At 36.7% G+C, this 288,358-nt stretch overlaps 5 protein-coding genes across 8 annotated transcripts; 3 read left to right on the forward strand and 2 right to left on the reverse strand.

Moving 5' to 3' along the window:
- The first annotated feature begins 6,200 nt into the window (after positions 1-6,200).
- Positions 6,201-10,108, forward strand: LOC121368761 (guanine nucleotide exchange factor subunit RIC1-like). The gene is made up of 3 exons (XM_041493507.1): positions 6,201-6,205; positions 8,945-9,023; positions 9,060-10,108. Exons 1-3 carry the CDS (start codon positions 6,201-6,203, stop codon positions 9,759-9,761), a joined length of 786 nt encoding a protein of 261 aa, XP_041349441.1. The 3' UTR covers positions 9,762-10,108.
- Positions 10,109-10,114: 6 nt separating this feature from the next.
- On the reverse strand, positions 10,115-58,144 carry LOC121368384. 2 transcript variants are annotated; one of them, XM_041493080.1, is made up of 9 exons: positions 58,080-58,144; positions 37,124-37,686; positions 36,715-36,765; positions 33,363-33,490; positions 30,991-31,278; positions 24,403-24,501; positions 19,898-19,933; positions 14,992-15,054; positions 10,115-10,296 (listed from the first exon to the last, which is right to left on the reverse strand). In XM_041493080.1, exons 2-9 carry the CDS (start codon positions 37,650-37,652, stop codon positions 10,117-10,119), a joined length of 1,374 nt encoding a protein of 457 aa, XP_041349014.1. In that variant the 5' UTR covers positions 37,653-37,686; positions 58,080-58,144; the 3' UTR covers positions 10,115-10,116. The 2 variants fall into 2 exon arrangements, with proteins under 2 accessions (XP_041349014.1, XP_041349015.1); XM_041493081.1 differs by lacking the exon at positions 30,991-31,278.
- A 12,762-nt stretch (positions 58,145-70,906) lies between these two features.
- On the forward strand, positions 70,907-156,933 carry LOC121368385 (probable E3 ubiquitin-protein ligase HECTD4). The gene is given in 67 exon segments (XM_041493082.1): positions 70,907-71,643; positions 73,527-73,762; positions 77,196-77,304; positions 77,950-78,094; positions 78,769-78,942; positions 79,909-80,092; positions 81,416-81,589; positions 84,117-84,230; positions 84,571-84,720; positions 86,715-86,947; positions 87,593-87,660; positions 88,948-89,120; positions 90,381-90,486; positions 90,907-91,027; positions 91,721-91,837; positions 92,630-92,686; positions 93,362-93,583; positions 94,252-94,361; positions 96,247-96,448; positions 99,748-99,867; positions 100,389-100,493; positions 102,314-102,477; positions 103,622-103,795; positions 104,444-104,633; positions 105,249-105,353; positions 106,200-106,288; positions 106,810-107,000; positions 107,782-107,905; positions 108,361-108,581; positions 109,567-109,622; positions 110,965-111,004; positions 111,974-112,118; positions 113,077-113,264; positions 115,941-116,097; positions 116,267-116,341; positions 116,956-117,164; positions 118,617-118,794; positions 119,127-119,205; positions 119,718-119,905; positions 120,114-120,249; positions 120,862-121,035; positions 123,504-123,671; positions 124,301-124,592; positions 125,274-125,377; positions 125,951-126,112; positions 127,046-127,194; positions 128,252-128,489; positions 129,265-129,523; positions 130,737-131,003; positions 132,370-132,620; positions 133,563-133,723; positions 134,577-134,794; positions 135,551-135,750; positions 137,401-137,531; positions 137,909-139,861; positions 140,468-140,557; positions 141,927-142,038; positions 142,788-142,921; positions 143,569-143,759; positions 144,322-144,588; positions 148,789-148,944; positions 149,691-149,863; positions 151,920-152,072; positions 152,770-152,888; positions 153,254-153,449; positions 153,913-154,132; positions 154,841-156,933. Coding segments are annotated over 67 exon segments (12,975 nt in total). The 5' UTR covers positions 70,907-70,972; the 3' UTR covers positions 154,978-156,933.
- Positions 156,934-164,686: 7,753 nt separating this feature from the next.
- LOC121391474 (NAD(+) hydrolase sarm1-like) lies at positions 164,687-186,581 on the forward strand. Of its 2 annotated transcripts, none has more exons than XM_041523103.1 (11): positions 164,687-164,759; positions 171,192-171,606; positions 172,710-173,195; positions 174,170-174,799; positions 175,435-175,611; positions 179,487-179,611; positions 180,741-180,976; positions 182,789-182,927; positions 183,537-183,726; positions 185,203-185,324; positions 185,918-186,581. In XM_041523103.1, exons 2-11 carry the CDS (start codon positions 171,226-171,228, stop codon positions 186,123-186,125), a joined length of 2,694 nt encoding a protein of 897 aa, XP_041379037.1. In that variant the 5' UTR covers positions 164,687-164,759; positions 171,192-171,225; the 3' UTR covers positions 186,126-186,581. The 2 variants fall into 2 exon arrangements, with proteins under 2 accessions (XP_041379037.1, XP_041379033.1); XM_041523099.1 differs by lacking the exon at positions 164,687-164,759 and adding an exon at positions 168,822-168,861.
- A 54,457-nt stretch (positions 186,582-241,038) lies between these two features.
- LOC121368387 (T-box transcription factor TBX10-like) lies at positions 241,039-268,817 on the reverse strand. 2 transcript variants are annotated; one of them, XM_041493084.1, is made up of 7 exons: positions 268,550-268,817; positions 266,279-266,579; positions 251,678-251,951; positions 247,644-247,796; positions 245,688-245,755; positions 244,261-244,331; positions 241,039-243,708 (listed from the first exon to the last, which is right to left on the reverse strand). In XM_041493084.1, exons 1-7 carry the CDS (start codon positions 268,764-268,766, stop codon positions 243,440-243,442), a joined length of 1,353 nt encoding a protein of 450 aa, XP_041349018.1. In that variant the 5' UTR covers positions 268,767-268,817; the 3' UTR covers positions 241,039-243,439. The 2 variants fall into 2 exon arrangements, with proteins under 2 accessions (XP_041349018.1, XP_041349017.1); XM_041493083.1 differs by having other exon boundaries at positions 244,261-244,373.
- Positions 268,818-288,358: the final 19,541 nt, after the last annotated feature.

Here is a 288,358-nt window from a genome sequence, read left to right on the forward strand (position 1 = left end):
AAAAATTGGGTGCACCTCGATCTTCGACCTAGCCGGAAGTTATTTGGTTTACTACTACCTGTATCCCACGTTGTAGATTCTAATATACCAAATCAATTCCTATTGCCGATGTTAACGTTTACTAATAAAACTGATATAAGCAGCGTATTAACACACCCAGAAAGTACAGCAATAAAAAATGTGGCACCTCACATCTAATCTACCTGCAAGAAAATTTATAATTAATTGCCCTTTTTTTTTGAAAATGGGGGGTCACATACTATTTAAGAGATGTAATTAATGTTTTTAATAGCAACCGTCATTTTTGCTAAAAATTGCAGTTCCAGTTTTGGGGGTACACCGCATTAGTTTCATCCTCTGGCATATACCGCATAACAACTGTATAACAAATAAAAGTGTATTTATTTATTGTCAATGGATAATATTATTTGCACAAATAATCAATTGTTATGCACTGTTTGTTTTAGTTAACGACACAACTAGAGCACTTTGATTTATTAATCATTGTCTATTGGTTTCAAACATTTGGTAATTTGACATAATATAGTCTTGGAGAGGAAACCCGCTACTTTAGCTTACGTTTAAAATGGTACAAATCGTAATGTTAAAAAAATATATATATATATACCAGTGGGAAGCTCCACAACTATATACAACTATATTTCATTATCTATTTATATGTACACAATTTAGACAAGAAAGACATAAATATCTTGTCAAATACTATGTGAATAGACCAAATATATACAAATTCCAGCAACTCTTCGGCTCAAAACGTATTAGTGTTCTAAAAAAATGGTGTAAGTTTATATCAATTATTAACAAACAATTTTGTGTTCCTTGACTTATGTGTAATTTTAACTGTTTTTAATATTTAGCTGCTCATCTGTTTGTATCGTGGTATATATGTTTTTGAAACCATCTTGACAATTTGTATGCTTATTATTATTTATGTTCCTCTGATGCCACCAAATGGTGGCCATGAGTGTAAATAAAGTTCTGTTCTGTTCTGTATATTTCTCAAATCTATGTATACATATATATATATATATATATACAGTGGACTCTGCCAAAACCGGCATCGGTCGGGACTGTTGAAATATGCCGGTTTAGACAGCTTGCCGGTTTAGACAGATTTCATTCAGAGTTATGGTTCTTGTCAACTTAAACGATCGTTGTTAATTACTATGCTGTTATTAATTAACATTGGACATACTAGTAATTGATACAATAAAAACCCAGCAGTTATTAACTGTTACCAATAATTTTTGCGTCAAAACCAATTAAGTACGAGTCGAGATGTGACTGGACCACCAAAAAGGACCAGACTTGAAATTTCAAAGTGGGACCGGACTGACGGCTTTCATTACAAATGGATAAAAAAAAAACCCCATTTAATCCACAAAGTATTGAAAACATGATCGGTGTGGATATGGGTAGTGTTTTGGCCCGTACCTGCTGAAACCACTAGTGCAATAATGTGTTCAGGTTTTGAAACTTTGCATTTGTTTCATTCATTTCAACTTAATTTCGTGTTTATATCCAATTAAGGTTCAAGCACGCTGTCCTGAGCACACACCTTAGCTATCTGGGCTGTCTGTTCAGGACAGTGGGTTAGTTGTTAGTTGGTTAGTGGTTAGTGAGAGAGAAGAGGGTGTAGTGGCCTTACACCTACCCATTGAGCCCTTACGAACTCGCTCTGGGTTGGAGCCGGTACCGGGCTGCGAACCCTGTACCTACCAGCCTGTAGTCCGATGGCTTAACCACTACGCCACCGAGGCCGGTTTGCATTTGTTACGTGTTTCCTGTTGCCGGATATGTTGTCCTCGTATAGTTGACGGTAATGCTCGCTAAATTTTAGTATGTCAGAGACCGTCTATCTGCCAATCTTGTAATTATCTACTAAATCCTTGTGCCTTAACACAGGATTTGATTTAAATTCTTCAATTAACTCGACTTTTGTTTTTAAGGATAATTCAATGCACTTTCGTATTTTTCGGTCATTCAGCAATGATAAAAGCGTGAATAAAAGTGAAACGCTTTTTTTTGTACAGTCTCAACTCAACACAATTGTAAAACTTATACCACTTGCGTATGTACACACACTGACACTAATCTGGTTGACCTAACGGTGTAAGTAATGACAAGAGCAGTAACCGTGTCGTTCATTTAGCTATCAGAGCAGATTGGTCGCGTGGCCGTTAAAGGGACAGACCCTAATTTTTAAAGACTAAGGCATAATTTTCATCTAGACTCTAGTTTCAACCCGTAAAAATGGACACTAAGTTTGGGTAATTTACAAACCTGTAACAAATTTGGATACAACTGAGTGAAACAAGAGTCTGTGACGTTGAAATACCCTTAAAAATAGACTAAAACGCGACTCCATAATCATTACTTCTCAGACGCACGTGCGGTTGTTTTTTTTAAATATGAAAAATGCATTTTGTGGTATTAGAAACACCAGGATAACCAGAAACACTTCGGTTGTAAAATATAAAATATAAGTAATGTTTGATTTCAGTCATCATAAATGACTCTAATAGTGAAAAATATGCTGTAGTATTTAAAAACTAGGGTATGTCCCTTTAATTAACAGTTTTGTTTGGGCAGTCATCAAACCGACGCCGAATGGATGCAGGTGTGGACAGAGTTAATCACACCAAAACCGGCTTCTTTGTTCTTGATTTGGCATCCGATATCCGGAATAGACAGATGCCGGATTGGGCAAACGTTAAGTCATAATAAATCAATGGTCGCTGGACGGGACCATGAAGCTGTGCCGGTTTAGACAAAAATCCGGTTTAGAAAAATGTCGGTTTTTGCAGAGTCCACTATATATATATATATATTAAACAACAGCAAGGCGTGGTGCAAAAGAGGCAAAACAATCACGGTTTGATGTAACTATGGGTAGTTATGATGGAGCAGAAATTTGCGAAATAGTCGGGCTCTTTCTTCTTTCAGAACTACAAGCCAAATACGGCAACAATATAGGACTATATCGCGACGATGGCCTAGCTGCATTCAATGAGTCACCGAGAACCATAGAGATAATCAAAAAAGATATTTGCAGAATATTTGCAAACCATAAACTCAAGATCACCATAGTCGCCAACAAAAAATCTGTAGATTACTTAGATGTAACTCTAGATCTTGAAAAGAGCTCAGTCAAACCCTATATGAAACCAAACAACACACCTTTATACATCCACAACAAGAGCAACCACCCTCCAAATATTATCCGCAGTATACCAAAAACAATAAATAAAAGGCTTTCTGATATATCTTCGAATGAGTGCATCTTTGAAGAAGCGAAACGCCCATATAAGGAAGCCTTACTCAAGAGCGGATATAACTATAACCTCAAATACACCCCAACAGCAGAAAACAACAGACGCAGAAACAATCGCAATAAAAACATCACCTGGTACAACCCACCATATAGCTCCAACGTGAAAACCAACGTAGGTCACCAGTTCCTCAGATTACTCGATGAGTGCTTTCCCAAAAGCAACCCTCTCCACAAAATTATAAATCGAAACACCGTTAAAATTAGCTATAGCTGCATGCCTAATGTTGGGAAAATAATTTCAGCGCATAACAAAACTCTACTTCAACAACACAGAGACAAAGACGCCGTTCCCCCCAGAGAATGCAACTGTAGACGAAGAGCTGAATGTCCACTTGAGGGCAAATGCTTGCAGAAAGGAGTAATATATCAAGCTACCGTTAATACACTCGATAACAACAAGCAAGAAACATACGTTGGTTTGACCGAGAACACATTTAAGACGAGATATACCGCGCACACGAGCAGTTTTCAAAACGCAACACAGAAGAACGCAACAGCGCTAAGTCAGTACATTTGGACACTGAAGGATAGATTCACCCCATACACCATTAAGTGGAAAATGTTATCCAAAGCAAAATCATACTCTCCAGCGAGCAAAAGATGTAACCTCTGCCTGAAGGAAAAACTGTTCATAATGTATAAACCTGAAACCAGCACACTAAACTCCAAGAATGAACTCGTATCAGCATGTCGACACAGACGCAAATACCTTCTGTGCGCATACCACACATCACCTATAGACCTGCATAGTGACGTAACCTCGACGTCACAGACTCCATTACGTCATCAGCTTTCCGTTGACGGTGTAATTAAATCTACATCTGATGAGTGAGAGCAATTCAACTCTCTCACGAAACAAGCCTGTCATGTAGAGAAAAACATACACTTTTTAACTATATATATATATATATATATATATATATATATATATATATATCGTATGTATGTATGTATGTATTAGTGTTTTCCCTAGCTTATTTTAGCATGGTGCAGCACCATGCCTCACTATTTTAGCACCATCTTGCCTTAACCAGTGCCATGCTGCACTGAGATTAAAAAAGCCTTTTTCAATAATTAATTCTAAAATTGCCTTGATAAAACACTAAAAAAATGTATTATTAATTAATTAAAATATCTCTGTTATATATTTGCCATTCATTTACTAAAGCAAGAACATTAATTACATTTATGTTTATTTCAATTATTGTTTTTGTCTTTAATGCATAAAAAGTGCCCTGAAAATGGTCAAAATTGCCCCCAAAGTGTTTTGTCTATCATGCCTTGCCACATTTCTAGGGAAAACACTATATCTATCTATCTATCTATCTATATATATATATATATATATATATATATATACATATATACATATACATATACATATACATATACATATACATATACATATACATATACATATACATATACAGATAGACAGATAGATAGATATATGTATGTGTATGTGTATGTGTATTTACCTTCTGTGACACCCAATAGCCGTTGTATATGTTTGTGCTGGGGTGTCGTTAAAACATTCATTCATTGTGTTTCTCTATTACAGCCTAAGTTTGACATCCAATGGCCGATGACTAATAAATCAATGTGCTCTAAACCAAAACAAACAAACAAACTATTACAGGCTGATTCTGTGGTGTGCTGTTACTAAAAATATTGCTTATATAGTGCACTGTCTCAGTGTCATGTAGTATGTATATCTTCTCTGTACTCTTTATACTATATATATCTAGCCTATACAATATTTATTTATTCTCAGTAGCTAAGTTGTAAGTGTTCGCTTGATACGCGGTCGGTTTTCGGATCGATCCCCGTTGGTGGGCCATTTCTCGTTCCAGCCAGTGCACGACGACTGGTATATCAAATGCCGTGGTATGTGCTATCCTGTCTATGGGATGGTGCATATAAAAAAAATCCCTTGCTACTGATGAACAATGTAGCTGGTTTCGTCTCTAAGACTATACGTCAAAATTACCATATGTTTGACATCCAATAGCCGATGATTGATAAACCAATGTGCTCTAGTGGTGTCGTTAAACAAAACAAACAAACTACTGTCTTGTATCATATAATCTTTATTACATTATTATCTCAGCTCGAATGGCGAATCACGCTCGGCAGGGTTGTCTCCCATTTGTTACACATCCCATTTGTTACACACCGGCATATTCCCAGTTCTTACACAGTCGGCTTACAGACTAATTAAGCAAACTCCTATAACCTTATTGGAACAGTCTAGTCTAATTCAACTGTTCGTTTCAATTCAACTTTACTCCATCAAACCAATCACATTGGTACATAATACATGTATACATTTTTAAATTGATATGCATACTGTAAATCGGGAAAATAACGCGTTTAAAGTTTTAAAAAAACATGCGCATGTGATACATGTTTAGTGTAAATATCGCATATATGATCGTAGTATGCGTAATAAGCCAGTACTCATGAATCGGAAATGAAACTCTAAATAATGTAAAAATAATACGGACAGGTTAACATAGTTGTCGAGTTTTTTCTTCTTCCTCTACTGTTAATTAATGACTAGAAATTCAATGAGTGGCGACTTAGCGTTTAATGTTTTACTTCATAAACCGGTTTTACTTCTAAAATGGTCTTAATTGTTAACAACTGAAGCCGTGAGCAATATTAATCCAGTTTACAGTACATCAGCTACAAGCATAGATTCTCCATCATCACATAGTAAATAGATATTTTGTAATAAATCAATGTGAATATATGTTCTGTTCTTGTGTCTTAATAGTTAATAGAAGGTGAGTCCATTATTGCATACTAGGTAGAAGGTACAGAATTAACAGTTCAATCAACAATGACGTATGTTGTTATAAGGTGTGTAAGAAATGGGACGTGTAACAAATGGGAGGGCACCCTCGGCAGTCCCTCGCGGCTTTCGGCATTCTAACCTTCGTAGGATAAAGCTGATATCATTCTTAAAGGAATGCTAAAGCAAGGCTTTTGGACTGGTATGCATATTCAACGATAGATAATGTACATTATTGCTTAATATCAACAAGTATAATAGTATAGTTAATTAATAAAACGGTTAAATGTGACCGCTATTATATATAACGGGCGCAGCTATTTTGTACCATCCCAGTGAATACGCCCTCTGGCGAGCTGGTCGTTACGTAATACCTAACGTGTCACGTCAGGAATTAGTCTTCGAATTGAAGAAACAAAACATACCCGATTTTTGCGGATGCATTGCAATGTTCTGTAATAATATCCATCCCAGTAACACAGCAACGTGTATATGCGGTTTATTTTTCAATACAAAATAAACCACCATTGTCAAAGTGTTGAAATAACTGTATTATATTTTGTATATAAATTAACCCACGTACTGCAATAATAGTCGGAGTGTTTTCTTGGTTAATTGGTCTTTTCTTTCCGTGGCCTGTACCTGTGGTTCTTGATTGGCAGGTGTATATTTAGACGGTGTCTAGACACACTAAAAATACGTGCCTCTTTTATTATCACAGGGTATTGTGTGATAACCTCAAATCGTAATGGACTTTACCAGCCATCCTGTTTTATTACTGTAAGTAATTCTGTAAAACCCTTGATTAAGTAGACTTTCCCGTCTAAAATCACAAAAATTACCAATTACGTAGTAACAAAGAAAGAAAATTATCACTTGGGTATCATGAGTGGTCGTTTTCGCTCGAACGTATCCTACCAATAGCCTGAATAGGCCTAATAATATGTATTTTTGCTTTGTGTTTTTTAAAAGAAAAAAATACTATAACTCCATTTCGTTATATTGATGCAAATTGAAATATATTTAGTTAAATAGTTTATTATACTATCAAGTCATTTATGTTGTTTTACAAGTCAGGTTGATGAAAGCGAAGCGCCTTGTTGTAAATTAGAGCGTTTGTTTACACTGTGCATAATAGAGAAGTTGGACCTGTGCTGACGTCACTTCGCCCCAAGCTATACCACCGGACGTCACAAAAACGAAACAAAATGGCTGCCCCCAGTTAGCAGGAATAATCATGTTTTTTTATTAATTCTAAAATTACGCATTTTTCATTGGTTAAAGTGTCAGTATGTGTTGGTGGTCCGGGTATGCATCTTTCCAACAAATAAGGCTCTTGTTGGAGTTTAGTCTACCTTTAAGACAGTAACCAGTTATTCTCTATTTATTCTTTATTCTGTATCTCTAATCTGTACTATATCTCTTTATTCTGTATATCTGTAATATGTTTCTTTCAAGTATTATAAATTATCTCTTTTTTTTCCAGTGTAAAATCTCTTTATTCTGCATTTCTTTCCTGTACAATCAGAGGCGGATCTAGGGGGCCCGTACCCCCAACCCTAAATTTTGCGACAGTTATAATTTTATTATATATTAATTTTCTTTTTTTTTACGAACCCCTCCAAACCTCGCCCAAAGTTCCATTGACATTCCGCTTCATGTCATTGCCTCCCCCCCCGAAAGAATTTTTTTTAAAATAAATTAATAATAATAATAGTATCTCGTTATTCCGCATCAATAAAGAGTAATCGTCACGGTCCTGTAACATGATGAATGAAAAGAGAACAAAGTCAAACAAAGTTAGTCAAGAAATATGTTCTTATAAACAATAATATTGGTTAACATTATCTGTATATCAATAACAACAATTACTGTTTCAATATTACAAAAGCAGCTAAATAGTCAAATAATTTCACTAGTTTGGGGGATGAAATCAGGTTGGACGTTCCACTTCTCGTTTTGCTGAAGACTTTAATTTTACTTCATAATACTGTCATAGTGTAACATTTACCTCTATATTCAAGTGCAATTTATATATTTAGCTGTTCATGTACAATTCAGTTAATTGTTATTCTGTCACCTGCATATATGCAATAACTTAGACTTTAATTAATTAGGGGCTAGCAATCAGACCAATTAGAGTGACACTAAATTACAGCAATCTAGGACCTAAGGATTTTAATTGGTGCCCTCAACTTGTGAATTCTGTTATTCACTTAACATTACGGGGCGGGACGTAGCCCAGTGGTAAAGTGCTCGCTTGATGTGCAGTCGGTGTGGGATCGATCTCCGTCAGTGGGCCCACTGGGCTATTTCTCGCTCCAGCCAGTGCACCACGACTGGTACATCAAAGGCCGTGGCATGTTCTATCCTGTCTATGGAATGGTGCATATAAAAGATCCCTGGCTGCTAATCAAAAAGAGTAGTCCATGAAGTGGTGACAGCGGGTTTCCTCCCACAATATCTGTGTGGTCCTTAACCATATGTCCGACGCCATATAACCATAAATAAAATGTGTTGAGTGAAAGACATATGGTTAAGGACAATACAGATATTAGGAGAGGAAACCCGCTGTCGCCACTTTATGGGCTACTCTTTTCGATTAGCAGCAAGGGATATTTTATGTGCAAAGACAGGGTAGTACATACCACGGCCTTTGATATACCAGTCGTGGTGCACTGGCTGGAACGAGAAATAGCGCAATGGGCCCACCGACGGGGATCGATCTCACACCGACCGCGCATCGAGCGAGCGCTGTACCACTGGGCTACGCCCCGCCCCCCTGTGTGAAGTGCGTCATTTAAAAAAAAAAACATTTCCTTCCTTCATTTAGCGAGTACACCAAGGTGCAAAATTTACCCCAGCCTACAGGCAAGCGAGTACATCAAAATCTACCTCAGCCTACAGGCAAGCGAGTACATCAAAATCTACCTCAGCCTACAGCCAAGCGAGTACACCAAGATCTACCTCAGCCTACAGCCAAGCGAGTACACCAAGATCTACCTCAGCCTACAACCAAGCGACTACACCAAGATCTACCTCAGCCTACACCCAAGCGACTACACCAAGATCTACCTCAGCCTACAGCCAAGCGACTACACCAAGATCTACCTCAGCCTACACCCAAGCGAGTACATCAAGATCTACCTCAGCCTACAGCCAAGCGAGTACACCAAGATCTACCTCAGCCTACAACCAAGCGAGTACACCAAGATCTACCTCAGCCTACAACCAAGCGACTACACCAAGATCTACCTCAGCCTACACCCAAGCGAGTACATCAAGATCTACCTCAGCCTACAGCCAAGCGAGTACACCAAGATCTACCTCAGCCTACAACCAAGCGACTACACCAAGATCTACCTCAGCCTACAGCCAAGCGAGTACACCAAGATCTACCTCAGACTACAACCAAGCGACTACATCCAGATTTACCTCAGCCTACAGCCAAGCGAGTACATCAAGATCTACCTCAGCCTACAACCAAGTGAGTACATCAAGATTTACCTCAGCCTACAACCAAGCGAGTACATCAAGATCTACCTTTGCCTACAGCCAAGCGAGTACATCAAGAGTTACCTAACCTTTACAGCCAAACAAGTACAATGACAATCTACCTGACTCCACAGCGAAGTACAGCCAAGAACAACTAAATTAAGTATAATTGAACGAGCACAGTCTTGCGAAAAAGAACTTTTTCTAATCACAATTTGACAGAAATAGAACTTACAGAGCAGATGGACCAACAGACGTGCGTCAATATTCGTGTCAACGAAAACGAAAATTCGGACGACTAGCTTATCACGGAATTCTACAAAATGGAACTTCGCAAGCGACAAGGTCTGTCATAACGGTAAAAGAAATTGTGAATGTCATGCAAATCCATGTTCATTACAAATGTTCTGTTTAAAACTTGCATCTCGTTTGTCAAATCCAGCTCTCTCTCTCTCTCTCTGAAATTATATCATATCATCTGTTCTGGCCACAAATCTTCTTCTATCATCTCGCACAGACATTTTTTCCTCATCACGGTGGCATGGCGTTCATGAATCGATTCGTCCAAGTCGTTCCACTGTAAAATTCGGTCGTAGTTGTTGCTTACAAACAGTCTTATGTGGTGGTCTGCCACACGTTTGGCAAGAGCCTAAAACAATACAAAAAAGTAAAACATTTGTAAGTACCTACACACACACACACACACACACACACACACACACACACACACACACAAACAAACAAACAAACAAACAAACAACCCACAAAACATGTTCTAGTGGTCACCTCTGTTATAAATATACAAAATAGTGGTGATTTAATGGTTTTGTTTTTGGACTTAAAATTGGTACATATTGGATTCGCATCCCGGTATCGCTTCCCAAAACGAGTTCTCTCTATGAACTGACCATCAACCTACTGTTCTCTATTTGTAATTACTGGGCGACTATCATGCAAAACATTAATATAGGTTCATCAGCAACAATATTTGAGTTACAAACCATTAAACAAGAACTTCTCTTTGTTCTGTTGTTTAACAATTGAATGTACCGGTACATTGTATTAATTGTGACGTTAATGGCAGTATTAACTACAGAACAGCTTAGTGCATAAGTGTGTAACGCCTTCTTATTGTTCCTACCTTACTTACTTACTTACTTACTTACTTAATTATAGATATTTGACGTGCCCATATTCAATTAAGGTTCAAGCACATACCTCCATGAACGTCAAAAATAAAAACATTATCACGTTCAATTATTATAATTACAATCTTTTTTACTACTTACTCACTGAAAATTAAAACACGGCACAAGGAAAAAACCCCACGTAAATTTATGACCGGGTAATTTAAATACTACAAATGTTAACAAAAAGTTCCTGTGCACCAAATAATTGCATATAGAATATAATTTACTTGAAATCTGGTCATAAAAATTCAGTAAATGAACGTGAAACCACTCACTTCGATATTACAGCGGTGTCCTGTCAATTGCACAAGATATTCATGCTTTGTGATCACATGTTGCATTACTAGCATTCTTGGTCACGTGTTCCTGTGTGACGTCATTTTTCTTATCATTGGACTCTAAAACTGTTAAATTGATGATGTAAACTACACCAAAAATTTAATTTATTGTTCCATATTTACAAAAAACCACAAATAAACGTCACTGTATACAAGAAAGTCACATGACATGCTGTCAAAGTTGAAGGTTGTCAAACATGGATTTTACACATTAGAACATTCGTTTAATAGTGTGTGAATCCACCCCTGGCGCGAATACACTCGACACATCGTTGCCTCATGCTGTTGATCAGACGTCTGAAGAACTCTTGGGGAATGGCCTGCCACTCTGCCATAAGAAGTTGACCCAGATCATGAAGGTTAGCCGGAGGGGCATGGTTATCCCGAACTCTCCTGCCTAATTCGTCCCAGGCGTTCTCTATTGGGGCCAAGTCAGGCGAATATGCTGGCCAATCCATCCTGGCGATACCTTGTTGTCTGAGAAAGTCCGTTACCACCCTGGCGCGGTGGGGTCTGGCATTGTCATCCTGCAGAACTGCCCCGCCGCCAATCTGCTGAAGGCCTGGGAGAACCAACGGCCGGATAATCTCATTCAGATAGCGGATTCCATTCAGATTGCCATCCACCACATAGAGGGGGGTCCTGTGGTGGATAGAGATGCCGCCCCACACTATGACGCTGCCACCACCGAACCGGTGACGTTGTCTAACGTTAACGTCAGCGAAGCGCTCCCCAGGACGTCTGTAGACACGAACCCGACCGTCGTTGAACTGGAGACTAAACCTGGACTCATCAGTGAACATCACTCGACCCCACTGAACACGTTGCCACCGCAGATGAAGCGTGCACCAGTGACATCTGGCCGTTCTGTGACGTGGTAGGAGTGGTGGTCGAACAGCCTGGCGACGGCAGCGTAGATTATTGGCTCTCAGACGATTGCGTATGGTTTGATCAGACACTCGAGTTCCAGTCGCAGTCCGCAGATTGTCACGTAATCGGCGTGCAGTGGTTGTGCGTTGACGTAGAGCCATATTGGTGATGTAGCGGTCCTCTCTATTTGTAGTGCTTCGGGGTCTTCCCGAACGTGGACGATTTCGAACAGAATTCGTTGCTTGGTACCGTTGCCACAGTCGGCCAACGACACTGACTGACACCAAGTCTCAGAGCAACATTTCTTTGCGTACTGCCATCCTGAAGCCAAGCAATAGCCCTTCCTCGATCTTCGATAGTCAGTTGACGTCGTACCATTGTCGAATTTGGAGTGTGCACCGTACACGAACGCAAGCTCCAATTATATGGAAATTCAGCATTGGGAACATGGAATACACATGCAAAGCGTGCAAATGAAGCGCTTTGTGAAAAAGCAAGTTATGGGCACTTAGCAGACCTTTCGCTTTCGCCCTAATTTACGTGCAAATGTAAGCATGTTTTCGCCATTAGAACTAGTCGACAGTGTCAATGACAGTGGATTTTAATTCATTTATGGGTTGCTTAGACCCACTTTCGTCAAAATGGAACAATACCATGCGTGACATTATGGTCTAGCTAATATAATTGACATTCAGAAAATAATGTCGAAAATATCGTCTGACCCTTAAATTCTTTTGAGTAGTATATATATATATATATATATATATATATATATATATATATATATATATATATATATATATATACTGAACCCCTTTAGTATCACTGGGATACGGTGTTCCTGTGAACTTCATTTAATTGGTGAACACTATCATCAACACACATATGGGCAGAGATGGGGTTTTATTCCGTGATACCAGATTGAACATCATAGGGGTCAAAACTAAAAATAGTTGGTGGAACATGTGATTATCAAATGGATATCAGTAGCATGTGTGTCCTTCACTGGATGCAATACACGCTGTGCATCGACGCCTCATGGAGATAACCAAGTTCTGGAAGGAGGCTTGTGGCAGTTGGTTCCATTCCTGCAATATGGCCGCATCAAGGTCACGGAGATTCTGGATTTGTGGCCTCAGATAAAGACGCCGTCCCAGCTCGTCCCAGACGTGTTCAATAGGTGCCATATCCGGGGAAAGAGCAGGCCATGGTATGGCATTAATTTTTGCTTGCAGCTAGGAACAGCATGCTCACACGTACCGTATGAGGACCAGCATTATATTGGTGAAAGACATGCAGGTGAGGATGTGCTTGGAACATGGGCACAACGACAGGCTGTAAAACTTCATCTCTGTAGTTTATCGCATGCATCCGTCCCCTACAAATGCGCAGGAGGGTCCTGTGATCAAAAGTGAAGGTACCCCAAACCATCACTGCCACCACCAATCCATTGGTCTGGCGCACACAACAATCCGCATAACGTTCACTGCGACGTCTCCACACAAGATGACGACCATCAGCGTGATGCAGATGAAAGCGACTTTCAACACCGAATAGGACCTCTCTCCAATCATGCACTCGCTGTTGACGATGCTGATTGGTCAGGATAGGATTAACATACGGTCGCCGTGCACGACGTCCCGCTGCAGCTAAACCGCAACCTTATGGTGGATGCACACACTGGATCCCGTAGATTCTGTTTAGCTGCAGCTGTTTCCGTAGCTGGACGGAATCGATCACGCAGACGAAGGAGCCGAATGTATCCATCTTGCGCTGGGGTCGTCATGTGTGGCTGCCCAAGACGTTGACGGTCACGAGTTGATCGTGTTTGCCTCAACCTTCCATTTAACCTGGTTATTATGAAGTGATGACAACTGAATTGTCTGGCAACCGCTCGAATGGAAATTCCACTTTGTAGCAATCCTATTGCTTGATTGCGTTGGTTTTCTGTCAATCGCGGCATCATTTACTGTATTTTACGAATGTTTAGAGGGGAAAATCACCACAGATCAGTGTTCCAAGGATCTTTCATGGTATATTGCTTCAAAAACATCTAAACTATTGTGCTCTTCTTAAGTACAGCAGGCAAAAATAATGATTTTCATGATTTGCATGTGCACGTAGTTGAGTTGAAACAAGGTCTCAATGTTGTGTTCGGACGCATCGTTTAACATGTTTATATTAAGTTTAAATTGATATTGTTACCAAATATTGTAATGTTTAAAACATACGTGAGGAACTAGGTGGTGCGTTTCTAAAGGAGTTCAGTATATATATATATATATATATATATATATATATATATATATATATATGTATATGTATGTATGTATGTATGTATGTATGTATGTATGTATATATGTATGTTTCTAAAGGAGTAAGTATATATGTGTATTTTTATATATTGTATACTTTATATATTTTATATACATATATATATGTATAGTTTGTTTTAGGCATGTGTGTGATGTGTTTAAAATGTACTTTGTGGGTGTGTGTTTATGTGTGTGTGTGTTGTGTGGTGTGTGTGTGTGTGTGTGTGTATTAAACTGGTAATAATATATAGACACATGGAATGGTATTTTGATATTTTGTTAATTACTTTGTTGTTTTTATATACAGAGGATATGCTGTAGTTAGTTTGTTTTAGGCATGGTGATGATCATCTTAAAATCTACTTTGTGGGTGGCTGCATATTAATTTAACACGTTTATGCTCAATGCTTGTTTTTTTGTGGGGGGGTTTGTTGTTTTTTTAAAGCTCATATCATGCGATAAATCCTGAAACAGTCATAAAAATACACAGAGAATAAGAAGTCAGTGACGAAATGCATCGACTTTATCCTGAGAGTGTAAGTATAAACATTTTGCTTTAAATGGTAGTTGGTTCATACAAACAATTATTTCAAGATAAATATATATTAGTAATTGGACGTGAAAATCAAACCTCTTTTTCGGAATTCTCTGCACTAGCATTGTACATCCTGAGAAAGCAGTCTCTTAGATAAAGCTGGAAATATAAAAAAAAAAAAAAAACATAATTAAGTATATGTGGTTTGATGTAATCCTTTCAAAATCCTTTCAAAATATTGTCTGTGCAAGCGATGGAAGTGATGTTTATAGAAATAGAATATTTTTGATGTAATGTAATTTCATTACAGCTAACATACTACAACTGTCCTAATTAGTTGTTCATTTAGAATAATTAGGGAAAGGTTTAGAATTAGAAGTAGGATTTGGGTTAGTTTTAGATTCTTGGAGTGCATTATAGTTTTTAATATAAATTTCGGTGGAACATATTTCTAGACGGACTGATTACTAGTATACTATACTATCATATTCACAGCCAGGCACGGATTCAGGACCCCCTTAGGCTAGTTTTGGTCAAACAACATATATTACAGAATACAAAAAAAAATGCAAACGTATCCCGTCCACCTTTCAAGGACGTTTAAATTCCATTTTCCAAAACAAGAACGGACTTTGGGGGGGGGGGGGGGGGGGGGGGGGGGGGGGGGGGGGGGGGGTAGTTCGCGTACATTTCTCTTTTAGAGAGTTAACTTAAATTTTCTTGTTCTATATGCCAAAGCCTTCAGAAAATGTTTGGGTAACACTTCCAGGTAAAGTACGTTTTCTCAGCAGAGCACATTTATGATTTTTGGTTGGCCGCCAAAAGGCTAAAATGATGATATTGGAGTTTCATGCAATACATATATTATTTGACTCCCATAGATTATTCATTTTGATTTATTTCAATTGTTTTTGTGTTACTAACTATATTTTAGCATTATTAATTGTCATAAACCTAGGTCAGGGGTAAAAAATGACCGTATTTTACATATTTTTATTTGGAAATCGCTTTCCATTTGAAAGTAGCTCAAAGTCTAATGGCTTCTCAGTCAACCAATACTGTAAGCAGAGTTCCACAAATTGGCCAAACGTTCCTTCATTAAGTGCTCAGAGCAATACAGTTTTCCATTTGATACCTCGGGTTGCTGAATGATACCCATAGGGCCCATTGTATCCCTACCCCCTAAAATAAACACTTTTAGCGCATTTCATCAAATGACCATATCTCCTGAAGTAGGAGTCACAAAAAGTTAATCTTTGTGTCTAGAAATATGTTTTTAACCCCAAATAATTGATTGGTACCATTACTGTGATTTTTTGGAGTTGACCTAATTGGCATAATTCCAAGATGGCGTCCAAAATGGCCGCAGAATACTGAATTAGACATAACTTCGCATATAGAAGAACATTCCAAGTGACACTTTAAAAAAAAGAGTCAAATACACAACTTCTGCACCCCTCCTCCTCCCTACCATATCCCAGATAATAATTAAAAACCCCATCCAATCAAAAAGTCCACATTAATAAAGAATGAAGTTCAATCATTAACAATATCAGGCCTATACATTGTGTTTAATATAGTACAAACGAACCTTTCATGAATTATCATTATTTATCATTGATAACTGCCCTAAATACTACTATTTAAAGATTACTTCATTATTAGTGCAAAAGTTTCAAACATACCAAAATACTACAGAACTCAAGCTAATCTTATCAGACAAGTACATTTTTTTACAGGAATTGAGTGATGTTGTCTTACACGGACAGAATTTGCAACATTTGACCTCAGCCATCCTGCAAGGGCAAAATGACCTGATACACTTATGGCATGAGTATATATATGACTGACCAAATAAGGCATTAATTGACCTTGGTCGTGCTTATAGCCACACTCTTGTGGTTTCAGTGATCCAATAGTTTGAGGGTCGAGATGGCTCTGCAAGGCATGCGTGGTGGTGTGGGCGTTATAGAACGCACGCTGGATATGAGGCAGGATTATGTGGCTGGTCGAGGGCAGGTTGTCGAGAGAGCTGCCTTTACTGAAATCGAAAATCTCTGCATGGAGGTCACAGACATTTGTGGTATAACATTTGTGGTATCTCAGCACATTCACCAAATAATACTTGGCATTGCGAATCATGACTGTAGAGAGGGTTGAATATCTCCCAAAGTTTTTGATATACTTCTCCAGTTCTGCTTTCAAAGTTGCCTTCTTCGTACCAACTTTGCTGGTGATGTCAAACCCTGTAAGGCTGTACAAAGCTGGGAATACTGTACAGTGCTGGTGACCCAGGATGTCGAACAGAGTAGGAAGGGACACACACCTAGCGAGTGAAATCTCCCACTCCAGTTCGTACCCACAGCTCCTTAAGTTCGTATTGCAGCAATACGGAGATGTGGTAGAGCAGGGCGACAATTACATCTATATCAATGGAGATTAAAACATATACTTTGTGTCCCGAGGTGGGCTGGTCATTATATCGTTGTCACTGAACAGGAGAGGAGAGTGTGTGACATATTTCAAAAGGTCCTTTGTTGTGAGGCCACGATCACGGGCGATTTCAATAATTTTCTCCACAATATTCACCTCCTTCGCTATCTTCGTGATTGTTTGCTGTGCGCGGGATAATGACCAGCCTAGAGAAAAGCCAGCTACTCAAAGAGTTATGCTACAGTCACATATCCACCGGGCTCAGTACGAATGTTTCTACATACGGTGGATTTCTATGATTTCGGTATCACAGGGGTCTGCGGCATCCATGTGTAGCAGTCACATATTCAGCGGAGCCCGCGAGGCGCCTGCGGGCAAGCTGCAAGAGTACTGCAGGATAATCCTACGGACGCCGCACGGCAGTCGGACAGGAGCCGTGAGATACCCGTGCGATTTTTACACATCGTACGGGGCTCGATAGGGACTTGTACGGACATCGTAAGATACTTGTATGATGATCTTGGAAATTGTATGGGTGCCGTACGATTTGAGGGCCCCGAAATTAAGTGCCAAAATCATACGGCATCTGTACGAATGTTGCAGGGGCCATACTGGGCCCGTGCGATGCTATATACGTGTCTACGGGTTTACGGCCAATAACAATTTCTACGACACATCAGGAACTTTTAACTCTGCGCTAAAAGCTTCCGATGCGCCCTACAGCGAGGAAAGAATGCCAAGGCACCCGCATGGTATTCTGCCTCATATCCAGCGTGCGTTCTATAATGCCCAAACCACCATAAATGCCTTGCAAAGCCATCTCGACCCTGAAACTGTTGATTGAATCATTGAAACCGCAATATTGTGGCTTTGAGCACGACCAAGGTCAACCAATGCCTGCAACATCGTAGCAAATCCTTGAGGTTAATTTGTCAGTCATATGCTCATGTCATAAGTGTATCAGTTCAATTTGCCCTTGCAGGATGGCTGAGGTCAAATGTTGCAAATTCTGTCGGTGTAAGAAAACATCACTCACAGGGCTAGCTCTGGCACTCGCCAAATTCGCCAATTGTGAATTTTATTTTAATTTGGCGAAATAATTTCATGTATTTTTTTTTTTTTTTTTTTTTTTTTAAACTGTCAATTTCTGCAATTTTTGAAGTTTAATAGACAATTTGGCGAAATATTTTGCTCACCCAGAGCTAGCCCTGACTCGATTCATGTAAGAAATGTAATTGTCTGATAAAGTTCTGCAGTATTTTGGTATGTTTGAAACATTTGCACTAATAATGTAATAATTTCACTTGAAATGTTCTTCTGTATGCGAAGTTATATCTAATTCAGTATTCCGCGGCCATTTTGGACGCCATCTTGGAATTATGCTAATTAGGTAAACTCCAAAAAAGTCACAGTAATAGTACCAGATACTTTTTTGGGATCAAAACACATTTATAGACACAAAGATTAACTTCTTATGGCACACACTTTAGGAGATATGGTCATTTGACGAAATGCCCTAAAAGTGTTTATTTTATGGGGTAGGGATACAATGGCCCCATGGGTATCATCCAGCAATTCGAGGTATCAAATAGAAAATTGTATTGCTCTGAGGATTTAATGAAGAAACTTTTGGCCAATTTGTGGAACTCTGCTTACAGTATTGGTGGACTGAGAAGCCATTAGACTTTGAGCTACTTTCAAATCAAAAGCGATTTCCGAGTAAAAATATGTAAAATAAGGTCAGTGTGTACTCCCAATCCAGGTTTATGGCAATGAATAATGCTAAAATATAGTTAGTAACACGCAAACAATTGAAATAAATCAAAATGAATCATCTATGGGTGTCAAATAATTATTTATTGCATGAAACTCTAATATCGTCATTTTAGCCTTTTGGCGGCGAACCAAAAATCATAAATGTGCTCTGCTGAGAAAACTTACTTGATCTGGGAGTGTTACCCAAACTTTTTCTGAAAACCTTATAGAACAATATATAGAACAGAAAATTTAAGTTAACTCTCTAAAAGAGAAATAATGTGTGCGAACTACCCCCAGAGCCAGGACTATTGGTCAATTATCTAAATATTGAGTCCAACGATGGTTAATTTCAAAACTCCTTTAGAAAAGTTATTTAATACATCCTCTGTGATTATAGTAAAGTTTGTTTTGTTTAACGCCACCACTGGAGCACATCGATTAATTAATCATCTGCTATTAGATGTCAAACATTTGCTAATTCTGACTCATAGTTAACAGAGGAAACCTGCTACATTTTTTTCTAATTCAGCAAGGGATCTTTTATATATACTTTCTAACAGACAGAAACACACATACAACGGCCATTGTCCAGTTGTGGTGCACTGGTTGGAACGAGAAAAACCCAATCAGCTGAATGGATCCACCGAGGTGGTTCGATCCTGCGACGGAAGCACCTCAAGTGAGCACTCAACCGACTGAGCTAAATCCTTCCCTTCCCTCCCTCGTGATTATATTAATGCACTGATAAGGGAAAACAATATCCATAACAGTCGTCTGATTGGTAAGTCTGTTTTGTTAACTTACTACACACCTGGCAGAGATCCATGTCGTAGAACATGAACTGCAGCTGGAAACAGTCAAGGAAACCACATGCGTTTATTCGTATATTCTTACACAACCGTTGGCGAGAACATCATTCGTTATGTTTTACAACACATATTGTTAACACACATATGTACGATACCATTTTAAAGACATACGACTGGTTGTTCGTAGGTGATGAACCGGTCACCAATGCCAATGGGCAAAAAAAGCACGTCGAATCGATCATTCTGTGGCATACCAGTTTACCTGAAATTGACTTGTCTGTGACGCACAAGTTGACTATAAGCGCTAGGGCCGTACAGTTGGAAATTTAATTAAAACTGTTTTTTGAAGATATGTAAGAAATAAAATACTACATTCGTTTCCATTAGATACCATATATCTTACAACTCGTTGTTTAAAAACTCGTTTTCGCATGATAGATACGTTTTTAAACTACTCGTTGTAAGATAACGCTACCTAACGGCCGCTATTTATAGTACGTCTGCGTCAAAAGGGAACCAACGGATTGGCAGGTAATTTTACAGTGCTGGAACTTGTATAAAAGCGTATTACTGTTTTAAACACATACAAACTCTCAACTTTATTCCATACCCATAAAAAAGGATAATATGGTAATTAGAGAAAAATTACTTAAAGAGACTGCTCCGAGTTTTCTGTCATTGTCATTACATGTTTCCGATTATACTTGATGAAAGTTGCATATTAAATATATTATCTTGTGTAGAATACCAGTGTCTGCATACTAAATATATTATCTTGTGTAGAATACCAGTGTCTGCATATTAAATATACTCAACAGCAAAAGAAACGCAAATTTTTTAAAGAGGCTAAACATTAATTGAAAAGTTAGATTTTTTGCCTGCGTGTAATGTAATGGATGTATTTTGAAGCAAATCGTCCCTTGTAACAGTTTTCAATTCGTTTTGTTAGCATTTACGGTTGAAGCATGTCATCAAAACATATCATAGGAAAATGTCATGGGATTGTCAAGTAAGAGATCCTCGTAAAAATCAAAAAGCATGTTTTGTTCATGACATTATAGAGTATAAAAATATCCAATTTATAAAAACAATTTCACCAATATTTATGTCGTACGAATATGCCAAGACTTACCTTACAACAGCGGGAACAAGCAACCGGACGCCTACAGGCAGGTGAAAGCGTTAGTAATGTTGTCAATGCTTTTAACGTTCACAACCATTTGTCGTCTGAAAGATCGTTTTGTCACCACCAACAGTACTGCTGACCTTCTTCGAAGTGGCCGTCCTTGTGTCACCACCCAACGACAGGACAGACATATTCATCGCTTGCATATTCGCGATCCATTCCTGACAGCCAGTAAAACAGCTCGACAAACAATTGGAGTCCACAACCGACCTTTTCAGTGGTGACACAGTTAGACGTAGACTCCGTATAAACACTCTCAGTTGTCGTGGTCCTGCCCGTCGTCCAATCTAATTAAAATTAGCTCCACTATTACATGTGGATCTAACAGCAGCCCGTTGGAGCTGATGTCCATCTGACCTTTCCTTCGACCAATCAAAACCTTACTTGCAAAATCATGCCAGTAATTTGAAAAGAATTTGAAAACATTCGGGATTATGCCGAGGGTATACGAAATGATTCGAGTGAATTACGAAATATGCCGGAAACTAATTTCAATATAACATTTTATATAAAATTCGTTTCAAGACGAAAAAAACACAACGTGATGGCATAGCCATAAAATCTGTTTATACTAGTATATAATCCAGAGTTTATTACTGCACTCCTCCCCCCCCCCCTTTTTTTTCAATGTTGAAATAGACCAACAAGTTCGCCTATTGCATAAATAGTCTCGCCCGATATTTTTAGAATTTGTATGCTCCCGAATAACGCTATAAAAGGCGAAGTGTAATTGGTTGATATTTAAATTGTTATTTATAGATGAAATGTTACCTGGACATGGGAGTCCACGCAATGCTGTTAGATCTACTGGTTAAGACCAGTAGAGCTAATTTCAATCAGATTGCCCGTCGTCCCAGGTTGACTCAGTAGCACAGGCAGAACCGTTTACAGTCGGCCACATTTCACCGGAATTGGCGTTATCAGCAGTGGAGACATGTGATCTCTACAGATGAAACTCGGGTTTGCATATTCCATGCTGATGGAAGAGTTCGAATATGGCGCAGACGTGGACATCGTTATGATGATCAGTGTGTGATGGAAAGAGATCCATGGGGTGGTCCAAGTGTTATGATATGAGCTGCAATTGGCCTGAATCAAAGACTTGGCCCAGTTGTCTTCCAGAATATTGGTCCAGGAAGGGGTAATGGTATTACAGCTCAGCGTTACATTGATCAGGCCCTCAGACCCCGTATAGTGCCGTTGTGTTTGCTCGTCATCCGCAATACACGTTCCAGCATGATAACGCCAGACCAAATATGTCATCATGTGTAGAATACCAGTGTGTGCATATTAAATATGTCATCATGTGTAGAATACCAGTGTATGCATATCAAATATGTCATCTTGTGTAGAATACCAGTGTCTGCATATTAAATATGTCATCTTGTGTAGAATACCAGTATCTGCATATTAAATATGTCATCTTGTGTAGAATACCAGTATCTGCATATTAAATATGTCATCATGTGTAGAATACCAGTGTATGCATATCAAATATGTCATCTTGTGTAGAATACCAGTGTCTGCATATTAAATATGTCATCTTGTGTAGAATACCAGTATCTGCATATTAAATATGTCATCATGTGTAGAATACCAGTGTCTGCATATTAAATATATTATCTTGTGTAGAATATCAATATCTGCATATTAAATATGTCATCTTGTGTAGAATACCAGTGTCTGCATATTAAATGTATCATCATGTGTAAATACCAGAGTCTGCATATTAAATATATTATCGTGTGTAGAATATCAATGTCTGCATATTAAATATATTATCTTGTGTAGAATACAAGTGTCTACATATTAACTATAGTATCTTGTGTACAATATCAGTGTCTGCATATTCAATAAGTCATCATATGTAGAATACCAGTGTCTGCATATTAAATATATTATCTTGTGTATAATACCAGTATCTGCATATTAAATATATTATCTTGTGTAGAATACCAGTGTCTGCATATTAAATATATTATTTTGTGTAGAATATCAATATCTGCATTTTAAATATGTCATCTTGTGTAGAATACCAGTGTCTGCATATTAAATATGTCATCTTGTGTAGAATACCAGTGTCTACATATTAAATATGTCATATTGTGTAGAATACCAGTGTCTACATATTAAATATAGTATCTTGTGTAGAATACCAGTGTCTGCATATTAAATATGTCACCTTGTGTAGAATACCAGTGTCTACATATTAAATATGTCATCTTGTGTAGAATACCAGTGTCTACATATTAAATATGTCATCTTGTGTAGAATACCAGTGTCTACATATTAAATATATGATCTTGTGTAGAATACCAGTGTCTACATATTAAATATAGTATCTTGTGTAGAATACCAGTGTCTGCATATTAAATGTATCATCATGTGTAGAATACCAGAGTCTGCATATTAAATATATTATCTTGTGTAGAATATCAGAGTTTGCATATTAAATATATTATCTTGTGTAGAATACCAGTGTCTGCATATTAAATATAGTATCTTGTCTACAATATCAGTGTCTGCATAATAAATATATTATCGTGTGTAGAATATCAGTGTCTGCATATTAAATGTATAATTGTGTGCAGAATATTAGTGTCTGCATATTAAATATATTATCTTGAACACTTAGAAATAGCCATGTAGTTTTGGACAAACATCGGAGAAATAACAGTTTAAATGCATTTCACTGCTGTATATATAACTATAGTAAACTCCACCTTCTCCCTGGGGACAAATGGGACACCCAACATTAATGCAGGCAGAAATATTGAACCAAAAATATTTTTTGTAGTAGGTAAATCTTAAGGCAGAGATGAATTGTACTTGTAGAATGTAGGAAATCGCGTTTTAGGACATCTAGTTTTCAACATTTTACGGGGGAACATACCCCAGAACCCCCTGAGAACTTTGCTTTGCGCCACAGGTCTTAGTCACACACACACACACACACACACACACACACACACATACACGCACACACAACCCACCAAACCCCACCCCCACTCACTCCCCAATGACTTCTTGCTTCCGCTGTGCCTGTAATGACATTAACAAATTAGATAAACCATCTACTGACCTTTACATACATGAAGACGTTTCGGTTATAGCCTTTTTGAAAGTAAAGGCCTTATGTATTATGTTAAAGATATATGGGAATTACTATGAAACATTTATGCATATAGTTATCTGTTTGTAAATGTTTGAGACTAAGTTTATGATCTGAACGTAGTTTTTTTATTATTAAAAAAACTCTCACCATTCTCTGTCAAGTAGTTTATTGGAATACCTTTGCTTAATATGTACAATAAAGGATACAGTAGGAATTGATTCTTGGCTGAAGTAAAGTAATATTTTCCTCTTCTGAAACCATTCAATAGATTCTGCTTTCAAGATTTGCCGCGCTTTTTTGATCCCCTGTAACAGACACGACAAAGATGGTCATACATACATGCACAAGAGACAAGAATCAGGCCACATTAATATAGTCTTCTCCCGATAGACAAGAATCAGGCCACATTAATATAGTCTTCTCCCGATAGACAGGAATCAGGCCACATTAATATAGACTTCTCCCCATAGACAAAAATCAGGCCACATTAATATAGTCTTCTTCCAATAGATAAGAATCAGGCCACATTAATATAGTCTTCTACCGATAGACAAGAATCAAGCCACATTAAAGGGACATTCCTGAGTTTGTTGCAATTTTAAAGATGTTTTCGACTAACAAAGACTTTTTAACGATTATAATTACATATTAAATACATTTTTCGGCATAAAATATTAGCGGCTGTATATTAAACGTGTTTCTGATCGTTCTAATATTTGTACCAGGTTAAATTTCATTTTATTTCCTAAAATATATTTTTTTCGTTCGTACGAAATTATTGAAGACAAAATCCAGTTTGGGCATCTTACAAATATTAAGTGCGAGTGCGACATAATTTTAACATGCTCTTATCCCACTAGAGTTTAATCAGGATAATTTTGAAATTTACATCTAAAAATTAAATAGTGGGAATAGACTGCTCGGCCGAATATTTACATTAATTTGGAGCATTTCCCGATAGGACAGTCAGGCCACATAAATATAGTCTTCTCCCGATAGAGAGGAATCGGACTATTTAATATAGTCTTCTCACGATAGACAAGAATATATCTTTGACATAAAATTTTGAACGAAGATCTAAAAGTTTAAAGTCCGATAGATATGGTAATCAGGCCACATTAATATAGGGGGGGGAATTTGAGGTAGACAAGAATTTGGAATACGAATTTAGTAGTTAGGTCAAAGACCGAAGACCAAAATAGACAAAAATTTAAGTCCAAACAATATTATTAGAGTCTTCTCCCGAAAAGGTTTTAATGTGATTTGAGCAATTTAGACGGGCTGCCAAAGACAAAATCAGCGTTGGACTGTAGTCTTTTCCCGATAAAAAAAAAAAAGGCCACATTCAAATAGTTTCTCCTGCGGCCAAAAATGTTTTTACAGTGCAACTCAGTCTTCTCCCGATAACAGGAATCATGTCACAGGAAATAGTCTAAAGATAGACCAGAATCAGGCCACATTGAATATACAGAGTGATATTCTCCAAGAATATATATATTTAATATGTAAGTTTAATAATAGGAATATTTTATTAGTCGGAAACATCTTACAATGCAGCAAACTCAGGAATGTCCCTTTAATATAGTCTTTTCCCGATATACAGGAATCAGTCCACATTAATATAGTCTTCTACCGATAGACAAGAATCGAACCACTTTCATATAGTCTTCTCTTGATAGACAAAAATCGAGCCACATTAATATAGTCTTTTCCCCCACAGACAGGATTCAGGCCAAATTAATATAGTCTTCTACCGATAGACAAGAATCGAGCCACTTTAATATAGTCTTCTCTTGATAGACAAGAATCGAGCCACATTAATATAGTCTTTTCCCCCACAGACAGGATTCAGGCCAAATTAATATAGTCTTATCCCGATAGACAAGAATCAGGCCGCATTAATATAGTCTTCTCCCGATCGACAGGAACCGGGCCACATTAATATAGTCTTCTCCCAATAGACAAGAATGGGGCCACATTAATATACATAGTACCGGTAGTCTTCTCCCGATAGACAAGAACCAGACCACATTAATATAGTCTTCTCACAATAGACAAGAATGGGGCCACATCAATATAGATAGTACTCTTCTCCCGATAGACAAGAATCAGGCCACATTAATATACATAGTAGTCTTCTCCCGATAGACAAGAATCAGGCCACATTAATATAGTCTTCTCCCGATAGTCAACAATCAGAACACATTAATATAGTCTTCTCCCGATAGACAAGAATCAGGCCACATTAATATAGTCTTCTCCCGATAGACAAGAATCAGGCCACATTAATATAGTCTTCTCCCGATAGACAAGAATCAGGCCACATTAATATAGTCTTCTCCCGATAGACAAGAATCAGGCCACATTAATATAGTCTTCTCCCGATAGACAAGAATCAGGCCACATTAATATAGTCTTCTCCCGATAGACAGGAATCAGGCCACATTAATATAGTCTTCTCCCGATAGACAAGAATCGAGCCACATTAATATACAAATTAGTCTTCTCCTGATAGACAGGAATCGGGCCACATTAATATAGTCTTCTCCCGATAGACAAGAATCAGGCCACATTAATATAGTCTTCTCCTGATAGACAGAGAATCAGGCCACATTAATATAGTCTTCTCCCGATAGACAGGAATCAGGCCACATTAATATAGTCTTCTCCCAATAGACAACAATCAGGCCACGTTAATATATATAGTCTTCTCCCGATAGACAGGAATCAGGCCACATTAATATAGTCTTCTCCCGATAGACAAGAATCAGGCCACATTAATATAGTCTTCTCCCGATAGACAGGAATCAGGCCACATTAATATAGTCTCCTCCGGATAGACAGGAATAAGGTCACATTAATATACATAGTAGTCTTCTCCTGATAGACAAGAATCAGGCCACATTAATATAGCCTTCTCCCGATAGTCAACAATCAGAACACATTAATATAGTCTTCTCACGATAGACAAGAATCAGGCCACATTAATATAGTCTTCTCCTGATAGACAAGAATCAGGACACATTAATATAGTCTTCTCACGATAGACAAGAATCAGGCCACATTAATATAGTCTTCTCCCAATAGACAAGAATGGGGCCACATTAATATACATAGTACCGGTAGTCTTCTCCCGATAGACAAGAACCAGACCACATTAATATAGTCTTCTCACAATAGACAAGAATGGGGCCACATCAATATAGATAGTACTCTTCTCCCGATAGACAAGAATCAGGCCACATTAATATAGTTTTCTCCCGATAAAACAAGAATCAGATGACATTAATATACATAGTAGTCTTCTCCCAATAGAAAAGAATCAGACCACATTAATATACTTAGTAGTCTTCTCCCGATAGACAAGAATCAGGCCACATTAACAGTCTTCTCCCGATAGCCAAGAATCAGGCCACATTAATAGTCTTCTCCCGATAGACAAGAATCTGACCACGTTAATATAGTCTTCTCCCGATAGATAATAATCAGGCCACGTTAATATAGTCTTCTCCCGATATACAGAAATCAGGCCACACTAATATAGTCTTCTCCCGTTAGACAAGAATGGGGCCACATTAATATACAAATTAGTCTTCTCCTGATAGACAGGAGGAATCAGTCCACATTAATATACATAGTAGTCTTCTCCCAATAGACAAGAATCAGGCCACATTAATATAGTCATCTCCCGATAGACAAGAATCAAACCACATAAATGTACATAGTACTCTTTTCCCAACAGACAAGAATCAGACCACATTAATATACATAGTAGTCTTCTCCCGATAGACAAGAATCAGACCACATTAATATAGTCTTCTCCCGATAGACAAGAATGGGGCCACATTAATATACAAATTAGTCTTCTCCTGATAGACAGGAATCGGGCCACATTAATATAGTCTTCTCCCGATAGACAAGAATCAGGCCACATTAATATAGTCTTATCCCGATAGACAAGAATCAGGTCACATTAATATAGTCTTCTCCCGATAGTCGACAATCAGAACACATTAATATAGTCTTCTCTCGATAGACAAGAATCAGACCACATTAATATAGTCTTCTCCCGATAGTCAACAATCAGAACACATTAATATAGTCTTCTCTCGATAGACAAGAATCAGGCCACATTAATATAGTCTTCTCCTGATAGACAAGAATCAGGCCACATTAATATAGTCTTCTCCTCATAGACAAGAATCAGGCCACATTAATATAGTCTTCTCCTCATATACAGAAATCAGGCCAGATTAATATAGTCTTCTCCCGATAGACAGGAATCAGGCCACATTAATTTAGTCTTCTCCCAACAGACAACAATCAGGCCACGTTAATATATATAGTCCACTCCCGATAGACAGGAAACAGGCCACATTAATATTGTCTTGTCCCGATAGACAAGAATCAGCCCACATAAACATAGTCTTCTCCAGATAGACAGGAATCAGGCCACATTAATATAGTCTCCTCCGGATAGACAGGAATAAGGTCACATTAATATACATAGTAGTCTTCTCCTGATAGACAAGAATCAGGCCACATTAATATAGCCTTCTCCCGATAGTCAACAATCAGAACACATTAATATAGTCTTCTCACGATAGACAAGAATCAGGCCACATTAATATAGTCTTCTCCTGATAGACAAGAATCAGGACACATTAATATAGTCTTCTTCTGATAGACAAGAATCAGGCCACATTAATATAGTCTTATCCAGATAGACAAGAATCAGATCACATTAATATAGTCTTCTCTCGATAGACAAGAATCAGGCCACATTAATATAGTCTTCTCCCGATATACAGGAATCACGCCACGTTAATATAGTCTTCTCCCGATAGACACGAACCAGGCCACATTAATATTGTCTTCTCCCGATAGACAAGAATCAGGCCACATTAACATAGTCTTCTTCCGATAGACAGGAATCAGGCTGCATTAATATAGTCTTCTCCCGATAGACAAGAATCAAGCCACATTAATATGCATAGTAGTCTTCTCCTGATAGACAAGAATCAGCCCACATTAATATAGCCTTCTCCCAATAGACACGAATCAGGCCACGTTAATATAATCTTCTCCCGATATACAGAAATCAGGCCACGTTAATAGTCTTCTCCCGATAGACAAGAATCAGGCCACATTTACATAGTCGTCTCCCGATAGACAGGAATCAGGCCACATTAATATAGTCTTCTCCCGATAGACAAGAATCAGGCCACATTAATATACATAGTAGTCTTCTCTCGATAGAGAAGAATCAGGCCACATTAATATAGTCTTCTCCCGATAGGCAAGACGTTAATATAGTCTTCTCCTGATAGATAAGAATCAGGCCACCTTAATATATATAGTCTTCTCCCGATAGACAAGAATCAGGCCACGTTAATATAGTCTTCTCCCGATATACAGGAATCAGGCCACTTTAATATAGTCTTCTCCCAATAGACAAGAATGGGGCCACATTAATATAGTCTTCTCCCGATATACAGGAATCAGGCCACATTAATATAGTCTTCTCCCGATAGACAGTAATCAGGCCACATTAATATAGTCTTCTCTCGATAGACAAGAATCAGGCCACATTAATATATATAGTAGTCTTCCCTCGATAGACAAGAAACAGGCCACATTAATATAGTCTTCTCTCAATAGACAAGGATCTAGCCACGTTAATATAGTCTTCTTCTGTCAGGTCAAGTTAATATTGTCTTCTCCCTATATACAGGAATCAGGCCACATTAATATAGTCTTCTCCTAATAGACAGGAATCAGGCCACGTTAATGTAGTCTTCTCCCGATATACAGGAATCAGGCCACATTAATATAGTCTTCTCCCGATAGACAGGAATCAGGCCACATTAATATACGTAGTAGTCTTCTCGCGATAGACAAGAATCAGGCCACATTAATATAGTATTTTCCCGATAGACAGGAATCAGCCCACATTAATATAGTCTTCTCCTGATAGACAAGAATCAGGCCACATTAATATAATCTGTTCCCGATAGACAGGAATCAGGCCACAGTAATATAGTCTTCTCCCGATAGACAAGAATGGGGATACATTAATATAGTCTTTTCCCAATAGACAGGAATCAGGCCACATTTATAATCTTTGTAGTCTTCTCCCGATTGATTTTTGCCGGAATTAAACAAAAATCTACTAATTTTACTGCCGGGGGCGATGCGCGGTCGGTTTGGGATCGATCGACGTCAGTGGGCCCATTGGGCTATTTCTTGCTCCAGCCAGTGCACCACGACTGGTACATCAAAGGCCGTGGTATGTACTATCCTGTCTGTGGGATGATGCATATAAAAAATCCCTTTGCTGCTAATTGAAAAGAGTGGTCCTTATCCATATGTCTGACGCCATATAATCGTAAATAAAATGTGTTGAGTGCGTCGTTAAATAAAACATTTCTTTCTTTCTTTCATATTACTGCGAAACAGCTATAGAAGTTGCAGACGAATCGCGACGCGTCTTAACATGGAGTATAACTAACAATGTGGGTAAAATTATGGAAATACACGGTGAAAAGATTTTAGGCAAGCTGATTATGGTCGAATATCTATTTTTGTTGCCCGAATTTTGAGGATTTGCTCCAGCCCTGTGTGTGAGTGTGTGTGTGTTTGTGTGTGTGTGGCGGGGGATGAGAGATAACTGCCCTCTTGTCTCGTACGCTGATAGGGAGGACACATGTCTCACCCCCACCCCCCACCCCACCCCCACCCCCACCCCCCACCCCCACCCCCCACTCGCTTAGGACGGCCCTGCGATACGTTACCTGTTGCTTGATTTGTCTCCGAATCAGCATGTTCAGTGGGATGTATAAAATCATGAAACCTGGAGTCATCAATCCTATGGTAACCGTGACGAGAGCATTCCAGTCTGTGTCGTACTCATGATTCATAAACATTAGGCAACCCCCTAACACGCTGCAGGAATAGTAACCGAAAAAGACGAGCAAACTGAAGCAATAGAGAGTAGCGGTGCGTTTCACCAGCCCAAAGATCCTCATATAAAACAAAGAGTTTAACTCCGTCACTGTAAGATCGTGCAACTCTCTCGAAATCTGTAAATGAATGAGTGAATGAGTGAATGAATGAATCAATGAAGCAATCAATCAATCAATCAATTAATTAATTGATTAATGTTTTAATTAATTAATTAATTAATCAACCAGTCAATCAACCGGTCACATCTATAATAAATGAATCAATCAAGGGGAAAAAATAGAACAAAAGGAATATTTGTTTCACGATATATCAGTACAGGCAACACACCACCATTATATTCTATTGTTTAGACTATGCGTACGTCCGAAGTGTTTTTTGGTCATCCTAGTGTTTTAATACCCCAAAATGCATTTTTCATATTTTTAAAAACGCACGTATATCTGAGAAGTAACGGTTATGGACACAGCCTATAGTCTACCTTTTTTACGTAGATCCTCGTTTTGAACAATGTTTCATTCTTTTTCATTTCAACTTATTTTCGTGTTTATATTCAATTAAGGTTCAAGCACGCCGTCCTGGGCACACACCTCAGCTATCTGGGCTGTCTGTCCAGAACACACAGTGGGTTAGTTGTTAGTGGATAGTGGTTGGTGATCAGAGAAGAGGGTGTAGTGGTCTTACACCTACCCAATTGAGTCGTTAAAATTCGCTCTGGGTTGGAGCCGGTGTATATGGAATGCAAGTCCGTATGGAACAGTGGTCTGCCCGGACTTAATCTCCTAGGAATGCATGTCCTAGGTCTAATATACCTAGGAATACAAGTCCTAGGATAGAAACTTAAAAATAAACCAGGAATATACGTTCGGGTAGGACTATGGTTCCTAAGCTATGGAGGTCCGATAGGACTACTGTTCCTACGGACCTGCGTTCCTTTTACACCGGTATCGGGCTACTAGCCTTGTGTCCGATGACTTAACCACGACACCACCGAGGCCACCACCGAGCTGGGACCCCACTCTTGTTTCACTCTATTGTAGCTTTATCCAAATCTATTACAGGTTTCTAGATTAATCAAACTTACTGTCCATTTCCGCGGGTTGCAACTATATAGGGTCTGAGACTTAATTATTTAAATGTTATGTTGGTGATAATGATATAAATAATAATAATAATAATAAAGTATTTATTTAGTGAGGGTAACACAGTTAGCAAAAGCTAATCTTCACTGAGGCCCTCAGGTACAAATACTACAGAATTACAATACATACATTTATGAACAAATAGAAAACACACTTATGGCAATAAACATATTTAGCAGTATGAACGCAAATGTACGGGAAATATTATATAGGTAATTTTCCAGATACTGAACCAGTCTGTTAAACAAAGAACAATCATTTATTTACTTTATCCTTGCCAGAGACTTGAGATTGTCACACAAATTTAAACATAGCATAATGTTTGTCAGGTTTGAATAGAGTTAAAGAAAGAAATAGTAGTAGTGCATGCATAGTTATTAACGCACAGGCACAGGGGATAAAAATAATTTTTTGGCCTCACAAATTGTCTCTCATGCCGTTGCTGAGACTCGAACCTTAGGCACCGAATCGCCCACAGTTCCCAGACCACCACGATAATGTTCAGTTAACCAAAGATATACGTGTGGCTTACAAACCACTTTGACTTTTCTGACTGGGTTTTTTTTTTTTGGGTTTTTTTTTCCCCATTATGTTCAGAAATGGTGGCCTCTCATTTCTGGGGGTTTTTTTTACCCTATAGTTTGGTGCAGTATTTGAAGGACATTGTCAACTGCGTAATTTCTGATTTTGCCTGGTTCTAAATCACAAAATAATCATATAAAACACTAATCCAGTTATTGGTAACTGTATATTTACTTTCCTGCACAAGGGCGGGATGTAGCCCAGTGGTAAAGCGCTCGCTTGATGCGCTGTCGTTCTACGATCGATCCCCATCGGTTGGCCCATTGGGCTATTTCTCGTTCCAGCCAGGGCACCACGACTGGTATATCAAAGACTGTGGTATGTGCTATTCAGTCTCTGGGATGATGCATATAAAAGATCCCTTGCTAGTAGCGGGTTGCCTCTCTAAGACTGTCAAAATTACCATATATTTGACATCCAATAGCCGATGGTTAATAAATCATTGTGATCTAGTGGTATCGTTAAACAAACGCACAAACCTTTGATCCCATTTTCCTTAACAGCTGGTCTTGATACGTTGATAGACTTTTAAAGTACCAGGCTGTCCCTCGCACTGAAGAAGTGTTTTCTTTTTCAGCTGATACTGAGATTTTCATTCCATTTTTATCTGAAATTAAACACCACCACGGAAGAAATATCATTAAAAAAAATAAAGTATCAATTTTCGAAGATGTGTAAGGCATGGAACACAAAACATTGCAAACTGTCACAAAACACGGACGGGTGAAGACGTTTACTAGGAAGGGGTGCAACGTTTTAAAAACAGCACTTTCAGTGTCCAGTGGTACGTGCAACGTATAAAAGGGACACCTACAGTTTTAAAAAAGTTAGGTTGTTTTGTTTAACGACACCACTAGAGAACATTGATTTATTAATCATCGGCTGTTGGATGTCAACCATTTTCTAAATCGACATACAGTTTCAGAGAGGAAACCCTCTACATTTTCCCATTAGTAGCAAGGGATCTTTTATAGACACCATCCCACAGACAGAATAGCACATACCACGGCATTGTTGATATACCAGTCGTGGGACACCTACAGTATTCAAAAGTAAACTAAGATGCATTGCCTATATATATATGGCATTTTCCCCAGAAACATTAAAATGACCACGATGATACATGTACCCTACTAAAATATCCATGTTATAAACATTGAATTTTTCGGCGTGCTTCGCGGTGGTTTGTTGTTGTTGTTGTTGTTTTGTTGGGTTTTTTAGAACCCCAGCACCCCCAACCCCTAGATCCGCGCCTGCAAAACCAGTTTCTTGTGTTGTCGATGACTTTTGATAGATCACTTATTTTTAAAATGGTGTATGAAACAAAACGTGATGTCAGAAATGTTATATCATTGAAACTATCACTCAACATCGACTGTTGGCCTACGTAGTGATGTTGCAATGGTCGATAATAATCGAAAATTGATCGGTTTGACTACCGATTTGATTATCGATTATAAAAATAGGTTCTTCGTGAAAATGTTAATTGTAATTGTTCCTCCTGTTTAGTTTTTTTTGTTTAACGACACCACTGGAGCACATTGATTAATTAATCATCGGCTATTGGATGCCAAACATTTGGTAATTCTGTCACGTAGTCATCAGAGGAAACCCGCACTTTCCCACAGACATGAAAGCACATACCACGGCCTTTGTCTAGTTGTGGCGCACTGGTTGGAACTGGAAAACCCAATCAGTTGAATGGATGGAGGTGGTTCGATCCTGCGACGCAAGCACCTCCTGTTTAGGTGACAGAACTGATGTAAATACGCTGGGTTTTGGGTTTGTATTCATGTGTAAATACAGAAAACAAATAGTAACTTGTTATTGAAAGTAAAATTAGCGATTTGTAGGGTGAACACGACAATAGGTGCGTAGTCCTTATAATTCAAATCTTTCGTATATTCATATAATTCCAACCAATTGCATAATCGAAAGTTGATCGATTGGTGCAACCGATTATAGTCGATGATCGATGATGATGATCTTTTGTTTAACAACACCACTAGAGCACATTGATTAGTAATCATCGGCTATGGATGTCAAACATTTGGTAATTTTTACATATAGCCTGAGGGAGGATACCCGCTACCTTTTTCCATTAGTAGCAAAGGATCTTTTATTTGCACCATCCCACAGACAGGATTGCACATACAACCGCCTTTGATATACCAGTCGTGGTGCACTGGCTGGAACGTGAAATAGATCAATTGGTCCACCGACGGGGATCGATCCCAAACAGACTGCGCGTCAAGCGAGCGCTGTACCACTGAGCGACGCCCCCCCCCCCCCCCCCCCGACACGACAATATAATTAAAATATCTGTATGTTCATATAATTCCAACCAATTGCATAATCGAAAGTTGATCGTTGGTGCAAACCGATTATAACCGATGATCGATGATAATATTCCAACCGATTCTCAACACTAGGTCTACGCACACGATGCAGAGGCCGATCTAGGGGGAGCCCAATGGGCCCGCCCCCCTAACTTTTGCGATAGTTATAATTTTATTATATATTAATTTTCATATTTTTACGATCCCGCAACAAACCTCCCCCCAAATTTCCCCGTGGCATTCCACCTCATGTCACTGCCCCCCCCCCCCCACCCCCAAATGGATTTTCTGGATCCGCCACTGCGATGGTCCACTGGTCCATTATTTTCTTTTTAACTTAATTCCTCCTTTGAGAGCTATTCCTCATTTTGTAGAATCAGGGACGAATCCAGGATTTTGTAAAGAGGGATCACAATTTTTTTCTAAAAACGGTAAGTTTGAGTTTGTCGAAGGCAAATGAACCGGGATCCCAATACAAAGGGAGGGAGATCTGTAAAGGGGTTAGGGGGGAGTGGATTCTCCACAGAAATGTTTGAAATAAAGATGTTGATAACAGCATTTTCAAGACAATTTAGTGTTGTATATTGCGGATGACAAATTAAAGAAAAAAGAAAGAAAGAAAGAAAGAAAGAAAGAAAGAAAAAGAAACGTTATTAAATGGGGACTTCAAACGAGCGGGGTGTGGTTGGGGGTAACGAGACCTCTGTCACCCCCTCTGAATCCGCCAATGAGAATATCCAACTAATTATTCTCAATGTGCTGAGGTGTCGTTAAGAGACATTCCTTTCCTTTCCTCTCTTAGAAAGTTGACAGCGATCGTGCTGACACGTTCTCTGTTGACGAAGAGTATAAAATGGAAGTAAAAAGGTGAATTGCATCCTGGATAAAGGACTACAATCTGTGGTAGCAGACCCGTTTAGATACATACAATTGCAAACAAGTCTCCCATGGGTTGTCCTGCCACGATCTGAACAGATCAGGCCCTTTTAAGGGCCAAATCGGCCCCTGTGGCGCAGTCGTTAAGACATCAGACTACAGACTGGTAGGTACAGGGTTCGCAGCCCGGTACCGGCTCCCACCCAGAGCGTGTTCTTAAGGGCACAATGGGTAGGTGTAAGGCCACTACAGACAGCCTAGATAGCTGAGGTGTGCCCTCAGGTGTGGGATCTTTTATATGCACCACCCCATAGACAGAATAGCACATACTACGGCCTTTGATATACCAGTCGTGGTGCACTGGCTGGAACGAGAAATAGCCCAATGGGCCCACCGACGAGGATCGATCCCAAAGCGACCGTGCATCGAGCGAGCGCTTTACAACTGGGCTACGTCCCGCCCCTATGATGGTAAAACGTCTGTTTGTTCATGTATCTAACCAAGGATCAAGCACGCTGTCCTGTGTAACAATTTTTTTATGATATTGGGATGACGGAGTTGTTGGTGGTTTTGTTGTTGGCCTGTGTAATCTTCCTATCAAATAAGAAAGTCTTACCTTGTTGGTGATACTGAAGACCGACGTTTGGCAGAATGTACTTAAGTTCACCTACAACAAAGAATTTATACAGCAAAACGACACGCTAAGAAGATAATAAAATATATGTTATATAGGTATAGACCAGTGCATTCGGTATGTTTAACTGTCGTCTGACTCTTGTCATCATCATCATCTTCTTCTTCGTCCTTGTTGGCGTGTGTGTGTATGTGTGCGCGCGCGCACCTGTGTGTGTGTCCCTTGTGTGTGTAGCCTATGTACAGCGGGTTTCCTTTGTGTGTCCTTAACGTGCGTGCGTGCGTGCGTCGTTAAATAAAACATTTCTTTCTTTCTTGCGTGCGTGTGTGTGTGTTTGTGTGTGTGTGTGTGTGTGTGTGTGTGTGTGTGCTGTGTGTGAACAAACATTTACATTTTTGGTACAGTGCGTCTTTAATCTTGCAAACAGCATTCTCTCCCTTGGTGACGTCGATGTAGTTGACGGTTCTCGGCACGTCTGGTACGGGGCAGGGTTTCAGCATCACTGGAATGATGCCGTTCCGTCTCTCTTGGACAGACAAAACAAACGCCAGGTGTCTTTCGTAGGAACACCAGCCACTGTCGATGTACTCTGGCGACAAAACCATAACTATTCTCATAGCACGTGACATTCCATCTTCAATAAGAGAAGCAATCGGCTTCCCAGGAGTGAAATCTCTCGGAGGCCACAGACACTTGATCCCATAGTCTTGTTCCAGTTGTTCGACCCACTCCTGAACCCATTGCTGGTCGTCAGAACTGTGAGAGAAGAACAGGTGGTGTGTTTTTCCTTCTGGTAACGCCGTGGCTAAATTTCTAACAAACTGTGGTGGTGCCCTAGGTGTGGCGCTCTCGTAGGAACTACAAAGAGTACTGGGAGTAGATAGAAGTGGCTCACTTTCTTCCTTGTATCTGTGCGCCATGGTTCGCTATAAGATCTTTTTTGGACTTAATCTTCTGAAAAATCAAAGCCAAATATATACAAGATAATATTGGAAACTTTGCCATAACACTAGGGCCTCCAAGAGCACTCGAGTACTCGGGCACGGGCCGTGTCTAGCAAGACGCAAGTACTCGGGCACGGGTGGAGTCTAGCAAGACTCGAGTACTCGGGCACGTGTCGAGTCTAGCAAGACTCGAGTACTCGGACACGGGCCGAGTCTAGCAAGACTCGAGTACTCGGGCACGGGTGGAGTCTAGCAAGACTCGAGTACTCGGGCACGGGTGGAGTCTAGCAAGACGCAAGTACTCGGGCACGGGTGGAGTCTAGCAAGACTCGAGTACTCGGGCACGGGTCGAGTCTAGCAAGACTCGAGTACTCGGACACGGGCCGAGTCTAGCAAGACTCGAGTACTCGGGCACGGGTGGAGTCTAGCAAGACTCGAGTACTCGGGCACGGGCCGTGTCTAGCAAAACTCGAGTACTCGGACACGGGCCGTGTCTAGCAAGACGCAAGTACTCGGGCACGGGTCGAGTCTAGCAAAACTCGAGTACTCGGGCACGGGTCGAGTCTAGCAATACTCGAGTACTCGGGCACGGGGGGAGTCTAGCAATACTCGAGTAATCGGGCACGGGTGGAGTCTAGCAAGACGCAAGTACTCGGGCACGGGGGGAGTCTAGCAATACTCGAGTACTCGGGCACGGGTCGAGTCTAGCAAGACTCGAGTACTCGGGCACGGGGGGAGTCTAGCAAGACTCGAGTACTCGGGCACGGGTGGAGTCTAGCAATAATCAAGTACTCGGGCACGGGTGGAGTCTAGCAAGACTCAAGTACTCGGGCACGGGTCGAGTCTAGCAATACTCGAGTACTCGGGCACGGGTGGAGTCTAGCAATACTCGAGTCCGTTCACAAGACTCGAGTACCCGTGCAAGGAAGAGCACTCTCATATTAAAAAAAAATCGAATGTGTGGAATGCAATACAATGACATGATATGTAATCTGTGTTCAGCGCTGCAATTAAGATACGTAATGCTATTTTACTTTATTCCTTAGTCTCATTATCACTTAGTGTAAGTGTCGGGTACTCGGGTCCGAGTCGAGTTTGACCCATTAGTACGCGAGTCCACTATTTTAACACAATAGGTATAGGGAACATTATAAAAATAGGGATAGTGGAAGGTACAAAATATATATTCTTTAAATACTGTTACTACATAAGATTCCCAAAAGAGTTATGTCCCTCAATATATTCCGCAGTAAATGTCTTGAGTGTATAGTGAAAGTGTGATTTGGTTAACGACACCACTGGAGCACATTGATTAATTAACCATCGGCTATTGGATGTCAAACAATTGGTAATTCTTGACCCAACTTCACAAAATATCGTAAGCCTAGTTTTGCACGTAAACGTAAATCTACGACTAAACCACAATTCTTATTACTAGTATAGTTCAACAAATATAGTTAGAATAACACATTTTTCATTTTCTTTTGTCTTTAATGTACTCCAGCTTCCGTAATGATGTAATTTTCTGCGTGAAAACACGTGCAAACGCACGACCTGTATAACTGCCAGTAGCAGACGTAAACTTACGATGTTTAGTGAAATGGGCCCCTGACTGGTAGTCATCAGAGGAAACACGCTACATTTTTTTCGAATGCAGCAAGGGATATTTTATATGCACTTTCTCACAGACAGTAAAGCATATAATACGGCCTTTGTCCGATTGTGGTCCACAGGTTGGAATGAGAGAAAAACAATCAGCTGAATGAGAGAAAAAGAATCCTTGAACACTCGGACCAAAATTGCTCTACAGACACCAGCCTCCAACTATATTTCGAACAGAAAACTTTCGCATCAACTTGAATTGATTGTTTTTACGTGTTTTTTTTTAACGACACCACTAGAGACCATCGATGTATTAATCACCGGCTATTGGATGTCAAACATTTGGTAATTCTGACACGTGGTCATCAGAGGAAACCCGCTATATTTTTCCTTATGAAGCAATGGATCTTTTATATGAACTTTCTAACAGACAGGAAAGCACATACCACGGCCTCTAATATACCAGTCGTGGTGCACTGACTAGAACGAGAAATAGGCCAATGGGCCCACCGACAGGGATCGATCCTAAACCGACAGCGCATCAAGCAAGCGCTTTACCACTGGGCTACGTCCCGCCCTCTGACTGTTTTGGGGCACCCCACTAATAGAACTGAACGTCACTTTATCCATATGACGAGGCTAATCGCTTTCCCTTCCAGGCAGAAACAGTGTGTCCTTCATTTCATTTCAACTTCATGTTCGTGCAATATGTTTTGTGCTCACCAGAAATACTTACGAACACGTCTTGGGGGGGGGAGGGGGGGGGGGACCAAGAAAAATGGCTCATTGATGATTGACTCGTTAAAACGGCACCTTAATAAAGTTTTGATATTTGCAAGTAATATGCATGTGTTTGTGTATATATCACTGTGTACGAATGGAAGTGTACATTAATTTGACTAAATGACTAGCTGCGATTTTCTGTACCGCTAGCTGCATTATTAACTACGACCTATGCAGTAGTTAATAATGAAACTAACGATACAGAAATTCACTTCCTCGCCTAACGATAAGGTTTCTACTGTCTGACTCGCTAACAAATCGGAACAGCGAGTCCAGTATCATTGTCAGACGGACATAGTATAACGGACACAATTCCATGTGTAATTTAATAGTTACGATCGACTATCTACCTGCAATTATTAATATTATGCACAACCATTAAGCATTCCATATATATATATATATATATATATATATATATATATTCACTGGCGTAGGGGATAAGGGGGGCATGTGCCCCCCACTTTTCAGATATTTTGTTTTATAATAGTGCAAAAGTGTGTAAATATAAAAGTGTGGCCCCCTCCCCACACTTTTTGGCACCTTGCTGCGCCACACTAATATATATATATATATATATATATATATATATATATATATATATATATATATATATATATATGTGTATGTGTATGTGTGTGTGTATGTGTGTGTATATGTGTGTGTGTGTGTGTGTGTGCGTGTGTGTGCGTGCGTACGTGCGTACATCCCCCCCCCCCGCCTTGTCACCTTCATACGCCACTGGTATATGTACATAGATAAAAAAGAAAATTCAAATGTGCGTGTTAGTCTGGGTTATGTGTTTGGTTGTGCGTGTGTACTGGTGTGTGGGCTTATTTTGTAGGCTATTGTTTATTTGGGGGCAGATTTGTTGTTGTTATTGGGGTTTCCTTTCTGGGGGGAGGTAAAATTGTTGAGTGAGGGGGGGGGGGTATTTTTTAAATATTAGGTTTTTTGTTTTGCATGCCACTTACGCTTATAATCATGTATAGAACAATGTCTTCATTTTAACATTTAACCTTAAATAATCGGCATGCAAGACTAACAGAAATATGTTTACATAGATAGTTTGATGTAAACAAAACAAGTACAGTTACTATAGATAGATGTCCTTTATTACAGCAAAATTTACATTTATAATGCAATGTATATAGGCCTAATTAATTTACAGCAAACGAAATATTTAGTCAAACAGCGCATGTGCAGGAAATTGTGTAGAGGAAGTCTAGATTGGCTAGTGGTGTTTATAGGGGAGGGGTCGGGTCATGCGTCCCCAGAAATACACTGAAAAAAACAAAACAAACATAATATAGCACGTGGGACTGTTCTAATCGGAATATAACATATAGTCCGTCCCATCCTACAAAAATGTTGTTTTGTTGTTTTTGTAAATAATTTTAGTTTGGTTTGACGTAAAAATAAAAATAAAAGGTTTTTTTGGAAATAACAAAAATATACTATTTTTGTGTGTAATTTAGAAAACAATCGGCTCAAAAATAAATAACTTGTAGTAAATTCCATAGTATGAAAAAATGCGTTCCCAGTGGGACGCACTATAAACAGGTTTCTATTATCTATTATAACTATGTTACTGTCACAAACAATTCATTAAAACTACAGGTGTGTTTGTATGTTTAAATGAAATTATGATAATTAATGTGAGGCGAGATTGCAGCTTTGAAACAAACAAAAAATTCCATGCAAAAAAATCCAAAACAATCAGGGTGTGTGACGGCTCGCTAGATTCAACTCCTATATTTAACACATGGTCAGTTATAAGAAAACGCAATTTCATCAACTTAATTTTTACCTGTATCATTCTTTTATTTTTAAAGCATAGGTGGGGACATTTATGATGCCAGGGACTGGCATGCATAAATCTCAGCTGAAGATTCACAAACAACTGTGGCCATCGGTCATTCCTGAAGTAACCGGAACGCACCGGAGTGGTTCACGGTTAGGGGACGTAACTCTGCCTATTTTTTCGCAAATTTCTAATACAGCCTATATTAAAGGCAGTAACAGGTCCTGTGTTGCCTGTGGGAAAGTGCATATAAAAGATTCCTTGCTGCTAACGGACACTTGCGCCCATAGCAGGCGTGTGCTACAACAGCTTGCTTTGAATGTGCACGTTAAAACCTATGACCAGACCGTATAGAAAAAATGTAGCAGGTTTCCTTGAAGACAATTTAAGAATTATCAAATGTTTGACAACCAGTAGCCGATGATTAATATATCAAGGTGCTATAGAGGTATAATTAAACAGAACACATTTAAACTGTAAACTCGCTATGTGAACTCCGTTGCAAGTGGTGCCGCCTAGTTTCTACATGTTCGGCAACATGTTTACGAAGGTACCTTGTCATCATACAACATTGTATAGTGTGTCTGGGTTAAACCAATACTTTCATGTTTAGAATATTTAGAATATTAATTTCGAAGTGTTCTGGCGTCTATCGAATTTTCCAGAGTATTGAAAAATAGTACATACAGGCATGCACGTATGAATGTCCGAACGCAAAATCTATTCCATTTTCCATGCCCATTATGTCTGTGTTTTAAATGGATCATTCTGCAGTCAGTGATAAACAACAGTTAATACGTGTTGTAAATTATACATGACACGATATATTATTTTAAATTATAAAATTTTCAAGGTAACACAAAATAGCAAATAAAAAAGTGTCAAACTACTCAAAGTGCATTATTTAACATTCAAGATATTTTCAGATAGTATTCAAATTATGTTATATATAGCATTCACATTTACATTGTTGTCCTTTACACTCAAACGGAAAGTTATTGCTATGACAGTATGGGCAGTCTGTCGTGTCGTGAAATATAGAATATCAAACATCTTAATTTGGTAACACTATGTCTTATATGATCCTCCTCTTCTGTCATCAATATTCCTTGTCTTTCCAATCCTCCTGTAGGCCTTTTTCTTGCACACAATGCGTTCCGGTTGTATCACCTTATGAACTGTCATTAATTCCATCAAATAAAGATCAACCCATGAAACGATTTATCGCAAAGACAGTTGGAACTGATGACAGTTCATCTTCCTCGCGGCGAAACTGTTCAGCACGGCCAGCTCGGTAGGGACGACTTGGCATTGGGTTCAACACGGCCAGCTACGTAGGGAGGACTTGGTACGAAATCTTCACTGTCGTCACTCTGTCCAATACGGTTAGCTTGTTTGGGACGACTTGGCACGAAATCTTCATTGTCGTCAATCTGTTCAATACGGCCAGCTAGGTAGGGACGACCTGACACGAAGTCTTCACAGTCGTCAAAATGTTCAATACGGTCATCACTGTCGTCATTGCACGACATAATCATCTTGGCGGGTGTATCATGACCATCGATTGGCTGTTCCCATCCAGCCACGTCCTTGAGGTGTGTATCAGCGTGGTTTATTGGTTGTCGTCCACTGGTCGACTCTAGGGCAGATCGCGCACCTCTCATCACGGTCGTCTGGTCAGGATCTTGACGAAGTAATTGCTGGAAGTAATGAATGATATACAATGTTTTTTACCATGACCGTCAAATAGCTTTCATAATTTAATTGTTGTTTTTTTCCTGTAAAGATATAAAAACAAAATCTACTTTTTAACAAGGCGGCCTATTGTAGAGCGTCATTCATCACTTTGTAGCAAGACTGAGTGTAACATATGTATAGGATAATGTCCTCAATCTCAAGATTAGTTGCGCTCGTGAATCTCCGTCCGGCATTACGGACCCAAACGAGATTCACCCGCGCATGTAATCGTGACATTTCGGACATTATCCTATTCATAAAGCTATATCATTTGTCTTCCACTGGAAGAAAAAGAGGAACGTTGTAAATAGGCAGTTACACTCATAGTCAGCTGATTCTTACATGTTTACTATTTATGGGATAGTATTTAATAATTTGGCCTTAGTTGCATGATAAAACATAGCCACCTACAATCGCCCAAATGATTATGACGCTACTGCCCATTTTTGTTCCACCACCAGTTATGTTTAATTTTTAATGGCTCTTACGACATTAATTGTTTGGCAGCGTATTAACTGGCCCATAACCTACCTCTAAGTCTTCCGCTGGCTGTTCAATCCTTGTCCTCGTCTTCTTGGGATTATGCAATAAAAAGATACAAGATAGGGTAACGATGAGCAGACAGAAAGCTGACACTCCTGCCACATAGGCCTCCGTCTCGTAAATCTGACAATAACTCTTCTGGTTCCAAGAAGATCCTGTCCCAAATGGGCAATCTTTTAAGCATTTGTTGTTGTAGATAATCCGACCAGCGCTCCAGCATTGCTCTTCGTCGATGCAGTCAGTGTTGTTCACCAGTCCTGGATTGTGAAAGGGTGAAGATGACGGGCAATCCTTTATGCATGTGTTGTTCCATGTCAGCCAGCCAGCCTTGTGGCAGTCTTCACCCGAGATGCATACACTGCTGTTTGCGAATGTGGAACTTGGACATTTCTTATAACACTGGCCTCTGTAACAGAACGGTTTTGGGGCCTCCATGCAACGGATTTCCATACAGTTAGCCATAACAAAGGTATTGTTAATTGATTGTTTCTTTACGAGTGTGTTTATGCGCTGTCTCTTTTACACGTGTTGGGCGTAGTAGGTACTGCAAACAGAGAGAAAACAAAACTGACTTGTAGCTCACGGTATGCAGTAATTCTGTATTTCATATTTACAATAAAAGATGGCAACTGTCTAGTACAAAAACCAAGGACAGGGATGACCTATTTAAAGACACCTGTTGAAGCCTAAAATGTCCCAACTGCCCAAGATGTCCCAAATGTGATATCTTAGGCCGGTGCTCAGCCCAAAATGTCCCAATTCTAAAACTTATGTACCACGTTGGCCCAAAATATCCCAACTGCTGAATAGTGTGTTGAAGCAGAACAAGAAATGGATAACTATATATTCGTATGTATGTACGTATGTACGTATGTTTGTATGTATGCGTGGATGTATGCATGTATGCATGTATGTATGCATGCATGTATGTATGTATGTATGCATGTATGCATGTATGTGTGCATGTATGTATGTATGTATGTATGCATGTATGTATGCATGTATGCATGTATGTATGCATGCATGTATGTATGTATGTATGTATGCGTGTATGTATGCGTGTATGTGTGCATGTATGTGTGTATGTATGTATGTGTGTATGTGTGTATGTATGTGTGTATGCATGTATGTATGCATGTATGTATGCATGTATGTATGTATGTATGCATGTATGTGTGTATGCATGTATGTATGTATGTATGCATGTATGTATGTATGAATGTATGTATGTGTGTATGTATGTATTTAAGTCTGTATTTCTTTTACTTATTTTCCTATTATGTTATGGTTTGCTTTTTATTTTTATTATTGTAGGGTTAGGAGGGTAATCCGCTGGTTTCAGTTCATTTGTTTTCTTTAGTAAACTAACTTCAGTCATTAGAAACAGTGTTTCTAGGAATAAAAAACTAAATAAAATTTTGTCAAAATATTTCTTCTTTGACTAAAACAAGCCTTGTTAATTATAATGCACACACAATCACCACCCACATATAGACAATACAAGACAACACTTGGAAACAATCACTCTCAATCCAGATCAAGTTCACTAATATTAAAACATTTGATTTTTCAACATTATACACAACAATCGCACATGAGAAACTGCAAAAACAACGCCATTCCTTAATTAACGGAACGGTTGTTACAAAGAACGGGGAACGAAGATACATGTCGTCTTAACAAAGAAACGGAACGAAGATACATGTCCATTCTTAACTTCCACGAATCTGGACAATTCGTAAAGACCGAGAGTGAATCCAGACTAGAGTATATTGAGACAGACATATAACTTTACTCTTCGCTATATTGACGAACTTATATCATTCAGTAATAGGAGGATTATAGATTACCTTCCACTGAAGTACTCACGAGTGTTTTGAACAGTCAAATAAAGTACTCACGAGTGTTTGAAATAAAAGAAACATCTGAAGGTATTTGAACAGTATCACACCTCGGTCTTGGCATAGAAATTCAAAGCGGCACTCAATCTGATTAAAATTAGTTCTATTGGTCTACCAGTAGATCTAACAGCATTGCGTGGACTCCCATGTCCAGGTGACATTTCATATATAAATAACAATTTAAATATCGACCAATTACACTTCGCCTTTTATAGCGTTTTTCGGGAGCATACACATTCTTAAAAATATCGGGCGAGACTGTTTATGCAATAGGCGAACTTGTTGGTCTATTTCAACATTAAACAACAGGGAAAAAAGTGCAGTAATAAAGTCTGGATTGTATACGAGTATAAACAGATTTTATGGCTATACCATCACGGGTTTTGTTTTCGTCTTAGTTTCCGGCATACTTCGTAATTGACCCGAATCATTTCGTATACCCTCAGCATAATCCCGAATGTTTTCAAATTCTTTTCAAATCACTGGCATGATTTTGCAAGTAAGGTTTTGATTGGTCGAATGAAAGGTCAACTGGACATGAGCTCCAACGGGGTGCTGTTAGATCCACAAGTAATAGTAATTAACCAGTGGAGCTAATTTGAATTAGATTGAGCGGCACTGGTCTCCGAACTAAGCTGTATAACAAAAGCGATAATTTAAACTTTCCAATAGTCAATTTTCCCTTTATGCCGAGTAATGTACCTTCTGCTCCAGCTTTTGGTGCCTACATATCACAACTTTTAAGATACCTTACAACATGTTCATTGTATGCAGATATGAAAACGCCATATCATTCTGGCACAGAAGTTGATCCATCAGGGTTATGATGTCCAGGGAACTCTGAGGGTATTCAAAAAGGTTTATGGTAGACATTTGAAGGCTATATCTACTAATTACGATGCATCACTGACCAAAATTATGGCTGATGCTATTCCATATTTTGAACTTGTGCATACTTCTCTATCTTTTTGGTGAAACTCTTGCACGACTTGTCACGACTTATTTAGAACATAACAAAGTACAGTGTAGTGTTAGTTATGTCTACTCAGTATACATGATATATTGTGAAGGTATTGTGAAATAATATATATATATCGGTAACATCTGATATTATCACTGTTGTGACAGTGATTCATGAGTGCATGTCATCACAGTTGTACTTATTCCAATACGCTATGTCCTGTGCTAGTTTTGATTTAGTAAACGTCTGGGAGTGGCAGTCATCTTTGTGCAAGAATGATGAAATCTCCAGTAAAGAAACGCCTCGGAAGTGGCTCTGCTCCTACAGACGAAGCACTAGCTAGAAAATCATGGAATCAACCACTATTTTATCAAATTTTGCCTTTTTAAAATTACGTCTATAGAAAGAAACCTTCTGCCGCTACAATGTCACTGATTTAATGTACGGCATAGCAGAAGTGGAGGGATTTAGCTCAGTTGGTTGAGGTTTTGCCTGGGGTGCTTACGTTGCAGGATCGAACCACCTCGGTGGATCCATTCAACTGACTGTTTTTTCTCGTTCCAACCAAACCACAACAACTGATCCAATGCCGTGGTATGTGCTTTCCTGTCTGTGTGAAAGTGCATATAAAAGATCCCTTGCTGTAGCAGGTTTCCTCCGATGACTACGAGTCCAAACCAGATACACATACAGGCGCACATGAACACACACACATACATACACGCATGCATGCATGCATGCATCCATCCATCCGTTCGTCCGTCCACCCGAGGAAGGATGTAGCTCAGTGGTAAAGAGCTCATCTGATGCGCGTTCGGTCTAAGATCGATCCGCGTCGGCGACTCATTGGACTATTTATCGTTCCAATCAGTGCGCCACGAGTGGTATATCAAAGACCGTGGTATGTGCTATCCAGTCTGTGGAATGGTGCATACAAAAGGTCCCATATCAATGGAAATATGTAGCGGGTTTCCTCTCTAAAACTCTATGTAAAAATTAGCAAATGGCATCCAATAGCCGGTGATTACTAAATCAATCAATGTGTTCTAGTGGTGTCGTTAAATAAAACAAACTTTAACCATCCATCGATCCATCCATACGTACGTACGTACGTACCAACTCACACCTACCTACCTACCTATATACATACCTACATGCATAAATGCATACATATATACGCGCGCGCGCGCACACACACACCTGGGGCGTAGCCAGAGAGGGAAAAACGCCGAGGAAAACCCAGACTTGTAAAATAAATATACTCAAAGGCAAAAGTTATTGTGACATGGATTGTTTGGAGTAATAAATTTGTGAATAGATTTATGGATGTAAACCAGAGAAAATGTGCATGAAACAGCTCAAAGAAATGCAACCAAGCAGTTGTTGCAGCGATTACATGCTTTGTGCAAGAAACATTGAATATTCGGGAGAAATGCTGTCCAGTGTTCACCATAAAATGTCAGACATTCAGTCGCAAATCATTGCCACTCTGTGCAGCCTTCAGAAGTCCAGAATATAAAACATTGATGCAATTTCGTCATGCCACGCCTCAGTGAAAATGACAGATGGCGTCAATTCAACGTCCACAAAAACACCATATGGCACTTATGGCAACGATATCAACAACACAACCAGGTCAGGGACCGTTCCCGTAGCGGCCGACCACCCGTGACAACCCCTCGCCAAGACACATGGATAAGGACCACGCTGATCCTTCCTCAGATCTGGAATGTCATTCCCAGGAACTTTCTCCAGCATTTAGTGGCCTCAATGAGACGACGGTGCCAGGCCTATATCAATGTTCAAGGTGGACACACTCGCTATTGACTGTGTGAACTTCGCTCTTGACCCCCTCTAGTGATATGGCTCATTTGCATATGGCAGGTGCGCCCTTTTCATGGACTATTGCTTGTTTCCATAAATTACAAGGTTAACTGAATGGTAGATGATAATGGGATAATTGAAGCAGGGGTCGGGCATTATTCTACGAACCGTCATAGCACAATGTTGTTATTGTTGTTGATAATGTTGTAATACATATACTAAGCTGGTAAAACTAGTTTGATGCAAATCATACTAGATATCATACATGATTACGGTCATACATTTAAGCTGGATTTTGATAAATTCCCTCTAGATGGGTTTATCCACCATAAGAACTTTGAAAAACAGCTATTACAATACACTATACACAATAGAGCTCAAATTGGCCAATACATGTGTTTATTTTGCGCTTCACTGTGGCGTCAATTTTGGACATAATTTTGCCAATATCTATCATTTGAGGCACTAAATGGATTCCAATTGCGCTGTAGCCTCTCTAGAGGGATTTATTGACTACAAAACATTGAAAAAGATGTATTACAATAGAAAATCCAACTTAAACTTGCGAACATACGCGTGTTTTATTCTTTTGGGTTACGGTGGCCGCCATCTTGGACGCAATCTTGAAAAACTCAAAACGCTCAAAGATGCCAGCTGGGCATCATTCAGATTTTGATTGTACACTACTTCCCCTACCAAAATTAGCAATAACCTGCTTTGGGGGTATTTTTGCAAGGTTAAGAGGAAAATGCCTACTTGGCTACTGGACTATTGTTAATTATAATGCACACACAACCACCACACACATATAGACAATACAAGACGACACTTGGAAACATTCACTCTCAATGCAGATCAAGTTCACTAATATTAACATTATACACAACAATCGCCCATGAGAAACTAAAGAAAAAACACCATTCCTTAATTAACGGAGCAGAGTTGTTGCAAAGAATGGGGGAACTGCGCAAGATGTCCCACTTGGAACATCTTGGGACAGTGTTCGGCTCAAAATGTCGCAATTGGGACACCTTGGGCAGTTGGGCAGCTTAAATTATTTGATTGCATGGTTATACCAGTCCTTTTATACGGATGCAAAACATGGGGTTTCGAAAGTTTAGCTTCCGTAGATATACTGTATAATAAATGTTTAAAACTACTGTTACCAATGAGGAATTCTACACCGTTGTACATGTTGTATGGAGAACTTGGACGTTTCCCGGTAACTATAACTGTAAAGCTAAGGATGATTACCTTTTGGTTCAGACTAATTAGATGGAAGCAGTCCAAGTTATCATTATTTGTTTATAGATTGTTGTTGAATGACTACAATAATAATATTTACAAACATAAATGGATAGACTTTGTAAAATCAATATTGAATAACATTGGTTGTACATATATATGGATGTCACAATGTAATAGAATTGCAAGTGCTACACTTTTTAAAGAATTTATTTCTTTAAGATTTAAAGATCAATTCCTACAAACATGGTACAGTCATATCGATAATTCCGGAAAAGCTTCAAATTACAAACTGTTAAAATTTTGTGTTACATTTGAGACATATTTAACATCACTTGAGAAAAAACATTGGTGTCCATTATTACGTTTTAGACTTTCAAACCATAATCTCCCCATTGAAACAGGTAGATGGACACGAATACCACTACATGATAGAATAGGTCCCCTCTGCAACAGTAACGACATCGGAGACGAGTTCCTTTATATACTTAAATGCCCATTTCTTAAAGAACCCAGAATTATTTACTTACCACAATACTGTCAATCAAAACCTAATACATATAAATTTTATAATATCTTCAACAGCAAGAAAACCGGTGTCCTTCGTAAATTGTAAATTTTCTGTAAATTTATTATGAATACCTTTAAGTCCCCCGGCTAAAAACCTATATGGATATGTATTGTATGTATGTATTTATGTATGTATGTATGTATGTATGTATGTATATATAAATATATGTAATTGTTTATTTATTTATTTATGTGAAATACTTATACGTTTGCCATCTTGTCAAAATATATGTATAATTGTATTATGAACCTCATATGCCGTGGTTAACGGCCTGAGAGTAAATACAGTTCTGTTCTGTTCTGTTCTGGACAGTGTAGGCTTCTACAGACACCTCAACGCGTCACGGTTAATCAGAAACTGCATTCCATATTAAGATAGCAACTTTATGACATTCATAGAGCAGAGTAAATCGACATTATTGTTTTACGGAGAAAAAAACACAACCCCCAGCCCCCACCTCAAAAAACAACAACACAACAAACAACAACAACAAAACAAACAAACAAACAAACAAAAACAAAACAAAACAAAACAAACAAACAAACAAACAAAAAAACAAAAAACCCCACGTTTTAACACATAAAAATCAAATATCAAAATTATTTATTAATATACAGTTTTAATTTTGAACATTTGTTCCAAATGACACGAAATCATAACTTTTCTTTTAACAACCATTTGCCGGTATTTATTATTCCACTCACTCAATAGGTTGAATTTCGACATGAGATTTAAGTGGACTTTTAAAATTCTTAAATCGTTACGTAGGCCTATTTATTCTGGGTCGTATGAACTTGCAATATCGACCTTGGACCCATTTTAACAAAACATACAGGGAGACAGTACTGTACTTATATGCACTGTTAAAGTTTGTTGTTTAATCATCGGCTATTGGATTTCAACCATTTGGTAATACTGAGACAGTCTTCAGAGGAAAACCGCTACAATTTCCCTTTATATGCTCTTTCTCACAGGACACCACATACCACAGCTTTTGATATATCAGTTACAGGCCCCCCCCCCCCCCACACACACACACACACATTTGTGTTCCATTTGTGTATACATATTCAACGATATTTAATGCACATTATGGCTTACTATCAACAAATATATTGTATATTTTGCTGGATCCCACTAAATCCGCCGTTTTGTGAGCAGGTAGTTATGTACTACTTAAAATGCGTCACTTCGGGACTTAGTCTTAGAAATGAAGAAGGGAACGGACAAGTTTGTTGTGTGCGTCACTCCCAGTCAAGCTCGCAATAAGACAAGACGTTGTTTCGTGTTCTCTCGACTTAACCAACCCACACACCTGGGAGGGGGGGCTGTGGGGGGGGGGGGGGGGGGGGTGATAGCTAGTTACGTGAATCTTCCTTAAGTTCAGCCAGCGAACGTTTCGCTAACATTCGCGAACTATTTGACTGGTTCCCGACGTGGCCATTTGGTTTACCGTGAAGCGCATAAACCAGTCTACCGGACGTGTTTTTCTGCTCGGTCTTGGCTGAAGGCAGTATGTGTTGGGAATACCGCGTCGCGTACACCGGGTTGCGAGCAACCGTGACCTTGGTGTACAGCGAACCGGAACCGAAGAGAGAAAGGCGTCGCCGCCCCCAGCCCGACATGACATGCGTAGCGGAAAGAGCCCACTCAACCTGCTAACGCCGACGAGTCGACTACGCCAGCGGCGGTTCTGGACACAGTAATATGCGAGGATCCACCGTTGACTCTTTGCACCGGCCTCTGATATATCAGTCGTAATGCACTGGTTGAAACGAGAAACGGCTCAATGGGCCCACCGACGGGGATCGATCCCAGACCGACCGCGCATCGAGCGAGCGCTTTACCACTGGGCTACGTCCCGCCCCCAACCGACAAGAGGTCCTGTTGCTAGACATGGACAGCCATACCATGCACAGGACCATCAAGATCATCTTCGGCTCAGAGTACAGCACCATCCGGAAGGTCCTGTTGCTAGACATGGACAGCCATACCATGCACAGGATCATCAAGATCATCTTCAGCCCAGAGTACAGCACCATCCGGAAGATCCTGTTGTTAGACATGGATAGCCATACCATGCACAGGACCATCAAGATCATCTTCAGCCCAGAGTACAGCACCATCCGGAAGGTCCTGTTGTTAGACATGGATAGCCATACCATGCACAGGACCATCAAGATCATCTTCGGCCCAGAGTACAGCACCATCCGGAAGGTCCTGTTGCTAGACATGGACAGCCATACCATGCACAGGACCATCAAGATCATCTTCGGCTCAGAGTACAGCACCATCCGGAAGGTCCTGTTGCTAGACATGGACAGCCATACCATGCACAGGATCATCAAGATCATCTTCAGCCCAGAGTACAGCACCATCCGGAAGGTCCTGTTGTTAGACATGGATAGCCATACCATGCACAGGATCATCAAGATCATCTTCAGCCCAGAGTACAGCACCATCCGGAAGGTCCTGTTGCTAGACATGGATAGCCATACCATGCACAGGACCATCAAGATCATCTTCGGCCCAGAGTACAGCACCATCCGGAAGGTCCTGAGCACTGACAACTTCACGACCTTCCTCCGAGGCTTCTCCACCAGTCAACCCATCACTTCGCATTCCTGAGTTTGTTGCATTTTAAGATGTTTCCGACTAATAAAATAAGTGTACGATTAAACTTACGTATTAAATATATTTTCCTGTTTAGAATATAAGTGTCTGTATATTCAATGTGTTTCTGATCGTCTTAATATTTGTAAGAAACCCAAACTGGATTCTGTCTTCAAATAATTTCGTATGTACGAAAAAAAATTATTTTAGGAAATAAAATGAAATTTAACCTAGTAAAAATATTAGAACGATCAGAAACACATTTAATATACAGTCACTAATATTTTATGCAGAAAAATATATTTGATATGTAATTACAATCGTTAAAAAAGCTCTGTTAGTTGATAAAATATTAAAAGTTGCAGCAAACTCAGGAATGTCCCTTTAACTTGTTTACCAATCTGATGTGCTATGACATGTTCTAATATTAATCTTTGTTTAATGGTATGGGAAAATGTGTTATCAGCATTTAAAACATAGCTCTCACGTCATATTTTGTTATTAGTGTACGTTATCTGGGCTAAAGCGGCCTCGGTGGCGTCGTGGTTAGGCCATCGGTCTACAGGCTGGTAGGTACTGGGTTCGGATCCCAGTCGAGGCATGGGATTTTTAATCCAGATACCGACTCCAAGCCCAAATAAAAGATCCCTTGCTGCTAATCGGAAACAGTAGCCCATGTAGTGGCGACAGCGGGTTTCCTCTCAAAATCTGTGTGGTCCTTAACCATATGTCTGACGCCATATAACCGTAAATAAAATGTGTTGAGTGCGTCGTTAAATAAAACATTTCTTTCTTTTTTTATCTGTGCTATTGGTGTGTTAACGACTCCAGCTTACCCTTAACTGTCGATTATTTTAAGAATAGACACGTATAGGGAAAATAATGGACATCTATTGTTTACTTAATGGACAGATGCACGTATTGCTGTACTGCTATGTTTCAAGTAGGAGAAAAGTCTCAAACTGTCCATTCTGTGAAAGGGGTGGGGAGAGATCATTCTCGCCCCTCACGAAATGGACAGTTTGAGGCATTTCTGTTTTACCGTGTCACTATATATATTGCTCAAGGAAATTAAAACGTTCTCCAACAGATAACCTATAACCTCTAAAATGGTAATGGACATTAGAAACCGATATTATTATGTAAATACGTCTGTAACCATATCAGCTAAGTAGAGTGAACCATCCCAAAACACCAATCGCGTAGTTCCAGAGAAAAGGAAATGATCACTGTGGCTTCATTTAACACATTGTCGATAACGGTTGGTAATTGTTGCTCGAACGTACAAGTATGTTAATACATATTGAAATATGTTTGGTTATATACAAATTATACATTCGTGTAGGAAGCGGAGGGTGGTGGTGGCAAGGGGGGGGGGGGGGGGGCAAGGGGGGGGGGGTGGCAAGGGGGCACTTTTCAGATAGTTTGCATTATATTTGCTTTATAATAGTATAAAAGTGTGCCCCCCCCCCCCCCCCCCCCCCACACACACACACTTTTTGGCACCTTCCTACGCCACTGTTATACTTTATTAAATTATCTCCATCTGCCGATCCAGCCAGTGCACCCGACTAGTATATCAAATGCCGTGGAATGATGCTTATAAAAGATCCCTTGCTACTAACGGGGGAAAAAAGGTAGCGGGTTTCCTCTCTAAGACTACACGTCAAAATTACCAAATGTTTGACATCCAATAGCCGATGATTAATAAATCAATGTGTTCTAGTGGTGTCGTTAAACAAAACTAACTTTTTTTTATTAAATTAACTGAACATTTTACAAATTAGGCTAATCAAAGTGGATTCTCAAACGACTTGCCTTAAAGCATAATGCAGTGTACAACAAAATAATAAATAAATACAGGATATGTACAGGATTATGGTGGAGAGTGATCTAGTAAACAATAATAATAATAATAATAATAATAATAATAATTAATCATTAATAAATTAAGGTTCTATTGACTTATATTATTTAATACATCGAGGGGTTAGTTTCAGAACCCATTATATGGTGAATTATAAACACATTAATCACCTTGTCAGCATCATGGGAAGGTGTACTATCATTTCACAATGTCTCATTCAAACCAATCATTTATTTATGCTTTTATAGAACAGAACCCAAACCAATTATCTTTTATGTCCATTTTCACAAAAGGCAAAAAACATGTTTTCAGCACTACCTTATTCTGTCTCTCTAGAATTTTGTAGTATCACCCATAGCTGACAGACATAACGCGTTAGCTTACAACATTGGATTGTGGTGGGCTGTAAACTGTCTGAGAAGATTGAATCCTAGGTGCCATACCGCCTGATATGCTAATAAGTGTTTACATCCAGCGATGGTGTTTTATGTAAACTATTATATCTCTGGCTGGGTGTTTTGGCTTACAAAGAAATAACTCTGGCTGAGGTAGCTAGAATTAATTGTTTGCGCATCACGGTGACCGGTCCGTTTGTGATAATCTGAGATGGACTGCAGACAATGGGGGGATGGGGTGTGGGGGCTGGAAGTGTGTAGTTCTTAGACATCTGGAATGTGGTAAAATATGTGTGTTGTTAACTAGTTGCTGAATAAATGCCGGTTATATAAATAGTTTAATCAGAAGTGATTGCAGAGTTCATTTAGTTCTACAGAAGAAACACGCAGTTAAGAAAATATTAACTGAACAGAGACAGAGAAACTAGTTAAACAGCAAAGTGATACAGGGGGGATATATGATTGATTGCCCTTAGTGGACCCATCGCCTTTTATCTTACTTCAACCAGTGCCCAGGACTGGTGCATTAAAGATTGTGATATGTACTTTCCTGTCAATGGGGTAGTGCATATAAATGACACCTTGTCGCTGTTTTGTTGGAACAGCCACTATGACGGTAATAATTTTCCTTCTGCATTTTACAAACCAAGTATCGAAATATCTCACAGAGAGGACATATGATAACTATGGTTTAAACAACTTTCAGATCAGGTTGCCGGGGTCTGGATTGAAAATTAACGTTGCGGAAAGACACTGGTTTAAGATGTGATAATAATCCAGCTCAGATTTCAAGACATCACTTGCCGGATTCGTTTCGAGTTGTGCTGTGTCATAGCAAGCTTTGTTTTGTAGATCCACATAGTCACGATCACGGGACACACACACCTTCCCTCCTGCACTATATTAAATTCTTAGGGGAACAAAAATAACAGTTAAAACTTGATACACAACTATTCACAAGCACCAAACGCCTAGAGTTTGATGATTTTAAAAAACACCAATGCACTGAACATGGAATAGGTGATTTTAACAATTCACTAGCCATAGTAAAACACTTACCAGCCCTTCTCCTGTGTGTACTGTACACTGGTGCTAATAATACTACAAGTAGAACATAAAACCAGAATCCAACATGATCAAAACACTTTTATAATCACTCTAATAATTTTCACGCAATTTGTGAAATATTTGTGTACATACCATGTTAAAACTATCCCAGTAAATTAATTCCATTTAATGTACAATTGCAATGCATCTACAGTTTACATATTCTGATTTTAGTTATTTCTTTTAAATGGCGAACGTCGAATGGTTTTCTAAGATAATCTTGTAATATGAAATTATATAACAAGTGTTTGTACAGACTTCCCTTTGGAGTTATCATTATTCTACTGTAACATTGTTGCTTGAATATGTCAGTTATCCTTTCTCTAATTACATTGTAAATATTGTTATCAACATGTGCTAAGTTCCATACATAATTTAAACCTAGTTCGTTTAGTTTCTGTTTGACCTTCATTAACCAGTCATCTTCATACTGAGCCATTTCCTCATATATATCTCTTAATATACAATTATTTGTGTTACGCAGCTTTATCCAATATTTAAAAATCCGTAATTTTCTTATAATTTGCATTGGGAAGTGTCCTAATTCACTATAAACGAAATCATTACAAGTTCTTTTGTGTACCCCTAATAGTCTTTTACAGAACTGTATATGAATTTGTTCAATGTCTTGGCCAGGATGAAAACCCCACATCTGTAACTAAGAATACTATTAACATAGGTGTCAAAACACAGATAGCATTGTTTCAATATTAAAATAATTCTTATTACACACTTTCAGTACTAAAAATAAAGCTTTTCGACCTTGTTCTGCTACTCTCTTCTGTGTACGACTAAATTTTCCATATGCATGCAGGGTCAGTATACAGGAGTTGACGTCACTTCATTTCAAGCTGAAGTAGGCGGGGTGTCAATCGTGCAGGGGCAGTATACAGGAGTTGACGTCACTTCATTTCAAACTGAAGTAGGCGGGGTGTCAATCATGCAGGGGCAGTATACAGGAGTTGACGTCACTTCATTTCAAGCTGAAGTAGGCGGGGTGTCAATCATGCAGGGGCAGTATACAGGAGTTGACTTCATTTCATTTCAAGCTGGAGTAGGCAGGGTGTCAACCAAAAAGAAACAAGAAGACTGCCACAAGTTAGCAGGAAAAATCATGGCTTTTTGTTGTTGTTTGTTTTATTAATTCTAAATTTACGCGTTTTTCATTTATTAAACTGTCTGTATAGTCCGGGTATGCATGCATCTTTCCAAAACATACGTCTCATACTTGACCTGATTGTACAGAAAACTAAACAGGATTCCATCCCCCATTATTTCTTTTCAGTGGCAGCTATCTTTGCTGAATAGTTTTTGTTGGTTTTATTTTCATTTTTAGAATAATCTTGCTCCTTAGCCCATATAGCATAAGTAGAATAGATAATTATTTTAATAATACTTAAGAAACACCACCCAGAACAACTTAAAATGATCTAGACATAATATTACTTACCCGGCCGGCGTTAAACCTTTGTGATATTATATAGCTGTGCACGTAGGGAAGGAAGGAGACACCAGCGCGTCGCTATATGTTGTTTAGAATGAGTCAAATCTAGGTTAACTTAAATACAGTAAACTAAGTCAGGCTACAGTAAACTAAGTCAGGCTACAGTTGGACGGGTACAATTCTGGGAATTCGCTTATTTTATTTTATTTCCACGTAATCAGTACGTAGCGTGATCTGAACATGGGGGTCCATTGGGGGAAGTGTTCGAATATTTAAGTGGGCCACTAGAACACATTGATTGATTAATCATTGGCTATTAGATGTCAAACATTTGATAATTTTCGACATATAGTCTTGGAGATGATACCCGCTACATTTTTTCCATTAGTAGCAAGGGGTCTTTTATATGCACCGTCCGATAGACAGGATTACATAGACCATGGCCTTTGATATACCCGTCGCGGTGCACTGGCCAGTGTTCGAATATGAACCTATATATAGCGGACCCTCTTATGTACAGTTTCCCCGGACACGTGTACCTATATTGCATGGTTTAGTATTCCAAATGAATGTAATTTTCATTTATAATACATATTTAGAGAAATAAGGTCCTCTAAATCCATGAACGTACAATGTATTCCTTTACTTTTTATTTATTTAACTATGGTCCTCGGATTCGTCGGAGGGTCGGTAATGGGGGTATGTCCTTATCAGATTTTTTTAAACTCGACATAAAATACCAACGGTTTCTGTTCAAATTTCTTTTGGGTCTACAAGTTAGTTGTATTGTTAAACTGAATTGAATGCAAATAACAGGCCCTTAGTAACGATATGTGTAATATATGTGTGTATGTGTGTGTGTGTGTGTATGTGTGTGTTATCACAACTATATTTGATTAATTGAAATATATACATACGCGCGCGCGCGCGTGTGTGTGTTTGTGTGTGTGTGTGTTTGTGTGTGTGTGTGTGTGTGTGTGTATAAGAGTGTGTGTGTGTGTGTTTCTGTGGTCCATACCCCCATTACTGACCCTCCTCCGAATGCGAGAGCCCTTGTTAAACAAATAAAAAATTAATATGTTTAAAATCTTACGTTATCAGCAAGTTATTAATGCCTTGACACTGTATACGAAACCCACAGAAGAATTCCAGCAGTAACAGAATTTACTCCATGCACTGTAAACCATTCATGGAGTATTAGCCATATGCATATGCGTGGGGAGATGAATTTGGGTGCAATCAGCTACATTCATATTAATTTGCCTTTCAACTGAGAGCGTGGATGCATACATTTCGAGAGTTTAAAATGTAGCGGGTTTTCTCTAATGACTACAGGGCCTGGACGTAGCTCCGTGATAAAGCGCTCGCTTGACGTACTGTGGGTCTAGGATCGATCCCCGTCGGTGGGCCCAATGGACTATTTCTCGTTCCAGTTAGTGCACCACGACTGGTATATCAAAGGCCGTGGTATGTGCTATCCTGTCTATGGGATGGTGCATATAAAAAATCCCTTGTTACTAATGGAAAAATGTAGCGGGTTTCCTCTTTAAGACTATACCGGGTATGTCAAAATTACCAAATGGTCCTTAACCATAACATTAAGTCTAACGCCATATATAAAGCTGTATCCTAATCGGACGCGTGCGACGCCATATAACCGTAAATAAAATGTGTTGAGTGCGTCGTTAAATAAAACATTTCCTTCCTCTCTCTCTTTTGTCTTCCAGATATCGAGGGATATCCACGAGTTGACAATGTCCATAGTAAACAGTCTGCCCTACATGAGGGACGAGACGTAGCCCAGTGGTACAGCGCTCGCTCGATGCGCGGTCGGTGTGGGATCGATCCCCGTCGGTGGGCCCATTGGACTATTTCTCGTTCCAGGCAGTGCACCACGACTGGTATATCAAAGGCCGTGGTATGTACTACCCTGTCTGCGGGGTGGTGCATATAAAAGATATCTTGCTGCTAATCGAAAAGAGTAGCCCATGAAGTGGCGACAGCGACAGCGGGTTTTCTCTCTCAATATCTGTATGGTCCTTAACCCTATGTTTGACGCCATATAACTGTAAATACAATGTGTTCTTCACGTTGTTTTCATGTCCTGCTATTTGCCTTTACCCTTTCCTTGCTGGGCATAATTTGTGCGCTAGTGGAAGGAAGGAAATGCTTTATTTAACGACGCACTCATCTCATTTTATTTACGGTTATATGGCGTCGCACGCGTCCGGTTAGGATACAGCTTTATATATGGCGGTTATATGGCGTTGGACATATGGCTAAGGACCACACATATATCGAGAGAGGAAACCCGCCGTCGCCACTTCATGTGCAGCAAGGGATCTTTTATACGCACCATCCCATAGACAGGATAGTACATACCACGGCCTTTGTTACCCCAGTTGTGGAGCACTGGCTGGAACGAGAAATAGCCCAGTGGGTCTACCGACGGGGATCGATCCCAGACCAACCGCGCATCAAGCGAACGCTTTACCACTGGGCTACGTCCCGCCCCGAGAGAGAGAGAGAGAGAGAGAGAGAGAGAGAGAGAGAGAGAGAGAGAGAGAGAGAGAGTGTGTGTGTGTGTGTGTGTGTGTGTGTGTGTGTGTGTGTGTGCCTTTAACATGCCCCTATACCACTAAGGTTTCAGGCATGTCCATCCCGGGCCCGATCTCTGGATAGCCAGCGGTCTGGTCCGGAATAGAATGACAGAGAGATAGACTTTTGAAACACCACGTATTTTAGATGTACTTTCTTTGTGCACCAGTCACAACTTTCGCTCCGTTTACCTCTGAAATAATGAGTAACAGGGATGGTCGATTCAAATCGATAATATCGATAATAAATGTTTTTAAAATTTTTAAAAAGGTAATAGCAACTCGGAAAATATTTTGAAAGTAAAGAACATCTAGCAACTAAAAAATAAAAACTACAATTAATTGGTGTTCAAAATGGGGTTATTAAAACCAAAACCCACTGCCGTCGTATGCTAATCCACAGTTTGACACCTAATAGCCGATGTATTTTTCGTGCTGGGGTGTCGTTAAACATTCATTCATTCATTCATTCATTCATTCATTCATTCATTCATTCATTCATATGCTAATAGAATTCTCCTACAGACCTGCAGCAATATATTGGTTGGAATCAGGCAAAACGCACTTGCTCCAGCGATAATTACGATCTGTATTATACCAATCGCGGAGCATTAGTTAGAACCAGAAAAACACACTGGCTCTAGCGATAATCAAGATTTTTATTACACCCGTCGTGGAACTTTGGTTAGAACCAGAAAAAAAACACTGGCTCTTGCGAGAATTACGACCTTTAATATTCCTGCCGTGGAGCATTGGTTAAAACCATAAACACACACTGGTTCCAGCGAGAATAACTTTTAATATATCTGTCGTGGAGCACTGGTTAGAACCATAAACACACACTGGCTCCAAGGAGAATCACGATGTTCCATACATATATACCAGTCGTGGAGTATAGGATGGAACCAGAAAAACTCACTGGGTTCAGCAAGAATTGCGATCTTTATTATATCAGTCGTTGGTTGTATTCAACATTGGTTGTATTCCACAAAAAATCCTCACGATCCTCAGGTTCTTAAAAACATAATATAATTTGAATTGTACGTTCCTCCACAAACCGGCCTCTATGTTAAAAAAAATGCGTTTTAAACTGATACTGCTCAGCTAAAGATAGATTTGACAAAACTTTTGTTTTATTTCTACTAACTGTCCATCGTACCACCACCTATAAAGAATATGTCGGATACCGCTCGTAAACTCGCTGACATTTCTGAAGTTCCCTTAATATAATTGTTAGGTGGCACAAACGGTATCATGTCTATGTTCCCTCAGCTCTGTGTTCCCTCAGCTAAGCCTAACCGTAACATAGAACATAGAGCTGAGGGAACATAACCCTGAGGGAACACAGAGCTGAGGAACCCTAACCCTGAGGGAACATAGAGCTGAGGAACCCTAACCTGAGGGAACATAGAGCTGAGGAACCCTAACCCTGAGGGAACACAGAGCAGAGGAACCCTAACCCTGAGGGAACACAGAGCTGAGAAACCCTAACCCTGAGGGAACATAAGAGCTGAGGAACCCTGACCCTGGGGGAACACGGAGCTGAGAAACCCTAACCCTGAGGGAACACAGAGCCGAGAAACCCTAACCCTGAGGGAACATAGAGCTGAGGAACCCTGACCCTGGGGGAACACAGAGCTGAGGGAACATAGAGCTGAGGAATCCTGACCCTGGGGGAACACAGAGCTGAGGGAACATAGAGCTGAGGAACCCTAACTTTGAAGGAACATAGAGCTGAGGAACCCTGACCCTGGGGGAACACGGAGCTGAGGGAACATAGAGCTGAGGAACCCTAACCTTGAGAGAACATAGAACTGAGGGAACATAGAGCTGAGGAATCCTGACCCTGGGGGAACACAGAGCTGAGGGAACATAGAGCTGAGGAACCCTAACCCTGGGGGAACACAGAGCTGAGGAACCCTGACCCTGGGGGAACATAGAGCTGAGGAACGCTGACCCTGGGGGAACACAGAGCTGAGGAACCCTAACCCTGAGGGAACATAGAGCTGAGGAACCCTAACCCTGGGGGAACACAGAGCTGAGGGAACATAGAGCTGAGGAATCCTGACCCTGGGGGAACACAGAGCTGAGGGAACATAGAGCTGAGGAACCCTAACCCTGGGGGAACACAGAGCTGAGGGAACATAGAGCTGAGGAACGCTGACCCTGGGGGAACACAGAGCTGAGGGAACATAGAGCTGAGGAACCCTGACCCTGGGGGAACATAGAGCTGAGGAACGCTGACCCTGGGGGAACACAGAGCTGAGGGAACATAGAGCTCAGAAACACTAACCTTGAGGGAACATAGAGCTGAGGAACCCTAACCCTGGGGGAACACAGAGCTGAGGGAACATAGAGCCGAGGAACGCTGACCCTGGGGGAACACAGAGCTGAGGGAACATAGAGCTGAGGAACCCTAACTTTGAAGGAACATAGAGCTGAGGAACCCTGACCCTGGGGGAACACGGAGCTGAGGGAACATAGAGCTGAGGAACCCTAACCTTGAGGGAACATAGAACTGAGGAACCCTGACCCTGGGGGAACACAGAGCTGAGGGAACGTAGAGCTAAGGAACCCTAACCCTGAGGGAACATAGAGCTGAGGAATCCTGACCCTGGGGGAACACAGAGCTGAGGGAACATAGAGCTGAGGAACCCTAACCCTGGGGGAACACAGAGCTGAGGGAACATAGAGCTGAGGAATCCTGACCCTGGGGGAACACAGAGCTGAGGGAACATAGAGCTGAGGAACCCTAACCCTGGGGGAACACAGAGCTGAGGAACCCTGACCCTGGGGGAACATAGAGCTGAGGGAACATAGAGCTGAGGAACGCTGACCCTGGGGGAACACAGAGCTGAGGGAACATAGAGCTGAGGAACCCTGACCCTGGGGGAACATAGAGCTGAGGAACGCTGACCCTGGGGGAACACAGAGCTGAGGGAACATAGAGCTGAGGAACCCTAACCCTGGCGGAACACAGAGCTGAGGGAACATAGAGCTGAGGAATCCTGACCCTGGGGGAACACAGAGCTGAGGGAACATAGAGCTGAGGAACCCTAACCCTGGGGGAACACAGAGCTGAGGAACCCTGACCCTGGGGGAACATAGAGCTGAGGGAACATAGAGCTGAGGAACGCTGACCCTGGGGGAACACAGAGCTGAGGGAACATAGAGCTGAGGAACCCTGACCCTGGGGGAACATAGAGCTGAGGAACGCTGACCCTGGGGGAACACAGAGCTGAGGGAACATAGAGCTCAGGAACCCTAACCTTGAGGGAACATAGAGCTGAGGAACCCTGACCCTGGGGGAACACAGAGCTAAGGGAACATAGAGCTGAGGAACCCTAACCCTGGGGGAACACAGAGCTGAGGGAACATAGAGCCGAGGAACGCTGACCCTGCGGGAACATAGAGCTGGGGAATCCTAACCCTGAGGGAACACAGAGCTGAGGAACCCTAACCCTGAGGGAACATAGAGCTGAGGAACCCTAACCCTGAGGGAACACAGAGCAGAGGAACCCTAACCCTGAGGGAACACAGAGCTGAGAAACCCTAACCCTGAGGGAACATAAGAGCTGAGGAACTCTGACCCTGGGGGAACACGGAGCTGAGAAACCCTAACCCTGAGGGAACACAGAGCTGAGAAACCCTAACCCTGAGGGAACATAGAGCTGAGGAACCCTGACCCTGGGGGAACACAGAGCTGAGGGAACATAGAGCTGAGGAATCCTGACCCTGGGGGAACACAGAGCTGAGGGAACATAGAGCTGAGGAACCCTAACTTTGAAGGAACATAGAGCTGAGGAACCCTGACCCTGGGGGAACACGGAGCTAAGGGAACATAGAGCTGAGGAACCCTGACCCTGGGGGAACACAGAGCTGAGGGAACGTAGAGCTAAGGAACCCTAACCCTGAGGGAACATAGAGCTGAGGAACCCTAACCCTGGGGGAACACAGAGCTGAGGGAACATAGAGCTGAGGAATCCTGACCCTGGGGGAACACAGAGCTGAGGGAACATACAGCTGAGGAACCCTAACCCTGGGGGAACACAGAGCTGAGGGAACATAGAGCTGAGGAACGCTGACCCTGGGGGAACACAGAGCTGAGGGAACATATAGCTGAGGAACCCTGACCCTGGGGGAACATAGAGTTGAGGAACGCTGACCCTGGGGGAACACAGAGCTGAGGGAACATAGAGCTGAGGAACCCTAACCCTGGCGGAACACAGAGCTGAGGGAACATAGAGCTGAGGAATCCTGATCCTGGGGGAACACAGAGCTGAGGGAACATAGAGCTGAGAAACCCTAACCCTGGGGGAACACAGAGCTGAGGAACCCTGACCCTGGGGGAACATAGAGCTGAGGGAACATAGAGCTGAGGAACGCTGACCCTGGGGGAACACAGAGCTGAGGGAACATAGAGCTGAGGAACCCTGACCCTGGGGGAACATAGAGCTGAGGAACGCTGACCCTGGGGGAACACAGAGCTGAGGGAACATAGAGCTCAGGAACCCTAACCTTGAGGGAACATAGAGCTGAGGAACCCTGACCCTGGGGGAACACAGAGCTAAGGGAACATAGAGCTGAGGAACCCTAACCCTGGGGGAACACAGAGCTGAGGGAACATAGAGCCGAGGAACGCTGACCCTGGGGGAACATAGAGCTGAGGAATCCTAACCCTGAGGGAACACAGAGCTGAGGAACCCTAACCCTGAGGGAACACAGAGCTGAGGAACCCTAACCCTGATGGAACACAGAGCTGAGGGAACATAGAGCTGAGGAAACATAGAGCTGAGGAACCCTAACCCTGAGGGAACACAGAGCTGAGTGAACATAGAGCTGAAGAACCCTAACCCTGAGGGAACATAGAGCTGAGGAACTCTAACCCTGAGGGAACACAGAGCTGAGGGACCCTAACCCTGACCCCGCACAAACTGTTTGAAATAATCTGAGACTGAGAAACTATATTCATACCTTGTTGGTGGTACTGTTGATTCAAATTTGGTAGAATGTCCTTAACTTTACCTAAAAACAACAAAAGAACCCCAGTTAATACACAGTTAATAAGCAGAATATGTTTTTAAAATACAGTAAATGCTAGTAAAACAGGAGACACAGAATAGTTCTGTAATAATTTGTACTATTTTGGGATCCGAAATTTCCTGATCTTAGCGCTATGATCACCTGAAGTGCATTTATAACTACAGTATGCACTCACGGAAATCTTAGCGCTTAGATCGCTTCGTAAAACAGGGCCTTGAGCAATTGCCGCCGCAGTCTGTTATAAAAATTATAAAATGTTGTAGCCTTGATGCAGATAAATTCATAATATCTCGCGATTTGTGATACTGCATTGAATGAAATATCGCATTTCTGCAACTCAACGCGATCTGTTATAAACTGAAAGATGCGAAATACCACACACACACACACACACACACACACACACACACACACACACACACACACACCAGCCATTATGATTACCAAATTATTGGATCAAATGAAATAATTACTTACAAATAACAACTGTACGATGCAATCAATAATTTGTTACAATTATAATCGCAAATAATACCAAACTTTAATCTCGTTTTGCAATGTATTATTTTCAATTTACTATGTAGGACTTTGTAGGCCAATTAAAAAAAAGAAACTGAAATGGTTCAATGACTCTTTTGGTAGCGAGTTTACGTCAGTTCTAGAAAGATTTGGGGAATTCTTTCCCAGAAAATTTTGAAAATTAGAAATGCAATTTCTTTCATTCTACAAATAAAATTCACTAAGACAGAATTATGGAAATATATGGTGAAAAGTGTTTGACCGAATGAGTAGATTTGCTCCGGCGCCGGGGGAGGGGCCCCCATCTCGTACGCTTATGGCCGTAGCATGTGCTGCCCTGTATGTGAAAAAGTTTGTATAAAATATCCTTTACTCAGGTCCGTCTGTCCCGGGTTGGGTTTCTGGCTGTCCTGAGACGGAACTCGGGACAGACATCCTCGAAACCTATGTGGTATATGAACATGCTCAAAAGTTACGCAACGCAACTCAGGCCCGTAAGAACGATATCTAGATTGGGAGACACAACCTCTAGTGGAGTGGGGGGTGGGAGGGGCACAAGTTATTTATATATAGTAAGAAATCAACCCGTACATTTCCGTCCTCGCGTTCCTATGGGCCAGTTACTGCTAATCGAAAAATGTATCGAGATTCTTCTAAGACTTTGTCAGGGTTATCCAATATTTGATATTCAATAGGGAATTATTAATTAATTAATGCGCTCTAGTGGTGTCATTAAATAAAATAAACGTTTTAACTTTAATGATGATTTCTGGATATAGCCTATTCTGCGTTTTGACAAAACCGAACACTCACCACATATAAAACTGTCAAGACAAAACCGTGAACCGCGATCCCTAACAAAATATTTTAAAGCTTGTATAACATCAAATTAAATACCTCCACTGCGACAAGTATGGTTGTGTTTTGTAAAGTAATAACTAAAGATTACACTAAAATTTAAAAAGATGTAATTTGTCCACAAAAGATCATAAACAAATATTCCAAAGTCAAAATTTGATCGATAACTAATAAACATTGAATAAATTAGTTATTTCTTTTAATCTTTTTTTTCTTTCTTTTTTTCATATTTACGGATCAAAAAATTTATATATTTATTTCAGTTCATCTACCGCTGGAAACATCTTAAAATATACCGGTAACAAGGTAAAATCAGGTAAACTGGTCTGATGGTGACGTCCATTCTATCGATAGCGGAAATGTGACCAAACATTTTGGGCCGTTGTGGAATTGAAACAGTGGTCATATGAACTACAAAAACCACTAGAAGTAGACAGACGTATGCTCATCTCGTCCATGAAAAAATCAATGTACTCTAGTGGCGTCGTTAAATAAAACAAACTTTTTTTTTTACTGTATCCATGCGCCTTGAAACATCAAAGAAAAGAAAATAATGAATATTTAAAGACACACCATAAAGTTTTTAATCGACGTCTATTAAGTAGCATACGGTAATTGGCCTAGTTTGAATGATTGATTGATTGATTTCAACTTATTTTCGTGCTTATATCCAATTAAGGTTCAAGCACGCTGTCCTGGGCACACACCTCAGCTATCTGGGCTGCCTGTCCAGGATAGTGGGTTAGTTGTTAGTTTGTTAGTGGTTAGTGAGAGAGAAGAGGGTGTAGTGGCCTTACATCTACCCAATGAGCCCTTAAGAACTCGCTCTGGGTTGGAGCCGGTACCGGGCTGCGAACCCTGTACCTACCAGCCTGTAATCCGATGGCTTAACCAATGCGCCACCGAGGCCGGTTAGTTTGAATGAACAATGAACTAGATGCCGCAATCTACCCTATTGTTACCGATGAGTAGCAAGGTATCTTTTACATCGTCACTGAACTAAGAACACCACGTATCTGCATTTGTTTTCAGCTTCCGAAGTAAAATGTTTTGTTACAAGCTGATTCAGTGCAACAAATGGCCCTTAAGAACTGTAACATGAAAACTGGTTGGAACGAGAAATATCCCAATAGGAGTATGGCGGGTTGGGGGGGGGGGGGTTATGGGGGTAGCCAGAGGGAGTGGTATGGGGGCCATGATCCAGCGTGTCGGCGTCGGAAGATCGAGGGAGTTTCCCACTGTTTAGCCAGTGCGAGGGGGCATGCGGACCATTAGCCTAACCCCCCAGAACATGTGGAAATATTAACCCCTCTTTAGCGCTAGGCTATCCTGGCGTGTTTTTTGCTCTTTCATAAATTATTTAAATCACGTTATTTGATTTCGTTTATAATATTTATTTGACCCCCATTCGTAAAATAAACTGTACATTTATATAACATTTGACTTAATTGGATTATGAGTCAATTTCCGAGTTAAAATGTGAGCACGCGTGCGTGTGTTCGTGTTTTAAATTTGACAATGTTTTGATTAATATAAGTAGCCTACATATCTGATTAAAACAATTCAATTATTTAATAACCTAGAGCTTTACCGCTCATAGGCACACAAAAACAAACAAACAAATAAAACAACACAAAAAATGATAAATCAAATACATTACTGATATACAATTCATTTAATTCACTATAAGGTGAGGATGAAACTCACAAAACGTGTGGACAGGGCAGGTTTAATTTACATTTCAAGTACAAAAACTTTGACGCCTGGACTGTGTAGGTATGGGCTGTGGGACCCTCATACAGCTAGCCGTTTTTAACCACGCCACCCAGAATATTATCAAATTTATGCTTAAATATTTAGCATGGTTGAGTAACAGTAAAACACACACACACACACACACACACACACACACACACACACACACACACACACACACACACACAAACCCCGCTATATAAATGTTCTGCTGGTGTATTTTTACTGACGCTCAATTTGGTTTCCAACCTAAGTTTGGAAGTGCTGGTAAAGTAAAACATAAAGAAAAATGTTGTTGTTTGATGGTAAATGTATAGAAATATTCAATCATTAACAATAAATTTAATTTTACTCAAAAAGTAGCTATTGACTGAGCAAGGACGGATATTATATTCTATGTTTGTATTGAGTCGTAGTGTTAAAGCTTTTTATCTTAATCAAGAAACAATATAATTTTAACATTGTTTGATTATTATATTGTTAGTATTTTGTGTTTGGGGTTATATGCATACATGGCGTATGGGTTTCACATAAAGGCGGTAGTACTCGAGCGTATTCATCTTGAGTTTTACAAATATTTATTGTTTACACGTAGGGCTAATGCAGATTTATGCAGAGCTTGTTCGTTAAATTATCCACTGAGATACCTGCAAATATATTTAACATGATTATGTGTTTGTGTGAATAATTAGTTACTTCAAATTGTATATTATATTATTTTATTAGTTGGGTTTTTTTATATGATAGCCTAGAGTGGACAGTTATAAACATTGGGCATATTGATTAATTTGGGTTTTGGTAAATTATTGGTTCATTGAAGATTTACATTTATTATATTTACTTGTAGGCCTAATCAAACAAAACAAGTTAGACCAACTTTCCAAGCAATATATTAGAACTGAAATTAGTAATCACCAAAATGTACCATATATAAATATTTTACAGATACTTTTAAAGCGACGGTCTTGAGTTTGCTGCAATTTTTAAGATGTTATCGACTAACAGAGACTCTTTAACGACTGTAATTGCATATCAAATATATTTGTTCTGCATAAAATATTTGTGGCTGTATATTAAACGTGTTTCTGATCGTTCTAATATTTGTACTAGGTTAAATTTCATTTTATTTCTTTAAATATTTATTTTTCGTACGTACGAAATTATTTGTAGACAAGATCCAGTTTGAGCTTCTTACAAATATTAAGACGACCAGAAACACATTGAATATACAGACACTGATATTCTAAACCAGAAAATATATTTAATATGTAAGTTTAATCGTAGAAATATTTTATTAGTCGCAACCATCTTACAATGCAGCAAACTAAGGAATGTCCCTTTAATCTGCACATCGCCCCGGACTGGGTCACTGGCATCCAGAAATCGAGCCCGGGGGGGTCATGCTCGAAATCTTCGTGGTATAGGAGCATGTTAAAAAATATATAAATAACTTTAATCTGCTATTTGATTTATTATAGTTCAAAGTTTAGATTGTCGTCTCATATAATATCTGTTCCCAGTTGAAACTGGTAGTAAATATAGTCACATTGAGCATCATGTTAGATTATGCTTATACTATTTAATTATGTGGAAGATGAGTTTTATTATATTTTAAGAAAAAACAACAACACCATTATTAGTATTGAGAGAAAGTTAAGCGTAATATTTCAAGTTCTTGCAAGTTTACTAAACAAGATCCATATAATCACCTGCAATAGCATGTACCAGTTCAGTAACAAATCCAAAGTCAAGAATAAGAACCATATACCGGTACTGTTGTTTGAATTCTCATTTCCTTTTGAAACAACGGTGAGGTGCTCTTATTTGTAGTCGTTTACGGTAATTACGTGAACTTGAGCAAGTTCAGCCAACCGTTTGTCGCTAACGCTGGATAGACTGGGTTTTTTACGCTACACATTAAACGGAATGACCACTTCGGGAACCAGTCAGTATAGTTTGCAAACGTTTATTAAAAAAAAAACGACTGGCTGAACGTAGAATTTAGTTTGTAGAGGGCGCTCGCTGTAAACATAGCTACTTCCTGTTTTTATTTTCCAAAGTTTTGATCGTCTGACTCTTCTCTAAAAATACTTCATGCAATGGTGAAATAACGACAAAAATACAGCCATGCCGGCTGCAAGTCAAGGGAACGGCCAATGGCTGTCAGTAACCGAAGAAACAATTCTTTTGCACGATGGACTGCTTCGTGTGACAGATTTGGTCGAGCTCCCACAAACCGTCAAAGACGGAGAGGTCAACGAAACTGACGTTGGCTCAATTTGTTTTGATTCAAAAGACCCAACAGAACTGAGTAATAGATTGCTGTCAATTTGCGAATCACAAAATAATGCATATAATAAACTGCTAGAGTATAGACTGAATGCTCTGCGTGGTCTTTGGTCTGCACAACGTCGCTTAGCTCAAGAAGAAAATGATGCCAAGAGTCCAACAGCCCAAGAAGATACGATTGCATTACTGAAAAAACAAGGGTTATTAAAAGAGCAAGAACAAGCTCCATTTTCGACACGTATTGGACTTGTGTTGTTACTTCCATTACTGCAGTCGCAAAGTAGAATTGATCATGCTCTTAGTGGAGTGACTGCAAAAGTTTTGCTCAATGCTTTGCGCGATTGTGAACCATTAAGTTTATCAAGAGAACCAGATGAATGTCTTCAAGGACTTGAAACTCTCTTATGTGATTGGATTGAAGCTAAAGAAGATAGTCAGTCAAAACAAGCAAGAAATAAAGCAAATCGTGAAACAGCTGCATCGGCTTTAGTTGCTCTTGCTTGTGCCAGGTATATTATAAAAAGTAATCGATTGTCGCTCACATTTAGAACAAATAGCAAAGCAGAGCACAATATTTCACACAAACCGCTGTTCTGTTAACGTGTTGGTTACACAAAATTAAATTTACATGAACCATAAATTGGTTACGTTGTGACCTGTAGGTGTTCAGAAATTAAAACTTGCAAACTTCACGATTACAGGAAGTTTATTCATGCAGACATACTATTACTACTAGTATTCCAACAAATGTTTTAGACTGATTTTTAGATACTTGATGTACATACAGGAATTCTGGTCAACTTGCCCCAAAACCAACGCACCCCAGTGTTTAGACAACGTGCCCCAAACTTTACTGTCGAAAAATAATTGTAACAAAATTTAAAATAGACGTCTACCGCTTTGGTGTCATTTTATTTATTTATATTACTGTGAAACTCCGCTATTACAATCACTTATTAAATGGTTTTATATTGTGGAGATCCTAATATTGGATAAACAATGAACTGTCGAGCCTATTTTATCGACATTTGTGAGTTTTAAAGGAATGATCAGGCAAGGCTTTTGGACTCTTGACTGCTGTGCATATTCAATATTTAATGCTAATTTTTGCTTAAACTACTGTTATATTTAATCAATAAAACGGTAATGATATGAGTTGACTAAACAGATTGGGGAGAGTTGACCTGCTCCCATGTACAGCAAACCAGTAAACAACGTTATATTGCAATAGTTGTACTTGCGACCAGTCTTAAAGGGAGAGTAAACTCAAACATGAGCCTTGTGTGTTGCAAAAATGCATACCCGGACCACCAATACATACTGACACTTTAACAAATGAAAAACGCATACTTTTAGAGTTAATAATAAAACATGATTATTCCTGCTAACTAGGGGCAGCGATTTTCTTTTGTTTTTGAGTCGTCCGGTACTCTAGCTCGTGGCGAAGTGACGTCCGCTCCGACCAACTCCTATATGCACATGCAGTGTAAACAAAAGCTGTTATTTATAACACAGCGCTTCTCTTTGATCAACCTGACTTGTAAAACAACATAAATGACGTGATAATGTAATATAAACTATTTAACTAAATATATTTTAAGTTGCATTAACAGAACAAAATGGGTTATACCGTAATATTTTTCTCTGTTAAATAATCTAAAGGAAAAATGTACACTATTAGGCCTATTGCATGGTATGTTACATTGGAGAAAAAAACGACAACCCACAATACCCAAGTGATAATTTTCGTTTCTTTGGGATTACGTAATTGGTCAGTTCTGTGATTTTAGATGAAAAAGTCTACTAAATCAATAGTTTTACAGAACTATTTACAGTAATAAACCATGTCCATTACCATTTTAGGGGCGACAGGTAATATTACACAATATCAGTATGTATTTTTGTGTCTATAGTCAGCAGTAATTAATTGGCTCATCTGGTTACCTATCAAATACACACCTGCCAGTCAGGAATCACGGGTAGAGGCAACTAAGAGAATAGACCAATTAACTAAGAAAACACTCCTTGTATCATTTCAGTACGTAGGTTAATGCATGGACAAAACATGGTATAATTATTTCGACTTGTTGTGTAGCCACATTGACAATGGTGGTTTATTTTGTATTGAAAAATAATATATACGTATTGCTGGCTTACTGGGATGTATATTGTTACAGAATATTGCAGTGCATGCCTATTTTATCGTCCCGCAAAAAAACAGGTAGATTTGTTTCACTAGTTCTAAGACTCATTCCTGATGTTACGCATTAAGTAAAAAAGATGTTTTCCAAATGGAACAGCAGGTACCTGTACTTACATGCATATATCTAGAACAAATTAGTTTTCAGTCTTCATGTTTTGTCAGTGCATTTTTGATACTTTGTATTTTCAGAGGTCATTTGGAAACATTCATCCATACAATCCACTTACTTCAACGTCTCTCAGATGTTCCGCAACTGCCAGTAGCTGACCTGGTTGGACGTTTGTTAGAAACCGAGGGAGGATCAAGTCAACCATCAGCTGTCGTTGGTCCCCGGCATATTGTCAGCTGGGGCTTTGAAGATCTAATAACAGCCAGCTCAGATAATTCCACCGCAGAAGTTATATCTGATAAAGAGTCCAACAAAGGTATTCTTTGTATAATATATGTAAATAAGGTGGACTTATCAGTGTTCGAGATTAACGGTATCCCGATATCCCAGGGATACCAGAATTTAATTTTGGATACCAGACTTCAATAACCCAGTATCCCACCGGGATACCATATAATATTGGAGGTTTTTGTTTGTTTTTTAATCCTATGTTTTTATTTTTCGCTGAAACGATGAACGTCGTCATTTACTGGTGAAGTCAAGTAACAGTGTCGTCCAATTTTGTTACAATGTTATTTATGAATTTCATTTAAGTGGGATACTAAATTCTCAGGTGGGATACCAGATTTGAAAATGTTGGTATCCAACTGGGATACTACCCAACAATTTTAATCTCGAACACTGCTTATTCTAAATTGGATTCAAGGAGGATTAACAAAGGTGCTGAAGGGAATGATTTTCTGCGATCACGGAAAAATGTACGAAATTGTAGAATTTAGAAACTGAAACATATTATTATTATTTTTTTAATAACCTACAAAAGTTGTATTTCTGGTTCAATCACTATTATAAATCTTTTTGATAATTTTAAGATTCATTACTAATAATATATGCAATGTTTTTGTTTGCCAACTTTCGTGGAGCGCATTGTAGGCCTAACACTTTCAGAACTGTTCATTTTCGGAAGTTATGCTTAATTGCGTAAGCTTGCAAAAAAGTATGTAACTGTTTACCCATGTCACTTTGTTTACGCAGTGAAATTTAACTTGAAATATAAAGATAAACATTTGGTAATACAATTTTAAAGTGTTGATTATATAACAAGATTTCTAGTACGTCCAATTTCAATATTTTTTAATATTACTTATTCAGATTTGTAAGCATAACCGATTTATGCAACACTTTCATTGGAATATGTAATTTCATAAACTTTCGGGTGTATTCGTTAATCTATATGGAAGCATTTCACATTTATAGTCCGTCCCACGGGGAACGCCTTTTTCGTGCATTGGAATTTACAACAAGTTATTTATTTCTGAAACAATTAGTTTTCTAAATTGCACACAAAAATAGTATTTTTTGTTATTTCCAAAACACCGGTACTTTTCTTCTTCCGTCGGACCAAAATGAAATTATTTACGAAAAACATTTTTGGAGGAGGATGGGATGGTCTATAGATTATAGTTTAGTAGAACTTGTAATACCATGAAATTATAACCACATTTTTTTTTTAATATGGCCGATCAAAACGAAATGAAGCTTGGCCGTACATTACCAGTTGCAAAGGTCATTCCTGATGTAAGAGTGTCTCAATTTGATGAGGACATGTACACGGATGGGTACCTGTTGCCCTGTAAATTTTGTCACCATAACGTTGACCATGTTCGCATCAATACGATCAAGGTCCACATCGAAAGTAAAAACAAATTGGCGGCAATTTTGCTGTTTTATGCAATATTATACAATTTGTGAAGTGTTATCACATAAAAAGTACACATAATGTTTTCTAAATTTAGTATTCTGCTAAAAAAGCTTTGAAGAAATGTGTTAATAAATAAATTTTAAACAATTAGCTTGGCCAAAACATGCTGACAGTGATGCTATTTCACATTTAATTAAACCCACTGTGTGTTAATTACTGTATTTTATTCCGTTTACATTCATCAGGTATGCACAAAAATAATCTTTCGCAAACTGAATTGGTGAAGCCATTCTCACACAAGTTTGCAGATGATTTTTTTTTGTTCATACCCAGATGAACGTAAAAGAAATAGTAGTCGATCCTTATAACTAAATTTAAAAATACTTACTAATGATAATATTAAAAGTTTATATTTTATTTTGAATAATTTTTGGTCCCATTAACAAAGCTCAATAAGACAAAGTACTAAATTAAATATAAATGAACAAACTCCTGTTGCTATGGCTGGACCAATGGGATGGTGTTATACTGTAATGGAAATTTAATTGATTGCTAATGGTGACAATTTTAATGCAGTGTTTTATTCAAACAAAATGATGAAAATACCTTGGAAACAATAGTCCATTGTTTGAAATTTATTTATTTATAAAGATAAAACACTGACAAATAAGTTCAGTTAGGAATGTCTTGAAAAGATAACATTAAAATATCAACATTAAATTCTTTATAAAGGCATCACGAAATACAGTGACAAAATGTGACACTATTTCTTCATTCACAATAAATATTTATTAGGCCTAGATACTTTATGAACTTCTACGTTATATTTTTGGAATTGAAAGTTTTAGGTTTTTTTCGGGGGTGGGGTGATGCTTTTGTTAAGGATAAACCTGGCAGTTTAAGGTATGTAAAATGTTGTGGGGAAGGGCATATAAAAGATCCCTTGCTGCTAAGGAAATGATAGCTGGTTTGGCATTCAGTTGCTGATGATTAATTAATGTGCTCAAGCAGACATTTCCTTGAATTCTAGATGGGATCCATAGTATAAAGACATAAGTTAGACAGTTGGCATACTGTTGAGTATTAAAGTTACTGTATTTTAATAACTTCAAGTCGGTATATCGGCCTCGGTGGCGTCGTGGTAGGCCATCGGTCTACAGGCCGGTAGGTACTGGGTTTGGATCCCAGTCGAGGCATGGGATTTTTAACCCAGATACCGACTCCAAACCCTGAGTGAATGCTCCGCAAGGCTCAATGGGTAGATGTAAACCACTTGCACCGACCAGTGATCCATAACTGGTTCAACAAAGGCCATGGTTTGTGCTATCCTGCCTGTGGGAAGTGCGAATAAAAGATCCCTTGCTGCTAATCGGAAGAGTAGCCCATGTAGTGGCGACAGTGGGTTTCCTTTCAAAATCTGTGTGGTTCTTAACCATATGTCTGACGCCATATAACCGTAAATAAAATGTGTTGAGTGCGTCGTTAAATAAAACATTTCTTTCTTTCTTTCAAGTCAGTATGAACCATGATACATAGTTAATGTGTGTTCCTTGAACAGCTGGCTATAGAACCCATATATGTTTTAGCTTCTTAGTATGTCTCAACATTGGGAGGACTTGTGATTTTCCTGGAGGCAAGTAACCTTTTTAGGTTACTAGTTCCCCAGACCAGTGATAAATGTTCTGTATTTATACCCCTACATACACAGTGTACATGTATATTAATTTTATATATACGTGTAATATATATGTCCGAAATATTTAGTATAAAATTGCATAGCGTAGCAAATTTATACTAAATTTGTGACTGTTATTCATTGATAAATTTACAAAGATGATAAACAGTTCTTATAAGATGAGTTATGCTTTGATTTTTTCACTTTTATTTGCAAGACACATTGTAGGATTTACATACGTGTACCGTATATTTCATTTTAAACTTGTTTATATTTCATTGACTAACTTCGTACAGAAAAGAAAAAAGAGGATTTAGATGAATCTGTTTTAATTAGTTTGTGTTGATTAATGTTTTGTCTTGTTTTTCATAGACTGTGATAAAGGTAGAAGCATAGCCTGTGATGGGAGATACCTGTACACTACAAATTCCACTGGTCGAGGTTTGGCAAGACTAGGAACAGGTCTGCATGGAACACTTCGGTAAAAATAATTATTATTAGTCCATTGGGAATGTTTTTGTATACCAGTACTTGAATAGCACTTAATATTATTATTGTTCTTTGCTGAAGTTGAGTAGATAATATTCTTAGGATATTAAACCAGCTTCCATTCATTATCATGTTTATGTCTTGAGGGAAATACTTTTCAGTTGTTATGAGCTTTAGCAAGTAACAGTCACAATTATTTCATGAGGGACATAAACATGAGACGAAATGTATCGAGTTTAATATCCTATTTATTAACCATAATCAATTTTAATTTATGTAATTAAACTTGGTTGACTAAGGTCCCGGTAAGATTGTTATGATTGGCATTCAGTTTGTTGTGCACCAATTATATGACGTTAGGTGTTATATTCCACTTTATTTTCCAATGGGATACAATACTTTAATATGAACCCAGGTATTTTTAACCATATGGGTAATAATAATAATGTACTTTGTATGGATGGATGGATGGATATATCTCGGTGTGTGTGTGTGCATGTATGCATATTAGTTGGATAAACACACTTGTAGACTCTTGGCTGGATAAATAATTTAGGTTATCTGACCAAAATAAGTTAGTACACCGATTTGAATTTACCTTGGTTTATTAAACAAATTCCATGTTTTCATTTTACAGAGGCTATGTGTACTGCTTAAACTGTGATTTGCCCCAGGGTCGGGTTGTGTGGTGTGATGGAGTGCTGTTCTTCCGACCTCAGTCATTTGATCAAGACCCTCATACAGCTAACTTCGCACAAATCTTGAACCCTTCTTCACTTAAGGTTTGTTTTATATTTTATTCTGAAAACACTGTAGATAGTGGCAAGATACGATGACAAAATAATTTTCTATATTTTTGGTCACTGACCTACCCCCCCAAAACAATTTGGTATAGAACAATTTTTACTCCAGTTATTATAAATTAAGTAATGTTGACCTTTGACCATTCAGTATAAATGACACAGTGTTAAAATATAATATTAATAAATGACTTTACTAATTTAACAAGATATTTAGCATTATAAAATATATTATTTGACTAAGAACTTTTGTTTTGGTGTAAAATATTCTAAGTGACATGGTTATACTTATAGGCAACAAAGCAGTCAATAAGTGTGGATCTAATACTCGATGAAATAAATAGTTTTTTAATTTATTTTGTGTATTTTGTAGGATTGCAGGATATATAAAAAGTGTTTCCCCCAGGATTTTTGTTCAGAGTGTTGGCAAAATTGTTTGACGTAAACCTTGTCCCCGAAGAGGGCAAAATACTAGGGCGTTTGGGAGACATGTTCTCCATTAATTTTTTTTTAGAAATTTTGTTGCTTTTAGATGCATTCTGGAGTACATGTGGGTGACATTTATACTTACAGAAGGATATATTTTAAAATAAGTTTCAGTGATAATGTTTATTATTATTTCATAAATATTTAGACCTTTTTTCTGTGTTTTTCAGCCACTAAAGACCGTGAAGAAACCAGAGGCTGGAGGTGGTAACGAGACCAGGACAACTGTAGCGTTTTGCAGCGATGGTTTGTTCCTGTACTGGGTGTGGTGTCCTGGCATCATCACAGAAAAACAGAGCAAGGAGAAGGGAATGAATGTGTTTCTCGAAACATTCAAATATGACGTAAGTATTGACTGAAGATATTTAAATGCATAAGCTAAAACTATATAAAATAAATCCTTGACCTATCATTAACTGATCAAACTTAAAGTTTGTTTTGTTTAACAGACTATCTAGAGCACATTAATTTATTAATCATCGGCTATTGGATGTCAAACATTTAGTAATTTTGACATTATAGTCTTAAAGAGGAAACCCGCTACATTTTTCCATCAGTAACACGGGATCTTTTGTATGCACCATCCCACTGATAGGATAGCACATACTATAGCCTTTAATATACTACACATTGTGCACTGGTTGGAATGGGAAATAACCCAATGGTCCCCCCGATCAGGATCAATCTAAGGTTGACTGCACATCAGGTGAGTGCTTTACCACTGGGCTACATCCTGCCCTATTTGTTTCATAACATCTAGACACAAGTTTAAGCTGGGAGTATTTTATGTTTAATATATGATTATTTAAATACTTGATTGATAGATGGAGGAAACCCACTGCTCGTACTAATAAAGAAGCAAGAGAACTTTAATTTTTATTATCCCATTTGTAAGGTACTATTTAAGATGGTGGGAAATAACAAAACCGAGTCCACAGAAGGCTACCAATCCTGCAACCCATCACACCTCAGGACATCACTCTACCACTGAGTTACAGTCCCCTACCCCCACCCCACAAAACAGAGACATGAAGTTCAATTTCAGAAATAACTCCTGCAAATTCCCACGGCAATTGGCAGTGCCGTAGCGATTGTTTTGGAGTTTTTAATTCTCCACTGCACTTTTTTGCTGTGGAGGACTATATTCATTTTTTTTTTTTCCACAGCATGTTTGTTTGTTGTAGACATTTTTTGAATTGCATGGAATGATGTCTCTGCTGGTAACATCACCAGTGTAGCTGCAGCAACATTATTTTATGCAAAAGTTAAGTTTTGAATATGTAATAAAACACAGTTGTATTTTGTTTCAGAAAACTAGCATGACAGTTAGTGAGCTGAGGCCGAAGATGCTGCTTCAGAAGAAGGACGACGCGAGCGCGAAGAACATGAACGAGACGTTGTTGTCTCGCATCCGTCCGTTCCGGGGTGCATCAGTGGCTGCCACATTGGTCGCTCTTACAGGAGGCGAAGCTACATCATCCAAGAAAGATGATGGTGAGACAGCTGTGGATTTGCAAAAAACACATCTGGCAGTGGTTTTTTAATTGTAGACAAGCAGAAACCTGTTCACACCGGGCAGTATTTTTAACTGTTCTCACCGGGTAGTGTTTTTAACTGTTCACATTGGGCAGTGTTTTTACTGTTCTCACTGGGCAGTGTTTTTAACTGGTCACACTGGGCAGTGTTTTTAACTCTTCACACCAGGCAGGTTTTTTTAATTGTGGACAAACACAAACGTGCAGAAACCTGTTCACACCATGCTCTGTTTTTTAATTAAGGATTGTCTGTTATTTCTTTTCCATTCATCCACAAACTTGCATGTGAACAGTGATTGATTGTATTGAATATCATTCAAGGGATTTTAATTTAAAAAACCATATCAATGATATAATCCATAGCATGATTAAAAATGTTATTAAAACTTAAATTCAGAAGTTAAGATGGGGTTTAAAACAGATTTGATAAAATTTTGTGTTGAATAATATTTATCAGTGTTAATGCAGTCATATTTTTGTTTGCTTCAAGTAAATATTGACCAACTACTATTAAATATATGTTTTGTATGATATACCAATCACATTTGGATCAATCCTGTTATGAATAATATACACTTAGCTAGTAATAATATTCAATGCTTTTAGCTTTTAAAGTTTTTTTTATTATATAATTTACAGTGCATATCATTACTCATAAAGTCCAGGAGACAATATTTCAAAATTTTAGCTAACCAGAAGTTGATTTACTTGAGTTTTACCTAGTTAGTTGTTCAGTTATGTGAATTATACTCACATTTGGCAGTTTGTGTGATTTTAAATTTGCTTAACTGACACACAAACATACATGTATAAATGGTTCGCATGAACCTTTGTACCCTGAAGTCTGGTATTTCACATGATTTAAATTTGCATAACTGACACACAAACATATAGATGGTTCGCATGAACTTTTGTACCCTGAAGTCTGGTATTTCACATGATTTAAATTTGCATAACTGACGCACAAACATATAGACGGTTCGCATGAACTTTTGTACCCTGAAGTCTGGCATTTCACATGATTTAAATTTGCATAACTGACACACAAACATATAGACGGTTCGCATGAACTTTTGTACCCTGAAGTCTGGTATTTCACATGATTTAAATTTGCATAACTGACGCACAAACATATAGACGGTTCGCATGAACTTTTGTACCCTGAAGTCTGGCATTTCACATGATTTAAGTTTGCATAACTGACACACAAACATATTTCATGAAATATTGTACACTGGAGTGTAAGGTTCCCATTTCCAATTCTGATTGTTTCTGTGTTTAGGGTCTGGCACAGCAGGAAGCACTTCGTGTGGAGTTCAGATAAAGAACCTGATACACACACCTGCGTTCTGTGATGGAACCACGCTTGTCCTGCTCTGTCCTCTTCTTAGTGGACCCAGCTCCAGTGCAGCAAGGTCGCTGTTCGGCAGTGGAAACAGTCTGTCAGGTCTCAGATGTAAGTTAACCTTTAGACTACTGGATTAATTTTTAACAAAAACCACGTTGAGTGTGTACAAGTTTATAATTTTTACTCACATATATTCACATAAATGTTTTATAAATACATGAAATAAAGTTCATATGGTTCATATGGTTTTCTGATCAAATTTATTATCAAATTAGCTGTCACAATCAGCTATCGACCCCTGAAAATTACCGCGACGTGCCGCCATTGTTGTCAAGCGAAAATACTTGCTGAAAACCACTTTTTGAACTCAAAATTTCAAGGTATTTTCAGTTGAAAAAATCAAAACAAAAGCCACCATTTTGAAAAAAAAATCTTTTTTCTTTTATTATATTTCCGTTTCTGGTGAGTGTCGTGTGCAAAATGGCGGGAAATATGAATTGGGGAATGTACTGTATACAGTATACAGTATGTCGACTGACGTGATGTCGGGCGAGATATCTCGCCTGCAGTACTCAGAAGGTTAATGTGTGTGTTTTTCTTGTTAATCTAAAGTTGGACTTTGGCATTAGCTGACTGTTATCCTGCTGTACAAATAAACAGCCAAAACAGCCCATAGGATTTCAAATTTCATTGGAAACACTTTTTGGTTCTGTGCCTTGTGATCATGGGAACCCATCGGAAACTGTTTTTAAAAAATAATTATATAATATATATTATTTTTGTTGAATAGTCGTACTCGATAATAATAATCATGGGAAATGAAATTTCAGTTCCATGATTTTACCAACACAGTACTGGAAATGATCGTTTCCCTTTAATCGGACAGCCTGCAAAAATATTTCCAGTATTATCTGTGGTTAAATTCATTGAGGGAAGTTTTACAATGTCTCATGACGAACAATAAATATCAGCTAGTGGGTGTCAAAATGCTTGTTGAAACATTACATTAAAAAACATTTTAACTTGTCCACTTTAGAAATTATATTTATGAGCTAGACTATGTGAGCAATTTAAATAGCCAGGAAGACAGTACAAACTATTGCTAGACTGCGTTTTTGTCCAACCTTAAATAAATGTCACAGGAGGGAATATAATGGAATCCAATCAAATTGTTGATGTGGAAAATGTCGTTGACTTTCAGATGGGTGACTTTGTTATCTGGCCATAGATAAATGCAGTCATTAGAGATATAAAGAAGGAAGGAAATCTTTTATTTAACGACGCACTCATCACATTTTATTTACGGTTATATGGCATCGGACATATGGTTAAGGACCACACAGATATTGAGAGAGGAAACCCGCTGTCACCACTTCATGGGCTACTCTTATCAATTAGCAGCAAGGGATCTTTTATATGCACTATCCCACAGACAGGATAACACATACCACGGCCTTTGATATACCAGTCGTGGTGCACTGGCAGGAGCGAATGATGTTTGCAGTTTGAATGATATTTCACAACGAATAGTTTTCATGTTTACAGGGAACATCTTGTTTTCAAAATCTTGACTAGCGATATTCTAGTCAGTTGAAATTGCTTAGCAACTAATGTTTAATGTTTCAAAATTAGGTAGCGATCCCTGAAACTTGTGTAGAGAATCGTGACACGATACTGAACAACATGTTCCCTGGTTTATGATACCCCATTTAATATATCTTTGTTATTAGCAGCGAATGATAAGGATTTTTTTCATGTTAATGTCACTATATATTACAGTAATTATGAATCATAAAATTAAAAAATTAAAATTTGTGACCAGTATGCTTACTTCATGCATATTTTTCTGATAAAGCCACAAATACATGTATATATATTTATCCTATAACTTACATGTACCTATGATATCCATGTCATAAACCCATGTGATAATTTAGTGTATTAATCCTGTTGATAATGATATGCCAATTTAAATGTATATGCAAATTTGCAAAGGTCTCTAGTTGTTGTTAATGGGTCATTTGTTTACAAACCAACAAAAGCTGTATACCTGAGCATAACGTGTTCATAAGATTTAGTTAAAATGCATGACATCAAACTGATTTGTGCTAATCGTGATTACGTCATATTACCGATGGCGGTGACCGTAGGCCTGTGATTTACTAAATATCGAATGAAACTGTTATTTTAGAAGTGTTATAGGATAAATAGAATTCGCTACTCGTGTTTTTTAATATGTAAAATATCAATCTCGTCTTAGTTAATCGGTATTTGTCGAGGCAGAGCAAATACCAATTAACATAGACTCGGTTGATATTTTCCATATTAAAAAGAACTCGTGACGAATCCTCTCTCTCTCTATATATATAATCAACATTTCTGTGGTGCTCTAAAGACTAAAGAAGTGGAGCAATTAACTACCAACTAAACAAAGCGTGCTATCTTCTGTTTGACTGTTCAGATAATTCTTTGTTTAGAAGAGATCAAAAAATAAATTTTGTGGAAACATCTGTGTTTTATGTTATGTGATCTTTTAGGGTTGCCAGGTGCATTAGTTTTATGAAAACTCTTTTTGGTGTGTATTCTTTTTTCAACAATAATACCATGATACTTTTTTCTTCTTCTTTTTCTTCAGCTTTGGGCAGTAATCTGTGTTTTAATGTCAAAGATGGCCAGTTTGTTGCTAGAATTGATCTTGTGGATGCACCATCATGTTCCCTGGCTAGTGGGGCTTCTCTCAGCAAAATTGGTAACCATGTAGTACACTGAATAATGTTTTCTGATTAGAAATTTTTTTGATTCCTTAATCATTAATTATTAAATTTTTGTGCGTTTGTATGAAGTAAATGATCATGTAGTACAATTTATTAATTTTTTCAGTCAATAATCTTTGAGACATTAAACATATTTTATATTATAATACATTTGTGTTATTGTATTAATTTAAAATTTAGTATGCGACCATACAATTGTGTCTGTTGAAAATCTTATCTTTATTCATTTACAAATATCTTTTTCTTTTTAAACATTTTTTAAACTATAATGTGTGTAACAAATACTGTGATGTTGTGTGTGTTTATTTGTACCAGGGTTGTGCTATGATGGCATGAACAACCAGATCTGGATGTGTAGCAGTGATTACATCGACCAGTTCTCCAATCCAGGCCACCTGTCTTCACAGAACATCAAACAGTACCTAGGCTCTCCACTAGTTCATCGGACTCTGTCGTCATCCTCGGGTGAGTTACTGGGGCATCCATTACATTATTAAACTCTTTACCTCGCTACCTACTTGTAATAACTAATAATAATCATTGATATTTCAATGTAACTATAATTATGCATTATATTGATATTGTTCACTAAATTGTCTAAGGCAAATAGTTAAAGTTTGTTTTGCCTAACTAAAGCACTAGAGCACCTTGATATTTAATCATCGTCTATTGGATATCAAACATCTTTGAAACAAGGTCTTGGAAGAAACCTGGTATATTTTTCCATTAGCAGCAAAGGGATCTTTTATGTGCACCATTCCTAAGACAGGATAGCACATACCACAACCTTTGATATACCGATCGAAGGGCACTGGTTGGGATGGGGAAAAACAACAACTGGAGAATTTGTCCACTAAGGTGGTTTGATCCTACAATGTAAACACCTAAGGCAAGCGCTCTACTGACTGGGCTAGATGCCGCCCACGAGGCTAATGGAAGGAAGGAAATGTTTTATTTAACAACACACTCAACACATTTTATTTATGGTTATATGGCGTCAGACATATGTATAAGGCCGGTTGAGATTAAGAACACCATGTACTGCAAAGATGTCAAACCTATGACAGTATAGGAAGGAAGGAAGGAAATATTTTAACAACGCACTCAACACATTTTATTTACAGTTATATGGTGTCAGACATAATGGTCAAGGACCACACAGATATTGAGAGAGGATACCTGCTGTTACCACTTCGTGGGCTACTCTTTTCAATTAGCAGCAAGTGATCTTTTATATGCACCATCCCACAGACATGGTAGTACATACCACAGCCTTTGATATGCCATTCGTGGTTCCGAGGCCAATGGAGGCAGAATGTAGTTCAGTGGAAGAGCACTGAGGTGCTGTTGGTTGCGGATCGATTGCTCTTGATGGACTTTATGCTTGTGTCGCCGAATCGAACCTCTCGGTGGATTCATTCAACTGATTGGGGTTTTTCTCCTTTCAAACCAGTGCACCACATCTGGTCAAAGGCTGTGATATGTGCTTTCCTGTGTGTGGGAAACTGCATATAAAAGATCCCTTGCTGCATTAGGAAAAATGCAGTGGGTTTCCTCTGATGACTACGTCATAATTACCAAATGTAACCGATGATTAATTAATCAATATGCTCTAGTGTTAATCAAAACAAACCCTTTTGTACTGTTCTGTCTATAGATGGGGAAACTTCCTATAAAGGATGCATTGCTGCTTAGTCGGTATCAGTATCCTTGGTGGTGGTAGCAGATGTTGTCGATCAATCAAGTGTCGAAATAACCGTGTGTTAGACACCAAACAGCCATGGTTTAAAATGTGCTAAAATGTTGATAAACAAATCTTCCTATTATTTCCTGGGGCAAATAATTAATATTTAAATAATCTCAGCATGTTTGTCCTTATTGCATAGTGAACAATTAAATTTAATTTTGTGATTTTAACATTGTATTACTTGGAATTTATTATGTTTATATTATATAGAGAAAATAGTCATTAATTTATTGTTTTCAGTCTCCTACTGGGCCAACCGGTAGGTACTATATGGTTCATCTCCATCCTGTCCATCTATTGGTCTTTTTTTCTTCACAATCCCTCAAGATATTGAGCTAACATATATAGGTTTATTATGTAGAGTTTGACATTCATGGGGATTTACCGATTTGTGACTGTTAATATTATGACCAGATCAAGTTTGACTTTATGGAAATATATTCAAGGGCCATAACTCTCTGTCAAATATAGAAATTATCCATGTTTAACAGTTATTGACCTTGACGTTAGGGAATTTGTAGGGCCAGGTAAGAGACGCAGAATATTTGTTATTATGTCCAATTGAACTATAATTTCTTTGTTAATTCTGTTACCATAGTTTGACACCCAATAGCCGATGTATTTTCATTCATTCATTCATTCATTGTTAATCCTGTGTGCTACTAATGTGTAAGTTTTTACAAGTTGTTGATTTATTTTTTGTTTGTTCTAGATCCAAGCAATGCTCTGGCACTGAACGACATTGCCCATCAGCTCCTGTACCACGTGAGCAGCACCTGTCTCCAGCAGCTGAAAAGCGACATCCTGTCGTCCTCGCTTGCGGTCTACTTACTGCAGCAACACTCCAACGAACAGGTCCACCTGAAACGAGTCACCGACATTCTTGACACGGCAATCAGTAACCATGACAACCACATCATCATCTGCTGTCTGTTCGTGGTTCAGGTTTGTGGCCTTGTTGTAAATTTAAATAGATTGGTTTAATGAACAGTGTACATTATTTTTAAGGATTATCTGTTATTTCGTTTACGTTCATTGGGGTATGAAAAAAACAATTATACATAAGTTTGCCGATGATTTTTTTGTTTTTCATACCTCGAAAATAAAAAAAATAACAAACAATTCTTATAATTAAATTTTATACAAACTTACTAATAATAAAGCTAAAAGTTCATATTTTATTTTGAATTAGATTTTGGTCCATAATCAGTGATGCTCACGACAAAGTACCAATATAAAATGACATCATCAGATGATATGATGTTCCCTGCAGATGTAATTTTAACGTTCGTCGAGAAATGAACAAACTCTTGTTGCTATGGCTGAACCGTAAGGATGACGTTATATTGTAATGACAGAATAACTTGGTGACTTTCATTTCTTCTGTTGTAATAAAATTGCTGATATGTTTATGTTAATGGTCAGTTGTTAAATTTTCTGAAAGATATACTTGGAATTCAATTCCTGATTTAAAAAAAAAAAAAAAAATTATTGTTAAGAATGTCACAGGGGAGAAAAGTACTAAATGATTTACCTTCTACAAATTAAGATTTTATTATTATAATAATTATTATTATTTTATATTTTCAGCTGCTTTTCAAAGTCTCAACCATAAAAACACCCCAAGAGTATGATGAGAAATTGTTGGAAAGAACACGGTGAGTAACTGTCTTGTTTGTTTTCTTAGAACACAGAAATTTAAGAAATAATATATTATTGTATCTCCAGTGGGATTTGTTTAAAGCTATAAAATCTTCTATTTTACTTCCTTTTACAGTAAAAAGGAAAGAACTCTTTGCTTCATGACACCCTGTAAATTTGAATCAACAGAAATTTAGTTCTTCTACAAGACATTGTGGCACTATATTTTGGCTCTATACACAATAAATATCAAATATCTTACTGTAATTTTGCATTAGATTTTTGGTAAACTGGAACTATTTTTAAAAATTAAATAATTTTTTCAAACACCACCAATAAATTCATAACTGAAACAAGTTTCCACTGAGAATATTACATTGAAAGATTTCTTGCAATTTAATGATTGAAGCGTTATGGAATGAGTTTACTATTATTGAGCTTTATTGCATATGATTTTTAATATTATTTGTTGACATTGATTATTAAAGTAACAAATGCACTCAGCACAATTATTTAAGGGTCACTGTATTTTTTGGTCACTCTTTGCTTGTGTTATATTAAGTAAGCAAATTTTGATCACAGATGACTTCTAAGTACATGTATATAGAGGATAATAAATGAGTTACCAGTTATCAGATTTATGTCCTGAGTGAAAATTATTTCACGAGGGACATAAATTTGTTAATAACTGGTACCGAGTTTGTTATTCTATTTATTACCCCAGCTATTTGGGTTTTTTAAAAACCTTTATTTTCGATATAGCCTACATCGGCTACACGTCCATATAGAAATGATGTAAACTACTTTACTGTTCTGGGTATTGCTTTAACTTTGTATTTTATTCACGGTTCACAGATAATTTTCAAAACCCAAAGTTCTATATATTCTGTAAAAAACAAAATCTATAATGAATTGCATTAACCTACCATTTTATTTCAAGTTTAACATTGAAACCAGAAAGACGAAAATGCAAACACTTTAAACTATGTGACGTCATTGTGTGTGCTTTGCCAAATCGTGATGATGTCATATTTAGTACCGACAAGGTGATTGGTTTGTTGGCATCAAATCAGCCAATAGTAGTGTACGTTGAACCAATGCATGATTATGATTTTTATTTTCCCCGTTATGAGTGCCTGCTGGGGTAGTAATAAAAAAAAAAATTCTGGCCTGTGATGCACGCACAAGGCAATCTTTGTTTGCTTTGTAAAACTAAAAACAAATGTATTTTGTACCTTAAAGAAAAATGTTGAAGATATTGTCTAGTTGAGTATGTCTAGTTACCCGGTGTTCTTGCTATGCAGATTACTGTTGTGGCGTTTGCTGACCGAGTACACCACTGAGAGTGTAGCCAAGCAGTCGGACAGCACGTTAGACGTTATCCGCCAGGAGGCCGCCCACGCCGTGTCTATCGGCCTGATGACGCTGTATGCCGACGGCAGTGAGAGACACAAACTGATGCACCACCTGCTCACTAGTAAGCCTCTTTGAGCCTATCACATTTGGTGGGGAGGGTGGAGCTAGTTCTTTATATACCATCGACATCTTCATAACCAGTGATTAGTTTGTAAAATATCAATTTTTTAAGGAACTGATTCATAATTAAAACAATTTAAACACTAAAAATGATTTACAGTTGTTTTGAACGGACTATATCTATTACTTACTACAGTAGGGGCCCAAAAATGAAGCACACATTTTGCAAATTGAATATAATAATTGGAAAAAAAGAGAGAGATAACGGGGATGTGAAAATTATCAAAATTAAATGAATGTTAATTCATCGTCCTCCATTATAGCTCCATTTCTTTGAGTCGAGAGGAGCTACTATCTAATTTTAAAGATAAAACAAAAACAACTTAGCAAAGTTAATGGTTTTCGGGGTTTGTAATGTTTTGTATTTAGATACTTATTTATATGTCCGAAATGTTCCCAAACTGAAGATTAACGTCACCAATGAACAACAAGCAGATGACATCAAATAGGATGTTGATTGCGCAAACTGTGCATGAGAAAACAAGCAGAATGGAGTTTGAACCATAATGCAGTTAGGGATGTTGAAAACACACAACACACACATAAAATTAAAGTTTATTGAAACCAAGTGTTGATTATAGAAAATATGTTGCAAACAGAATAATTTTAAAATAATAATTATGGTACTGCCTGTCTGTTATAAATTTGGAAACGACTCTATATTATAATGAGAATCTTTTACTTTACTTTATATTGTCTTATTTGAATGATTTTTTTTCTTTGACTGAATTATATTTCAGCCTTATCATTTATCTGTGTACCCGGTAGTTACAGGAAAGACACATGCTTTCAAATATTTTATTATTTTCTGGTTTTACTACACCTTAAGCATTATTTCATGCAACCAAAAAATTGAAACTTATATTTATCCTGTGTTGGGCTTGGTTATTTTTAGTTTCATGGTTTGTATATTGCAAAAAGAACATATAAACAAAAGCATGTTAATTGTTGTTTTAGCAGTGTTTGAAATAAGCACTTAATACCTTAGTGGTTGTCCAGTGGACAAGTGAAAATGTTCAATGAAGTTTCATTTTGAGCAATGAAAAGCATTGTCCTTGTACTTGAATAAAACAAACTATTTGGACAAATAAAAATACTGTTGAACAAGTAGATATTTAGATGTATTTGTCCGGTGGACTAGTGGCAGATTCTTCTTATTTCTATCACTGTTTAGTAAACTAAATTATAACTGATATTTCAGGCAACCAAAACCCTACACTGAGCAACCTGAGGGATTTCATTCTGACCGACTTTGCCGACCAACTCAAGCTAAAAATCACTGTGTCCTCTGATACTGAATACCTCAGGTAATCATCTCCTGTAGGCAGTTTAATTACACATCAACAGAATGGTTATTTTCTAACATTCTACATTTTAAATAAGCTTTTCCATACTAAGGATAGATCCATTATCGTGGTAAAATGTTAGCAAAGTAATGTATCTTTGACAAGTCTTATTTGGATTGTATTAAATAGAATTAAAAGATTAGTTTGAAATTAGGTGAAAAAGTCGTATAATTTTTTTTTCTCTCTTGACTTCGATATTAATAATAAATTTGGTTTGTGAATAGCAACTGACTGATTTTTGTCTGCAGCTATTATTTATCAAAGTTTGTAATTGTCAATAAATTCTAGGAAGTGTAACAGTTGGATTAAATTTGTAACTGTGACCTGCTAATTTGATATAATACATATCAGACTACGTTATCGTGACATTGTTCTCTTCAGATTAAATGATGATCTGGTGCATTTGATTATCAAGCTGGCAGTGAAGGAATCATGTGTTGTGCTGCAGAAAGCAAGTTCAGTGAAAAGTGCTGCCTTTGATGAACTTCTGTATGATGTTCCTGTAAGTGTGTTGGTTGGACTTATTAACTCAATTCATATTACAATCTAATTATGTTACTTAACTGATGGAATGTTCTCAAGTCTTTCATGGACTTAAAAAACTTAACTTTTATTCAGTCACAACAATTGAAAACATTTGACTGATTGCAATTTTTATTTATTAAATCAAGATTACATTAAATTTTCATGATGTTCCCACATTTTCTGACTAGTGATCAGTAGCTATAAAATGACATTAGTATATACTAAAGTGTACTTGAGTATATATGCGCTAGATGAAATTATAAAATGAGTTGCAGATTTTAAAATTAATACAAATTGTTTTGAGTTTGAAAAATTTGTACTGCTCAAAATTGTGATTATTTAATATAGAGACACATAAAAACTAACTCAAATAATTGGCTTTGTCCAAATACTGAAACAGTATACACTGATAACAAGTTGTCCATATGGTCCAATCCACAAATAAATATTGCCTACAGTTTATTTGTTTTTGTTTTAACGACACCACTAGAGCACATTGATTTATTTCCTACAGAGACATGAGGTCACAGAGCTGTGTGTGAAACCAATATACCTTTACATACTATTTACAGCACAGTTTATTTAGAACCATATATTAAATATTAATAAACAGTTTGGTTTCAGTACATTTTAAGAAAAACTAAATGTTTCATTTTGTTTGAAATTCCAGTATGCCTCACCATGTGTGAGATACTTGGCGGCACTGCAGTGTTTTCTGTTACGGGAGGTTGTACTCTTTGCCAAGACGGAGAATGGACAAGACAATGCAGACTCTGAGCACATAAAGGTAATCAAATCAATTAATTTTCAAGGCAAAAAAAAAGTCTGTCTCTGGTCAAACCAAAGTTCCAGAATTGATGCGGCCATGAGGATATTTTTTATTTTTTTATAAAGCATGGATTGCACAGAAAAGGTGTGTATATTTGATACCGAAATAAGGGGTATATTTAAATTGAAATCAGAATACACGTCTTAATTTATGCGCAATGGCATTTTGGCTCCAAATGTGGTTTTACGTCATAGCAAGAAAAGACCTGTAAAAATTTATGTCATATCGCAGGAATTTTGTTTAACAATTTTGACGCGCAAGGGTCAAAATCGGCACATGTGCTGACCAGAGAGAAATTTATTTTGTTTGGCCTAATACCTAGAAGGTATTTTATGATGTTCATTACCTCTGAAAGAAAGAGACAGTTTGAGAAAAGTAGTCGGCTATATCTGCTAAATGCAGTGAAGTGTATAATTGTAAGCATGAAAAGTAGACAGGAAAGGCAACAGTAGCATCTGCCAGATATAACTGCCTTGTAATAAGCACTGGTATTATATAGTTAGTAGCTTAGAAAATATTGAACACCATACACAAATATAAACATCAAAGCTGTTTTGAACTTGGCTAATAAAGATGTGAAATGCAGTTTTGCATTAAAGTAATCTATTTTCAGTTGGACCTTTTCAATAGCTTATTAATAATTAAATCACAACATGGAAATCATATGGGGTTTTTTGCTGTGTATAGGTTGTTGAAACACATATCACTGTATTTTTTTCTGTTGTATAACAAGATAAAATACCATTACAGGTTTTACAAGATTCTGTTGCAAGGCTTTCTGTGAAAATCATCAGTGGAACTTGTGAGGTATGTCAAAATTGTATTTTTTATAATATTAAATGCAATTATCACAGTAACCGGCCTAGGTGTTGTCGTGGTTAAGCCATCGCACATAAGGTTGGTAGGTACAGGGTTCTCAGCCCGGTACCGGCTTCCACCCAGTGCAACGTTTAAGGACTCGATGGGTAGGTGTAAGACCACTACACCCTCTTCTCTCTCACTAACCACTAACAACTAACCCACTATCCTGGACAGACAGCCCAGATAGCTGATATGTGTGCCCAGGACAGCGTGCTTGAACGTTAATTGGATATAGGCACAAAAATAAGTTGGAATGAATGAATGAATTTCAGTAACATTAATTAAATATTTTTATACCTTTTGTACATTTTAGCTCCCCTTAGCTTGTGAATATATTAATTTGGCAATATCTTGAATGGCTCCCCATAAAGTTGGGGGAGCAATTAATCACTCGCCTGTCAATTTCACATCTACATGTAGGTCTGAATATTTTCACTGGACACGAACACAATTAAGCCTGTGTAATGCTTTGCAATCAATCCACCTACATATTCTTGATACAAGTTATTGACAGTCCCTCGTGTCAAAGTTTGCAACAGTTTTAACCACTGAAAATAAATTACTTTATATTCTGTGTTTTAATGGTTAAAATATTTTTTCTACCTTTTTTTTTTTTGTTAGGTTATGGAAACATTTTTGAACACATGTCGAACATTTGTGTCCGAGTTTGGAGACGAGTTTGAAGTGCGATTCTCTGGCCTAGAGCGGCTAGCAAAAGGAACAGTTCTAGGCCACCTCCTGCCAACCCTTGTGACAGCCATGACCCATCCCATGCTGCAGGTGTTGGTTCTAGCAACAAAACTTATCCCACTGCTCAACAGATTGGTCATACTGTCAAGCCAGGTATTTTGTTAGCTTTTCATGTTGTTTTGAAAATGTATTGTTTTTGAGCTGCTAAGGCTACTTTCATATTTATTTGTATACTGTTTTCAATATTCTAAGCCTAACGTCTTTTATCTATAATTAATTTGATGTATACACTGTTTTTCATTCTGTATGAAAGGAAAGAAATCTTTGTTTAACATTATGTCAGCATATTTTTAGACTACAGCAATTAGTTACTGCAATACCTGGTATAGTTAGATAAGAAACCTGCTACTGCTATATACCAAATAGCAGCAATGGATATTTTATATACACCTGACAAACATGGAATTTGATACACAAGTAGGCTGTTGCTTGGTGCAGGATAAAAATCCTGTCATCAATCTTAAGATCCACCATACCTTTATCAATGCATAATCAGTATTTATATTAAATGTGTTCAGTACATGTAAATGTTTCCAATATATACCAATGGAAACACACGTCTGAATAATTTTTTTATATAATTAGAATACCTAATCCTAGTATTTGGATGTTCAATTTTAGATTTATGACTCTTTTGTCTTTTTGGGGGGGTGGGGTAAACAGTTCAAAATTAATATTTGTTTATAAAATATTGTTAAGCATATTTATACCTCCATTAACAAGTTTGCCATAAAATGAGAACCATTTATCTTCTGTTTTAGGCAGCTGGAATTATTAAGAGCCAGCTGGAATCTGTGATGGATAAAGAGATTGATATCGGATCTGAAACTGACATGATTGGGCTGATCGGAGAGAATATGTGTCAAACAAGGTCACCGAAACTTTTTTCATTTCTTAATTTTCTATAAACTTAAAATACATTTGAGTCCTGACGAGCAGGTCTTTTTCTCTTCCTTTCTTTCTTTCTATCTTATACTTCTTATCTTGCCTTGATAATATGAAAAGGTGATACATAGGTTTTACTGTCCCAGCAACAGCACTGACTTCTGTGGTGAGCTTAACATTAAGTTTTATGTGTAGCTACATTTCTCACAGACTCTTAAAGGGACATTCCTTAGTTTGCTGCAATTTTTAAGATGTTATCGACTAACGGAGAATTTTTAACGATTATAATTACACATCAAATATATTTTCTGTATAAATTATTAGTGGCTGTATATTAAACGTGTTTCTGATCGTTCTAATATTTGTACTAGGTTAAATTTCATTTTATGTTCTGAAATATATTTTTTCATACGGACGAAATTATTTGAAGACAAAATCCAGTTTGGGCCTCTTACAAATATTAAGATGACCAGAAACACATTGAATATACAGGCACTGATATTCTAAATCAGAAAATATATTTAATATGTAAGTTTAATAGTAAAAATATTTTATTAGGCGGATACATCTTATACTGCAGCAAACTCAGGAATGTCCCTTTAACTCTTTCACCACTAAGTTTTACAGTCTTGACCTTCCCTGCACACTGAGTTTAAATAGCAGATTTATGATCATGTTTGTTAAAGGATGAAACTACTTGTTTTATCATTAATTTTAGTTACGGCGTTTGTTTTGACGTCAAACACTTTTACGGAGCCCGGATTTTTAGTAAACGTTGATCTGCAGGTAACCGAATATGGCTCATGTGTCCAGGTAAACTCAGGCGCATGGTAAAACAGTGGCAAGTCATCTTGTAACTCGTCATTGGTATCATTTTCTTCTAAATTGCCATGTTGAATGACATTTCGTTCACGATCGCCAATCTCGATTAAATCAAATGCACCAAAGTCCATATTATCCCACATTTCATCATCGGAAAACCCGTCATCTGAATCGCAACCATTGTTTTCAACAGACGAAATTTTGTCACCTCGGTTCATGTTTAATTACAGTCAGAATATCAGTATAAACTTGGAAAAACTCATTCAAAATTCGCTAGAACATGGGCGCAGCCATTACAGTGTGTCACATGGCAGCTATGGTCGCGCGAGATTTTGTCTAATTATAATATTGATGCGTCACTCGGCGCCAAATATGAACAGGTGTTACAAGCCGCTAAACCGGCCTGTCGTGGTGAGAGGCACTGGATATCGCTAGCCGGTATACCGGCCTGTCGTGGTGAAAGAGTTAAGCCATGGATCAGTGATAAATTAAAAAAAAAAATTCAACATGCACTGAAATGAACAACTATAGGTGCAACAATATGCAGCACCAAACCAGTTTGATGGGGTTTTTGGGGGTTTTTTTAATAAACAAAATAAATTATATATTAGGCAGGGTTTCTGCCAGATGGTAAAAGAGGTAACATGCCACCCCCCCCCCCCCCCCCCCCCCCCCAAAAAAATAATATTATTTGGGTTTGTTGCCATACCCTAAATGTTTTGCAGTAACAGTGATAGGATTTATTATATTGGATTATTTAATTTTATTTATAATGCTCAGACACTATTTTCCTGAATAGTTTTGTCATTTGTGGAAGAATTAAATTTTTTATATCAACTTGAGTCTGGACAAATGACGGTGATGGGGGCCAAGGAATTTGTATCACAGATGGCTGGATCCTAAATTCCATTCTGTCGTGCACCCACATTCTAAAAACTCATTCTGTAGCGCCATACCCAGAAATTTATTTCTTGTAGAAACCCAGTTAGGCTAAAGAAATATTTAATCCCACAGAATTGTTTCAACATTTCAATTTGTTTGCACGACAGGTCAGCGAGTAGCGATGATATTCACTTGGATCTGCTGAAAGGCCTGAGGATCCCAGCTCCGTGGGCCTCTGGTAAGACTGTGGAGACGATCCACCCAGTGCGGGACAACTACAAGTTCAAGGAGACCGTGCACATTCCCGGAGCTCGGTGTCTTTACCTGAGATTTGACCCCAATTCCTCCTCTCAGTATGACTATGACAAGGTTAGTATATTACAACTAGGTCACATGATAAAACTGAAGAATTACTCAGCACTATGAGCAGTGGAAGAAGAAGGAAATGTTTTATTTAACGACACACTCAACACATTTTATTTACGGTTATATGGCATCGGACATATGGTTAAGGACCACATAGATATTGAGAGAGGAAACCCGCTGTCACCACTTCGTGGGCTCTTCTTTTCGATTAGCAGCAAGGGATCTTTTATATGCACCATCCCACAGACAGGATACCACATACCACGGCCTTTGATTTACCAGTGGTGGTGCATTGGCTAGAGCGAGAAATAGCCCAATGGGCCCACCATCGGGGATCGATCCCAGACCGACTGCACATCATGCGAATGCTTTACCACTGGGCTACATCCCGACCTTATAGGTAGTACTATACCAAATAACTTCCGGCTGGGTCAAAGTTCGAGGTGCACCCAACTTTTGATAGAGAAGTGAACACCACAAGTCCTGTGATTGGTTATAAATGTGAGTGTGTTGGTTGTAAAAAATTATAGTTTCATCTGGGTAAAATAAATGTGCAATTTTATTTCATCTAGTACCAATGTGTCAAGTACCTTGTGCTTGAAACATGTATGGGGTACCTGTAAAAAAAAGTACTCGAATTTTGTGCGAAACTAGGGTAGTCATAGACGCTACCCGTTATCTCAGAAACGAGCAGCTTGACCCCCATTTTTTCCTGATTCACTTTAAGTGTAAGGGGTGGTAGTATTTATATCCGTGGCATTTATGTCGGTTGATACGTTGCAGGTAGGAGTTTTAGCCGCATATGTTACTATTGTCGTCTATGGGATTTGATTTGGTAGTATACACCCTATAGCACATATTCAGTGCATAATAAAAAATATGATTTTGTCATTTTATTTAATTAAACTATACTGGTTGATTAATTAGCCATCACTCGATCATGCAAGTTCACAATGACCTTGACCGTGACAATAATCTCTGTACATGGCTCTGAATGGAGTTTGAATCAAAGTTAGGACTGAAGAAAAGTTGGATTTGGCCTATAATTCATACTGTAAAGATTTCAATAATTTCTTTTTACATGGTATTTGACTTGCCATATACAACTGCTCTTAAATATGGTATTATATATAGGCAACCTGAACTAAGATTTTAATAGCAATTTATTTTTATATTAAAAATAGCATGTGCCAATAGTGGGTTAATGTCTTTAGTTTCCATTAACATTGTTAATTTTTTATGTATGAAATTTTGAAAACTCAAATTTGTAAAGAAGTTGATTTTTATTGTCATTTTGACATATTTATAGGGTGCTAAGTTATATTTTAGACAAATTTGTAGTTTTATGCAAAATTTTAAGTAAATTTGAAGAAAAACTTTACCAAAAACATTATTAAATTTGTTGTCACTATTGTGCCTACTGTTCTTATTTGTACATAACAATAAGGTTGTTAAACATATACTTAGATCTCCAGATAATTTTTGTTTCTTAATAATCACTTAGTTAGCTCTCATGAAAAGCATTTTGAGTTTATACTAGATTCAGAACCAATTTTTTCAGATCTGATTATCTGCCTTGAATTAAGTTGATAATTTATTTTATTGTTAAAGCTGTATTACCTAATGTTACTATCTAAATAAAATGCTGGATTACAGATTGTAGGAATACATCTAATGTACATATTGTATTCATCCGGATTAGAAAATAATGCAAGAAAATAGATGTTCGGGTAATTTTGTCATTTAAAAATAGTTTTTTTCAGTAATTAATCAAAAATAAATGTGTTAAAGCTGCATGATTATTCCAGATATCACACATATTAAAACCTCCAACTACAGTAGGCTATAAATAAAATATAGTCAGGAATATTGGTGGCTGCCAATAGTTTTGATGGTTCATTATGAAAATCAGCATGGCCGATGGATTTGAAATTCCCACACCTGGTAACTTGAAGACACCCACACCCAGCATACAGGATTTCCTCCCAACACTAATGTTCAGGACATTAAGTCATTACTTCATACAGATACAGTCATGTTTCTGTTTCCTTCCACAGACAGTGTATTTTTTTAATACTGATATTTCTTTGATGTGCCTGTTAAGGTCTTCATAATCTAGGGGTCAATCAAGTGCATGTGTTTTAATGGAATTCTTTAAAGGGGTAGAGGTACTCTGACTATCTTTGTTGTCTTTACATATATACCCGAGTACACACACCCAACTGAAAGTAAATATCTTCAGGAGTTTTATTTTAAAACATTTTGTTGTTTAATATGACATATTGCATTTGTACAAAACTATATGCAATATATATGCTTTTTGAGGTGTACATTATATTAGGTTGCACTGTAGAAACAACAGTTTCAGTGAGGTTGTCAGTTTATGTCAGAATACACCAGATCCTGGTTGTCATAAAGACACATAGCTGGACACTTTTTGAAAAATGTATGTTATCAGTATAGGTAGTACTATACCAAATAACTTCCGGCTGGGTCAAAGTTCGAGGTGCACCCAACTTTTGATAGAGAAGTGAACACCACAAGTCCTGTGATTGGTTATAAATGTGAGTGTGTTGGTTGTAAAAAATTATAGTTTCATCTGGGTAAAATAAATGTGCAATTTTATTTCATCTAGTACCAATGTGTCAAGTAGCCTTGTGCTTGAAACATGTATGGGGTACCTGTAAAAAAAAGTACTCGAATTTTGTGCGAAACTAGGGTAGTTATAGACGCTACCCGTTATCTCAGAAACGAGCAGCTTGACCCCCATTTTTTTCTGATTCACTTTAAATGTAAGGGGTGGTAGTATTTATATCCGTGGCGTTTATGTCGGTTGATACGTTGCAGGTAGGAGTTTTAGCCGCATATGTTACTATTGTCGTCTATGGGATTTGATTTGGTAGTATACACCCTATAAGCAGTGGAATTTGTGCTTCATCCACCCGGTAAAACCACTCTAGTTTATTTGCCAGGCCTACTTAAATGTTTTCTTTTTCAAACTTTCCTACATAAATTTTTTTAATTGGTGTCAGTGTGGTTACTGCTGAGAGTAGTTGTAGTCATTGACTTTAAGGCTTTTAGGTGCCGAATTTATGATCACATGTCAGACTAGTTGTTTATGTTGAGCCACTTTATGTCTTGCCTGCTTGTAATACAGCAGCATTTGTGCTGTATTCTTAATAGTAGCTTCAGTTTTTTTTATCTTCTGTGACAATGTTTTCCATTTAAATTGTTTAATAGCTGGTTACTCTAAATTACTAAGTAAGTCATTAGCACATCATAGTAACCATTTTTCTTTTCAGTTAATTGTGTATGCTGGGCCAAACACTAGCTCCAAAAAGGTTGCTGAGTATGGTGGAAACACGTACGGTTTTGGCAGTCGCTGCGTTCTAGGATCAGGATGGCCAAGAGACTTAGTAAAGGTTTCACTTTTTACATTCATAATCAGAATAAATTACGAAATTGGTGTGTGGTGATGAGGTATCTTAAAATACATATTTTTATGCTTTGTCATTTGTTACAATATAGTAGATAAAAGGTATCATAAAATACATAATTATATTTATTAATGTATTATTCTTGGTGATCGTTGCAATATAGTAAATAAAAGAAATCTTAAAATACATATTTTTATAAATGTATTTGGCTTGGTAATTTGTTACAATATTGTTGATAAAAGGTATCATAAAATACATTAATGTGTCATGCTTGGTGATTTGTTACAATACTGTAGATAAAAGGTATCATAAATACATATGTTTATTAATGTGCCATGCTTGGTGATTTATTTCAGTATTGTAGGTAAAAGTAAAATGCCTCAATTAATTATTGCATCCTTACAGTAGTTGCATTTTTATATACTGACATTACTGCAGCTGAATCCATTGTCAAATGGTTTGTACTGTAACAGTTAAATATTCACTCAGATTTATTGTAATTCCAGGTGGAAGGAGACACAGTGACATTTTCGTTTGAAATGAGGAGTGGTCGGGAGCACAACACACCGGACAAAGCCATGTGGGGATTCCTCGTTACTGTTCGAGCTCAGGTTGTTACTACACTCATGCAGAATGTTCACAGTTGGTGCAGAATTTGCATTCACTGTTTATAATTTGTTTTGCAGAACCAGTTCAGATATGTTCCAAAAATTAACTGATACAAGGCAGCTTATTCTTTTCTCTAAAACTGGTATTCTGTTTTACTATATATTGTATTACAAGTGTTAGGAGTTCAGTTGGATTTCAGTATTATTTTGAAATGGTTTGCTCTAAAACAGCTAAAATCTAAATTCAGAATGCTGGTTTTCAAATTGTTGCTGTTTCAGTGTTCTCGCTGGGTGAAAATTAAAGGAGGGCGGCCGCGCGGCGCCACACCATTTAAAAAAAAACAATAAATGAAAAGCAAAAAAAACGGTGGGTGAGGGAGCTTGGTTACCATATTGTTGTGTGTTGGTTGATTTTGTGGAAAAACATACTCCTTATTTTGCCTACAAAACAAGTGCAAAAAGGTTTATACAAAATACTAGCAAACTCGTCTTTTAATTGAACCGAAGATGTTATCGGTTTTGCTGAACCGATCAAAGTTTTAATAATATTATTTTTAATAACGATTTCAAGATATACAAAAAACAATAAAGATGTTTGTAAAGTGATCCCCTAATGTCGGATAATTTTTTGGTTATTTCTATCTTCATTGAATGAATCGATCACTGTGATAAAATATTATCGCCAGCTAATAAAAAGTAGTTTCGTTTTTGTACAGACGGTGTATATATTATTTGGCACCCAAGATAAATAATTTTAATAATAAACACTACCACTTCCCTTGTTTTTATAAGCGGTGATATCCCCCCAAAATGAAAAGTTTATAATATTTAATAAAGAACTGCTGAATGACAGAAATGACAGAAAGTAAAAATTACAAGTTACAACTAATTATATGTGCAATTGAGGACAAAATATCAGACAATAGTTAGTGGAAACAAAAGACAGAATGACCGTTCTGATCACGTGACAAATTTGGCGCCAAATAAGTGAGGTTTTTTTTCTTTTCAATCTGAGATTGTCGAATCCGTAAAAAATAAAAATGTTTTCATTGCTCAAATAAAATATAACTTTTCTTGTTTGTATTAAACATACAAATGGATACAGGTATGGGACAAAATAGAGGCTGTTAAAAATACTGTTAAATTACGTTGTACAGTAACTGTCGTAAATGTTTCGTCAATTGCTTTTTCATACACAACACGACTTGTTTCCTTTGATGTCCAGTGCAGACTGATCGTTGTTTTTTTTTGGGGGGGGGGGGTTGGGGGGGGGGGGGTTATGTGTGGAAAAAAGTGTGTACTTGGAAATAATGGAGATAGGTGCTGGAAAATATTGTAGGGCGGAGAACGTAAAAGGAGGGCGGCAAAATGCAATAGCGGGGCGGGCCGCCCTGCTTAAATGGAGCAGCAAGAACACTGTTTATTATATTATCAGTATTAAGGAAGCATTCAGATTTCAGTAAAAAATTTATGTGTTTGGTTCTCAAGTATCTAATTCTAGAATCTGAATTCAGTATTCTATTACTGTTGGTACCATTACCTATCTTTTCAAAAGAACTGTGATACATTATTGTGCAATTTGTTTCCCCTTGCCACTTAATTAGGTTTTGTTCTCCAGAAGCTGTCAATATTTTATGGGTGGTATAAATAGGAAAAACAAATCTTTAAAAGTTAAACCTTTTGTAGAATATAGTTACATAAAATTTGATATGTTTTCTTTACCTTCTCTCGAAAATATTTTTATACTAATAATAACACTTAAAATGATCTTTTGATAATAACATTAACACTTAAAATTATCTTAAATACCTCGTTTTGTTTAGGAATCACCAGAAGACGTGTGCGGTGGTCTGCCGTTTCTTGTTGATCTGACTCTAGCACTGTCGTCCTTGTTACGGTCCATGCTTGCAGTACAGTATGAGGGACCCATTGAAACCAACGAGGAAATTGCCTGTAAACGGCTCCTGAAATCAAAACTCCTCCAGAGGTTAGCATTTTTTCATTTAATTCTTAAAATAAACCTTCTAGGCATACAAAATTGTGTTTATCTTGCCTGCTTGGAAATTTAACGAGCTGCAAAAATGGGAAAGATATATGTTAGTTACAAGTCTTGGTTGAAAAAGTCCAGAATGGAGATACAGGTATTACTTCTCCAATGACAGCAGTGGTGAATGAATCAACTTCTGCTTTTATCTCTGATGTTAAGTTAATCACAGACTATAAGTCCTAGACCAGTGGAATTTGTTTTATAGTTGCCCCTATGTATGCTCATAGGTATTCTTGTTAGTTCCCAACTGGTCCAACCAGAGGGAACTATAAGTTTCATCTCCGTCCTTCTGTCTGTCCCACTTCTAGGTTACTGTATGTTTTTTTAACAATGCCTCAAGAAATTGAGCTGAAATTTTATGTATAGCTTTACCATCACGTTTGACTTTCATCGCGATTTTTGACAGTGTTATAGCCCGTGAACTTAGGAGATAAGAAAATTTGTTTTCTCAGACTTTTTTCACAACTCAGCTTTATTGTGTACTGTTACAGAACGTTTGACTTTCATAACGATTTACCCTTTTCAGAGTTATGGCCCTTGAACTTAGACAATACGAAAATGTGTTGGGAGCCCATTAGGGGACCTGTATTGCTTTAACAGTACTCTCAGAATGCTTGTTTCATTTATGTTTAATTTTAATTTAAATACTTTTAATCAGCTTTTGGCTCAACGATGGGTTTTCATATTTAGGTCCTTTTCTCATAAAGTGTATGTCCTAGATAGTGAATCTTGTATGGTTACAATCTATAAAATTTAATGTTCTTCTCAACAGACGGTGCATTTTCTCACAATTGGAAATAATACTAATAGTAGTGAAGCAATTGTTGAAATAAGAATGTTGATGAATAGCATTCATGCACAATTATAATGCCTGTACAAATAGCGTCTCCAGAACTAATGAATAAATATAGGTTAGATGTAGAACACACAGATGCTATCATGTGATGGTAAAAAAAAAAAAAAAAAGACAAATGCTTTTAGTTTAAGATAGTTTTCAATTTGATAACAATTAACTAAGATAAAAGTAATATGATCAGGTTTTACATCTCGTGACTTTATTTAATGTGTTGTATTTTCCTTTCAGATGTGTTTGGAAATCTGAGTCGGACATTCTGCTCTTTCCCAGCACTGATACAAACGGGAAATCAAAGTTTGAGAGCAAGGTGGCTCTTGCCCGGATCAAGCTGCCCAATGAGATTGTGGCCAAGCTGAGAGCATCGTCAAAACGACAGCCTCCCAGACTGAGGCAGAGCATCAAGTATGTAGCAACAAGTTATCTCTTGATGCTGGTCAAATTGTGTGGAATTTTATATTTATTCTTTTGATTGTAAAACAATTTGCTCTTGAAAGTATGAAAAAATAGGTCATTACAGGTAAATTATTTGTCATTAAAGGTAAAAAAATAAGATCTCACAGATTTGTTTTTCCTTTTATTTTAAAAATGACAAATGGAATTCAAGTGAGCATCAAAGCAATTTTGATATATGCCCTGTAATAACAATTCATAGTAATAAGAAAACATCCAGATATTTAAATATTTCCAATTTTAGTTCCACCTAAAAAATTGTTCTTGTCCCATTTCTTGTACACCGTAACCCCATACTTTTTAAAGATTGTTATCACCGAATTCACCACTTTATATTATGCATACAGGTTGCAGTATTCACCAGGAAAGGCGAATAATCAATCCTGCTCTCTTCGACACTCACCTGAAAAGGTTTAGGAGTGGCAAATTTATCATCTTGCAATAAATGTTTAATACCTTTTTTTTTGCAACATCATGTGATTGCTTGCCTAGCACCATATCAGGAGAGTGATTTTCAGCTCACCTTGATTTTGCTCATAGCGAAACCATGTTGTGATGCTTTATGTCGTAGATGTCAAGTACTGTTAATTCCTGTTTTAGAGAGGTCCTGGAGCTAGCCAGTTTAGAGGAGCGGCTGCTGTCGGTGGTAATCAAACACCTGTCTCTGTCGGACACCGTGTCACATCTCGGCAAGCCCACCACCCCGGGCCGGGAGGAAGAGACGGCCCTACTCAACTTGGTTGTCGACGAAGTGTTTCGCAGGCTCGATGCCCTAGTGAGACAGCTGCAGGTTTGTTCCATTATGTACTGGTTTTCTGCATATATTCTGCAAAATGTTGAGGGGGGCATGCACAAAATAATATAATTATTATGTAAATGATTCAAAGAATAAAGAAACAAATTCTGTTTGAATTATTTACTTATAACCTGTGAATATTTCCAGTATCATAGTAAGGAAGCATTATATTTTAAATTAAAAAATCAATTCCGTTTCAATCATCTACTTATAACTTGTGAATATTTCCAGTATAGTAAGGAAGCATTATAATTCTAATTCAGAATGATGGCCATTAGGGGTGAGCTATTTTTTTATGTCCCATTTTTAAATTGACCCGCTATGCCATAGAACACCTGTGCCTAGTTTTATGCTTTCATGAAAAAGTGAACGATTATTCAGCTTAGCCAGTGGGCTAATAAGGACTTCATTTAGAAATGATTTTACAGAAACATATTTTGTTATTTATGATCATTATTGTTTTATTATAACTGAATCAAACTGATTTTATTGTAATAAATTTCTCCTGACATTTTGTTTATTTCTGTAAGGTATAATTAGTACCTTTCCCTCTTTGGCTATACTGTTGTCTCTGGTCTTGTGTCTTAAAGTTTATTTTTGTTTTCTCAGAGTTTGGCAGACCTGGAGCAGCGATGGCACAATGAAATCATAGAACGGCCTCAAGAATCTGACTTCAATATGTTGCCATTCTTCCATGATTTTCATTTGAATGAGGTAAACTGTTTGAAAGCTTCGGAATCTCTAGTTGCAGTTTTTAATAATTATTGTGTTTCTGCTTTAGTACTTTTGTGTATGTGTGTGTGTGTGTGTGTGTTGGATTGGGGGTTTTTTTTTCAAAATATTTTTTAAGAGTGTTGAATTGCATTTGTGAAATAAACAATAGCTGTTAATATCCAAATTCTATACAAGATGTCTCTCTTTTTTACAACAATTATTTAATAGATCTTTACAAAGTTATTTTGTATCACACATGTGAGATCTGGGCCGGAGCTTGTAAATGGGGAATTCCCTTTTTATTTTTAATGTAGTTAGCGCCTTTCTATTACTGATGTCATATATATGATTTACAGATTACATCACATCGTATTTCAAACATTACACAAGATTGCCACTGAGTATGATTCTTAATGTTAAGTAAATCCATGAAAAAAGGATTGTTTAATAGCAAGTGTAGTTAAATTAAAAACCATTTTTGTAAAACATAAAAGAAGGTATGTAATAAATACAGAACTTCACATACGTTGTTTTCACTTCCTATTTATTGCACTTGTTTACTTTGTGCAAGAACATATACCACACAACCACTACGCAGTCTCGTGGTATATATTCTTGCGCAAAATAAACTTGTGCAATAAATAGGAAGCAAAAACAATGTATGTGAAGTTCTGTATATTTATCATTACTGTTACTTGTGGGTGTGTTATTAAACATTCATCCATTTGTTCATTACTCATGGAGGGCAATACTTGTCCTGTACAATGTATGAAAATGGAATTAATTTGTTCATTCATTCATTCATGCATTCATTTATTTAACTTTTTTCTTTTCTTTTTTGTTTAGATGAAGCAGAAGGAGTTGACAATGTTGTGCTATTTGAAAGATGTTCCCCTGGATCCGAATGATACTGAGACTGCAGTGAAAGCTCTGATGTAAGATGTAACTGAAATTTTAAAATGTTTGAATAATTTACGATGAATAATGTTTAAATATGATAAAAATTGGCTGAAATATTTGTCTTGTCTGTCCATCCATCTTTCTATCCCACATATAGTTTTTCGGATGTTTTTTCAGCAATGTCATGAGATACTGAGTTGAAATTTTTTGCATAGCTTTAGCATGTACCGTTACAGATCAAGTTTGCCTATCATGGTGATTTACCCATTGTTGACAGAGTTATGGCCCTTGAACTTAGGAGATACAAAAATGTATTTTTAGGATTTTATTGTTTCATTACCTCAAGTATTGAGCTGAAGTTTTGTGTATAGCTTTATCACATTCTGTTACAGATCAAGTTTGATCTCCATGGCAATTTACCAATTTTTGACAGAGTTATAGCCCTTGAACTTAGGAGATATGAAAATTTGCTTGGCATGTATTGCTTTAGCAGTACTCAGAATGCTTGTTTTTATTATTATTTTATTTAAACATTTTTTTATATTTTTTTGTATAGGGCTAAGTTGGACACCGAAATCTGCTCTGAAAAGTCTGACCAGCCAGCCATGGAGAAGACCAAGCAAGTGGTTGATGGGATACTTGGCCATCTTGATCTGTTGCTCAAAGTGAACATAGCACCAGTGGACCCGTCAGTCTCCAGCTCAATGTGCCGATCAGTGTCACACTATGGAACATGCTCACAGCAAGGTTTATAAATCTGTTTATTACCTGTACCTTCAGCATTTTCCAGCATTGGTAACGTTTGTCGAAACTAGCTGAAATCTAGTTTTATGTGTACTAGAATCTAGGTCAGGTCTGCTTGAAATCTATTAAAGAGTCTGTCCTGCTATTGTAAGATGTTTTTAACTAATAAACTCTTTTACCAACAAGAATTGCATACTAAATGTAGTTTCCTGTTTTAAATATCAGTAATTGTATTCTGGCTTCTGTTTTTAAGTATCCCTAACTGGATTTGGTCGCTCAATAATTTTGTATGTATAAAAAAATAAGTTTTAGAAATAAAATGAAGTTTGACCTGGTACAAACACCAGGACATCAGAAACACTTTTAATATACAGCTACTAATATTTTATTAACATAAAAAATTTAATCATGTTTAGTCATTAAAACATTTCTTGTAGTCGGCATCAACTTAACGATTGCAACAAATTCAGGGCAGTTCCTTTAGTCTAAATAAATAAATAAATAAATATACTTTAAACATTTAAGGCTGTTACCGTGTGTTCATTATCGATGAATAATAGTAATAGGCCACTTAGGACACTAAACCCTATAAAATAAATATGAAAACGTTTTTGCTAGCTTTTTTTATGTATTTTGAACTGAATGTCATATACTGAATAAAGTCTTTGTCTTCATAATCTGTGCTACCCACTCTTAATGTCCGCAGCATTTGAAGGCATGAATTAATGAATGTTTAGCAACAACAAAAAAAAGAAACAAAAAAAATCTCTCATTTTCTTTTCAGTACCCAATGTGATGATTCGTTCTGACACTGATGTGTTGCGTTCACCATCGACGCTCGGCAGAAGTCTGTCGGCACCTTCAGGAGTGGATGATGATTCTGTTGTAGAGGTCCTCAAGCTTCAGAGGTTAGCTTGCTTTGTCCACATGGAGTATTCGTATATGTCTGAGCCTGGATTTCATGTCATCTGACTGTAGTGACTAAAAGCTATTTTGATGATTATTACAATGTTTAAAAAAAACCTTTCATTTAATGCATTATTGTACTATGTGAGATATCTCCCAATATGTTTGAAATTTAAATTTAGAACTGTTGCAATGAAATTTCTTAGATTACAGAAATATTTAAAATTTGTATTCAAAGAAGATTTCATCATATTTATTTAGTTAATTACACATCAGAATTGGTTTTTGATGAGATTTTAGAATTTCAAATGTTAATATTTTTGCTTCATAACTGATTACAAATATTAATTAAAATTGCTGTACGTTAATTAATTTATTCCAATTGCTTAAGCTACTCTGTATATTGATTAAGATTACTGTGAGTTATTAATGGATTGTCATCTTTTGTTATCCTCAGACAAAGACAAGCAAGGAAAAGAGGACCGACGTCCATCTTTCAAGACCTGGTTGAAGACAACTCTGAGAACAGACCCACCCATGTTGTACTGATAGATCAGCTGTTTGCCTTCATAGGCAGTGATCCGGAAAAAGCTGTAAGCTCATAATCGTAGTTTGGTATAAGATTTTATGTGCTTGTATCAACACAAGTTAAGGCACTAATTATATTTAGACACATATGTAGATTTGTACTAAGGATTCCGGCTACATATTGGTGTCTGTTTAACCATGCATGTGGTAGGAAACTGAATTTTATACAGATGAAAACCAGTGGGTCAAAGAATTGACACCCTATTGTGGAACTAGTTCAGTTATTTCACCATTGAACTAGTGGTCTGTGACTGACATGAGATTAGACTGGACATGTTATCTTCTCGTCATTATACCTGACCTCCTGACCCTGACATATATGGTGAACATTTTCAGGACTTAAAGAAAAGTTTAACCATTTACTAACCCTTTTTGGGAAGATGTCAGTGATACATGGGGAAACATCCAGTGTAAACAAATCATAGAAAATATTCATATAGCTGAAAGAAAACATCCCAGTTTTCTTTTGTTCAGAGATAGAAATAAGTGCTGATTTTTTATTAAAAAAATATGCAGAAAATGGAGTTTGTTTCATTAAAGATTTAGTGACTGATGGAGGTTTTAAATCTTGCGATGGAATTGCAAAAAATAGAAAAAACTAATTTTTTAGTTTAATGACACTTTACTAATGCACAAATGATTCATTAAATATATCGAAATTGGATGATCAAAACAAACGGTAATTTATGACATATAGTCTTCTAGAGGAAACAAGCTAATTTTTCTTCTTAAAGACAAAACAAGGGATCTTTTAATATATAAATTGTTATGCTAAGGATAAAACATTCCACAGTCCAATTAAAATATAAAAGTAAAGGTGCCCTGTTATGGACCAGCGAGAATGGAATATATTTTACACAATATACCACGGGGATGCATCCTAGATACAACTTTACGCATTTCAATATAAAATTTTACCACACAGATTTCTTGCACTAGCACTGGTGGAAATGACAATACTGTCTGATTAATTCATATAATTGTACATCTCCTGTGATCGTATCCAGAAGACAATTGAACATCCGGTTATGAGTGTTGCTATGTTAAAGAAGCAGGAAAGATATTACATGAAGAGTCTCCTGTACTATGCCAGAGTGCAAGATCGGGGGAGATACCCACATTGTGGCTGCTGTTGGGGTCGGTGCTTAAGGCAACCACAGTGAGTATATGCAATAACATTGGAACATTATTAAATATAAATATTATATATATTCCAGTGAAATCCCAAAAACGAAAAATTAAACTTCTCTGCTCGAGAAAAGTATAATTAAAGAAAAGTTCGAAACTGAAAATTCGGTCAACATCAATATGGTAATTATGAAGATTTCAAGACAAAAAAGATGCAGTGGTATGTATTAAAAGTAAGAGTATAAAAATAAATTAAATCTATCAAATAAAAAGATATAATCTTTCTTCACACCTGAGGCATGAGTTTATTACTAAACGACACAATATGTTTTAAAAACTTTACTTGTATCAATACGAAACGTACATAAAATCTCCTTTTTTACATTTTTTCACTTGGACCATAGAAAAATAAAAATGAAAAAAAAAATAATAAAAAACCATACAGACAAAATATCACGAACAACAATATACATGGATTTTAAATTCGTGTGTATGTTTTGCCATTTATATGTATGTATACAAACTGTGTATGAATATAAAATGTAAAAAATATTGTGAGACACAAAGCGTAGGGCACAAAAACGAAATGGTTTTATATTTTGGGGACAACAAAATTTATAAAAAAAAAAAAGAAAAAAAAAAAGGCACTAATTGATTCAGACACACACCTTTTGTAAATGGATTCCGGCTACATATTGGTCTGCTTAAATCTGCATGTCTAAGGAAACCAACCGATTGTATAAAGATAGAACCAGTGGGTCAATCTCTCTGTGAACTGCTGTGCTTTTTCTTTCAAAAGTGGGCTAGAAATGGTGACTGACATGCGATTAGACTGCATTGTCAATAAACCACTTTATCCGACAACTTAGTTTCTTTTCTAATTCATACCTCACCTCCTTCCCCTGAAAATCAACAGTTTTTTGTTTAGGTTGCCAAAATTTGAATACCCCAGTTTAATTTGATTGGCCTTGGGATTTCAGTGGGACCCAGAAAGTGTGCTCTTGGGAAAATTAAAACAAATATTTGAAAGGAGAACAATTTCTGTTTTTTTGATTTGATTCCCTTTTCTACCTCCATAATAGCCTGTATTTTTGTTCAATTGTTTTTAGTTCCTAAACGACGTTTATGACAGCGTTTTTTCCCTTGGCGGAAATGCTCAGAAGATTCTTTTCATAACTTGTTCCATCTGGGTAACCCCCCCATTTATTGATCATCGGCTTCTCCAGATTAAAATACATTTGGAGATTCTGACATATATTTTGAGTAAACCCGCAACACTTTTCCACTTCGTCAAGGTTTTTATATAGCAAAATGTTTGACAGTGAAAATATTTATTAGAAATTAGTGAGGTGCCCTGCTGGAATGAGGCCCCTGTGTGCGCTGAAGTGATTACAGTTAGATTAAGTCACCCATCAGTTCAATCGATTTAAAACAGGGTGCCGATGCCCGTAAGTCTACAAACGGTCTGCTTGCGATATGTTCAAAGTTAATCTCTAAGCCGAGGCCCAGGCGTGTGCTAATTGTTTGATTGGCATTACGATACAAGTTAATTAATCTAACAGTTACTGTAATACTAGCTGTACTTGAAAGAGCACTGCACATAGCCTCTTAACAAACAACGCAGCAAGTGTGGTAAAGAAAAGATTGCATGGCTATTGTTACGATTCCCTGATTCATCTATAGTTCGTTCCGCCTACATAATCAGTCAAAAGGTTGTAATAACCAGCTGCGCATTCGCAGCAATTAGTCGTCTGGTGGACCATTTTTTCAGCTGCATGTTTTTTGTTACCTTACGCATCAGCGGTTCGAGAGAAATATAACTAATTACACTGACAGGACTGATGGTTTGAGGGAAGGCTTATAGTCGACCCTGGACATGTTCGATCTATCAGCAGTTGGTATATTGGTTTACCGAACCAAAATCTCGGGACTTCGTTCTTGGTTCGAGCGTCGCGTGGTGTTCCACCCTTCCGAGGTTGAGCCAACGAGATTCTATTGTATATATTAAATGAAAGTATGTAATTCTTATCATTAATAGTAGTGGTAATTCTTTATAATAATTTTTAGTAATTAAAATTTATTAGTACGGTAAAACTCCTCTAAATGGACTGTATGATATGTAAAATATATTATCTTTTAAAACTTGAGTTTTCCAGATAAAACATTTAATTGTTTCAAGTTCAGTTAAAAGAAGGTTTTTTATTAATAGATATATAGCTGTAACCATGTATATGTGTGTAGAGTCATTTTAAGTAATTACCCGGGCAGTATCATTGTACTTTTTGTATGTGTTAAGCATGTTCCTAATTTTATTTGCATACTTACCTGAATTATGCATTGACTTTTCTGTAGAGCTGAGCAGCTGACTTGTGGTGGAATGGTTGATCAGGTGCGGGAAGCGTTCATGGACACGATGACGAGTGTGGTAGAATTGGCCGCACAGAGCAGAGTGGCTTGCTGCAACAGTATCACCTTGCTCTGTACCGTGCCATACACCAGGTACATTATTATAGTTAATTGTATGTTAGAGCCTGTCATGTTTGAAAAATCCACACAAGTGATAAACCACACCACTATAGTCCTTCCCAACCTCATTGAACATTGCGTTTTGTAAACAAGTGTTGTGGAGTTGGCTGCACAGAGCAGAGTGGCTTGCTGCAACAGTATCACCGTGTTGTGTACTGTGCCATGCACCAGGTAGATTATCACAGTTAATTGTATGTAACAGTTTGTCACATTTAAAAAATCCAGACTATAGATAAACCATACCACTTTGTTTTTGGAAATAATTTCAGGTTAATTTGACTTCAGAAGAAAAGTAAAAATGTTTTTGGGGAAAACCCCCCAATTATTTTTGTGTGTAATTTTTAAAAACGATCGGTTCAGAAATAAATAAAATTGTAGTACATATCCTAGTTAAAAAACCCTCTGATATTCACTGCTTGGAAGGACTATAGATTTTGTTAGTAGGGGAATGTTTTTGATGAAGTTGCAAATAAATACTGTTAAGTACTGTAATTTTTAAAGCTTTTCACTTTCTAGAGGAGATTTACAGTTGATTGACACCCAATAGCCAATGTTTCTCATTAGTGTCATTAAAACATTTATTCATTTATTTTGAGAGAAGCAAATTTTCACACACTTTCTTCCACTCCTAAGTTATAGCTGCAGGCTTAATGGGGCATGACAGTGATCTCTCTCCTTACAAATAATAGCCTCACGTAAATGGAGACGATGCTCTGAGTTGTAGGTTTTATTTCTCTTAGTTCATCCATTGTGGTTATTTCAAGTTCCAGCTAGTGTGTTATGACTGGTGCATCAAAGGCCATAATATGTGTCTGTCTGTCTCTGGGATAGACTGATTGTGCTTGTAAAATATCTCTTTTTATACTTTTGTAATTTTAATGTTTAATTTTGTAATAAGAAGTTGATTGCGATTTGATTGATGTTATTCCAGGGCTGAAGAGAGGTGCTTAGTGTGGTCGGGTCTAGTTAACCTGTTGGACAATCTGTGCGGTGCGGTCAGTCAGCGAAGTGACAACCACACCCGGGAGAGTCAGACGATAGCCCAGCGAGTCGCCACCATGGCATGGGCGGGCTTCCAGGTCCTCGCCAGTCGATGTGTCACCTGGGAGGCAGAGGATGGTAAGTACAACACTTACGACATGTTAGACCTAAGTTGCAAAGCCTGATTGTGTCTTACACACATGTAAACTAAATGGATCACATTTTCCGAAGCCTATTTTTCTTAAACGCAGGTGTTTAAGCATTGTGAATGTATATAGTGTCACATTTGTAAGACCTAAAAAGGCTTTGTAAATTTGTCTCCATGTCTTTACAATGCTTAAAACACCTGGGTTTAAGAAAAATGGGCTTCGTAAATTTGGCCTATTATATTTAATGTATACAGTCATACATCATTACAACGACCACGTTTGTCCCAGGGTCACACTGTCGTTATATAGAATTTTCCATTGTAATGAATTAGTTGAGTTTTCTCCCTTGTAATAACGTTTATAAAATAAAAAAAAGTACTCCTACTACCTAATAATTATCACAATATCATGTGTATAACAAAAGACTGGACATAGAAGAATGTATTGTAGTTATGAAAAAGAAAACAATGTTTGAAGAGAGCACTATTAAAGTATTTTAATTAATCAAACAAGGTCCATTCACTGACAATAGTCATTTAGTTGTTTAAAAAATCCTGTGAGTGGCATTTGTTTCTGTCCAGCACATGTTTCTAAATCATGCATCGCTTTCCACAAATTGTTGACGTGAGCACCACCTATTTCTGGGAATTGTTCAAAGTAGGTAATTGTTTTTCTTAGTCCCTCTTTGGCAGCACAGCGACTTACATAACATCCGGAACTGCGTGAATTTGATATCAGTTCAATAATTGATTCATCATTCAGTGTCACGCCTGTTGTCACTTTGTCGTCAATAGCGATGTACTGATCATTATCTGTTCGGTCCTCAATGGGGAGTTGAACCAACAGCCGTCGCAATTCAATCAACAGAATAGCGTCATCCTGGAGTAGGGGTGGAAGGATGTGTGTGTGTCACCAGCAATTTACTACTGTTGTCGGTTTAATTTCAACTCATGACTCCTTTAGAAAGGTCATGGCTTGACGGACCGTCATGGTCTGGTCACGTTTTTCTTCAGTGCACTGGAGAAAGTACTTCACTAAATGTCGCTTGTTGCCTTGAAGTTGCATATAATTTCGGCATCCATGGGATGTATGTGTGCTGTTGTATTTGGTGGCAGAAATTTCACCTTTACACTTGACAGACGAATTCCATCAGATGAATGACTTGCTGCGTTGTCAACTAATATAAGCACCTAGCGATTTTCTTGCGTCGTACCTCGATTAAACCTAACTAGCCACTCCTGGAATTTGGACGAGGTCATCCATGCCTTTCCATTGTAATAAGTAACATACAGGTTAGATTAATAAGTTTTGCCAAAACATCTAGAACGAGCGACTTTTCCAAGAACTAGTGGTTTGATTTTATTGGTTCCAGTTGCATTGGCACACAAAGCTACAGTTATCCTATCTTTTACATGTTTTCCCCAGTGAACAAGACCAGTGGCTAAATTGGCATTTGGTTCGTCTGTAAAACAGGCCTGTTTCATCCATGTTGTATATGTCAGCTGGGGCATACTCGACTAATTGTGTTTGAAGATTAGCTCTGCCTTCCATAATGATGGTCATATTTGCACTGTCGGCTTCGCCTTGTCTCACAAAATGGTTGATGTGATGTCATTTTTTAAACTTTTATAACCATCCTGATGAATATGAAATATCACTGTCAACTCCAACTTCTTGATCAAACCTTTTTCCGTTAACATCTGGTCTGTAACGCAGGTGTTTTGGGCTCGGACATCAGAAAACCAAATAAACAGAGCTTCCTCTAACTTTTATTTCTCCCGGATCGCTGACATATTAGGTTCTCTCCATTTTTTTCTGCTGATAACCATTGAGTCCTGTCTTTCAAAATATATCTGCCAATATTTTTACTCCATTTTTTACTAAAATCACTGGCAGTGTTTTCCTGTGTGGCTTTTGTGTGGGTGGTTTTATATAAAGAAATTTCCTTCTTTTCTGCAAATGAAAACTGGGTTCATCGTCTTTTAGCTGGTGGTTCTGTCATGATTAAATACAAATCAAAAATGGCCACATACATGTAGCACCATTATACGTAGTACAAATGTACAGTATTAAATAAAATAAACCCAAGACACATCCAACGTTAATCCTTTAATAGATTTACTAAACCTTAATTATCAAAGACAATACACGACTCAGACATGGACAACTTGGAAATCATGTGATACTTTGTCGGCTTGTGACGAGATCAAGGATGTCAAGTCGCTGCCTGTGGGTTTTCGACTGATGCCTTGGTGGTGAGCAGTTATTACAGGTGGCATCTTTGAATTTATATTGTCGTTGTAAAGAAATGTTTTCAGGTGTCGGATGCACATTTGTTCCCAATTTACTCTGTCAGTGTCAGAAGGTGTGAATTCCGGTGTAATGAACAGAATAACATTGATGTATGATTGTTTCCGACAAAAAAATTTCAGATGGTGTAAATGTCGTCATAACAATGGTCGTTGTAATGAGGTCTGACTATATATAATTATATATATTCATATTCAAACTTGAAAAAACACACTTGCTAAAATGGAGAATTGGTACAATTTTATCTTGCTACAATTACTTGCTGTCAGTATGTTTCCTTTGTTTCTTAACAAAATATAACATATGGTGTCTTATTGTTTATTTGTTTTTAAACAACTTGGTGTTATAATTATAGGGACAGATTTTGATGAACTTGAACATTCTGGACTGGCACGCCAGGTTTCTACTCTTCTCACTCACTATCTAACGAGGGCCACAGAGGGAGCCACCAATGAAGCTGCCAGTACAGAAGCACTGCAAGATGTTCTGGGACTTTTGAATAACTTATCCAGGTGGATACTATTTTTATTTACTTACCTTTATGTACAACAACAACAGAAAGTAGTGTTCAGCGTTCCTAGTCGTTTCGACATTGTTCCATTTTATGACTAGTTTATATCTCAGGATACATTGAGATTCCAACTTGTTTGTAACCATACTATGTTATTTGACTATTTGCAGGAGTCGTATGGGGAAAGCTATTCTCAGTCAACCTGCCTGTGTGTCCAAGCTGCTCTCTTTGTTACTGGATCAGAGGTATCAGTGGTTAAAATCAATATGGAAGAAATACCAGTGCTAGCTTTTCATAAACAGTTGCACACCTTTCTAAATCATCTATCCGAGAGTAGTTATTTGTTATATAGGGAATAACAGGTTAATGCAGTTGGCTATTGGATTTATCCTGTAATTTTAAGAAGTGGGAACTCTGTGAGGATTTCTGAGGTGAATTCCTCATTTGTCTTGAACATGAAAAGCTCATAACCTAGTAGTAAAACCATTTAACAAGGTTAAGTATTACTCTTTACTTAGCATTGAATTTTTACTTGACTGTTGCCTATTGTAATTATTTATAATTTATATTTGTTATATCACAAATGGAATGCAATCAATGCCATCATTTTCTGACACATTCAAGCAATGAGATGGGGAAAAAAAACATTCATTACTTCTTAGGCCACAATTTAACTTGTGTATTACATACACATTTTCGATGGAAATAAATTTACTTTTGAAATCCTAACATTTACTGTATAATACTAATTATGATGGAGCCATATCAAAATCGGATTTATAATTATTTAAAAAAAAAAAAAAAAATTTTAAGAATTTATTATTTTGATATGCCAAACTTAAGTTTTAAGTGTTTTCAGACCATCACCGAAGTTGGTGCTGGTGATCCTACAGCTGTGTCGAGTTGCTCTCCCACTTTTGACTTGTCTGGATTGCGAGGACATCGAGCTGCCGGCGTGGGGACATGACGTGTACACTTCGTACTGGAGCACAGCAGAACCGGTGGCTGACACACCAGCCAGAATAGTCAGTCTCCTGCTCGCCAAGCTGGGCGATTTCCTTGTGCCAGGTAATATTAAATACACCATGTTTTTTTTTTTGTTGGTTTTTTTTAATTTTGTTCTAATGGATATGTAACGGTGTGATTATTACAGAACATTTTACATTTTGTTGAAGTATAGTGAATCAAACTTGAAGAAGACCTGATGGGCTGGGACCTAGCTCAATTGGTAGAGTGTTCACTAAGGTGCTTAGAAGACCTGATGGGCTGGGACCTAGCTCAGTCAGTAGAGTGTTCACTAAGGTGCTTAGAAGACCTGATGGGCTGGGACCTAGCTCAGTCGGTAGAGTGTTCACTAAGGTGCTTAGAAGACCTGATGGGCTGGGACCTAGCTCAGTCAGTAGAGTGTTCACTAAGGTGCTTAGAAGACCTGATGGGCTGGGACCTAGCTCAGTCGGTAGAGTGTTCACTAAGGTGCTTAGAAGACCTGATGGGCTGGGACCTAGCTCAGTCGGTAGTGTTCACTAAGGTGCTTAGAAGACCTGATGGGCTGGGACCTAGCTCAGTCGGTAGAGTGTTCACTAAGGTGCTTAGAAGACCTGATGGGCTGGGACCTAGCTCAGTCGGTAGAGTGTTCACTAAGGTGCTTAGAAGACCTGATGGGCTGGGACCTAGCTCAATTGGTAGAGTGTTCACTAAGGTGCTTAGAAGACCTGATGGGCTGGGACCTAGCTCAGTCGGTAGAGTGTTCACTAAGGTGCTTAGAAGACCTGATGGGCTGGGACCTATCTCAGTCAGTAGTGTTCACTAAGGTGCTTAGAAGACCTGATGGGCTGGGACCTAGCTCAATTGGTAGAGTGTTCACTAAGGTGCTTAGAAGACCTGATGGGCTGGGACCTAGCTCAATCGGTAGAGTGTTCACTAAGGTGCTTAGAAGACCTGATGGGCTGGGACCTAGCTCAATCGGTAGATTGTTCACTAAGGTGCTTAGAAGACCTGATGGGCTGGGACCTAGCTCAATCGGTAGAGTGTTCACTAAGGTGCTTAGAAGACCTGATGGGCTGGGACCTAGCTCAATTGGTAGAGAGCTAAGGTGCTTAGAAGGCCTGAAACTAGGGGCTTATGACGGTTGGCTCTTTGTAAAGTTTTCTTAGTTTGTACTTGTTTATATTTATGGATTTAAACATTACTTATTTCTAAATTTGTAGCATTGAAAGTTCTATTGATTAAATTTAACAATTCAAGAATTGTTAGAAAAGAGAAAATAAATGTGTTTTGTTTAACAACACTACTGGAGCATCGGCTATTGGATGTCAAACTTTTGGTAATTCTGACTCTTAGTCATCAGAGGAAACCTGCTACATTTTTCCTAATGCAGCACGGGATCGTTTATATGCACTTTCCCACAGACAGGAAAGCACATACCACGGCCTTTGACCAGTTGTGGTGCACTGGTTGGAATTGAATGGAATTTTTTTGCTTTACATATGGTGTACATAAGGACTATTTCTACTTTTATAGGTGATAGAGTAATGTTGTCTAGCCGCAGTCCATCAGAAGATATTTCTGCAAAATCGTCACACATCATCCGGGAGAAAGACAAAACTGATGACAACGACACCCAGGGTGGTAGGATGTCCGTCTTTATCCACAAGCGAGTTGATCAAGTATCCAACGAAGCTCTTCAGCCACTCTTAAGGTTTGTGAGACTTTGTAATGCACAGAATAACTGTGTCCATTTTATTGTGATTAAGAAAACATATGCCCAAGAGTGATGGCAAGATAAATATTTGGCCATATTTCTTTTTTAATAAATGAATGAATGGATGTTTAACGACACCCCATCACAAAAATAGAGATTGGCTATTTGGTGTCAAACAAGGTACGTACATCAGTATGATTATTTCCATTTAAAATAAAAATATGAGTACCTAAAAATTTCTATCTTGTTAAAACATATGATAGCTTGCATGTAAAATGTATTCTGGTGTACTTATTTATTAAATATGTTGATGAATATTTTTCTTTTAGTGCTGAAAACAGAATGTTCCGTCTTGGGACTGGGTCTACTGTAGACCGAGTAATGCGAATGGACAAGGAAATCGCCAAGGTAACACATTATTCTGTTATTTGTTTGGAATTATTTTATTTTTTTGGACATAATTTGTGTGCGTTTTGATATAATTAGCTGTTTTTCATTCATATACAGCTCTAAATGAAAGGTGTTAATGTGTGTTAACATTTCTCTATAAGGTTGTATGTTTTATTTTCTGTCTTAAAGTTTGTTTTGTTTAATAACACTACTAGAGCACGTTAATTTATTAATCATTGGCTATTGGATGTCAAACATTTAATAATTCTGACATAGTCTTAAAGAGGAAACCTGCAACATTTTTCATTAGTAGCAAGGGATCTATTATATGCATCATCTCACAGGATAGCACATATCACAGCCTTTGATTCATGTTATATAATACAAAAAAACCCACTTGTTTCATACTTTTTTCTTCTTCTTTTTCTCTTTTTTTTTTTGTGCTGGTGTGGGTGGTAGATATTGTATTTATATATTCCATATTTATATATTGTTTAATGTGTTTTAAATTTATTTTAAAATTCTGACAGAGTGGGAAAGCTGAGGTGACGACCGAGGATGCGATGACTGCTCTCCGTAAAGCCTACAAGTGGGCTCAGAGTGGTTTGGTCGTGTCCACCGCTCCACCCAGTGAGCTCAGCCCCGTGGATGGGTCGGTGGACAAGAAGAAGACTGCCACTGAAACTGTGTGCAAGGAAAGAAATTCAGCTCTTGCCAGGTAACACAATTTTTCTATGTGCTGTTTTCATTCATGTTTTGATGTGGGGTAAATTGCTTCTATCAGATGAATGAGATGATGTTTTGAAAATGAAGTTCCAATGTTATAATAGTAATTTTAACAGAAGCAAAACATGTTAATGGTAAGTTACTATATATTTTGCATATTTTTCTTATTTTACAAAATTTCTTTTACTTTTAAACTTCAGGACCGATCCAGTACGGCCGTTTATCAGTGGTCATGTGGCCAACACCATGGCCGCAGAGATCATTGAGCTACTGCACAGCTTGCTTAAAGCTCCACTGTCGTCTACTGCTAAGACCTGGACAGATGCAACACAGAGGGTAAAATAGATTAATTTATGTAAAAACCTTTCATGTGAGACTGTCATAACATTGTTTAACTGTCATCAACTTTATTTATAAATTTATATCTGAGTGTTTTAAAAATACAAAAAAGCACAACATTAAAAAGAAATGTTTTTAATATTAACATTGGTAATATTTTTATTCTGAAAGAAGTGGATTTTTTTTTATTTTTTTTATTTTGTGTTGTCTAAAGTTGAAGTCTAACTGTGAATAAGCTTATTTTCTTTTTGGTTGGTTGGTGGTGGGAGGGGCTTTAACATTGCCATGTAATAGGGTACTAGTACATGTTAATTCATAGTATAAGCATGTTTTCTTTTCATACATTGACCTGACTTCTCACCAAGTGCATTTTCTCCTCATTCCCATGGACTAGGTTTAATCATACAAATGGCTATATTCTTCCATTCTAGACAATTGTTTGGATGTTTGGACCACTTCATAGTAAGATTTTGGTTGATAAGTTTTCATCAAAAGAGAAAATTAAGTACTCTTCAATTTCTCTTTTATTTACATGTATGTAAAAATAGTGCAAAGAAAACTATTCTGGCAAGCATAAACAATAATTACTTATTGTTTTTATATCTTCAGGTTCTAAACAATATGCTGTGTGGATTGCCGTTTTTGCTGGCTTCCATCGACAACCTTGGATCTCCATCCACTCAAGGCTCCCGTCAACTCATGTCTGTGGCCAAACTGGCCAATGCTGCTTTGTGTGCCATGGGAGGCTTCCGAGAAACAATCAAACCTGGCTGCCACGTTATGGTAATTATTATCTGGTTTGTGTGCCATGGGAGGCTTCCGAGAAACAATCAAACCTGGCTGCCACGTTATGGTAATTATTATCTGGTTTGTCAAATGAGAAGGAAAGAAATGTTTTATTATTTAACGATACCCTCGACACATTTTATTTACAGTTATATGGGGTCGGACATATGGTTAAGGACCACACATATGTTGCCTCTTCATGGGCTACTCTTTTCGATGAGCAGCAAGGGATCTTTTATATGCACCATCCCACAGTCAGGATTGTACATACCACGGCCTTTGTTACACCAATTGTGGAGCACTGGCTGGAACAAGAAATAGCCCAATGGGGCCACCGATGGGGATCGATCCTAAACTGACCGTGCATCAAGTGAGCGCTTTACCACTGGGCTAAGTCCCGCTCTCGTGTGAAATGGGATAGCATCATTAAGTTGTCTGTATTGTCATTAATAGTTACTCTCATACCTTACAGAGGGCAAGATGTTTGTGAAATGGGATAGCATCATTAAGTTGTCTGTATTGTCGTTAATAGTTACTCTCATACCTTACAGAGGGCAAGATGTTTGTGAAATGGGATAGCATCATTAAGTTGTCTGGATTGTCATTAATAGTTACTCTCATACCTTACAGAGGGCAAGATGTTTGTGAAATGGGATAGCATCATTAAGTTGTCTGTATTGTCGTTAATAGTTACTCTCATACCTTACAGAGGGCAAGATGTTTGTGAAATGGGATAGCATCATTAAGTTGTCTGGATTGTCGTTAATAGTTACTCTCATACCTTGCAGAGGGCAAGATGTTTGTGAAATGGGATAGCATCATTAAGTTGTCTGTATTGTCGTTAATAGTTACTCTCATACCTTGCAGAGGGCAAGATGTTTGTGAAATGGGATAGCATCATTAAGTTGTCTGTATTGTCGTTAATAGTTACTCTCATACCTTACAGAGGGCAAGATGTTTGTGAAATGGGATAGCATCATTAAGTTGTCTGTATTGTCGTTAATAGTTACTCTCATACCTTGCAGAGGGCAAGATGTTTGTGAAATGGGATAGCATCATTAAGTTGTCTGTATTGTCGTTAATAGTTACTCTCATACCTTAACGAGGGCAAGATGTTTGTGAAATGGGATAGCATCATTAAGTTGTCTGTATTGTCGTTAATAGTTACTCTCATACCTTACAGAGGGCAAGATGTTTGTGAAATGGGATAGCATCATTAAGTTGTCTTTATTGTCATTAATAGTTACTCTCATACCTTACAGAGGGCAAGATGTTTGTGAAATGGGATAGCATCATTAAGTTGTCTGTATTGTCATTAATAGTTACTCTCATACCCTACAGAGGGCAAGATGTTTGTGAAATGGGATAGCATCATTAAGTTGTCTTTATTGTCATTAATAGTTACTCTCATACCTTACAGAGGGCAAGATGTTTGTGAAATGGGATAGCATCATTAAGTTGTCTGTATTGTCATTAATAGTTACTCTCATACCCTACAGAGGGCAAGATGTTTGTGAAATGGGATAGCATCATTAAGTTGTCTTTATTGTCATTAATAGTTACTCTCATACCTTATAGAGGGTAAGATGTTTGTGAAATGGGATAGCATCATTAAGTTGTCTTTATTGTCATTAATAGTTACTCTCATACCTTACAGAGGGCAAGATGTTTGTGAAATGGGATAGCATCATTAAGTTGTCTGTATTGTCATTAATAGTTACTCTCATACCCTACAGAGGGCAAGATGTTTGTGAAATGGGATAGCATCATTAAGTTGTCTTTATTGTCATTAATAGTTACTCTCATACCTTACAGAGGGCAAGATGTTTGTGAAAATACATTAAATTTGAACTGTAGTTACTATGTCACTTGCTTAATCTGATAATTTAAAAGTATTTTTATTGGTTTAAAATGATGGCTAAGTTTAATGCAGAGTTGCATCAAGGTAGTTGCTTTTGAAACTCAAGTGGAGCCATATTTTAAATAATTGTGGTGTGTTATAACCTAACATACCATTTTACCAGTGGGGAGTGTTATTAATGTGCACTAAAATAACTGAATCAAATATCTTTATTAAAATGTACATGACTATACAACTGGCATCATTCTTATTGTATGTTCTTAGACATAATTAACTGCAGTGGATCTGTTCAACTGATTGGGGTTTTTTCTTGTTCCAACCAGTGCAACACAACTGGTCAAAGGTCATTGTATGTCCTTTCCTGTCTGTGGAAACGTGCATATAAAAAATGTAGTGGGTTTCCTCTCTAAGACTGTCAAGAGTTACCAAATGTCCTATCTAAGACTGTCAAATGTTTGACATCCAACAGCCAATGTGCTCTTGCAGTGTCATTAAACAAAACAAATGTTCTTTCTCGTTTAATTAACTGAATCATATCACTGAATTTTATCTTATGGTCTTGTTGAAGTAATCTGTGATACCTGTAACTGAATTTTACTTGTAGGTTCTTGGTGAAGGAATCCACAACACAACTGGTACTATTCTCAGTGTTGTGGAACACACTGAAATGGCCTCGGTGCAGCTGGATCCCGACAAAGGCGATACGCACGCACCGCGGTACAGCGACACCATACAGGTTCCAGTGTGCCGGCTCAGACCAGTCAGGAACGAGGTACACTTTCTCTGTTTACAGTCTGTTTGATTGAAACACAGTTTATCTCACCTGAGTTTAAAGTGGTATAATTATAATGTTTCTCTTATATGATTTGCTGGATTCTGAAAACCAATGTTATCTTTTGATAAAATGCACCAAATGATGTAATAAGGCTTATGGATGATGGTAATGACAAAATAAAATTATTTGGGTATAATTATTTAACTAGTCTGTTAAAACTGCTGCTTATGAAAATATATTATTTCCTGTTCATGCACCAAATGAGTCAAAATATTTCCTGTTAATTTTTGTAGTACATATTACATATTACGACTAATCTGACTTGTGAATGGAAACATTAAATGAATGAAAGTGAAATTCTAACCGAAGTGTTCAACCAACCAAATATCTTTTCAAAATCAGCCAATCAGTGATTGTAGAAATAATCTGCACACTATACAGTTATTGAAAAAATATTCTCTGAGATATTTTAGCCCATACTGTTAATAATTGCAAATTCTCTCAAATAAGCCTTACTGTTGATAGGTTGTGTGCAGAAATCCATTCTAAATTTTAATCTTAATGGTGACTTATAATCCATATGTTTGAAATGTTAGGTCTTATATGTAATTTGTTTTGTTTTCTAGATATTTTTGTTGCCGCAGCCAGAAATGTGGGATGCCCTTATCACAGCTGTGGAAGCCATTTTGCTGCCTCAAGATCAGAGCTTAGGCCCACTTCCTTTCCTATCTCTACCTGCCAGTGGAGATGGCAACAGTCTGTCTAACATGACCTGCAGGGTGATAGCGGAAATCCAGACACGCACCTGTCTGGCACTGTCACTGTATCTGGAGGATGTCGATTTTGCAACAGAGTTCATCCAGCGATGTGAATCGGCCATTGATATCTTAAAGTCTCTTTCAAAAGATTGCAGTGCAGGTAATTGGAATGAGGTGGTTTTGTTGTCACTTATAAAAAAGAAGAAAAAAAGATCAACTTAGATGAGTAACAGTACACATAATGTGTTTGTCATTTTAATGTATATTGTATTTTGTGTTCAAATGGTGTAAAATTTAATGCATTTTGTAATATACTGTGGTAGCACGGCTTGCTCTGCAAATTGCGAATTTTAAGAACAATTGTTAAATTTTAGAATTTTAATTTGGCAAAAAAAATACATTTTGTAATGATTGATATTTTGTTGGAAAAATTACTGTTTTTTTGCAGTTTTGGAGATAACTTTGCAAACTTTTCTGTTCACCCAGAGCTAGCCAAAATGGTAGTGTATAAAATCAAGTTTGTTGTATGTGAGAAAGTGAATTAAAAATGTTAATTGCAGAAGCTCTTAAAAAAAACAAAAACAATTTCAGTCAAATCAGGTTTCCCCAACCTTGACATGGTCGGAACTTGTATGTGGAATAATAAATGTTTTGAATGGGAGAAAAATAGAAAGATAAAAGCATTAAAGCTGCAGTGTTTTATGAAATACTTGCAATAAAGCTGTTAAATAAACAGTTAGTAAATAATATACAGTAACATAATGTCATTGTGTGGATGTGAAATGATTCTGTTTTGGAAGTAGTCTTGGTAATTGTATGCATATAAATACAATATTTTCAGGGGATCGTCTGTTTGTTGTGGAAGCTCAGTGTCGCCGTCTGAGGATGTTGTATCGTGATTGTGTGAAACCACCACCGCCTCCCACAGAAGATGACAGCAGACCTGTATGCTTTTAACAACTTTGGTTTTCTTCATAGCTTCTAAAAGCTGAATATGCAGCGGGTTTTTTGTTTATTTATGATGGGAAAATACAAGCTATCAAGCATTATTTCCATGGATGGGGGAATGCTCTCCTTTCAGTAAAAAAGAAAAAAAAACAGTCATAGGTGAGAGCAAGTCATAGGTGAGAGCATTCCCTCCCTCCAATATCCATGAAAAAAACAGTCATAGGTGAGAGCATTCCCTCCCTCCAGTAACCAAGAAAAAAACAGTCATAGGTGAGAGCATTCCCTCCCTCCAGTAACCATACAAATAGCATGCATGTGCTATCATTAGAGATTGAGTCTGGACTTTTAAACGTTTTATAAGCACGGGCCCTGGTTTGGTTTTACTCCTGGCTCTTAAATGTTATATAACTTTTAATAGCTCATAAGGTGTGGAAACATTTCTCCAAACATTATTTCCTAAGCTATATCTAATGTACCTGCAGTTTTATCATTATCTGTCCAAACAATTTTCTTTTCATGGATAAGTTTTGTTTTGTGAAGTTTTAAAGCTTGTGCGTGTTCTGTTTGTAGAATCCAGAGATGGTCTGGGACCCGAGTAGAGCGTTTCCTCCTGTGCGAGCCTGCCTCATGTCTCAAGGATTAACCACAGTGACATTCCTCGGAGACGCCAGTGCTGGGTCGGCACTGCCAAGAGGGGTCATAATCTATGCCAACCAGCCCATTCCACAACAGGTAAATACAGTGAAACCCCTCTAAACTGGACACCCTTGGGACCAAGACAATTGTCCAGTATTTAGAGGGATCCGGTTTAGAGAGGTTAAGTTCTGTCTTGGCTTTTAAAAGGGACTCTGTAAAACGTCCGATTTTGAGGGAATTCCGGTTTACAGAGGGTCCAGTCTTGAGAGGTTTCACTGTAACAGCAAAGTTGGTGTATTTGAGTTTTGTTGGGTTTTTTGTTTCAAAAAAGAATTGCCATCAAAGTAAATTATATAAAAAATTATAGTACTAACATAATTTTTGGATGTTAACATTTTAATTCTTTCATGTAGATGATATATAATATTATATAGGACTGAATGGTGAAATTCTTTTTCAAAGATATTAAGGGTCTGGTATTATTAAAAACCATGGCAAAAATTATTTCTGGTCTTAGAAGTTACTCGGACACATTCCATCAGTTTGATGGCCATTAGACATTACACCATGACCTAGCTTATCTTCTACAGTCTGAGCCACCAAACTGTAACACAAAATGACTAGCCTATTATTTCCTTAAATGTTTCTAATTTATTATCATGTACAAAAACCAAACACGGATCATGTTTATGGAATATTTCCATCACACTTAAAAAATAGAATGCTTCATGTAAAACGGTCACTACAACAAAAGGGTTTAGGATGCTTTTTCAGTATTTTCATTTTGTTTTTAACCCTATAGTGCAAATATGTAAAGAGGTTTTTTTTCCAAAACACAATATACGCCAGTTCTAAAGTTTTATCATTACCAATGAAGGTGTAATGATGTTAGTACAACTCATCAGTATGATAATAGAGTTGCATGTTGCAGCAAAATCACTTTTCTCTCTCAGAATGACATAAATAGATATATCGCGTTTTGGAAACTTAACTCGACATATATATTTTTTATTTATTCTTTCATTTCAGGCACCATCATTCTACTGGGAGCTGGAGATCTGTTCATATGGTGAATCTCAAGAGGAAAGTAATTCCTTGGTGTCGTTTGGGTTTGCACCAGCTGCTGAAAAGAAGGAAGGTGCATGGACTAATCCAGTTGGAACTTGCCTGTTTCTGAAGTAAAGTTTTCACCTTCTTTTATTATAGCAAATCGTATGTTAAGAATTCTCCCTATATAGTGTGTGTTTTTGTATCTTGTACAAGTAAAATCTGTTTCACTACATAGCTAAACTGTGTAATTGAAAAAGATGGGACAGAACGTTGTATGAAATTGATTCATTATTTATTTGAAAGTAGCACATCTAAATTCTTTAATTCTTATAGCATATAACAATAAATAAATAAATAAATGTCCTTTTGGTGTTTATATGTTGCAATTGCTGCATTATTTGAATGGGTGGAGAATATTAGCTATCTTTCCCCGCTGACGTCATGACGTTAGTTTGGTGACATCATCAGTTTCCTCAACTGTCCAGTCCACCAGTGTTCAGTTTTTGTTGAAATCATTTGTTCTTGTTAACAATTAAATATGCTCTAAACTAATTTATTTGTAGTTCATTCACTTCCCACTAGAAACATCAGTTCATTATGAATGTGACCTCTCATGCTTACATTAGATTTGTGTACCTAAAGATAGCTTTTGACGTCATTGCTTTTCTTTTGTGACGTCATCAGTTTCCTCAGACTTTTACGTCTTGTATATTATATAGTTTGTGTCATGTAAGAAGTTTAAAGTTTAAGTTTCTAAACTATTTACTCTGTGGGTAATAAATACAATAACTGACTCGATACTCGGAATTACAGATTATCTGTCCCTCGTGAAATTAATGTTGTCAGTCACTCTCTAAAGCTCGTGAATGACAACATTAATTTCACTCGGGACAGATAATCCGTAATTCCTCGTAACTCATAAGTTGTTGTCTATATAGTATCTTCTGATAGGCATGCTTGAGTTATTGGATGTAAGCATACATCAGATAGTTGATTAATAGATTGTAATGGCACCTTCAGATATTGGTATGTTAGATGAATCAGAGCAAAGACATCTATTAAAAGTCTTAACTGAGAAAGTAAATTGATCAACTGGTTTGCTTTATGGCTTATTATAATTCCGGAACTTAGTATGTGCTGAAGTCATATATATCTTGTCACAAAGAGATTTTTTTTACTCCACAGTACCGGGAAGGCTGTCCATTACAATGGGGCAAGTTTACTGCAGTGGCGGAGTGTGCGCCTGGACGTTGTTATAAATGCTGGAGACGTTGCAGGCATTGGCTGGGAGAAGACGACAGATGCCAGCACGGGTCAGACTCCCAAAGGTCAGGTGTACTTCACCCTGGGCGGCCGACGCCTCAGCCCAACACTGTCCGATGTGGCCGGTGGCATGTACCCAATTGTCCACATTCAGAAAAAGGTGTGCTCATTCTTTTTGTTAAAAGTATTAGTTTTTAATTGTGTGTGCAATAAAATTTGATTAAAACAAAATATAGCAGCTTAAATTTCTAATTTTGTTTTGTATAGGTCTGTAGTGTTTTTGTTTTCTCAGAAACTATGCTAGGACAATCAAGTTTTCTACACTCGTCATAGATAAATAATTATCAATGGTAGTCATGTACATAACTCATAGTGCATTTTCATGTGATATCAAAATGCATTTTTGTATCATGATCCAAACATATTGCATCATGATCCATTTGTTGTATTCTAGTTGTTTTCAGATTTAATACTTTTTCAGTAGGGTTTCATGACATGCAGTTTACAATAATTATTATTTATGCAAACTCTTTAACTCTTATTTTGTCTGATGCATTCAAAATAAAATAATTGACAGCAGACTGAAAACACCTAAAAAGACTGGAAAAGATGCTACAGATTACTTTTTAAGAACTAAAATGTCTTGTGCAGTTAGGTAGGATAAATTTTGTGGGGCATAATCAAATGTTATTTAAAGATGGGAGAGTAAGTATCAACATGGTAATTACAAGAAATTGTATCACATTTACTAACCAGGGCCCCATTCCATGAAGCGATCTTAGCAATAAGATCACCATAAGTGCATAACTACCATTCTTAAGTTGATCTTAGGGCTAAGATCGCTTCGTGGAACAGGGCCCTCTACAATATCAACACTATAAAATGTATTACAAGTCACAGCTTCTTTATATCCTTCCATTATTCTTATATAACAGAACTGCCGAGTGAGAGCCAACTTTGGAAGCCGCTCGTTCCTGTTCGCAGAGGGCCAACAACACCGTGATGCAGCAGAAGCGGCTAACGACTTGACGCGAGAAATCCGGGAGTCATTTGGACACCTTCCATTCCACTCAGCGTCGGACATCGACAACGAGGAACCCTCCAGTGAGGGCAGGAGGGATTCTAACAGCAAGGAGCCCAGAACTCCCCAGGGCCCGTCAGTCCGTACACCAACTGATCCAGAACCACTGAAAGGTGACACTATAAGATGTGGTATTAACTCGTTCCATTTTCGACTAGGGGTGGGATGTAGCCCAGTGGTTAAGAGTTTGCTCGATGCGCAGTCGGTGTGAGATCGATCCCCATCGCGCTATTTCTCATTCTAGCCAGTGCTCCACAACTGGTATATCAAAAGCCGTGGTATGTGCTATCCTGTCTGTGGGATGGTGCATATAAAAGATCCCTTGCTGCTAATCGAAAAGAGTAGTTCATGAAGTGGTGACAGCGGGTTTCTTCTCTCAATATCTGTGTGGTCCTTATATGGACCATATGTCTGATGCCATATAACCGTAAATAAAATGTGTTGAATGCATCATTAAATAAAACATTTCCTTCCTTCCATTTTCGACTAGTCAGCACATGCAATACTAACATAATAAAACACATTCTCAACTGTAGTAGAGACACGACTTGTCTTGTTAAACACAGATGTCAACATTCACATGAGTTATCTGTCTTTATTCTGTGAACACTAGAATATAGCAGAATAGCAATCGAACGTGTTCAGTGTATATTTTTAACTGGTGTTCGTATTTAAGTTATCACAATATTGAAAAGAAAACCAAAAAAAACAGTCTAACATTGGGATATTCTTGCTTTTTTCACTTTAAATCTGATTAACTGACTGCAGCAGAACAAAACCTAGAATAAATTTATTTAAATTTGTGTTGCACCTAAAAAAATTATGGTTTTAAATATTCCGGACAGAATATACTTTTCCCTTAATTATGTGTCACTTTCTAAATATCTGCTTGTATTTCTATAATTCACAAGAAACAAAGGAGCTTAGTCATGCAAACAGAAGTCTTTATTTGGTCCTCATTTAAGACATTAAACGCATCTAAAATCAATGCCAGGGGTCGAAATTGGTTGAAATTCCTGACGGACTTTTGGTCTGGTAAACTACAAATTCTTCCGGACCAAATCAAAACCTGCTGAACCATACATGATCATAAAGTGTAAATTCAAAATAATTGCTGGTCTAGCGGGATGGCAGGCAAAAATATCTCTAGGTCCATGGTGATGTTAATAGGCAAAAACTAGTTTGGACAGACATAGTTTGACCCTTCAATACATGGTGATCACCTTTTGTAAATCTTTGCATGACACCCAATAGCTGATATGTATTTTTGTGCTATGGTGTTGTTAAATATTCATTCATTCATCAATCTGTGCCTTGATGTTGCAGAGTATGTCATTGAGAACTGCCTGCAGTACAAGCTGCTGCCGAGCTACGACAAGATGACGACGATGGGCATGGCAAGCCCGCCGGTGGTGACCAGCCTGGATGACGAGTCCGAAGTGGAGGTGGATGAGGACAGTACCACCGAGGATCACTACGCACTGCTGGTGCGGGCGTGGGAGCAGCGCGTCTTCCCCATCATCAGGCGCAGGTTCCGCAATGAGGCCGAGAGGAAGGACGGGCTCGAGCAAATTAGAGGAGCTCTGCAGCTTGGTGAGATGTCGTTTGCATCTGTTTTAATACAAATAAAAATTATTTAAAGTATAACAGCAGATTGTATTTTGGTGAAGTTGAGAAAGTGTGGATGAGATAACATATTTTTATTTCAGGATTTCACTTTGGTGAGTGTCCTTTGCTCTTTTTTTTTAAATTATTATTAAAAACAATATTATTTTAATCTATTGTTGCAGATTGTTTAGTTAAGTGGAAATGTTATGTGGTAGAGATAACATGAATTTTATTCCGAGGAAGAAATTTTTTTAAACATTAAATAAAATTCCAGACAGACTCACCAGAAAATAAGTGTTGAAAAATTTCAGACAGACATCAAGTTATTAAGATTACTAAGAATAAATAGAGGATATTACCAGAGTGTTTTTCGGTATCGTCAATATCCTATATTAGGAATAAAAATTGTATTATGCAAGCCTCTGGCGAGCACAAAACATTATTTTTATTCCTAATATATGATATTGATGATACCGAAATACACGAGGGTAATAATCTCTTTATCATATAAGCTCAAGCTTAATACAACGTGTTTTTGTAAACTGTACACGCAACTTTAATTCCAGTCCGCCATCACTAGATATTCAAATGACGTAAGAATATGTGGCGCGGTGTATTTTTGAATGGAAATGACGTCAAACTCGAATGACGTCATTTTGGATGTCCTTACATCAAAATAAAGTTATGCTTAATGTTTTTTGTTTTCTGAATGCTGGACAGCTTTCAGTGTCAAATTGCCATTGAAATGTTTTTATTTGATGACTATGAATGCATACGTCAATCATGGAGTGTCACCCAAATACATTTGCTCAAATGTCAATAAACCTAGTGCCGAGACCTCGACTAATTTACATCTAATTTGCAAAGTTATCAAATTCTCAAGTATGTGATCTGAAAAATATCACATACTTTGATTGCACTGAAAATGTAAAATATTATATGATAAATGCTTCGATGCAGAGTAACAGAGTGGTATTGCTGAAAGTCCCTGCCCATGTACTGCTAGACTTGTTATACTTGTATGAATGATTGTCCTGGAGTGTGTGTTTGTTGTAGTGGGTAGGGGTGACGGGATGCTTGAAAATGTGTTCTTGCTTCTCCGTGAATAGTAATTTATGTAACTCAGTATTATGCTCCTCCCTTAAGTAGTAGTGGATGCTTTACAATTAACAAGATTTCTGTCAAAAATGTTATAACCAGATTTGTTTTGGACATTTGTTAGAAATAATGGAGGTAATGTTTAAGGAAAGTGATCAGGAATTTGTAAATGATTTTGGTTAAGTATGAACAGGACTGTAAGAAACATCAGTTACCGTCATGTTGACATTTACTTTATTCATTCATTTTACAGGAATGACTGAAATTGCCAGACAGACTGTTGAGTTTCTCTATGAAGAAAACGGAGGCTTGCCCCGTGACCTGCACCTGCCCACAATAGACGACATCAAGGAAGATTTGGCCAAGTTTACCATTGAGAGGGTTAAGAAGGGCACAACGGTCAACATCAGTGAGCTGACCACCTCGGGAACCTTGCCTCCGTTTGCTGTCAGTGCCATGTTGAAAACATTCAGCTTAACTGGAACTGTGCTCGACATTGATACTGTGAGTATTGCTTTTTTGTGTGTGTCTTTTTTTTTATGTGCTTGTCAGTGATATTTTGTCGATGAACCTTGTTTTTAAAGTCGTTGAAATAGGTCTTTGTGTAGTTTATTCTAAGACTTGTATATAACGTTTCATCAGATCATTTATTGAAACATGTTTTATTCGTAAATACATTCTATTTTCTGCTTCTCTTTTTATTCGGATCCGTTTATCAGATTATTCTTGTGCTTATGTTCAATTAAAGTACAAGCATACTGTCCTGGGCCAGGACTCACCCTGTCCATTGCAAGATTAACCAATTGCTAATTTTTATATAAAGTGGCTACAACATTTAGCCTTTGGCTAATAATATATTCGTTAAATTAACTACATTTTAATAATTTTCAAGGAAATTTCTCTACATATCTGAAAATTGTCTAAACAAAAATTAATTCCATGTTTGATCTCTGCTGGGCATTCATATTTCATCACATGGAATAGTTTTTATAAACCTATTAGGTGTCCTTTATGTATATTAAATAACTGCATTTTATAACTGATTGATCAGAAACTCATTATCAGTGTTTCTGCCAGAACAAATTTTGTTGGTATGGCACTATAAAATTTAATATTTACAATGCGTGTGCTGAATGCAACCGCAGTCAACAGGGGATATTGAGGGGTCTCCCACAGAACAAAAAATGGGTTAGGTTTAGGGTTAGGGTTAAGAAAATTATACAATAATGATAAGAGTCATTAATTTTGTCAAAAGGTCAACTTAAAAAAAGTAAAATCTCCACAAAAATCTGGGTATGGCACCATACCCATTTTACCCTCTGGCAGAAACCCTGATTATCAGTTTTATGATTCATGTACGTTTCTAATAGATCCTCGTATGTTAAAGTAAGCTGCATGTATAATAATCTTTGTTATATGAAATTGTATTATGGGTTTTTTCTTCAGCAAAATGAACTAGTTCAAATTGAGACCTACTTGAGAAGTGAGGGTGTAATGGTGAGGTACTGGTTCCCTATTGAGGTGCTGGAGAAACCCCCGAAAGGGCTTCGGAAGTCCTCCATCACTGGGGGACAGATACTCGACACATCAAATGTTTATATTCACAGGTGAATTAAAGACATACTGTTAGATTTAAGGTCCTTATTTCTCTAAAAATGGATAATAAATAAAATTACATTAATTTTTGCAGACCAAATCTAGCTATTGCATACTTTAACTACACCATGATAGAGTGATATCCATGTCAACCCTCTTAGCAATGTTAGTTTTTGAATTTTAGACCATTGCCATAATTAAATTATTTTTACAAAATATTAATAAGTGGAGTATGGTGGTTACATAGATGGCTGAATAAAGTACATTTAGGGACAAATCAAATATATATATTTTCAGGTAATACTTTGCTAGGCCATGTAATAGGTCAGTGGTCTGTGACAATATGCCTTTAAAGTTGTAACTTAGAATTAAAGTTGTAACTTAGTACAAATTTTGCTTTTAGGGTGGGTTGATTGTTAAATGTGTGATCATGTTCTGTGGCTTAAAAAGTGAAATTGTCCTACACATGGGGCGGGACGTAACCCAGTGGTAAAGCGTTTGCTTGATGCACCATCGGTCTGGGATCGATCCCCATCGGTGGGCCCATTGGGCTATTTCTCACTCCAGCCAGTGCACCACGACTGGTATATCATAGGCTGTGGTATGTGTTATCCTTTCTGTGGGATGGTGCATATAAAAGATCCCTTGCTGCTAATTGAAAAGAGTAGCCCATGAAGTAGCAACAGCGGGTTTCCACTCTCAATATCTGTGTGGTTCTTAACCATATGTTTGACGCTATATAACTGTAAATAAAATGTGTTGAGTGTGTCGTTAAATAAAACATTTCCTTCCTTCCTTTGTCCTATACATATAATGCTTAAAATAATGTTTGAAGGGTTTTTTCTTGTTGTTTTGTTTATTTAGAGAACTGTTGAAATGCGAGTCCACCCTAGTGAGAATGTATCTGCGTACAGCTCTGTTACAGCTGATAGATCACTGTAACTCCCCTACACTGGGCTTCACAACCTGCACGCCGGGATTGGGAACCAGCATGGCTGCCAGCACGGCCCTCTTACAGGAACTGGATATTGAAAACCTTCAGCTCCTGTCCGATCATTTGTTGGCTCCTCCAATGCCCACTGGTGAGGAGCCATTTCATTCAGTTTAAAATAATTAAGTGTGCCTCTTATCTGAATTGAATACTAGATATATTATATCCTGTAATCTATCAATAGTAGGGGTGGCGTTTGCTTGATGCGCCATCGGTCTGGGATCGATCCCCTTCGGTGGGACCACTGGGCTATTTCTCTTTCCAGCCAGTGGTCCACAACTGCGTAGTTAAATAAAACATTTCCTTCCCATCAATAGTAGGTTGAGTACTTGAAATTACTTCAGTTCTAAATATTAGTTTTAATGAAGAACTCAAAGTACGCAGCTTACATATATTTTTCTGTATTATCTTTTAAAATCACAGACATGTTTAGTTAATCAATTTACTGTTGACTTTGTGGAACATCCAAGGTGGCATAGATTAAAAAATGACAATAACACAAGATATCAAGATGTTGGGAAAATATGGTCAGACTTGTTAACAGATCAATACATTGAAAAAGCTTCAACAATTAATTTATGATTTAAACGAGTCATCAGAACATAACAATTATGTTCAAACACACTAACTTTATAGTGACTGAGACTACTTTCTTTTGTTCGTTTGAATTTGAGACAGTATCTTGAAGTTGATGAATGTATTTTATGATTTCCAAAATGTTAATACATCATATATGTTCAGTTTGATTCTGCCGAAGCAAAATGTACTACTTTCTAAATCTAACTTAAGTTCAAATATTCAGAGGATGGTAATTACATTTTGCCGACTCTTGTTCGCTTTCTACTAGGAGCTGTTGAAAACACATCACTGACAAATGCTGTGTCCTTGAGGCAGTGCTTGGCTCTCAATTCGTGTTCCATGACAGAACTAGTCTACAAGAATGGAGATCGCTTAAACCGGGAACTCGCCATAGCTATAGCCAGGGCAGCCAATCAGGGTGAAGACTATGTCATTGAGCTAACCAATCAAATCTGTCTCTGTTTGCAGGTGAGAGTTTTTATATACTGAACAAAATAAGAAACTTCCGCTAACTTTGCTTGAACATAACTTGATGAAAACAAACCGGGGGAATAATTGTTATATATGCATTTAAAGAGTGTTCATAATGCATCGTTTGGTGCAAAAATCATGGCCATAGGTTAACAGAAACTGGGAGAAATTTTTACCAAGTGTGGTAGGGGTTAAAAAAACACAAAAAAAACAACTTAATAACGGGTATGACCACCTCTTGAATTGACCACTGCAGTGCATCGCAGGCGCATAAAATTGACTAAAGTGTTGATTTCTGCCTGTGGAATATTGTTCCACTCTTGAATGAGCACTTGATGAAGTTCGTTGACGTTAGTGGGGGGTTGGAACAACGCCTCAATCGTCTGTCCAGACTATCCCAGACAAGCTCAATGGGGTTGAGATCAGGACTTTTAGCGGGCCAGTCATCAATGAAATCAATGTTATTTGTCCTAAGAAAATTTACAATGTCTCTAGCTGTATGAGAGGTGGCATTATTATGCTGAAAAATTGAGATGTTGGTTTTGTTATGGAACAGAGGAATGACGTGATGAGCAAGAATGTCATCGCAGTAAAGTTGAGTATTTAAATTGCCATCAATGACGACTAGTGGTGAACGATAACCATGGACAATGGCTGCCCAGATCATGACAGAACCCCTACCCCCGAAACAATCTCGTTCAAGAACACAACAGTCAGCATAGCGTTCATTTCTCCTATGGTAGACGCACACCCTGCCATCACCACGTTGTAAAGAAAATCTGGATTCATCCTAAAAAAGAACGGTATTCCAGTGTCGCCGTATCCAACGAGTGTGTATACGTGCCCAATTAAGACTATTTAGACGTTGACGTTGTGTTAAAACACATCTGATGTAAGGACGTCATGCATGTAAACCGTTCTCCCACAGACGATTACGAACAGTTTGCCCACTGATTCGGTTATTATTAGGTGGGTTAGCAGCAGTAGCAGTGGCAGTTTGGAATCGATTGCACAAATGCGTGTTCATGATATAGCGGTCTTGACCAAGCGTTGTAACACGTGGACATCCACGATGTGGCAAGTCATTGGTGCTTCCTGTTGTTCGAAATCTTATGCGAAGATTTCGTATCGCTCGACTAGAACTCCCAACATGCCTTGCAACGTCGTCTGTCGACATGCCAGCATCAAGCATGCCAATCGCCCGTTCGCGTACATTATTGGGTATTCTTGGCATACTAAAAATGCTACAATGTAAAAAACTTTAATTTTTTTACTAATTTTTAAGCGTTTTCGTTCACTTGACAACAATGTCAGTAAGACAAGTAAAACAAATTGACCGAATACTACACGGGACATGTCAAACCATGCATGCACGTGCAAATTCAATTTCACGATGTCAACGATTAACAGTGCAAAAATAATCGATAAAATTCATGATTCCTGATAATACAGCTCAAGGCTAATACTACCTATATAATTTTATTACACAATGAATTCTTTAACACAACAAGTACTATATGTACAAATCTGAAGTTTCTTTTTTTGTTCAGTATATGTTATAATCTATTTTGAAAATTTATTGAGTGGTTTAATTAGAACATTGTTATTTAACTATCGGTGCTCAACTCTTTTCCTTTATTCATTTAGACTGCTCCTGAAATGTTTCTCTGTGAAGAGTTTCCAGTCACAGAAATTAAAGTGAGCACAGACGTTCACTTCCCTGGTGCTGGTTGTCTCATTGTTAGCTGCAAAACAGACAAACTCAAATCAAAAAAGGAGTAAGAATTAGTTTTCTTTTTTGTATGTTAGTGTCCACAATTTAGTATGGGGAATAATTACTGATTAATATGATTATGGAAAATGTAGTATTGGGAATATAAATTGAAAAATGGAATATTTTCTTCTTTCATTCAGCATATTCACTCCATATATTGTGACAAAAGTTAACAAATGATATGTATAGCTGTAATGTGCTTAATAGCTATTTGAAATAAAGCAATGGGAGTTTTGGGTTTGCTCACAGGTAAAGGTATGTATTGAAAATAATTCAGTAGGAAGTCGAGATAAAGTTGTACTGCTGTCACTGAAGCAGTCTTACTTGTCCTCACTTTGACTCAATTTAAGTTACATGTGCTTGTGTTGGGGTTTTTTCCAGAAATGTCCCATATAAATCACCTTGGGCAAGAGTTTACACATACAGTGGGAAGAAAGTAAATAAGTACGGCCAGCCTACAAGACAAGAAGTGGTTTGCTACCCGCGAGACACAAGTTCTCCATCGTGCCAAAACGAACAGTTTTCACCAGTTATTATTCCCGGAGACAGAGTGCATGTTCGCTGGGGGGTGTCACCTCCCCCTGGCATTGTCCTCGGCATCCATTCCTTGCCCAAACAGTTCCTTATGGCAGTAGCTTACATGGAGACACTTGTTACAGAAAGGTTTGGCTGTGGCATGAAGAGTTGTAAAAAGAGTGAGAAATGTGAATCTCAAGAAACGTCTCTGCCTGCCTCTGTGTTGATGCACCCGAGTTTGTACAGTTTGGACAATATCGTCATCACTCCAGCGGTTCTTGTTCACATGATCGAGATGATTTGTACATATCTGAGAAGGACGGACATTCCAGCACTGATCAAGGAGAACATCTTTCACATACTAGCTCAGTCTCTACGGATTCTCCACGTGTTAGAAGGCGGCAATGGAAGCTCTCTCTCAAAACCGGGTCCACGATACAGTGCGATGCATTCGTTTTTCCGCCAGCTGCAGTCCGAGTTGAAAATGCTGCACAGTGAGGAGGTGGGGAAATTCTCGCCGTCGGGCTCGTGTTCCGATGCCATGAATGACCAGGGGTTGTTTTCGACGTACTTTCACTCGCTGTTGGAGGTAAACCTGGCCATAGTGGAAGCTGTCCAGGTCCTGGGGCCGAGCCCTCTGTTACCCAGCGTCCCTTACACCCGTCTGGTGGAGGAAGGAGCAACCGCATCAAAGTCTTCATCCACCTCCAAGAAGAAAAAGCAAAAATCCCGCAAGCATTCTGGGACGCCGTCTCGTCAGAGCAGTGCAGCGTCCTTGATCGATGTGGACAGCGTGCACTCCTCAGAAGAAGCTCTGTCCCTGGTGACAGCATCCACCTCATTGTCGTCGATGGCATCAAACACGAGCAATGTGACGAGCTGCAGCTCCATGAACATGGTCAGCTGTGAGGACCTGCATCTGGAGGATATGTGGTTCTACCGAGCGGCCAATATCTCGGGGATCCTGCGCGGTCTGGGCTTCGGGGAGCCACACACCAGGAAAGTGGTGTCAGAGGCAGTGACGGATGCTGCCCTGTCCATCATGGGGTCCACCGCTCACACCAGACTGCTGGTTCTCATAGGAATTCCACAGGACATGGAGGTAGCAGCCGTCAAAGATGCTATAAAGAGAGCGTGTGATGTCAATGGTGGCATTGAACAAGATGAAATTTTCGTGCCTCTCGCCCGTAAAAAAAGTGTTACGTCGCTGTCATCTGAAAGTGGAATGAGTTTATCGAAGGAAAAAGCCTCTGACAGTGAAAAGGACAGCAAAAAACCCACCAAAGTGACAGGCCCCGTCTCAAAAACCAGAGGCTGGGCCGTCATCAACCTTCCCACAAAAGCCAACACCGAATGTGTTCAGAAGTCTCTGTACAAGTCCAAACCTCTGATCGAAAGTTTAAACTATGATCCCGAAGGATTTGTGGACATCCCGGACGAAGTGTTTTCCGTTTCTGTCGTCAACCAGATGCTGCTATCGGAACCTCCAGCGAATGGTGCCATGGAGATGTATCTCCAGGACAAACTCTTCCAGAACCAGGCCGAGAGAGAACTGACGGATACCGCCATCCAGATCATCACGGAGATATTTCACAGTTGCTTCTTCGTCAACCAGCAGCAGGGGTCGCCAGGTTCCTGGCAGGAGTCGGGCTTCATCTGCCTCGAGAAGGAGCACATCCTGAACTCCAGTCCAGACAACATGTTGTGTATATTTCTCAATCAGCTCAGACCCACCAAGAAGCCACTGGCAGACTACGTGAACCCACTCCTCAGGCAGTATGGGATAGCGCTGACGCAGCAGGATAAAGACAAAGATACGTGAGTCGTTTAACTTGATTTGTCTAGCTAATCTCTTACCACTGAAGAAATGGGTACCTTAGAATACAGTCCGATATTGCTGGCTGACAACCAGTACTGGTTATGGCCAGTCTTTAAGGAAATGGAAGTACATGCAGTCCACTATTTGTTCTGGGGTTGTTTTTTTAATTTTTGATGGGAGTGTTATAGAGGTGATTCAAGGCTATATAAAGAAATTTTTTATAAAATTGCTTTTTTGTTGATTAAAACTAAAGTTAAAGTTCTAACTTATTAGGCAGTTAAGTAGTTAGTAGTACACCAATATTATGTCTTAAAGCATCCACATGGAGTAATATCAGAAAGTAGTGTTTTATATGGGACTTTTTGTTGGTTTTGGTTTTGTGTTTTGTTGGGATTCCTTTTTGTTTAGTTTTTTTGTTGGGGTGGGGGATGCATTTAAATGACAGCATCCAAATTACTTGCGGGTTAGTAGGCAGTAGGCATGTTATTTGTTAATGTCAAATGTATTGTGCAAATTGATACAGTTGATTTTGATTGCATTTGGTTTCTTTGAATGTTAATTTCACCATTTTGTAGTTTACAATGAATATATTTCTTATGCTTCAGTCCTCTAACTGCTAAACCAAGCAAAAGTAAACTAACAAAGAAGTCACCGAGATCATCGAAAGAAAAAGCTGTTATGGGACATGGAGACAGGTAAAAACCTTTAATATTTAATATGTGTTTTAGAGTATTTTCATAAAGCTGCCATCAAAAGTATTAAATTATTATGCAGAATACTTTGTAATGCACTGTGGTTTTTATACGCCCGTTTATGATGGGTCGTATTATGGTATGGCGTTGTCCGTCTGTTAACTTTTTCTTGTCCGGACTTGTCTTGGATACAGATGAATACAGGACCATCAAACCTCACATGTAGGAACAACTTGGGATGGCGGTGTGTCACGTACTATTACTAGGTCACTGACCTACGTTTCACGGTCTGCTGCACATAATATCAAATTCTGGTCCGGACCATATCTTGGATACAGATGAATACAGGACCATTAAACCTCACATGTAGGAACAACTTGGGATGGTGGTGTGTCACATACAATTACTAGGTCACTGTGTTACAAATAAATAAAATAATTTGTCTATATTCTACACCCGTAACTTATTAATTAATATCTATGGTTTTCCACCAAACTCCTGATGGGTGTATCATGTACCTCACCAGTACTCTTTGTTTCTTTTTGCCATCTTATGAAGGCATAACCTATTTTTAATTAAAATTTGGTAATTGGTTATCTGCGGTTATGGTAGTTTGGTGTTAAATTCTGAGACATTTAATGTTCCTAACAGGAGTTTCAGTTTCCATGTGTGAATTTTTGCTGTCTAATAAAATGTGAAAAATCTTTAGTTTTGGAAAACAAATTATATAATGAAGTTGTATGTACTTCATTACAACTGTAGTATTAATATTATTAGGGCTGTATAAATTTTATAATGAATTTGTATGTACTTCATTACAACTGTAGTATTAATATTAGGGCTGTATAAATTTTATAATGAATTTGTATGTACTTCATTACAACTGTAGTATTAATATTATTAGGGCTGTATAAATATATAATGAATTTGTATGTAGTTCATTACAACTGTAGTATTAATATATTAGGGCTGTATAAATTTTATAATGAATTTGTATGTACTTCATTACAGCTATAGTATTAATATTATTAGGGCTGTATAAATTATATAATGAATTTGTATGTACTTCATTACAACTGTAGTATTAATATTATTAGGGCTGTATAAATTATATAATGAATTTGTATGTACTTCATTACAACTGTAGTATTAATATATTAGGGCTGTATAAATTTTATAATGAATTTGTATGTACTTCATTACAACTGTAGTATTAATATATTAGGGCTATATAAATTTTATAATGAATTTGTATGTACTTCATTACAACTGTAGTATTAATATATTAGGGCTGTGTAAATGTCCTACACGTGAGTCATTTTTTATTTGTATCAAGACTGCCTATCAAGTAATCTGTATTTTGTTATTGCAGGGGTGCTTCTGGTAAAGAGAAACTCAAAAGCAAAGATATTTCAGAAAAACCTTCCAAAAATAACATTGCATCTGACAATGTCTCAAAGGAAACAAAGGAATGCAAAGTAAAGGTTTCGTTTTTTACAGATATTCAATTTAGATCTTGGCTTAATAGTTTTTAAATATGCGTTTACAATTCATCTGAGCACTACAGGTTAAGCAGTTGTTGATATTGAATTTTGAAATCATAATTTTAATATTTTGGACTTTGTTGTTTTTTTCCTTTTTTTAAATACAGTGATGACGTATACATTTTAATGCCAGATACTGTTTTTATGCTTTTAGTTTTTTTTTTTTTTACAATATGGTTGTGTTTGTATCGGTCTTCACCAGGACAAGAGAATGATCGCTCTCTCTCCCATCCATACTCACTGGTATGTTTTAGAAGAGCAGCAAATTGATTGCCTTGCATTGAAATTTTCTATTAATTCAACCTCTGCAGTTAAGAAAATGTCTATGGCAAAAAACATGCCACTGGAAAAAACTCTGAATATAGTCCAGGCAAAAAAGTGCTGTGTTAAAAACTCCACGGCAATCTCCACAGCAGTGCTGATTGCTGTGGGCAATTGCAGGGGCTGTAATTTAATTTCAAACTTCATGCGATTGCTTACCTAGCACCATTTCAGGAGAGTTATGACTTGACTTGATTTTGCCCTTGAAGATGGTACGGTTTCTTTCTAACAATGACAGTGACAATTAAAATATTGTTTTGAAATTTCTCAAATACATGTCAGTATTTATAAATTAAGTGCTCAATATTTCCCAAGAATTGATGGGAGTTATGTGTAATAATGACTTTTTTTAAATATATTGTTTTCAGCTTGAAGTGAAGAAAGAAGTGAAAGGCTTGACGCTGGATGGGTTTTTTCAGTTCGTCATGGACACTGCTAAACATGATGTCCGTGCGGTGTGGAGAGGAATCACTAGTTGTGGATATGATTTTAGTTTTAAAAGGTGAAAATTGCAAACGATTTACCTTCGAATGAAACTCTGACTTTATAATTTGTTAAACATTGTTATAAGTTTAAAGTTTATTTGGTTTAATGACACCACTAGAGCACATCAATTTATTAATCATCGGCTATTGGATGTCAAACATTTGGTAATTCTGACATAGTCTTAGAAAGGAAACCTGGTACATTTTTCCATAAGTAGCAAGTGATCTTTTATGTGCACCATCCCACAGACAGGATAGGACGTACCACGGCCTTTGATATACTAGTCGTGGTGCTCTGGCTAGAGCGACTGTGATAAGTTACACATGCATTTAAATGGCTCAAAATAAGAGTCAGTAAATATATTTTATATGCAAGTGCATTTTACCATAATATGGCCGTCTGTCCCACATATAGTTTTCTTGACTTTTTATCACAATGTTATAGCTTTATCATGTACAGTTACAGCTCAAGTTGTACTTACATGGTGCTTTACCCATTTTTGACAAGAGTTATGGCCCTTAAACTTAGGAGGTACGAAAAGGTGTTGGGTCCAGTAGCGGACATGTATTGCTCTAGCAGTACTCTCAGAATACTTGTAATTGTATTTTGTCATCTGTTTTAGAGGAATATTATTGTATGTGAGCTACAATGTCTTCGTTTCAGATGTTGGTGTATTGATGACGACCAGGCTCATGCCATGGCCAAACTGTGGACTCCTGAGATGGACAAAGCTCTGGTTTTGTGTGTGAATGAGTTCAGCAGAAAGCTTGTGGTCGCCACGTCCAGAATACATCCACACGAGATAGCTTTTACAGAGGCTCAGCTAGTGTCTGAACAATATTCCTGTCTGCAAGGTACAGACAGTGTTATATTTATAAAATCAAAATCACTATCACCAGAAAACTAACTTAATTGTTAGCCATATATAGAGGTTCACATTTTGAGTTGCTTGAATTGAAAATGTCATTTGTATGTTTGATGGGAGTATATTTTTTTGATTTAGTATGAATGAACAGAATAGAGTGGTTGAGCTATATTTTGTTTTTAATATATAGAATTGATTATAAAGGAATGAGTTTCATTAAAAAATAGTTATTACTTAGTTTCCAAGAGATAAAATGATTTCATAGAACTTGTTATATAGCCATGCTACTAATAAATCTGTTGACAGGGAATTAGTACTGCACCACAGTATAACAGCTTGCTTAAAGTATATTAAAATTTTCTGTTTTGTAATTAGTCATTCAGCATAGTTCAGTAAATAAGGGCATTGTCTTTAACAATGTCATGTAACTTTATAACACTGATTTACGAGTGTGGCTGTTAAGTTCAAAATCATAGACTTAATTAAGACAAATTAAAGTAGTCTATTAATTCTTTTCTCAGAGGTTTTCTTCTCTCTTTTTTGTCGTACAGACACGCCCCCCGAGAGTATCCGTCTGAGGTTCGCTCTCCTTCAGTCTCTGAATGTCAACCTGGAGACGTTCTTCTTGCCACTCATTGACCTCCGACCTGCGAACACGTACAGTCGATCCACAGCAGCCCTACTCGCCAAGGTGCGCTGGCTGGTTTTCTATGACAGCAAGGTCTCCTTTGTCAACCGCATTCTCAACAGCACGGCCAAGCGGAAACCAGACCAGGCTGCACCGGAGATTACACTAGATCCCCTGGAAAATATTGGAGGTAACACTGTCATTATAGGTCATGCTGCTTAAATGTGATGTACAGCCATCAGTCTATTTTATAAAGCATCATTTAGTACTGGACTTTTGAACTGAGGCTATTTCTCGCTCCAGCCAGTGCACCACGACTGGTACATCAAAGGCCGTGGTATGTGCTATCCTGTCTATAGGATGGTGCATAAAAAGATCCCTTGCTGCTAATCGAAAAGAGTGGCCCATGAAGTGGCGACAGCGGGTTTCCTCCCTCAATATCTGTGTGGTCCTTAACCATATGTCCGATGACATATAACCATAAATAAAATGTGTTGAGTGCGTCATTAAATAAACCATTTCCTTTGAACCGAGTGTTAAATATTTTATCCAAATGTGTTGTATTTTGTTTAGTTTTTTAAAATGTATTTGCATGCTTACATCCACTTAGGGGTGGGATGTAGCCCAGTGGTAAAGTGCTCGTCTGGTGCATAGTCGGTCTAGGATCAATTCCCGTAGGTGGGCCCATTGGGCAATTTCTTGTTCCATCCAGTACATCAAAGTAAGAAAGAAAAATGTTTTATTTAACGACGCACTCAACACATTTTATTTATGGTTATATGGCGTCAGACATATGGTTAAGGACCACACAGATTTTGAGAGGAAACCCGCTGTCGCCACTACATGGGCTACTCTTTCCGATTAGCAGCAAGAGATCTTTTATTTGCGCTTCCCACAGGCAGGATAGCACAAACTATAGCCTTTGTTGAACCAGTTATGGATCAAAGGACGGTGCAAGTGGTTTACACCTACCCATTGAGCCTTGCAGAGCACTCACTCAGGGTTTGGAGTCGGTATCTGGATTAAAAATCCCATGCTTCGACTGGGATCCGAACCTAGTACCTACCAGCCTGTAGACCGATGGCCTACCACGACGCCACCGAGGCCGGTCCAGTGCACCATGACTGGTACATCAAAGGCCATGGTATGTGTTATACTGTCTATGGGATGGTGCATATAAAAGATCCCTTGTTACTACTGGGAAAATGTAGCGGGTTTCCTCTTTAAGATTATATGTCAAAATTACCAAATGTTTGACATCCAAAAGCCAATGGTTAATAAATCAATGTGCTCAAGTAACAAACTTTTGGATGTCAAACTTTACATCCAATTAAGGTTCAAGCATGCTGTCCTGGGTACACCTCATTTGGTTAGTTGTGGTTAGTGGGAGAAAAATCAGTCATTAAAACTCAACTCTGTATGGGAGTTGCAGGGTGCGAAATGAGCGGTATCACATTGCAAAATGCGACACAAATATCATGGTTTGCTAGTCAAATTCATTTTTGTGTTGCAAACGATTGCGATGCAATTTTTAATTGTAATTTAAAATATATATTATTATGAAAACGTGCATGGCATTCAAGCATGGACTAAAGTCAGTCCCCGGGTCTATAGTTTAGAATATAATCAAATTGTAAACATTTTGAAAGCGGCACGCCAAGTTGGAGTTCCCGTATCACATAAATATTCGGCATACTGAGGAGTTCCGAAAGCCCGACTGGCAAATCATATTCGTTATTCGGCATTATCCGCAGTTAATAAAAGAAGTAATTTCCTTTTTTTCATTGGTAATGTGGTACAACGAAAACCTGTTCAATGGTTTACTCAAGTAAAAATAAGAATGACTGAACATAGTTACATTATTCATGCACATTTCTCTGCAGTTTATCTTATGAAATACTTTAAATAAAATTTTGTTTTGTATTAAAAAAACCCACAAAATTATGATCGATGGCCAAAAACGAGGTGAAAATGAGAGAAAAGGCCAATCACGTGACTTCCTCTTGGTTTGAGAATAGCAGCATCATGTTGCCTAGCGAATATATATACTGAACAAAAAAAGAAACTTCCGATTTGTACATATAGTATTTGTTGTGTTAAAGAATTCATTGTGTAATGAAATTATATAGGTAATATTAGCCTTGAGCTGTATTATCAGGATTCATGAATTTTATTGATTATTTTTGCACTATTAATCTTCGACAACATGAAATTCAATTTGCACGTGCATGCATGGTTCGACATGTCCCGTGTAGTATTCGGTCAATTCGGTTTTACTTGTCTTACTGACATTGTTGTCAAGTGAACGAAAACACTTCAAAATTTGTAAAAAAAAATAATGTTTTTTACATCGTAGCATTTTTAGTATGCCAAGAATACCTAATAATTTACGCGAACGGGCGATTGGTATGCTTGATGCTGGCATGTCGACAGAAGACGTTGCAAGGCATGTTGGGAGTTCTAGTCGAGCAATACGAAATTTTCGCGTAAGATTTCGAACGACAGGAAGCACCAACGACTTGCCACGTCGTGGACGTCCGCGTATTGCAACGCGTGGTCAAGACCGCTATATCATGAACACGCATTTGCGCAATCGATTCCAAACTTCCACTGCTACTGCTGCTAACACACCTGGGCTTCATAATAACCGAATCAGTGGGCAAACTGTTCGTAATCGTCTGCAGGAGAACGGTTTACATGCACGACGTCCTTACGTCGGATGCGTTTTAACGCAACGTCATCGTCTTAATTGGGCACGTTTACACACTCGTTGGATACGGCGATGCTGGAATACCGTTCTTTTTTCGGATGAATCCAGATTTTCTTTACAACGTAGTGGTGGCATTGTGCGCGTCTACCGTAGTAGAAATGAACGCTATGCTGACTGTTGTGTTCTTGAACGAGATCGTTTTGGGGGTGGGGATTCTATCATGGTATGGGCAGCCATTGCCCATGGTTATCGTTCACCACTAGTCGTCATTGATGGCAATTTAAATGCTCAACGTTACCGCGATGACATTCTCGCTCATCACGTCATTCCTCTGTTCCATAACAATGCCAACATCTCGATTTTTCAGCATGATAATGCCACCTCTCATACAGCTAAGAGACACTGTAAATTTTCTTAGGACAAATAACATTGATTTCGTTGACGACTGGCCTGCTAAAAGTCGTGATCTCAACCCCATCGAGCATGACTGGGATAGTCTGGACAGACAATTGAGACGTCGTCCCAACCCACCCGCTAACGTCAACGAACTTCGTCAAGCGCTCATTCAGGAATGGAACAATATTCCACAGGCAGAAATCAACACTTTAGTCAATTCTATGCGCCTGCGATGCACTGCAGTGGTCAATTCAAGGGGTGGTCATACCCGTTGTTAAGTGGGTGGGGTTTTTTTTTTAACCCCTACCACACTTGGTCAAAATTTCTCCCAGTTTCTGTTAACCTATGGCCATGATTTTGCACCAAACGATGCATCATGGAACACTCTTTAAACGCATATATAACAATTATTCCCCCGGTTTGTTTTCATCAAGTTATGTTCAAGCAAAGTTAGCGGAAGTTTCTTATTTTGTTCAGTATATATATTGTGGAAAAAAATTCCACGTTTTTTTTATTGATTTGTAAACAGCCTTTTTTTCTTTTCTTTTTTTAGGGGGGGAGGGGGTTGGAGAGATAATTAAGAAATATAATTTAAAAAGTAGAGATTAGTAATTAACATTTATTCCCTGTTGTTACTTAAATATTGTTCAGTTCCATATTAATATAATTTATATTAATAATTTTTAAAATGACCTTATATCACTTCATAAATCATTTGGAGGAAGAAGATACATTCTATACATCTTACTCAATCCTGTTTTAGGAATCAATCTTAAATTATGCAGATATAAAATAAAATTAATAGAAAATAAGTTAATTATATAGGTTGATTACAAACATAATTTGTAAATACTGGTATTATTTTCTTTTTCTTTAAAGCATAAACATGCAATACGTTTGTTTTTATTCTGAACCCATATTCGCCATATCCACGATACATATCATGCTTGTTGCTTCGATTTGTTGCAGCTCAAGTGCACACATTGACTTGCACAAAAGTTATGTTTGATGTTTAAACAATTATATGTATACTAGATAAAGGTGAAAAATTGCAAATTGGTGCATTTGTAACCCATCAAATCACTGTCAGATCTAAAACAAACTTCCTGAAAAATGCTACACAAAATTTGTGGTTTGCAATGCAAAACTAATTTTGCATAGCAAAAACTGCTATAAAATTTGTATAACTTATTTCGCGCCCCGAGTTGGTACCGGGATGTGAACTTAGTACCTACTATTCTTAACCACATAAATTTAAGTCCCTACTGTTATGTATTTATTTAGCTGAACGGAAGGGCTCCATCATGAGTGTATTCTGTCAGGCGTTCAGACAGCTGCAGTCTGTGCCCTCCCATCAGCTGTGTGTGGGTCTAGCCAGCGGAGGAGACCCAACCTACTCGTTCAACGTTCGCCTTACTGGGGAAGAGGTGCACGGTACAAGTAGGTGTCTTTTCATTTAAATAGTTATGGTGCAATAATCGACTGTAATTTTTTATTTTTTATTTTATCAGTTGGGTTCTATCTAGATATTGATCCGAGAGGGTGTTACACAGGATTATAAACTTAAGAAAGTGAAATGTATGAATTGCATTACAAATATTTTTAATCACTCAGCTGGTGTGCTAATTTTTATTGTTTACGATGCAACCACAGAATCTGATTTTAATGTACTAAATAATGAGATTTTTTTAATGACCATGAAACCTTGACAGAGGTATACATTATATTGTTAAAAATAATTACTCTTCTGTTATAGGCTATTTACAGTGCCATTATTTTAAATCATATGGGATATTTACAGCACCGTTATTTTGAACCATGTGGATAATAGATATAAATGTGTTTAATAGGATGTATTAACTACTTCACCACCCATTTATTTACTTAATAATTATTAGGCACTATGTTTTTGGTGAACATGAGGTATGTACATGCATATTCCATGCAGTACATATTTTAGTATTATAAGAACACATGACCAGGTTTCCTGTATAGGGCTAGCTCTGGCACTCGCCAATTGGCAAATTTTATCTTATTACAAAATATCTGGGTTTCTGCAATTTTTTAAGTTTAATATAGAATTTGACGAAAATTTTTGTGGACCCAGAGCTAGCCCTGCTATATTGAATAACACAGTTACATGTTTTACTTTCACCATAATGCTCTGAATGTTGTCTGCTTGGTAGGTGGCTCGTTCCGTCAGTTTCTGTGGCAGGTGGCGCGAGAACTGCAGGGTCCCACCCTAGGGACGTTCATCCTTTGTCCGAGCTCCTCCAACGGGATTAACAAAGGCCGACATCTCCTGCGGCCTGGTCACATGACCTTTTCAGAAGAGAGACTGCTTGAATTCCTCGGACAGGTCATTTTGCCCTTCAATATAACATTTAGTTTAGGGTCAGAGCTTCTAGAATTTTTATAAAATCCACCAGCCTTGGGATCAGTGATTTACAAAATGTACTAGCCACGATTAAAAATTCACTAGCCCTACTTTACTCTAAGTTAATACAATTTTACTGAATAATAGTAATAATCGGATATGTCACCTAAAACGGGAGATAGAGCTTGAAAACACTAACATTGGGGGGGGGGGGCAGGATATTTATATTTACAAAATAGACGTAACAGCAACATTTGACTAACAAAAATTCACTAGCCATTGGGCATGGCAATAGTAGTTATTTACTAGCGCAACATTGAATATCACTAGCCATGGGAGTGGGGCTACCATAATCTAGAATCCTTGAGGGTACATTCTAGATCCGATTATTCATGTCACTTATGCTTAACCACCTAGCAGTAATAGTGTTGTATTAAATGGTACAGATTAACACTGATGTTAGATCAGTTAGCTAATACATGCTTTTTGTTGATGTGTCAACTTCAGAGGTAGACACAAGAAACACTGTATAGGGATGAGAATCGTACATAAAATTCAGCAGATTTTGTATTGCTCAGGATCAATCTGATGAATAGCCCTAATGCAATGAGAAATTTGTTTTGAGTGGGGTGGTGGTGAGGTATATATCATGAACTCTTAACTAAAGTCATGGCCACAAAGTCTTAAATGTTTTTAAGAAATGTTATTTCTGTGATATTTATTTACTTTTCACCATGGATGAGTTTGTTAGAAGTTAATGTTAGGTAGTAAATAGTAATAAATTTGATGATCAGTACAGCTGACGGTGAAATTTCTACAGCCTGGTTCTCGCACATAGTGTGAAATCTTGAGATGTCACTTTTTTTATCTAAACTATTTCCAAATTTCATTTCATTTCAGCTTATTTTCTTGCTTATATCCAATTAAGGTTCAAGCATGCTGTCCTAGGCACACACCTCAGCTATCTGGGCTGTCTGTCCAGAACAGTAGTTAGTGGTTAGTTACAGAGAAGAGTGTGTAGTGGCCTTATGCTTGCCAATTAAGTTGTTAAAACTCGCTCTGGGTGGGAGCCACTACCAGGCTGCGAACCGTGTACCTACCAGCCATATGTCCGATGGCTTGACCACAAGGCCAGTAGTTCCAAATACATTTGATGTGAAAAACAACATTCAAAGGGAAGTAACTTGTGGCAAAAATAAAGAAAAGACTGCCATTAATGAAACTATGTTCACTCCTGGTTTTTAAAGTTGAAAGAATGAGATATAAACAAAGTGTTTGAGATTGACAAAATCAAAATCAAAATAAGTATTTAAAAGCCTAAAGTAACCCATCGGTCAAAAGAAGTAGTTGGTTTTCCAAAGAATTTAAACATGTCAGTAATAATGTAATTATTACTTAGTAAACAAAAACACAATACTCAGTTATGAGTTAGGATGGCTTAATGTGAAAGTGCATGAATTTGTAATTTGATGAAAAATAGCTTGTTCTTTAATGAGAAAATATTTATCTTTGGAATATCTGAAAAGAAGATGTCAAGTGCGTAGATATATGCCACTATGGTTTTCTGGGTTGGTAAGTATTGCCACCATGGTTTGCTGGTTATTTAGATACTATCTCTGGGGGTTTTCAAATTACATACAATGTATGTAGATTTGCAGTACTCCTATTACAGGTATGTGTCGTCCGCCCCACCTCCCTATAAAACATCAACAATGACAACAATGAACCTGTCCAACATGGAGGAACTGGCATGGGCCGACACCTGCACTCATGACAGACATGTGCTACAACAGTTTGCTCTTAATATGCACGTTAAGTCCTATGACCTGACCTGACCTGACCTAACAAAAAAACCCAAACTCCCAAATGAACAAACAATCAACAATAAAAAAAACCTACATTTAAAAAAATATATTGAAAGCACCCTTTCAGACGGATGGTTGTTATGCAAAGTAACCATAACAACAGGTTTAAAATCAGTTATATGAATTATTCATGTGTTTCAATTGTGCACTAAGAAAACTATATATTTTCGCAGGTGTTTGGTGTGACGATGCGGGCCGACATACCATTGGGAATAGATCTCCTGTCATCATTCTGGAAGTGTCTCATTGGCTGTCCACTCGATCCAAATCTTGACCTCATGCAGGCTGATATTCTTACTTACAACTACATCAAAAAGATTGAAAATGTAAGCATTGCGAATAATCCATTCTATAAATATTGATCTTAAAATATTTTCTTATCATTATTCATGTTTTTGGTAAAACATTTGCATTTTGTTTTAATTCTGATTTACCTGTCTTTCACAGTAAACAAAAAATTTTTAGCTTTCAATTTTTGGTTTACTCACTAGGCCATCATGCTAATAAAAGGAAATTTGTTTCCTCATAGGTTAGGCGTGTTCGAAACCCTAATGGTACATAGACACGTTAAATCAGTTACTAAGCTAGCACTTTCCCCTTCCCACTTATTGTTGGTAGCTGACCAACATTATCCCTGTGGTTCTTTGTTCATATTTAAATCAGTACAATCCGTTCGATTCGAAAATCCCACATCCCTCATTCTCAGTAATCTGTATCCAATATTTTGGGTTTCTACAATAAAAATGACTTTTAACTGTCTCCTTGATACTGCTCTGCATGTGACTGCCTGACTGCCAATATTGAATCGTTGGATATATCCATAAAGTTGACTCTTATGGATCTCACCGATTGTGAATTGCTGGATGAATCCATAAAGTAGAATGTATAGATCTCACCGATATTGAATTGCTGGTTGTATCCAAGTAGAGATATGGATCTCACTGATGGTGAATTGATGGGTGTATCTACAAAATAGACTGTCTGGCAAAAATGTTGCTCTAACAATGTGTTGATTGTTTTCAGATTGAGACAGAAGGTGAACTGATTGCCTTGTGTTCAGATGTGTATTCTCAGTTCCTGTATGCTGGGTTGCTAGGAGACGACGTGGAGTTGGTGCCTGGTGGACATTACACAGATGTCAGGTACACACAAAAACATTATTTTGTATTCTGTATTTTCAAAATATAACTTTACGCTTAACACACAAACTGCAGTATACTGTACTTCTGTGTTATTTATTTTCCACTTAAGACATTTTAATTAATTTTCTTGTTTCAGAGTGTTTAACATTTTTATAAATTCAAAAGGCTGCTGTGTTTTTTTGTTTTGATGGTTTCTAATTATCCTTTCCAGTTGTTTAAAAAAAATTGTAAATTCAAAAGACTGTTATTTTATATATTTATATTAGGATCATATTACTCAAATCAAGAAAATGTGTCATAATAAGGTAATGAATACAAGAACAAAAAAAACCATTTAACCAATTTCTATCCATATCGTACTTTAGCTGGTCGAATCGCCAAGAGTACGTTGATGCCATCAAGACTCTGAGATTGAAGGAATTCTCCAGCAGTGACCGAATGAGAGCTCTTCTTGCCGGGCTGGCTTCAGTGATTCCCGTCCAGTTGTTGTCAATCTTCTCTCCAGAAGACATCGAGATCCGAATCTGTGGGCTGCCTCATGTGGATCTGCAGTTTCTTAAAGTAAGCAGACAGGAACACTAAGGGTCGTACAACAATTATGTAATGCTCTTGGTTGGGGGTGAAAGGAGTATCATGGGATGCATTATAAAATGTTCTGGGGGAGAGATGGGTAGGTTTTTTCAAGACTTAAGTAACATTTTCCTAAAAACATTTCTCATTTTTATTTAGAAAGTAAAATGCAGCCAGGTATTGCTATTTTGTTCTTTAACAGATGATTTTCTATAAAGTTTACTGAATTTGTTTTAAAAACTATATTAAAATCTTGATGTTTCATTTAAAAACTTTAAACTTCCTCAAATGGGGATAAAATAACGCATCAGTTTTGGTTTGTACCACAGTCTTGAGACATGTTTTACGAAACCACAAAAAAGAAGAGTAACTGTGATAAAGGAAATATATATTTTAACTTGAGTCAATACTGTTTATTTTCTCTCTTGTACGACTATATTAATGTATTATATAGGCTCACACGATGTATCAAGTTGGACTGATGGAGACGGATACTCATGTTGAATATTTCTGGCGAGCTCTGGAAAGTTTCACTGCTGATGAACTGTGTCGCTTCATTAAGTTTGCCTGCAATCAGGAACGTATCCCTCAGATCTGCCCATGCAGCAGTGGTGGGCTTGACAGTGCTCACGTGCCACCTTACCCCATGAAGATCGCACCGCCGGATGGAACAGGTACTGTCTGAACAGCAGATTTGTGATCAAAACTCTGGGACATTTTTTCTGCTTTAGAGTCATTTAAGCATTCATTTCATTAATTTCATTAATTTATGCATTCATTCATTCATTCATTTCATTCATTTATGCTTTCATTCATTCATTTCATTAATTTATGCTTTCATTCATTCATTTCATTTCATTCATTTATGCATTCATTCATTCATTTCATTCATTTATGCTTTCATTCATTCATTTCATTCATTTATGCATTCATTCATTCATTCATTTATGCATTCATTCATTCATTTCATACATTTAATTTCATTCATTCATCTACTTTTAAATTTACATCAGCTAGCTTCACACTTGAATAACACTAAATAGTTTAGATGCCTGGTTTTGTGTGTAGTCAAGGTGAATAACTTAACATTAGTGTAAGTGGCATTGTACAACACCACCATCAGTTCTTTACTTTGCGCCTTTTATGATATTTATTAGTCCATACTTAAAATTTGTATATTATACAATACTTTACTATGTTTGCGGTGTGTTGTTAAAGTATAGAACACAGGGCATAATGTTCAATAAATTTAGTTTCATTTATTGAATTTATTGTTTGTTATTCCACACTGACGTTGGTTTAATCAAATCATAATTACTTAGTAATTATAAGTATATATTAATGATGTGTTAATGTCTCTTAACTTGTGCGTTTTTGTTCAGGTCCACCAGACAATCGTTACGTGCGAGTGGAGACCTGCATGTTCATGATCAAACTGCCGCAGTACTCCTCTCAAGAAATCATGACCCAGAGACTGCGCTATGCCATCCATTGCCGAGAAGATCCCCTCAGTGGCTGATCCTTACAGTCATGTTTGCTGTGCTTACAAAAGAATAGATCTCGTCAAATGACGTACTAGTGATTCCTTCCGTACCTTACAACATTGAATATTCAAGGACTCGGGTCTTGTGTGGTTACTGAGAACAAAGAAGAAGAAAACCCAGTGCAATGATATATTGTCCTTTCAGCTTAAAAAGACTTAAAGTCCTGTTTCAAGTCATTCTGGATTCGGTTTATTTCCAAATAATTGTCTGAGCTGGTTAATAGTTTGTTTTAAAACAGAATGTTTATCATCTTCTTGTTTTAAAACTCTTCTTTCTTTTTTTAAACTATTTTGTTAAATATACTAACTAAAACAGATAGGAATATGTTAACGTTAAATATGTACCCTATACAAGCTTTTAAAATGGGGCTGGTTAACTTACATTTTGACAAATCCAGGTGAAATGGTGAATACCCGAGACAACTGGGATTGAAATAGCCATATAGTGATAATCTACTGGAACTTTCACAAACATTCTTCCAAGGAGCCTAACTGGAAATACACTGAAAAGAAGAAAGAAAAATGTTTTAGATGACAGTTTGTGTTCAAGCCACACAAACTGAAATCTTCACAATGAGCTGCAATCACGTTTTGCTTGCATTTTCATATCTTTGTGCTATGTCTGTGATTTTTTTATTGTGATTAATTAAAAGTGAGTATACTCTGTTTACTTTGATTTTGCAGTGATTTTTATTTATTTTAACTTTAGTAAGATTTAAGTTCGGTTTACAAAATGTTTGCTAATAAATCAAAATAATAAACAATACAAACTTGTATTGAATTCTTTACAACAGGCCTGAGATTAAGGAACAATTATGGTAACCCCAAAATAGGTTAGCCCAAATCACACTTCAGGTAACCTGTTTTGTTTTAGGTTACCCGATTACAAAAATGAACAATTTATGACACAAATTAATGATGTTATATACCAATGTTGCATAACAATCAAACTGAATCAGTTTACCAATTAGAAAACAAAATACTGTAATTTCTATTTTTAGGTATTGGAATATTGGTGGGTACTGTACAGCATTGCATTTATTCTGTGATTTCCAAGACCACTCCGTAATTTAGGCCTTACGTACGGTATACATAGCTTATTCCATTTGCAACTGAGTGGAGCATTCTATTATGATGTTGGATAACATTTTTTAAATCAATATTTAAAATTGTCGTTGCACTTTTAATTAATATAAATTACCCAAAAGTTAAATACTTACCACTAATAAATGTCAAAATGAAAAATAAAAGGCGCATTATCCATGTAGATCACGTGATTAAAACAGCGGGAATCCTTTGATTACAAAGTCTGCAAACTCTGTGAGTTCTGACGATTTCTGATTCATAACTGATCGGGAAAAAAGCGAATCTCGATGTTACCGGAAGATCTGTTGTAAGGTGCTTTTGGAGGAAATAAAATACAGAAAATTCAATATGTTACGTGGATGCGATAAAATCAAGACTACAGTATATGTACTGATCAAAATCATGGCGACCGGTTTTTAGGTCGTGTCCGTATCAAGTCAGGTAACTTCCAGGCAACTTGAACGACCGTTCGCCTCTTATTCTCAGGCCTGGTACAAACTACATCATCTATTGTAGTTTCAGTAAACAAGTTTATTTTGTTAAAGGCTGGTATCCAAAATATCACAAATGAAAGAAAAGTTAACGTTTAGCCTAACAAAACTTTGTGGGGTGGGGGTGTTTTGTTTTGTTTTTATTTGTTTTGTTTTTTTCTAAAGCCTAGTGCAGTTCACACCAAATTATTATGTGCAAATATATTTATGGAGAATAGTTACTTTACCCCCTCCCAACTTTTTTTTTTTCTTACTTAATCATGAAATTTTGTATATGGTACACAGATATTCTTTCAATATTCTTGTATTGTCATTCATGGTACCCATGATGAATTGGAAGGTGGGGGGGGGGGGGGGGGGGGTGGGGGGGGGGGAGGAGAACCATAAAACAAAATAAGTACATTCAATTTTGATTTCCATTTAATTGTTATTGATATGTTTTTTATTTTAGTAGCAAAAACTGGTAAAAACAACATAAACAGAGTATAGGTTTAGCCTACTATGTAAAATGTATGCTTGTGTTTTTGGTCCTGGATGAAATAGAATGGAGTACGTTGTGTCTTGTATATGGGTAACTAGAGAGAGGTTATTTTTATGTGAGCATTGTCGTTGTTTTGGGATTTTTGTTGTGTTTTGGGGGGGGGGGGGGGGGGGGGTGTCTTTTTACTGTTAACCACAGAATGTTGTTGATTGATAAACTTTAGCAGGTAAAACATTACCGGAAAATGTTGGCACATTTGAAATGTGGGTTGTTAAAAGTATTAAAGGCTTATATAATTGTAGTCAAATTAGCCAGTGGAAGAGATGACATTTAACTTAGTCATCACCTGTTTGATAGTTAAAAGTTGTCTGTAATTTGCAACACTTGAGATCAGTTCTTGGTCATATTGCTTTATCAAATGTCCTGTTTGTTTAGCTATTTATGATCACTGAACACTTTTGTTTTAAATTTAAATGAATTTATCTTAAATTTGCATTTAGGTATGTAATTTTTGTTTTAAGGTTGTTTTAAACAAACAAACAAATTGTTTTTAGTTTGTGTGTGAACAAATACAACTTGTATGTAGTTATAATTATTGACATTGTAATCTGAATCAGCCATTTTCTCGACTTGCAGATTGTAATCGGTGTGTTTATGAAATAACAAAATACCCACTAGAACTAGATTTTTCTTGAATGCGAGTTCTTAGTTGCATTATGATTTTGGATCAAATTCCAGAATGTTTAATAGCTACATGTATGTATGTCTAGCTTAGTCCAAGATTTGTGTAAATATAGGAGTTAGACCCGTGTTTAGTACAGTCAGCCTTAATTTTGATCCAATGATTATGGGGAAATAAAGTGTGATAATTGCTGCCCTTTTGAAGAAATGGTGCATTTAGTTGAGCACTGCAGTTTCAGTTCGTCTTGAAGTTGCATTATTAAAATAAAAATACATGTGGTTCTTTAGTGTTTGACATCATCATGGTCGTTCCAACCATTGCACCATGACTGGTATATCAAAGGTTGTGGTATGTGCTATCCTGTCTGGGATGATGCATATAAAACATCCCTTGCTACTAATGGAAAAATGTAGCTGGTTTCCTCTCTAAGACTATATGTCAAAATTACCAATGTTTCACATCCAGTAGCCGATGATTAATAAATCAATGTGTTCTAATGTTATCATTAAATGAAACAAACTTGAACTTTTAACTTTCCATCACCATGGTATTTGGACTAATTCCAATTAATGATGGTAATAAATAGTAAAATTTAGCTTAAATAATTTATGATTAATATTTTCAAATATAAGTTTTAAAATGTAAATTATTTTACACAATGTACATGATGCAGGTTTAAAATTGCTTCTTTAATTAAATGAGTGCATGACCAATATTGTGATAAGAATGATAGACTCTGAAGAATATGTGATTAGATCTGTATGATACATTTTGAGACATATTTAACATAAGAAAATGTCATTGGTTGAACATAATGGGCCGACTTTACAAAGCCTGTTTATGTATTACACGCATGTAACTCAGGGCTCGAAACAGCCTGTCGCCAGGTAGTCAAATGCAACCAATGTCCCATTTGGGCGACTTAAATATTAAAAAATAATGCCATTAATCACCCAAATAATATGTGGGCAATCTTCTTTAGAGCTATAACATATGAGCCACTATTAATATTTGTATTCCACATTAAAATTTTGCTCATGGTTCTCTTACCTAATTTGCCGACATCCATTATTATTTTTGGGGCCACCATATGTTTTGGTGAGTTTCGAGCCCTGGTAACTACATACCGGTACATTAACAATGGTTAAGCACACAGGCTTCATAAATTTGTTTTTTTTATCTTTGCACTTTGAATGATACATGTATTATAGTTATTACTAAATTAATCTGTGACATGTCTTTCACAATGCCAATGATTAAAGTCCAGGAATGGAATTTAGGAAGATGTGGTAAGTAAAATTCCTAGATTTATTTGTTAACCTTAATAATCTATAGACATTTAGTCAAATCCTGTTTTTAAAGGCCATTTGAGATTATATACTAAATTTGGCCTTCAAAACAGGTGATCTTTACATAGAAATAACATAAGATGACTTTGTGTGCAACAGGCATACAACTTGAAGTGGCTCTTTAGATGCACATTGTTGGTTATGCAGTGTTCTATATAGCAGGTTGTCCTGCAAGTCTTGTGAGTGAGTTGGGAATATATACATGTATATATGTATCAATTCTAATTTAATTGTTACTCTTGTTATGTCCTTGGTGCTCTCTGTTCACAAATGCATTGTATTCAGATGGTTGTGCTTTTGTGTGTTAACTTGGTCTCCAAGCATGTCTTTTCAGATTTAAAAATGGTACATTTTGTCTTAACATTATTACAAATTGTATGTACCAGTATTCAGTACTTCATTAAAAAAAAAGATGTAAAACAGCATTTTTTTTACAGACATTTTATTTTCAACTTTGAAATCATTGCATTTAGAAACTTTCTATTGTATAAAAAAAAATGCTGTTTGAAGATTTAAGTTTTGCCGAGTACAGGCTCATTCTGTTGATCTGCTTCCAAAGATAACATAAACCTGTATCTTTAAAGGGACACACCCTAGTTACGGCTAGTTGTTAACCATTACAGCGTTGTTTTTCGCTATTAAACCTATTTCTTCACAAATAAAATTGCACTTTACTTACCGTTTATTATTTAGAATATACATTTCCATTCACCTGAAGTGTTTTTTGGTAATCCTGGTAATCCTGGTTTTTGTAATACCACAAAATGCATTTTTTTTATTTCTTAAAAACGCACGCATGTTTGAGAAAAAAAACATTGAGCAGACAAGGTCTAATCTATCTTTAGATGGGATATTTCCATTTCAATGTCACAGACGTTGGTATACCACGTGACCGTTATCATTTTGGTTCGGTTTGTTTTCTCGTGCACAGTTCGCGCAATCAACATCCGATTTGTTGTTGTTCATTTGTGAGATTTTTCTTCACAGTTCGTGAACATTTTCAGTAACAATAAAGTTCAGACAAGTAAGTGTCTCAATACAAAACGTTACAAACCCATAAAACCAATAATTTTGCTAAGTCTTACGATATCTGGAGAGGGGATACAACCAGGACAGAACAGTTGGAACATGTCCAAAACATGTCCAGGAGAGGTGAAAAGAACGCACCCCAAGTCTTTGCGCACTCTGTGAAATTTGTCGTGACGTAGGCATTGTTGTGCTTCGAGCGACATCTACCGGTGACATCAGAATACTAACTTTCAAAATTATTTCAAGCAATTGGGACATGGGGATTCCCATGGTATTTATCGATATAGAACCTGCTTTTTCACTCCATTTGATAAAAACGTGATCTAAGTGTGTTACAGGTTTGTAGATTAACCAAATTATAATTTATTTTCGCTGGATGGAACTAGGGTGTGTGGCTTTAAAGGTGCATATTATTCAGTCATACAAATAAAAATTAAATTTGCCAAAGATTTTATTGTTTACCCATGAGCTTGATTTGACTTCCATTGACCCATTTATTTTGTACTGAGTGAATAAGCATTAGAAATATGTCAGTACCACAGACAACATTCAAATCATGATTGGCTATAATCATGGGTGTAATGCAGTTAAATTTAATCAGTTAATGAAAATATTTTGCTTAGACATGGTCACACTCATCCATACATGTAAGTTAAATTACCGGTAGTCTAAATTAGATATATATTATATAGTGTTGTCTAATTATATGTGTGTGACGTCATTAGAGATTGAGTCTGGACTCTAAAAGTTTTATAAGCATGGGCCAGGTACTACTGATACATTAAATTTATTGCCACCACTTGAAGATGTTAATGGAGAGGGTATGATTTTTTTTCTCTTTCTTTTTTCTTTAAGCTGCATAAAAGAAGATGTAAGAACATTTATATTTGTATTGCTTATTTTGTCTTTTCATTTGTCACAGTGTTACACAATTATAAATGACAAATCTGTGTAAACCTTACAACTCTTATGCTACCACAAACCAATGGAGGATCAAATCTGTTTAAAATGTTGCATACAGAGATATTTTGCTTTGGGGATTTTAAGGGTCAAGGTAATTCTGATTCGAAGAAGGGAAATGGTTTTCAAATTTTAAAAAAAAGGTTGTTTTTTTTGTTTTAATTAACATTAGGATATATTCATATGCATGATATATCATTATAACATTGATGGGAAACTGCACTTATCCTAACCTCACACTGTTAGAAAGGTGTCAATAAATGAATGGGAAAGTGTAGGTCAGAGATTAGAATTAGCATTATATCATTAAAAGCTAAATTCTATGTTTTCTTTATTTAAATATAGTGTCAACGAACACCCTATTTCAAGATCCACCCTGTGGGTGTGCTAATCAATGTTACATAGTGATGTTTATTAAGTGGTGTTCAATATCAGATGTGTGTCTCTTTCTGGAGCCTCATTAAGTACATATTCCTTTTTGATGGGTTCTCAAAATCTGAAGTTGAACATAATTTCTGTATGTTTAATAAGGTACCTCAAATCTAATTGGTTGTTGTTTTGTGGGGGGTTTTGGCCATCATATCCACACACCTTACAGCATTTGCACCACTTAAAGTATAAACTGTTTTGCATTTACTTGTAACTGTTTTGTGATGCTAAAATATAGAGCTGCTTTGATTGGTAAGGTATCCCCATTTATTTCAACCTATTTTTACCAATCTGTATACATACACACACAAATAAAGAAAACTTTTCATTTTTAAATTTTCAATTTTCTTTCATGTTTTACAAATTCAACCAAGCCTGTAAATAGTTGTTATTTAATCAAATTTGAGGCTTAAACATTATTACATTGAAATTGTTTCAATGATAAAAACTGGAGTGTGTTAAGAGTTGTTTTACATGTATTACATGCACTTTGGATTCCTTTCAATCATGACACAGTTTAGGTTTTTTTGACTTTGATCTGTTAATATATTACAAGTCTGCTGTGTGGTTCACTTTGGCTTATGTATATGTCCATGAATGTGAATATTGTTACATATTTTAATGTAAATTATTGTAAAGGAAAATATATTAAATTAATAATGTATATATACTGTAATTCCACATGAGTATTTGTTAGACAGTGTTTCAAAAGCACTATGAGGCTTGTACTTACGTTGCCTTGGTGAATCTATTGTTGCTTTCTTTCTCTTTTTTTTGCCTGATATTCTCTGTATATTTTTGTTTTAAATAACAATAAATACAAATCACAGTGAGAATTGTTTGTTTTGTATTTTAGTTGAACATTTACTGGTTTAAGTGTGAATATTGTTAGTGGCCAATTTTTTTTTATTCCCCCTCCACACACACACACACCCTATCTCATCTGTAGTATTTTAATTTTATTAGTCCCCTATGTGTCGAACCGAACTGGAGAGGACTATAGGTTTCATTTCCATCGTTCAGTTCGTCTGTCTGTCTGTTTGACATAGTTTTTCGGAGTTTTGTTTTATGCAATGCCTCAAAATATTGAGCTTTATCATGTACAGAATCAGATCAAGTTTGACTTCCATGGGAATTTAGTCAAGGTCCATAACTGTCAAAAGTAGAATTTATCCACGTTTGACACAGTTATTTCCCTTGAACTCCGGCTCGGTTGGGCACTTCTTGCTTTTAAAACCGGCCTCGTGGTTAAGTCATTGGACATAAAGCTGGTACAGAATTCGTAACCGGGTATCGGCTCCAACCCAGAGCGAGTTCAAACGACTCGATGGGTAGGCGTAAGGCCACTATGCCCTCTTCTTTCTTACTAACCACTAACAACTAACCCACTGTCCTGGACAGACAGCCTAGATAGCTGAGGTGTCTGCCCAGGACAGTGTGCTTGAACCTTAATTGGATATAAGTGTGAAAATAAGTTGAAATGAATGAAAATGCTTTTAAATATTAGCAGTGCTTGAACCTTAATTGGATATAAGCACGAAAATAAGTTAACATGAAAAAAAAAATAATGCTTTAGCAGTAGACCTAGGCCTCCTTTCAGAATGCTTGTTAATGATACACAATGAATTACGTTTTCCATTCACATACCAATTTGCAGGAGTGTCGGATGCAATTAAAAGTTGGTATGACCATGAAAACAATGTATATGATGAGATCTATTATGCGAGTGCCATAGGAAGAGAAAAAACGTCCCTGGCCCAAAATGTGGGACATATTGCTACCGATGCCTCCCCCCACCCCCCAACTTGGAGGTATTGTCAACAAATGCTTCCACTGTTCGCATAATGATGTGTTGCAGTTTTACATAAAGTATTCGAATAATAAATGGGTTGCTTATTGTTAATATTATTATACTTGTGTCCTGACTGAAATAACGTTCACTTGTCACGAGGTAAATGGCGAGTAAAAAATGGAAATTATTTCACGAGTAACAAAAATCTTTATGGTGACTGGCACGGCGAAGTCACGCTGGTAAGAGCGAAGTTTGGGCTCACTTCGCCTGGTCGCGTGAGCCCTGTTAACGTATCTCTTTCTCTCTCTCTCTCTCTTTTTTTTTTTTTTTTTGGCAATGCCTCAAAATACAAACACTACAGGAAGAAACACGTTAGCACTTATGTATTTAACCGAAACATTATTGAAAATGGGTGCTGTTGGGTTTTTTCATAGTGAGTATTAGTGATTAACAGGCCTACGTGAAATTTTTTTTATTAGCGAACTCTAAAATTATTTATTTAAGGGCATTTAAAAAGAAAGAAATGTTTTATTTAACGATGCACTCAACACATTTTATTTACGGTTATATAGCGTCAGACATATGGTTAAGGACCATACAGATTTTGAGAGGAAACCCGCTGTCGCCACTACATGGGCTACTCTTTCCAATTAGCAGCATGCGATCTTTTATTTGCGCTTTCCACAGGCAGGATAGCACAAACCATGGCCTGTGTTGAACCAGTTATGGATCACTGGTCAGTGCAAGTGGTTTACACCTACCCATTGAGCCTTGCAGAGCATTCACTCAGGGTTTGGAGTCAGTATCTGGATAAAAAATCCCATACCTCAACTGGGATCTGAACCCAGTACCTACCAGCCTGTAGACCGATGGCCTAACCACGACGCCGGTATAAGGATATTTGACATTAAACATAGGATTGTTGTATTAAAGCGGGAATCTTTAGCCTACTACCGTTTGGTAGGCACATATTGCAGTTTTGGTATAGGTATATAGTTTTCTCTGGCCGTAATGTCCAAATGTCCATCGCTCTATGGTCAAGAATACTCCTGCTTGAAGTTGACGGTCGTTGGATGAAAAACGCTAACGTGTGTTTTCTTTAACGACACCACTAGAGCACATCGGCTATTGGAAGTCAAACATTTGGTAATTTTGACAGGTTTTTTTAAATTGGGAAACCCGCTAATTTTCCCCATTAGTAGCAAGGAATGTTTTATATGCATCATCCCACAGATAGGATAACACATGCTACGGCATTTGATATACCAGTGGTAGTTCACTGGCTGGAACGAGAAATAGCCCAATGGGCCTACCGATTCGTTGGATGAACTACTGTATCTTTGGCACTTTTAGGTTCTTTTTAATTTAGAGTTATTTCCCTTGATTTGATAACTGGGTCAATGATGAATATTTTATATGACATTACAATGATTACGAAATCACAACATAAACAGAGAAGGTATGTATTCTAGTGTGCAATATTCAGAAGCTTTTTTTTAAAGAAGTAATTAGACTATTAGTTTTCAGAACGAAATTAAGGAGGTGCTTCGTTGACATCAATTTTCGATTGATTTCACACACTTCAGTGAAGTAATACAGTTTTACACACAGCCACAGGCACTTGACATGGATTGGAAAAACGCACTTGTTGACTTGCAGTTGCAGTCACAGAGAAGTAGATGTATCATATGATGTAGGCCCTATACGTCATAGCATTATATCACATTCATTTATGGTGTGGACAGGAAAGTAAATCTGGAGATTAATCATTGAATGTAGTTCACTACTAGTATACTGCTGCATAAATTTTGTCTATTTTCTTACACAAAAACGTTAAAAAAAATTAAAAAACCCATAAAACAAAAACCAACTAGTGACACTATATAGACAAAATTTATGCAGCAGTATATTTGTTACCATGACAATAAATAAGTCCGAACAGAATTAATATATATTCATCAGGTTCATATCCAGCAATCAAAGAATTAAGGTCGAAGAGTCATACCTCCGACCCCTATTTTGGTTTGGTACACAATAAATATAACATATCCAAGGGTAATGTTTTGATATGATATATTTGACAAAAGGTACTTTTATTACTGTTATCTTTTAAAACTTAAAATTAATATTTTCTCCAGAATTATGAAAAATAAAAACATGCCGACTTGTAAACTGCGTTGTCTGCTCATTATAAAATTTTGACAGGGGTCACAGTTATTAGACCAGTTTTGTTTTAATGTGGTAAAGCTTTGTAATAATACAGCTAATTTAGAATTTGAATGATCTCAGTATTCCATTTTCAGAACGTTGGTAAAATTCCAATGCAAAATTGCAATTGACATTTTTTTTGTTTGAACATTAGGCCTACTAATGCACCTGAATGTGTGAAGAAAATCTTGTAATTTAAAAATTGTATAATTCACGAAATATGGATTTCAAGTGAAATTATGGTGAATAATTTGTATTTATTGTGTACAAAGTCAAAACAAGGGTGCGAAAAATGACTGTCGTCGACCTTAGCACTAAATTTACTACATAAAATGATGAATTAATAGCAAATATATATATATGATGGAAGACCAGAAATGGAAATGATGTGTTTCCAGTTTCTTTACTTAACTGGTCTCAGTCATCTCAGAATTTCAAAACAGATTTAAAAATATATTTTTTAATTATCTATTTAAATGTATTACGGTATACCAAAAGTATTTCATGTTTACAACCCTTTATTTATTTTTGCATTCAAAAACATGTCCTAAATTTAATGTGTGAATGAAAATCAATTTATGCAAAACGAGTCATGCACACATGTGCAAAGAAAACAATTGATCGTGCAATTTTCAGAGGTCTGGGTCTTATTTGTGTGATTTATTTTAGAAATCAACAAAACACATCACCTAGTTAAAAAAAATAACACAGCTGGTGTACCAGGCTTCCATTCATTATTTGTTTTAAATACTTTTGGGAATAATGGTCCAAGTATGGATTTTCCAATATTTCTATGACTGTATGAAACAGAGCAGCTAGTGTCCGTTTTTTTCTTCTTTTTTCTTTTTTTTTAAATTTAATTTTAACCACGCACTCAACACATTTTATTTATGGTTATATGGCGTCAGACATATGGTTGAGGACCATAGGTATTGAGAGAGGAAACCCTCTGTTGCCACTTCATGCATGGGCTACTCTTTTTCGATTAGCAGCAAGGGAGCTTTTATATGCACCATCCCATAGACAGGATAGTACATACCAAGACCTTTGTTACACCAGTTGTGGAGCACTGGCTGGAACGAGAAATAGCCCAATGGGCCCAGATGGATCGCACATCAGGCGAGCACTGTACCACTGAGCTACGTCCGGCCCCACCTAGTGTACATGTACTTTGAAACCCATGCAGAAACCCATTTCATATGTTATCTTGATTATGTATATGTACATGTACATTGTGTATCTTGCAAGTCCAGGATAATTTTAAGGTCGAAAAATTGTAATCTTTCCCATGTCATTTTCACCAACAATTGTCTTCATAATCTCAACCCACCCATATCTTGAGCCATTTGTTCGCTTTCTTCTACATCGAGATGATCGAGTTCAGCTGTATTTTACATGTAAATGCACCAGATAGCCATGTTATACACCTGTCCTGGATAGAGGAACCGACATCAGTTGAAACCTGTGCCCATGACAGGTGTGCGCTACAACAGCTTGCCTTGAATGTGCACATTAACCCTTTACCTGACCTGACCTCATTTTATACAAAGCTCCCTTATAAATCAGTACTTATAGTTAATTTGATTTAGTTTTTCCCACCTCGGCAGCAGTTTGATCTTGTTTTAAAATAACAAGTAATAGTAGTAGTGCAGATATTAAAATTATTATTTGAATGTAAATATTGCATTGCTACAAAATACAGCACAGAAATCAGAGGAGCTTGTATGAATAAAATTTTGAACATGTATGTATGTACAATGACATTATTACGTAATTGTAAGTCAGACATTATATTGTGTAGCTTACATGTATACTTAAAAACAAAGAAATGCACAAATTGTCCTTTTGATATTTGTACAATATCTACTGTATATTGAAAGGTTTGTGTACATACATATATGTATTTTGACACACATACTTGTACAAACATGTAAATGTATACATGTATGTGTATATTATATTATTATGTTTAAAAAAATATAAAAATTCTAAATACATGCATTTAATGCTAAATATCTTCACACAATCTATCTTTGGTGTTACAATGTATACATGTATGTAGTGTTCATTCAACGTACCAGCCTTGGTGGCATCATGGTTAAGTTGGTAGGTACAGGGTTCTCAGCCCAGTACCGGCTCCAACCCAGAGCGAGTTCTTAAGGACTCAGTGGGTAGGTGTAAGGCCACTACACCCTCTTCTCTCTCACTAACCACTAACCACTAACCAACTAACAACTAACCCATTGTCCTGGACAGACATCCCAAATAGCTGAGGTGTGTGCCCAGGGCAGCGTGCTTGAACCTTAATTGGATATAAGCACAGAAATAAGTTGAAATGACAACTTGTAAATGTGTAATAACATTTAAAAAATAAAATAAAACATCTAACTACCAATGAACACAGATCTCGTGGTTAATATGTACATGTACCCTATTTTCCTTCCCAGGGTTAAAATCTATTTTTGTTTGACCTGATTCACGTTAATGTATATTTGATAATCCTGAGTTGGATTTATTGATCAGTCGTATTAAGTTCGTCATGGCAATAATGCCATCCAGCATTTTCGGTCGAGTCTTGATCCTAATTACATGATATTTTTAGATTAGCTTAAGGCACTAACACTCAGACATGTACCACTAATACCAGTAACAACCTTTCATCAAGCTTAGACAGTCACATACGTGTTATTAGTATTATCATATATGCATGTTATATTGAACTACAAGTATAACCAAACTCATTCCAGCAGCCACCTCTACAGAACAACCACCTGTGTTAAAGGGCCAAGACATGTACATGTATATATAGCTCGGTGAACTTGTAATAAGCATGCGGCCACTTGTCTATAAGTTATTAAGAAGACCCATTTTAATTAATTAATATATACTAAGTCAGACGTGGCTATTAGCCAAATGGCATGTGCATCTGTGTATTCAGTGTTTTGCGCAGGATGGTGTACATCTATTTAAGGATCATATTTCATAATGTCATATTTTTTTTTAATCTTCAGGGATAATTTTACATGTTTGTTCTTAAGGATTATTTTTATAACTGATGGATGTAAAGCAACACATGGGAATCATTTATGATCACCAGTGACTGAAATGTCTGTTTCATTTCACTGGGTATTTTATAAGGATCATTATGTCCTTTTTTGAAGATAAAAAATCTTTTGGGATCATTTTACATGTACATGTACATTGTGTATTTTGTTACATGCATGTAAGGATCATTTTCAACTTGATGGATACGAGGTTGCTCGTTGGAATCATTCATGGTCACCAGTGATTGAAATGTCAGTGATTATTTCACCAGAAGAATGTTTTCATCGAAGAAGAACATGTTTTTGTTTGTGAGTACAAGGATAATTATAAAGAAAGAATTTTTTCTTTTTTAACGACGCACTCAACATATTATATTTACGGTTATATGGTGTCAGACATATGGTTAAGGACCACACGACGCACTCAACATATTATATTTACGGTTATATGGTGTCAGACATATGGTTAAGGACCACACGACGCACTCAACATATTATATTTACGGTTATATGGTGTCAGACATATGGTTAAGGACCACACATATATTGAGAGAGGAAACCCGCTGTTGCTACTTCATGGGCTACTCTTTTCGATTAGCAGCAAGGGATCTTTTATATATACACCATCCCACAGACAGGGTAGTACATACCACGGTATTTGATATACCACTCATGGTGCACTGGCTGGAATGAGAAATAGCCCAGTGGGCCCACCGATGGGGATCGATTCCAGACCGATTGCGCATCGAGCGAGCGCTTTACCACTGGGCTACATCCCTCCCCACAGACCCCTAGTTATTTAGGTTTTAAACAGACCCCTAGTTTTTAAACACTAAAGCAAATCTTTCACTATTAGAGCTGTTTATGATCACTAAAATCAAACATTACTTATATTTTATTGTTTAAATTATTCATTTACTTAGAACCGAAATGTTTCTGGTCATCCTGTTGTTTCTAATACCACAAAATACATTTTTCATATTTTTAAAAATGCACGAGCGTCAGAGAAGTAGTGTTTTTTTTTATTCAAGTTCTAGTCTATTTTTTAAGGATATTTCCCGGTTTTAACATCACAGTCTCTTCTTTCACTCTGTTGTAACTTTATTCAAATGTGTTACAGGTTTGTAGATTAGCTAAACTTATTTACTTTCCATTTTTACAAGTTAAAACTAGGGTCTGTGCCTTTATAGAGGAATTGCCCTTTTTTTTTTTCTCCAATCAGTATATATACATACATACCTGTATGTACATAAAAGGCTGAACATGCTTGTGATGTCCTTTCTCTAAGGAAGTGCATATGAATGGCCCCTTGTAAGTTGTAGGGTGTTCAGCTAGTATCTTTGAAAGTAAGAGGCTGTTTGTTACACGAGTGCTGATTGCCACCTGCTCTTCGTGAGGCCTCTGAAAATTGCACAAACAATCATTTTGCTCACACATCTTTTGCGCAAGTCTAGTTTGGCATAACCCATTTTTCGTTCTCACCCCCAAAAAATAAAGAAATTAAAAATATATTTTACACTATCATTTGTCACTGTTCACATAATGATATTACACAAAATGAAATTGGTTACATGAAAAATAATTGCACAACCCATATTTGGGATACCCAAACTTTCAATTCTCAGAGGCAAACTGGTAAGAGTAATAGTCTTTGTTGTGGCAACTGGTTTCTTCTCTCATTCTCTAGATCAAATTTAATATTGCACATTATAATATGCATGCATGTATGTATGTATGTATGTATGTATGTATGTACATGTATGTGTGCGTGTATGTGTATGTGTGTATGTATTTTTATATTTTGTATGTATGTGTGTGTGTGTATGTATGTATGTGTGTGTGTGTGTGTATGTATGTATGTGTGCATGTATATGTGTATGTATGTGTGTATGTATATATGTATGCATGGCTCAAATTTAAGGACAGCACCAACGGCAATGGCTGTAGTTGGACATGATTTGCCATAGATCAGGCTCTTTACTAATGGCAGTCTTTTAGCCAGTGAATAGACATTGCTGCTGTTTGAAAGGATACTAGTAATGTTTTGTCTTTATGTTGGTTGAAAATGTTACTGGTTTAAAATTGCTGTAGGCAGGCTCAAAAGTACTATTGGTGGGCATTTTGCCTATGGCAAAAAAACAAAAAAACAAACCCTGCTGTAGGTAACAAGTAAAATATTTTAAGTTTGAGCCCGGTGTATTTCTGAGCCAGTGTAAGACTAACAGAAATAGATTAAAAATGTCTTTGGGTTTCATCAAACAATCGGGGCCGGGGCGTAGCCCAGTTGTACAGTGCTCGCTCTGGGATCGATCCCCGTCGGTGGGCCCATTGGGCTATTTCTCATTTCAGCCAGTGCACCACGACTGGTATATCAAAGGCCGTGGTATGTACTACCCTGTCTGTGGGATGGTGTATATAAAAGATCCTTTGCTGCTAATCGAAAAGAGTAGCCCATGAAGTGGCGACAGCGGGTTTCCTCTACCATTATCTGTGTGGTCTATAACCATATGTTTGACGCCATGTAACTGTAAATAAAATGTGTTGAGTGTGTCGTAAAATAAAACATTTCTTTCTTTCTTTCTTTCATGAAACATTCTTATTCTTCTTTTATTATTCTTCTTTTCTTTTATTTTGATTAGAAAATACACCACCTCTGGTTAATATGAACAGTCTATGGACAACATACCAGAAGATGGTACCATAATGGAGCCACCAACTCGTTCGCGACACATCTCTGATCCGAGTATTACGTACTTAAACATGAGCAAGACCGTGAAGGAAGCTGACCTCTGCCAGCCCTTTGAAAGGACCCAGTCGGACGCAGCCCTTATTAAGGAGCAGATGAACCGACATGTCTTCAAGGGGTCGGCGTCGCTGGATAACTATGACGGAAACGACAGCCACCTGTTGAAGGCTGACGCCAATAACCAGATTTCTCTGCGTTCAAAAGTCTACATGGACTTGTCCTGCATGGCTGACAGGGAGGAAAAGGAGGAAAGTAGAGACAGGAAGTTGAGTGCCAGACGCAGTCAGGTTTTGGAACCAATTCCACAAGTATGCAATACAATATTATATGATATATATATTAATTATTATTATTATTATTATTATTATTATTCTTTAATAATTTTCCATTAAAAATTTGACGTCATGAATGTGTGTAAATATTTGAACAATAGTAGGTGGCAATGAAAACAAAATACATCACTTTCTTTACAAAAAATGTGTGCCTAAGACCCAAAACAAACCAAAGCTATTTTTGGTTTGATAAATGTGGCAAAGGCACCATATGTGGTGTATTTTGACATCTGGGTGTGTAACTGTGTTCATACCTTTAGATATATATTTTATACACATGTATACTTAATAAATGGAAATAAAAACTCAAACATTGCATCATAATTTTTATTTTCAAATTTATTGTAAGAATTCAAGGAGAACCTAGTTAAATATAAATAGGTATAGGGTGAACAAAAAAAGGTGGGGGGATTAGGAATATGCAGTTCTCAGAAACAATAAAAGAAGAAAACATAAACATAATTTTAAGGAATAATTACATAATTATGTTGTACATGTAGTTGTTACTTGCCTTCACTTTTTCATTGATTGTGATAACCATAATATATGATAATCTATTCCAACATATTGTTCACGCACACACGCATGCACGCATACACACATACATCAGGATTATCTCTGGCACTTGCCAAATTTGCCAATGGCGAAATTTAAAGAATCGTGGTAAATTTTATTTTATGTAATAATTCAGAGCTAGCTCTGGCACTCGCCAAATTCGTCAATTGCGAATTTTATTTTAGTTTGGCGAAATTATTTCATGTAATAATTAAAAATGTTTTGAAAATAACTGTCGATTTCTGCAATGTTTAAAGTTTAATAGACAATTTGGCGAATTGTTTTGCTCACCCACAGCTAACCCTGTAATTGATATTTTGCAGTTAAATAGCTAGCCCTGTATATACGTGTACAAGCCTATACATTCTATCCATTGGTTTTGCCATACATACATACATGTATTGTATTCATGTAATTTGCTTGGAATAATATTCACATACAGTTTCGAATGTAGTAAATCTTGTTTATTTAACTAGTCTGTACGTTTTACTTAAATCTGGTAATTTTTCTACTCATTATGAAAGGATGACTCAGAAGACCATGATGAAGACGACACCGATTTTCGAATGTGTCTCAATTTCTGTGCCAAAAACCGACCGCTTCTTGAGAACGACACTGACAACAGCAGCACCGGTCCCCCTTCCCCCGACGAGGACGACGCCCCCACCGGGTCCTTCTGTTCGAAGTACCCGTTCCGGTTCCCACACGGCTTCAACCAGATCAAACACAGGCACAACCTCAAGCTCACTTACCAGACCCTGTCGACAAAGCTTGAGGGATTCATCAATCAGCTGAAGGTTGCCACTCAGGGAGTCGGCATTCAGTGTGCGATACTCAACCACATCCTGAACGTGATCCGGGAGGCGTGGGACACCCCGGTGTACGGCAGGGACATCGCCTATGGACTGTGCGACATCGTCCGGTTAGAGGGTCTTCTGGACATGCTGGTCAACAACTGTGTGGACGCCACCGATGACTTGCTTGTCACTTCAGTTGATCTCTTGGAACAGGTAATATTTGGATACAGGGTGGGAGAGGGATATCATGTTATTCCAGTTGTTTCTATTACTCTGAAGGTCCACGAGGTGGGATTTAGCTGAGTTACTAGAGCTCTCATCTCTGTTACTTGGGTGCTAGGATGAAATCTTATTGGTGAACCCATTGGGATTTTTTCTGTCCAATCGGTACACCATCATAACTGGTATATCAAAGGATGTGGTGTGTCTGTACACTGTGGGAAAGTGCATATAAAAGACCTTGTTGTTGTTAATGGAAAATGTTTTGCTATCCATGCAGTTGCTGATTATGAATTAATCACTATGCTTTAGTGGTGGCGTTCCAACAAAGATAAACTTTTAAACTGAAGGTCCACTGGTCAGAAATTGCTACTCACTTAAAACTTCATTAGAAGTATATGCCATAAATTGTGCATACATTCCATGAACATTGTCCATTTGTTATTTCTTGTGCTTTTGGACATGCGATTGTAACATGGGTTACCTCCAGGGTTAGGGCTTGTGGTAATGGTTAGAATTCAGAAAAAGTAACCCATGGAGTAACAGAGCTTTGAAGGGTGGCTAGTCTGTAATAATAAATGTTTTTTACCCAGGGTGTTCATTATGTTTTAAAGTAGTTGGTTGTATGTATTTGACGTGGTCAGCTATTTCAAGCACATCCTAAAACCAATCTTAATTAATTAAAACATTTGATGAAGATGTCAAGAGATTAGTCGATCTTCTAAAATTAACGTTTCAGTGGTTTATTTAAAAAAAATTGCTGTATAATGCTCTGTTATACATGGAATTTAATACATCGAATATGATAGTATTATACATTATTGGGTCTGAAATTGGATTATATTGGGTCTACTGGTTCTAATATTGGAATTGGGAAATAGAACTATTAATCCACTTAGCGGTAATCCACTCCCTACAGACATTCATGATTTTTTATATTTTTTCAACTTTTACCTACTATTTCCCAGGTGATGTCAATAAAGAACAGAGAAAGAGTTGCCAAAATCGGACTCGTTACCGTGGTTCAGATGACGAGGAACGCGCTGGGGAATTGCAAGCTTGCTAGAGCCACCACAGGAATCCTCGAGAACCTCTTCAAGCTGTCGGAGGAAACCTGCACCCGCGTGATCAACCTCGGCGGCCTGGACGTCATCCTGCACTGGTGCCGCTGCAGCAATGTCGACGTCCTGCGGCGCTGCGCGAAGGCCCTTGCGAACCTGTCGCTGTTCGGAGGCTGCGAGAACCAGGAGGTGATGGCCAAGCGGAAGGTCCCCGAGTGGCTGTTCCCCCTGGCATTCAGTGATGATAACAGTGTGCGTTATTATGCCTGCCTCGCAGTCAGTGCTCTCGTGGCCAACAAGGAGCTGCAGGCCCCGGTGATCAAGTCGGGCACGCTCGATCTTGTCCTGCCGTTCATCAGCTCCAACAAGCCGTCGGAGTTCGCCCAGAACGATATCAGCCACAAGCAGGGCCGGGACAAGAACTGGCTGGAGCGACTTATTCCTCTACTCTTCAGCCGCAGGCAGGAGGCCCAGGCTCTCGCGGCGTTTCATTTCGCCATGGAGTCATCCATAAAAGCTGAACAAGGTCGACAAGAGGTAAATAGACTTTTACTTGTTCAAATTTGCAAAGCCTGTTTTTGTCATAACATGCATGCAACTACATATATTTATCATGCTTAAGTACCCATGTTTAAGAAAAACAGGATACGAAAATTCGCACTCAATTTCTGTTGTTCATTTTATTTGTCTTGTAAAAAAAACTTTTGTTTTGTTTACGTTGCTTTGTTGTTGTTTTTGTGTGGTTTTTTTAAGTTTTTTTTATTTGTGTTGCTTTGATGAAGTTCGAAGGCTATATATGGCTGTGTAAATGTTTCCAACTATAGCAGTGTGATGTTTTTGCTTTAGCTCTATATTAAGTATTCATATAAATTTTCTTGATTTTTATGTCACGTTAATGAAACTTTGAGTCATTTGCACCTGTGAATATTCCATCTCAATTAGGGTTCCAGATATTAATTAAATCATTTTAATATTTAATAACATGTTAACTTTTCTGGGTTTTTAAAATATCATATGCTACAGACTGAGTGGTTCTCGTGACCAACAGTAATGTTTGCTAAATTAATGGGCAATTTTAATAATTTTACTGTCCAAAATGATCTACAAGCTATGTCAGTGTAGTCAACTACATGTAGGTTTCCTTGTGTTAATTTCTGTTGTTGTTAATTCAGATATTTTATGAAATCAATGCGGTGGAACCTCTCAAGAAGCTGGCGAGTAGTCCCAATGATGTGGCGTCAAAACTAGCCGCTGAGGCCCTCAAGACGATCGGAGAGAAAATCCCTCACACCCTGTCTCAACAAGTACCACTGTGGACGGTCCCAGATGTTGTGTATTGGGTATCACAGGTACATATAGCATACATGAAGTAACTTAAAAGTAAACTACCACAACCTTTTGTGTGTTTAGTGCAGAGACAGGACCAGGGGGGCTCATCTTCCTCTAAATATATTCAAGTGCTTCATGTTGTTCTGGTTTAAAAAAAACAAACAAATGCATTGTGCTGCCCTTTTCACGACTTAGTCGATGTGCCTTTTTTCTTTAATTCTCCTCCCTCCCTTCCCCCCCCCCCCAAAAAAAATTAAATTAAAAAAAATTCTGGCTCTTCCCCTAATTTAGGCTGTACTTGTACTTTTTTACGCCGCAGCCCAGACAATAATATTGAATGTTTAGAATATTTAGTTTTTTTAGTTTCTCAAAACATTTTGCCTGTGTATTTTGGAGCAAAGAGTCTTCAGAATGATGTAAAAATGTATATACAAATGTTAAGTTTTATGTAAATTAAATTGTGTGGTATTCTTACTACATAGGTTCTCCTAAAAGACTGTTTACAAGTCATACAAGCACAATACAGTTTCGACATTCCCAGAGTTATATATACAATATATACAAAGATTGTGTGTGATCAATTGATTTGTAGTTATTTATCAGAAATAAATGTAAAAATAGCTAAATATTGCAATGTAAAGATTCTGTGAGATCAATTGATTTGTAGTTATTTATCAGACATAAATGTAAAAATAGCTAAATATTGCAATGTAAAGATTGTGTGTGATCAATTGATTTGTAGTTATTTATCAGACATAAATGTAAAAATAGCTAAATATTGCAATGTAAAGATTGTGTGAGATCAATTGATTTGTAGTTATTTATCAGACATAAATGTAAAAATAGCTAAATATTGCAATGTAAAGATTGTGTGAGATCAATTGATTTGTAGTTATTTATCGGAAATAAATGTAAAAATAGCTAAATATTGCAATGTAAAGATTGTGTGTGATCAATTGATTTGTTGTTATTTATCAGATATAAATGTAAAAATAGCTAAATATTGCAATGTAAAGATTGTGTGTGATCAATTGATTTGTAGTTATTTATCAGAAATAAATGTAAAAATAGCTAAATATTGCAATGTAAAGATTCTGTGAGATCAATTGATTTGTAGGTAAAAATAGCTAAATATTGCAATGTAAAGATTCTGTGAGATAATTGATTTGTAGTTATTTATCAGACATAAATGTAAAATAGCTAAATATTGCAATGTAAAGATTGTGTGAGATCAATTGATTTGTAGTTATTTATCAGAAATAAATGTAAAAATAGCTAAATATTGCAATGTAAAGATTATGTTATGTACTTTTTTACGCCGCAGCCCAAACAATAATATTGAATGTTTAGAATATTTAGTTTTTTTAGTTTCTAAAAACATTTTACCTGTGTATTTTGGAGCAAAGAGTCTTCAGAATGATGTAAAAATGTATATACAAATGTTAAGTTTTATGTAAATTAAATTGTGTGGTATTCTTAATACATAGGTTCTCCTAAAAGACTGTTTACAAGTCATACAAGCACAATACAGTTTCGACATTCCCAGAGTTATATATACAATATATACAAAGATTGTGTGTGATCAATTGATTTGTAGTTATTTATCAGAAATAAATGTAAAAATAGCTAAATATTGCAATGTAAAGATTCTGTGAGATCAATTGATTTGTAGTTATTTATCGGAAATAAATGTAAAAATAGCTAAATATTGCAATGTAAAGATTGTGTGTGATCAATTGATTTGTTGTTATTTATCAGATATAAATGTAAAAATAGCTAAATATTGCAATGTAAAGATTGTGTGTGATCAATTGATTTGTAGTTATTTATCAGAAATAAATGTAAAAATAGCTAAATATTGCAATGTAAAGATTCTGTGAGATCAATTGATTTGTAGGTAAAAATAGCTAAATATTGCAATGTAAAGATTCTGTGAGATAATTGATTTGTAGTTATTTATCAGACATAAATGTAAAATAGCTAAATATTGCAATGTAAAGATTGTGTGAGATCAATTGATTTGTAGTTATTTATCAGAAATAAATGTAAAAATAGCTAAATATTGCAATGTAAAGATTATGTTATGTACTTTTTTACGCCGCAGCCCAAACAATAATATTGAATGTTTAGAATATTTAGTTTTTTTAGTTTCTAAAAACATTTTACCTGTGTATTTTGGAGCAAAGAGTCTTCAGAATGATGTAAAAATGTATATACAAATGTTAAGTTTTATGTAAATTAAATTGTGTGGTATTCTTACTACATAGGTTCTCCTAAAAGACTGTTTACAAGTCATGCAAGCACAATACAGTTTCGACATTCCCAGAGTTATATATACAATATATACAAAGATTGTGTGTGATCAATTGATTTGTAGTTATTTATCAGAAATAAATGTAAAAATAGCTAAATATTGCAATGTAAAGATTCTGTGAGATCAATTGATTTGTAGGTAAAAATAGCTAAATATTGCAATGTAAAGATTCTGTGAGATCAATTGATTTGTAGTTATTTATCAGACATAAATGTAAAATAGCTAAATATTGCAATGTAAAGATTGTGTGAGATCAATTGATTTGTAGTTATTTATCAGAAATAAATGTAAAAATAGCTAAATATTGCAATGTAAAGATTATGTTATGTACTTTTTTACGCTGCAGCCCAAACAATAATATTGAATGTTTAGAATATTTAGTTTTTTTAGTTTCTAAAAACATTTTACCTGTGTATTTTGGAGCAAAGAGTCTTCAGAATGATGTAAAAATGTATATACAAATGTTAAGTTTTATGTAAATTAAATTGTGTGGTATTCTTACTACATAGGTTCTCCTAAAAGACTGTTTACAAGTCATGCAAGCACAATACAGTTTCGACATTCCCAGAGTTATATATACAATATATACAAAGATTGTGTGTGATCAATTGATTTGTAGTTATTTATCAGAAATAAATGTAAAAATAGCTAAATATTGCAATGTAAAGATTCTGTGAGATCAATTGATTTGTAGGTAAAAATAGCTAAATATTGCAATGTAAAGATTCTGTGAGATCAATTGATTTGTAGTTATTTATCAGACATAAATGTAAAATAGCTAAATATTGCAATGTAAAGATTGTGTGAGATCAATTGATTTGTAGTTATTTATCAGAAATAAATGTAAAAATAGCTAAATATTGCAATGTAAAGATTATGTTATGTACTTTTTTACGCTGCAGCCCAAACAATAATATTGAATGTTTAGAATATTTAGTTTTTTTAGTTTCTAAAAACATTTTACCTGTGTATTTTGGAGCAAAAAGTCTTCAGAATGATGTAAAAATGTATATACAAATGTTAAGTTTTATGTAAATTAAATTGTGTGGTATTCTTACTACATAGGTTCTCCTAAAAGACTGTTTACAAGTCATGCAAGCACAATACAGTTTCGACATTCCCAGAGTTATATATACAATATATACAAAGATTGTGTGTGATCAATTGATTTGTAGTTATTTATCAGAAATAAATGTAAAAATAGCTAAATATTCCAATGTAAAGATTGTGTGTGATCAATTGATTTGTAGTTATTTATCAGACATAAATGTAAAAATAGCTAAATATTGCAATGTAAAGATTATGTGAGATCAATTGATTTGTAGTTATTTATCGGAAATAAATGTAAAAATAGCTAAATATTGCAATGTAAAGATTGTGTGATCAATTGATTTGTAGTTATTTATCAGACATAAATGTAAAAATAGCTAAATATTGCAATGTAAAGATTGTGTGTGATCAATTGATTTGTAGTTATTTATCAGAAATAAATGTAAAATTAGCTAAATATTGCAATGCAACTTTTAATGCTTTACCACTATGCCACAGAGGACCTACGAAGGTTTTTTGTTGCTCCTTCAGGTGGGTTTTGCTGAATACTGCTCACAATTTGAGATTGCGCAGGTGGATGGTGACCTTCTGCTCATTCTGACAGACGAAGATCTACAAGATGGCCTGGGGATGAAGTGCAGCATCGTCAGGAAGAGGTGACAATATATTCATATTATTTTCATAGATAGAAATCGGCAGAATTTTTCCTAGCTTGTTTTAGCATGGTGCAGCACCATGCCTCAATAGTCTAGCACCATCTTGCTAAACAAGCCTTTAACAGTAATTAATTCTAAAATTGCCTTTATAAAACACCCCAAAAGGTATTATTAATTAATAAAATATGCCTTTTATATCTTTTGCCATTCATTTATTAAAGCAAGCACATAAATTACATTAATGTTTATTTCAATTAATTTTTGTGTATTTTTAATGAAAAACAAGTGCCCTGAAAATGTTGAAAATGCCCCAAAAGTGTTTGATCTACCATGCCTTGCCAGATTTCTAGGGAAATCACTGTTTTCATTTGTCCACTGGACAGGTTCGTCTACAAATCTACATATCGGCCAATATTTTTATTTGTCCAAATAGATTGTTCGTTTTATTAAAGTACAAGGTTGATGTTTCTGAATGCTTAAAATGAAACTGCATTAAACATTTGGGGTACATTTTTCATGTCTGAGTAGATTTTCATGTGTCATGGTAAACAGACAGGTGATTATTTCAAACGCTGATTAAAAACATGAATGATTCTGTCAGACTTGTGTTAATTCTGAAACATCACCTAGAAAGAGATGAAAGAATAGGCTCTTTGTTTTGACTAATCCACAAGTAGAAGCATATTTTATATGCAAATATTGTACCAGAATTATTAAATGTTTTAAAACCGAAAAGGAAAAACTGTTCTGGAAATAACAAAAATAATTTTTTATGTACAAGAGATCAATCGTCCCGTAATTCTGTAACTATTTCCAGGTTTCTATGGGGACGAGGCATAGTCCAGTGGTACAATGCTCACTTGATGCGTGGTCGGTTTGGGATTCATCCCCGTCAGTGGGCCCATTGCGCTATTTCTAGCTCCAACCAGTGCACCACGACTGGTACATCTATGGAATGGTGCATATAAAAGATCCCTTGCTGCTAATCGAAAAGAGTAGCCCATGAAGTGGCGACAGCAGGTTTTCTCTCTCAAAATCTGTGTGGTTCTTAACCATATGTCTGACACCATATAACCATAAATAAAATGTGTTGAGTGCATCGTTAAATAAAACATTTCCTTCCTTCCAGGTTTCTACGAGAACTGAAGTCATTAAAAATTACTGCTGATTACTCGGCGTGCGACACGACCGGACTGGACAACTGGCTAATGGGCTTGTTCCCAGACTTGTCCCAGTACACCTACAACATGCTGCGACAGGGTGTCGACAAGTACATGCTGCACTGTCTGTCGGAGGAAGAGCTGCGGAACGAATGCGGAATCACCAACAGCATTCACCGCAGGAAGATCATACAACACATGGATGGTGGGTTTTGCAGTGATTGTTCTATACACAATCATTGTACTTAAAGGCATATTGTCACAGGCCACTTACATGTACCTATTAAATGGCCTAACAAAGTATTACCTGAAAAATATATATATTTGATTTGTAACTAAATGTAATTAATTCAACCATCTACATAACAACCATACTCCACTAATTAATGATATTTTGAGAATGTAATTGAATTATGGCAATGGTCCAGAATTCAAAAACTAATATTGCCAAGATGGTTGATTTGAATTTCTTTCCTTCATGGTTCAGTTAAGATGATGCAATAGCTAGATTTGGTTTCCAAACATTAATGTAATTTTCATTTATTATCCATTTTTAGAGAAATACAGTCCTTAAATCTGTGACAGTATGCCTTTAAATTTAAAGTTTTTTTTTTCTCAACAACACCAGGTGAGCATATTGATTTATTAATCGCGTCTGCTATTGGATGTCAAACATTTGGTAATTCCACGGATGTGATTTTTCAGCTTTTTATCTGATTTCAATTTTTTTTTTTTCTTTTTTTTTCTGTAAACTGATGGATTTGATCTTTATTTGAGTATGGTATATAGTTTTCAGCTTTTTCAAGTTCATTTCAGCTTCTATTTTGAAATAGGTATAACATTTTCTCATTAGTAGCAAAGTATCTTTTATATGCACTTTACCACAAACCAGCAGCACATACTGCAGCCTTTGATGCCTCTGTTGTGGAACACTGGTTGTAACGTACAGTCTCACCTACTTTTAAGTAGTCCTCTGAAAATTGTGTAAATGATTGGTTTGTTTGCCCATCACTCGTGCAAGTCTACTTTGGTGTAATCCATTTTGCATAATCTTTTACATAGTCATAACTGGTTATGTAAAATAAAGTGAATCATCATGCACGTTGGGTGGATATTGAAATAGGAGGTTCTGTGATTTTAGCAAGTGAGCGAGAGAAAACAAATCTTTGATATTGACCTTTCTATCTAGAGTTATCCCTCCCTCTCTCTCTCTCTCTCTCTCTCTCTCTCTCTCTCTCTCTCTCTCTCTCACTGTGTGTCTCTCTCTCTCTCTCTCTCTCTCTCTCTCTCTCACTGTGTCTGTCTCTCTCTCTCTCTCTCTCTCTCTCTCTCTCTCTCTCTCTCTCTCTCTCTACATGTGTGTCATTCTTATTTTCTCTCTTTCTCTGCATCTATAAAACAAAGGGACCTTCCTACTAAAATGTATCGGGTTTCCTCTGATGACTATATGTCAGAATTATTTGTATTTTACATATAACATTGAGGATAGTGCATTGATACACAAGCAGACTTAATCAAATTTAATTAGAAGTTTAAAATTAATTTTAATCAAGTCCAAATCACTTTTATAGAAAACAGATCAATGTTTTGTTTAATGAAGGAAGGAAGAAATGTTTTATTTAACAACACACTCGACACATTTTAATTACTGGCATGGTGGAGCAGGGGTGGCTGGGGAGGGCTCTACCCCCTCCCAATAATTCTGAATCAAAAATATTATTGGTACATGTAGTAAATCTTACGGCAGAGATGAATTTTACTTTTAGTATGTAGAAAATTGCATTTTATGACATCTAGTATTTAAAATTTTGTTGGGGAGCAAACCTCGCACACCCTAGAAGCTTTGCTTTTTCACCCAGGAATCTCAGTCAACTCCCCCAATGTCTGCTTATTTAAGCTGTGCCTGAATTATGTGAATTATGATCATATGTCATCGGACATACATGTATTGGTAATGAAACAGAAAAGATTCTTCTGCTAAAACAGCTGAGTAAAATGGTGTAATATTTCCTTACAGAGATTGTTGAACAGACTTGTGACATGACGTCCTTTGGTCCACTGCCGGTGTCTGACCTGTCCGCGAGTCTAGGTAATGGAATGAGGTGTATCGACGTCTTCCTGTGTTATCGCAGATCCAGTGGCTCACAGCTGGCTAGGTGAGGATGCAAATTTCTTAACTAGTTAGTGTGTCCCGGACTGCTACACTAATAACGCTTTCAGAGAGGATCACAAATAAAAGCACTCTTTTACAGATTAAAAAATTATTGAACTAAGTTTAAACGAATACTTAGTACCATAACATGTTATATAAGAGGATCCGGTGTGAAAGTTAAACTAAAAATTAGCAAAACTATACATGGCTTTGGTTTTGTATATTGACAAGACTCAAAATTGATTTTGTGGAATGGGAAGCAATCTTTGCTGCTGACATTTTAGTCTTGTACTAATATAAAATCCTTTTTTGTGTCAGTTTAAATTAATAATTTTTACCCTTTTTTCTTTTTGATATTAATCATTCTAATGTGAACGTTCATGTACATGTAATTTCTTTACCTGAATAGGTGTACAATGCTATACAATGGAAAGCAAAAGCTGCTTGTGAAATTCATTATCAGAAAGCATTTGTACATTTTGAGTGGCAGTTACCTCATGCATCCTGTCAATTTCAAATCTTGGTTGATACAAAAGTATGTACATACCGGTATGTCTTTACTAGTGATTTAACAGTGTAGTCGAATGTTAAACAAACCTTCTTTTCCTTTCAGTCTTCTCAAAGTTCACTTACAGCTTCGAGGTTTCACCGTCTTCCTTGACATAGATCGTCTCCGGGCAGGAAAGTTTGATGAGAACCTGCTCCACAGCATTCAGCTGTCGAGAAACTTCATCATCATTCTTACCCACGATGCAGTCGATCGTTGCGTTGGTGATATTCACACAGAAGACTGGGTTCACAAGGTATTGTTGTCATACTGGCAGTTTGGATCTTGTAACGTCTTTATGATAGGCCTGAAACATTAAATTTTTTATTTACAATATTGGGGAATTTCATAGGTTTATAGTTGTGAAAAATAAATTTGAAAAAGACAAGAAAAATTTAGCAATAATCAAACACTGCATTGTTTTGGCATTGAAGAAAAATAAGTTTAACCTTTAGCCTACTAGATTAATTTTTGACAAAAACCATGTTGAGTAGGTACAAGTTTATAATTTTTAGTCACATATATTCACTTTGTTTTATAAATACATAAAATAAAGTTCATATTTGAATCAGTAAGTATTATTTTACTGGGTATTCATATTGTATGATATTTAGATCAGTTAATGTTGATTAAAATTAGGCAAAACATTGAAAAAGTCACATTTACTTACCAGTATTTGTGGCCAGCTGTCCAGTATTTATGTCCATTATTCCCGATAACAGTGGTTTTCTGACCAGATTTTTTTTTAAAATTGAACTACGATTCATGTCCCAATATTTGCTGATTTTCGTTGTTGGTAAAACAATCAAATTTATTATCAAATTAGCTGTCACAATCAATTATGGATTCCTGAAAATGACTGACGTGCCGCCATTGTTGTCAAGTAAAAATACTTGCAGAAAACCACTTTTTGAACTAAAAATTCCAAGGTATTTTCCATTGAAAAACAACAAACAAAAGCTAGAATGCTGTCAAATAAACTGTTTCCTGTTTAAAAACAAATCATTTCCAGTGAGTGTCATGTGCAAAACGGCTGGAAATATGAATTGGGGAATGCACTGTATGTCGACTGGCATGCCATCAGGTGAGATATCTCGCCTGCAGTAGTCAGAAGGTTACGTTGTGTTAAAGCACTGTAATTAAAGTTAGATTATAATCAGGAATCCTTATTGTTGGGGCGGGACGTAGTCCAGTGGTACAGTGCTCACTCGAATGTGCGGTCCGTGTCGGATCAATCCCTGTCGGTGGGCCCGTTGGGCTATTTCTAATTCCAACCAGTGCCACTGTGACTGGTGTGTGTGTGTGTGGGGGGGGGGGGGGGGCATGGTATGTGTTACCCTGTCTGTGGGACGGTGCATGTGGGGGATCCCTTACTGCTAGTCAAAGGGAGTGGCCCGTGAAGTGGTGGCGGTGGGTTTCCTCTCAGTGTCTGTGTGGTCCATAACCATATGCCTGACGCCATATAACCGTAAATAAAATGTGTTGAGTGCGTCGTTAAATAAAACATTTCTTAGTTTTTTCCTTACTGTTGGATGCACCTCTCTTAAAAAGAGTGTTACAGTTACAAATCCTGCTTGTCATTATATCCGGTAATATTCATTTTATTTTGTTTGATGACTATGAATTCTGGTTGGTCAAATATGTTTATCAATACCATATATTTTCCACTAGTTCTGGAATATAGCTTAATAAAGTTGATTGCTTTCTTGTTACAACTTTTGTTATGTTACAGGAAATTGTTACTGCTCTAGCCAGCAACACCAACATTGTTCCCATCATGGACAACTTTGAATGGCCTCCGCTTGAAAAACTACCACAAGACATGCATAATCTTGTGCGCTTCAACAGTGTACGGTGAGTGTCAGTCGAATTTACTTTTCTTTTCTATTTCACCTGACCTACAACAATAGCATATTTCCCGAGTGATATTAGACTGGTCCGAACATCTCAACAGCCAATGGGATGGCTAAAATCGTCCAATACTTGAATTACTTGAATTATATTTGTGTACCATAACCTAATCAGTTAGTTCAAACTTGCAGTTGAAATTAGTTATCTTTTACAGTTTGGAAATTTGAATTTCAGATAGTGTAATGATTCATCACCTAACTAATTCAAAGTCCGAACCAAATTGTTAACGACGATAAATTACTCTCCTACCTTTAATTACCGTTAGATTTTCTCTATTTTTTTTACCAAACATAAATCGTGAAAAACCATTACAGTGACACATATTCCACATACAAGACTGTAACGATGTCACAGATATCAACTTCGCTGAGATTGCATCAGGCAAAATACATTAAATTTTTCATCATCTGCCATTTTGTTTTTTTGTGGAATACTCTTGGTTTGGACTTTAGGTTTGAATTAATTTAAATTTGCATAACCGACATGCAAACTGTTGTTCTGTGTTAATAATTATTTTTGTTGTTTTTCTTTTTAAGCTGGGTTCATGACTATCAAGATGCCTGTGTCGATAAGCTGGAAGCATTTCTGATTGGTGGAAGTCAAAAGGTGAAGCAGAATCGCCAAATCTCGCATACAGGTTCCGCAAGCGGTTTATCATCGCCATCACAGGAAGATCTCTTACGATCGATGGAAGTGAGAAAAGTCGGCAGCTCATCATCCTTACACAGCAACCTACATCATTGATCACTAGTACTGTCCAGACCATCATTACAAAGCACTTGTTTCTTTTTTATTATTTTTTTTATATTATTATATTTGACATAGGTACATTACTGATCTGTAGTACAGTTGTGAGAGTTTTTTTTTTTTTTTTATAAATGGCACTGATCAGTAGTATTATCTGGTTCACATGGTTCATAGCGGTCTTTAAATTCTTTGAAAGTCTTTGAATTTGAAATTTTTTATTTTTGAGGTCTTTGAAAGTCTTTGAATTTGAATTTTTTTATTTTGAGGTCTTCGAAAGTCTTTGAATGGTAATAAAAGTCTTTAAATTCTCACAAATCATAGCCAAAGCAACGATGATATCTTTTACAGCTGCATGCACTTGATATTTTTCAGTTACAAGGTTTAATCTGTCATGATGCATGTAAAAAGCTGAATCATTCATTTCTTTGTCGTTTTTGTTTTGGTGGTTTTGGGGTGTTTTTTTAAATGGATACATACATGTACATGTACATTACTGATCAGAAGTAATGTTTTATTATTTGTAATCAGTTTTTTCTTTGTTATGTTTTGGGATTTTTTATAAAGTGCTTTCTACATTACTGGTGCATCATTACAAATCACTTATTTCTTTGTTAATGGTGTTTTAAAGTTGTTTTTTTGTTTCTTTTAAATGACTGCATAATTATTAAATCAGTAGTACTATTTTATCATTTCTAATTAGTTATTCCGTTGTCATGTAATAATGTTTTTTAAAAGTGCTTTGTACATCATTGATCATTAGTGCTGTTTAGCTCATAGTTTATGATTAGTTTCCACTTTGTTAGCTATTTTTTAAATTGTATTTTTAAATTACATTATTTCTTTGTTTTAGAAATATTGACAACTCTTTCTCAGGTCACTGTCATGGCCATACCTAGTCTAAAACAATGATTGGAGGTGGGTGGAAGACACCAGTGACAATTTGAGTTAATTAATAAACAGTTCAGTAGAGAAATGTTCTATAGACATGTTTTAGTGTTAATCCCATGAAAAAACTCCCGACCATATTTAGTTAGGTATGGGCATGAGAGTGTTGCAAAGAGGCTGCTGGATGTGACATAGAAATATATATATATATATATATATATATATATATATATAGAGATGAGAGAGAGAGAGAGAGAGAACACTAATTAATGTTTACTCATAATATCTCGATTGTTGTTGGTTTTTTCGAAACATAGCTTTCTTATAGATGTACATGTAGCCATCATTATAGGTTTTTGGTTGTTTTTTTCAATTACGAAATATCCCAGTGTTTTAGTCCATGCAATCATTGACAGTATTTAGTGGTTAGGCCATCAGTCTACAGGCTCCAGATGCCAACTCCAAACCCTGAGTGAGTGCTCCACAAGGCTCAGTGGGTAGGTGTAAACCACTTGCACCGACCAGTGATCCATAACTGGTTCAACAAAGGCCATGGTTTGTGCTATCCTGCCTGTGGGAAGCACAAATAAAAGATCCCTTGCTGCTAATTGGAAAGAGTAGCCCATGTAGTGGCGACAGCAGGTTTCGTCTCAAGATCTGTGTGGTCCTTAACCATATGTCTGACGCCATATAACCGTAAATAAAATGTGTTGAGTGCATCGTTAAATAAAAAAACATTTCTTTCTTTCATTGACAGTATTTGGCACTATAATATTGACCAAAGTTGTTTTCCTGCCAAGTTGAGCACTCCTATGTTACTGTTCAAAATATTTCAACATTAATCCCCAGATGTGTTGAGGCTTGTGAATGGTAAGGTGCTTTTATAAATATTAAACACCTTGTAGAATCTTTTGATTATGCAATGCATTAATTTATGGGGGAGAATGGATATTATTAAGCCAGGTTGGAAACTGGAACTACTCAGAGAATAGTGGTATTGCCTCTGGACATTAAAAATGCTGCACACGTCATGACAACACTAAACAGACTTGTATTTTACTCTATTGATTTGTCTATTTATTATATATTTATTTTAATATGGATCTGCTACTATGTCGGAAAGGGTTTTAAATTTGGTGGGGGGGGGGGGGGGGGGGGGGTAATTGTTTTTTTGTATTATTATAGCTGACAAAAACAAGTTGGGGTGATGTTTGTATTACACCATGTAATATTTTTTTAAAGGTTTGTCTATGTATATTTTCAGTACTTTAATCTTCCTAAATAGGTTTAATATGTGTTATGTTTTATTACAAATGAAAGCAATTTTGACTTGATTGGTGCTCAGCATAATCTGTCCCATACAAATGTTACATCCTTATTGTTGTTATGTACATCTTGCCTTGTTTTTTCTTTTTAACTCAACCTGACCTCAAACCTATTCTACTTTCCCTTTTTTTAAAATGGACTTCCAAACATCCCAACAGCTGATTTGTTAAAATAATATGTTTTAACCCCATAAAATACTCATTGCTTAATTATTCCAGTAACAAATTATTCATGTATTCATACATGGACACATATTATATAATAATATAATAAGACAAAAGGCTTCTTTTTTTTCCTTTTTAAAAAAAATGGTCTTCCAAGAATCCCAACAGCTCATTTGCTAAAAATAAAATGTGTTAACCCCATAAAATATTCATCGCTTATTCCAGTAACAAATTATTGATGTATTCATACACACATACTATAATTATATAATAAGACAAAAGGCTTTGTTGTCATATCATTTAGAAAAACTTTACAGTACATTTTGTCTTGATAACCATGAGATTGACAAAGAATATACAAAAATATCGCTGACCCATTTACTGTTTAGTGTCGCATTCTCAAAATAGTTGCCTTGTAACATAACCAATAATGCATATACTATATTATTATCAAGCAAACTAACTATTCATTGGTGTTAAAATCTTATTAAAGATAATTTTGTTTTTGTCCTTTCCATACTTAAATAGTAGGCAATAACTTCTGCTATGTTTTGCTGGCTTTGAATTTGAGAGTAAGCTCCCTTGTTTTTGGTTTTACATACATTGTATTTGTATGTATTAAAAAAAATTGTAGACATGTAATTTCTGTTTGTACTTTCATATATTTAAATATATCTACTGGTATATATATTTTGGGATTTCTTTTAGAAGTGCATAATTGTAATCTGTAAACTTTACAGATTCAATATTTTATAAGCATATTTTATGTATCCACTTTTCCCTTTTTTCACACATAAGTACATGTACCTGTATATAGATCATTTTAACATTATCTTGTTTCGTCTTTCACATGAATATAACTACACTTGTGTGCTGTTTCATATGTCTATGTTCACATTATTTTCACAGTTTTGTTTCTTCTATTTTGTATGTGTCACCCTAATGTACATGTATCTATTGTGACTACATATTTTTTCTACTTTTACTTGATATGCTATTTAGAATGCACAATAAGAAAATGTTTGGTTGGCTGTCCCAACATTTTTGCATAAATATTGGAAACTATAGTAACTTTATCAACCAATAAATGGGAATGAAAAGAACAATAAACTGCCTTAACTACCGGTATTATATACTTGTGCATGAGATATCAAATTATTTTAATTAACTATGAATTTTCCAACAATCCTTTAATGTCATATTGAGAATAATAACATGGGGTGAAATCTGCTAATTCCAGCATTCTCTGTTTATTTTAGTTTTTTTAATTAGACCCCCATCCATGTGGTTCAAACAGATTCTACTCGAAATAGATATCTATTTTACTAATCGTTTTCCTTTAAATTGTTTTGACAGTGAGATTTGAAGAGTTTATTTCCAAAACATTTTGGAAAGGAATTTCTTCTCTTTTTGTTTTTTTCCGAGTTAAATCATGAATCATAACTATACACCTGGAAATTAATTAAGCAACACCTGAATTATATTGCAGCGTAAAAAGGTTCCTAGAAGTGCCGACAGTTTAAACCTGACACTGAGATTTTTTACATGTGCTGTATCTACTGGATGTTTACCAAGATGGCATGAAGAACCATAGTTAATTTTCATGCATATTTTCTGTGGCTGTCTTTTTATCTAGAATACGTTAAATATTCGTGTAATGACAGTGTCATTCACTGTCAGTCTTTTTTAATACACAGAACATTAATTTTAGTGAATTGTATCGATGAAATATTTACAGTTACTTGTGAAGTATAAGCCACACAGTTGAAAATAATGCTTAATTAATTTCCAGGTGTATGTAGCCAGGGTTTAAGCTGCCATTCACTAATTGTGAATTAAATTTGAATTTGGCAAACATTCATTATTGAATCATCCAAAAGCTAAATAGAAAATCACTTCTTTTTTTCTTCAAACAATTTCCCACATTAAAGCTTCTCTGACCAAAGTCCAAAGTAGCAAAATTGTTGATCAGTTTTGGAATCCAGCTTAAACTCTGTCGTATATTATTTTTAGTTCTTGTTTAGATTTTCTAATTTATGTTATATTGATTTATTGAATTTAATTTGTTTTTAAATGTTAGTTTTATCCACTAATTTGACAGCTGGCTGTTATACCAGTTAACTAATGTATTTAATCAGTTGTTATTTTTCTTTGTTTGTTTTTGGGTTGTTTTTTTATATGAATAAGATTTTGTTTGTTTTGTTTCGAGTGCAAGGATAGAGTTCTGTTTGAATATTCATTGCTATCAGAACAGTCACAACGAACTTGCATATACAGGATTAATTGCTAGGGATTAATCTTGGAGAGGATGAGATTTAAAACAAGCTCTTTGGTGAACAAAGTGCCTTTTTAACTTTTTTAATTCTATACCTGGAATATTAAGATATACTGAACCCCACTGAAAATGCACCACCAACCTGTTTTAGCTAATGCTTGTTTATGGTTGCTATAAAACACATGATAACACTAACCCATGTATACAATTTGGGGGTTATTTATTGCCTTCCAGATTATGTATATCCAGTTATATAAAACCAGTTAAATGTATTATGTTTTCTTCTCATATCCTTTTTAAACCTAGAAATCTGACTGGTGCATTTTCTGTGTAATTCAGTGTATTTCTTATTTCAAAGAGGCCTTGAAAATTTACTGTTTTGAAGCAAACCCATTTATTTTCTGCAAAGTGCCCTTTGAAGCTGGCTCAAATTTCTTGCTATAATCATAGATCTTTTCCCGTCTTGTACATCTTGATGGCATTTATGGAAGGTTTATCAATGTTGACCATGTATTATTTGTATGGAGAGGTATTAAATATGTAGAGAACAGTAAACAAGTTACTGTGTAGTTTCAAGTCTATGTCCCGAGTAAAATTATTCTTAATTGTCATAGAGATTCAATAAGTAACAAATAAAAATAATTTTATGAGAGACCTAAACTTCACAATAACTAGTACAGAAATAGAAATTATTATATGAGCTTGTGTGTCGTACTGATTTTACGAAACTCGTGTCAGGATTATTGTATTGCCCAAGCAAGAGCGAGGGTAATACATGAATCCTGACACGAGTTTCGTAAAATCAGTACGATTCACACGCGAGTGTAATAATTTCTTTATTATCAACATTATCCAAAGTATTATTTTCACAAAGAACAAGCTAGGACCGTGTCAAAACATTTCAAACGTAACTAAAAAGAGACTACAAAACGTCATCATTTTCAGAAATGACGTCATTTTGATAAGCGTTTACACTGAGGAAGCCGCATTAAGTTATGACGTCGTTTCACAAAATTACGTAATTCATTGTGCACATGTGAAATCATTATGACACACGTGGGTCATACTGGTTATATTTCCCTGAATATCTTGAACTATGTGGATAATAATTTATTATTATGATTTTACCCACATATTTATGTTGCTTTTCTTGTAAGATTTTGTTTTTATCTTCAATGTATAGTTTGTCAACACCATTCTCCACACAATTCACAGTATTAACTTTTTGTGGGTATTTTGCTTTCACAATCATTGTTAAAAATACAATTGAAAGATTTATTTATTCAGTTAAAAGAACTAGTTAAAATATCTGTTTGTTAATTTTATGTTTTTAATAATCATTTAATATAGTAAAACATAGCTTTATTTCAAACATGTGACATGTTTGGAGTTTGCCAAAAATTATGATGACATATTTAGTATTTAGTAAGTGCTAAATCACCCATTGGCATTGTACGTTACACCACTGTGTGATATTTTTTCAGTTATGAATTTACAGTGGACTCTTTGTCTAAACCGGATTTCTGTGTAAACTGGCACAATTACAAAGTCGCATCCAGCTACTCATTAATCTATTAGCAATAAAACTCCCAGATTTCAGATGTAAAGTCAAGAACAAAGAACATTTTATGCTGTAATTAAAATATCGAAGAGAAATGAAGTAATCACAGCTCTTTGAAGGTTAATTATTAGTAAGTGTGATTCAAATTTAATTATAAGTATGAAAAAAAAAAAATCATCCACAAACTCTGAATCAGCAATTTTTTTTTTTTTTCATACCCAGATGAACGTAAAAGAAAAAACAGACCATATTTACAATTAAATTTGAATCATACTTACTAATAATAACGTTAAAAGTTCATACTTTATTTTGAATTATTTTTTATCCAATAACAATAATGCTCAATAAGACAACTTGCCCATATAAAATGATGTCATCAAATATGACATTCCCTGACGACATAAGTTTTACTTTCATCGAGAAATGAACAAACTCCCATTGCTATGTCTGGACTAATGGGATGACGTTATATCGTAATGAACATAACGGAAATTTAATTATTGAACAAAGAATCGCACCTGCTATAACGGTTGTATGTAGCTTGATCTGTCATACTATTAGTGTGTGTTCATACCTGGCTGACTGCACTCACCCATAAGCATTTCATGTCTTGTCAAATTTAACTAGCACTTGTTAATATAACATTTTATTTATGTTTGTCATTTCTACTCACAGTATTTGAAGAACTGTAACTCTGGATGAAATCTGTTTATACCGGCACTCTTTGGAAACAGGCATATTGTGTCAGTTCCCAAGTGAATGGGTGTTAGACAGAATCTACTGTAGTATGGGGTAATCATATGTTGTTGTTTCAAAACTTTAATATTTAACTTTTTTATGATTTACACTATGCTCTATGTTTTTGATTGAAACATACTCATTTTCCGTCTGTGATGCTGACAGGAATTCAAAGGATCAGCCATATTTCTTTACCTTTTGAGATATTCTGAGACAAATTAATGTATATTTTCTAATTAATAATATAATTACTATTTAATAGATTTATTATTGACTATGTCCAGCAAAGGTTTCTTGCTTCTAATAATTAAAAAAAAAATTGTTTTGATTTTATGTTCGACAAATGACCTGCCTCAACCGTTAAGTTTATCAGTATTACGTTTTTAAGTTGTTTATTGTTCTGGTTTTAATTTCAATAATATTTATAATATATTATTTATCACAAAATGCATGACTTATTTCCCCTCATATAAATAAATTTATTATAGTGCTGCATAACTTGATTTCACTGTGCCGACGAGTGTAATCGGTGCATTAAGTTCCTGCCAATAGATTCTTTGTGTTTTTAAATATTAGACATATAGTTAATTAACTGATCAGAGATGAGAACATTTTAAGATTATATTTTTAACATACGATTGCAATTGCTAGAACAAGATTTCTTCTTTTTAGACCTACTGGTTTCAAGTGAAGGGGACTATAGGTTTTGTCTCTTGTCTGTCCATCCATCTGTTTGTCCGTTTGTCTATCTATTCGTCTGTCCCATATGTAGTTTTCCAGACATTTTTATTTTCAATGTGTCAAGATCTGAAAAGCTTTAGCATAAAGAATATCAGATCAAGTTTGACAGTTATGGCCCTTGAACATAGGAGATATGAAAATTTGTTGGGTCCAGTAGGGGATATGTCTTGCATTAGCAGTACTCTCAGAATCTGCTGGGTTTTTTGGGGGGTTTTTTTTTTGTTTGGTTTTCTTTTTAGGGTGGGTGGGGAGGGTTGTGAAACATGATTAATTAGGCTCAATATTTTATGTATTTGCTGATAAACTTTCAAGTTTTCAGCAGTGTAGCCATTTGTTAAATATTTTGGAGGAACACAGAATATTTTGGGGTGTAGTAGATGGCATTGCCATGGCTATCCTGAATATTCGTCATGGTTGGGTTAAAGGCTGAGTGACATCCCCAATGATGGCCTTGTCACTAGTTAATTTATTTCGTTCATACTACGAAGACCTTAGTTTGTACATTATTTTGTTGAAAATGCTACATACTCTTTAACTAAAATTCTTCTAAACAAAGTGCTATTCAGGAAGATCACATCTGTTTTTGCAAGCAGTCAACAGCATCACTGAGTTCATTGATGGAAGACTTGTGATGCTTTACTCTAATTTCAATGTTTATGTCTCGCCAGATTCTGCCTTTAGTTTGAATCTTAAGGTTTTACCTTTAATAACATTTTTCACAAATTATAAGTTCCTAAACACAATGAATCTTGGTTTATAGTTGCACCTAAGTATGTTCATCTCATTGCCTATTAAAAAAGATTTTTTTTGTTTTAATTTTATAAAATAAAATTAAATTAAAATAGTAATTTTTTATAGGTTTAGGTCCATTTCAATAAAACTTGGTGTATGGTTACCATTTATGAATATTCGTCTCATTGCATTTTAAATTTAAATTTTGTTAAAGAGAATCAAATTAATCATGAAGTTAAAAATACATATTATTTCTTTTATCAATTTTTTTTAAACATGCATTGATACAAACACCTGTGGATGCAAGCATGCGTAGCACCAACTAAGCTTATCTTATATTGGGAAAGAGATTTAATTTGCGAATTTAAAAAAAACAAAAAACATTATAATGCTAGGAGGCAAAGTCCTCTTCAGTTATTAGTATTTTTGTTTCTAACTGAGCAGAATGTTCTGCAAAATTGTTAATAGGTAGGGATATGTTGACATGTTGCATGGAATAAATTTTTTTTTTCAATCGAGTAAAAATAGCTACAACCCAAATAAAGGGGAATGTGCATTACAGCTTTGAATTCGTCAGTTTATACCTCAAGAAAAATAAATAATATACTGCCAAATAAATTACTCAAGGAAAATTTGAAATATTTCTTATTAAACTAATCAGATGATTTTATCAGATTCACATTTCACCAGTTTATTGTTTGTACACCTGCTGGACAGGGTCATTGTACAATACCGTATATATTATACCTACATTATTTGTCTGGATATATATGTACTATATATATGCATTGAATGTTGTATTGTTTTGAAATTAAATATGTCTAAATCTGGGTTTTTTATTTTATTTATTATTATATATTATTATTATTTATATTATTATTATTATAGCATTTGCAGTAGTGAATATATGGACAAATCTCTAAGAATTTACCTATTATAAACTGCCCCTCCGCACTTGCGTTATTAAAATATAACAATTGATAACATTGACATGCGGTGTTTCTGGAAAGGTGCCCATCCATAATAAAGCTTTTAACAGTTAAAGCTAATAATTGTAGCATTTATAGTGTAATTTAAATACAAAATAAATGACAACAAAAGAAATATTTGACTTCTTTTGCTAATGTGTTTTTGCATTTATACTCGACAAAAATTAGGGCCAGTAGATATTTTCGACATTTATATTTAAATATATCAGAAGAAAAAATACAACTTCATCCTTCTGAAGGTGCCGAAGGTTTAAACAACAATTTAAAGTGAAATTAATTAGAAGGTGTCGGTAAAAATTTTTTTTTTTAAATTAACCGTGTAATAATTCCTGGTCAAGTACGCATTTTCAGAAATGCACGGAAACCCCCCCCCCCCCCCCCCCCCCCCCCACACACACACACACACACACACGCACTGCAAGCTTTTTTTTATGCATAACGGGTCCAGTGTACTGAATCAGTGTTTGGAAGTCATCTCTGATCAAAATTTGCTATTTCGTATTACATTAGACTAGACCAGACTGGCCGTTAATTTTGTTCAGTATAGGCAGTATGCTTCTTTCTAGGGTTTTTTAATAAAATATATATGCTTTTGACATCTTTATTGAGTTGGTTTTCTTGAAAACGAACGCAGACTTTTATCATGTATGTATGTCAAATGCTTTATGCTGGGTTTTTTTTATTTTTTATTATTAATATTTTCTACCGTTTGTTAAGAACGTTTAAAACACGTAAATGGTTGGGGGGAGGGGGGGGGGGTCATCTTGGTTTTGCTAACCTGGAATTTTAAAAGCAAAGCAAAATGCTGTTTAGTATACAACATTTTAGGAATCCACAGCTTATCCGAATGTTTTTAAAAAAGATTTAGTTGCACCATATTGGTACACCAGTCTTTATCTGTGCACTTGACTCTCAATGCGCACCAAATAACAAAGTAGTAAAACATATTGTTTGAAATGAGACGGAACAATAAATTTCGGGAGAGCCAATTAGGAAGAGATCGGGCGTGAAATATGTGATTTTACATGGTCCTACAAGACATGTAATTGCTTTGAAACTCACATCGGGAGCATTCCAGTTTTGCAGACTGTCACAATGAAAAATCATTTGAAAGTTCCCCCAGCCAATTTACATGACGTCTTCACTCAACACAACTTCTGTTTCTTCTGCCTGCTTGGGAGAACACGGGAACAGCCATTACTGCCAAAAGGTAGTGGGAAGCAATGAAAGGAAGGTAAACGAACTCGCTGTGCGTACACTGCCGTACGTAGCCTAACAATTGGGCAGGCCCGTAGTCCTGAACTGGTGGGGGTGGGTGGGGGGAAGGGGGTATGGACTGCACTCTCACACGATGAAAATGTATGGGTTTTTTAATTCTATATAAATGAAGATAAACAAAAAAATCTGGCATGTGCCAGTAGATATTGTTCCCCTCTCATCTAGAGATCGTGCATCCCCTCCCCCCAAACACACACTGCAGATGTCGTTTCTTCGGGCCTGCTGGGATGTAGTAAAAACAGAATTATGGCACGAATATATGACCTTCGGCAAGACACTAAGGACACTTTGAAACTAAAAGTGCACGTTATGTACTTTTCGGAACAGGAGACAATTAGGTAACAGTCGCTTGCCCCCCAAAAGTGTAACCCACATACACACACACACACACACACACACATTACCCTGGCTAGGTGCGACTCTAGTTCAAGTGAGATTTGGGATCGACGAATAAAATATCATCTATGCTGCTTGTTATTATAGTACAAGTAGTTGTAGTAGTAGCAGCTGCTGTAGTAGTAGTAGTAGCAGCAGCAGCTGTAGTAGTAGCTGTAGTAGTTGTTGTAGTAGTTGTTGTAGTAGTGGTAGTAGCAGCAGCAGTAGTAGTAGCTGTAGTAGTAGTAGTAGCAGCAGTAGTCGTCATATTAGTAGTTGGTCTAGTGTAAGACTTGGTATGTTAAGGGGACTATCCTGAGTTTGTAACAATTTTAAAAGGTTGCCGGTAAATAAAATTATAGGCCTATTTTTACATTATTAAAATTACAATTCACTTATATATTTTTTGCTCAGAATATGTAATCAATGCATTTCTTGGACATCGTAACGTTTCGTAGTATTTTAAGATCGATTAGTGTCAAAAGTATTTCGAACGTACGACTTTATTATTTCTCCCAACGACCAAACGAAATTTGAAATCATTCGTGCATAGGTCATCCCAAATGTATTTATCCGTATAGGTCCCTAATGCTTTATATTTAAAATATGTTAAGGTAAGATAGTGTTGTGTTTTTTATTTTGTTTTTGTTTTGTTTTTTAAAAGAAGGAAAAAGCAGGAGGTGTATTTGTTTTGTTGGGGGAACAAACGGAAGTCTTGCTAGGTATGACAAATGAGGATAGTTCCTTTAAAATGTGGGCCTACGATAGATACGCTAGACGAACTGAGTTATAAATTAAAATTTCAGCAATCTACTTCATACCCTGGGGCAGGCCACTGGTCATACCCAGGATGGACTTGCCTGAACCTAATGTATGTGGGCATGGAAAAAACGTTTGGATTTGGATATCTACTTCCCACAGACCGCATATATTTAAATAAAATAATTTGGCATCGTAGGATTAAAACTTTGGCCTCTCCCTCTTCTTTTTTATTATCTTGATTTAAATTTACATTGTGACATTACATTCAGTAGAAACTGACACCAACGTAAACGTACACTATTTGTATTATATAGATGAACACGCGTGATAGAGAGATATACTGCGGCATGGTCAAAATATGTAATACATCAGCATCGCCAGGACTAAATGATAAGATACCAGGAACATGTTGCTCTTATCTACAAGCGACAACAGGTTTTAATATAATCAATTTCTCATTAAACATAAACCTTCGTTTAGCGAAAACGTCAAAATACAGTCCAGCGTGCCTTGCCACGTAACCCTAAACAACCATGTTTCTTATCTCCCGAGACACTAGAGTCAATTTTAATCACGTCGAGTTATTTTCCTCCAGCGCTGAAGAGTGCCAACTATGACACGATGACAACCCCGTGTCGGACACAACAAATATCAAACCTGAAAACGTGCCGCCATGAACGTAACCTAATTAAGTTTTGTTAGACCACCAAAAGTAAATTACGCTTGGGCTTTCCATTCATATTATGACTGAAAAAAGCCACAGTACTAAGCTGGAATCTTGACTAATTGATATTACAACGACTTCGTTTACGCAAGGAACACTTACGGTTTTAGGACATATAAAGCATTTTTTTATTATTATTATTTAAAATTAAATTAAATTAAAAAACTAAAAAATATAGTAATACACCCACCACACACACATACACACAGACAAACGAACATCTTCAATGGCATTGCATTCATCACAGAGACGCTGGTCAAGAGGAGTATATGGTTTTGTATGCCTGCCAGTTTCAATTTTCAAGTTATGGTCACTTAGACGGAGTTTAGAGAAATGTTTTCTATGATCTGGGTTTAAGCAATGAATTAGATATGGTTCTAAGTATATTTCCTGTTTGAGAGTTTAGTAAGTTCTCATTTTATTGCCAGTGCTATTTGTCTTTTTTTATAATAATATATGTAGACTTTCTTGGAAATGTTTTTGATAAAAATTCTTTAGTAACTTTATTAGATAGTTTGGGCTGTTAATAATACTTCTGTTTAGAACTAAGTGGTCGATACATGAATGTAATTTGTGAAGCCAACCAATATTCTTTCTTTCTAAAGCCATGCTTTCTTTAAAAGCATACTACAGTAGAATATTTTTAGTTTTTTGCATATGGGAGTGAAAGTTCACCATTCGTTTTACAACATTCATTAGAATAGGATATAAGCCAAATTCAGCTCTTGAAATCCAATTGAGGGCATTCTAATTTTTTTGTAGTGTATGTTTACAGTATTTTAAAAGCAGTTTTTCAGGCAGAAATGTGTCTATGTTTCTTAAAGATATATAATTGGCACCCCATACTGCCATATAGGGCAACAGGTTCAACCAGAGTGCTAAACAATTTACATGAGATATTAGTTGGCAGATTATAGTTTATCAGATTTTTCAAAATCTAATTTCAATATATTTGCTTTAATTTAACGAATGGTAATTTGTCAAGTTTTTAAAAAATTTGAAGCCTCCTTTGAGTCCCAGATTAAATGGACTTCCGCATAGAAATGTCTGAAAAGTTGGGAGGTAATGTAACAACAAAATGGAACATGTCTGAGATAAATAAAATATTGTTGTTACAAATTATAGCCCAGTTTATGCTTCTTGAGAAGAAAACAAAAATCAAGTTTTGTCTACCATTAAATTAAAAACATTATTTTGACAATCAAAAAGAACAAATGGCAAATTACATTTAAAATCGTTAAAAACTTTTTTCTTTCTCACTCACATTAATGTGTCAGTGAGTCTAGAGTCAGTCCCACAGAGAACGCCTTTTTTCATGCCATGCAATTTACTACAACTTATTTATTTCTCAGCCAATTGATTTGTAAATTGCACACAAAAATAGCATTTTTATGTTATTTCCTAAAAACTTTAACTTTTCGTCTTACGGTAAACCATGCTGAAATTATTTACAAAAAACTAACATTTTCACAGAATGATGGTACAAACTATAGGTTTGTATGAGGATTTTTTTCTCGTTTTTTTTTTTTTTCTTTTTTTTGAATGGTTTAAGATAGCAGAATTGAGGTCATTATGTTGTTGGGTTCTTTTTCCCCTCTTACATTATACGGGCACACGCCCTATACATTAGAGATTATTTCTAACATATTTAAACAGGTTTAAATTCCGCTTGCGACATGATGCCAAATTGTTTCCAACATTTCAGCCTCCTTTGCCCAGCAGGCGAAGTGATAATATGAAGACAAGTTTGAATTGCATTAAAACTTGCGTGTTTTCACTCGGCTGGGTTCCACTGCAGAATGACAACTTGGTGAGATAAAACTCAGTCATTTGTTTAAATGGGGAGATCACTCGGTCCACAACTCCGTATCTTTTAATAGGCTTTAAAGATACATTCTTTCCGTATCAGCTTGTACTATTTGTTCTGCCCCGTTCATTCTTTACGATTAGGGACGGGGGGGGGGGGGGGGGGGGGGGGGATGTAGCTCTGTTGTAGAGTGCACGCCTGAGGTTATATGTTTCGTAGGATTGACTCCCACTTGGTCGATCCAATGGGTCCTCTCTCCCTACCCCGAACCTCGTCTCATCCAGTGTCTCCCGACTGCTATACTAAAAGGTCATGTTATGTACTTTCCTGTCTGTGGGAAACTCCATAATAAAATAACCCTTACTCCCACAGCCGTCCCTCTGTCGATCCAACCCCCCGTCCTATCCAGTGTATCCGGACTGCTACACCAAAGGTCATGGTATCTACTGTCCTGTCTGTGGGAAAGTCCATAATAAAATATCCTTTATTGCTGTTCGGTAGGAGGTAGCGGGTTTTTTCTCTTAAAAGTATCAAAATCCCCCTAGGTTGGACAACAAAAATCCGTTGTTTAAAATGTGCTGAGGAATCGGTGAAAAAACATTTCTTTGCTTTCTCGCCGATTTGAAAACTAACACTGTTGTTTTTCTATTTTGATTAAACTATTTTGATGTCACACAATGCATAATGAATAAAGTGAACGATGGATGAATGAATGGGTAGATGGATGGAGGGATTAAATGAATGGGTTGATGGATGTGTGTGTGTGTGTGTGTGTATGTGTGTGTGTGTGTGTGTGATAATAAATTGAAGGATAGATGGATGGATGGATGGTTGGACGGACGGACGGACGGACGGATGGACTGACTGACCGACGGGCGGATGGGTAAATGGATGGATGAATAGGGACAGATGGGTGAATGGATTAAATGTGTGGATAGGGTGTGTGAGGTTGAATGAGGTAAACAAAAATATGGATGGATGAATGGGTTCGTATTGCTTGGATGGATAGATAGATGGGTGGATGGATGGCATTTATTTTAATTTTCCCCAACTATACTATGTCTGTAATATCACGGACAGCCTACTTACTAGTATGTGCCTACGCTTTACCGGCGCTCTGCGGAAACCACGACATCAATAAAACTGAATGGCAAGTTACAAGATCATATTTCTATTTGATAGCCTTTTTGCGGGAACTCCTGACACGAAGAGCTCAATCAAAAGCCGTGCTATCAGTGTGAACTCCGTCCGTTACAGTCGTTGTCACTGTGTATTACGGCTTCACGATATGAGCGTCAGCTAAACGCCGGTCTCGCGAGATAAGCCGAGATCACAGTACGCGGAGTGATATGGTACCCGATATAGCTAGTTGCAACTCGCGCAGGTGTGAACTAAACGAAAGCGGCATAAATGTATGTAATAATTTTTTTTTTTTAAACACACACACACACACTCCCCCCCCCCCCAAAAAGCCAAGTAATATATATATATATATATATATATATATATATATATATATATATATATATACATATATATATATATATATATATATATATATATATATATATATATGATATATACTTACATCCCCCCTCCAAGAAAATAAATTAATATATGGTTTATAGCCCAGTATCGTAAAATGATCGATTACAATCGAAAAAAAATCGGTTTGGCCCTACAGAAGTGATAATCGATTATAAAAATACATAATCGATTGTGGGGGAAAATGTTCCTCCAGTTTTAGGCATGGCGGAAGCAAGTAGAAATTGGGTGAGGTGGGAGGGGGCTGACTGAAATCGAGGGCGCAAAGCAAAGTTTCTAGATGATTCGGATGTATGCTCCCCCGTAACATTTTGAAAACTAGATGTCCTGAAATGCAATTCCCTGCATTCTGCAAGTAACATTCATCTCTGCCTTAAGATCATGAAATTCCAATGGATTCCCAAAACTTTTTTTTTCAATACATATTTATTTTTCCAAATCATATAGCAGTGTCGGGGTTGGGAGCTCCGAATCACTGCTTTACATTTGTATCCATGGTCTAAGCAGCAACAAATTATGTTAAAAATAACAAAAACTAATAGAAACTGATTCAGGGTGAAGTTCAACTCATGCATACAGATGAACATGGACAGTGATCTATAATATAACTATTGTTATGATCCGAGATTTAAACGGGAACTTAAAGAAACAAACACTAAGCTTTGTGTGTCTGTGTGTGTGTGTGTGGGGGGGGGGGGGGGGGGGGGGGGGGGGTTGAAGGGTTTGTTTGTTTGTTTGTTTTTTTAATACAGAAGGAAATGACAATGACAGCAGTTAGTCCCATATACAGTGTCTGTCTTTAATCACTAGCTATATTTTTGGTTACTTTTGCTGCACGTGATATGGTGCTGAAGAAATACAGAAATGCTGTTTAAAATAAAGATTTTAAAAACAGTTGATAGAATATTAATACAATTCTATGTGACTTAAAATAAACGGCTGTATATAAAGGAATGGTTAAGTAATTAAAATACACCTTTAAAGATTTTGCAAATAGCCATGTGCAAGAAATGTTATTTATAATATAATGCATGATACCTTGTTATACTGCAGTAAGGCTAAAAGTCAGTGTCCATTACATACCATTTATAAAATGCTGTAGTATCTAAAGGACACAAAATTTAGTATTCTATCAACAAAACCTAGCTTTAATACAGGCACAAAAACACACAAAATAAACCCAAACCAAAAAAAAAAAAACATTAAAAAATACAACAACAAAAAATCAAACAAACAATTAAGCACCCCTCCCACCTAAAAAAAAAAAAAATAATAATAATAATAATAATGAAAAAAAAAAATAAAACCAACCCCCTCCCCGAACAACACCGAAACAAAACAAAACAAAACAAAACATAAAAGACAAAACACAAAACAACTCCTAAATTATGTTCGACCCTTGCGCTTCCACCTAGGGTTAATTTAAAGTAATTGTTAGAAACTGGTATCTGCGGTGCTACTTTCAGATATGCCGGTGATCATTATGACTAATCATCGGCTATTGGATGTCAAACAGTTGGTAATTCTGACTCGTAGTCATCAGAGAAAACACTTTCCTTAATGCAGCAAGGGATCTTTTTGTTTTATATGCATTTTCCCACAGAAAAACACAAACCACGGCCTTTGACCAGCTGTGGTGCACTGGTTGGAACCCCAAAATCCCCAGTCAGTTGAATGGATCCATAGAGGTGATTCGATCCTGCAACGCAAGCACCTCAAGCAAGCCCTCACCCGACTGAGCTAAATCCCGTCCCGTGTGATATATTCGATGCCAAATTAATGTGTATTTTCCTGGAAATTATATTACGGCAAGAAAACAAAGTAGTATTTCAATAATAACACACCATTGTCATTATATTAAATTCGGTTATACAGTTATAGAACTTTTTTTTTTTTTTTTTTTTTTTTTTTTTTTTTTTTTTTTTTTTTTTTTTTTTATCCAGTTTTTGTGTTGAAACTTTTGCACCAAGGTTTCTGATCTGCCTTTCCAAAGACTGCTCCGCAGTGTTTGCCGTCGGCTAAAGTGTTTAACGTAGATGACGAGTATTCGATGATGACCTATCACCGGTTTCTAAGTGTTAGTGTTTCCGGCACAGTGGGGTGTTAATAAAGATCGGTGTATTGTAACATGAACGCGTATCGTCGCCTTTACAATAACAATACGGATTGGATGTAAAGCCGTTTGCTTTCTTTTTGCAGATTATTTTTGTGTTTTGCCATTTGGATAGTTTTGTTTGTTTTGTTTAACGACACCACTAGAGCGCATTGATTTATTAATCATCGGCTATTGGTTGTCAAACATTTGGTAATTTTGACATATAGTCTTAGAGGGGAAACCCGATCAATGTTTTCAGTAGTAGAAAGGGATCTTTTATGTGCACCATCCCACAGACAGGATAGCACATACTACAGCCTTTGATATATACCAGTCGTGGTGCACTGGCTGGAACGAGAAATAGCCCAATGGACCCACCAATGGGGAGCCATTTGGATAGATTTTACTCTTATTTTTGCCATGTATATAAACATGAATTATTAAAATTTATATATATATATATATATATATATATATATATATATATATATATATATATAGTAGTAGTAGTATAAAAAGAATAAAATAGAATAGAATAATTAAATTAAAATAAATTAAAATTAAAATTAAAATAAATTTAATTTAATTTAATTTAATTTAATTTAAAAAAAACAATTGTCACGACCTTACAACCATTCTATGAATTAAATTAATGTATCAATATTTCACGTTGCTTTCAATTTATGCCACTCTTTTATAACAGAAATGTACTGTGTATAATTGTAGCACGGTCAAGGTCTGAAAAAGTTTAAACATCGACCGAGTTTTCCCAGGTATTTATTTAATTGTTTTGTCTGTGTGTAATAATGTGTGGTAATCTTACAACACACCAACTGGAGACAAGAACCTTAATGGTCGTCATGCGCCACTGGGAGATGTAATGTCATGACCACTTTATCGCCATTATTCCGTGGAGACGACTATCTATCTGGCAGCCATATTGGATCAGCTTTCGCCATTGTTGGATCAAGGTGCAATAAATAAGTTTAAAATTTATGTGGTGCTTTTGTCATGTTTATTTTATTTATTTATTTATTTATTTATTTATTTACATAAGCGTACGAGAGATCCCTAGTGTTGGAGCAAAATCCTTAAATTCATGTGATGGAATTCTTTCGATTGCATCCGGAACTTATATTATAGTTTCTACGTAATACTGACTTTTATTCTAAATTTTAATTGTATCTATCTGTGATATTTATATTTTTTTACACATTTATTTACATGGTGTTTTAATTTAACTGTTGAATTATCTTGATGTTGATCATCACATTCGTTTTGCATTTACCATAGTTTGACACCCAATAACCGATGTATTTCTCGTGCTGGGCTGTCGCTAGACATTCATTCATTCATTCATTCAAATCCTTAAATTCTGGCAAAAATGATATAAATATTCGGGCAAAATATGCTAGCCTAAGGCCTTTTTACCATGTATTTCCATCATTCAACCCGCAAAATGAGTTGTAATCCATGTAAAAATGCGTAGTGATTCGTTTGCAACCCTATATAGCTATTTGGCAGCAATGCCAATATGAACAAAATGTTGTTATCCAGATTCGTTCATTTTCGTTTAATTCTAGCAAAAACCTGCATGCACCCCCACCCACCCACCCCCTACACAAATGGGAGCCCGTACGCTTATGTTTATTTATTTATTTATTATTAATTGATTGATTAATTAAAAAAAATCATTACACGGAAAAAGGAAGGAAGGAAGCTAAGAAAGAAGGAACGAACCAAGTAAATAAAATACCCCCCCCCCCCCCACCCCCAACAAAAAAAAGAAGAAAAAAAAGAAAGAAAAAAAAGAGAAGAAATAAAAGAGAAGAATGATTGATTTAAACATACATGTATTTTATAAAGAAATGGATTAGGTACAAGTTTTCCAACTTACTAGGCCTTCTCCATAATGCATACACGTCATGACAGTAATATATTTATGCAATTTAAACATAATCAGAAATGAATATCACTGAAAGAGAGAAAGATAGAAGAAAAAAAAAGAAAAAGAAAATAAAGCAACGAAGTTCTCTATGTGTCTGATAATCATATGGCGGGTTTGCAACAATCAAAACACAAAACACAAACAAGGTATCACAAACTCATCATTACGTATAGGTTATACAAAAAACGACCATACAATATAACGTTTTGTTTCATTTATATATTTATGTACATGAAATTTGTTTTTATTGTCATTTTTGGTTAGAATATTTTTACCATTTATAATCAATGGTAAATTTATTGGTTGAAATCTTGGTAATGAATTTCAAATAATGCATCTTTGCCTTTCGTATAAAATGCATTTAAAAAAAAAGTTTACAAAATGATTTTCACAACTAGACGAAGCGTCAGTGCTATGTCCAAGTGGATACAAGTCAACTTTTAAATCATTACATCTATGTCTTAATTTGGTGTACAATACATTTACTATTATCTTGTCAAATGAATAATATACGCAAGGGAAATAAGATTTTATTGCTTTAAAGTTCAACTGTCGAATGGATAAATGACTATAATATAAGTAAATTGGTTCCTACAGAGGGTAAAGAAATATTATTAAGATTTTTCATTATATAAGGAACTAATTGTATGATACTGTAGAGTGTACCATAAAATCGGGATACCTTTCATTATTTTAAAACATTATGCAAAGCTTTTTGAATTTACACCTCGATGTAAGTGTTGCTAATCTAGTTTCGTAGTACAAAAATCTAGGCAAATCAGTTATTAATCTAGCTACTTCTAATTCTAATTGTATGGGGGATGAACAAATGAAAAAAAACAAAAACAATTGAACACAAACTCAAAATTAAATGAAACGGAATACAGTAAAACAACACCAAAACAATAATAGTGTTGGGTTGTCATTAAACAACGTTGTCCTGTCAAACTAGCGTCGATTTTTAAAACTAAATGGGAACAAGAAGTTCTTTTTTTTTAAGTTTGTTTTATTTAAGGACACCACTAGATAACATTGATTTATTAATCATCGGCTATTGGATGTCAAACGTTTGGTAATTCTGATATATAGTCTTAGAGAGAAAATCCGCTAAGAAAAATGTCCACAAGTAGCAGATCTTTTATATGCACCATCCCACAGACAGGACTAATGGGAGCAAATCCGTTAAAAAAAGCTGTTAAATTTTTATTGTTGTACAATGTTCTAATTGTCGCACATATTCAGATGACAACATGGCCCTGTGCAGATAATTGGGCAGGGGCAATATGGACTGGTGAGTGACATTTTAAGAGCGTGGGGGTGGGGGTGGGGGTATTTCGGGTCATGCCCCGTCGGAAATTATATTTCTAAAAAAAGAAGAAATTTTGCTTGGAACAGGAGATTCGATCCCAATCCCTCCCAATCTCACCGCTCATTCAACTGGGCGTAAATAAAGAATATTTATGTCTGTCCGCCCGTCTGTCTGTCTCCATAATTGTAAAATATTGATAACTGTTTAGTCAGTGAATACCTGTACCAATCTGACACGGTCGTGCACCTCTGAACAAGTTGGCAACAAAGCTGGAAAATTACATAACATGTTGTGAGACCCCACATCTGTTTGGCGGTGTAACAGGTGAAACGGAGGACACGTTTATTTGTTTTATGCAGTTCATAAACACCACACATGCAAAAAAGCATGTGACCGAGAGTGCATTCAGCCAGTCAGCTTGAAATACGGAGCATTGTGGATACTATACCATTGCTAAAACAAATGTCTGTACTTGGTGAATCACCTTATTGATAGACGGAAAGCAGGTACGACCCAGTTTTACAACGATGGGAAATTTTGTATGATAGTGTGTCTATATACATATACATAGACATAGACATATATACATGCATAATATACATATACATACATACATACATACATACATATATATACATACATATACAAGTATATATACAACTAGTGTATATATATATGTATATATATATACATACATACATACACACGTACGTACGTACATGTGTGGACCCACTGGGCTCTTTCTCGTTCCAGCCAATGCTCCACAACCGGTGTATCAAATAACGTGGTATGTGTTATCCTGTCTATGAGATGGTGCATATAAAAGATCCCTTGCTGCTAATCGAAAAGAGTAGCACATGAATGGCGACAGCGGGTTTCCTTTCTCAATACCTGTGTGGTCCTTAACCATATGTCTGACGCCATATAACTGTAAATAAAATGTGTTGAGTGCGTCGTTAAATAAAACATTCCTTCCTTCCTTCTGAAGGGTCGAATACACCACAACGCTCGAAACAAAAACGACGTCCCAAGTTACACTTACACGATGTTGACCGAATGGTTAGGTCGAACTACCTGATGGGTCGAACACCGACGGGATTCGAGCCAACGGGATATATATATATATATATATATATATATATATATATATATATATATATATATATATATATATAAAAAATGTAAGTTAGTAAACACAGTAGAAGGGAAGAAAGAAACCCGCAGCGACAGCACAAGATTATTTTCGATTAGTAGCAAAGAATCTCTTGTGTGCTTTTTCCCCAGACCGAATAGCACATGGCAATTCATTTCAGAAAGAATGATGGTAATGGGGTAAACAACTGATCAAGAAAAAGCACACAAGAGATTCTTTGCTACTAATCGAAAATAATCTTGTGCTGTCGCTGCGGGTTTCTTTCTTCCCTTCTACTGTGTTTACTATCTATATATCTATCCCGTTGGCTCGAATCCCGTCGGTGTTCGACCCATCAGGTAGTTCGACCTACAGAAACATATATTGGAATCCTTTTTATTGTCACAATTAGACGGAATCGATTATCGAACCATTAAATAGTCATCGAACTGGTACAGTTCGCAGCGTGTGAAATAAACTTGGTATATGTCAGAGGCGGATCTAGGGGGGTGGGGGGTGCAGGAGCCTGGCCCCCCTAAATTTTGCGATAGTTGTAATTTTTATTATATAATTTAAAAAAAAAAAAAATTTACGATCCCCCTCCAAACCTCCCCAAAAGTTCCCGTGGCATTTCACCTCATGTCACTGGGGCCCCCCTTTCACACCGGAAGTACATACCTATAGCGATTAGTTTTCACACCTCAAAAACAAGTCGATGCTTACACACACAGAAACAATAACACTCAACCAGGTGTGTATCATGCACGTGCAATTCCAGACATCTGTGAATCAGAAATATTTATTCTATTGATAAGTTTCCCACTGCATGTTTTATTGTTGAGATTAACCCTTTAATGCCGACCCGAGCGGATGTAGGGGGCGTGATTGTCAGTCTACGTTACAACACAAATAGTTAAATCTTGCATCTCACTCCACGGTTTTCGTCGATCATTCGTCCCGTGCAAAATATCAAACACGAGATTTCTTTGATCAGACAGTGGTTCCAGTGTTGTTGCATTCCTTCCGAGTCACTGTATTGTCTGCTTAGGTAAATTATAATAGGGTGCTACCGGCCTCGGCAGAGTCGTGGTTAGGCCATCAGACATGAGGCTGGTTCGCAGCCCGGTACCGGCTCCCACCCAGAGCGAGTTTTTAACGACTCAATGGATAGGTGCAAGCCTACTACACTCTCTTCTCTCTCACTAACAACTAACAAGCAACCCCCTGTCCTGGACAGACAGCCCAGACAGATAGCTGAGGTGTGTGCCCAGGACAGCGTGCTTGAATCTTAATTGGATATAAGCTTGAAAAAAGTTGATATGAAAACCAAATTAGGGTACTATTATAATGTTTTCATTAAAACGGGGAAATAGTGCTAAGGTCAGTCAAATAGTGTTCAAACGGAATCCAACTCCTAGAGTATAAAATTATAAAATTAAAACGGATGTAGCTAATGCTGATCTCAAAGCGGATTGCATCCTTCTTCTTCTTTTTTTTTGGCATTAAAAATAATTTAACATTACAAATATATTTTCGATTTTCCTCATAAATTCTAAATTCTTAAATCGCCATTTTTTTTTTATAGAAACTAATTTCCACAGTGACTGGTGTTCGTGTGTGTGTCCATACACAAGCACAACTATCGGACCGATAAATTGCGCACCAACAGTCAAAATCATTTGTTTTAAAAAATTGGCACATACTTTATTATTACAGAACACAAACGTTTCTGAACAAATACTGCACATGCAGTCGGGGTAAAAAGTAATGCAGTCGGGGTCAAATGTCATGCAGCGTGGGTCAAATGACATGCAGCGTGGGTCAAATGTTAACGTATAATGTGATAACGTGACCCTTTATGTCGTATTTCGTACATGTCATTTTGTTAACATTGCAGTTTCACTGGCAACTACCAGTAAATGGGACGTGCATCGCTTTGCATTTCGAAGTGCCCAGGATAAAGGGTGTTCAACGAGTGTGGTGCGTGGTGTGTGGTGTGTGTGTATGCGTGTGTGTGTCTGTGTGTGTGCGCGTTTCTGTCTGTCTGTGTGTGTATGTGTGTGTGTCTGTCTGTATGTCTGCCTGTGAGTGTGTGTGTGTGTGTTTGTCTGTCTGTATGCATATCCATATACATATGCATATAGAATATCAGGTTACTACGTTTTGATATCGTGGTTATTTGGCGAGGTTTAGATAATGGTGTAACAGGCGAACTTCAGCGAGCCTGTTACACCGTTATTGAACCGACCCAAATAACCGCTATATCAAAACGTAGTAACCTGATATTTTTTTATCATGTAATTAGTTTTATCGTGTAGAAACTACTACAGGAAGTCTGACAATAGCAAGTGCCCAAAAGCATCTTGGGAATGGCATAGCCAGCCTAAAAGTTATGTGTTTCCTAATTTTAAATAAATACTTTGATTATACTTCAAAGTCGGTTGTGTCTGTGAAAATAAACTCAAGTTTATGTGTGGCCTGAAGATCTTACATCACTGGCTGCTAGTGACTGTGACGTCAGACGGCGTTGCAATGTACACATTCTTTGCAGAAAGCTTGCGTTTTTGTTTCAAAATCTTTAATTCAAAACGCTGGCTAGTTCCGGATGGGAGCCAATAATGGAAAATTGAAAAATAAAAGTTAATTTGACGTTACAGGAAATGTAAATGTTATATTTATTTATGCAGTTCAACAATTATTGCCGTAAATGGACGTTTGAAACTGAGAAAACTACCTACCTGAAAATTTAGCAAACATCCGTCATGCGCACAATTTATTTCCTAGTGACATGATAACACTTCGAATTATTAGGTAGAGGATATCAGGTTAATAGGAAGCATGGTTGCATGATAAATATACATATACATATACATATACACACATATATATATTTATTTAACAAGACGATACATTTATTGCAGGCTTAATTTGTTATTTCTTTTAACTAACAGAGCCTATGAATTTGATCCAAAAACCCATGACCTGGTTGCTTTTTCTACTAGACTGCAGATCCAAAACTGGTACGTCACTTCAAATGAAGTCAAGTTACTCTAAAAGTCTCCATTTTCACAGTAACCCTATGTAATATAATGGCTTCAACGATCTTACGTTCCTTTGGTATGTTTTGATTTCTCGGCCGAGTAGGTTAAACGTCTGCGGTAAATGCCGTTACGGAAATTCCCGAATGGTCATCTCACGTCGTTGATGTACCAAACCTCCATATAAACGTCAAACTGATATTTGAAATACGCCATTGACACAACTTAGCAAATTCTTCTTTAATGGAGATTGCAGCTATTTGGTCTATTTACTATTCACTGCACAGACAGGTATATAAATTAGCTTTACTGTTCCTTCCGGTAAAGCATGAAATGATTAGCAGACGACAATATCACAGTATAAAAAGTTTGTAGGTTTCCTATTTTGTGATACGTTGTGAGTGCAAAAGTAGAATACATTAAAACAGATATAGTTGATAGCTTAGTTATTAATTATAATAATTTTAATATAGCCGATTTAATTGGTAATAGGTTTTGTTAATTAAATTTGTAAAGTCGATTTCTTATTTTAAAATTTAATTAAAGTAGTTATAAAAACAATAATTATCCCAAATGTCAATATGGCTATACAATACGTAAAATAATAATATACCAAAATGCAAATGTTATGCAAAATTAAACTGAGATTTCAATTAATAAATGTATTAGTATACTATCTTTAGTACATACACTCATTCATGCATTCACTCATTAGATAGTAGCCATATACAACTAACCAATGAAATGATAGACTTCTAATTCTGTGATAAGTTATGCATTAATTTAAACAATTATATTTGACAGGTGGGTTATTAATTATATTTTAATATAGCTGACTTAGTTGGTAATAGGTTTTGTTTATTATGTTTGCAAAGCCAGTTTCATATTTTAAAAATAATTTTTCCAAGTGACCACGTGGTATAATTCTGTGTGACTGGACCCATAACATTTGTTATTCTGATGGAGGGCGCAACGATAGATATACCGGGGTTCACCAAAGTGCTGACAATGGATATGAAAACCAATCAACGCCATTATCTACACAGGTACTTCTTCACGATTCACACCCGTTACTATCACCATCAACACGCGAGCATTAACAGCTCATCCGGCAGACAGTTTTCTTAAATCTACCAGTATACCGTCTTGAAATGCTAACGTAAAACGAGATGACGTTGCTAATGATGTCTACATATCATGATACAATACAAAATAAATTAATAAAAAGCCCTACCCCCAATTTAAATAAAATAAAATAAAATAAAATATATACCGTATATATATATATATATATATATATATATATATATATATATATATATATATATATATATATATATATATATATATATATATATAACAACTAAAACCTTTCACTTCTGTCAGTTTTCTAGTGTACCAAGTGCCCTGTGGTGTGGGTCATACATGTGTGTCATATTGACAGTAAAATACAATATCTAGAAGTTAATAAGTTCATTCATGCATCCATTTAGCCACACTCCGTATGCCCGTCCGTCCGTTTGTCCATGAACCATACAGACAGACAGACAGACATATAGTTCATCAAAGTTTCACCTCATTACAACAGAATAAAATTTAGCATATAAATACAAGCAATATAAATTATAAAATTTTAATGAACCACTCTATACTGAGTTATGAGAGATTATTCGATAAACGTATCTAAAAGACAATAAAGTAAACAACCCAATATAGTAGAGGTAAAACAATGACAGCACAAATAAAACAATAAAGATATATACATTTAAAATATTATACATAAATCATCTGATAGTATATAAAAGGGATTTTCGATATTTAAGAATGCTATGGCAGGTTTTGGCAGCTAATATACAAATATCGTGACAGGACAAGATAAAACGGAATTTCTGCATGTCGGTCCATCCATCCATTCATCCATCCATCCATCCATCCACCCACCCACCAACTCAACTACCCACAAAGCTATTAAATCCAACCATCCATCTATCCATCTATCCATCCACCCATCTATCCATCCATCCATCTATCCATCCATCCATCTATCCATCCATCCATCCATCCACCCACCAATTCAACCACCCACAAAGCTATTAAATCCAATCATCCATTATCCATCTATCCATCCACCCTAACATTTGTAGTCTTTTTTTCTGTCTCTTCTAGCCCTGATATTTATCACAGCAGTTCCAGTACAGAAGTTCGCACACAACCAGCCTGACGACTTGAGCCAGAAAACGGGTGCCAATGGCTTTGTTAAAATCGTTAGGTGCGAGCTCTGTCATCACGCCATTTGTTGTAGGCACCAGTCGAGCGCATTTCGTGAGAGATCCTAATGAATGACTCCCTCTACCGGCAACCCGATGACAGCTCCCCGCCCGTTAAACCCATTGGTCGGCTACAGAATCGTCCACCGGCATGCGAAATGGTGTTGTTCTTGCAGTAAATACCATTGTCGGCTATACGGAGAATAAGTATACCGATTCCTACAGTACACGACAGAACAAAAGTACCAATGTTACCAGTCATATATGCAATCTGTGTTCTGTGTATCACAGTATTCGCTTCAACGTGGAGTTGAGGCCAATTCATACTTTGATTGCTGACTTCAAGCGAAACTAAAAATAATAATTTTAAATTAGGTAAACGAAATAGCGTTGAACGAACGCGCACCAAAATTTAATATGAACTGTGTTAAAACTGCGCTGAATTCACTGAAAAATTAGAGTTAGGTTTGAACAGGAGGACTGGGCGAGTCAACTAACTACACGACAACAAAAGTAGGCAGTGAAGTATAAATCTAGCTTTAGGGTACAGCTTAGAAGATAGAGGTATAAGGACACTTAAAAAAAAAAAATCTTCTCATTACCGACTCCTCTTTCTCTAGACACTAACCTGTAACCATCTATTCTGAATGACGAAACAATTATCATATTCAAAATCGTATCTCTGCAAAAAGCAGAGTCAAAAAGAAGTTTTAACAACGTCGTGAGTCGACTTCTCCCATGAATCACTGTCAGATGCTTCGTTTCTAGGGTAATAGCCCTGCCACGCCTACGGACAATATATCATGCCTATTTTGTCTGCAGGATGACTGCACAACCTCCAAGAATGGAATGACAAATCTAAACCTGCACAGGACAGAACTCGGTGGATATTTAGATAGCTGTGATGACATGCACTCATGAATCACTGACGAAACCTCCACATTTTAATTTTCAGTGAAGACTTCTGTAAAAGCCATTGAACATAAGATATAACTATAAAATAGACAAATCATTATATATATATATATATATATATATATATATATATATATATATATATATATATATATATATATATATATAAAATAAAAATAAAAATTTACAGATATACACGGTCTAATGTAACCCTAACAGAGGTATTGGTACACTCTAACAGACCACAGTAGCATGCATCATGCTATTATGATTATAACTGACAAAACAGTGATTATATCAGGTGTTTGTGAAAGGTGAGTATATCCTGCCCCAGGGGTGCACATCTTATAGTTGCTCTTGACGAATAGCTGAGTATGTGTCTAGGACAGTGAACTAGAGCAATACGTTGGTTACAAGCACGAATATTATTAAAATGAATGAGTGAAGTCATCTGACAGCTGATGCATAAACGTACTGACAGCCGGATATAGATTAATGGTAAAACTTTCCTTTTTCTGCTTATATAATGCTAAGGTTCAAGCATACTGTTCTGGGCAAACACGTATGCTATTATTATAGGGGATTTCTGTTCTGGTCAGAATTTGACCCGAGACGGGGATGCGATGTAATTAGTGGCCTTACATTCCACAATGTTTCGTTTAAACTTACACTAGATGAGAGCCGGTGGAGGGATTTGAACCCAGCACCTACTGCATACTTTACTTGTATCAGCTTTAGAGCCGATGAGGGACGGAACGTAACCTAGTTGTAAAGAGCTCGCTTGATGCGCGGTCGGTCTAGTATCGATCCCCGTCGGTGGGCCCATTGGGTTATTTCTCGTCCCAGCCAGTGCACCACGACTAGTATTAGGGACCGCGGACATTTTTTAAATATGACAAGAATGATATTGATTGTTTGCTATACTGAAGAAATACCTTTAAAAGAATTTTAAAAATTCAAAAAAACAACAATTCAATTAGCCCTGACCCCCCCCCCCCAAAAAAAATTGTAATCATGGTAGGTAACTCCGTTTTGCAAAAAAAAAAAAAAAAAAAAAACCCAAAAGGTTTGGCACACTCAAAATTGTAGGAATGTATTCATTATTTTCAAATAAAATACCTTCAGTACCATTAATATAATCAGTATAATCGACTAATTGGTCATTATAATACCCATCCACTCCCCAAAAGGGTTCAACATAAGAAAACGGCCATTTTTGTTGCATAAGCATATATCATACAACATGTGGAATGTAATAAAACTCATTTGTGCATTACAAATGAACATTGCCATCATCGTCATGTGCTACATGTCTCCTCATGTTACCCGCATATCATGTATACAGAGTCCACATTCGTTACCTCAATATGTAAGAGGACATGTATCACAGCATTCAAAATTATACAGAGTAAAGGTGCACCAGTCGTCCAGGACAAAATGTGTACCAAGAGAGATGTGTATGTATCTCTGTCAAAATGTCAACTAATGTGTGTGTTTTTATAATGAGAGATAGAGAGAAGTTTGATGACTTATGAAAGAGGGTCTTTGAGAGGAAAAAAAGGTTAGAGCATTAAAGAAATAAAAATTAGATGTATCCATGTTAGGTTTTGGACAATTTGAGAAATTTAGTGCTGTCAAAGGTGTGCAAACAGTGGTTTAATTGGTGAAACGAAAAGTCGTAGAATACATGGTTAGGATTTTAATTTTAATTTTTTTTTACACATTAAGTATAATGTCAAAGTTGACATTTTTACCTGGATACCACTTTAATTGATTACAGCCAGTGCTCCACAACTGGTGTAACAAAGGCTGTGGTGTGTACTATCCTGTCGGTGGGATGGTGCATATAAAAGATCCCTTCATGGGCTAATCGAAAAAGAATAGCCCATGAAGTGGCGACAGCGGGTTTCCTCTCACAATATCTGTGTGGTTCTTAACCATATGTCTGACGCCATATAACCGTAAATAAAATGTGTTGAGTGTGTCGTTAAATAAAACATTTCCTTCCTTCCTTCCACTTTAATAGTTGATATTTTGACTTGACATTTTTTCCAGTGACATTTTGTCCTACATCCCTTAATTATAAAGATGTGGTTATAGGGATTATTTTTATGTGATTCCCTAACAACAGATGTGTCAGGGCCACAATAAATGTATTCATAATAACAAATCATTGAAAATGTAAACAAATATCCGCCATCTTGGATTGTAGTCAACAGACAAACAGGAAGATGTTGTTAACGGGCGATCACAGTTATACAATAAATCAAAACATCTAAATTTTGTCATGTACTGCAAGAGTAATAAATTAAATATAATTACCTCACAAAAATAAATACTTGCAATAACGACAACACTATTTTTCAATAATTAAATGCGATATCGCTTCTTTTTCACTTTGCCACTGAATAAAACGTAAAGTGGCAAGTGACACAAGTTCTAGATTTGTTATAAAGTTTTATCAATGTATTTTATACCTGTTACAAGTACTGGTATTCTTCCAATATTAAACAATAAATGTTTTATAGACGTTAACTAACATGTGCTTTTCAAACCTTGCATTAGGCAATGGTGTAACGGATGTGAGTGGCGCTACCAGTCTTCCGGTGCGGTCTCTACTAGTATACCAAAGGCCGTGGTATGTGTTATTCTGTCTTTCGGATGGTGCAATTTTAAAATATTCCTTGCTACTAATGGAAAAATGTACCGGGTTTCCTCTTTAAGACTCTATGTTCAAATTACGAAATGTTTGACATCCAATAGCCCATGATTAATAAATAAATTTCTTTAGTGGTGTCTTTAAACAAAACAAACTTTTTAGAGCCAGTGTCGTAAACATGAGGCCAATGCGTTGTGTGTCTTTCTTTTTTTCCCCGTCAAATGTTATTTATAGCCACCACACATAGACTGGTCATAAATCGCTGACCTCTGACACGGAGCTTGGCACTGCAAATGGAGCGCAGCGCGATGGGTCGCCGGTGTAAATGGCGCCTGCCAAAGTGACTAAAATTATAGGAGAATAATCGGTCGCGCAACAAATTGTACAATAACAGTGTCTTAGTAAATTAATCGTTGATGCAAAGGGTCAACGCTTGGGAAAACATTGTTGATTATGGCTGACTTCCGCTGTTTTCGGATTCTATCCAATGACACTGACAACTTTATTGTCGTAAATTTAGAAAGTCGGTCAGTTTCAAACGTTGCTCTCTCGTCACTTTGGTTGATATTTACAAAGGATTTTGAACATGCATAATATAGAGTTGAAATTCAGCTTAAAATGAAATGTCAATAATAATTTTGGAAATGAAAACACACACACACACGCGCGCACGCGCGCACACGCACACACACACACACACATACACACACACGCGTGCGCATGCACACAAACCCAACCGATTTACATTGTATTTAATACACAAATGATATATAGTATTTACATGCTATAGTCAAACAATATATACCCAATGTACATGTATTTAAAATATGTTTTATTTGTAAAAACAACGTTTAAACTTTTTTTAATATATCTATTTAATGTTTAATAATATAATATTGTTAATGCTGAAAACAACATACCTAAAAACTGCAAACTAATTTCAAGTTCCCAAAAGCACAATGTACATCGATTATTAATAGATGGTTTGGTGCAAACTAATGATTGATCATTTAAAAAGAAACACATCAGATTCCGAACACTACCTTAAACGGCATTCTATAAACGACAAATACTATTAACATTTTTATAAATGTATATCTGCATAAGAGAGACAAAAAGAAGCTTTAACAATTTCGTAACTACTCGATCCAATAAATGCATCAATGGGGTTAGGGTCTATCTCAGCGGTAACTCGCTCGCCTGAGGTGTGATGGGTAGCAGGATCGACCGCTCACCATGGAATCGTGTCCAACCCCACACCCCCATTCATCCAGTGCCTCACTGTTGGTACATTAAAAGCCGTTGTATGTACTGTTCTGTCTGAGAAGATGCATTATACGATCTGTTACCCCAAACCTCGAAATATCCACATGTTGGACATCAAATAGCCATTGTTTAATGTGGCCTGAGTTGTTTAAGATAAATATCCTCTTTTTTCATCAATATAAGGACTGCATAACATCCATTTTTTTAAAACCCAGACTATTCAAGTGGGTCTCCTAGCTTCGTGCTCTGGTTCATAAATAACTGGAGAAATGGTTGAACCAAATGAAGTTAATCTTCCCTGCGTGCAATAAAACTGCAATAAACCTGGTCCTAATTGAACCGTGCATAGCTACAAATGTCAAATCGTAAAATCTTCATTAGTGTTCGTTAGATACAATCGCAAGCAGCTAAATGGGAAATAGGCTCCAGTATTTGCTAGACAATGCTAGTCATTAGTTCGTGTGTCATATCCAGTGACTGATTGAGCCAACTATTAGTTATAATGTGTTTGATCTTGTCCCATTCATGAAAAATGTGTTGCCTTCTATAAAGTACAGTATACACGCATGAAGATCAGGCCTAGTGCTTATAAAACTTTTAAAGTCTAGACTCAAGACTCTAATAGAGTCTGAGACACTAATGTCATGACAACGCCAAACAAATTGTATGCGTGTGACGTCATTAGAGTTTTATAAGTACGGGCCCTGGTCCGATCTTGGGACTCCACCTGACATCATGGGTAGGAAATGGATTAAACCACTGTCAAGGCATAAACATATAATCGCATGATATAGTCAAAACTGAGAATGATAACAGAATTGATCATGCAGGCACATGTTTCTAATGTACAGTTCAGAAAGGCATGTCTATCATGGGCGTCATATAAAAAACGGCAGAGCGACAGGCAATGAATGAATGAATGAATGAATGAATGAATGAATGTTTCACGACACCACACCCCAAGCACAGAAACAGACACAGACAGACAGACAGAGAGATGGGGGGGGGGGGGGGAGGGAGGGGAGGGCTGCTGTCCACATGGACTGTTCCCATCGAAAAACAGAATGGGATATTTACATGCATTTTCCTACAGGCACGACAGTACCAGTCGGGAGGCACTTGTGAGTGCTTACAAAACGAGACCACTGATGGCTATTTATCCTGCAACCCACCGCACGTTAAGAAAACATACCACTGAGCTACATACTGAAAAAGAGAGACAGACTCAGAGAAGCAGAGAGGCAGAAAGAAAGTGATAAGCGGGGGCGGGGACTATCATCCATGAAAACTACAAAAGGTGCCATTTTACTTTTCAGAAGGTGCCACCATTGACTAGCTGGGGAAAAAACCTCTGCTACTATGCCCTGATTTTTCTTTACTGCCCGCCACCAGTAAATAATTCCATAATTATATTAGGCAAGTTATATTATCATACAGACAAATGAATGATTCCTGTGATGGTGGATAATTGCCATTAATCCACAAAGCGCATAATGGCATGTGTAGTGCACGGGGCACGTTCAGTCAATACGTTTCTTAAACGTGCACGGCCAGTTGCTTCCCTCTACTTAGCAAATTTAAAACGGCGGGGATAGTTTTTAAGATTGTCGTTGAAGATTTATTTTGGTAATAATGTTGCAAGTACTTGAATCAGGATTTGGTGAGTACGGTAGGTTATACATTTTTGGTTTATGTGTCCATTTGTTGCACTATTTCGGTTGAGAAACGGTTAAAACATGGTGCCGCCAAAGTTTTGAATACAGGCTATATAATAGGGTATGTAACAAGATCCGGACATAGTAAGAACCACACACTTACTACGTCCCTCCGGACTATAGGATGCCCAGGAGGCCGGACGTTCCAAACAATTTGAATGGTACCAACGTCACGAGACGTATTCGAGGCAAAAACGATGGAGACGTTCAAGCAAAACGAGCTGGGCTGAAATCTTTTAACCATGTATTTCCATCATTCTATTTACAATAGTAGTTGAAATCCAAGAGAAAATGCGCAGTGATTCGCCTAAAACTCAATATAGCTGTTTGGTAGTAATTCAAATATGAATAAACGTTGTTATCCAGTTTCAGGCATTTGGAGTTAATTCTGGCAAAAATCAGCCTATAAAAACTGAGAGCCGGTACGCCTATACTTAGTTGTTGTTTTTGTTGGGGGGGGGGGGGGGGTAAATTAGTCTTGCGAGCAACCGCCAGAACATGTCTCCGTCTGACAACTATAAATATTGGGATTTCTACTAAAATAATAACTTGTTAATAGTGAAAAAGAAATCGGGACACAGTAATAAAGTAGTAGACAAATAGGGCACTTTAAACTGAAAAGTACACCTTTTCATATAATTACCTCTCGCCTGTTGGTTTTGCCCCTGAAAAAGACATATTTATTGCACTTTTGGGGGAGATGTTTAACCAACAACCCCATTATATATTTCCATATAAATGTTGTTAAAACTCAAATAGACACAGACATACTTCAATAAAAAGAGTAGATTAAACCGTCAGCTATTAGGTCTTTAGACATTACTGAAACAAAGGTATCGATTTAAAAATAAAAGCTCTTAAACGAATAAACAATGACATTTTATGGTGTTGAGACGTATTACTGCGGTGCACCTATTGTCGAATCTTGTACAAAACACTTTCACCTATAGCGTATATATATTTGCCACGGATGCTTTCGCATTTACACTCGGTTTTTATTCCCTCCTGCTACGACAACAATACTACAGTAGATTGGCATTTAACAAACCATGAACATTATATACATAGTTTACATGGAGAGAGTCTCAAAAGCACCCGAAAACCTGTAAAGAGTTATGGTTCGTTCGCAGACGACTACAAACATGCCAAGCTAGAGTTAATACGCCGGCTTATGGCTTCTGCGCGTTTTAACACACGCCTAAACGAATGTACAGATGTTTCCTCCGTAAATACCAAATTATCACTATCATATATTTCTTATGCCAACCAACGCAAAACCGTTATGAGACTTGATGACAGAAATATCTCTATCCATTCCTGTCATGTACAAGTTTTTAAGGCAACATAAAGCAGATTTTTATGAAGCGAGTTGCGAAATTTCCTGGTCGTTTCTCTGAAGTTTTAGATCCCTCGTGTTGCCTTGATGCTCAGTCATAACTAGTTAACTCTTTAGTATAGCTGTAGACACTTCAAAGGTAGTGATTATCTAATATAATAACAGCCTAACAAACGACTATATCTATGACAAATTATGCCTTTGTATGTATAACATTGGGTTATGATGGCTCCGTTTGTACTTTATTTCCTACCCATAGACGTAGCTCAGTGGTACAGCGCTCGCTCGATGCGCGGTCGGTCTGGGATCGATCCCCGTCGGTGGGCCCATTGGGCTATTTCTCGTCACAGCCAGTGCATCACGAAAGACCGTGGTATTTGCTATCCTGTCTGTAGGATGGTGCATATAAAATCGAAAAGAGTAGCCCATGAAGTGGCGACAGCGGGTTTCCTCTCTCAATATCTGTGTGGTCCGTTGGTACTTTGGTTGGTTTGTTTAGAGTGAGTGTGGTTGTACCTGTGGATGTATGTATTTAGTTTAATTTAAAGATGTGTGTATTTGATTTGTTTAGGTGAATGTGGTTGTGGGTAGGTGTATTTTGTATGTTTAGGGTAGAGTGGTTGTAGCTGTGGGTGTATGTATTTAATTTGTTAGTTTAATGTATGGATGTGTGTATTTGATTTGTTAGATGAATGTGGTTGTGGATGTGTGTATTTTGTTTGTTTAGGGTGAGAGTGGTTGTTGATATAGGCGTATGACCGAATTAAACGAAAATGCCCGAATCTACATAACTACATTTATTCATATTAGAATTACCGCCAAATACCTAGACAGGATTGCAAACGAATCACTACGTATTTTTACCTGGATTACAACTAATATTATTGTGGATAGAATGATGCAAATACATGGTGAAATTGTTTCAGGCCAGCTGATTTTGCATGAATATCTCCATCTTTTTTGGCAGTTATACCTCTACCTCCTGTCTCGTATGCTTATGGTTGTGGTTTATGTTGTGGTAGCTGTGCGTGTATTTGGTTGCTTTGATTGTTTAGGGTGTGGATATGTGTATTTGCTTTGTTTGTCTATGGTGAGGATAGCCGTCTATCTGTTTTATTTAGGTGATGGTGGTTGTGGGTTGTGGGTTGTGGGTTGTGGGTTTGTGGGTTGTGGGTTGTGGGTTTTGGTTTGTTTAGGGCATCATATGTGTATTTGGTTTGTTTGTATAGGGTGTGGGTAATTGTGTGTTTGGTTTGTTTAAAGTGAGGGTGATGGTGGTGGATATGTGTATTTGGGTTTGTTTGTATAGGGTGTGGGTAATTGTGTGTTTGGTTTGTTTAAAGTGAGGGTGTGTGTTTGGTTTGTTTGTATAGGGTGTGGGTAATGAGGGTGTGTGTTTGGTTTGTTTGGATAGGGTGTGGGTAATTGTGTGTTTGGTTTGTTTGTATAGGGTGTGGGTAATTGTGTGTTTGGTTTGTTTGTATAGGGTGTGGGTAATTGTGTGTTTGGTTTGTTTGTATAGGGTGTGGGTAATTGTGTGTTTGGTTTGTTTGTATAGGGTGTGGGTAATTGTGTGTTTGGTTTGTTTAAAGTGAGGGTGATGGTGGTGGATATGTGTATTTGGTTTGTTTGTATAGGGTGTGGGTAATTGTGTGTTTGGTTTGTTTAAAGTGAGGGTGATGGTGGTGGATATGTGTATTTGGTTTGTTTGTTTAGGGTGTGGGTGTGGATGTGTGTATTTGGTTTGTTTAGGGTGTGGATGTGTGTATTGGTTTGTTTATGTACGGGTACTTCTGGATGTGTATTTGATTTATTTATTTAAGGTGATGGAGGTTGTGGATGTGTGTATTTGTTTGGATGCGAGTATTTCTGGATGTGTATTTGATCTATTTATTTAAGGTGAGGGAGGTTGCCGATGTGTGTATTTAGTTTGTTTAGGGTGTGGATGTGTGTATTTGTTTGGGTGCGAGTATTTCTGGATGTGTATTTGATTTATTTATTTACGTTTAGGGAGGTTGTGGATATGTGTAGTTGATTGATTTATTTAAGGTGAGGGAGGTTGTGGCTGTGTGTATTTGGGTGTAAGTATTTCTGGATGTGTATTTGATATATGTATTGAAGGTGAGGGAGGTTGTGGATGTGTGTATTTGGGTGTAAGTATTTCTGGATGTGTATTTGATATATGTATTGAAGGTGAGGGAGGTTGTGGATGTGTGTATTTGGGTGTAAGTATTTCTGGATGTGTATTTGATATATATATTGAAGGTGAGGGAGGTTGTGGATGTGTGTATTTGGTTTGTTTAGGGTGTGGATGTGTGTATGTGTTTCTTTAGGTACGGGTACTTCTGGATGTGTATTTGATTTATTTATTTTAGGTGAGGGAGGTTGTGAATATTTGGTTGTTGTTCGTTTGTTTGTTTATTTAGGGTGCGGAAGGTTGTGGATGTATGCATTTGGTTGATTTGTTTAGGGTAAGGGTGCGTGTGGGTGTGTTATTTGTTTCTAGTAGAAGTGATGTTATATAGCTTAGTAGAATTGATATTTCTGACAAAGACTGCCTATGTTTTATAATGCATGTTAATGTATGTTGCAGTACTGACTTTGACTTTTGATCGTGACCTCTTTGTACATGCCCCTATACCATTTGGGTTTCTAGCATGTCTATCCCGGCTCCGGTGTCTGGCATGTCTATCCCGGTTCCGGTCTCTAGCATGTCTATCCCGACTCCGGTCTTTGGCATGTCTATCCCGGCTCCGGTGTCTGGCATGTCTATCCCGGCTCCGGTGTCTAGCATGTCTATCCCGGCTCCGGTGTCTGGCATGTCTATCCCGGCTCCGGTCTCTGGCATGTCTATCCCGGCTCCGGTGTCTAGCATGTCTATCCCGGCTCCGGTCTCTGGCATGTCTATCCCGGCTCCGGTCTCTGGCATCTCTATCCCGGCTCCGGTCTCTGGCATGTCTATCCCAAATCCGGTCTCTGGCATGTCTATCCCGGCTCCGATGTCTAGCATGTCTATCCCGGCTCCGGTCTCTGGCATGTCTATCCCGGCTCCGGTGTCTAGCATGTCTATCCCAGCTCCGGTGTTTGGCATGTCTATCCCGGCTCCGGTCTCTAGCATGTCTATCCCAGCTCCGGTCTCTAGCATGTCTGTCGCAACTCTGGTCTCTGGCATGTCTATCCCGGCTCCGGTCTCTGGCATGTCTATCCCGGCTCCGGTCTCTGGCATGTCTATCCCGGCTCCGGTCTCTGACATATCTATCCCGGCTCCGGTCTCTGGCATGTCTATCCCAGCTCCGGTATCTAGCATGTCTATCGCAACTCTGGTCTCTGGCATGTCTATCCCGGCTCCGGTGTCTAGCATGTCTATCCCGGCTCCGGTCTCTAGCATGTCTATACCGGCTCCGGTCTCTGGCATGTCTATCCCGGCTCCGGTCTCTAGCATGTCTATCCCGGCTCCGGTCTCTGGCATGTCTATCCCGGCTCCGGTCTCTAGCATGTCTATCCCGGCTCCGGTCTCTGGCATGTCTATCCCGGCTCCGGTCTCTTTCATGTCTATCCCGGCTCCGGTCTCTTTCATGTCTATCCCGGCTCCGGTCTCTGGCATGTCTATCCCGGCTCCGGTGTCTGGCATGTCTATCCCGGCTCCGGTGTATGGCATGTCTATCCCGGCTCCGGTGTCTGGCATGTCTATCCCGGCTCCGGTGTCTGGCATGTCTATCCCGGCTCCGGTGTCTGGCATGTCTATCCCGGCTCCGGTGTCTGACATGTCTATCCCGGCTCCGGTCTCTAGCATGTCTACCCCAGCTCCGGTGTCTGGCATGTCTATCCCAACTCCGGTCTCTGGCATGTCTATCCCGGCTCCGGTGTCTGGCATGTCTATCCCGGCTCCGGTGTATGGCATGTCTATCCCGGCTACGGTGTCTGGCATGTCTATCCCGGCTCCGGTCTCTGGCATGTCTATCCCGGCTCCGGTCTCTGGCATGTCTATCCCGGCTCCGGTGTCTAGCATGTCTATCCCGGCTCCGGTGTCTGGCATGTCTATCCCGGCTCCGGTGTCTAGCATGTCTATCCCGGCTCCGGTGTCTGGCATGTCTATCCCGGCTCCGGTGTCTAGCATGTCTATCCCGGCTCCGGTGTCTGGCATGTCTATCCCGGCTCCGGTGTCTGACATGTCTATCCCGGCTCCGGTCTCTAGCATGTCTACCCCAGCTCCGGTGTCTGGCATGTCTATCCCAACTCCGGTCTCTGGCATGTCTATCCCGGCTCCGGTGTCTGGCATGTCTACCCCAGCTCCGGTGTCTAGCATGTCTATCTCGGCTCGGGTCTCTGGCATGTCTATCCCGGCTCCGGTCTCTAGCATGTCTATCCCGGCTCCGGTGTCTGGTATCTCTTTCCCAGCTCCGGTGTTTGGCATGGCCAGTGATCTGACTCGGGACATGCAGTATTGAATGTACCCTTATTTGAAGACGCAACCCCTTTCCTTGGGAACATTCTTCAGCCGTCATTGAGGGTGTGGATAGGAAAAGCCTGCAGATTTTCGATAAATCTACTGATTTCGGTGGCAGTTGCAATGTTGAAATATCAAAGACCTTTATCAAAATGATGATGTAATGAGTATAAAATTTGCACCTGGCTTCTCGCCAAAAATAGTTTCAGTTAAACGACGCATCTGGCGAACGAAGTGATGCATACTTCATTTTAGTGAGCACACCTTGCACATTTTGGTTAGCATGCGTGATATATATTTTAAAGTGTTTTTATTAAACAATGTGTTACCCGATTTAATTTAAACTGACACTGTAACACATCAATTATGCAGCACTTCACTGTAGTATGCTGGTGTATACGTGATAAATTGCACCACCCACGAAGAATGCGATAAGTAGAGACAGTTTGATGTGTATGGCATGGACACGGTGCGAATGCATTCTGTCAAAGATTTTTATTTTCAATCCATTGGTTATTTCCAGTTCCAACCAGTGCTTTAAGCCATGTGTGGTATCTTCAGACATGAATATTGTGAGAAAGTATGCAATACATAAAAAAAGGGGGGGGGGGGGCCCAACCCATTGCTACTAGTCAGAAGATAAAGAGTTTGTTTTGTTTAACGACACCACTAAACATATTGATTAATTAATGATCGGCTATTGGATGTCAAACAATAGATAATTCTGACTCGTAGTCATCAGAGGAAACCCGCTACATTTTTCCTAATGCAGCAAGGGATCTTTTATATGCACTTTCCCACAGACAGGAAAGCACATTCCACGGTCTTTGACCAGTTGTGGTGCACTAGTTGTAATGAGAAAAACCCAATCAGCTTAATGGGTCCACCGAGGTGGTTTGATCCTGCAACGCAAGCACCTCAAGAGAGCACTCAACCGACTGAACTAATCAGATACATAATACTCGCATCTATCGGATTTCTCGTTTTTGAAAACAGTCCCGCCAACATTATGATACGTCAGGAATCTAATAGCTGCCGAGGAAACAATGGGCTTGTGTGCCATTAAATATTCCTTCCCTTCATAATCCATCATCCCAACTGGGCTAAAATCTAAATCGCCTTTGGACTAAATCCCATTCTACCAATGGACTAAATCCCATTCTACCAATGAACTAAATCCCATTTCACCAATGAACTAAATCCCATTTCACCAATGGACTAAATCCCATTTCACCAATGGGCTAAATCCCATTTCACCAATGAACTAAATCCCATTCTACCAATGGACTAAATCCCATTCTACCAATGAACTAAATCCCATTTCACCAATGGACTAAATCCCATTTCACCAATGGGCTAAATCTCATTCCACCAATGAACTAAATCCCATTCTACCAATGGACTAAATCCCATTTCACTAATGGACAAAATCTCATTCCACCAATGGACTAAATCCCATTTCACCAATGGGCTAAATCCCATTCTACCAATGGACTAAATACCATTACGCTAACGGACTAAGTTTTATTCCACCAAAAGACTAAATATTATTCCACAAATAGATGAAATCCCAATCCACCACTGGACTAAATCCCATTTCCACCAATGGACTGAACTCTGTTCATTCACTGGACAAAATCCCACTTCACTACATCATTAGGCTCAATCCTTTTCCATCATTGGGCTAAATCTAGCTCCCATAAGAAATGAATGTTGCATTTTATATCGGGGAAAAAATAAATGTTATTTTAACTCACATTTAGTAATTAGTTTATCTTATAATGTAAACTCAATCCTAGCAGCGACGTGACTCTGTGATAGTAGACCACACTTCAAAGGAAACGCTACCCCGAGACTGATATGAAATTATTAATCATGTCTTAAGTGGCTTTGGTGATTTGCGTTATCATCCATGCATATGACAGTTGATACATTGGAGTCAAATGGCTACAATGTATTACGTCAGATTTAAGGGATTTCTTTCTGCGTTATAAATAAAACAAAATGTAATGTATATTTGGACTTTTATGTTATTCCATTTGTTTGGATTACAGATTATTCCATTTATTTTAAAATTAAATTGAATAATTAGTTTTTGAAAGATGGCTCTCTCTTTGTCTTTGCGGTCAAATGCTATCTTGATGCTGTATTTTCTATAAGTTTGTTTGTTTGTTTGTTTTTGTTTATTTATTTATTTATTTATTTATTTATTTATTTATTTATTATTATTATGTTTTTTAACCATTTAGTAACCAATACTGTCCTTAGTTTGTAATATTTTTAATTCATGTAATACGTTAATAGAAATGTATTAATTGCCGATACATTTTAGTAGAACTTTTTTATTTCTTGAAACATTTTAGTAGAAATGCATTAATTCATGTAACATTTTAGTAGAAATATATTAATTCATGTGAAATGCTAGTAGAAATGTATTATTTCATGTAACATTTCAGTAGAAATGTATTAACTCATGTAACATTTTAGTAGAAATGTATTAACTCATGTAACACTTTAGTAGAAATGTATTAATTCATGTAATATTTTAGTAGAAATGTATTAATTCATCTAATGTTGTAGTAGAAATGTATTATCTCACGTAACACTTTAGTATGAATATATTACATCAAGTAACATTTTAGTTTGAATTTAAATGTTGTCACTGCTTTCACCTTATATTAAGGATAAAGGGGGTGGGAGGGGGCAGGCGGTTAGCATTCGTCCCCTTCTCATCTCTGCGAAATCAATTTTCTGAACCGGGGCTCTTTGCTTATAAAATTCCATGTCTAGACTCATGACTTAAATCCGAGTACTGTGTATGGTATTAACAAGGCCTGTGTTAGCGTTACGTTGGGCAACCTGCATAGGGTGCCAAAGTTAAATGTAAATATTAGTATTTAATTATTAATATTAGCATCAGGTTATAAAATATTAATGGGAAGTTTACTTTTGCGTTGTACTGGGCATTAGACAAGTCTGGACAGTAAGTTTCTGTCTATGTATATATCATCAAGTATTTGGAAGAAACAAAAACATGTGACGTGTCAACGCCATTTGTATTTTCCATTTGCAAAGCATGCGAAATCTTTTGTTTTAACTCTAAACAAAAGGCATCATAAATTTTCACAAAAAGAGATTAAGACATTGCTGAGCAGCACGATAAGACTATTTTACATAAACACACACCCAGTAAACTTTGACAACTATTTCAAAAAACAAAACATTCTCTGATGGATGTTTTTGTTTTCATGTTTATAATACTGAAAGACAAAAATAAATCTTTTTGGAAAAAAAATTATTGTATACTTTGCGTTATACTAAATCCGGTCACGAAAACATTGTTTTAACGTAATAGATTAAAATAATAGTTGCTTCATATATTGATAGATAGTGTTGGGGGATAAACTACACCGATACCAAGAAGCACATGTGTTTTCCAACTGTTACGCCTCTTTTATTCTTAGTAATCTCGTCTGGCGAGATCTCGGGAGAGGAATATCAACAATTATCTGGCACGGAAAAGCACGAACTTCACAAGCCACCTCGCTTTTCAAAACATTCCCGAGAAAATTTAGAATTTTGAACAATAATATCACGTGCTTTGTCGCGGCACAGTGCTTGTAAATGGATTCACTAAATATTTATTTTAAAAAGGCCAGTGGTCTTCTTTATAACGCAAAGTAAACACGATTCGAAGGTTTTTATCGAAGCCGAAATTCGCAGTAATGAAGAATGCATCTTTGTAAATGTATCGTTTACTTCTGATCAAATGAGTTTACCACATGTGTTAAAGAACTCCACCATCCCAAGGGAATCGTTCTTACCGCCACGGTGTCTCAGTTTTACATCCAAGGCGAGAATCGAATCAGATCTTTACATGCAAACGGATGAAATTACTTCACCCTCGGTTTGCAGCCATTAGAACCGAGTGTGGCTAAATGGAATTAATGACATAAAATGTATATACAAACCTGCTGTAAGCAACAGTCTGTCTATAAAGATCACTTCAGGTTGTTTCTTCGGCAGCTGCATACAAGCGCCCGCTTTATACACATCAAACCGTATAGGACTTTTTCTTCATATATTTCAAACGTTATAAGACTTTTCTTCATATATCTCAAACGTTATAAGACTTTTCTTCATATATATCAAACGTTATAAGACTTTTCTTCAACGTCATAAGACTTTTCTTCAACGTCATAAGACTTTTCTTCAACTTTATAAGACTTTTCTTCATATATATCCAACGTTATAAGACTTTTCTTCATATATATATATCTCAAACGTTATAAGATTTTTCTTCATATATTTCAAACGCTATAAGACTTTTATTCATATATCTCAAACGCTATAAGACTTTGTTCATATATATCCAACGTTATAAGACTTTTATTCACATGTCTCAAACGTTATAAGACTTTTCTTCATATATCGCAAACACTATAAGACTTTTCTTCATATATCGCAAACACTATAAGACTTTTCTTCATATATCGCAAACACTATAAGACTTTTCTTCATATATCGCAAACACTATAAGACTTTTCTTCATATATCGCAAACACTACAAGACTTTTCTTCATATATCTCAAACGCTATAAGACTTTTCTTCATATATATATCTCAAACGTTATAAGACTTTTCTTCATATATATATATCTCAAACGCTATAAGACTTTTTTTAATATATCGCAAACACTATAAGACTTTTCTTAATATATCTCAAACGCTATAAGACTTTTCTTCATATCTCCCAAACGCTATAAGACTTTTCTTCATATATCTCAAACGCTATAAGACTTTTCTTAATATATCGCAAACACTATAAGACTTTTCTTAATATATCTCAAACGCTATAAGACTTTTCTTCATATCTCCCAAACGCTATAAGACTTTTCTTCATATATCTCAAACGCTATAAGACTTTTCTTAATATATCGCAAACACTATAAGACTTTTCTTAATATATCTTAAACGCTATAAGAATTTTCTTAATATATCTCAAACGCTATAAGAATTTTCTTAATATATCTCAAACGCTATAAGACTTTTCTTAATATATCTCAAACGTTATAAGACTTTTATTCATATATCTCAAACGCTATAAGAATTTTCTTAATATATCTCAAACGCTATAAGAATTTTCTTAATATATCTCAAACGATATAAGACTTTTCTTCATATATCTCAAACGCTATAAGAGTTTTATTCATATATCTCAAACGCTATAAGACTTTTATTCATATATTTCCAACGTTATAAAAAATTTCTTCGTATATCTCAAACGTTATAAGACTTTTCGTTCAATTGTGTCATTGTTTCAGAAATGCCGTAGGATCATTTATTGATATCGGAGGTAAAGAAAACATATCCGAGAACGGTTTCTTTCCGAATGTTTTAAATATATTTAACAAACAAATTAAATTTAAATAAATAAATAAATGAATTAGCAAACAGATAAATACCTTAGACAAATTAGATGAAAGGACGAATGAACTCACGAACGAATAAATAAATAAATAAATAAATAAAAATAAATAAATAAATAAATAAATAAATAAATAAAATAAATAAATATAAAAATAAGCATTCGTATTCTAATTTCGGAAAGTAAGAATAAAACAATCAAACAAACAATCGTTGTATAAATATCGGAATATTAAGACCAAAAACAGATAAAATATATAAGAATTAATGATAAAAACATGGAAATCACATAGCATATGAAATATGATTTATTTCAACATCTCGACTTAGTCAAGTGTCATGGGCGGGATGTAGCCCAGTAGTAAAGCGTTCGGCTGATTTCGTGATCAGTCTAGGATCGATCAAAGGGCACATTGAGCTATTTCTCGTTCAAACCAGTGCACTACGACGGGTATATCGAAGCCCGTGGTATGTATTGTCCTGTCAGTGGAATGGCACATATAAATAGATCCCTCGCTTCTAATGGAAAAGTAGCCCGTCAGTGGTCCCATTGAGATATTTCTCGCTCCAGCCAGTGCACCACGACTGGTACATCAAAGGCCGTGGTATGTACTATCATGTCTATGGGATGGTGCATATAAAAGATCCCTTGCTGCCAATGAAGCGGTGACAGCGGGTTTTCTCTCTCAATATCTGTGTGGTCCTTAACCATATTTCCGACGCCATATAACCGTAAATAAAATGTGTTGAGTGCGTCGTTAAATAAAACCATTTCCTTTCTTTCTAACTCTTAGACTATGTCAGAATTATAAAAATTTAATGTTGGATATCCAATTGCCGATGATTAATAAATCGATGTGCTCTAGTGGTGTCGTTAAACAAAACAAACTTTAACTATACTACAAATAAACACATGTACGTAAAGTAATTATATGAATTGTTTTAATATCTCAATTTTTGTCAAGTGTCAGTGTCTTGCTGACATCGCCTGACATGCATTGTCACATTGATGAAGACATGTTCATTTAGCTGCAGGTTCCTAGTTGCAGGTTGAGGAATTCGAAACGTGTGCCAGCACGTAATAATCTCATAAATCAAATCTCGTCCTGTCACGTTTTGACAGGCCCACTGTCTGATTGCGTCTCTGGCGCAGCATCCGAATAATACCAGTCTACGACCAAATGCATAATGTTGCGTAACACGGATCAGGTACCTGTTGGTAGTTAGGACGATTGGGTGCTACAACAGTGGTGGATTTTAGTACAGCCAATAATTATAGTGTTTAGCGGTGTTTGGGTTAGAAAATATATTCCCTGCCGCACTCGCATGCCGGACACGCACGCGCGCACACACACACACACGCGCGCGCGCACGCACACACACGCATACACACACACGCACGCGTGCGCACACACACACACACATCGGCTATACCACCCACTGCGTGTGTGTTGGTCGACAAAAGTATTATTCAGTTATTGTATTGTTTATAAACCAATGCGTAAAATGTATTTTGCATAGCAATTAAATTTTTCTTTAAATAATTTACGGATTGGGACGTAGCCTAGTGGTAAAGCACTCGCCTGATGCGCGTTCGGTCTATGATTGATCCCAATCGGTGGACCCATTGGGCCATTCTTCCACTCAATGCACCACGACTGGTATATCAAAGACCATATTTTGTGCTGTTCTGTCTGTGAGATAGTGCCTTTAAAACATCCCTTGCTACTAATGGGAAAATGTAGCAGGTTTTCTCTCTAAGACTATATCTGGAGCCCTTCCCTCAACAAAAGAAAAAAGAAAAGAAAAAAAATATATATATACCTATAACCCCACTGAATATAGAATTATAAAAAACGTATGGGGACTGTAACTTTGATATTTCACACCAAATACTATACAGATATTTACCATCTTCAGTGCAACCTTTAGGCCCGTAGTTTAAATATTAAAATGGCAACATATTCAAAATTGTAAGCCAAATGTTAAGTGTCCCCACCCCCTACTACCAAAAAAAAAGCAAACAAACAAACAAAAACGATAACTGTACTGCATATGGAATTGTTTAAAACGTATGGGAACTGTAATTTTAATATTAGTATTTCACAGTCGTTACTATATGGATGTTTGCCACTTTAAGTGAAAATGTTAGGTCCATAGGTCAATCATAGTTAAAAAAGCAACAGATTTAAAATTGCAAGGTAAAAAAACGTGACGCCAGAAGCAAAGTGAAATTTTATCTACTTTTGTTTACTTGAAAAGGTGGTCAGTATGTTTACCGTCTTGCTGGTAGACCGCTCTCAAATGTGGGGTTTTTTCCCCATGAGGAAATCGATTTTCATATTTCTTTCCATTTCTAAACTATTTTGCCCGCTGTCCATTATTTATACAGCGTGCTAGGATATCAATTACAGTTTAGATAGTTTTTTAAATTAGAATTACAAGTATTATCTAAAAATACAAATTACAATTTACAAATGACACCCAAAGGATTTATATTTAAAAATACATACACTGGATTTAAGAGCAGATGAGCTAAATATGAAGAGGTATATTGCAATGTCCGTCATAGATAGGTGGTTGTTATTCCAAGAATTATCCTTTATAATTTAAACAGATGATGATTTATAATTATTTTTGTTTTATTTGTTTATAATGGAATATAATCATATATGTATTTAAAAACTGAAACAAAATAAGCCCACAATAAAAAAAACCCCACAAACACACAAAACACAACAACACACACACACACACACACACACACACACACACACACACACACACACACACACACACACAAAGCCCCAAAGCAAAACAAAACAAAAACACGAAGATACTTTTGAAATCCCAAACTCCACACAGCATCTAATCCTCAGAAATGATAAATGTGAGGGTTAAAATATTTCATTAATAATATTGCACATATTTCCTTGTTTCTTTTATCTGACTGTGAGCTGTTTAGATTCAGAGTCCCATGTTTATACAAACCATTAATCTATGACAGGAAGTGATAGTACCGCCATATTGAAACCGTTTTTCACCAAGTACCAGATGACTTTGCTTCACCATTAGATGTGCTCATTTCGACCTTTCCGGCATCTGTCATATTACTCAACTAATGTTTTTAAAATATACATACAGTTTCTGAATTTAAAAATTCTAAATGTTTATAAATACAATTATATATATATATATATACATACATACATACATACATACATACATACATACATACATACATACATACATATACACAATACATACATACATACATACATACATACATACATATACACAATGCATACATACATACATACATACATACATACATACATACATACATACATTTCTGTCACAGTGTGACAAAGACTGCAAAGATTAGTGCATGTAGACCAACAAAATAGCGATATCGAATATCACAATTATTTGAGATCAAATTGTTTTCACAATAATACATTTAAAGTGCACTTGAGGAGTCCAGAAAGATTTTTAAATATTTTGTGATTATACTATACATTCAAGCTCATTTTATGAAATATCACATCTATAATTATGTCTGGTGCAATACCCGATTTTGACGTTCAGTACACCTTGTCACCAATTTAGTGAAAATAATGCATTTGACATCAAAAAGTTGTGATCATAACGCCTGCCTTCTGTGGTGCAGGATATGTTCAGCCTTTTGCGAAAACCTAGTACAGGGATTTGATATAACAAAGCTGAAAATGGTATACCGCGCTCAAAATTTTTTAATATTTCAGATCAAATATAATAATTTAAATGAAAATGATTTTGTATAAAAAAAAAATGTATTTAAAAAAGAGCTGAAATCTCAAACGTCTGCTGGTATAGTTTTTAGTGACTGTTGACTCTTGTAAAAACCCTACGTATCTGCTTTATGCAGAGATATGACTTATGAGATATCAATATAACTTTTATCATTCAGCATTATCATATTTCAGAATCAGATTTCCAGTAAAGGATCTCCTCGAGAGTGACTGTCCTGCTATAGACGAAACACCAGATACAGATTCAAGGACTCGACCACCATTTTGTCAAAAACATTCGACTTTGCACTGTGCAGAGATACGGTTTTAATTACGGATAACGATTTTGTCGTTCACAATCTAAAAAGTATTATAATTACTAATAACTATGAAAAATTCTTCACCTATTTTCGTTTTGTATATTTCAACAATAAAGGTAATAAAAACAGACTCTTAAAGACCGACCGACTAAAAGGCAGATATTTTATATTAAAATAATAATAATAATAATAATAATAATAATAATAATAAAATTTAAATAATAAAAAAATACTAAATTATTCTGGGATTATTTTTCTTCTTCTTCTATTCCAAGCTTCCTTTTTTTATATATATACTTTTTCTTCACCGATTTAATTTCCTTCCTAAAAAAAGAAGATCCAACGGTCCTAGCAAAACAACAGAACAAATATTGTTGAAATGATGATGCTGATGATGATGATCCAGACACCGCTGGTTGGTATGCGTTTCATTGAAACCATATCATCATAGCAGAACCCCCCGCGCTGCGTCATGCAAATAAATACACACACAGCGAGAGGCCATATTGGCACTGTCACGGTGCAGTGCGATCACATCACGAGCTAATTAGCAGCAGACGGCCCTCTCCACTCTCGAGGATAATATCATCCAAAGGACCGATCGCGATTCCAGCCGTGAAAACAAACATTAAGGTGAAAGGAAACCCCAAATTTGCTACAAAGATTATCGCGCGGGAGGCCAGGAAATTAATTAGCCTCGCTGGCAATCCGAGGATGTCTTCAAGTACCGAGAAGTGCCGAAAAGCACCAACTGCTGTTGCCGCGCGCCAGAAGCAAGTGCAGGAATTGAAAACAATTTACCGCAACATGGCATGGATGGAATAGTCCAGGCAATAACTTGATGGCGTTGCCCTTTGGTGTGTGTATTTTTTTGCTACCTCCGTTTTCGCCTTGATGCAGCAGAGGAGCACACGTGAATAATTACTACTTCTGTGGTTGTTTAAGTTCTACACCATTATCATTAATTTGTTTTAACATTCTTTAAAAATGTATAATATTTGTATTATTGCAAGAGTTGTTACCATATTTTATAATACAATTATATAAAAAAAATTGTTGGATTTTTAAAATTTTTATTCACTCTAGTAACAAACAAATAGGTCTGGAGGTGTATTTTGTTGTAGAGGTTTTGTAAATTCGTTCCTTCCTAAAAAAAAGTGTTTTTTTTTTTTTTTTTTTTTTTTTTTTTTTTTTTAATATAAAGCAATCGTTGATTCAAGGATACATTACGTAGCTCAAGTAGCTTAATACAGCGTTTGCTTCTCCTTCAATGGTGTAGTTTTGCCGGCCGTTCCAGCAAGTGCCTCCCGACTGGTACTGTTGTGCCTACAAGACGGTGAATGTAAAAGATCCACTGCTACTTTTTGGTAAGCAAAAGCCTATGTGGCGGCAGAAGGTTTTCTCTCTCTGCCTCAGTATGTCTGTCTCTGCCTCAGTATGTCTGTCTGTCTCTCTCGGTCTCTCTCTGTACGTCTGTCTGTCTTACTGTCTCTCCCTCCCTATCTCTCCCTCCCTATCTCTCCCTCCCTATTTCTCTCTCTCTCTCTCTCTCTCTCTCTCTCTCTCTCTCTCTCTCTCTCTCTCTCTCTCTCTCTCTCTCTCTCCCGCCTGTTTCTTTCGGTCTCTCTCTGTTTCTGTTTTTGTTTCTATATCTCGGTGTCTCTATCTCAGTCTGTATCTCTCTCGGTGGTTTGGATGTGTGCGTGTCTCTTTCAAGTTTACACACCTTTAAAATATGGAACATGTCAACATTCAATTAAGGTTCAGGCATGTCTACCCTGGGAATAATTCTAACCTGCGACAGACATCCCGTTCAGGGTGCATTTTTAATATCATCATAATATATGGTGATGTATATTTTTAATGAATGACTGAACAAGACAAATAACAATTCGCATTCACATCGTCTCATTACAAAATGAAGTTCGGAAAACAATGATGACATCACCTTTTGTGCTGAATCTACAGCGGCGTGAATCACGTCCTTGTTTACGAGGATAAAATGAGTTTATTGGCGAAATGAACATTTTATCGTCTGCCGTAAACAATTCTCGCCTGCATCATCATTATTTGGCGCGAAAACGAGCGACTTGTCAACGTGCGCATGCTTTCAATGGCGATAGCGAGGCGAAGAACGTAAACAGCGGGTCAGAAAATGCGAGATCTAAACACTTGCTCGAGTGCCACTCGGAAATTGAGGTAGCGGAGAAATGTCCTCGTTAATTGAAATAAGTATTGTTTAGGGCAACAAGTACACACGTGTTACGTTTGCTTAGATATCAGACTAGGCAGACCATACATTCATGATTCAGACGGAATTTACTATTTTCGGCAGACAGTTGTAAAAATAACCAATACATGTAGCTTCACACGTGATTTTGGGAAATTATTTTCCCATTTCAGTTTTACATACTCGAGGCTGAATTTTATATCAACACTTAAAACACTGTATAGTTCGTATATTATACAATTATTACCACTATTACTACTATTTCTACTACTACTACTACTACTTCAGTTTTACATACTCAAGGCTGAATTTTATATCAACACTTAAAACACTGTATAGTTCGTATATTATACAATTATTACCACTATTACTACTATTTCTACTACTACTACAACTACTACTACCACCACTACTACCACTGATACCACTACTACTACCACTACTACCACCACCACTACTACTACTACCACTACTACCACCACCACCACTACTACTACCACTACCACCACTACCACTACTACCACTACTACCACTACCACTACTACTACTACCACTACTACTACTACTACTACTACTACTACTACTAATCAAGTAATAATTATTTTTAAAAAGAAGTTTTCAGAATTTTACTTAACAGCTGTTTTAATTTTCCCTCCAGTCAACATGGCAAACCGATTATTAGATAATACATACAGAGACGAAAATATTGAAGACTTGTAGTAGTCAATTCAGAGTTTGTAGTCACAGACTGTTGAATAAGCCTTATAAGATCAAACATGGTCTAAATTTGTAAGGTTCCAATAATCGATTATAATCGAACATTGGTCGGTTGGTGCAAACCAATTATACCTGATAATCGATGATGCGATTGCAACCGACTGTCAACACATCAAAACTGAGCCGAATTTAATAAAGGACAGGAGATCATCGCACGTTTATTTTAAAGAAACTAACAAAACCCTTTCGACGACTAATATACCATATAAAATACATTTTATATAAATTGTATTGGTTACAACAATTGCAAATGTGTACTAGACCCGAGCACTCGCGAACTATTTTGACTGGTACCATCATCTTTTTATCATATCTAGTTCATCTATAGTTAGGCACAAAAACCAGTCACACAAGCGACCGCGATCGTTCACCTCCTGAACATGCCTGCAATGTTTCTGGCCATCGTAATTTTTGTAGTAGCCCAAGCTGAATTTTACCTCAAAAAATATCTGAGCCGTTACAAAAAGTAGAAGAATCATAAACATATTGGATATGTAGAAAGAAAAAATATATAGGCACTTTTCCATAGACAGAACAGCACATACCATGACCTTTGGTACACCAGTCGTGGAAAACTGGTTGACACGGGAAAGCAGGCCTCGACATTTAACGACGGTACTGACGACAATTGCCGTAGGTCAGGTATTTACCAATGGCAGGTTTTAGCACTGAATAAAAAGTATTGCCGTGGGTTGAAAGGATATTTTTTTTACTTTTAATTTTGTATTTATTTGTTACCAGAAGTTGCTGGTTTAAAATTCTAGTGCGCAGGATTAAAATTAAGTCAGCTAACTGTCAATAGGTAGCTATGAAAACTGTCCTGGACAAACTGCCCAGATAGTTAACGTGTGCCCAGGAGAGCCAGACTGAACTTTATTAAATTGACTATAAGTGGAGAAATTTAAAGGCGCAGACCCTGGTTTCAGCTCGTGAAAATGAACACTGAGCTTGATTAATCTACAGACGTATCTGTATAAGAAAGAAGAAGAAAGAAGTTTGTTTTATTTAACGACGCCACTAGAGCACATTGATTTTTTTTATCTTATCATCGGCTATTGGACGTCAAACATATGGTCATTCTGACACTGTTTTTAGAGGAAACCCGCTGACGCCACATAGGCTACTCTTTTACGACAGGTAGCAAGGGATCTTTCATTTGCGCTTCACACAGGCAGGATAGCACAAACCATGGCCTTTGTTGAACCAGTTATCGATCACTGGTTGGTGCAAGTGGTTTACACCTACCCATTGAGCCTTGCGGAGCACTCACTCAGGGTTTGGAGTCGGTATCTGGATTAACAATCCCATGCCTCGACTGGGATCCGAACCCAGTACCTACCAGCCTGTAGACCGATGGCCTAACCACGACGCCACCGAGGCCGGTCATCTGTATAATGAATGAATGAATGAATGAATGTTTAACGACACCCCAGCACGAAAAATACATCGACTATTGGGTGTCAAACTATGGTAATGCAAATAAATAAAGTGATGATCAACATCAATATAAAAATTCAAGGTTTAAACAAGAACAGTGTAAAGAACTGTGCAAAAATACAAATACAAATATCACCGAATTTTACGGACACCGAATTTTACTCTAAACTTCAATTTGTGCTGTATTGGCCATTCAAAAAGAGAATGTTACACCCCTGCACCACGGTGAGGTTACAGCACTCGCAGGGGCCATCTGTATAAAGTCACAATAGCGTGAAACTAATGTCTGTGATGTTAAAACGGGGAAATGGGAGTCTAAAGCTAGACTAGAGCTTGGATCCACAGGGCTTCTAGAATTTTTGTAAAATCCACTAGCCATGGGATCAGTGATTTTTTAAAATTTACTAGCCACGATTAAAAATTCACTAGCCCTACTTTACTTTAAGTTAATACAATTTTACAAAATAATTAGTAATAATCAGATATGTCACCTAAAGAAGGAGATAGAGCTTAAAAACACTAACATTGGAGGATTGGGGTGTGGGCAGGATATGCATATTTACAAAACAGACTTGACTGCAACATTTGACCAAAACAATTCACTAGCCGTCGGGTATGGCAATGGTAGTTATTTAGTAGCTCAACATTGAATATCACTAACCATGGGAGTGGGGCTATCATAATCTAGAAGCCTTGATCCACAACCTTTACGTCTCTGAGATACGTGAATATTTATAATTATGGCCAGAAACACTTCGGATAAGATAAGAGAAGCTAAACAATAAAATAGAAGTAACTTCTAATTTAAATTATCAAAAAACAGCTCTAAAAGTGAAAAATACGTTGTAGTGTTTAAAAACTAGGGTTTGTCACTTTAATGAGTAATGATTTATTTACAAGGTAAAAACAAAACACTAATACAATGTATTAATAATTTATTAAGTAGAATGCACAGTGTTGGTAAAATATTTGTTTGGGGATTTCAGAAGATCCTGCATATCATATTACAAAAAAGAAACAACAGTTACAAGTTTTAGTTAACCCTCCCCCACTTGTTTCAATAAATATAATTCATAGAAAGGTGACAACATTAAGTGCATCTTTTTATCATAGTATTTGCATTTATATTCATCTGTGTTTTATAAAGTTTTGTCAAAAATGTTTTAATAAACAAAATAATAATTAAAAAACACTTCAATATACACAGTATAATATTTAATCACAAACAAATATGAGCTTTGAATAATATATAGAATATTAAACTTAGTCCTAAAGAATGACAAAGATTTTTAAAATAAAATTTCACATACCAGTATTTAAATTTTGTTCTGTAATCATTCACTACACTGACATACTATTAATATTTTTTGACGATTTATAACTCGTAATAATAAATAAAAAACGAATATAAGACATACAAACATTTAAAAAAAAGAGCGATACATAAATAAAAAAATGTTTCATAAAAAGGTCTTTATCATGGACAGAAAAAAAACCCTGCCAGATAACCGAACATGGACCTATAGTCTCAATCTGGGTCTTCAACTACTGTGACATTCTTTATTTTCGTGGTCTTACATTTTCATGATTTTGCCTAAATACTCATTTCGTCGAGTACTTAAATTCCTAGGTAATAAAGATAATATCATAAATTCGTACTATATGTATACAAGTATTCTATTTTCGTTGTATTCGTAAATTCGTCGACTGCACTAGTCCACGAATTAAAACAAAAATTAGCGTCACTATCACGAACAATAGTTGATTCCACAGTATGTCAGTGTTGGTATAAAATGGAGTCTAGAGATATCACTTTGGTGATTATACTGTTCATTAAAGGTCCTATGTCAAAGTTGAAACTACAATATTTTGTTATTTTCACATTTATTTGTAATAAATAACTACAAATTGATCGATTCCACGCATCCTCATTCCATAATTAACTCAACTGATCGATTCCACGAATGCTCTTTCCATAATTAACTCGACAACAGATATTTTAATTTTATTTATTACGTAATTAACTCAAGAATAATAACTTAAAAGTCTTATACTGGACGACAAGAGGGGTTTTCCGAATAATTTGCAGCTATATCTATCTTCTTTGTCAGTTGTCTGCAAAGAATTATGGAAACAACCTCAGTGTGTTGAATGTGTACACATAAAACAGTGATGTCAGTTGTTAATGCGTGTGTCACACTCTCAAGATTCCCCGCTAAAATACTTTTTTTCTACTAGTAAACAGAATTATTTGGTTGTAATTTTTTATAGGCATATAGCTTAGGGTATAAACTTTATGTCTCAAAGCAAAAATTAATAAATATAATATTTTTTTGACGGAAACCACCATTATTGCAGCTTTGACATAGTACCTTTAACACCCTGTCATTTGTTCAGTTTAACAACATTGAATAATATGTACCCAGACTGTCTGGGTAAATGCATTTGTAAAAACAGGTTAAAAGAGACAAACCACAACATACGGCTGATTTACCAATGTACATTTGGTAATACGTGTATGGTACTTCACACGTTCAACCAGTTCTTATGACATCAACATACATTTGGTGACACGTGTAGTGTACTTCACACGTTCAACCAGTTCTTATGACATCAATATACATTTGGTGACACGTGTAGTGTACTTCACACGTTCAGCCAGTTCTCACGACGCATCTATTTGATTCACACGACAGCAGAATAGCAACACAAACATTAGTTTTATGATCACAAGATTTCAGACGTTCACGGGATATATCATGTGTAAAGAACTCACATGATGCCCGTGACCAAATGATTCCATCACATACTAAGTGTTCACTTATCCATGGCCAATGTTCATAGGATGACAATAAAAAAAGATGATTCCAATCTACAAAAGATATCTGTGACCAAATAATTCCATCTTATGCTCTCAATGTTCACATATAGATGGTTGAAGAACTTCAGTGTTCACAGGATGCCACATATCAACGGAATTCCATTACAGGCTATCACTGTTCTCAGGATATCAGTGAATCGAATGTTTTGAGGGCATCAATAGATGTCATTACCTATCCAAGATCAAGGAAGTCAAAAACCAGTATCCACAAGACATCAATGGTCAAATGATCCACATGTTCACAGTATATATTAATAAAGCGTTCACAGGATTCAAAATGTTCACATGATCCCAACGCTCGCTGTGAATCACACAGGAAATTGTCAAAGAATTCTAACAGTAACAGAACTCCGGCAAATCTGTATGGCAGTCTAATTTGTCCTCCTTTTTGAGATCCTACATGGGTTTTTAATCTACAGCCACGGTGTTCCACTTATTTGTCACCTGTTTTCGAAACCATATCCAAAATTGTTTGTACTGGGATAGAATCCTTTAACTCGAGGCGTGTATGAGGGGTACTCCATGTTTCGAGTATATGGGTTAGGTCGGGCCTTGCTGGCCGCCATGTAAGAGTCTGACGTGTAGGGGGCGTAAGTGTAGCACTCCGTGTACATCTGCGCAGGACGGCTGTAGTGCAGGCCGCCAGGGAGCGCTGCAGTCAGGACGGACGGTGACGGTGAGGTAGTCATGTCATGTGACGAACATTCGCCTAAAAAAAAAGCAATATTAAAACAAAATTAGAAACAAGAGTTTATTTTACAGCACTCGACTTGTATGTTGTGCTTGTTTATTTGTTTGTTTGTTTGTTTGTTTGTTTGTTGTTTAATTACTATTACACATTACAAATAGTACTGAATAGAACATGAGCATTTGTTTAACCCTTTCAAAATATGTGGACCACTTTGAACAAAATAATCCCAATAGAATGAAAAATATACTGAAGAAACTTTGGGGCAAAATATGTTGAAGAAACCCAGTGTCTTACACCCATTGTACTTGGTAACTTATTAATAGAAAAATCAATGGCTTAAACAGAGGCAGCCTAGGGGTGAAATATATTGACGAAATTTAGGGGTGAAAGAAATAACGATAGAGGAATCCCGTTGCTACCATATACACTACTTTTACCAAAATAACAGCAAGCGGTCTTTTATTTGCACCTTAACTTAAGCAGAGCAACAATTAGCACGGTCGTTGATACAAAACAGTCTGGTGATATCAAGGCACAGGCCACACATATCCAATAATAATAATAAGTCACCTTTGTCATCTTGTAGTTTCCTTGTTCCACCGAGTAGTGAAATAGATCCGGGTCTTTGTTGTGCCCTTGACCTGATGGTGCAAGGGTTAAAGTGAGACAAAACTTCGCTCATACTAAAAGAAAGAAAGACAAGAACAAAACTAATAACAATAACAACAACAGCAGCTATAATTACAATTCTGTGTTTGTACCAAAAAGAAAACTTTGATATATAACAATCTTCCAGAAAATGAAAATATATAAATTTATATTATGATCCTTCCAACCCAAAGCATTACTGTAAAATCCTTTATTTTCGTGGTCTTAAATTTTATCGGGTACTTAAATTCGTGGACAGAAAAGGTAGTATAAATTCGTATTATATGCATGCATATATTATTTTTTCGTTGTGTTTTTAAATTCGTTGGCTGCATAAATCCATGGATTACATGAAGATTAGACCACCACAAATAAAAGTGATTTCATTGCACATTTGTATATTAGAATATTAATTGAACTGGCTAGTTGAAATATGAAACGGCCACCAGTATCGAAATTCTTCACCCATGTTTTACTTTATAACAAAGTAAATGTCATTCTAGAAGTATATAATAAATGCATGAGATGATTTTTAAATAAAACCAAAGGTAAACTGTGTATATATAAATCAAGGAACTTATTTACGATATAAAATATAGTATACCCCACTGGCGTAGGAAGCGGGTGGTGGGGCGCAAGGGGGCATGTGCCCCCCTTTTCAGATAGTTTGCTTTATATTTGCCCCCCCCCCCCTTTTTGGCACCTTCCTACGCCAGTGTATCCCCACCGCCACCCCCGCGAATGTTTTTTTTTTTTCCACCGCCACCCCCGCGAATGTTTTTTTTTTTTTTTTTTTTTTTTTTCAATTTTACTTACTGTTAAACAATGTACATTATAGTGTATAATTTACAGTTAATCGTCGAGGTGATTACGTTTGCGGTTGATAAAATCATACTAATTAAAACACAGCTTTATGTTACATCTCTTACTCGGTTCAAAGCTCCCTAATGTGTTTTTTTTTTATTCTGTACCATCCACATTACTGACGTCGACTATAAGTAGTTTAAACAAATGCCATTATTTAGATTTTCGCCTTGATAAGATGAAATACAAATTTGTGTTACAGACGAAACAATTGATTAAATTTGTCGGTTTCTTTTCATGTAGCTGTTATAAAAAACCACGAGTACTTTCCTTATCTGGGGTGGAGTGATAAAAGAAAATACATTCAATCTCGCACTCGCGGAAACCTCTTGAAATGAAAAAATATATATATCTGAAGAGTTTTAAAACTGACAGCTTCTTCTTCTGACTTGATATGATCCGATAAGAAGCCATTCTCTGATTATCCTCAATTACACAGATACGTCTCTAAACGCAGCTAGACAGCCGAGATTAGCGAGACTTACCAGTCGTTGGGGTCACAGTCCCTGAAACCTTTGGCGAATGGGTTGCTCGCTATCTTTAGCTGTGTTATCTGACGAAGAAAAAAATGCATATAATATATACATGTACATGAATTAGGTAGCATACATTATTAACAAGGTTTTAACGAGAGAGAAAGAAAGACGTGTTTTATTTAACGACGCACTCAATACATTTTATTTACGATTATATGGCGTTAGACATATGGTTAAGGACCACACAGATATTGAGAGAGGAAACCCGCTGTCGCCACTTCATGGGCTACTCTTTTTCGATTAGCAGCAAGGGATCTTTTATATGCATCATCCCACAGACATACCACGGCCTTTGATATACCAGTCGTGGTGCACTGGCTGGAACGAGAAATAGTTTAATGGGCCCACCGACGGGGATCGATCCCAGACCGACAGACAGATATGTCTTTGATATATCACGTATGGGCACTGATTGGGGTAGAAAAGAAAGTCCACCGAATACGATCGATCCTGGGTTTTATTGGGCTGTAGGTTGTATAAATATAATGAAGCCCACTTTAAAAAATTGTATTTATTTGATTTGTCAGTTAGCGTTTTGGCTGATTAATAATGAAATCAACTGACTAAATTCAACTTTCAGTCGTATGTAACAATTTGGTCGACAAATGCTTAAACCCTGTATTATATAACCAATAAACGAGTCATTATCTACCCATTATCATTATGTGTGTATCCTCTGACCAAATGTTTGTACATAATATATGTTTATACATGTTTTGTATTTGGCTCCAAAGTATGTGGAATAAACAATAAATTTTTATCTCTTTCATCTGATCTTCTTCATATTGGTATGTTTTATGTGGAAAGTTAATTTACAAAACGTTTTATTTATCTTATTTTAACTACAATAAGTATGTTTTAGTGGGGGGGGGGGGGGGGGGGGTGTACAAAATAAAGATTGTAAGAAATCATTTGAAACATGTTTTATCATTTATAACAAAACTATATGTACACCAAATCATCGTTGCATCAACGCCATCACTACCAATACTAGTAAAAGGAAATGCCAATAAAAATAAGCAGTAATCTTGCAAAGTATTCCAAAAATCCCATTCCGCTTTTTGGCGTAATATGTGTTCCGAGTTAACTTGTCTATCTATGCAAATATTTTACATTTACCAAACTGCTTTCCTGTATATTAATTATCCATATTATGTTTATTTAAATTAAAATTAATAGTAAGATGTCAGTAAAAAAAAGACATGAAATATTAGAATAGGTTCTGTAGTAGTGTTGGTATGAAGTGTACCCACTGTAAGTAGCTAGTGGGAATTTCCCCGTTAGATCAGTTGGTATAGCGCTGGACTGTCGTACTAATTCTTAAAACATCGCCCCAGCGTTTCGATAAACCATCCATCAAAGATGGACTTCAATAGAAATAACGCACGGTGTTCGTTCTTTAATCATACTTCTGGTAACGCGTAACCTTAAAATCTCCTGTAGTAAGCATAATTCTGAACGTACGTTGACGTTTTATGTCTCAAATTAACAGCAGAAAATACTTTATTGTCACCTTTCACGTCATCCTCTATTTAAAACGAGTTCTCGTATATTTTAAAGACACCTTTGTTTCCAATACATACATGTATATTATTGCTACCAGCAGACACCAAATGAAAATATTAAATATTTCGATAATATACACACCAAGCCAAAGCCTCCAAAAAGACAGTGTTTAGAAACACACTCACCAACACTTACAAATCGAAAGGAAACCTAATGCTTTCGGGCTATCAGTGTTTATTTCGCCCATGCACATGGTCTGGATAAATATATCTTTATTTTGACACTTGTAAAATATTGATTAATAAGTTTACGAATCGTGGAACTAAAAACACAGGCCAGTTCTCACGATGGTTGACGTCTGACAGGAACAACATGGCGGATGCAGGTCACGTGACTTACCCGATGGTTCTGATAGGCTGTAACAGCCATGAACTTGGTTTCCGGAAATATGAAAGTCTTGAAGTTTTCTGTTGACGACGTATCTTCGCCTTTAGGCCCGACATACACCACATGGAAACGAGGCTGGTACTTGTGCATGGAATTCAATATCAGCTGTGGGAGAAAAAACAGTATTAAAGAGAGTTACAAAACATACTGGTTCTGCCACCAATATCTTCGCAAGCCATGGCATGATGGTCATGTACGGATCTGTAAAGATAATTCATAGCGTAACAAACAGCCTTGGCTTGCAAATATGTACCAACTTTCTTCCTTTAACTTTATTAACGTGCTTATATTCAAAAGAGGTCCAGGCACTAACTATTGACACCCACGTATTTACTGCTGATTGCTGTTTAAAGTATCTGTCTTTACAACAAAAGATGCAGGCAGATTAGGCAGATTTTAGATTTACGTCAATTAGTAATTACAAGTACGTGTATAATAGTATTTGAACAAAAACATACATAGGGCTTAGACTCTTAGTCATCCCGGTGAGGGGGAGAGGGGGATGTTCAGTGGTAGAGCGTTCGCCTGAAGTCCGCAGGATCGATCGCACTCGATGGCATCCGGTTCTACTCCATTTTAATCAGTGACCATAAGTGATATATCAAAGAACGTGGTATGTACTTCGATAAAGACCCCATGTTACATTTTGATAGGCATAGACTATGTTGTAGCAGTGGGGTCTGTCTGTCTGTCTGTCTCTCTCTCTCTCTCTCTCTCTCTCTCTCTCTCTCTCTCTCTCTCTCTCTCTCTCTCTCTCTCTCTCTCTCTCTCTCTCTCTCTCTCTGTCCAATTGACCAAATATCCTTTATATATCAAACACAAAAAATATCGGTACTATAAAGTTTGCTGAGATGTCGTTAACCAAACTTTCCTTTCCTTTTACTCTGCAATCCCAGCGAATTATCCCATCGTTGTTTTGCTTTTTTGTTTGACATTGAAGGAGATAAATCTGAGACGTATATCTGAGTGAGAAATGAAACAGAACGGATCGTGTTGTGCGAGTGCACCGGGTTTCGTATCTGTGGCAGTAGCAAGTCATCCATCAGAAAGTAACGAGTCCTGACAAGTCAATTTAGAAATGTTTGTATTATCACATCTTGAATGACACGCAGATCAAGATATTTTAAACTGATGAAGTGCACTGCTCGCGAGACGTCCAGGTGTTCCCGCATATTAAAACAACCACAAACAGCGAGAGAGCCGTTCTTGTGGTCGTTCGCACGGGCGTTCAGGTCCTGGTTGGGAGTAACACAGTTTCTGACCGGCCTCGGTGGCACAGTGGTTAAACCATCGGACATAAGGCTAGTGGGTACAGGGTTCGCAGCCCGGTACCGGCTCGCACCCAGAGCGAATTTTAACAACTCAATGGATAGGTGTAAGACCACTACACCCTCTTCTCTCTCACTAACCACTAACAACTAACCCTCTGTCCTGTATATAGCTGAGGTGTGTGCCCAGGAATGCATGCTTGAACTTTAATTGGATATAAGCACGAAAATAAGTTGAAATGAAATAAATGGATTTTCTAGGTATTTGATTAGCACCAGTCGATGGAACACTAATGCGCCTTACGCTATAATATTGTCCAACGCCAGGTCAGGTCATAGGGTTTTACATGCACACTCGGAACAAGCTGTTGTAACGCACGCCTGTCCTGGGCGCAGGTGCCGGCATCGGCCGGCTCCTCTGGACACGCTATAATATTGTCTAACGCCAGTCAGGTCACAGGGTTTTACGTGCACATTCAGACCGTGTAGCGCACGCCTGTCCTAGGCGCAGGTGCCGGCGTCGGTCGGCTCCTCCGTCCAGAACAGGAAAAGGGTTGGGGTGAGTGGGAGAGGGGACCGCCTGCGCTGTCAAGTGCAAGGGAGCACTTTTTGGTGCTATTGAATTTTGAATATCCCGTAGGATTAAGTCAAAAAGGAAAGTAGTGCGGAATTTCTTAAAGAAATTTTGGCGCATTTCTGAACGGTTCATCGAAAGAAAAAACAGGGAGCTACATGTTAATTTGAACTTAGTTTGCCAAGAGTAGCTCGTATTGGAATCTAGCCTATCGGTGACCTGTGTTCTTTCGTATTAATACGCACGGCTGTGGGAATTCGCCGATCAGCCGATCATTGGGTGGAGTATTTCCCCCAGCCATGACCAATATCCCACGACTGGTATATCAAATGCCCGCAGTATGTGCTGTCTTGTCTGTAAGAAAGTGCATGTAAAAGATCCCTTGCTGTTAATGGAAAAAAAAACATGTAGCAGGTTTGTATATAAGAGAATTTCCAATTTTACCTTCTTTTGTGCATGGTCAAAAAATCAAAAAATCTATCACTTATGATGTGCTTACATCCAATGAAGGTTCAATCAGGTATGTCATGGCGGATGTGTCCAAGACAACGGGAATGGTCGTGAACAGTAGTTATTCGTGTTTGTGTTCCTTCGTATTAATTAACACGCATGGCTTTCGTATTATTACTAGTATCATGCGCATTGCCATTAAAAGTTGCCGTGTATGTCTGTGTTCATTCGAATTACTAAGTATCTTGCATAACCACGAAAAGTCTGGGTTCAACGTTCGTGTTCTTTCGTATAAATTAAACGCACGCTCATTAAAAGTTGCTGTTTGTGATAGTGTTGTTTATTGTTGTTGGTGGTGGATTTACAGTCCTACTATAAAGCATTACGATGTGCAGAAATGCATTGGTTATAGATAGGTATATTTATATTCTAAGCAAGAAAATGTAAGGAAATTGTCATTTTAATAATGTAAAACAAATTACAGAATATCTTTTAAAATGGTCAGAAATTCAATTTAATCAAGAATAGCAGTGGTTTTTTCCATAAGAGCCACTGACTCTAGTTTCCAAGGTACGTACCTTTTTGTTTCTTGTCACGGCTATTTATAGGCAAAATTCTCACCGAGTAGAATTGTTTTACTGGAGTGATTTTCGTTGCTTTTATGGAGCATTTTCGTAATTATAGATTTGCATGTTAGTGTAAAATATACTGAACACTAAAAATAAAATAAAAACAAATAACAATAAATAACAATAATAATAATAAATAAATAAAATAAACCACCAACCAACAACCAACAACAACGAAAAAAACCCAAACAACAAACCGCCGCAAAGCAGGGGCCTATTTCACATAACATCGCAAGTTTACGTATGTGATTAGCGTTAACACCGGTGATACATTTATAAAGTGTTTGGCATTTATTGCACGCAAAAAATTACATCTTTACAGAACATGGAGCATTTTAAGGACAAAAGAAAATGAAATATGTGTATTTCTAACTATATTTGTTGAAACTATAATAGTTGTGTCCTGGGTTATAGTTAGTTTATAATTAAAATAGATTTACTTGATTACAAACACTCAATTCTGTGAACCGATAAACCGTATATAAACCTGTAATTCTCCTGAATCTCAATGTGTGTTGATTCCGTCCCAGAACAAAATTTTAACGTTACAGTGAAAATTATAATTGAGGGTTTTATTGGTATTCAGTAGACATTTATTGCAACGAATTAAGGAAGTGCCTGATTGCAGAATTTGAAATTGTAGAATATTCTCTGGACCAGACTTTCAATTTTGAGCTACTATAAACACTAGGACGATCAGAAACACGTTGGCTTTACCAAAAATTTAAATTTTTACAAAAGGTTGCATGTAACGGAAAATAAGCTATAATAGCCGAAAATATTTTTTTACACGCATCAGTCAGATGTTTTTTTGTTTTTTTTGTAGTTGTGAAAAAGGCTACGAGAAAAACACAAACATTTAACTTATTTTGTATAACTGGAAGTGTTCTGGGTATAACTGCGTGTATAAAAATTACCACAAATTGTATACAACGATTTGTAGCAACCTCACACATGCGATAGCAAAATAAAAATGGAAAATTGGGTGGTGCATTTACAGCGGAGTTCAGTATATAAATATCTATAGTCAAAAATAAAATCAACATTAAAAAACTCCGCACTCACATGTCCATTGTCGTCGAGCAGGTTATTAGTGAGCTTCAGTTTGTCGAAGGACACGATCTGCTTCATCCACTGTGATCCTTTGCCCGGGGAGTCCGGGTGGACGTGGATACGCCCCGGCATATTCGGGTCCGCCTTGCCCGCCACCACCCAGCTGGAGCTGTGAAATGAGTACCGGTAGCGCTTGTCGTCACAGGGAACAAAGTCCATCATCACCATGAAGTCAGAGAGCGGGTCCATGCCGAACATGCGCACTTGGAAAGTTGGAAACATTCGTCTGAAAATAGTTACGTTAAAGTTTTATTGTCTGACATCTGATACATTGATTGAAAACGAACTATACTGTGTGGACGGGTTAAACAAAAAATTTTAAATCTAGACTCTGTACCTTTAAATGTTTCTAGATAGTCAGGCAAACGTTTGAGGGGTTAATTTTAGTTTTGAGGGAAAATACATATTAAGTTACATACTTACCTTTTCCGTGAGTCATAGTTTTGTACATGTACTTCAGATTTTTAATCAAGTCGCATGCGTTTAACACAGTTTAATACATCTTATAATTTGAAGTTTTAACAACATCCCAGCACGTACAATAGTCGTTGGCTTGTTTAGTAGGGCAAGTGCTCGTGGTCGCCATTAGACTGGGTTTTTTGTACCTAATGAATGCGATATGATAGAAGGCGATGGTACCAGTCAATTTGTTCGCGAGCGATCGGCTTCATGAACACGCCACTAATATTGTGCAATACAATTTAATCATCAAATAAAATCAAGGCTAGTGACGTAGATTGATATTATTTTGTTTTTTATACTCATGACAACGTATGTTTCTGGAACAGTCAATTAGGGGCGGATTTAGAATGTTTTAGGGCGGGTGCTACTTTTAAAATGGGCATGTACAGTGATCCAAACAACACTAACATGCGCATTCCCCACAAAGATTTCCCCTTATCGTCGCAAATTTTACATAACCAGCTCGTATATGATGTACAGCGCCTTCGGTTCTAAATTCCCTGAGACAGACCTCAAGTAATGATTGGCCATATTATAACCATGATGGTTTGTTTCTCTGGAACAAATTAAGCGTTTCCTTGGGGGTCTTCAACACAAACTGCTCTTCCCCAAGTGGCTGTACCTCTTGCAGTCTTGAGACTGCTGCAGGTGGCTAAATGATGAATAGCAGAGACAAGACAGGTGATAACTTCCCCACAGTCATCGCTTAATTAGCCTTTGTGGCCGTGATAAGGCACCGTGCTATCGTGTAGGTCAGTGGGAAAGCGGTGCGCTTATCACCAAAGAGGAACCAATGGTGAATTACAACAACAACACTTGCACGTGGAATGTTCATTATTAACCTGCACGAGAGCGCGTGACGTGCCGATAACTATACGAACTCCCAAGGATTTTTCCGTTTCCGTAATCATAATGCATTGTCAGTAATGAGGTTTTGGCAGTTGGTATTATTATCAGTAACTGTTAGTGATTATGTTGTAGTATGTCCAATTTAAAATGTGTGTGGTGATAAAAATAATATGCCCCCGTTTAAAGATTTTACTAGGAAGAATTTCTTTATTAGTTTATTGAAGAAACGTCATTTAATACTATGTTCTTATGTCGTTTTGAACAGTCGTGCGCAGAAAAAAAAAATCCTTTTGTTTTCCGAACAAAGGCATGAGATCAGAAACACAAGAATAGTATTTTGAAAAATGGTATTTCTATATTAACGAGGTAATTTCGCTGGCTTTAAAACAATTAATTGTTAAGGTAGATTCATTAAAAACATTTTATACAAAAGGATAGGAAATATTTTCATACTAAACCTCTTCTTGTTCAGAAAAAACATATTTGCCATCAGAGGCGGATCCAGGATTATGTAAAGGAAGTGGGGAGGAGTCACACGATTCTAAAACGGTCAATTTGAATTTCTTGAAGGCAAATAAGCCGAACTCCCTAAGAGAACGAGATTTGTAGAGGGGTCGGGGAATGTGGCATGCTCCTTGAAATTTGTTAAATAATGACGACCAGAGACGCGTTTTCAGAGCCATTTAGTGTTGTATAATATGGATGATAATTAAAAAAAACATTTTTCACAAAGTCATTAAAAAGGGCACTTCAAACGAGCGGACCGGCCTCGGTGGTGTCGTGTTTAGGCCATCGGTCTACAGGCTGGTAGGTACTGGGTTCGGATCCCAGTCGAGGCATGGGATTTTTAACCCAGATACCGACTCTAAACCCTGAGTGAGTGCTCCGCAAGGCTCAATGGGTAGGTGTAAACCACTTGCACCGACCAGTGATCCATAACTGGTTCAACAAAGGCCATGGTTTGTTCTATGCTGCCTGTGGGAAGCGCAAATAAAAGATCCCTTGCTGCCTGTCGTAAAAGAGTAGCCTATGTGGCGACAACAGTTTCCTCTAAAAAAAACAGTGTCAGAATGACCATATGTTTGACATCCAATAGCCGATGATAGGATAAAAAATCAATGTGCTCTAGTGGCGTCGTTAAATAAAACAAACTTTACTTTCAAACGAGCGGAAGGGTCATGAAACCGCTGTAACCCCCTTCTCTGGATCCCGCCAATGACCATATAAAACAGTTGGGTTTATTTTACTTTAAAGCTAGAAATCATTTCACTCATTGTTTGGGGCGTAAAATACAAAAATTGAAGCAGGTCACAAGACAATCGTCCACGTTTTCCATGAAACCCTAGGTTCTAAAAAAAAGGTAAATAGGGATCGACCCATCAAACTCGAGCACGTCAAAGCAACACCGAAAAGCACAGTGATTAAACAGGTGTTACGTGTAGGTGTATCCACAGCTAGTTACACAAGATGCTATCATAAATCTGTAGTTTCTTCTCGCTAATTATGATTATCAGTAATAGATAATCTATGTTGTAGGAAATGGCAATTTTATGGTGTAAATATTTATAGACTGCGACATGCCACAGTACACAAGGGATAGCATTGGTGAGGCAGCGGAAGATTTATGAAACCAAAGCACACGTAACAAGAGGTAGGCTGCTTGGGTTAAGAGGTTATTAGGGAATCGCTGCACAGAACCATATGGAATCGGTGACGGATCTGGCTTTATATAAAGGAGAGAGAGTGTTTGTGGATGTGTGTGTGTGTGTGTGTGTGTGTGTGTGTGTGTGTGTGTGTGTGTGAGAGAGAGAGAGAGAGAGAGAGAGAGAGAGAGAGAGAGAGAGAGAGAGAGAGAGAGAGAGAGAGAGAGTGTGTGTGTGTGTGTGTGTGTGTGTGAGAGAGAGAGTGTGTCTGAAAGAGAGAGAGAGAGACCGACAAACATACAGTGAGATCAAATTGGTGATAAATTAATGGCGCAAACACACAGGCGTACGAGGCGGGGAGGGGGAGGGGGGCGCAACTGCAGTCATATAATTATCCTTTTATATTTGCCACAAAACTGTACGGAAATCGGGGTAAAAAAAATCTTTTGGAGAAGAAATGTTAATTCTAATATATATTCTTAGCCAAAAACGTTTAGCTGCAATCAGTTTTAATGCATCAAATTTGGAATTCCCAGTCACAAAATGCATATTGATTTATGTTTTAACATTTTCTAATGTTAACACCCCCACCCCCCTTCCACACACACACACACACACACACACACACACTAACAATGATTGGTTTTATCTCTTTGGAGATGTCGTATGGCGAAGTTTAGTTGACTTGTATGCTAACAGTTTAATTATTTAGAACCATTATGAATATTAAAAAGATCCCTCATTTCCATGGACAAGAATAAACAAACATGTCCAAATATGCTTTTTAATGGAATAAATAAAAGAAAGAAAAACAACAAAAATCTATAACAAAAACCCCCACCCATCAACAAACACGCACTTCATAATGCTACCAATATAAAAGTAAATATATAAACTTATGTTTTATATGCACCTTAGCAGTTGTACCCAAGGTAAAGGGAAGGGGAGTTTAACTACAGCCCCAAATATTGCCTAATCAGAATTAAATATTTTATTTAACGACGCACTCAACATATTTTATTTACGGTTATATGGCGTCGGACATATGGTTACGGATCACACAAATATTGAGAGAGGAAACCGCTGTCGCCACTTCATGGGCTACTCTTTTCGATTAGCAACAAGGGATATTTTATATGCACCATCCCACAGACAGGGTAGTACATACCACGGCCTTTGATATACCAGTCGTAGTGAACTTGCTGGGACGAAAAATAGCCTAATGGGTCCACCGACGGGGATCGATCCCAGACCGACCGCGCATCGAGCGAGCGTTTTACCACTTGGCTACGTCCCATCCCTTTTTGCCTAATCAGATGCAAGACAGGGATGAACGTGATGCTCTGAACTCACTTAAAATTAAAATCTGAAATCATTCAAATGATCTTTAAAGAGCTAAAAACAATATAATACTTACTACAGATTATAATTTTTCAGCAACTTTAAATTAAGTCCCAATTCTGATTGGAATTAGCTCTTCTGGTCGGTATACCAGTAGTAATAGTGATATATCAAAGGCCGTGGTATGTGCTATCCTGTCTGTGGGATGATGTATATAAACGATCCCTTGCGACTAATGTAAAACAATGTAGCAGGTTTCCTCTCTATGACTGTGTCAAAAATGGCCATATGTTTGATATCCAATAGTCAATGATTAATAAATCAATGTGCTCTAGTGGTGTGGTTAAACAACTCTTCTCTTTTTTTTTTTTACTAAATATTAGTTACCATTTGCGATTAGCAACTAGGGCTCTTTTACATCGGCATGGTAGGACAAAGAGAGAACTTTAAGAAGTGAGAAAAAGAAAAAAAACGAAACAAAAACTTCATCAGAAATATATGTATTTCTGCCTGTATACAGTTTGCGAGTTATCTCTCGCTCAAACGCGCGGATGTTGTTTGTAAAGACAACACTAACACTCATAAAGCTCCACAAAAGAGATGTGTGGAGCCAAACTGGGTGTCTGCCCTTGAAAGGCCGCGGTTAGACGAGCTACACAAACAGTGGTAACGTCTATATCACGCATTATGTAGCAACTTGTATTTGGATTATGCGAAACAAAAATACGCCGAGTGAAATCCGTGTATATTTTCTCCCGACTTCATCTCCGCTGATACGGCTTGCACACGTGTCGGGGAAATGCGTTCCGCGTCGTTATTTTCCGTAATCGGTCCCGAAGAGATCGGTTTTGAAATCAACAACAATTATCGCCCTCTGTGAGAGTCGAAGACAAGCAAACTACAGACTACAGCTTCTGGAACTCGTTCAGATATATTTACGTGTGCATGTGCATTCTAATAGTGGTTTATTTTTAAATTAAGCTTTTTAAAAATTGTATACAGTTTAAATATAAAAGTGGCTACAGTACGGGTGATATCTTAGGTGGATATAATAAGAAGAATAATGCCATCAAAGTACTAGTTTTGAACGGGTGCATTATATACTCAGACAAAAAATGATTAGCAGTTTGTTACTACTGCATTGTACCTTAAAAGTAAACTACATTCACATTTCATTTTGCACTGAAAATCTCCTGTTAATGATACTGACCAATGATGAATCCACGTTGAAAGTAATGGGTTTTTCCTTTCTTTAAAAACGCATTTTCAAATTGCTGAACTTTTTTTGTTTCAGTTTATTTTGACAGGACTGTATGCAGGGTGGGGCTCTTACTATATATATTCCACTCATAGTGGTCTCACGCTACACAAACAAACAAACAAACAAATAAATAAATAACGACCACAGCTTACCAGACCGATACGTGATTAGACTCTTAAAGGGACACACCCTAGTTACGTTTATTTGTTAACCATTACGGCGTTGTTTTTCGCTATTAAACCCTATTTTTCACAAATAAAATTGCACTTTACTTACATTTTATTATTTAGAATACACATTTCCATTCACCTGAAGTGCTTTTTGGTAATCCTGATGTTTGTAAAACCACGAAATGCATTTTTAGAATGTTTTCACAAAACGTGTTGTCGAGAAAAAACCGTTAAGCAAGCGAGGTCCAATCTATTTTTAATGTCACATACGTTGGTATATCACGTGACCGTTATCATTTTGGTTCGGTTTGTTTTCTCGTGCACGGTTCGCGCAATCAACATCCGATTTGTTGTTGTTCATTTGTGAGATTTTTCTTCACAGTTCGTGAACATTTTCAGTAACAATAAAGTTCAGACAAGTAAGTGTCTCAATACAAAACGTTACAAACCCTTAAAACCAATAATTTTGCCAAGTCTTACGATATCTGGAGAGGGGATACAACCAGGACAGAACAGTTGGAACATGTCCAGGAGAGGTGAAACGAACGCACCCCAAGTCTGTGAAATTTGTCGTGACGTAGGCATTGTTGTGCTTCTACCGGTGACATCAGAATACTAACTTTCAAAATTATTTCAAGCAATTGGGACATGGGGATTCCCATGGTATTTATCGATATAAAACCTGCTTTTTCACTCCATTTGATAAAAGCATGATCTAAGTGTGTTACAGGTTTGTAGATTAACCAAATTATAATTTATTTTCGCTGGATGGAACTAGGGTGTGCGGCTTTAAGATGCACATGTTCGTGTTACAAATAATAAATTAATCTACATAATAATGTAAACAAAGCATCATTAAGTAAATATTTTTTCCAAATCGTCTTCTACCATTTTCAACATTGTTGTCTTAATTATTAAATAGCTAAACGTGAAAATCGAAATAATTTGGATTGAAAACATCAAGCAGACTGTACAGCTTTTACCTGTCGACAATATCTCGTACAACACAGGCATTATTACATTTGCAGTATGGGTTTAAAATAATAATATTAGTCAGTCCGTATGTCTCTGATGTTTTTTTTTATATATGACAACAAATAATTTCAACAATAATGTTAGGTTCATATCCGTCTGATATTACAGTAACTAATTAATTTAATAACACGTATAAACTAGTTTTCTTTGATCACAAAGCAAACTCATAACGTCAAATATTACTGATAATAAATAACCAATGAACTTTAAAAACATATATATTATCTTGTTTAATAATTTTAACAGGAATAACTCCAGCCTCTAGCATATTGCTATTTTAATAATAACTAGCCATTTGATTTAGCAAAATAACTTTTTTTTTGTCTTTTCTCAGATACTATTAATATTAATAATGGACAAAAAATTACTCAAACACGTAAATATCAACTCTAAGCCTCTTTATTAAATTCATTCATTAATTTTAACTTATTTTCGTGCTTATATCCAATTAAGGTTGAAACACGCTGTCCTGGGCACACACATCAGCTATTTGGGCTGTTTGTCCGGGACAGAGGGTCAGTTGTTAGTGGTTAGTGAGAGAGAAGAGGATGTAGTGGTCTTACACCTACCCATTGCGAACCCTGTACCTACCAGCTTTATGTCCGATGGATTAACCACGACACCACTGAGGCCGGTACCGGGCTGCGAACCCTGTACCTACCAGCCTTATGTCCGATGGATTAACCACGACACCACTGAGGCCGGTACCGGGCTGCGAACCCTGTACCTACCAGCTTTATGTCCGATGGATTAACCACGACACCACTGAGGCCGGTACCGGGCTGCGAACCCTGTACCTACCAGCTTTATGTCCGATGGATTAACCACGACACCACTGAGGCCGGTATTAAAGTACGAAATCAATATCCAGTTACATATTAAAATGATGGCGATAACAATTTGATAATAATACGTTCTTATATTCAGTAAATATTCAAACACACAGTCCTGGAAACACAGTTTAGAAGCCTGTTTGTCTTTAGAGAACAGAAAAAAAAGTAATACATTTACTGATAAATATTTTTCTATACATATAAACGACTGGTGTGTTCTGTAGAACGGATTTCGTTCCATGTAGCCGTGTACTAGTGTTTGATGGAAATACACACAGTTTGATAATGACCAGAACGCGTGTCTATTTCGGTAGACCTTGCAAGTTACAAGTGTTAAAACATGCAAGAGGTGTATTTCTCGCTTGTAATGTTACAAGTTGTAATTTGTCAAAACTGCTGGGCTACTTGTACAGGTAGCATGTGCAATATGAAAGTAGCAGTTCAAGTGAAGTTTAATGGGAATGAGTTATGAGACTTTGGCAAAAAAATTTAAACAATTCGTTTACATACTTGCTATTAAGTAAACCGAATGAAGAAAGCCACGTACACACCTGTCCTCCGAAAAACAAAAACCCACACAGAAGATGAATGAGAAAAATTCCTCAAACAACACTTTTTTCTTTAGCATGTGTCTCTTTTTTTTGTCTTTTTTTTCCTTCTTTTTTTTGTCTTTTTGTTTTAAAGCGAAATAAATTAACTTTCATTTGGTGAACTTAGAACATTGTTAGCGTAAATTATTGTTTTGTTTTATATAAAGATATTAACATTACAGTGTTGTTTTTTTTTGTTGTTTTTATTATTATTTTTGTTTTTATTTTTTTTTATTTTTTACACAGTGTTTATTACCCTTTTGTTAAATTATATCGGGTGGCCCTCGAAAAACGATCACCCTTATCCATGGGCACAATGATCACCTTTTGAAGTAAACAAAAGTAGAAAAGATTTCACTTACCTATATCCATATAGTAATAAGTGCAAATTATCAAAACTAAGGTCTCCATACTTTTTAAATAAATTTACATTCAGCAGAATTATCGGTGTTATGGGGGGAGGGTTGTGGGTTTTTTTTATCTCCCTCCCCCCTCCCATATATTAAAAACCGTTAGTATGATAAAGAGAAACAGAAAGATGGTTTGTTATTGGTCATTTAAATATTTAGAATTACTTGTCACTGGCCTATAGCACAGTTGACGTCATCAACAGGGGACAATATTTCAAAATCTTAGGTAACCGGAAGTCAGTTCACATGAGTTTTACTCAGGTAACCGATGGTTCGGTTACGTGAATATAGTTCTCGTAACCGACGAGTTAGGCCTATCTAATCCTAAAACACTTGAACTACATTGATGGTTCAGATGCATTTAAAAACATAGACTGATTTTCAGTTTCATTACTGATATATGGTAGTTTTAATGTTAGAATGTAATTATTGTTCACCACGTAACTAATTAGCGGTTCTCGTAATTTAAAAGTTGCGTAACCGACACGCCAACAGAACAACGGTACTTGTGAAATAGTGTGCCCTGCATCAAGGAACAACTAGTGTTTTCCCTAGCTTGTTTTAGCATGGTGCGGCACCATGCCTCAATAGTCTAGTGCCATCTTGCCATAATCAGCACCATGCTGCCCTGAGATTAAACAAGCCTTTTTCAGTAATTAATTCTAAAATTGCCTTTATAAAACACCAAAAAAGTATTATTAATTAATAAAATATGCCTTTTATATATTTGTCCATTCATATATTAAAGCAAGCACATAAATTACATTAATGTTTATTTCAATTAATTTTTGTGTATTTTTAATGAAACAAAAGTGCCCGGAAAAAGGTGAAAATGTCCCAAAAGTGTCTACCATGCCTTGCCTAATTTCTAAGAAAATCACTAACAACATAGAACATATTATTACTTTTCATTAAAGTATAATAATTTTTTATATCACCATACAAACAAATATGTTATGTTACTCGTCATCAGTGTGTAAAAAGTTTGATATATCCTGTGACAAAGAGAAACAAACCATTACGCAGCATTAGTAGCAAAAGATGTTTATTAGTCCGTAATATCTTCCGTCAACTCAGTTGAAGGCAAATGTATCGGACTACATGTTTACATGACAAAGAATTAAAACAAAGAAATGTTTGTTACTGTTAGCGGCTAACATTACTGATGTACAATTTACCAGACAAAATAAAACAGCTATTTTCTATTTGTGGATAACAATGTTGTTGTTACAACAATAAACAACATATAACATAACCAATGAAATTGTTATTAGCATAAGGATAAACAAAACAAAACAAAGTGTATTACTTGTCGGTGCTGAATAATATTGCCGTTATGACGGGGCTTTAAACTAGTCAGCCATAAACAGGATATAGGATAATATTGGGTTACTAAGTGAAAAGTGCAACTCAATGATTTAAAAAAAAAACATAATGAGAGAGAGAGAGAGAGAGAGAGAGAGAGAGAGAGAGAGAGAGAGAGAGAGAGAGAGAGAGAGAGAGAGAGAGAGAGAGAGAGAGAGGAGGGGGGACCTTGTCCAATAAATCTGTTATCACCTGAATTTAACAAATTGTAAATTCAATTGACGTGTATCGTATTATAGGTTGTACTATACCAAATGAAATCCCATAGGCGACCATGTTAACGTTTGTGTTTCAAAACACTATATGCAATATATCAACCAATCTATGACCCATAAATATCAGTACTACAACCCCTACCTCAAAGTATTAACAGATGAAAATGGTACCTTTCATGGCTCATTTTCGGTATAACCAGATGTTTTTACAACACCCCTAGTTTCGCACAAAATTTGAGTACTTTTTTACAGGTACCTCATACATTTTTCAAGCACAAGGCTACTTGACACAGTGGTACTAAATGAAATGAAATTGCATATATTTTTTTCCCAGACGATACCATTTTTTTTATAACCAACACACTCACATTTATCACCAATCACAGGACTTGTGGTGTTAGCTTCTCTATCAAAAGTTGGGTGCACCTCGAACTTTGACCCAGCCGGAAGTTATTTGGTATAGTACTACCTATAGTAGATGTTAATGTATTATTATTAGTAGTAATAGCACCTGCATTATTATTAGTAGTAGTAGTACTAGTAGCATTAATGTGATTAAGTTTATCGTTATTTCGTTTCTCAATAGTTTTATATCATTTAACATAATTTTTGGGTTCATGTAATAAAATGTTTTAGATGTCTAATGTGGCAATATATGTTATATCTGAATTGTATATTTTTATGTTTATTTTCATTTGACCATTTAATAAACAATTAAATCATGTATCGAACTTCTGGTTCTCCGGCCCCTGGACCCGCCTCCGATACAGGGCTCAAACTTAAGACTTTGTCTCCCACAATTGTGTTTTCAATTGCCGTGGATTTTTTAAAGTGACTTTTGTAGCAAATAAACATGACTGACAGGTTATTTTGCTCTATGTAGACATATTTCAAATGTTAAATATTGGCAGATAATGCACACCAGGTGTATACATTTTGCCATTGTTGAAAAGCTTTAACGATGACACAATAGTGCCTTCAGTGATGCTCTCTACCTACGGAAATTTATAGCACAACGACGGCAATTGCCATCGGTACCGTCGTGAAGTTTGAGCCCTGCAATACATCACTTGAAAGAACAACTAACTAGAAATATATTTATAAGAAGTGCTTAACTACTGAAAAATGAAAATGCGTCGACACTGTGTTCTGATTTTCATGTCCCGACGATGACAATATATTATCATCACCTCTTTGTTTGCCCGGCTCGCCATGCTTTGTCATCGACTTCCATTTATATAACCACACGCGATTCAGGACTATGAACGCGGTCCGTTTAATTGTATGATTTACCGTGTTGATGTAGGTAACTGTAACAAATTAGCGGAAAGTCGACACCGAATTAAAAGTAGAGCAAACAGAACAGGAAGGAAGGAAATGTTTTATTTAACGACGCACTCAACACATTTATTTACGGTTATATGGCGTCGGACATATGGTTATGGGTCACACAGGTACTGAGAGAGGAAACCCGCTGTCGCCACTTCATGGGCAACTTTTTCCGATTAGCAGCAAGGGATCTTTTATATGCACCATCCCACAGACGGGATAGCACATACCATGGCCTTTGATATACCAGTCGTGGTGCACTGGTTAGAACGAGAAATAGCCCAATGGTCCCAGCGACGGGAATCGATCCCAGACCGACCGCGCATCAAGCGAACGCTTTACCACTGGGCTATGTCCTGCCCGCATACAGGCTCTGGGGCCACCAGAGTTAAAACAGAGTCCAACTATCGAAACTAAAAATCGCAAAAACGAAAAACAAAAGAAACTCTAAAATGGATCGGAAAAAGAGCCAGTGAAAGGAACCATTACCTCGAGTGCCATGCTTTTTTAACTCGAGTGTCCTTTAGCCCTGCCATGTTTACATGTTGGGTCTAGAAACATAGAGCAGGACTAACGGGCATTATTCGAGCTGAATTTTTGAAACTCCCAAATCCATTCCTGCATATGGTGCAATGTATACAAATGTAAATGAATGTATTATTTGTAAAACTAAAGTGTGGATCTTAGCTTCGAAACGCGTGACTATCGGGTAGCCTTTAATCGATATTTTTCTCAACTGATAGGTTAAAAAGAGTAAACATGTGAAATATTAATAGCAATGCTTTGTATATAATGTTTATCTGGAGTTTGTTATTAATTTACACCAATTACCGCTAAACAGCTTTGTATTGAAAATACTAGGAGTCTGGATAATCATTAATATTTTTTAACCCCTTCACCTGATACTAAACCGAAAGGCGTCGATATTAACCAAAAAGCTATATTTAATAATTTAATATGTAAAAAAAAAATCGACGACACCTTTCGGCACGAATATCTAAATTATTACGCTCGTTGGGTTACTCAGACGTAAAATTATTATTTAAAAAACCCCCACAAAAAACAAAATTATAACCAAAAAAGAAAGAAGAACAAACCCCTCCCCCTCATTTGCACAGTCAAGTCAAGGGGACATTTGAATACACTAAAATCGTCAAATATTAACTAATATAAAAAGAAAGAAAAACTTAGCTAAAGCAGCTAGATACTACACTATTTAATACAATTTAATGACGCTAAATTTAAACATTCGATCATTATCACACACACACACACGCACGCGCACACACGCACGCACGCGCGCACACACACACACACACACACACACACACACACACACACACAATACGTAGCCAGACAATATTTGGAAGGAATTTTATATTAATATATTGTTTTGTGTGTTCGTACTTTGTTAGATATACAACCCAATTATAACTGTATATATTTTTATAATGAAATGTTGTTTATGTGAATGTATGGATGCACGAGGCAGAACATGTATGTGTATGTATGTGTGCATCAGTATAAAACTATATCTTATTTTCCATCTTAGTGTGTATATGTGTGTCTAATCGAAGTTAATTTTAATGACTAAACCTTCTTAGAACACCATTAATACAGAATTAATTACTACATTTATAACCTTTCCTTACCATTTACCCACACCCAGCTTACAGTTTAGATTTTGTCTCTTTCTGTAGCGTATCCATTTCTGTGATTTTTTTTAATAAGATAATTTTATTTGATAATTTAAGAATAAGTAAAAAATTGTAACACATTCATCTGTTTTTGATTGTAAAATAGCTGTCACTTCTTCCTTGTGGTTGTGATGGATACAAGTATAAACTGGTGTAAACGGATTCTGTTAAATATATGATATATATATATATATAGATATATATAAAAACTAAAATGTCACTCTCTAAACGCAATATGTACATGGTTTCTTTTCTCCTACATATATTGAATATGTAGTCCATTATCGGACTTTTGTATTATATGTTATGATAAGCATATATTTAAATATATTTTAATAGGTTCAACATTACTTAATTTTAGTCGTTGAGGTTGGAACATGTTGCCTTCCTCTTCCATTGTGACCACTTTGGCAGAGTTTCTATATTTTAATGATTGTATGTATACATTTTAAAGTCTTTGCCAGAACATGGGAAGACAAATACGCGATACATTTTCCAATAACAATTTGTAAATTTATACTTGTGATTGTACTTGTAATGGAAATGCCCTGAGTTTGTTGCCATTGTAAGATGTTTCTGACAAAAAAATTTAAAACGACTAAAATTACATACTAAATATAGTTTGTTTTGTTTGTGAGTAGAACATACTAAATATATTCAGTGTTTCTGATGTCTTACTGTTTGCAAGTAGACCAAACTGGTCTACCAATAATTTTGATATATTAGAAAATAAAGGTTTAACATAGTACATACAATAGGACGATCAGAAAAACATTTAATACATAGCCAGTGATAAGTTAAATATACTTAAAGGGACAGTCCTGAGTTTGCTACACTATTTAAGATGTTATCGACTAACAAAGACTTTTCAACGATTGTAATTAAATATCAAATATATTTATCTGCACAAAATATTAGTGGCTGTATATTAAACGTGTTTCTGATCGTTCTAATCTTTGTACTAAGTTAAATTTAATTTTATTTCCAAAAATAAAATTATTTGAAGACAAAATCCAATTTGGGCTTCTTACAAATATTAAGACGACCAGTAACACATAGAATATACAGACACTGATATTCCAAATCAGAAAATGTATTTAATATGTAAGTTTAATCGTAGAAATATTTAGTTAGTCGGAAACATCTTACAACGCAGCAAACTCAGGAATGTCCCTTTAATATGTAATTAAAGTCTGTCAGTCGGCAACATCTTAACAATGGCAGCAAATTGAAGACACAGGCCCTTTAAAATACAGCCAAAAATTTTAGGGTTTTTCCCCCATGACACGACTGATTTATTTTTCGCCCAGCCCTTATGGTCGATTGTAGTGATACGTTATCAGTACATCTCACCTCCCAGCCTTCGTTACGATCATCTCCGTCCCCAGCTCATCAAACTCGTCCCACAGGGACTTCATCTCCAGCTGGGCGGAAACGTTGATCAGTTTAGGGTGGAGCTGTTTCTGGGGCGTGTCCGACTTGAGGCTGCTCGGGCTCGTGGACTTGTCACAGTCCCCCGAGCTGGAGTTGTCCTGGTCCTTGGGTAGATCCGACGCGTCCCCTGTCACAGAATTCCTGCACGTGCTGTCCTGCAGGGCGTCGAACCGGTTAGACTCGAAAAACGACCGCCCCGAAGCGGAGTTCATTAAACATGCTGGATGGAAATGAAAAGAAAGAAGATTTAGTTGATGTAATATTTGTATATATGGGAGAGAGAGAGAGAGAGAGAGAGAGAGAGAGAGAGAGAGAGAGAGAGAGAGAGAGAGAGAGAGAGAGAGAGTAGGCGCGTGTGCGTAGACAAGCTTTGTGAGTCGACCCCCTCCCTAATTTCTGCACACGCGCCTGGAGAGAGAGAGAGAGAGAGAGAGAGAGAGAGAGAGAGAGAGAGAGAGAGAGAGAGAGAGAGAGAGAGAGAGACGTCGAAATTATTTAATTAAATTTGATTAAAAGGTTTTTACTAAGCAAATTATTATTGATATATTTAACCAATATTTGATGCGTCGATCGTATACATTTCTTGTGCATGAATGCATAGAAACATTTGATAAAAGCCATTATTTTGAGTATTTAAAAAAAAGGCTTATTTAACACAAAGATTAAAAATAAAAATTCAATTCACAAAACTAAGGAAATAGACTTTTCCCGTGGTAATTCTGTAGCTCATAATTTTTCTTACAGTTTATGTGATTTTGCAGAGGGAAATTTATTTATTTACTTATTTATTTATAATATGATTTATTTTGTATTTATGCAACATATATACGTATTATAGAAACAAAATAATCATATGAACATAAACTAATAAAAAGATTAAGAAATTATTTCTCAGACAAAAACAATCTTTAATGTTAATGTAATAATATATTTCTACTACAAACATTCGTATTATTATTAATATTTTCCCATTATGTATATAAATGGGATTTTCTGCTCACATTTATTCAACACGTATATTGATTTATAGATAATAGTAATTATTTAATATTCAATGAATATAATTGTTAAAAAATACTTCAGAATTTATCAATTATTACTTTAACAATACATGTAAAACATGAATAAGACCCATATTCAGAAAAGTGATACATAAAAACACTAACATAAAAGTCATTTTTGAACATTTGAGATCAAATCCAATTAATAAAAAAAAGGAAGTTGAAATCAAATAAAAAGATGAAAAATCAGACCTTTGAAAATTGCGCTGCAAATACGGTTCAGTAATAAAGTTTCGTCGGACATGGTTTATTGGTTTTATAAAATATTTCAGTATTCTTATGAACTAACCTAATATATTGTTGTCACACTAAATGATATAAAACATTTGTATAACAAGTTGCTTGTCCTCGTAACTATATTTATTTCATAAACGCTACTTTAAAAACATCTTTTTACGCTAAATGTAATTTTAAATGATAAAGTAGGTTATTTTTAACATGTTTCTTAAACTCTGAATTACCACAGAAATCTGTTAGCATTTGAAAACGAGTATTATATTTTACAGGGAGTGACACACAAAAGCAAAGAAAAAAGTTGAACGTTGTTTGTTTGTTTTCAATAAAAAAATTTTTATCTTACGCGTAAATTTTAAACATTTAATTAATGTAATATATATATATTTATATTTAACAAGTAAAATAAAACACGTTTTTAACTTTCTATTTCTTAATTTCTTTTATCTTAAAATCTATAGCCAAGTACCTTTGTATTTGTCATTGTTGATTTTTAAATACTAGTATATATTATATTGTGTTGTTATAATATATTAAAATAATTAAAATGCAGCAGGCAGCTTTTATTAACATATTACTTTACATTACTCACTTTAAATAAATTTATGTCACCACTGTTGCATGATTTCCCAGAAGTTAGTTATATATTTTTTATATCTTCTTCTTCTTCTCGTTCGGTTTCATATGCTCACGAAACCCTTAGATGTGCTGCATCAATGAACTGGATCGTTATATTTTGTATAATTTGTTTAAATCTAGTTTGATACATCTGCTGATACACTGAAATTCGGACTGTTTTAAATATAGTTGCATAATATGAAAATATTAATTTAAAAAAAAAAAGTAAAAAATCTTACAATGAATTTCGTTATAAGAATATTAAATACTGAATTACCTTCCATAGACTTCATAGTTGGATAACCTGCTCCCTGATTCCAGTCAAAGAAACAATCCGTACTCCTCTGCGGCGGGACTAGAGGGGGTATGCCCAACCCTCCGAATATTGTCTCGATACCAGGGCCTGACATCAACGATGCGATACTGAAGGCGTTAGCTCTGGGAGATAGCGGATTTTGCACATCCATGAAGAGAAGGGGCTCCGACTCGATCATTTGGTCACCTGACGAACACGTTTTCACACAGTGTCCCCCATACAGGTTCGACTCCGGGCAATAAAACAGCTATATCGCTGACAAATGAGAGTCCGGAACTCTTGTACCTCTTCCAGACCCGATACTCAACGCCGATTGGTCGAGAGTATCTTTGGCAGGCTCCACGGGACCCTCGAGTGACGGCGGAGCCGAGATCATTTGCATATTGGTGGGAAACCGCACGAGCGCTTCCCCAAAAATCGTCGCCGAAAGGTTTTGCGTTGCGTCCGACATTTTCGCCGAAGCATTTTGAAAATTATAATGGAGTTTTCAACATTTTAGTTTTTAGGACTTAGGAGATAGTTAGTTAGTTAGATAATTAGTTAGTAAGGTTTGTCCTGTGAGTTGGCGGTCCGTGTTCCATACTGCATGGTGCTAGGAATGGCAGCACTGTGCCAAAGTCCACGCGCTCGGCACGTAGGTGATTAATCATCGCGCGCCCGGTGAAATTTGACAGGAACTGTTGACCATCAAGTCCCGCGTTGGCACGATACTTAGCACGTGTAACGACTTTCTCGTGTTTGATCTGGAACCCGACACGGTTTCACCCACCGTTTATTTGTTTACACGAGGTGCATCGCCAACTGACACGTCGAAAGCAATGCAGCAACATCATCGATGACGGCAAATGTGTATTTCCCCAACTATCATAATAATTCATTATTATTATTAATTAACATAGTCTGCCACCTTTTATTATCATTTTAATTCATTGTTATACATTATATGCTACCATTGTATTATATTAGTATAGAAGAATTTATTATTATATTATTGTAAATTATACATTTATTACTATTATTTTTATAAGTATTTTGGTGTCATTATCATCATCGTTGACGTTGACAACAATATTATTTAAAAAAAAAAATATATCGACGTTACTATGCGTTGAAATTTCGAACACCAGTATCTCGAATATATATCAATATGCTTAAAGTGATTGTCAAGGATTTGCAGCTGATATAAGATGTTAAGATGTAAGATTATACTTATAATTATACATAAATAGATTTTGTTTTAGAATACCAGTGTATACCCAATGGATTTGCGAACGTGTGTTAATGTCTGTAACAATCATTGTTCATTTTGCTTCGTGATATATTTTCTTTTCGTTCGTTGTAAATTTTGTTAGGTAAAATCCGGTTTAGGCAATTACAAGCATTAGGATGACAACAAAACACGTTGTTTATATAGATAATAATATTAAAAACCCGAAAATATATATTTAATATGTAAGTATCCTTGATCTCCATGAATCATTGAACACAATATGATACATATTGATTCATATTATTGAAAGTACATTTTAAAAAATTACTATTTTCTAAAACTAATAATTGTATCTCTTAGATCTTTTATAGCATACACGAGTTGCACTTGACTAAGTGGTATGAAATTGTGTAATAGGCTATTAACTGAGTGTGTTTCGGTATCGTCAGCACCATATATTAGGAATAAAAATAGTATTATACGAGCCTCTGGCGAGCAACATATATCATTTTTATTTTTACTATATGATACTGACGATACAGAAACACACGGGGGTAATAATCTCTTTATAATAAAATCTAAAACAGATTTGTAAACATTGTAAATGTATTCAACTTAATTCCAGTCAGCAATTATTCGACATTCAAATGAGGTATGAATATATTGGAAAATTGATGATGGACGTGTTGAAGGATGCATGGAGCATAACTACAAAATAATGAATGCATGGACGAATAAAAGTTTGTTTTGTTTAACGACACCACTAGAGCACAATTATTAATTAATCATCGGCTATTGGATGTCAAACATTTGCTATTCTGACACTTAGTCATGAGAGGAAACGGTAACCCTGAGATGTGTATGCTATTTTCTAGAGTAAAACAAAGTGAGATTCTAGGGGGGGGGGGGGGGGGGAGAGAAACTGTCACCCTGCCACCCATAGGGTACGGCCCTGTAAACCAGCTGCCTTTGACCAGTTGTGGTGCACTGGTTGGAATGAGAACACCCCTAATCAGTTGAACGTATCCACCGTGGTTCGATCCTGCGACGAAGACACCTCAGGCGAGCACTAAACAGACTGATCTAACTCCCGACCCTGGACGAACGAACGAATGTTTTTATTTAATCGTATTAAATAGTTTTTAAAATCAAATATGAATAAAAATAGCAAGTGGTTTTAATAATAAAACTTAAATTGCTTTAATATGCAGAAGCACATGTATATTAAATCCAGTACTACTACAGGAAAACAAAAAACATATTACATCGACCACTAATTTTTTTTTTTGAAAGATACCCCAAATTCATTCAAAGATCGTAATACACGAACCGCCCCAACCTCGTGGCACCGGATCTAAAAGACTGGTGGAACTAATTAATTGTGTCACCGCCTATCGGTTGAAATCGGTCTCATGTTTGGTGTTCATTTCACTTTAATGTTTGTGTTCGCAGTAGGAGTTGGGACCTGCCGTATGCAACAAACGACTCCCTGGAGACGGCGAGAACTTGGCGCTAATTAGTGTATAATGCCCTATCACCAACCCGCGAAAAGTGGCAATATGGTCTGTAGCGTGTTATACCACTTCTGACTTAGAACACATTTAAAAAAATAAAATACCGATGAAAAGAAATAAAGAGATCATATACACAACAAAATTAATAAAAGCGACAGATCCTGGTTTTTAAACACTAAGGCATAGTTTTCACTATTAGAACCGTTTATGATCACTGAAATCAACGATTACGTGTATTTTATTGTTTAGGTTATCCACTTCTGTACAACCGAAGTGTTTCTGGTCATCCTGGTGTTTCTAATACCACAAAATACATTTGTCATATTTTTAAAAAAAACCGCACGTGAGCCTGAGAAGTAACGGCTATGGAGTCGACTTTTAGTCTATTTTAAAGGGTATTTCACCGTTTTAATGTCACAGACTTTGTTTCACTCTGTTGTAACGTTATCCAAATGTGTTACAGGTTTGTAAATTAATCAAACTTAGTGTCCATTTTTACGGGCTGAAACTAGTCTGCGACTTTAAGGAACGGTAAATATTTTTGGCATTTTTCTTTTATATAATGTTATGGTAAAAAAACAACAAAAAACAACAACAAAACAAACAAAAAACAAACCCAACAAACAAACAAACAAACAAAAACACAAAAGAACCCCAACAACAACAATTTCTGACTTTGTAAGATGTTGATGTTGTGACATGTTCATAAACTACAATTTAGAGCGATCAAAATGACAAGTAGCATTACGAATCAATGTTTAACGAATTCTAGATGAATGAATGAATGAATGAATGCATGAATGAATGAATGTTTAACGACACCCCAGCACGAAGAATACATCGGCTATTGGGTGTCAAACTATGGTAATGCAAATAAAGTGATGATCAACGTCAATATAAAACGTCAAGACTTAAACAAAAACAGTGTAAAGAACTGTGCAAAAACACAAATATCACAGAATTTTACGGATACTGAATTTTACTAAAAACTTCAGTTTTGTGCTGTATTGGCCATTCTCAAAGGGAATGTTACACCCCTGCACCACGGTGAGGTTACAGCACACGCAGGGGAAATTCTAGATGAATGCGCAATTCAGTAGTTTTTATAAATGCACGAAAAATTCATCGTATGCAAGATTTTCCTGAATGTATCAGGAACAAATTGTACTGAAACAATATTTAGAAGTCATATGTGACAACAATTTACTAAAATAACACGACACAAACAATAATATAAAAAAAATAAAGAAAAAAACCCCAACAAAATTTATAGAACATTTACCTTTATTGGATTTTGAAATGTTACTTTGCCAATTCTGCAAATAATTACTAAAAGGTCTACTAAGTATACAAATGGTAAAAGCAAATAAGACAGAACTTTATTACAATTAGGGCCATCGTTCGATGACATTTGAGGAATACAAATATATATACCGATATATATATATATATACATTTGTATATATATAGGTAGGTAGGTAGGTAGGTACGTACGTAGATGGATGGATGGATGGATGTATAGATAGATATAACAGCAACAATATGACAGGGTTTGAATAACAATTTATAAACTGCAAATAATGAAAGTCTTAAGAGAAACAGAACGACAAAAATGTTACCCGTGTTCAAGACCATATTTCTGTACAATGTAGAGTCCATTGAACATCAATGTCTATGTAGTGCCTCGTCTATAGACGGACAGCCACTCTCGGGGAAATCGACTGACAATGGTTACTTTTGACCGTCATAAAGAGGCCTGCTACTTCCAGACTAGTTTGCTGAATCAAAATTAGTACAGGTTAGAGCTCATTGGAATAGGTACAACTGTGATAACATGCACTCATGAATCACTGTTAAATGATGACATCAGATGTTCGCGAAAATTGAGCATATCTTGCCTGAATATCGATTATCTGTAATCTACCTCCGTTAAAATATTTGAATATATTTGTGTTTTCGTGTAGTTATATGTTAAACTAATGTCTCTCTTCTATCATGCTCATTAGGTATCACGTAACTAAAACAAAACCAGTAATAATAAATGTTTGATACACAAATTAACATAATAATAAATGTTTGATACAAAATTAACATGCAATGTTATGTTTCCAGCTCAACACAAAGCGATTGGTAATTTTTCAGAAGAAAATCTATTTTTATGGAAAATGTGATGATATTAATTTAATCTGTCAAATTCTAAAATAATCTTACGCTTGAATATACATGTATATGAAATTTTAGACAGAATAAAAATGAACGAGTGACACTGGAACGAAAAACATCGGCTGTTGGATGTCATTTAAATATTAACTACAATTATAATTTACCCCGCCCACTAAACCCCCACCCCAACAAAAACTAAAAACAAAGAGAAAAAAGAACAATCCTTCCCAAAACAAATCTCAACGTTTTACTTCAATTTAATATCACAATAATTAATCATTATTTTTTTTAATATTCTAAAGCTATATTTCGTATTTTTATAACTCAAAGAATATGTTTTCGTATTAAGTATTCTGTCTTTATGTATAATTAATATTTTTTTAAAATAAATATTTAAAATATGTACAATATATCCTGATTTTCAGTCCATCGAATTTATTTTTAACACATTAACAGCCCTTATTGTTTTGTTTTTTGTTGTTTTTTTCGAATACAGTAATATATATTTTTAAAAATGTCCTTTAAACTATTTACAAAGAAATATTTTTATAGCATAAAAATCACTGATAAAATTGTAATAATAATGATATGCTTTTAAAAACCATCTTTGACTTATAGTGATTAGAATTCTTTAGTCTAGCGTGTGAATTTTCTTTTAAAGGTACTATCCTGAGTTTGCTGCCATTGCAAGACGTTTATGACTAACAGATCCTTTTTGATGACTGAAATACATATTAAAGATATTTTCCTGTTTAAAAGTATCAGTATCTGTATAAACAAAATGTTTGTTGTCGTCCTAATGCTTGTAGTAGCCCAAACCAGATTTTACCTTCCAATAATTTCAAACGTACGAAAAATACATATCAGGACTTGGATGAGAATCAGTGACTGATAGAGATATTAGCAAACGTCAGCAAACACATTAGATAAACATACATTGGTATTATAAAGAAGAAAATAGTTTTAAATGGACATTCCTGAGTTTGCTACAATTTTTAAAATGCTATCGACTAACAGATACTTTTTAACGATGGTAATTACATATCAAATATATTTTTCTGCATAAAATATTAGTTGCTGTATATTAAATATGTTTCTGATCATTCTACTATTTGTACTAGGTTAAATTTCATTTTATTTCCTAAAATATATTTTTTCGTATGTACGAAATTATTTGAAAATAAAATGCAATATGGGCTTCTTACAAATATTAAGACGACCAAAACCACATTGAATATACAGACACTAACATTCTAAACAAGAAAATATATTTAATATATAAGTTTAATCGTAGAAATATTTTATTTTTCGGAAACATCTTACAATGCAGCAAACTCAGGAATGTCCCTTTAATATGTAATTTTAGTCGTCAAAAAGACTATTGGTTGGAAACATCTTACAATGGCCGCAAATTCAGGATAGTTCCTTTAATAGTATTTTTTAAAATGTTAATATATATATATATATATATATATATATATATATATATATATATATATATATATATATATATATATATATAATTCGAAAAACATCGCTTTAAAAAAAAGAAAAAAAGTACATCATAACATATCTGAGAGTTTCCAAATGAATATAGTCAACGTTGATTCATAGAGTTAATTCTGTCCGGCATTTACGAATCTGGATGTAACCTTTGTGATGTTTTGGCAGCTGCTTTACGTATTGGTGAATAACGCCGGTAACGAAGACAGATATATGTTCTTTAACATCCTTTCGACATTTTAGAACATAAAACAATTTGCCATTTTGACGACCCCTTTAAAATTCCACAGTCTCCTTAGATGTTTACTGAATTTACGGATGCCACCCACAAAATATAATAAGCATTTTGTAGAATGGAATTTAAAATTTTATTAAGTGTTTATGTAGACTGTATATATGATTTCATGCTTTCATTTTCATTTGATACGAGGATCATATTTTGTGCCTAGCTTTGATATGAGGGACAAATTACAACCATTAAGCAATTTTATAACCGAGAAGGCAGACCCATAGATGTCTCTACAGAAGATATTCCAGGGTAGTAAAACGGCCGTAAAATTCTTGGAAAATGCTTATCACTGCCAGAACGTCCAGAATGATGTTTTTCCTAATTTTACGATCTCTTTGACAGGTAATTTTGATGTCATGGCGATGACAGAGAGGTTGGGATATGTGGTAGTATGCTGAAAGCAAAGGGTTTATGACTGAACTCTGATACAATAGCACAATTTAGATGAGTTTTCTTTTTGCTCTTGTGAATATTGTACAGGTTTGGCGTGGGGTGTTTGTTTTTTTGTGTGTTAAATTATTCCCAGAAAGAACATTTGGGAAAATTGATAGATACTGCTATATAATGTAAAAATTAAAATGTTCATTCATATATAAAAAAGTTTGTTTTTGTTTAACGACACCACTAGAGCACATTGATTACTAATCATCGGCTATTGGATGTCAAACATATGGTCATTTTTTGACACAAGTCATAGAGAGGAAACCATTTTTTCATTAGTAGCAAGGGATTTTTATATGCACCATCTCACAGACAGGATAGCACATACCTTTGATATACCAGTTGTGGTGCACTGGCTGAAACGAGAAGTAGCCTAATGGGCCCACCGACGGAGATCGATCCCAAACCGACCGCGCATCAGGCGGGCGCCTTACCACTGGGCTACGTCCCGCCCCCATTTATATAAATGCTTCAATCAACGGTTACTAAATGTCACATATATCAAACGGGAGATACCTGGCCTAGGTGGCAGAAACCAAACCCGCTGTCAGTAATCTTTCATATATGCATTAAGGAATATTTCATATACAATTTTCCATAGACAGTATAGCACGTACCACGGTCTTTTGATATACCAGTCATGAAGCACTGGTTGGAACGGACAGCACAATATATACCCATCTTACGATACCTCTTACGCAGGCAAACTACAACACTGACCTACTAAAATTGTAGTCGGTAATTAATTTAGTATGGCCTAAGATCAAGCGCATGTGCAGAGTGGAGCGGGGTTGGGGATCGAATCTCCCCTTGCTCCGGAGAATTCTTCTTCTTTTTTGTGTGTATTTTCCGGGGAAGCATGACCAGACCCCCCCCCCCCCCCCCCCCCCCCCCCCCACCCACCCCTAAAACCTTGGATCCACACAGTCTAGACACAGCCCCTTGCATCATGTCGTGTATAAGCGTACAAGACGGTGGTGCAAGCGTACAAGACTAGTGCTGCAGCAAATTCTAATTTTTGGACAAAAACGATAGAGATATTCTAGCAAAATGAGCCGGCCTGGAACTCTTTCACCGCGTATTTCAATCGTTCTACCCACAATATTAGCTGTAATCCATGTAAAAATGCGTAATTATTCGTTTGGAACCTTATATATCTGTTTGGTAGTAATGCAAATTCGGACATTTTCGTTTAATTCGGTAAAAAAAAATCAGACTGCCCCTGTACAAAAATATGAACACGTACGGATATGATTTCCTGCACACGAGCCTTAAGTTGTGATACAAAGATGCACTGTTTCTCACTGAAATCTCTGTTTACAAACAACCTCACTTTATAGCTTATTAAAACCTACAACAGCAAGTTCAACTCATCTGCTTTCGTCATATTTCCAGAGATTTAAAACTTTTATCAGTTGGTGCTTGATGCAGGCTGTAAACATCGTGAGACATTGTGGGCGGAATTTGTCACCATGCAATTCGTTATACTGTAATATTTATGTCTGTATTTATGATAAAATATAATACGTGACTTCTCCCATGTAGTCCTGTGTCTTTTCTCTGTAATGTACAGATGTTTAAACAATGAACTAGCCTTAACATGCTGCATTTCCCTTCTGAGAATTAGGTTTACTTCTGAAATAGTCTTTGAAAGAAGGTATCGAAAGCACAATCTTCACATTAAAGGGACATTCCTGAGTTTGTTGCATTTTTTAAGATGTTATCGACTAACAAATACTTTTTAACGATTGTAATTACATATCAAATATATTTTTCTGCATAAAATATTAGTGGCTGTATATTAAATGTATTTCTGATCGTTCTAATATTTGTACTAGGTTAAATTTCATTTTATTTCCAAAAATAAATATTTTTTGTACATACGAAATTATTTGAAGACAAAATCCAGTTTTGGCTTCTTACAAATATTAAGACGACCAGAAACACATTGATGAAATGTATTAACGCACTCATAATATATATATTTTAAAGGGACATTCCTGAGTGTGCTGCAATTTTTAAGATGTTATCGACTAACAAAGACTTATTAAGGATTGTAGTTACATATCAAATATATTTTACTGCATAAAATATTAGTGGTTGTATATGAAACGTGTTTTTGATCGTTCTAATATTTGTATTAGGTTAAATTTCATTTTGTTTTCTAAACTATTGTTTTTCGTACGTACGGAATTATTTGAAGACAAAATCCAGTTTGAACTTCTTACAAATATTAAGACGACCAGAAACACATTGAATATACAGACACTGATATTATAAACAAGAAAATATATTTAATATGTAAGTTTAATCGTAGAAATAATTTATTAGTCGGAAACATCTTACAATGCAGCAAACTCAGGAATGCCCCTTTAATTCGTTGTGCCAGAGAAGGTTTTTTTGTTGTTGTTGTTGTTGTTTTTTTTGTTTTTTTGTTTTTTAAATAATATGTATTCATTTGAAATAAATGAAATGGATCGGCAAACAGGCTGTAGCCCTATGTAAATGCCTCTCCACGATATAATTTGACAATACATTAATTGAAATAAAAGATGAACATGAAAGATAATATTACATAAATAACATTTCAGCCATTGCACACAAACTACAAATACTTTGTTATAGAACTCGCATTCATAAATATACATGAGCTACGTGTGTAAACCATATATAATACAAATTTTAAGCGAAACATGCAAATGGTGCGCCAGAGAAGATTTTAACATCAGGGGTCAAAATACTGTCATCCCCGACCGGTTTTTGCTGGTCAACATCACCGCGGGCCGGGAAATTCGTTTTTCCCTGTCCTATCGTCGGACCGGCAATCATTATATGTTTATATTCTCGCATTAGTTTGAATCAATCATCTTTGGTCCGGCAGGTTTTGATCCGGGCCGGAAGAATTTGTAGCTTTCCACGCTGAATACCTGACAGAAATAGTAGCCAGTTTCGACCCCTGAACATATATGGTTTATTATTCATGTATGTGTGTATTCCATCGGCCTATATACAACAGTTTATAGAACAGTTTGTTAGATACAAGAAAATAATAACAGAATAGAAATACATATACAAACAGCTAGCAAATAGTGGATCTATAGGTAAGTGCTAGTTTAACATACTTTATGCAATTCATACGAATGTGTGCATCGTTAGAATTCAATAACTGTCGAAATTTTTAAATATTTATGATATTCTGATACTTTGGACTATGTGTATGTATGTATGTATGTATGTATGTATGTATGTATGTATGTATGTATGTATGTATGTATGTATGTGTATATGTATATCTATCTATCTATCTATATCTATATCTATCTATCTATCTATCTATCTATCTATGTATGTATGTATGTATGTATGTATGTATGTATGTATGTATGTATGTATGTATGTATGTCTGTCTGTCTGTCTGTCTGTCTGTCTATCTATCTATCTATCTATCTATCTATATAGAGAGAGAGAGAGAGAGAGAGAGAGAGAGAGAGAGAGAGAGGGAGGGAGGGAGGGAGGGAGGGAGAGAGAGAGAGAGAGAGAGAGAGAGAGAGAGAGAGAGAGAGAGAGAGAGAGAGAGAGAGAGAGAGAGAGAGAGAGAGAGAGAGTCAGAATAAGCTGTACTAACAAACATAAAATGCAACTCATTTTAAATACAGTTGTTACCACATGTGGATTCTGAACAGACTCGTAGAGAACTTCAACGAGCTGAAGTTTTGGCAGTTTCGACTGGAATGTCTCAAAACACTGGGGGTTTTTTCTTGTTGCAAATATTCATAACAGAAAGCTTTAAACAATGAAACTGTTATTTTTTTAACTTATTTGACATTTTATCTCTGTCTGACATTTATCCATCACAGGTCAAACTTAGGGATAACGTTTTGAAACAATTGTTTCTGGACTTGGTCTCTTCTAGAAAACAAATGACCTTTAATTCCTGATGGTATCATTAGTATTGCTCATGTTAAAAAAATTTAAATAAAAATTACATAAATTCGTAAATACTTTAGAAATGCACCAAAAACTTGTTTTATGTCTTTGAAACCATAACCAATGATTTACCATACAAACATAATACATCAGTGTTGATATGGTAGGCTTGTGAAAGTGGTGGAATCTGTCGTATTGTATTTGACCTACTTTTACTACTTTCCAGTTGATTGACTGCCTTTTAAAAATAATTTTTTGTTATGTCCTTTAGTACACCTCAACAAAGCATATTTTAACTTACCTAACTAATCATTCAAATGATTATTAATTAATTATAATTAATTGATATGAATAATAAGAACATCATTATTGAGTCTTATATTTATAAGCTGTGTCGTGTTCAGGACGGTGGACGTTCGCTATCAATTTAGAATGGTATTACCATGTTCTACCATATCACATTAATTTAATGTTTGACGCAAAAAGGACAAAAAACCCAGCCTAACTAGCGATAACGAGCGATCACCATCCTGAACATGCCTCAGAGTTTGTTTTTCACGGAAGCTCTTTTTTTCGAAATTAGGTTTCTTCTCTGCAGTTTTTCGCTTTAACCCCCCCCCCCCCCCCCCCCCCCCCCCCCCCCCCCATTAATTATAATTAAAATGTACTAGTTCCATAATAAATAACACTCCGTTCCAAAAGCTTCGTGTGACGTCCATCAAAACATTTAGAAGCATATCCATAAACGTGTTTCTGATCATTCTAATATTTTTACTAGGTTAAATTTCATTTTATTTCCTAAAATATAATTTTTTCATACGTACGAAATTATTTAAAAACAGAATCTAGTTTGGGCTCCTTACAAATATTAAGACGACCAGAAACACATTGAATATATAGACATTGATATTCTAAACAAGAAAACATATTTAATATGAAAGTTTAATCGTAGAAATATTTTATTAGTCGGAAACATCTTACAACATGCAGCAAACTCAGGAATGTCCCTTTAAGGACATCCTTTGCTTTTTTTCAGGACACACCAACAAAAATCAGTAAAAAAAGGTTTTCCTTTATTATAATTGAACATATATTTGTTGTTGTTGTTGTTGTTGTTGTTGTTTTGTTTGTTTTTTTGCATATGTTATAATGCAATGATATGTCAACGCTCAACTCCTTGAAAAACTACTACAAGCTGTTATCGGCGATCTGTGGAAAAACTCTTATCAACAGGACATCAACAGCTAAATCCCCCCCGAGAGAGAACGTGTCAACAGCACTCTTTTCACATAGCCTTAATTCGTCGTGAGCATGTTCGAGAGGTGGTACCAAGTGCATGAGTAGAACTTTCAACGAGTTCGCCTCTCGGAGGTTTCCGTTGAAACTCGTTGAAGTGACAACAACCTGCAGGATTGGCTCATTCGTCAAACTGAAATGAGTTGTCTATCGGTGCTTTGTGGCGAGGATGGGGGGAAACAACAAAAAGAGACCAAACCTGAAAAGAAAAGATATTTTTTTTTCTTTTTTTAAAAACGATTCAGTTTAAAGAAGAAAATAGAACTCATTTAGCACGATCTAACTGATTAGCTATAGCTATCTATAGTGTTACATTTTTGTTTTACGTAACCTACAAGCGGCATCGCTTGAGTTCTGGTGTTGGCCATTACCAATGGCATCAAGCCTGGTATGTACTGAGTTGGCGTTCTGGTGTCGACTCCCATCTAGAGTAGGATGGGACGTAGCCCTGTGGTAAAGCGCTCGCTTGATGCGCAGTCGGTCTGGAATCGAACCCCGTCGGTGGGACCATTGGGCTATTTCTCACTCCAGTCAGTGCACCACGACTGGTATATCAAAGACCGTGGTATGTGTTATCCTGTCCGTGGGATGGTGCATATAAAAGATCCATTCCTACTAATGGAAAAATGTAGCGGGTTTCTTCTATGACTGTGTCAAAATTACCAAATGTTTGAAATCCAATAGCCGATGATTAATAAATCAATGTACTAGTTCCATAATAAATAAGAACCCCTTTCTAAAAGCTTCGTGTGACGCCCATCAAAACATTTAGAAGCATATGCAGCTATATGAAATAGTTTAGAAAAGAGATGGTTTAATTTTGAAGAAAACTATCAATCCATTTCTGACACATAAATACTAGAAAATCATCGTGATCATCGCTCAGATTTTACACACATTACAAGTGGTGTTAAATTGGCATTAAAAAAATGAATTTTTTATTTAAAAAAGGATTAAGGACATCCTTTGTTTTTTCAGGACACACCGGCAAGAATCAGTAAAAAATGGTTTTCCTTCATTGTAATTGAAAATATATTTATTTTACACGGCATACGTAGTGTACTTTCAAAAAATTAACGAAAGCAGTTTTGTTAATCAGTTTCCCCCTTTTTCAACCAAATGAAGTAGAACTTTTTTTCTCTTTTTTTTTTTTTTTTTTTTTTTTTTTTTTTGACATATGCTATAATGCAATGCTATGTCAACGCGCAACTCCTTGAAAAACTATTACAAGCTGTTATCGGCGATCTGTGGAAAAACTCTTATCAACAGGACATCAACAGCTAAATCCCCCCGAGAGAGAACGTGTCAACAGCACTCTTTTCACATAGCCTTAATTCGTCGTGAGCATGTTCGAGAGGTGGTGCCAAGTGCACGAGTAGAACTTTCAACGAGTTCGCCTCTCGGAGGTTTCCGTTGAAACTCGTTGAAGTGACAACAACCTGCAGGATCGGCTCATTCGTCAAACTGAAATGAGTTGTCTATCGGTGCTTTGTGGCGAGGATGGGGGGAAACAACAAAACGAGACCAAACCTAAAAAGAAAAGATAATTATTATTATTATTATTTTTTTTTTAAACGATTCAGTTTAAACAAGAAAATAGAACTCATTTAGCACGATCTAACTGATTAGCTATAGCTATCTATAGTGTTACATTTTTGTTTTACGTAACCTACAAGCGGCATCGCTTGAGTTCTGGTGTTAGCCATTACCAATGGCATCAAGCCTGGTATGTATTGAGTTGGCGTTCTGGTGTCGACTCCCATCTAGAGTAGGATGGGACGTAGCCCTGTGGTAAAGCGCTCGCTTGATGCGCAGTCGGTCTGGAATCGAACTCCGTCGGTGGGACCATTGGGCTATTTCTCACTCCAGTCAGTGCACCACGACTGGTATATCAAAGACCGTGGTATGTGTTATCCTGTCCGTGGGATGGTGCATATAAAAGATCCATTCCTACTAATGGAAAAATGTAGCGGGTTTCTTCTATGACTGTGTCAAAATTACCAAATGTTTGAAATCCAATAGCCGATGATTAATAAATCAATGTACTAGTTCCATAATAAATAAGAACCCCTTTCTAAAAGCTTCGTGTGACGCCCATCAAAACATTTAGAAGCATATGCAGCTATATGAAATAGTTTAAAAAAGAGATGGTTTAATTTTGAAGAAAACTATCAATCCATTTCTGACACATAAATACTAGAAAATCATCGTGATCATCGCTCAGATTTTACACACATTACACAGTGGTGTTAAATTGGCATTAAAAAAATGAATTTTTTATTTAAAAAAGGATTAAGGACATCCTATGTTTTTTCAGGACACACCGGCAAGAATCAGTAAAACATGGTTTTCCTTCATTGTAATTGAAAATATATTTATTTTACACGGCATACGTAGTGTACTTTTAAAAAAATTAACGAAAGCAGTTTTGTTAATCAGTTTCCCCCTTTTTCAACCAAATGAAGTAGAACTTTTTTTCTTTCTTTTTTTTTTTTTTTTTTTTTTTTTTTTTGACATATGCTATAATGCAATGATATGTCAACGCGCAACTCCTTGAAAAACTATTACAAGCTGTTATCGGCGATCTGTGGAAAAACTCTTATCAACAGGACATCAACAGCTAAATCCCCCCGAGAGAGAACGTGTCAACAGCACTCTTTTCACATAGCCTTAATTCGTCGTGAGCATGTTCGAGCGGTGGTGCCAAGTGCACGAGTAGAACTTTCAACGAGTTCGCCTCTCGGAGGTTTCCGTTGAAACTCGTTGAAGTGACAACAACCTGCAGGATCGGCTCATTCGTCAAACTGAAATGAGTTGTCTATCGGTGCTTTGTGGCGAGGATGGGGGGAAACAACAAAACGAGACCAAACCTAAAAAGAAAAGATAATTATTATTGTTTTTTTTTGTTTTTTTAAAACGATTCAGTCAGTTTAAACAAGAAAATAGAACTCATTTAGCACGATCTAACTGATTAGCTATAGCTATCTATAGTGTTACATTTTTGTTTTACGTAACCTACAAGCGGCATCGCTTGAGTTCTGGTGTTAGCCATTACCAATGGCATCAAGCCTGGTATGTACTGAGTTGGCGTTCTGGTGTCGACTCCCATCTAGAGTAGGACGGGATGTAGCCCTGTGGTAAAGCGCTCGCTTGGTGCGCGGTCGGTCTGGAATCAATCCCCGTCGGTGGAACCACTGGGCTATTTCTCGTTCCAGCCAGTGCACCACGACTGGTATATCAAAGACCGTGGTATGTGCTATCCTGTTCGTGGGATGGTGCATATAAAAGATTCATTCCTACTAATGGAAAAATGTAGCGGGTTTCTTCTATGACTGTGTCAAAATTACCAAATGTTTGAAATCCAATAGCCGATGATTAATAAATCAATGTACTAGTTTCATAATAAATAAGAACCCCTTTCTAAAAGCTTCGTGTGACGCCCATCAAAACATTTAGAAGCATATGCAGCTATATGAAATAGTTTAGAAAAGAGATGGTTTAATTTTGAAGAAAACTATCAATCCATTTCTGACACAAAAATACTAGAAAATCATCGTGATCATCGCTCACATTACACAGTGGTGTTAAATTGGCATTAGAAAAATGAATTTTTCATTTAAAAAAGGATTAAGGACATCCTTTGTTTTTTCAGGACACACCGGCAAGATTCAGTAAAAAATGGTTTTCCTTTATTGTATTTGAAAATATATTTATTTTACAAGGCATACGTTGTGTACTTTTAACAAACATTAACGAAAGCGGTTTTGTTAATCAGTTTCCCTCTTTTTCAACTAAATGAAGTGGAACATTTGTTGTTTTTGTTTGTTTTGTTTTTTTGTTGTTTTTTTGCATATGTTATAATGCAATGATATATCAACGCGCAACTCCTTCAAAAACTACTACAAGCTGTTATCGGCGATCTGTGGAAAAACTCTTATCAACAGGACATCAACAGCTAAATCCCCCCGAGAGAGAACGTGTCAACAGCACTCTTTTCACATAGCCTTAATTCGTTCTGAGCATGTTCGAGCGGTGGTGCCAAGTGCACGAGTAGAACTTTCAACGAGTTCGCCTCTCGGAGGTTTCCGTTGAAACTCGTTGAAGTGACAACAACCTGCAGGATTGGCTCATTCGTCAAACTGAAATGAGTTGTCTATCGGTGCTTTGTGGCGAGGATCGCGGGGAACAACAAAAAGAGACCAAACCTGAAAAAAATGATTAAAAAAATTATTTTAAAAAAGAAACCCATTCAGTTTAAACAAGAAAATAGAACTCATTTATCACGATCTAACTGATTAGCTATAGCTATGTATAGTGTTACATTTTTGTTTTCCGTAACCTACAAACGGCCTCGTTTTAGCCATAACCAGTGGCATTAAGCCTGGCATGTACTGAGTTCGCGTCCTGCTGTCGACTCCCATTGGTTTTTTTTAATGGCTTGCTGGAGAGATATAGGTAGTACTATACCAAATAAAATCCCATAGGCGACCATGTTACCGTTTGTGTTTAAAAACACTATATGCAATATATCAACCAAACTATGACCAATAAATATCAGTACTATAACCCCTACCTCAAAATATTAACTGAAGAAAATGGTACCTGACATGGCTCATTTTTGGTATAACATGATGTTTTTACAACACCCCTAGTTTCTCACACGATTTGAATGAATGAATGAATGAATGTTTAACGACACCCCAGCACGAAAAATACATCGGCTATTGGGTGTCAAACTATGGTAATGCAAAGAAATAAAGTGATGATCAACATCAATATAAAAATTCAATTTAAATAAAAACAGTGTAAAGAACTGTGCAAAAATACAAATATCACAGATAGATACTGACTTTTACTCAAAATTTTAATTGTATCTCGTAGAAAACAAGGGGATTTGTGCTGTATTGGCCATTCTCAAAGAGAATGTTACACCCCTGCATCACGGTGAGGTTACAGCACGCGCCGGGGCACACGATTTGAGTACTTTTGTTTACAGGTACCCCACACGTTTCAAGCGCAAGGCTACTTGACACAGTGGTGCTAGATGAAATAAAATTGCATGTATTTTTAGCACAGATAAAACTTTTTTTTTTTTTTTTTTTTTACAACGAACACACTCACATTTATAACCAATCACAGGACTTGTCGTGTTAACTTCTCTATCAAACGTTCTGTGCACCTCGAACTTTGACCCAAATGGAAGTTATTTGGCCACTACACCGACTTGTCTCTCACTAACAATTAACAACTAACCCACTGTCTTGGACAGACAACCCAGAGTACAACGTGCTCCAATAACAAGTGAATATAGGCACAGACATACGTTAAAATACTGAATTTAAGAATCCTTTACTACATAATAAATTGTCGTACATGTGCTATCATGCCTGTGGAAAAGTATTATATACAATAATATTTTATGATGAAAGTATTTTAATACTAAAATGGAAGTGGTTTACACTTAAAAAATAGACAATATCTAAATATAAGATTCTTTGTATATATAACAATGAATTCTCCTATATGCATAATGCCTGTGGAAAAGTGTTATATATTTAATATTCCTTTGTGCATAGTGACAAAAAATTAAAGAAGCTGGCGTGGTGAAACCTGGTTTATGCTCTCATATGTATTACGATTCAAATCAAGTGTATAATTTGGAACTTTTCCAAATGAAGGCGGAATATGACGAACCATTACGGAATGTACCGATAAATGTTCACTTCGGCTATTTATTTTTTTTATCAAACTTCTCCCTTTCCCCCCAGGAACTGAACAGTTTAAGGAGAGTATTTTTAGCTCCCCTTAGCATGTGATTTATATGAAATCAGAATGGTAATATTTTAAATAGTTCCCCTTATTCTAATTTTGAGGAGTAATTAATTACTCCCCATAATTTGTTTTTTCACGTCGAGGTCTGTATACATATATTACACCGTGGGATTCAATATTCGCGATTTAACGAGACTCGATCCCTGGTCGCTCGCGTGACTTTTAAACTCGCTGGACCGCGGATGAACTCTTCTGTGTATGGATGCACTAGACGAACTGTTCGGTAGTTGAAAATCATTTTTCTGTCAAGTCTTATCGCGTTTCTAATGAGAAGAAACAGAAAGGCAGATGAAACGCGGCAATTTCATATCAAGACTCCGAGAGAAAGATCGCTTAATCCGTTTAAACTGTCAGCGGCGAGATTAGACACCATCAACCCTACAATGTTAGTCTAAAATGGATTTTAGGTTTTTAAATATACATGTATATCAGGGGCGGATCCAGAAAATCCATTTAGGGTGGGGTGGGGGCAATGACATGAGGCGAAATGCCAAGGGAACTTTGGGGAAGGTTTGGAGGGGGATCGTAAAAAGATTAAAATTAATATATAATAAAATATAACTGTCGCAAATTTAGGGGGGGGGGGGGGGGGGGGCCTCTGACGTAAACTTACGATGTTTTGTGAAATAGGCCCTTGACCTGGGACGGATTTCAATCGAAACTTCCTTTCTGTCAGACCAATCTCTAGGTATCCAAATAAGTTGAGAACATTCGTTCAAAGTCGAGAACGGCCGTTCATAGTCGAGAACGGTTGTTCAAAGTCGAGAACAGTCGTTCAAAGTCGAGAACGGTCGCTCAAAGTCGAGAACGGTCGCTCAAAGTCGAAAACGGTGGTTCATAGTCGAGAACGGTGGTTCATAGTGGAGAACGGTCGCTCAAAGTCGAGAACGGTCGCTCAAAGTCGAGAACGGTGGTTTAAAGTCGAGAACGGTCGTTCAGAGTCGAGAACGGTCGTTCATAGTCGAAAACGGTCGTTCAAGTTACTACCAGAATATTACCAGCAGTCAAGAAAGTCGAGTCTAACAGTTGTTTTCGTTTTCGACAAAACATTATTATACAAAAACTACACCACATAAATTTGTATCGTTTTAGTTTTATCCAATTATAAAATACACATACATTTACATGTACAATAATCAGTACAAGAACAGTGATGTGAATGAATAATAAAACACATTTATATATCAGTGTGTTTGTGAAGGAATTGTATAGTGTATATTAACAATGGGAACTGTAATTGTGTGTCGTAACCTATAGGTTCAATACTGTAAAAACTTTTTTTTTTTTTTTTTTAATTGTAACCTATACATGGGTTAAGGGCGGGACGTAGCTCAGTGGTAAAGCGCTCGCTTGATGCGCGGTCGATTTGGGATCAATCCCCGTCAATGGACCCATTAGGCTATTTTTCGTTCCAGCAAGTGCACAACGATTGGTATATCAAAGGTCGTGATATGTACTACCCTGTCTGTGGGATGGTGCATATAAAAGATCTCTTGCTGCTGCTAATCGAAAAGAGTAGCCCATGAAGTGGCGACAGCGGGGTCCTGAACCATAAGTCTGACGCCATATAACCGTAAATAAAATGTGTTGAGTGC

Source organism: Gigantopelta aegis, chromosome 3, assembly GCF_016097555.1.
Source record: "Gigantopelta aegis isolate Gae_Host chromosome 3, Gae_host_genome, whole genome shotgun sequence".
In the NCBI taxonomy this organism is placed as follows: Eukaryota; Metazoa; Mollusca; class Gastropoda; order Neomphalida; family Peltospiridae; genus Gigantopelta; species Gigantopelta aegis.

Bases quoted from the DNA above. Each gene is read 5' to 3' on its own strand.
- LOC121368761 (XM_041493507.1), top strand. The intron at 9,024-9,059 runs GCAAGCGAGTAC...CTCAGCCTACAG, and splicing joins AAATTTACCCCAGCCTACAG to GCAAGCGAGTACATCAAAAT.
- LOC121368384 (XM_041493080.1), bottom strand. From the start codon at position 37,652: ATGGCGCACAGATACAAGGAAGAAAGTGAGCCACTTCTATCTACTCCC. The intron at 31,279-33,362 runs GTTTGTGCGTTT...ATTCATTTACAG, and splicing joins TAAGGAAAATGGGATCAAAG to ATTTCGAGAGAGTTGCACGA. The intron at 10,297-14,991 runs GTTTGATTTTCA...GTATTGTTTTAG, and splicing joins CAGAGAATTCCGAAAAAGAG to GCTCTTGCCAAACGTGTGGC.
- LOC121391474 (XM_041523103.1), top strand. From the start codon at position 171,226: ATGGACAACATACCAGAAGATGGTACCATAATGGAGCCACCAACTCGT. The intron at 173,196-174,169 runs GTAATATTTGGA...ACTATTTCCCAG, and splicing joins CAGTTGATCTCTTGGAACAG to GTGATGTCAATAAAGAACAG. The intron at 183,727-185,202 runs GTATTGTTGTCA...GTTATGTTACAG, and splicing joins CAGAAGACTGGGTTCACAAG to GAAATTGTTACTGCTCTAGC.
- LOC121368387 (XM_041493083.1), bottom strand. From the start codon at position 268,766: ATGATCGAGTCGGAGCCCCTTCTCTTCATGGATGTGCAAAATCCGCTA. The intron at 247,797-251,677 runs GTGAGTGCGGAG...TTTCTCCCACAG, and splicing joins TGCTCGACGACAATGGACAT to CTGATATTGAATTCCATGCA. The intron at 245,756-247,643 runs GTAAGTCACGTG...TTTCTTCGTCAG, and splicing joins CAGCCTATCAGAACCATCGG to ATAACACAGCTAAAGATAGC.